Source organism: Phoca vitulina, unplaced genomic scaffold, assembly GCF_004348235.1.
Source record: "Phoca vitulina isolate PV1807 unplaced genomic scaffold, GSC_HSeal_1.0 scaffold10, whole genome shotgun sequence".
NCBI classification, from domain to species: Eukaryota; Metazoa; Chordata; class Mammalia; order Carnivora; family Phocidae; genus Phoca; species Phoca vitulina.
This window is the reverse complement of record NW_022589713.1, coordinates 8,752,435-9,040,792: the sequence shown is the minus strand read 5'-3', so window position 1 is coordinate 9,040,792 and position 288,358 is coordinate 8,752,435. Positions and strand designations below refer to the sequence as shown.

The 288,358-nt window shown below is 41.8% G+C and overlaps 3 protein-coding genes and 2 pseudogenes across 3 annotated transcripts; 2 read left to right on the top strand and 3 right to left on the bottom strand.

Annotated features, from left to right (window-relative positions):
* Positions 1 to 1,227, bottom strand: part of LOC116635216 — a 1,244-nt pseudogene extending 17 nt beyond the window's left edge.
* Positions 1,228 to 3,059: 1,832 nt separating this feature from the next.
* On the bottom strand, positions 3,060 to 10,134 carry TM4SF1 (transmembrane 4 L six family member 1). The gene is made up of 5 exons (XM_032408471.1): positions 9,804 to 10,134; positions 8,289 to 8,378; positions 8,053 to 8,198; positions 5,404 to 5,584; positions 3,060 to 3,574 (listed from the first exon to the last, which is right to left on the bottom strand). Exons 1-5 carry the CDS (start codon positions 9,978 to 9,980, stop codon positions 3,560 to 3,562), a joined length of 609 nt encoding a protein of 202 aa, XP_032264362.1. The 5' UTR covers positions 9,981 to 10,134; the 3' UTR covers positions 3,060 to 3,559.
* Positions 10,135 to 69,747: 59,613 nt separating this feature from the next.
* LOC116635215 lies at positions 69,748 to 71,155 on the top strand (annotated as a pseudogene).
* Positions 71,156 to 90,931: 19,776 nt separating this feature from the next.
* On the top strand, positions 90,932 to 116,764 carry TM4SF4 (transmembrane 4 L six family member 4). The gene is made up of 5 exons (XM_032408470.1): positions 90,932 to 91,802; positions 92,521 to 92,610; positions 102,945 to 103,081; positions 111,604 to 111,793; positions 116,079 to 116,764. The coding sequence occupies exons 1-5, from the start codon at positions 91,629 to 91,631 to the stop codon at positions 116,094 to 116,096; spliced, it is 609 nt and encodes a 202-aa protein (XP_032264361.1). The 5' UTR covers positions 90,932 to 91,628; the 3' UTR covers positions 116,097 to 116,764.
* Positions 116,765 to 134,095: 17,331 nt separating this feature from the next.
* On the bottom strand, positions 134,096 to 265,185 carry WWTR1 (WW domain containing transcription regulator 1). The gene is made up of 7 exons (XM_032408469.1): positions 264,865 to 265,185; positions 264,003 to 264,436; positions 187,311 to 187,447; positions 157,275 to 157,477; positions 142,108 to 142,241; positions 140,858 to 140,970; positions 134,096 to 136,337 (listed from the first exon to the last, which is right to left on the bottom strand). Exons 2-7 carry the CDS (start codon positions 264,431 to 264,433, stop codon positions 136,153 to 136,155), a joined length of 1,203 nt encoding a protein of 400 aa, XP_032264360.1. The 5' UTR covers positions 264,434 to 264,436; positions 264,865 to 265,185; the 3' UTR covers positions 134,096 to 136,152.
* Positions 265,186 to 288,358: the final 23,173 nt, after the last annotated feature.

Here is a 288,358-nt window from a genome sequence, read left to right as displayed (position 1 = left end):
AGAAGGAATGGTCTGGTAGTTAAGATAACACTTGATCAAGTCAAATGTATTAGATTTGTCCACAGTCAGCCATGGTGATCTTCTTGCTGGTCGTGCCGTTCCTGGACACAAACCCATCCACGCTTCCACAATATTCATGCCCTCTTTCACCTTGCCAAAGACCACATGCCAACCAGCCAACCACTCCGTCTTGGCCGTGCAGATGAGAAACTGGGAACTGTTTGTGTTGGGTCCAGCATTTGTCACGGACAAGATGCCAGGACCCGTGTGCTTCAGGATGAAATCCTCATCATCAGCTTTGTCCCCATAGATGGACTTGCCCCCAGTGCCATTATGGTGTGGGAAGTCACCACCCTGGCACAGAAATCCTGGAATAATCCTGTGGAAGCAGGAACCTTTATAACTAAATCCTTCCTCCACAGTGCTCAGAGCACGCAATGTGCTCCGCTGTCTTTAGCACTTTGCAAAGTTTTAAACACACACACACACACACACACACACACACACACACACACACGGGGCTGAAAAGGATATACAGACCTTATAGATAGTTGCTTTTCTGAAAAGTTGCATCAAATCCCATACCTGTTCCCACTGCGGGTAAGCGTCAAAGGAAACAAAGTCAAAAAGATCTCACACACGTACCAGAAACAAATTGTAGTGAAGGTCACACTCTATCAATGTCCTTAGATTTTAATTCGAGAGGTTCCCTGTATTTAGCTAGTTATTTGTAAATTTGGTAACTATGACAAATGCATACTCAGAGGGAACTAGCTAAACTTCAGGCCATGTGTGCTATTCAGGTGACTCAGAGTCTACAGTAATCTTATTGTTTTTATGTTGCCAGGTGATAATAAGCTGTTTCAGTACAATCTCTGAGGGAATTTCCAGTCAAATTGAAGGGTTTGGAATATTATAGACCCAGAATGTGGGCTATAAATATAAGTAAGCTAGGATAGAAGGTAATTTGTTTCAGCTATTTCCTCTGGACGATGGCGATGTCTACAATTAAAGAATTTACAAACTAGGGGAAGCTTTGAGTCACTCAAATTTCAGTCGTGGGATGGGATGACCGAGGGTCCCAGGGGCCTGTCCAAGGCTCCCTCAGGTGGGTGGGAAGGCTGAGTCAGTGTTGGAGGAGACAAGACTCCAGGACCTGGGCGGGCAGGGGTAGCAGAAGAGGTCCACGGGGCCAAAGAAAGGAGCCGGAAAAGTGTGGGTTTTCATGTTAACTGACCTAGATTCATATCGTAGTTTTCCCACTTGTTAAAGATAGGGCCTAGGGCATATTACTCAACCTCTCTGAGCTTTAACTCTATACAGTGGAGACAAACACCACGTCCTAGGGCTGCTGAGAGATTTCAGTGAAATAAATGTGTAGAAACTAACTACAGTAACTGATACATCGAAGGAACCCCAACAAATGGTTGCTATTACTACTATCATGATTAATCATTATTATTGCTGTTGCCTTTGAGGATAGAGGGATAGATTTAGGGGGGAAGTTGCTTATTACTGATCATTATACCTCTTCTTTGGATTTTCTATTTCAGGGGTTCTTAATCTTGTGCCCAAGAATTCCCAAGAGGCCCATGGATAGATATCTGGGAGGGGGGGCTGTTAAACTCTGGTGAGAAAAAAACATCAATGTTTTTACTAACCTGTAATGAAAACTTACTATTTCCTCTGTTATGACCACATGCAACAATTCACAGTAGTGATCACGCTTTGAGGAACAATACAAAATCACATATTATTTTTGTATCACATTAAAATTGTTGCAGGTTTCTCAAAATATCATTTCAATGGGAATCCTGTTTCAAAAGCACAGTTGTTTGTAGACCCACTCATTAGACCATTGCTGGAACACATGCGATCTCTGTTTTCCTGTCTACAGATGTTGGAGTGATGGAGCTGGCTGTCAAGGTAACTGTATAATTTTCAAAAATATTTTGATAAAATATCACAATTTGATAAAACATTGTACCTTTACTTTGTGGACTTTTTTTTAAAGTAGGCTACACACCCAGCGTGGGGCTTGAACTCACAACCTTGAGATCAAGTGTCGCATGCTCTACCGACTGAGCCAAACAGGCACCTCTATTTTGTACACTTTTAAACAGTATTCTTCCAAGGGGTCCGCAGTCTTCATCAGACTGCCATAGGGAGACAGAGGCACAACGAAGATTCGAACCCTTGGGCGGGGAGGCCACTGCAGGGCACCTGGCACACAGGAGGGGCCCTGCTGTCCACCAGCCCAAGAAGCTTCTTTATTCCTGTGTCGATTGCCTAGGCCAATAAACACCAAAAGCAGAACACTTCTGAAGACAATTCCTAACAGATCAGGGAATCCTGTCTCTTAAAAGAGCCTAACTCTCTACAGTAGATATAAAATATCAAGGGAGAAAATATCTGTGACCCTCCACAGGAGCCTGATGCCTGGAGCATCCAGTAGAAAGGAAAGTTACCTAAGTGGTGTAATGAACTCAACCCCAATGGATGCAGAGCAACAACAATGCACAGATAGCGAGAAAGGTAGAAGAGGAGGGCGAGGATGAGGCAGAGAAAGTGGGATAAAAAACCCAGAAGCCACAAAGCCCTGAACAACAGCGGCTGCACAACCTGCAGGCTGGGGGGGGGGGGGGGGGCAAGGCGGAAATAGGGAGAAAAAAGGAGGAACTTTAAATAAAGGACAATGCAATTAAACAAGAAAAAACATGGTAGTGGATACTTTATTTTGTTGGATTTCAACCACCAAGTTTTGGGTTTATTTCCTCACAGTCCTCCTGCCCTTCCTCCCCCTCCCCCATTTTCCCATGATGTTGATAAACTGCTTTATTCCGTTTCCCATCTTTTTCTTGCCCAAGTATCCAGGCCTTTTTCTTTTTAAATGCATGATCCTTAGCGCTTGTCTTTGAAGGACAAAAAGTTTTCCACGTGTTAGAGAAAGTTAGGATTCGGGAGGACTCCTGGAAGCATTGTTTGTATTGACTCCTTCCTTTAGCTCAGGGCACTCTCAACCAGCCCTCCTGCTCCGCGCAAGTATCTGCCTCTCACAAAACTCGGAACAGTTCATAAAGGCCTCTTGTCAGAGATTTGCAGGCATATGAATGGGAAACACCATATAAACAGTGAAAAAAACACATCTTTTCAAGTTGTTAGACTTTTTTCCTTCATGGTCTTAAAAAAAAAAAAGCAACTAGACATCTTCCATGTAATAAACCCATGCACATATAATAGAAATGGGAATGCAATATTTATCCTTATAATGCTTCTCAAAAACATTACTCAGGCCAGGGTTTATCTCAGCTACGCTGAGGACCAGCCGTCATTCAGTCGATAAATTACCTCATTTATTTTCTCAGTCCTAAAAAAAACGTTTGTTTGTTATGCTCAAACACTGACATCACTTGAAGATGCCAGTCTTCATACACATTTATAAAAGTAGAATATGTAGAGTATGATACAGTGGTACAAAGTTTTACAAATTAATACAAGTCAAATATATAAATTACAATGAAATAGAGGAAGGTTGTGGTTCTGTCTTGGGGTGGTTCTTTTAGCAGTCATATCGCTGTAAAGAAAATGAGATCGGCATTAGGTTACAATCAGGCTAAACAAACAACGATGCCATTTTCGTCCTAAAAATTCCTGTTTGAAGCAGACCTAAAGCAGGCTGATGTCAACTTCAGCTGAGAGCTCAGACAATGCTCATGAAATGTTTCCTAAACAAACGGACAGCCATTGTCCTCTCTGAGGAAAAGCTGCAGGAAAGGGCCATGAAAACGCAGCTTACCAGTGTTGGGTTTGCTCTGAATGTGTTTGGGGTAGGTTTTCAATCTTAAGGATTTTAGAGATAATGCCATGGTAACTTTCCCAATTCAATGCTACCAAGTTACAGACTTGACTCATCTACACTAAAAAGCTTGCCCTTTGAAAGTGTCTTTTGTCTGAGGAATAAAGGTAGCAGATCTGCACTGGCGTGTCTGGGAAGAAGCCATCCCTACTGTGACTCAGATGGGAAACCCTGTGGGACTATTTCCCCTCCACCCCATCCCCCCCTCCCACGCTCAGGGAGGAGAGTCACTCTTCCAAACCACTATGCCTCTTCCCCAAATGCACAAGGGCTGATGTCCAGCAGGGCCTCACCTAATTTAAACTCTGCCTTGTATGAAATTCAAGGCTAAAGATAGGTTACATTAGAGTAATTCAGAGAGGATTCTTCTCTGTCTCTCCCCAACCATACTGCCTGGAAACAAGTCCACATTGAAAGTTTTCCACTGTGTTATTTTCTTGGAAATTTGGCAGGCTCCCAAAGGAAATTATTAATCTTGCTGTACTTGCCTGATAAGGGAAACTAGATTTTTATTTTAACTTCCCCTCAAAAATTTTAGAAAGTTTCCATTTATTTACAGCAAGGTTTTTCATGGTAGCAGTGGGCTTTCAGTTTTCATTAGGTTTTGTCATATTTTAAAAGAAAGAGACCTTGATTGAACCAAACGAGCAAATGATTAGGTAAACAGAAATTAAGTTTCTGTTTACCTAATCCTGTTTTACAGAATAATGCATAAAACAAACCCTCCAAAATTGGACCAAAGCTGGATTTCCATCAATTCATTAATACATGGGTTTTTTTTCTAGGAGGATATAGAAACAAGAACTTTCCCTGCTACTAACAAATGCATACCTCTCTCTGAAATCATATCTCCAGGAAACAAGTGCTTCCTGGTTTTCTTTCACCGTGAAAGCCTTTTCACAAGCTGCTATTCAAAGGTTACCAGCGATTCTCTGTGCTTAGCTGTTGGGTATTTTGGGGACTCCTTTTTAGGAAGGAATTGTAAAAAAATGCAACAGAACAGCAAGTATTGTGTACAGGTTGAGAGCAGGAGCTGTGGCATAAGATGACCCAGGGCTGGAAGCCTGCTAGTTCCTGACTAGGTGATCTTAGACATATTGCTTAATCCCTGACTCATAGTCTCATCTGAAATGTCAGTGTAGCTCAGTGCCTAGTGCAATGAACGTTGGCTACTATTTGTGTACACTAGTTGGGAACATGAGAGCAAACAAAGTCGTGTCTCTTTGGCCAGAGCAGGGCCAGTGAAAGGGGCAGTGAGTTTGCTCTTGAAGGGACACTTTGTCTATGGACAGCATTTTCCTTATATACACAGAGCCAACTACAAAAAAACAAGCTAACCCAGGGACTATGACACTCAAGGAAGCTTACTACCGAGAGCAAAACCGAATGCTGTACATGCTTTGCCACAGAGAGGGTATAGGAACAAATCCTGGTAGGTTGAGCAGTGTTTAATTGTGCCCTTTTTTTCTCTATGATGAAAACAACGGTGTATTATAGTCATTGAATACCCCAGGGCGAAGCGGTGACATTTTCACACAGGTTCTTACCTGTTGGCGCGAACAGCAATAGCCACATATTCCTCCCATCATTCCATTTATTACTTGAATGAGACACAAGATGAATTCAATTCCACCGAGGGCCAAGAGGATAGAAAACAGAGAGACATTCCATTCTACAACATGCTTGGGTTCAAGGCACTGGGACCATGTGGAGCTATCCAGAAGGTACCTGTGGATAAAAAAAAGAAACTTCTGACACCTGACCACACCTAATGGGATGTCTCATAAGCTACTTTCTGTGTGGTGCTTTTTCATTCAGAAAAAAAGAAAGGAATTAATTCATTGACCTGTATCAAATTGTTCTAGTCCTAGTCATTTCACAAAGTGAGGAATTTAGCCCAGGTCGTGTTGCAAGGACAAACATAAAATTCAGCAAAGATTATCGGGCAGTCAGTGTGAGTTAGACATCAAGCCCAGGCTGGGGATATAATGGTGAACATGGCATGGGCTTTGCCCTGGAAGAGCAGAGCCTCCAAGGGAGGAGACAAGATGCAATCGCAACGCAACAAGTATACTGCTCAGGTTAACCAAGTGTGAGGAAGGGCACTAAGCTAGGCCAGGAGAATACCTGCTTATGTAACTATTCCACAAGTCTGAGCTCCATGAAGATAGGAACCAGACCTTTCATCATTGTATATATAACCCCTAGACCAGTATCTGGCACATAGTAGGTACTCAACACTTTTAAAAGTAATTGAATGATAAATAATCTGAAGTCACGTTAGCAAACCATGCTGAAGTCACGTATACACACATACACACGGGCACACACATACAAGTCATACACATATATACGTGACTTAGGAGATTTTCTAGATACCTGAGTATTCTTACAGTCTGAAAAATTTCTCTCTCTGATTACTCTCTTAGAATCTCAGCCTTTGCTACCTCACAAAGCATTTGGATCCTTAATGAAAGGAGTCAATCATGTGGGAAAATCTACAATTGACTTAATTCCACAAAGAGGTCTGGTATAACTCTTTTCTTATCAGTTTTTCCTGAAACAGCAGAACAACGGGGCTTGGAATTAGAGACCTAATTTTGAATGGTCATTGAGCCAATCAGAAATTCAATTTGTTGATTAAAAAAAAAAAGAAGAACTCTGTCCTTATGACCTTGTCTTTCTGCCTATCAGTGGGGAAAAGAATTTGTAATTTTAGGACACAATGTAAAAAAAATTCTTTGGCCCCACTTGTCCATTGAGCAATTAATCATTGGCTTGTGACCATTAGTTATTTCCCATACTGAAATCCTTGGACAGGTTGAAGTGAGGAATGATACAGAAGTAAAAGTTTTCTTACAGAAGCTGGGGTGGGTCAGGGGAGGGACATACACTCAAACAGCTGTAAAAATGTTTTAGTGATACTCGCCCTTCTCCTTGCATTCCAGCTGCATTCATCATGATCTTTTTTAGAGGTGGGTTTTGTATGTCTGTGAATACATGAATAACCAATCTCTCCTAGTACATTCAGTATGTTCCAAACAGTTGAATCACGATCAATAACCATTTTGACCACCAAAATTTCAAACCCCTCCTTCAGAGGCTACCTTGGCTGTATTCATTGTAAGTTATGAGATAGTATTAACAGCCAGCAGAGGCCATGCTCAGAGTGCATCAGCTTCTGTGACAAATACTTTACATTTATTATCTCATTAATCCTCCTGACAACTGCCCCTGGTTTTATTTTACAGATGAAGTAACTGAGAAGCACTGAGCTCAGTCTACTTTTTCCTGGTTGCTGAGGGAGAAATGCAGACCTGGGATGGAATCCAGGTCCATGTAATTCCATGCGCATGGTTTATGAACTCACTATTCATGGGGGACAAACAGTCTTGATAATGTAAAGGCAACTGAAATTCATTATTCATATTATTTTCACTCATGAATCTCATAACTAAGCTTTTCAAAATTCAAAGAAGGATGTCATTCATTTGTCATCACGTACATCAGTTTCTATCAGCTATTTCTGATCCTTTCTCAATAATGGATAAGAAATAAGCATCAACATAAAATAAAAGACCTTAAATTATCCTGATGTTAAAGTCGTGTATCAGACCTGTCTTATATAGGCTGATCACTTTAAATAACGGGTTTGTTGTACGTAGTTATTATGTTTATATGTGAGTGTGTATATGGGAGTAGTATGATCTACCCTGGGCTTTGGTTAAATTCATATGCTTTCCATCCACATTATGTAAGGATTCCATAATATTCTCTTACAAAATAGTAAAATCAGCTAATCGCTCTGGTATAGTGGACACACTGTATGAGCACAAGCTCTACAACAGGCTGCCTGGGTTCGCATCCTGACTGTCCATATCCTTCCTAGCAATGTGACTTTGAATAAGTTCCTTCAACTCTCTGTGCCTCCTTTTCCTCATCTGTAAAATGGGAGCAATGGTGGTACTCATAGGGTATCATGAGGGCTGAATCAGAGAATCCACCGAAAAGCACAGAGAGCTTCTCCAGGTCAGAGATCCAAGTGCTGACACCACCGCCTGGTGCAAAAAAAAAAAAAAAAAACCTGGCCGAGCGGACGGACATACGGATCGCTGCTGCGGTTCCAACCTGACGGGCTTGCCACTATACCATGCGGTGGATGAGAATGTGTGGCCCGACGGGAAACAATTACTCACTGTCCCTCGGTGTTGGCAAAGGTGTAGTTCCAGTGGCCAGAAGTATCAAGACATTGTGGTCCTTCCGCCAAGCCCAGGGCTGCCACGATGACGCAGTAGCCAGATCCGGCGATTCCGATCAGAGCAGCCAGCGCAGAAGAAAGCATCTGGCGAGAGGAGAAAGAGCGGAAGTGAGCCTGCGTGGCCCCGGCCGCCTCCCAGGGACCGCTTCCACCTGCCGGAGCTGGAGCACCTACCGCACATCTCTTCCCGCAGTTTTCGTGGCCACAGCAGCCGCAGCAGTCGTCCTCTTCCAGCCCCATAAACACAAATGCCGGCAGGAACATCTGGTTCGAAAACAGGCAAATAAAAGTCACCGCCTTTCCCCCAAATCAAAGCCTGCCATAAGGGTCAGGCTAAGCATCTTTTGGTGGAATATATTTTTTCTGACAGTGGTGGATGGCTTTGAGTTCGCTTGCCCAAGTATCTCAAAGAATGTAAAACTATGAGAACAAGATCCTTCTAAGTGGAGTGCCTGCTCGTTTGCGTGTAATGTGTCAAAGCAGTCTTTGGGGTGAGCGTGCAGGATGAGAGGGCTCAAAGAGTAACCTATAAAAATGTTTTTTTCCACAAGAGTTCCTAGCACAGTCCCAGAGGGAGCTCTGCTTTGAAACTCTTAAGCCCTGTTTTGAAACTCTTAAGCCCAGTCTTTAAATCTGATTTTTTCCCCTTGTAAAACATACACCATACTAACAGTCTTTCAGAGAATAACTGAAATTTTTCATAAATGGGAGAGATGAAGACACCATACAATAAATATGAACTGCTTCTTTGATGATACGATTGTATGGTTGTTGCCTCACAATAAAGCTCTATAAATAAGGTAAGTATGAAATACTCTGAGTTTGAGATCAAAAGAAGCCTAAACACGTGCGATGTTATATGAAGGACAAATGATTATGCCAACATGATAATAATGCTTCATAATAATGTATTAAATTTAAATGTTGTAACGTCTTTTCTTGACTAAGAAAAATATTCTGTGTAGTACTAGCAATTCCATAAAATGTCTTTTTAGAATTCTCAATCCCAGCCTTTAAAGTGGCAAACTCAAGTTCGTCCACATTCTTTCCATGCTGTGGTTGAAGCTAATACTTTCAGCTCCCAGGTTGGCAGGCAAATTCCTCTCACTTCAATTAAAAACAAACCTTGGAAAAAACAACACATTCCACTGTTAGCTTCAGACCCTGATCTGCTGTTAACTGAAGGGTTTTTCCTAGACACCACACCCAGGATTACATAAAGGAGAAAATTTATAGTTCTTTCTAAATAGCAATACACTCATAATCCATGATTTTTTTTTCTGTCACAGATGCCGGAGAATAAACAGCAGAATTTGGATCCAAAACTCTGTTGATTTAGACAGAGAACCAGCGGCGTCCTCCCAGCTCCCCAGAGCAAATGTTATATGCCCAACCCCTCCAGTACTAGAAACTCTATAGTCTCTCAGATCTGATTTAAAAGCTACTGTTTTCTAGCTGTAAAGTAAGAGAACATAGCAAAAAGGTAGTCCACGGTTAGCTGAAAGAGGATTTTGTAAAACGTCTAACAAAATTAATACACCAGACCTATCTTTTGTGTGATCTGCTTTCCAAAGAAGAACGAACAAAAATAACTGGATTGGAAAGCAGGCATCGTAGAAACCTTTCCATGAAAACACCTCATTAACAGAAGAGAATTGTTTAAGCTTCTAATAATTCTGAACAACTTACCAGCAAGCCCCCTCCTACGATGCCAGAGAAGAACCACACGAAGCGGCTGAGATGGTTTTCAGAGGCATATTTTGTTTCCCCATTGGGAAAGTAAAGCAAAATATTGGCCACAATGCAGAGGATGGCCAGCCACACCAGAGAATGTCCGATGCATCGCGCACATTTGCCGTAGCACATGGCGGCAGAGAGTCTAGGAGGCTTTCCCTCTTCCCTCTGCAGCTCCGTGAGGGCCTGAGTCAGGCGAGAGTGTGCCCGTCTGGGGAAAAAGCAAAAGCAGTTCTCAGCCCATTCCTGAATCTCTTAAATACTCGGAGTTCTTAGTCACTGGGTGGGTGAGGTACTTCGCTTTCATTGGTCCTGATTGCAGGCTCCCGTTGGGGTGGGGGGAGGCAGGGGGAACGTCCCGCCCTTCGGATGAAATCCTTGAGACAAGCGAAACCAGGGTACGGACGTGAGAAACAGCCTCAGTCATAGGCAAGGAAGAAAATGATTAATCTTCCCCAAGACATGCACCGTGCAACTCCTTCTCAGGACAAAGAACTAACAGGGACGTCTAAGACAACTTTCCAGTAACTGTCGAGGGTCCGCAGCGTGACCGAGCGGGGGCAGGCTTTGCGAGGCAGCGGGCTGTGATCCTGCTCCACGCAGCTGTCTGGACAGTTTCCAGTCTGACGGCTCCGTGTTCACTTCCCCCTCGGCCCCGACTTAATGCCAGACCTGGGGCCAGTCTCCTGAGCCCTGAGCTTGTCTCGTTGTCTGTGAGAGGCAAGGGAGGGGGGAGGCGAAAGCCAGCGCCCACAGATTTGAGGAGGCTGTTGGGAACGTTCCCGAGCAGTCTTCTTTCCTCTGCCTGCAGCATGCTCAGCGGGACTGCTCCGACTGGCCGGCTTTCCCGGAGAGCTGCCTCCAGAACAAATCTGGCACCAAAACAAAGGTGGCATGAGTCAACACGAAGGGCTCGGGCACCTTTTTATTCCTGAGTACTGCTCTCAGGCAAAGTGAGGACTGCGAGGGCCAAGAGAGGCCTAAAGCATGGGGGAAGGATAAAAAGAAAAAGAATTTAAAAAAGAAAAAGAAAGGAACAGGAGAGAAAGGGACTTGACAAGCAGAGCGGGGGTTGGGGGGGGCGGGGGGAGGGGAGACTGAGAGAACCTGGACTGAGTGGGAAGGCACGGTTGTTGATCGGGACTGAGGGTCTCCCCGTGGTCTACCAGCCAGCTCCTGAGCCAGCTGTTGCACCCTCGCAGATGAAGGCTGAGAAAGGGGGTTACACTGACTTTCTTAGGTGGCTGCCTTGCAGAAGGAGGGGTCGGACTCCGAAGAAGTTCAGCCCTTGAAGAGCAGGTTGTGCAGGCCAGGTGGGCTGGGGGAGGACGGGGTGACCAGGTGGGGCCAGGACTGGAGGGGCCTTGTCCCCGGGACAGAATAGGGAGTGAAGAGGCAAAAGGCCAAGATGGGGTGTTGTTAGTTCGGAAGAGGAAAGTGAGCAAGGCTGGCGAATCTGGGAGCTCAGGCTGCGGCCAGAGGCTGAAGGATCTGGGCCAAAACTGGAGGGCAGGACACATACCAAATTTGAGGAGGCTAGCCGGGGTTAGTCTTAGAATCCGGATTGGGAGGAACATACTAACAAAGGTGGGGCCATGATCCAGACTTGCCTGAGGGAAGAGGTGGATAGAAAAGTGAGCGCAGCCTGGGAAGGCTGGAACCGCCCACCTGCTCAGGTAGAGGAAGGCAGATTTTTCACAAGAACGTCACTCCGTTACCACCATGCATCCAACAACCTGGCCCATGCACCCTCTGTCCTGGCTTCAGGTCCTAATGGAGAGAAGAATCCACAGGTATCAGGGCCTGGGATGGCGTCCCAGGTGAATGCCTGGGCCCTTTGTTAAGGCATCATCATTGCAAACCTCCACTCTGCAGATCTATCCCACCTGGGGCCAAAATGGGGCGAGCAATCCTGTGACGACTTTGCTCCTGAGTGCTTAATCCCCTTCCCCCTTCTCTCTCGCCCCTACAGTCAGCAGGGTGTGGAGAAGAGAGTGAGGGGCAGGCGAAAAGTCTGGAGTGACAGCCCACTTCTGCTGTTTTCCAGTTTTGTGGATCAGGCAAGTCATCACATTTGTGGGACTCTGTTTTCTACTCTATAAGACATGGGGCAGGACTAGATCAGTTGTTCTTGAGTTTTTGAGACTCTTGTGATGATATGGACCCTCTCCCCCCCAACCCCCGCCAAAAAAAAAAAATGTACAGGTGCATTCATTCAACTTCAGAGGTTTCATGGATTCCCTAAAGCCCATGAGTGGATTCTCTTGCACATTTCTCCAGGTGGGCCCTGTCTGGAGACCATTTGCATCACAGATGCAGATACTTGGTCCACTCCCAACATAATAAATAGGAATTATGGGGGATGAGGCCCAGTCATCTGAATTTTTTACCAACACTCCAACTGAGTCTTCTGTTTCGCTCAGGTTGGGGATCACTGGCCTGGTCCACGAGCCAGCTAAATATCATGTGTTTTAGATGTTCCCTGAGGCCACTCCCACCTCCAGTGGCTCCTCAGCTCTAGGCAGACATACAGGGTGTGCATGAATTGTGGGGGACACTCTGCAGTTCGGTGTAAGTCCCTTGCAGGCTTGAGCTGACCAAATTCACTTGTAATATGGAGTCTGTCCACCTTGCCCACACTCCTATCATTCTATATAGTACCTTCTGCTTCTGCCTCTCAGCTGGTAACCTAAATCAGGGTCCTTTTGGGTTTAGTTCCTGGTTTAAGACCAGATATGCTTTTCTGGACAACTGTTTAACCGCTTGGCTCTGGTCCTAGCCAGACTTTGCCCTACAGGCCTTTCTCCTGGCTGTGAACTCTCAGCCTCCTGTACAGAGCTGCCATCTCCATGGACACTTTCTGGGTTCCGTCCCACTCTCCAGACCCCACCCCCGTCCCTCCCCCAACGTCTGCATCCCCCACCCCCCATCATCTTTGTTCTAAGCATTATCTTCTCCCAGAGCTTCCTGCTGCAGGATTCTGCTCATACATCCCCTCAAAGAGGCCCTCTCCAAAGACCCCATCTAATGATGGGATTCCCCCTCCCCTAGCTACTCTTCATCACATCACCCTGTCCTATTACCATCCCAGACTTTATCATCCCTGAAATTTTTCTGTGTATTCACTTGTTTCCTTTTCTATTGTCTGTCTCCCCTCCTCTGAATGGGGAACCCTTTTGGCCCTTGTCCACCATTGTTTCCCAGGGCTCGGAACAATGCCTGCTACATGGTAGGTAGTCAGTAAATATTTGCTGAAAAGCTAACTGAATAAATAAATGAATCGATGAATTCTTAAGCCTGTTCTTACCAGGCTGATGCGCCAGTCCCCCCACCTTCAATTCTGTTATGCCTCCTTGTGAGCCACGGCCTCACTAAAAACCCCCTTAGCTGGTTCACACCATTGCTCCCTGGTCCCGCCACTGCCTGACTGTTTAGTTGGGGCAAGTTATTAACCATTCTGTACCTCAGTTTCTGTCATTCTTTGTTCACCAATATTTATTGAGCTCCTACTGTGTTTTCTAAGTTCTGGGTATACATACAGCAGTCAACAAAACAAACAAAAGTCCCTGCCCTTAAAGAGAGTCCATTCTATCAGAAAGCTAGACACAAATACAAAATAATATTAAATAAATAAAACACCTTGTGCATTAGTGATAAGTGCAGGAAAGGGGACTAGGCGAGGGAGGGAGACAGCCTCCTGAAACAGGGTAATAATAGAACCTACATCACAGAGTGTGATGTGCAAAGTGAGTCAGTGTGTGCAAAGCATGAAGCACCTGGCATTTAACAATCACTCAATAAATGCTACTTGTTATTACTTACTCTTTTCATCAGCCCACTGGCCCAGGCAAGATGTCTCTACTCCCTTTATGATATATCTACTTCTCTGGCATCCCATCACTCCAATCTGTATTGGATCCCTTTATTGTCTTTTGTGACTGATTTTTAGATACTGGAGTTCCCACAGTGATATTAAAAGTTCACTTTTACCTCCCTCGTTCCCTCTGGAATCAGCCTCAATGCACGAATACCTTTGGAAAGAGTAGTCTTTACTTTGCCACAGGACTGTAGGTCTCTGAGCATTGGACACTGGTTCTCAACCCCATGTTTTGGGTATGCTGTCCCACTGCCAAAAAAGCCCTGTTCTTCCTTCTCACCATGGTCCACCCCACCTGGCTTTGTTCCCTTGGCTGAACTCATCGCTTTTTCCATGACACCTTCTGTCACACCCTGCCTGCCTCTTTCCTAGATCTGCTCATCACTCCCACGTTGTCCTTGAACACACCCCCCATCCAGTACCAATCAAACCACGATATGCTGATGTGTATCCTCATTACCTCTCAATAATAAGTGCTAAATTTTGTTCAGATAAATAGGGGAGTTGAATATGTTCAGTTCTAAGGTTATTTGCTTTTAAGCAAAGCCAAAATGTCTTATGGAAAGTTAGGCAAAATTGGCATTTTTTACATTAAAAATTGTTTTAATATTTAATTTATTTATTTGAGAGAGAGAGAGATCACAAGCAAATGGGAGGGGAGAGGGAGAAGCAGACCCCCTGCTGATCAGGGAGCCCGATGCGGGACCCAGTCCCAGGACCCCAGGACCATGACCCAAGCCAAAGGCAGACGCTCAACCAACAGAGCCACCCAGGCGCCCATTACATTTAAATTTTAAAGTGTTCAGTTTTACCTGTCATTCACATGAGCACCTGGTATGACTTCTTATGGTGAGCTCTCCTGACCATTTGATGTACAGAATGTGGCTTCAAGAATAATTCCAAGGGAAACTCCTTTTGATAATATCAAGTACCATAGACGCAGAGGTTTTAATGTTGGAAGAAACCTCAAGAGAGTGAATGGTTCAGCTCCTGCCCCTTCACAGAATCTTTATGGCCATTTTATAGTTAAATCCACAGGGATTAAAAACTCTTCCCAATATCATCTAGTTATGATATTGGGCAGTGGAAATGAGTTACCTTTAAGAACTAATGTCAATAGTCCATGATTAGGTGTAGTTGTGGGATTCTAAGAGGAAGATGTAAACCCAGACCTCCTGCCCCTGGTTGCTTTCTTCCACATGTGTTTTGCCCTTCTTCACTGGGAAAGCACTGGTCTGTCACTGGTTTGAACACGAAAAATATAATGATTCATACATGGTAGCCATACTTGTTAGAGCTTTTTTGATTACAGTTGACTCTTGAACAACACGGGGGTTGGGGTGCTGGCTCCCCATACAATTAAAAATTCACATATTACTTTTGACTCCCCCAAATGCTAGTAGCCTACTGTTGAGTAATAGCTTACTGATAACATAAACAGTCGACTACTACATATTTTGGGTATTATATGTATTCTATACTGTATTCTTATAATAAAGTAAGCTAGAGAAAAGAAAATGTTACTAAGAAAATCCTAAGGAAGAGAAAATACATTTACAGTGCTGTACTGTATTTAGCAAAACAATCTGAGTTAGGTGGATCTATGCAGTTCAAACCCATGGTGTTCAAGGGCCACCTGTATAAGTAGCAGAAGCCGGTTCCAGCTACCTTAACCAAAGGGGCATTAATTATAAACTAAAAGGTAAGGATGCAGAAGGGGTAATAGGACACATGAACAGGGGGAACTGAACTCCGTACGAAATCCAGAATGTCTTCAGTCTCCATCTTGCCTCTTTTTGACTCTTCTATACTTAACTACATTCTTCCTTATGCAGACTCATTTCTCTCTTTCACGGTCCACACAGAAGAATATGGCTACTGACAGTTCCCAAGTTTACATTTTTCTCTGTTCAAAAGACCTATCAATCTCAGATTCTGAATGATGGGAGTTACACTGGACAAGGCTGGGGCGTGCCCACAGCTTGTGGGGACTGAATAAACACGGCTGCTAGGATCCATCTCTGATCCATGCAGATGAAGGAGCAGGTATCCTCAAGGAAGGGTGAGCTTAGGACCAGGCAGAGATGCTGGGAGCTGTCCTTTGTTTGAAACTATAATCAGGGTGTCCAACTGCAGCAACAGAAAGGCAGAGAGAAGGAGCAGTGTTAATTAAGCCATCGTAGCTACACTCTCCTGGCTTTCTCCTCACCTTAGATTGTAGCTCAATTTATTCTTGGGTTAAAAATAAGCTTCTTGGGAGCGCCTGAGTGGCTCAGTCATTAAGCATCTGCCTTCGGCTCAGGTCATGATCCCAGGGTCCTGGGATCGAGCCCCGCATCGGGCTCCCTGCTCCGCGGGAAGCCTGCTTCTCCCTCTCCCACTCCCCCTGCTTGTGTTCCCTCTCTCGCTGTGTCTCTCTCTGTCAAATAAATAAATAAAATCTTAAAAAAAAAAAAAAAAAAAAAGCTTCTTGGCCCAAGATTAAACCAGAGTTTACCTTCACCCTCATCGACCTTTCTCCCCGATGCCCCCATCCCCGTCTGGTAGGTGTAGTTCAACATTTCACAGCAGTCATCTTACCCCCTCATCAAGCCAAGGAATCTCCCAGGTCTCATTGCCATGTTCGGACAAGGCCGCTCCTGGGATGCCAGCCCCCTGGTCTGAAGCTCAAGGTGTGGGTCTGGCTGCTCAGAAGGGCTGGCCTGCTCCCTTGAGGGATAGGTGAGCTGAGGGCATCCAGAACATGCCTGTGACAACCAGCACGTGAAAACAAATACTAGAAAATGAACGTTTTCTAGTTTGAGTATCTTTTCCTTGGGTTTTGTAATAAAGCCAGGCATATGAGATGGTGGAGGGCCTCAAAAATCATCTGAGTCTCAATGGAGAGTAGCCTGTGGGTTTCTAAAACCACACACACTGATTCAGCGTAGGGAAACAGGGAATCTCTGAGGCTGGGGACAGGAATCTGCATTTTAAGAAAGCTCTCTAAGTGATTCTATTGCATAGCCAGAGTTGAAACCCACTGAGGTAGGTGGTCCAACTTCCTAATTTTATAAAGAAGGTCCCTGAGATCTAGAGGGATTCATTTCAGTTCAGAAGAAAAGCCACAGATTAAATGAAAACAAAAACAAATGAAAAATTAAAACTAATTCATCTGCTTGTGTATTTTGAACCTGGTCAACCAGGTGGTTCTCTTTGTGATTCTTTTGCTTCCCTGGATCCCAGATGCCTTTAGGGAGAATGACAAAACTGGGTCTCCAGTTTCTGTACATTTAGGGGAAGGAGGGGAGGACAATTAAATAGTGTGCAGAATATACATGTGTCAGTCCTTCCCATGTCATAATTGAACTTTATGGCTCTCCTGTGTGGAGCTGTCTCCAGGTGAGGAAACAGAGACTCAGATGGGTTAAGTATGCAGGCTAAAGTCACAAGGCTAGTGAGTGACATGCTCTGGATTCCTACTCAGGTCTCTCTGACTCAGACACAGATGTTCTTCCTTCACACATTTGGCTTACTTATATGACTTCACAACACCTTCACCAATGAAAAACAACCAAATTAAAGGACTTTTTTTTTTTTTTTTTAAGATTTACTTATTTATTTGAGAGAGAAGGAGAGAGAGCAGGGGAAGGGGCAGAGTGAGAGGGAGAGAGAATCTCAAGCAAACACCGTTCTGATTGCAGAGCCTGACCTGGGGCTTGATCTCATGACTCTGAGATCATGGCCTGAATGGAAATCAAGAGTCAGACACTTAACCAAATGAGCCACACAGGCGCCCAGGCGCCCCTAGAGGACTTTCTATTCGACACCTCCAAATAACAAAATTCCAAGACATTAATCATTTGGGTTCTACTTTGATTGGATAAATGGTTTTAAAATTAATCTGGTGTTTTTCAAATGAGAAGATGTTGCACTAATGTGAGTTAAATTGTCAGAAATCTGGAGGATGGCACAGTACGAAGGCTATGGCAGTATTCAATAATCTTGGCTTTATTGTAGCAAAATAGTACTGTCAGCAATCAAGATATGAGCACAATTAGAAGGAAAAAAATAGTAATTAATTTTTTCCTACATTTAGTGTAGGAAAGAAATACATGGCACCCTTCCCACTGATACTGAATAAGCCAAAAACTCGGGTTACTGTTGATTTTGCCCTAGGGAATTTTACTGAGAAGGCCTTGGACCTTATATAAAAAATATGCTTGCCTTTTTTCAGAAAGGTTGGGGTAAAACCCTCCTGCTCTTATGCCAATTAAAATTCAACTCCTTGGGGCTCCTATCAGTTGGGAGTCGAAGATCGCACAAAAATGAGAAGGGAAGGCAGTTGACTCAGAGCAGAATTTTAGATATCACTTTCCAGGGATCCCTGGTGACAGAGGAGCTTTTATGTGTGTGTGTGGTTGAGTTGTAAATAAAAAAATCTTCCTGCTGTACATTTGTTTAGTCATTTCTATGACTTCACCACTCTTGGAGACGCAGACTGAAGCATGAGTAAGAGGCAGTGTGAGCGTTCTCCAAATAACCATTCCAGGTTGGTGAGTTAATACTCCACCTAGACCTTGTGGCCTTGCCACTCTCAGTCAAACTGGTTTTTGGGGCTGTCAGTCAAAGTCCAACATGGCACCCTTCCCACTGATACTGAATAAGCCGAAAACTCGGGTTACTGTTGATTTTGCCCTAGGGAATTTTACTGAGAAGAGCATTATAGCAGTGGAGCAACTGAGACCCTGTGTGTGTGTGTGTGTGTGTGTGTGTGTGTGTGTGTGTGTGTGTGTGGCAACTGAGACCCTGTGTGTGTGTGTGTGTGTGTGTGTGTGTGTGTGTGTGTATAGACAGACAGACAGACAGCAAGGAAACATGAGTTGGCTGCAAGGATTGCTTCTGGCCAAGGCGGCTGGTTGACCTTCCTTCTACTTTCCTGTTCATAGTCTCTGCTTGGCACTGATGGAGAAGAACTGAAGCCTTGCTGTCCGTGTAAGCTTTACCCTTGCCTCTAATATAAACACCATGCCTCGGATTTCCTCCCCAGAAAGGGAGTTGAGATTCTAACTAACTGAATCATCTAGTGACAACGCCTTTCATTGTGTTAGGTTACAAAACACAGTAGTAGCCTACTCTGGGAACCCTGATGGGAAATCCATTCCATTTTCACGTTAAACCACTAGTCTGGCCTGTTGCAAATGACTAAAAGATTCTACAGTCATGAGTTTTCAACGAAGTGATTTGGAAATTACCTTTTCAGACTTAGACGATGAGGAAAAAAACTTGAGCAAGAATTGCAAAGGGACTGAAATACCAATTGGAAGCATAACAATTACCTAGAATATCGCTAATGCATTTATTCCTGCCCAGTGGGAACCAAATAAGCTTCTCTGGTGAGAGCCTTCAGAATAGCTGTCCCTGTGAGTCACTAAATCAGGAATTTGGGATAGAATGAGAGTTGTGAGTTGTTGGGGAAATGTTATTAAAAGCAAGCTGGGGATGTGGAGTCCCTGCTTTGCTTTGCAGCTCCTTTTGCAGACAGCTCTCTGTCTCTGGCAGTTCTCACTCCCCCTCAAAGGAACACTGAGAAGAATTGACTTGTCCTTCTGAACCACCCTTCTCTTCCACTTGCCTGACTGCCTACCCAGTGCTCCTGGTGTGTTCTGTAATGACTTGATGCTTGCAGGAATCAGAATCCCACATACAGAGTGACATCTAGAACACCAGAACACCAGGCTTCTGTGTTTCTTTCTGGCTTTTTTATCATTAGAAAAAAGAACGTGAACATAAACAAGTGGAAAGCATTTTTTTCCCCTACAATCACATCTGTGACATTATATAGGGATATCCTCTAACTTCTCACAATATATTAAAGATAATTTAATAATTATCATGGGGAGTTTTTAAGGACCTCTGACAAATTCATTTTTTATTTATTTTCTGAAAAGGATATAAGTCAGGATTTTTCTCTCATTTTCATCCTTCTGAAAGAGTTTCTGATCAACCTGAGGATCATTCATTCCACAAACATTAACTGAGTAATTCCTGTGTGCCATGCATGAGTTTAAGAACTTTACTTGTATATCTCACTAAATTCTCACAACAATGTTTTGAGGTAGGTACTATATACACCATCATATGAGTCCTGCATTCTTTTGCGATGACCTACTAGTCTTTGGTAACTTCTTGTTGTCTGGTATAACACGATGCACCAAACTCATTTTGTACATTTCCTGCCCTAGACCTGGAACCAGTTATCTCCCTCAGGAGCCCTGGATCTTAGAGAAAAGGTATTTCAAAATCACAATTTGGGCTCAAGGAAGCATCCCCAGTATCACTGTTCTTAAAATTCTTATCCTGAAAAGACATTGGAAAAAGAGATTCTTCTACTGTTCTTTGTATACTCCTCTGTATTATTTGAATTTACATCACATGTATGCATTCTTATCATTTATTTGTTGCATACAAATAATACATAATTACAGCATTGAAAAAAGTCAAAGTAAAAATTCTTTCACACCTTTTCCATGCCCCTCCCCTTGCCAGAGATAACCACAGTTATCAAATTGCTGTGACTTCTTTCAGACTTGTCTTGGACAACATTGTCACCTAAATAAGACTAGTGCCTTAAGGATTCCAGATGCTATTTTAATCTATTTGGGTGACTCAAAAAAACAATAATCTGAGGTAAAAACACAATGGACAGCAATGTAAATCTTCACCCGGACAAGCAAGTAGGGCCTCCATGTTTAACTCCAGGGAGCGCTGTTTACAACTCTGTCTGGGTGGTTCATGCAGCAACAAACCTGCCAACAAACCGATAAAACAATAAGCAAAGGGCATGAAGAGATAGGAAATGCCTCTTAAATACATGAAAAGATGCACAAGTGTGCTTTTAATAAGACAAACACAAAATACAACTACACCAGGATACTATTTTTCATCTCTCAGATTGGCAAAGATGAAAATGAACCCTTGTTCAACGCTGGTGGAATGCCCATATTTCTGGCAATTTGACAATAGGCATTCAATGACAAATGTATTAGTATATGCTAACTTAAAAGGCTTCTGGGAATTTATAAATATATACAAAGATGCTTGACTATTTAGGAAATGATGTCTGCATAAGTCAGGGCTTCTTAATAAGAACTGCACAGGAAAATCTGGGGGATTCATCAAATTGGATGGAGGAAAAACTGTGTTTTTATTTTCATTAAAAAATAACTGGAATTTATCATTTCCTTTCATTATGAAAGTAGGCAAGAAACCATAATAGTATCAGCCTGCACCCTTGTTACCAGTAAAAATCAGATCTTTTATGTCATATTACAGTTGTTGCAGATATTCTGAAATACCATTTATGTTCATTCATAGTTTGAAATTAGAGTAGTTATTAGTCCCACTGCTAGATCTTGTTATGTAACTCATTAATAAATAAGTGCATACATTTTTAAATAAAAAATATTTTGATAACTATATTTCAGTATAATTGGTTTCCATTTAATCTTAAGGATTTTATTTTATACACTTGAAAGAGAACACTGCAGCGAGAAGAAATTCATAGGCTTCACCAGACTGCCAAAGGGGTGCATGGCACAAAACAAATTCAGAATTAAGTAGTTCATTGCATCATGTATATAATCATAGCAAATGATGGGAAGCCTCCAAAAGTGTGAACTGGCTAAATAACATTTGTATATTGCTACAGTGGAATACTTTGCAGCTGCAAAAAAGAATGAGGACTCTAGCTAATAAAATGAAATGATATCCCAAATATTGTAAAGACATAAAACAGCACGCAGAAGAATCTGTGTAGTGCACTACCACCTGTACAAAAAGTGAAGCGGGAGATGATATAATACGAATGCCTATCTGTTCGTATATGTATAAAATACCTCTGGAAGATAAACAAGCGACTGGTAATATGGCGGCCTCCAGGGATGAAATCTGGGTGGCTGGGGGCCTGGAGCATTAAGGAGACTTTTTCCTGATGAACTTCATACTACATTTAATTTTTGAGCTTTGTGAATGTATAATCTATTCAAAAATTAAATAAAACCTAGCATTTAAAAATTCCTTACTAGAATCTGTCAAAGGGATTACTACAGAACCATGAGAGTACTTCTCAAAGTCCAGTTCCCGCTCTGTCTTTGGAACCACACACAGCCTGACCTGGAGCAAATCCCTGGGGGCTCTATCATTTCAACCCCATACTCTGTCCAAACCCCCAATAAAACATTTCTGAGACTTCCTTGGCTCTTGCCTTTCCTTACACCTTCAGCATTTTCTCTTCCAGAAGTAAAATCTAGCCTATTCCAATTCAAAGCAGACACTCCAGTCTTGGCTCTACTTTTGCTGCATCACAAACGCTCATGAAGCAAGTTGGCACTGGCGGGATTATTCCTAATGGGCAGCAAAGGGAAGTACATGAATATTCACCAATTACGCATGTTTAGTCTCCAATATGATTTTTTTTAAGTTTTATTTATTGGAGAGAGAGAGTGAGGGAGAGAAAGAGCATGAGCCAGGGGACAAAGGGAGAGGGAGAAGCAGGCTCCCCACTGAGCAGGAAGCCCGACTCAGGGCTCGATCCCAGGACCCTGGGATCATGACCTGAGCCAAAGGCAGATGCTTAACCGACTGAGCCACCCAGGAGCCCCTAGTCTCCAATATTATTTGTTCATGTTTTCATAATACATTTATTTTTAAAATGAAGTCAAACTCATTGAATGGGGTAGATTTTTAGTGTTGTTAGAAGTGAAGCCTAGTTACTACTATTTGTAAGAGAGCATAAATATTATGGGATTAGATCACTAAAAATATTTCTTCTTCCCAAAACTTCTCTCATGGATTTCCTACTGTTTTCAACATGAAGCCAAGTTTCAGGACAATACACTGATGACCATGCTTGTCTGGTACGTCTTTGGCAATATAGGGTATATTTATACTACCAAAGTAAATAATTTGGAGAAAACATTAATACTGAGTCCAAGTAACAATGCTAGCATGAGTATTGATTGTCAAAATCATGCAAGTTACAAAACAATTGTGCCTATAAGTATTTTGTTTAGAGCGTTATGACAACAAATGCTAATTCTTCTTGAGATTTGGGTCAGCAGAGAGAAGTCGGCATTAGTTTTGGAAAACATTTTGTTTAGAAGCAGACTTGAGGCTCTTTGCAGGATAAACAAAACTGTAGCAGAGTCTTGCCACAAGAACTTGAACAAATCGTTTAAAATTACAACATAACATTATTTTTATGGCGGACTCTGGGAAAATATTTGAGGTCTCAACAGAAACCTCCAGCTTGTTTTTGAGTTAGAAATGTGTTTTCCTTGGAGTCAGGAACAGGATAAAGAAAACTGGGACAGTTGCCAAGGCTCTGGGCTTTGAGCTCTTCCACGCTGCAAAGAGAAATAGTGGCCGGACTGCCAGTGGATTGGGGTCGGGCCTGGGGCAGACTTTGGGAGGAGGAAGATAAAATGTTCTGTTATTTCTGAAGACCTGTGTAGCAAGGTGAGTTGTTAAGAAAGGAATAAGTGGTATTTCCAGCTCCCTTTTTGCTGTATGACAACACCTAGTACAAAAATTTCCCCAGACTGTGTTCCCCAGAGGAGAGCATGGAGGTTAGGGCTTTGGAGTTGAAGCCACACAAGCTACCTAATCGAAGATGGATGGTTTTCTTCAGTCTCATTAGAGATTCTGAGGCCCTAAGGGTCTCTGTGGGCCTGTGTGCAGTAGAGGAAGGGACCACCATGACGGGCATCTCTGGTCTTCCTGATCACACTGCCTGACCAGTACCTTGGAAACTGATGAGTGACAGCAGATGGAGTAGCTGATAAGGACTCTGCAGGGTATGGCATCTCAAATACCAGGAGATCCTCGCATGAACCCCTGGAGAATAAGAGAGAATTCCCAAACATGATTGAGGTTGAATTTTTCTGCCATCATGTAGGTAAAAGTACAGAACCAATTTCTCTAGTTTAGAGAAATGTAACATTTACACATCAGAAAGTGGCAGAGTGACATTCGTACTTGCTACATTGGAAGTATTTATCTACAGTCAAGTATAAATCTCACCTCCCCTACTACCACTACTCCCATGCAAATATGGGTGCCTGCTCACATACATGCATACACACACACACATACACACACACATACACACACTTCTATTATACATCTTGGAAGTGAGACTGCCTGGGACCAGCTTGCCTCTCCACCCTTCCTTACCCACCCTTCAGTCTTCATGTTACCTGCCACATTAGTCTTATTTGTTGGCTTCCTTAACTTAGTCATTCAACTGATTCTACAGAAAAATCTTGAGGGCCTGATATTTTCCTGTAACTCAAAGGCATAATTCTAGTCTCAAGACATTCATAGTCTGGAGCATAATGTTGAGTACAGAGTGGGAAGGTACGGGTAGAGGGATGTGAGAGTAGTTCCTGACCTAGAAGATGGGCAGAGGACTTTAATGGTACAGAGAGGCAGGTAACCCAACCTGGAATGAGAGGAGGGGTCAGGGTAAGTTTTTCTAAGAAATGATGACTTGTCAGATCTTGAGGTTGCAGAAAGCAAATGAGAACAGAATAACATTCATGGGAGATGAATCCGCCAGGGCAAATGTTTGGGGTCATAAGAAATATCGTCTATTTTATGTACCACAGAGTTTGGCACCATAAGAATATAAGCTGTAAGGGAAGCAACCATACATTTGCTCTGCCTGTTGCTGTTTCTAAACATCATGCTCTACATACTGCTCTTAATGGTCAGCTAATTTCTCAAAGATTCTGCCCAGTTGGAATATATGTCAGAAGAAATAGCAAGCCAAACAAAATGATCGCTAGTAGCAAAGTAAAGACAGACACTATTAAGAGAGTTCTACCAGAAAAATCATATGGAAGTTTTGAATTCCTCCTGATATATATGAATCATCAAAATATGCTAGTCAAATGCTTAGAACTTTTCCCACTTCTGTGCCTAGATTAAGAATTGTAATATAATGGGGCGCCTGGGTGGCTCAGTTGGTTAAGCGTCTGCCTTCGGCTCAGGTCACGATCCCAGGGTCCTGGGATCGAGTCCCGCATTGGGCTCCCTGCTCTGTGGGGAGCCTGCTTCTCCCTCTCCTCCCCACTTGTGCTCTCTCTCTCACTATCTCTGTCTCTCTCTCTCAAATAAATAAAATCTAAAAAAAAAAAAAAAAGAATTGTAATATAATGGTTTCCTGAGAATAGCATATATTAGGAGATGTTACTGCAACAAATATCTTCCCATATGTGAACAGATTTAACCTAAAATTTAGTGCTTGCCCACTGAAAATAAAATTATTTAATTATTTCATGCAAAATTTGATTACCACTGGTTGAGAAAATGCAGAAAGGTTAGTTCATGACATGGTTTTCCATATGAAGACAAATGTGGTTTTCAGACTCAATGCAGAAAGTCTTGTTCAAGGTAAGATCTTGTCTCGGCTAATTCCTTTATGCAGGTATTCCTTCCCCTTCTACTTTACTCTCCATCTTAAACCATCTCCCCTTTTTGGAAGTGTCCCATGAACTAAACTCAGTGTGTTTTTAGCAGTCTGCTCATTTCTCCAAGAAGACAAAGGAGTGTCATTCTCTATGAATGTTTATTGCACATGTGCTGTTTGTCAGGAGTTCGATGGGCCAAGTAGAGAAATAGAAGAGACAACGAGATTGAGGACTTGTTGCCTCAACTTAATTCCTTCCCTAAAAAACGTTTTGAAAATTTTGTTCTCTGGGAATAATTTAAGATTTTTAGTGAATGTCCTTTTAAAGCCAGTATTAAAAAATTTTATTTGTTGAACTCCTGTGACAACATGGTGATACCTATACCCCTTCTCAAAGTATTGTTTTTAAATGCGTAAAATAAAATACATATGAGTACACTTAAATAGATAATTATATAGAAATACACTTACAAAATGGCTTTTAAAACTTCATAATAAAATGATGTGTCTCATAATAAAAGAATAAAATAGGGGTGCCTGGGTGGCTCAGTTGGTTAAACATCTGTCTTTGGCTCAGATCACAATCCCAGGGTCCTGGGATCGAGCCTGGCATCAGGCTCCCAGCTCAGCGAGGAGCCTACTTCTCCCTCTCCCTCTGCCCCTCGTCCACCCTTGCTTGTGCTCTCTTACTCTCTCAAATAAATAAAGAAATAAAATCTTTAAAAAATAAATAAAAAATGTGTCTTTATTAACACATTAAATAATAAGATCCAGCTGCAAGTCTCACAGCTACCATATTTTGAAGTAGTGATGAGTATAAAGGATATTTTCAAGATATCTACAACAATTGTAATATGATAGGAACAAATCTTTTATTTCTCTTGGTGGCAGACTCACAAGAACAGTTAATAATTATGATGATTATAATCTACATTTAAGGGTGCCTGGGTGGCTCAGTCGGTTAAAGCATCAGACTCTTGGTTTCAGCTCAAGTCATGATCTCAGAATTGTGAGATTGAGCCCTGAGTCAAGCTCCGTGGTGAGTGTGGAGCCCGCTTAAGATTCTCTCTCTCCCTCTGCCCCCCCCCAACTACTAGCCTGCTCTCTCTCTCTCTCTCTTTTGCAATAAATAAATAAATAAATAAATCTACATTTATAATTCTGGAGACTGCTAGAGGCTCAAGAAAATTTTTTAAAATATTTTTTCTTCATCCAAGCCCATGGACTGCTGAATTCTATCCCTAGACCCTTACAAAGAACACTTGTTTTAGTCTGGGATCAACACACTGACTCCATTTCTACTGTTAACATAGAGATCACCCCAATAAGACCCATCCCTCCATGAGAAAACAAGGGGCATCTTCATTCCCAGTTAGGAGATATAAGAAGGAAGAGGAGGTCTACTATTGCCTTGTTCAAGTTGCTTCACTGTAAACTCATTCTACACTCCTTCCTTTATCCTTTATAATTTCAGACTTTATTTAAAAAATAAAAATAAAGGGATGCCTGGGTGGCTCAGCTGGTTAAGCATCTGCCTTTGGCTCAGGTAATGATCCTGGAGTCCTGGGATCAAGCCCCACATCGGGCTCCCTGCTCAGGGGGGAGTCTGCTTCTCCCTCTTCCCCTGACCCCGCTCATGCTCTCTCTCTCTCACTCACTCTCTTTGCTTTTATTAAATAAAAAATCTTTTTAAAAATTAAAAATAAAAATAAAAGCTTTGTTCAGAGACAGCCCAGAAAAAAGCAAACAACCACATACCTTCCAGAGGACTCGGGCCCCAGCTTCATCTCCTGCATGACCTTGATAAGTATCTTAATTCACTCACCATAAAATAAGCACAATAATACCAACCTAGCCATTATGGTGATGGTCAAAGATGATACCATCTTCGAAATACTTTGTAAGCTCTGATGAGTTGTGCAAACACAAAAGAAGTCCACCCTACATTTATAGAGGATGGGGTCTCCTCTATGTCTTTTTCTCTTTGTCGTACAAGACACTGGGGCCAGAGAAAGGCAAAGTCACTGACAGCACATTCAGGAAGAAGTGTCCCAGGCTGGAACCTGGTACAGAGCTTGAGAAAAGTAGAGTTTTCTCTGCATCTGGAGCATGTCGGAGCTTCTTTCCTTGCCTGCCCTACCAGCCTCCACGAGAACAGCAAAAGTTCCCCAAGTTTGCTTTAACCAAAACATATCATCCATCCACCCACAAATAGTGATGAAAGGATGTTAGAAATGGCTTTGCAGGTGCCAACTAATTGGAATAGTATAACTATCAGGGAATACAGTGGTCCTTCTGTTTTGGAATAAATATTTAAACCTACAAATATTTGTGGGCGTAATTGTTAAGTCCCAGTGCACATTCCTTGCTCTTCAAGCCTATAGGCCACCAAACTCTACTGACACTGAAACCATGTCCCATTTTATGTGAATGGTTATTATTTTAAGATTTATATGTGTCTTTTAGAGAAACACGCTGAGGTATTTTGAAATGAAATGAGACTGGCCACTCATTAATAGTTACTGAAGCTGCATGTTGAGTGCATGAAGTTTTATCCTACTATTCTAGCTTTGTCTATGTTGGAATTTTTCCATCACAAAAATATTTAGAAGTTTTACCTGTCCAAAAGAAAAAACAAAGGTATTCCATGTTTATGTTAAATAAATGCAAACAAATTAAGGTAGATTAGTGTATCAGCAAATTCATATTCTTTCAGGTTCATCTAAAGCGATGAGTGCTGTGCACCCGAGTTTGTCCTAAAATGTCTTTTACCAATATCGATGATATTATGTAACAGAAGATAACAATAAACATTACATCTGGCAGAAAAACACTTAAAACATGATTTTTTTTTTTTTTTTTTTTTTTTTGCTCTTTATGCACCTTTTCCGGCTGGATTGATTTGCCTACCAATGAGGATATCCTCTAGTTGTATCTGCTCAAATATTTGCTGGTCTTTCATTGTTAAAAGACCAGCCAAGATTAACTATTTATTTTGAAAATGGATGTGGGTGGTCAAGAAGGTGATCAATTGAAGGGCCTTGTGTCAAAAATATATGGCATATATTGGAAGTAGAAATAAAATCATAATAGAGATGCTGTGTTATTTACTGAGTGTTTAAGGGCATCATCATATCTTCACTAGATTAGGCACATTTGGCAGCCTCAGTACCATAAAGATACTTTCGATAGCCAGTTACAAGTGAATCACAATCGGAGATAATATATCTTTATGTAAATAATTCACCACTTTATCTTATAGCTAAGCCATAGATCCATTTGGAAAACAATCATCTTATTAAAAAAAAAAAAAACAACCTTTCTGAAACTGGTGATTACAATTTAACAAGGCAACACTGTAAAATGGCAATAACCTACTAACAGATGACCTAAAGATGAAATTTGAAGTTTGAAGAATAGTCCTCTGGAAGTTGTTCCATTTCTATTTTCCTCAGTATCACCAAAATTTTACATTAGGACAAATATATCACATTTAGGAGTGATTGCTAACATCAAAAGGAAATGACTTATTTTCTGCATGTTGTTTTTTAAGTCATAAAAAAGGAATATTTACTTCTTCTGTCACTTTTGTAAGTGTCTCTGTGAACGTGTATTTATGAATTTTGTTCCATATTTCCATGAAAACTGGTCTTAAATATTATTTTGGTATGCGATACAATAAAAACTAAACAATGAATACCGTGTTAACTCTTCTTCCATTTGGTGTCAAAACACACAACTTTTGATCACGGCAATGGTGACCTGCTACCACAAAGCCCAGCTCCCTGTGTAATCAGTCCCTCTTCTCTGGGAATGGGGAAAAGTCTCTCTGCACCCTGGGAGCTGATTCGTGACCTAAACAGACAAGCTGTTAGACAGCCTCTCTTCATCCTGTTCAGGGTCTCACGGGGGCAAATTGGGTCAAGGGTAATTGCCCAAGTTTTAACTTTTATAAGAAAACCCAATGAGTCAGAGAGAAATCGCAGCATCTACATCTTTATCAAACGCTGGTTTGATTCTGCTTTGAATGCTTTGATCCGGTTTATCCCATAAAAAGTGCCCAAGAAACAAGTCCGTGTTGCCATGATCTAAATAGCTCAATCATGTGTGCATAGTATTCAAGGCTATATTAGTTTGATTCTCTACAGGGACATTTTGCTCAGGGCAAAAAAAGTGAAGCAAGAACTCAAAAGAAATATGGTAGGCATACTCCTTACTAATAACACCTCCATTTAGGTACACCTTTTTGGTCTTTAAATCCCTTCTAAATTCATAACCAAGATGTTGAGAAAAGGACTATACGATTGTTACACTTACCGATCAGAACTGAGCTACTTCATTTGATGCTCAAAAGAGTGTAGTGATATAGGCAGAGTGGGTATTATTGTTACCATTTTGCAACTGGGAAAACTCAGAATCAGAGAGGTCACATGACTGTCCCAGGATCACAAAAAAATGGGCAAGTCTACAAGCAAACCTATGGCTCCTGGATCCGAGCACTTTTTGCCCCCTCGCATGCTAGACAGTTTCTAAGATAGGTATGAATGATGATTGGCCTTAAGTCACTGATTTGCCTTCAGAAAGTGGTTTGCTCCCCTAATCCGCAGCTGCCTGACACCAGCCTTCTGCTCAAGCTCTTGGAGTCGTGATTAACTGGCAGGGCTGGCGGCAGCTTGGCCATCTGCCATGGAGAAAGACTAGATCACTTCTTTTTGGTAGAGGGTTTCCAGGCTCAGCTTTGCCAGGCATTCTAAAGCAGAAAGAAAAACAAATCCACCTCTAAAGCAAATGGAAAAATAAACACCAGCGTCAGTATTTTGTGTTCCAAATGAAAGTGTCATTCTAAAGACAATTAGTTGTTATTTTTAGAAAGAGAGATTAAAATTTCAGCCCTCTGTACCAAAATCATGGCCTCATCCATTAAGGACGCTGATGCAGAAGCAAGTAGAGACTATCCAAAGTCTGTAGTTCCTCTATGAGTAGGTAATGCTTAAGTAATCAGTTCCCATTATACAACTCAATGTTTAGCCAAGTCCAAACATACTGCTGCCAAGAGTTTTAAGTCAACATTGATATCTAAGGTAAACACAGGCTGACTAACACACACTGGTACTTTAATGAAAATAAATTGTGAAATAGCTCCTTGCCAAGAGAGGTTCTTGGGCTCTTTCCTGGGTAACTGTTGATTAGTCAGAAGAGTATTAAGTTCCCTAAACATTTTTTTTTTAATTAATTCATTCGACACACTTTCTCTTTTGAGCACTTATTCTCAAGAACTGTGAAGAGTATGAGATTTTACCCTACTTTCAAATTAACAAGTTAACTTGCCACAGTTTAGAAGCTGGCAGAAGTCGTGAAACTCCTGGGTCAGAGACAAAGGACTTCGTTACTTACAGCAGTAGCAGTAGCCAGCACCTGCATTTGAGCAGCTCTAAGCTCAAGGAAACCAGGTTTGGTCTTTTTTTTTTTTTTTTAAGATTTTATTTATTGATGTGACAGAGATCACAAAAGGAGAGGGAGATTGCAGAGGGAGAGGGAGAAGCAAACTCACTGCTGAGGGGGGAGCCCATTGTGGGGCTCGATCCCAGGACCCCGAGACCACGACCCAAGCCAAAGGCAGTCGCCCAACCAACTGAGCCACCGAGGTGCCCCAGGTCTGGTCTTTTATACTGAACAGTAAGCACATCTGCTTAATGCTGTTGAAGAAAACACTCCCAACAATGCCTCTAAACAAAAGATGTGCAGAAATGTGAGAAATCCATGGAAAATTGTTTCCTGATGCTTATTCTCTACAGACACTGATAGATGCAAAAGATATGAAGATGAAAAGAAAGAACGTGCTATCTTGTCCCTGATAAATCTATTATCACTAATAAGTTCAACCATAAAATTGAACTCTCAAATTCTGTTCATAGAAAATGTGGGAAGTACAGCTTGTTCAGTATCCCTCCTTAACTTGATTCTTATAATCAGGAAAAGTGGCGGAGGATCCACAAGGCAGAAGTCTTGTTCTTCAGTTCCCAACTTGTTCGCTAGTCATGTCAAAGACATGAGCGCCACCAAAGTGGATCCAACACGTTGCAATTGCATTTCCAAAGCATCCAGTCTATAGCATAATGACTCAAATGACATAAAGGTAAAGGTCATTGGCAGGGGAAGTAGATAACAGTGTTTAAAGAAAGAAGTACAAGCTGATAGAAAAATATTATGAGGGAAACCTCTCTTAATTGCACTGGCAGGACTTGGCTATAAAATAAATTAGAGTCAAGCCAAACCAAAATAGTTAGCTCTAGCAAATGAATCAGCGACAAATGACCTTTAAAGTGCAGTTTAGAGGTGAGTTTTTCTATGAGGACTTGAGTATTACCACCAGAATTATTAAAAAGAGAAGTTGTAAAATTCCACTGAGAATATACAATCTGTGCCTCTGAAAAAGACATAGACATTTTATCCATATTGTTTCAATTTTCATTGATTGTTTATAATAGCACTTCTCATTAAGATGATCCAGCTCCCTTTATTCTGACTTTGTTTTTACCAAGCACTTTGTCATAGTAATCTAACTTCCCAGGCAGACTTCCCTACAAATAAGAGAAAATATTGTCCTGAGTATATTAAAATTCCAGACCTCCTAATAGCTCTATTTTTTTTCCACTTCAAATTAGTTAATTGGCAACCTGTTGTTATCAATCAGGCTCTTGTAAGTTTAGTTAGTACAAACCAGTTCCATCAGATTCTGATTTCCCCTGAGCAACATGAAAATAATTAATGGGGTTTTTGAAAATTCAAACACACTATCGAGAAATACTTATGCTCATCAATGGGCTCATCCTGGGGCCCCACTGATGAATACATTTATTCTGGAAGGCTCTGAATGATTAACCAAATGGCTCTTCTCCCTTTGACATCTTTTCAATGTGAAAATCATTCTATTTGTCCTTTTCCTTAGACTTTTCCATAAAAGTTAAAATTTAAGAACTTGCTAAAGATCTATCTGTAGTCTTTAGTACACAGCACCATTTCTTATGCTTGAGTATTACCTATCAGCTAATATGATTTTCTTAGACTACCTACAAAAATGACAATCTCCAAATCATTTTATATAGTTATGGCTGTAATTGTTTGATCTCAGAAATATTTCCTCTAAGCTATTTATTTATGTGTTTATATATATGTATGTGTGTGTTATTTGTACATGTGTATGTGTGTTTGATTTTGAGACATAGTAGAATAATATTGGATAACAAAGGCCTAAATGCATGGAAAATACAATGTATGTTTAGATGACAGATCCATTTAGTTATAATGGTGCAATTATCTCCAAATTAGTTTATCATTCCAAAATATTTGAATTACTTAACACTGAAGAAATTATAGGAAACTGTTCAATTTTCCAGGGCCTCAGGCACTTTTCCTATGAGTATTGCCTCCAAGGTACTTTGATTGTGGGTAAAGGACTGTGAGGGAGTCATTTTGTCACCTTATTTAGATGTACCCAATGTTTTGAAGCTCTTAGGAAGAACAGATTATAAAAATCATGAAATTTAACCACTACAAAAAAAAAGTAATAAACACTATTTGAAATATCTACTGACTGTGTCTTAAGGTGTTACTCTGCCCTATGTGGTGTGGGGGTGAGGTGGGGTTCAGTGGGGAGGGGTGAGAGGCCCTGGTGAGACATGTCCAGGAGAGCCTACCTAACCAATTCCTACACTCACCCACAGCAAGATGTTCAGAGCAAAAGTTCCTTGGATGTGTAAGGAGGAAAGAAGGAAAAATATATCGGAGCCAAATGTGTTTCTCTATCCTCTGCTCTTGGTCCCCATCAGTCAGTAAGGGTGTGCATTTTCCCAGTTGTCAATAAGCCTAGGAACAAGAGAAGGTAGATAGCAGACAACTGAGAGGAACTGGAAAGCCATAAGCCAATCAATCCATTTGAGCAGGGAGAGTTGCCAGTGTTTTATTTGGAGACAGATGAGATATGTCCAGGGGATCTGGTACCTGCCCTTGAATGGAATTTCCAAAAGTTGCACTTTTTAAGAGAAAAGTTGCACATCTTAAAAGGTTTAATGTCTCTAAGGAGTGACTGACGTGACGTTTGCGAACGGTATGATGAGAAGAGGAGACAGGCAGGAGCATGAAGGCAGGAGCCGCAGGCCATGGAAAAGAGTAGCCCCTTCATGTGCCGCCCGTGCTTGCTCCCCGCCAACCAGTATCAGCCATGCTTGCCAGCCAGCAGCCACCCCCGGTTATAGCCTCTCAAGTTAGGAGTTAGGTGCTGGTTATTACCCTGAGCCAGAACTAGAGCAAGGGATCTAAAAAAAAAAAAAGCACACGTCTACCTGACAAGAATTTTCGCTACCGTTCCCTATCTTGACTCAGTTACGTACCTTGGTGTTTTCACCTGCAAAATGGAGTTTTTAACACCAACCGCACAGAGCATTATAAAAACTAAATAAGATAAGCTTTGTGTCTTAGTTTGGGTCCCCAGAAGAGACCTGAATCAGGGGTTCGGATGCACGTCGTTTATTTGAAAGGTGAAGGGAGGGGAGCGAAGCCAGAAAAGACAGTGGCCCCTGAAACATGGGTCAGCAAGCAGCTGCCGCTGGGCACTGCCAGAGCTTAGTATGTGTCTAATAATAATGTGAAAAAAGGAAAAAAGTCTAACACGGCTGGCTGTATGACACAGGGTGAATCCTACAGAGATTCATGGAGGAGGAATTCTCTCTTTTAAACTGGTTGTCAGTGGGCCCCACAGCTCAGGGCTTTGTCTTTTTATTTTATTTAACTACAAGCTATCTAAAACAAGTATGGCAAATAGTAGAAGCTAACGTGTCAATTCTGACGTATTACTGACATAATGGATTATTGACAGGAAGGGGGCGGAGCAATATCCTGGTTTTTGTGGCCAGCACTAACCGGATTACCAGCCGTACTCTGGGTATTCATTTACCCAGACCTGACAGACCTTCGTCCTTGTAATGACCTCCCTTTCTGTGAAGACTTTAAAACAATAGTTTAGATATCTGTTCTCTTAATATATTAGTTTTTGGTGTCATTAAATATTTTTCTACAATATGGAGTTTAACGTTATATTATAGATCCAGAGTATGGATATCCTATAAACTCTCCAATTACTCCCTTAAATGTTGAATACTTAAGCATGCAAAGTTATTGCTGAGAGCTGAAAACATATGGACTATAATCATGAGCCTGGTGGTTTTTGTGTGTGACTTGAGGTACTAGTTTTTTCGCCTCTAGTCACACCTCATTCATAGACAGTTACATAGTTCTCTCTACTTTCTCACACCCTGTGCACCTCCCTTAACCAAAATCATACATGGAATCTTTTATTTGTAAAGAAGCCTTTTGCAGAAGGAGTGAGTACCTGGAAAACAATGCAGTGCCTTAAAACTATTTTGCAAATGACCTACTCCTGATTCTGACATGAATTGGAACTAAGGGCATTAGCATACTTTAAAACCAAATTGAAGGGGCTATCTTTTTAAATGTTAAAATATAAGGAGATGTTCATCTTATTTTACAGAAGGCATAATAGAGTTAGAGTACATTTTTCCAGAAACCAGAACATTTGCAGGGCAGAAATCCTGGGAGGAATGGAGCATGTGTACCAAATAATGCAAATAAATTCATCAGTGGTTGCGGCTTATGAAAACAACATGACAAATGCTTGCATTTAACAAAGCCACTTCAGCCACCTGTTTGAAAACCACAGTTCTACACAAGGCCAGGTTTATGGAGGTATAAAGGTGAAAGGAAGTTTATGGACTTAAATTCCTACTTTCCCATAGCGTCTAAACCCCGAGTGCTTAGAGGGAGACTAAGGTCCCTAGCACCATCTCAGCAAGTGGGACTTGAGCAGATCAGACCCTGCCCTTCTGTTTGCAGACTTGAGGATGAAGAGGTGCCTCTCCCATGAGCAGAGTGGTGCCCTTGGGGCTAACTTGCTAAATATATAATAGAAATCACTAGAAAAATTAAACATTTTTAGAAACTTGATATTGCGATCGACATTTTCATATATATTACATTTGACCCAACTGTTTGTAAATTTTTTGGTATGTATTTTGCCCCTTAAATGCAATATTAATATATGTTATTCATTCATTCGACAAATCTTTATTCAGTGCCTGGTGCCAGACACCCTTTTCAGCTCTGAGGACACAAAGATGAACGGTCTTACATTCTCATGGTAGGGGTTGTTAATAAAATAAATAAGCCAATGAAGAAACCAACTGCAACAAAAAGCAACAAGTGCTATGAAGGAGACAAATAATGGGCTGAGATTGAGAAAAACCAAGGGTGACCTCCTCTAGGTAGGCAGCCAGGGAGGAATGCTCCAGAGAGGTGATGCTTAAGCCGAGATCATCTGCAGGAAGACATGGAGCCAAGCTGGGGATTGTGGGAGGAAGGGCATACTAAGCAGAGGGAGCAGCCTCCCAGGGCTCTGAGAACAGAGAAGATTTGGCATAGCTGAGGAACTGAAAGAAGTCAAGCATGGCAGAGTGTGGTGATGTAGAAAGAGAAAAAGATGAGGCTGAAGGTCCAGGGCAGGGGCTCTTACACAAGACCTTGTGCGCCAGGTAGGAACCAGGATTTTTTTCGGAGTGTGAGGCCAAGCATAGTAATAAAATAATAATGCTGGGGCGCCTGGGTGGCTCAGTCAGTTAAGCATCTGCTTTCAGCTCAGGTCATGATCTCGGGGTCTTGGGATCGAGCCCCACGTCGGACTCTCTGCTCAGCGGGGAGCCTGTTTCTCCCTCTCCCTGCTGCTCCACCTGCTTGTACTCTCTGTCAAATAAATATATAAAATTTAAAAAAAAATTTTTTAAATAAAGTAATAATGCTCCTGTTCCAGAAGTTAAATAACTCAAAAGTCAGTGAATAGTTTTACTTTAAGAATAAAGACATAGCAATCAGAGAAAGACATGTATCATATGACCTCACTGATAGGAGGAATTCTTAATCTCAGGAAACAAACTGAGGGTTGCTGGAGTGGTGAGGGGTGGGTGGGGTGGCTGGGTGATAGACATTGGGGAGGGTATGTGCTATGGTGAGCGCTGTGAATTGTGTAAGACTGTTGAATCACAGATCTGTACCTCTGAAACAAATAATACATTATATGTTAAAAAAAATTTTAAAAAAAGATAGTAGGAAGGGAAAAATGAAGGGGGGGAATCGGAGGGGGAGACGAACCATGAGAGACTATGGACCCTGAGAAACAGACTGAGGGTTCTAGAGGGGAGTGGGGTGGGGCTTGGGTTAGCCTGGTGATGGGTATTAAAGAGGGCACGTACTGAATGGACCACTGGGTGTTATATGCAAACAATGAATCATGGAACACTACATCAAAAACTAATGATGCAATGTATGGTGATTAACATAACATAATAAAATAAAAATTTTTTAAAAAAGAATAAAGACATAGAAGGGTTTATTTAATGACAACTCAGGAAGATGACAACTCAGGAAGATGACAACTCAGGAAGATGACAACTCAGGAAGATGACAGTGTCATGTAGCCAAATCCAACTAGAAACTATCAGTCGGGCTAGGGAGATTGCATGTCCCAATTTGCTCAGGAGAGTCCCAGTTTGCATCTATATTCTCAGCATTCCCTTGGTGTAGCATTTGTCTCAAATACTTGATTTTTGAATGAAGTGTTTTTTATTAGTAGTGGTGTTAGAACGAGCCAGAATGGGTTGGGCAGACGGCCACTTTGTATTTCCAGCTTCTCATTGAATAGTGTACGAGATGCTTGGGCGATGTTGAATTTTCACTTTAACATATGGTAAAATCTGAAAGAAACCAGCAGTAACCCATTTCTCTTTTCTCAACTTTCCAGAAGCAATGTGGCTGATGTTTCCTTTTCATGGCCGCCATACAGGGCCCTCACTGAAATAATGAAGTGTAGCGTCGTGAGCTGCTAGTGACAAATAACTCCTTCTGGTCTCAGGTGATGGTGAGAGAAATATTCTGTGTTGCTGACCCTGCCAGACACTTGGTGTATCAGCTTGTGACATTCTCTGTAGATGTACAAAGCCACCAAGTCACCGAGTCACCAGATTAATGGAAAACATGTCAAATTATGGGTTAGGTATGTACAGATTTCGTGCAGGAAATAGAACGTAAGCAGTCCTGTCTAGAACTCTGTGTCCTAGGAAGGCCGTGGTGCCTTTGCCTTTTACTGAATGGGGTAAATCCACAACTGTTTATTTAATTGTTTGACAATACTTTTTTATTTTTCAGTAAACCCTTTCAATAACAATTGCCTCAAGGAAATGAGTTGAATGGAAACAGAAGCACAAAATTTCCACTTCACAAGAAAGTTAAGAAAGTGAAACTTGCACAAAACATGAACATCTACCATCAATTATGGGACAACAGTGATAGCACTGGCCACTTGAAAGTAAGGAGATAAAAAACCTCCTGAAAAGTCATCAGATTCTACTTCAAAAGTTAATCGTTAATTTAAGAAGATTGGCATTGAATACAACTGTTGAGCAGGTGCAGCGTGAGAAGGCATATTTGTGCAACCCCTTCTGAAGCATGCCTTTTGATTTAGATCAAATCCTTAAATCCTTTTTCTATTGGAATTTTGCTCTTCTTCTTTTTTTTTTTTTTAAGATTTTATTTATTTATTTGACAGAGAGAGAGATAGCGAGGGAGGGAACACAAGCAGGGGGAGTGGGAGAGGGAGAAGCAGGCTCCCCACTGAGCAGGGAGCCCCATGCGGGGCTCGATCCCAGGACCCTGGGATCATGACCTGAGCTGAAGGCAGATGCTTAACGACTGAGCCACACAGGCGCCCCTGTGATTTTGCTCTTCTTTAATTCCAAGTTTCTTCATGTACATAAGCTTGTAATGTGAGAGCTGAAAATGGTTCCGCTCCATTAATATAAAAGAACTTGCCAAACTGGGGAGCCCAGGTGGTTCAGTTGGTTAAGTGTCTGCCTTTGGCTCAGGTCATGATCCCAGGATCCTGGGATCGAGCCCCCTATCGGGCTCCCGGTTCAGCATAGAGTCTACTTCTCCCTCTCCCTCTGCCACTAACCCCCCCCCCAGCTTGTGCTCCCTCACTCTCGCTCTCTCTCAAATAAATAAATAAATAAATAAAATCTTTAAAACAAAACAAAGAACTGGCCAAACTACTAAATGATGCCAATTTTATATCAATGTCATCAGGTGATTGACATAAAAATCCAGTTAACTCTAATAGTTGAAGGTTTTCATCCAATTTTTCCTGGAATCAAAGTAGAACTTTTAGCATTTTATTTTGTTGGAAATGAAACATCTGAAATTATTGTGAATGCTCTTAGAAATTCAGTTACAGATTTCAACACTAAGGATTAAATTATTTGTTTCTGTAACCACAATATGTTTACAAATTTTGGTGGTAGACAGAATTGTGGAAAAAACCAATTCACTTACTAAATGGAAACTGCAGAGCAGAAGTGTACCGGAATTGATTGCTAGGCACATGATTCGTAAATACATTCAAACAAGCTGTGATAGTCTAGCAGTTGTAACAGAAGCTGTGTTGTCAACATTTACAAATATTTTTACAAAGACACAGATAAAATAACTGAACTACATAATTTCCATGGAGACACTGATGTTGAAGCAAGAAAATACTTGAGTATGGCAGTATGTGAATTTATTCTTTGCTGTCCAACATTAATTACATTCTAGAAACACTGGAGTCTTTCAAGCACAAATTTCTAACTCAACAAACTGAGCGCAAGTGCCCTGTAACGGCATTGAACACTTTTTGTAAATATATCCTTTAAATTTTGGTTGCATTTTGCTCAAAATCAGTTGAAAATCTTAAAAGATTTATTTGTTTATTTATTTATTTGACAGAGAGAGCACACAAGGAGGGGGAGAGGCAGAAGGAGAGGGAGAAACAGACTCCCCGCTGAGCGGAGAGCCTGATGCGGGGCTCGATCCCAGAACCCTGAGATCATGACCTGAGCCACAGGCAGACGCTTAACCGACTGAGCCACCCAGGTGCCTCTGAAAATCTTTAATCAAGGTGTTTGATGAGTGGAGCACTCCAAAACTTCAGCTTTTATGTTCTAGCAAATTGCAATTATTGAGCTTGCAAACAAAGAAGCTGGCAAACAAGAAGATCTTGAAATTAAGCCATACAACAGCAAGGGAGGAATTGAACAAAATAAACAATGAGAATTTAAATGGTTTACAAGGTTTAATTTTAAAATTCCATGATTGTATTTGGGACTATTTTGACTTACATGAAGAAATGTTTGATGGACCTTTTATTTTTAATTGCCTAAATGTGTATTCTGTACCACAATAGAATGAAATGGAAAATGTCTATATTTCTGCAAAATATATATTTGTTAAAACACTTGTGAGTAGAACTACTTTATAAGTTCAGTATTATAATAAAACTAATCCGTAATTCAAAAAAAATTTTAAGACTGTATAACTTTAATTATTTTTAGCAATCTCTTTTATTCTTTTTTGCTTTTCTCTTTTATTCTTAAAAATGTCCCGGTCTGTATGATAAGCTATATAGTCACTATAATCAGGGCAGGAATGAGTGTAAGGCACAGGGACTGAAATTTCTGGGAGCCCCTCCATGGAAGTCAGGCCTCAGGAGCACAAATGCTCAGCTCCTACCTGCTCTCAGACCCTTCTGCATTTAAAACATCCCACCCCCCCCCACCCCCCCGCCGTTAAAGCTTCCCATGATGCATGGCTCTATCACAAGAGGAGATGGAGAAATACTGGTCAACTTCTGTCTCTGCAAGGCTGAACTCTCAACCTACAGTAGATGTAGATCACGTACCCCAGGTCCCTCATTAATTAAAGAGCAAGTGGCGGGCAGTTCTGCCTCCCTGTGTCAGATCTCCCATGGAAATAAAGAGAATGAGAGAAAGTATGCCCATGAAAAGCAGGCAGGAATCCCACGAAATCCTGCTTTGAAAACATTGACCAAAAAAGGTTTTGGAAAAAAGGCCAGATATAAGGGGAAAAAAATATATTAATCGTGGGAGCACATTGCTAATCCTTGCTGAGAGTTTCTGAGCTGAGTTTGGAAGCGATTAAGGAGAATGAGGGAAACACAATTTCCCTCATAAGCCATTTGATTTCTTCAGAAGGTCTTGCTCCACAAATCACATTTGACTCCAATGTTTTCTCAACGACAAGAAGTCAGAAAGTCTTCTTCCACAGAGAGGAATGGTACGTCCTGCTCCGCCCTGAAATAGCAGAGTTCAAATGTTCATAGCACTTTGCATTTCTCACGGTTTCTGTCTCTCAAAAGTGGAAACTCGGATACATGAGTCATGATCCCTATGAAGGAAAACAAAAATTAGCTTAAGTTAAATGTTCCAGAAAGTCAGATAAATCACATATAAATCCCATGTTTAAAGGAAAGGAGAGATCAAATACACCCTTCATCCAGTCATTTCTACAAAATGATTCCAATTAGCTTTAAAATATGACTTTGGAGATATTCTTCTTCTATGCTTTCCATAACATGGCCCAACCAACTTCTGCACCTTTGTGTCCTCCTAACTCTTCATCACTAACTCTCACTGTTGTCACCTGGCCTCCTCACCATCTGTCCTCACTCATGCCCTACTTCTCTTTCCCTGACTGGAAGTCCTGCTCCTGATGATTTTAATTCCACGTGAGTACTACCCTTTCTCCAAATATCAACTCCAGTCCACCATAACATCTTCGCAACCTACTCCAGCTCACAGTGATTTTTCATTTTTGAAAACTTATAGCACTTTTCAACAACTCACTTCACCTCTGGTGGTCCTCATTTCCTGATCTGCAAATGGTGACACCATCTTCTTCTTTGTGTGGTTTGTGAAGATGGAATCAGATGATAAAAACGCCTGTGATTGGCCATGGTAATTATCAGCCAATGCCTTTGCGTTGGGGAAACGCTGATATTGTGGGGACAGAGGGATGTTGTGGAGAGAGTTTTCTGGATCTGCCAGGATTGGATTCTAACATCATTTAACTCCCTGAGCTTGTAAAATAGGAATAATTATTCCTATCTCATACAGTTGTGTGAAGACCAATGAAGAGAAGGTTGGCAGAGCTCCTCCTGGCCCTCACACACTCAGTTGGTTTTTTTTCCCTCATTGCCTCAGAAGCCATTCATTCATCCATTCATTCCCTAAGCATTTGTTGAGGGCTTGGGATTTAACTGTGAATGGGACATAAACAGTTTCCTCCCCCTTGACCTGACAATGATGGTCCTATGAGGGAGACACATGATGCCCATAGGAAGGGCATCTGAACCAGACTTGGGCGGTCAGGGAAGCTGGGACCTGAGGGAGCAAAGGAAATCTGTGCGTCCCAGGTAGAGGTACATTTCTTTACTGAATTTTTATACCAGCAATGTTTAACTTCTGCAAGCTTCACAATCAGCTCTTATGAGTCTGTACGAGGCAGATCCAGCATGCTGCTTCTTCTAGGGGAAGAGAGGGTCACCTTGGGTTGACAGAACATCCCCAAATATTTCCCTATGGGAAAAGCATGTTAAGCATGTTAGTGAATTTCAGTAAAAGGGTGTCAGCATTTAGCTAGCAGACAAGCACCTGCTGACTTCGCTCTAAATAAGGAGAAAAGCCTAATTCTTGTTGATCACAATTCTAACCTCAACACCAAACAGATTTTCAAATGAGAGAGAGGTGTCCTAATGACCCAGTCAGCTCAAACATTCTAACAATTTAAGATGCTGTGCTCCAACTCTGTGTGTACATCTTGGCCTCTCTGAGTCTCCATTCCTTCATCTGTAAAATGGGGAGAAAGAATGACTTGTGAGTTGGTTTTGAGGAAATAAAATTATAGCAGTGGTTTGTCAGAAACAACCCAATGTCCATCAGCAGATGAGGGGATAGACCATCCCCGGCTTACTATATGATGGAACATACAGCAACAAGAAGAATGAACTCTTGATATATGCAACATGGATAAATCTCAAAATCATTATGCTGAGTTAAAGAAGCCAGATTAAAAAGTACATATACTCTGTGAAACATCTTTACAAAATTCTAGAAAATGCAAACTAATATACTTACTGAAAGCAGATTCTTGATGAGGGATGTAGGGGAGGGATGACAAAAGGACAGGAGATTTGGGGGGGCTGGTAATGGAAATGTTTGTTATCCCGATTGTGGTAGTGTTTCCATGGATGTATACATGTATCAAGACTTATCAGATTGTACATTTAAAATACAGGTAGCTTATCGTATGTCAATTTGGCATCAAAACGCTATTAAAAAATAGACCAAACCAAAAGGCAATGTTTTGCTCCATGATTCTGAATTCATAGTGAATCTCATCATTCAAGAGGATGTTAAGAGTTATGAATCAGTTTTCCTTAGCGATGTTTTCCAACTAGGAAGGAAATGCAGTTTTCAAACAGTTCATGCCCTTATCAGGTCTCATGAGATCAAGTCTCATGATGGAGGATCATGAGCTATCATGTGTCAGACACTCAAATACTGTGAGAAGTGTGTAGTGGGCATTCATTGTTTTAAATTCATGACTAAAATTCCTGGGAGTTCTTCCCTTCTCATGGCTCTGCCCACCCTTTACACAAGTTCAGCAGATACTTGGGCAATCTGCCGTTTGCTAAAGTCACAGACCTAGTGTCCAGGAAAGAAAAACAAAAAACATATATGACTAAGTTAAGTGACAAAATTGGCTGGAGTCAGTGTTCCTAAAGATCCACGCCACTCAATTATTTATAGACATGTTATATATTAATTAATAATTATATTATAATTATATTATATAATTAATTTATTATATTATATATAATATAATATAATATATAATATTATATATAATATATAATATTATATATTATAATATATAATATATAATATTATATATAAAATATTATATAATTATATTTATATACCTAAAATAAAATTTTATATTTTTGAAGTAATATAGTCACATGATATGCATTTAAAAATATAAGAAGGCTAGGGTGCCTGGCTGTTTCAGTCGGTAGAGTATGTGACTCTTAATCTCAGGGTTGTAAGTTTAAGCCCCACGTTGGGTATAGAGATTACTTAAAAATAAAATCTTAAAAAAAAAAAGTACAAGAGGGTATATGGTGAAAAGCCCGAGTCATGCTCCCGCCATTTCTGGCCATTCCCTGGTGGTAACCAACAATAACAGATTTTCATTGTGTTTCCAGATATATACAGGACTACAAATATGTATGTATATTCTTCCCTCCCCCCTTTTTAAAACCCAGGTATCTGTGTTTTGACAAGCCCTCCAGGTGATCCTATTGCACAGTGAAGTTTGAGAACCACTGACCTTACATGATCTCATTCCTTTGGGTTTTTCAGTCATAAAAGGTGGATATCTTTGTCCAAATTTCTTGAGGCAGGAGTTATAAAGCCTAGTTCTGAGCTGGAAATGAGGGTGAGGGATGGAAGGCAGGACAAACTAAGGGGATTTCAATGGCCACCCCACCTCATTTATTTTTCACTTTGTATTCTTAACTACAAAACAAATAAATACCCAATATATAAACTTTGTGAAATCCCATCACCCATAGGAAACCACTTCACATACTGATGTATCACCGAAGGCAATGGAATTTTATTTAATATTTTTACAAGCTAAATACAATCTTTTTCCTTTCTCAACAGTACTTTAATTGTATATAAATTTGTATCTTTATTTTTGTTCTCACTAACAGCATATTGAAAGCACTTTTCCAGTGAAGGGGAGGCAGTTGGGTCCACTAGTTGGTGGGGACGGAGGAGAGGGGGAGGTGTCACAAAGCTGCAGAGATGGGTCTCGAAAGCAGCCTCAAAGGGATGCGGGTTGAGTCTATGGTTGTCCAAACAGGCAGGCAGCCACACGTGAGCAGAGCAGAACCTGAGGGCAGTCACGTACTTGGAAGTCAGAGGGCCTGCTACTAACACATCCATCCTTACTTCATAGGACTCCCGGTAGTGAGTCGAGGAGTTCAGGGGCTGGGGCCAGGCTCAGAAAGGGAGAGTGGGAACAGTAAGGTCAGGGTATCCACTGGGCCTGAGAGGTTCAGAGTGGTGCTTGTTCCTGAGGAGGGTGGGTGTGGCTGAGCCTCTCACAAGAATGAGAGAGAGACTCTCTGATGACCACTTCCCATCACACTCCGTGGTGCACCTACTGGGGTTAGGGTTAAGCCTAGACCAGCTTCAGGCTGGAGATGAATTCAGGCTTGAATTAAGACCGTAGTGGCAGGGATAGAAAGAAGTAATCTGTAGGTAATATTGGTATGAGATGGGGAAGGAAAGGGAGGAATATAAAGAAATTTCCCCTTCTTCTCTGCCGAGAATCAGAGACTGATAGACATACAAAATTCCCAGCCCCTTCCCTGAGATTCTGATGCAATGAGCCTCGGGTGGGACCCGGGAATCTGTATATGTCATTCTCACTGTAGGAAGAGGACCTGTAAGTCTCGGGCTTGGGGGATTGGATAGGAGGAATGTCATTCACTGAACTCAGTTTTAGATGATGATGAGTTTGAAATGCCTTTGGAACAACACAATAATGGTGACTAAATCTGTCGCGCATTTACCCAATACTAGTGCTTTTACATGGACCGTTTAATCCACACAACATCGTAATGAGAGAATTGCTATCATCATGCCCACTTTATAAATGAGTAAACTGAGTTATAGAGACATTAAACCATTTGCCATCATTTACACAGGTAATGAAGGGCAGATCTGGGTTTTAAACCCAGACACACCTTATTCCAAAGTCTTTGTTCTTTTCTCTAGTGTCTGCTGAGTGTACTTATGCCCCTGGGCGGTAGCACCCGAGCTGAATCACAGGTCAGGCTGGAGACAATGATTTGAAATGAAAATTTGTTTTAGATTGCCCAAGGAGGGCCTGCAGAGAGAGGAGAGTATTTGGCCAAAGATGGAGCTGTCTTCCTGTTTTAAGAGATGGGCAGTGGATGAAAAGGCCTTGAGAGTCAGAGAGGTTAAAAGAGAACCAGGAGAGACAAGAGTTTTATAAACTAAGCAAGTTGAGTTGCCTGAGGAGTCAATATAAACACCGCAGAGAGCTCCAGTAGAAAAATTATCCATTGAATGTTGCAAAGGGGGATAATTTTTTACTTTGCCCAGGAAGGTGGGGGAGAGCCTCCAGCCGTGTCTCTGCAGATTGAGGACGAAGAGAGGAGGAAGGGGAGACAGTGAGGGAAGACCAGCTTTCCAAGAGGCTTGGCTATGACAAAATAAATCTGGAAAGATCTGCACAAAATGTTAACTGTGCTCATCTCTGAGTAGCAGGGTTATAGGTTAACTTTCATTTCTTCTTTCTCAGGCTGCAGAATTCATTTTATGAAGCCTTGTTCTAACTGAGAGGGGCAGGGCTCTAGAAGGGGCAGGCTGTGGAGAGCAGGTTGCCTCACGGAGCCTGTGGTGGGGGTGAGGAGAAAAACCGTGGCCCTTCCTCACCCAGGGACAGCCAAACCATGGAACTTGAAAAGAAGATGCAGCCTTTAAAAAAAATTTTTAATGTCAACTTTGAAGATTGTGCATGTATTGACTACACATTTTTTAATAGGAAAATTATTTAAGACGAAAAATAAAGATGTTTGGGATTCACGAGCAGAAAGGACATAGAGCCCTGGCTAGAGGGGCTTGCAAGAGTTTTTCAAGTCGGGGAAGGGAGCCTGGGAAGATCCTGGTTGGATCAGGATGTCTCAGATGTAATTAGGCTGAGAAAACGGGACTGGGACAGAGAAGAAGCCAGGCTCCTGGGAACAATAGCATCTCTGTCACTCCATGGCTCGTGGATAATCCCTCTCGCCTTTTCAGCTTCTACTTCTGGTCTGGTTTCCATATACTTACGTAAAGTGTTTTCAGCACAAAACCGATCTTTTTGTAATATGATCTTTTTCACTTAATATTATAGCATTTATGTCATTTAATATTGTTTTTAAATAATATGTTAGTATGTAATAATCCCTTACGTAGCTGCTACATTTGGGGGCTAATGAAACATATCCTCAGGTTACTTTCCAGAAAAATTATATCAGTTCCTTTCCCACGAGGAATAGATCAGTCCCATTTCACCATATTCTTACAAGCTGTGGTGTTATCAATTTTTTCATCCTTGCCAATTTGATAAGGAAATTAAGGTGTGGAGTTATTTATTTTAATTTGCATTTCTTTGGTTATCTTCAAGGTTAGCCATTTTTATGGGTTTATTAATCATCTATATTTCCATTCTGAAATATTCATGTCCTTCTTTCCTTTGTTACCGTAATCTGCTTTTGTTAACTTGAAATAAATTTTAAAATATTAAATATGTTAATATTTACTTGTCATTTTGAGCATGCGTTCTTAATTAAAAATTTTTTTTCTGGGAATGGCCAAACCTTTATATTTCTTATGATATTATATCTGCTTGTTGCAGATACTGAAAAGTGATGAATGACAATATTTGTAAATATTTATATATGTTCTTCTTTGTTGATTACATGTTTTAAATGCCAGCAGGCATCATCATCATCATCATCATTTCATGCTTCAGTATTTACCCCAGGTATTCTTTTCCTTACTTCTCACTTGAGCTGAAGAATTTCTACAGTCATCATTGTATGGCATTTCATGAATGCCAATAGAAAGTGGGTTTCTGGGGCCCCTGGGTGGTTCAGTCGTTAGGCGTCTGCCTTCGGCTCAGATCATGATCCCAGGGTCCCGGGATCGAGTCCCGCATCAGGCTCTCTGCTCAGGGGGGAGCCTGCTTCTCCCTCTCCCACTCCCCCTGCTTGTGTTCCCTCTCTCGCTGTCTCTCTCTCTGTCAAATAAATAAATAAAATCTTAAAAAAAGAAAAAGAAAAAGAAAGTTGGTTTCTTCACAGAATGCCAAGGATTGAGAAGTGAGCAGCAGATGAGCTGTGTGGCTTTTCTATGAAACATCTAATTCTTTCAGTGAATTAAAATGGGAAGAAAAGCAGCATTTCATAGTGATTAAGAGTGGCTTCGGGCTTGGGAGTAGAAAGCCCATGCTCCCTGGTCGTTTGCTGGCACTGCGTCTGTGGGCCATGGCTCCTCTCTGAATTTCAGTTTTTTTCTTTGTGAAATGGGAATGCTCAGTCTGGGCATCAATGAAAAGATGCAGTAAAGTAAAGTGTTCAGTCCCAGGCCTGACACATGGCAGTACCCCGTACATGGATCATCCGATGCAGTGCTACTGCACAGAGTATCTCTTTGTGGGATGTTATTCTATGATTCTGCTTTTCCAGCATCTTTATAAAATCCTTACAACCATGAGTCTTCTTAAATTCTATTCTGTGTAGACTTAACTTGGATCCCTTTATGGAGCTGTGATAAAATATTACAAAGAGAACCAGGAAGCAATTATTATTTTCTGGTCATCAGCCTAGTGACAGTTTTTCTGATAAAGGACCTGGGTCCTATTTGTGATCAAATAAATTAGTGTTTGCATGATGAACTCCCAAATATTCAAAGATACCAAGGAACTTACGTAGAGGTGGGTATGGGGAAGAAAAAATAAAACAGCACAGTTGCTTTCATCTGTCCATGAGGTGGAGAAGAACCATCTGGGATGGATCCCCATAGCAACTGCCGATGGATGGAGAAGCCCTTGTTCCCATGTAAAAACCCAACATTAGATGTCTCACGGCACATTGTGGCTGCTTCAAATAATGGAAGGGGCAACCAGATTTGGATTAGTAAGCTTGATTTGAATTCTTTCAATGAATTAAAACAGTACTAATAGGAGTTTAAAACAAAATTTCTTCTCCCCTTTCTCAACTTTTTACTAAGAGAGAACTTCCTGGCCAGCTTGCTTTCAGAATCTAAAAAATGGAAATAGGAGGCAACATCAGGATCTTTCTGCAGAATCGAAAGTCATCTCTCAACTGTACTGCACTTCCTGGTGGTTCACACGCAAATGCTGCTCATCTGCACCCTTTAATCCAACTCTCATCTCACCTTGATGGTCTTGCTTCGGAGGCCTCCTTGATGGCGCTCAGTAGTTCCTTGTCTCTCGCTTGGCTCCCATATTTAAACATTCACAATTGTTTATTTGTGTCATACCCATGCATCGTCTGTCCCTCTTCCAGGAACGGAAGTTCCACGAGGGCAGGGCACACGCCTCCGCACCATACACCCCAGCACTCAGCCTGGGGTCCTGCCCAACGCAAGTGCTCAGGGTACCTCCTCAGGTGCACTTGTTCACTGAGACACCTTCCAAGGTAAGCTAACAGTTCAAATCAATGATCTCCACACTGACTCTCCTCTTTTCATGCTGGCTCTCCTTTGTATCTGATGAGGACACATACTTGAAATTTCTCTGGACGTGCTCAGCTCAAGCCCCTATCAGTTCTCCATGAGTCTCCTGACTCTCTCTCATGGGGTTTCTGGGAGGGTAAATGGAACTGAGCCCTAGGGAGTAATGTGGTTACATCTTCTCTCCCTACTCCATACTAGAATTTTCTCATAAAGTGAGTAAGTACATAGCTAAACTAGGATATCTTCATGCTTTCAGTTGTTCAACAAAGATAAAGATAAAGATTGACAAATTGAAATAAAAACTTAAGTGACATTCTGTAGTATTCACCTAAACTAGAGCCTGAGGGTGTCTCTCTCTGCACCCTTCCTTTTCTCTCTACTTCCACAGGACCTCCGAGAAAGCCCTTGCTTCAAAGCTAGCTCTTGTACCCTCAGCCCCCTGTGAATACCAGGGTTTTCCTTTAATCCACACCACTCAGCCTCAGGTCAGCACACCCGGGCTTTAGAGACCTCGCCTGGGGCAGAGCTTTATTGTTGTTCAGGTAACAAAACTATACAAGTTCATGGCCACACAGAAACATGGCAGCACAGGAAAAACAGAAAAACTCCAGTGAGGTAAGCATGAATACTGAAAACAACTTCATGGAAAAAGCTAACAAGCACGAACTTTCTGACATATCCTTCCAGGAGCTTTTTTTTCTATGTACTTATTTATCTCTCTAAGTACAGAAATAGCAATGATTCATTTTCAAAAGGAAGCATCTTTAATCTGTCACAAACATTTACTTTTTTTAAAAAGAAGCAAAATTTTTGTTAGAGTTGGAGGAGAAGGATGGTTTGTTGGTTCAGTTCATAGCTAGAACCCAGCACTTAGAACAGTGCTTGGCTCAGTAATTATTTGTTTGAATGAATGAATGAATGAATGCATGCATGTGTGCAAATAGCATCACTCTGATAAACAAGAAAATTGCTCTATGTTGAGAATGTCCATCTGTCCATGCATCTTTTTTCTTTGTCTTATATTTTCCTCTGTGCAAACTTTGGGCAATTCTTCCAAACAAAGTATTGACTCCCTATTCAGGGAAGTTTTTAAAAGTGCTTTGGAGCCTTTATGGTGAGCATGTCCAGGGTCTCTAGCCAAGGTTTACGGTGTTTAATTGAAAAAGCTAAGCCAGTGATGAGCCCAGATCTTTGTTTATTCAGAAATGAACATAATCTTTGAGTATCTGGCCGAGTCAGAATATAAAGGAATAAAAAGTTGTCCATTAGAATTCCCAAAGGCTTAGCCTTACAGAGTTGCTTGAGTGTTGTCTATTTTTAAAGCATGTGTGTAGTGGCGTGGGAGATGGGGGTAGAGACCTAAATGACATCATGTGTCTCATGCCAGCATCTATATAGAATTTGTGCGAAGAACTGTTTCATCTGAATCTAATTGTGAGGCACAATCAGACAAACCCGGATTGAGGGGCATTCTGGCCTGGACTCAAAAAGATGAGCCAGCATGCCTATGTGAACCAGCAGGAATTGCAGTAGAAGGTAGAGATGACATGTTTTCTATTGCCTCCTATTTCCATTGTCTAGTTTATGAAAGTGAGCTAGCCAGGAAGCAGACTCTTTAGCTCTGGAAATTAAATTAATTTAATATAGAGCATGGCAAAATCCCACTCATTACCTAATGAACAGGAACATCTCCCCTTCAGTAAAATTTGTTGACCTCATTATCTTAGACCAGAAGCCCTAAGAGAATGCAGCTTCCCCTAGAACATATATTCCTGAGCTAATGAAATAAAAGCCAGACTCACACTGTACAATTTGAAGTTCTCTCTTTTTCACTCCTAATCACTGCATCTCTCTCAGGCACGTATGACCTGACAAGGTATTGGCATTTTGAAGTTCTTCTCTACTCTGTCAGCGCCGCTGTGCCAAGTGGTCCTATCGAATGAAGGTGATTTCTGTTTGGGGGACATTTGAGATGTGGTTTTCTCATAAGGCAAAGGAGGCCCCCACTAGTTTTCAAATATATTTACCATCAGAAGTCTAGAAACGAGCAGGAGGCGCCTTTCCTAAATTAAGCTTCTCATCCTACCATTGCCTTTGGAAAGTTAAAAATCTGCCATTCCATTTTAACGCTCAGAAATATAACCAAGGAGTTAAAGTTAATCACAGAGTTTGGTTGGCCGAATTAGGTTGATATTACTTTTATGAGTTAATGGATTCAATCCGTAATTATTGAATTCCTGCTATACTGGGGAATTCTAGAAGACACAGGAAGAGGGTGGAGGTCATTGATGGGGGTGGGAGGTCATTAAGCAGCTAGTATGTAATTATCTAATCAGTTACTTCATTTGAATTGAAGTAAGGGCTACAAAAGAGGAATACACTGTGCTGTGAAAGCCTATGACAGAGGGCCTAACCCCATCTGGGGAGGGCAGCAATACCTCCCCGAACAAGCAGTACTGACCTGGGCTCTGAAGTAGGAGTACGAGTTGACCTAAAGGAGAATGATGGGCGGGAGAGGGGGTATTCCCTGAGAGAAGCCCAAAGTGGTGGGTCCCAGAGTGCTTTGGGGCACCTGGTAAGCTAAGGTAAGCGGAGGCCAGATGATCCAAAACCATGCAGATGGGTTCAAGTTTTTGGTTTTAATCGTGACAGCGATGAGATACCACAGGTTTACAGCGGTGAGGGCTGCTGCAGAATAGTGAACCTGGGAGCATTTAGAAACCACTTTCACGCATAAAACTTTGTATGCCATTCAGATTACTTCATCAGGATATATTCCTAAATGGAAAAGTATTTAGGTCAGAGGATGTGAAATGGTTTGATTATTGTTGTTTTTGCTTTTTATTATGGAAATTTGTACACACATAAAGAATGGAGAAAATAGCAAAATGAATCCCCATGTCACCATTTCCCGTTTTTCATCTGCACTCTTATGCAAACACATCCACTCTCCAGTGCATAATTTTGAAACAAATTCTAGACATCATTTCCTCTGTAAATACCTCAATATGTATTCTAAAATATAAAAAGGCTTTTTGTTTTTTACCTTAACTATAACACCATAATTACATCTAATAATAATAATAATTCTGGGGCGCCTGGGTGGCTCAATCTTTAAGCGTCTGACTTCAGCTCAGGTCATAATCTCAGGGTCCTGGGATTGAGCCCCACATCGGGCTCCCTGCTCAGTGGGGAGCCTGCTTCTCCCTCTCCCTCTGCCTGCCGCTCCCCGTTTGTACTCTCTCTCTGTCAAATAAATAAATTTTAAAAAATCTTTACAAAAAAATAATAATAGGGCGCCTGGGTGGCTCAGTTGGTTAAGCCACTGCCTTCGGCTCAGGTCATGATCCTGGAGTCCCGGGATCGAGTCCCACATCCGGCTCCCTGCTCCGCGGGGAGTCTGCTTCTCCCTCTGACCCTCCCCCTTCTCATGCTCTCTCTCTCAAATAAATAAATAAAATCTTTAAAAAAAAAATAATAATAATAATAATAATTCTGTAATATGACAAAATATTCATATAGAGTGGCTTCAAGATTTTGAAAGCTTCAGATACACATTGTTAATCTGCTTCTTGGAAAGGCTAAACAAATTATATTTTGGGGGCGCCTGGGTGGCTCAAATGGTTACGTGTCTGCCTTCGGCTCAGGTCATGATCTTAGGGCCCTGGAATCGAGAGCCCCACTTCAGGTTCCCTGCTCAGGGGGGAGTCTGCTTCTCCCTCTCCCTCGGCCCCTCTCCCCCCTCAACTCATGCGCTTGCGTGCACGCTTGCATGAGCTCTCTCTCTCAAACAAATAAAATCTTGTAAAACAATAAAAAATAAAAAAATATTTTTCACCAGTCATGTTGAGACCACTCACTGTACCTTCATCAAAATAGTATATTATTTTTAAAAAAATAGTGTATTATTATTCTTACCTTCACCAATTTAATAAATGAAAAATGATATCTTGTGGATATTTAAATTTGCATTTTTTTTATTACCAGTGGGGCTGAACATTTTTTCATAAGCTGATGAATTATTCATCCTTCCTCTTTTGTGCACCGTCCATTCCAGGACTTTGAACACTCAGCAACTGGAATCTTAATGTTTTTCTGAGACATTGGCATGAACCTTTGTTAGAACAATTTTTCCCATGTGCTGCTTGGTAGAATCTTAGCACTATCGGGAAACTTAGAATGTCATTGAAAGAAAAAAGACAGAACTCTGAAGTTTAAAACCCTCCTGGAGTCATCCATGCCCATGTCAACCCTGTACTTCAGTAGTTTGCCCGAGACTGATCTGACTTCTGTATAAGCATTTCGAGTAATGGAAACTTCACTGTTTCAGGAGCATCAGCCCTGAATATGGGCTGTAATGATTGGAAACTGTCTTATGTTGACCTCAAGTCTTTACATTGAACTTAGTAACTTCTACCTAGTTCTGTCAGGTGAAGCTACTCAAAATGTCTTTCCCAACAGATGACATCCCTTTAAATCTTTGATGACAGGGGCACCTGGGTGGCTCAGTCGTTAAGCGTCTGCCTTCAGCTCAGGTCATGATCCCAGGGTCCTGGGATGGAGCCCTGCATCCGGCTCCCAGCTCAGCGGGAAGCCTGCTTCTCCCTCTCCCACTCCCCCTGCTTGTGTGCCCTCTCACTCTCTCTCTCTGTCAAATAAAATCTTTAAAAAATAAATAAATAAAAATAAAAATAAATTTTTGATGACAGTATAGTTCCCTAAATTCTCCAAGCCAGCATTCCAGTTGCTTCAACCACTCCTTTACTGTCATTTCGAAGCTCATCATTATTTTGATGATTCTCTCCTAAACAGACCCAGACCTCACGTTCCTGAAATGTCTCTGTCTAGTTCCCTATTTCCCACCTACAAAATGGCTTGTGGCACGGAAGGGACAATGCTATATGATTCTTGTGCTGCAGCTCTGTAAAACTGATTATAATTTAGTATTTTTTTATTTTTATTTTTTATTTTTTTATTATGTTCAGTTAGCCACTGTATAGTACATAGTTAGTTTTTGATGTAGTGTTCGATGAGTCATTAGTTACGTATAACACCCAGTGCTCATCACGACACATGTCCTCCTCAATTTAGTATTTTTAAAGATTCTTGAAAATAGTCTCTGATGTAAGTCAGACTTACATGGAACTGAGACTTTAGAATTGGAAGGAGACCATTATAAGTCATCTTATTTCCTCATATATGTTATTCTGATATTTTCTATCAAATTAAAGTAGCACAAATTACAAAGTTGTTCAGGTGCCAGACAAACCCAAGACCCCAATTTATACTGTGTGTATGTTGTTGTGGTAGGGTATTATTGTCAGTATATATTTTCCTAACCTTTGAGAATCCTGCAAAAATTAGATTGTGAAATATCTTGCATAGTGTCTAGTGATTTTTTTAAGTCTTTATTTAAATTCCAGTGTAGCTAACAAACAGAGTCATATTAGTTTCCGGTGTACAATATAGCGATTCAATGCTTCCGTACATCACCCAGTGTTGCCTAACAATTTAAAAAAAAAAATCATAGAGGGATGCCTGGGTGGCTCAGTCGTTAAGCGTCTGCCTTCGGCTCAGGTCGTGATCCCAGGGTCCTGGGATCAAGCCCCGCGTCAGGCTCTCTGCTCTCCGGGAAACCTGCTTCTCCATCTCCCACTCCCCCTGCTTGTGTTCCCTCTCTCGCTGTGTCTCTCTCTGTCAAATAAATAAATAAAATCTTTAAAAATAAATAAATAAATAAATAAAATAAAAAATAAAAAAAAGCATAGAATGTCGGCTATGGAAAAGTCCTTTAGAGATCATCTAGTCCAACCTCCCCTTCCCAGGTTTCCAGAGAAACAAGCTGAAGTTCAAGAAGGCTAAGGGATTTCCCCAAGGACACACTGGGCATTGGGAGCAGATTTCTGAAGTAGAAGTCAGTCAACCAGGCTTTTCCATGAATTTCTGTAGGCATCTGAAATAGATTGGTCGCGGTGATATCGGAACCCAGGAGGGGTTCCCCTCCCCTTAAATCGGGGCTGTCCTGGTGGTTTTATTTTTCTAGTTTCTATAATTTGCATGAAGGCACTTTTTTCTAAAACTCTGATGGGATGTAAGTGGCATGTTTAGTTATTGCTGTGAAAACTATTAATTTGGCTGACACACTTTTTAAGTATACTTCTAAAAAATCTCCATAATTATTGAACTCAAAATGCTTTTTCCCCTATTAAGAATAACAAGAATTGACACATAAATTTATAGTGAATCTACTGAGATCTCATTACAGAGATGACCTTCAGCAAGTATGGCAATCAACCAAAATTTTCAGTGTGACTTACTTCAGTTGGACAGACTGCAGTGAAAATGATATGCTGGGACTTCTAAGCCCCAGCCATAAGAGGACTGGCAGTTTCCACTTTTTTTGCTATTAAAACGATTCCCCTTGGACTGCTATGCTAGGATGAAGCCCGAGTTAGCCACCCGAAGACCTGAGATGCCCTGGTCAAGAGCCTCAGCTGAGCCTAGCCCCCTGCCAGTCGGCCAGCTGAATGCAACCACAGGGGAAGTTCCAGGCAGGCCCAGCAGAATGACTGCCCATCCAATAGTCAAATCGTGAGAAATAATAATTCATGTTGTTTGAAACCATTACGTTTGAGGTGCTTTGTTACTCAGCAGTAGATAGCTGAAATGTTGTCACATATTAATGTTCAATAAATAATAACTTTTTAGTATTACTATTATTCAGAAGTTGGTATAAAAGATAATGGTATTCATTTAAACAAAATTGGCAAAAAAAAAAAAAAGTTGGCTGCATGGGAAATGGGAGCAAGGAAGAAAATTGTCTTTAATCCCTCATGAATTTTCATTTTTAAAATGTAAAATAAGGGGCGCCTAGGTCAGTTAAGCGTCTGACTCATGGGTTTTGGCTCAGGTCATGATCTCATGGGTCACGCTCAGCGGGGAGTCTGCTTGAAGAGTCTCTCCCTCTTCCTCTCTCCCTGCTCATGCTCTCTCTCTCTCTCAAATAAATAAATCTTTAAAAAAATAAAATAATAAAACAAAATAAAATGTAAAATAAGAACGGCAGTTCATTCCAACCTGGGAAATCCTTATTGCTGTGATTGTTGAAATCCCCAGCATGGAATCTGAGCCACTCATTTATTTCTTATTCAACCTGCCTCCATCGAATAGTTTATAAATACATGCCTTGTCACATTCTTGCTTTTCTTCCTGACTCCCAACTTTGTGTAATTGCTGTCTGAACAGACACTGCAGCAATCGTTTATCAGATTTATAGGTCCAAACCTCCTTCCTGGGTGATATAGCATCTTCTCTAGGCAAAAATATGAATATTCCACTCTCTCCCACTTCCCCTCCACCCCCATGCATCTGGAGTTTTGACTTCCTTCATCTATTTTAAACAAAGTAAAGATGTTAGTGGAGACATGTCTCCACTAAAAATGATTTGCTTTTCTTCCGCCAACCAGCACTGAGCCCCTTGGGAGAAATTTTAATTTGTTTTCTCAACAAGGGCATCTTGTTTCTCTAAGGAAATACTAAGGGGGGAAAGAAGGGCTTATGCTTTCAGGTAAGAATATTTTTAATCCAAAACTGGGAGGGTGGAGGGAAAAGAATTTTTAAAATCCAGACTTTCAGGAAAAATGGCGAATGGACACATCTAGTCTTACCTCTCCTAAATCCTCATTTCCGTGGCAGTGAAGGTTTTTGTTTTTTTCAGGCCTATGTCCACAGAGATGTGGCGAACGGGAGAAGAAACAAATGCAACAAAAGCAGGAAAGCTCTAAAGCAGGACGAGGGGCAGGGAGGAAAAAACTGAACCCCGAGGGTCTTAGTTTCCTAGGGCTGCTGTGACAGGGTGCCAAAAAGTGGGTGGCTTGAATAACATAAATTTATTCCGCACAGCCCTGGAGGCCCAAAGTCCAGCCTGGGTGTGTGGGCAGGGTGGGTTCCTTCTGAGGGCTGTGAAGGAGAATCTGTTCCATGCCCCTCCCCCAGGTTCTGGGCGTTTCCTGGCAATCTTTGTGTTCCTTGTCTGGTGGAAGCATCACCCAATCTCTGCCTTCATCCTCACATGGTATTTTCCCTGTGTCCATGTCCTTTCTAGATGGACACCAGCCATATTGGATTAGGGCCCACGCTAATGACCTCATCTTAAAGAATTACCTCTACAAAGACCCTATTTCTAAATAAGGTCACATTCTGAGATACAAGCGGAAGGACTTCAACCTAGGAAATTCGGAAGGACAAAATTCCACCCATGATACTGAGCCTGCAGTAGGAAATCTGAGAACCCAGGCAATTTACAACACAGAATCTCCCAAATTCCCACAAACACGTGTCACCAGGTGTCTCCGGAGGTGGGGCAAAGGGGCAAGGCTGAAATAAGCAAGATGGGAGCAAAGCTGTGTAAGCACCTCAGAAACTGAATTTACCCCACTTCAGCTGGAGGTTAATTCTCTCGAGCTACGCTATCTAATGGGGTAGCCAATAGCCAGATGTGGCTAATTGAACTGAAATTTTAACTAACTAAAATGATATAGAATCAAAAAATTTAAACATCCTCAGTCCCACCAGCCACCTTTCAGGTGCTCAAAAGACTCATGTAGCTGGTGACTCTCTTAATAGACGGTACAGAACCTTTCCATCATTATAGAAAGTGCAATTGGACAGCACTGTTCTGGAGAAAACAAAACCGAGGTTGTCTGGACTGGGGGAATGACGGGCACAGTTGAACAGAGAGACGTACATTAGAAAGCAGGGGATAGAGTGAAATCTGTGCTGCTGGATGCTAAGAAGTCCCCAACCCCACAGCCCTTTTCCTACCTTGATCTATTATTTTAAAATTCCAAAATGTTTTGACCATTAGGAGCTCCAGTACAGGCCTATGTGTTCTGTAAGAGACTCACCCAAAGTGATAAGGTATCTGATATTTTATTTCCATTACAGATGGTTTGGAGTTGGGTTGGGCCCCATTATAGACATGACTGGTCACAGGGTATTCTGTTGCAGTGCAAAGCAGTGCTGTGACTGGACTGCGGTATCCTAGCAGAGACAGTGCAGAGATATCCCTGCTGCCTCCAAGAGCCCTAAGCGTGGCCCTCATTGAACAGGTTTATCCTTCATGACAAGAGTTAGCTGTGGGGTGCCTGAGTGGCTCAGGCGGGTAAGCGTCTGACTCTTGGTTTTGGCTCAGATCATGATCTCAGGGTCCTGGGATCAAGCCCCATGTTGGGATCCAGACTGGGGGCAGAGTCTGCTTGTCCCTCTCCCCTGCTCCTCCCACCACCTCAAAAAAATAAATCTTTATATATATATATATATATATATTTTTTTTTTTATTTGACAGAGAGAGAGAGAGAACACAAGCAGGGGGAGCATCAAGCAGAGGGAGAGGGAGAAGCAGGCTCCCCATTGAGCAGGGAGCCCCAAACACGGGGCTCGATCCCGGGACCCTGGGATCATGACCTGAGCCGAAGGCAGACGCTTAACCCACTGAGCCACCCAGGGAGCCCAATAAATAAAATCTTAAAAAAAAAAAAAAAGAGCTATAAAACTTCCCTGTAACAGACTTCATAAAGCTGCATGTATAAAGAACATGGCAAGCTCTATGGCATATTTATTTCTAAGTACATGTGAATTTGTTTGGCACTGGCTTTGGTATTATGATGTCTATGTCGTTAACTCTTACAGGCATTGCTTTCTATATCAAGAAATTAAATGATTGCTAATGAAACGTTTTGAAATGCTATTTAGAAGGAAAGATTGTTTCCTGATTTCTTCCTACAGCAGGATGTGGCTTCTAGAAAATTTGATTTTCTTTTGCTTAAACATATCTCTTTTTTTATTGAAATTTTCCTTGAGATAATTGTAGATTCATATATGGTTGTAAGACATAACAGAAATCCTGGGCACCCTTTATTCAGTTGGAAATATCTGTTTAAATGTTTTGGGATTGTTGTTCTTTCCAATTAGGTAATGAAATTATTTTCTTTTGACATGTAGTATTGATGCTCTATGTGTACATGAATAATGCAGACAACTTAGTCAATTGCTTACACTCTCTAGCCCTCATTTTCTGATATTTAAAAAGAAGAAGTTGTACTAATTCATTCGTAAGGGTTCACCCAGCTCTAATATTCTAACAGAATCTGAGACCAAGATCTTTGGGAAGCCACAGCCACCACTGTTTCTGTAACAGCCCACAAGCTAAGAATGGTTTCTACATTTTTAAATGGTTTAAAAAATTGAAAAAAAAAACTTTTTGTGACATGTGAAAATTACACAGAATTCGAATTTCAGTGTTAATGATAAAGCTTTATTGGAACACAGCTGTGCTCATTCATTTACGTATTATCTGTGGTTGCTTTCATATTACAATAGCTATGACGGAGACGTATGTCCCACAAACCCTAAAATATTTACTGGCTCTTTGCAGAAAATGTTTGCTGACTCCTTCTTTAAACCATTCATGCCTTTAACCCAGGAATACCACTTCTAGAAACTTATCCTAAAGAAAAAGCAGAGATGTCTAAAACTAGGGGATGTATTTCATAAAATATGTTACCTTCACCTGAGGGAGAAGTATGAAGTCATTAAAGACAATGTTTTATAAAACAACTTAATGAAATGGGAAATGCTCGCAATACATTCATTGTTCAGTTGAAAATATACATTTAAAAAGAACATGCTCAGGACACAAATTTTGTGAGGGAAAAAAAGAAACAACGTTGCCATGTATTTATATGGCTAGGAAAAAAAAAAAAAACAACACCTGACAAATGCTCTCAGTGCCTATTTTGGATGGAAGGTTTTCTATTTTCCTCTTCTTTGCATTCTGCATTTTCTAATGTTTCTGCAATGAACATATTTTACTTTATTCCATCTGAAAAATTTTAAGTTCTATCCTGTGTTATTTACTACTACTTCTAGCCGAATAGTCACTTACACATGTTCTTAGCAGAGAATTAATATATCTCTGTATAGTTTGCCAAAAATCATCAGAATGCAAAGCATGGGAAAATCTGAGCAAGACGGGATGGAAATTCTAATTTCTTGCCTCATAGTACTTTGTAAATATAATTGATAGTGCTGATTCTATGGTGGTTTTATATTCACTTTAAAATGAAGTTTGGTTCTGAGATACCATTTTATATCCATCAGACTGACAAAATCTTAAAAATCTGAGTACTGGTGGGTAAACAGGAATTTTCATATATTTATGATGGGAGTGTAAATTAGATCAGCCACTTTAAATAACCATTTGCCAATTTTTAATAAGACTTAAATTGCACATATCTTATTCCCCAGCATACCCATTTCTAACTATATACTCTAGAAAAGTTCCCTCATGTGTGCAAAAGGATAAAAAATCAGGGCAGAGTTGTTTATAAACACAATTTTTTTTTAAAAAGAGATAAATTAGGTGTATTATATATTTCCATGGTCAAGGAAATGCATTAATAAAATGTGTTTTATTCATGTGGTAATCTCATATAGCAGTTAAAATGAATGAACTCTATTATATCATCATGATGAGTAATATTAAAAAAAGGAAGTGCAAAGAGAGATGTATAATATAATATTTATGTAAAGTGTTAAAAATCAGAAGATTATTGGGGTGCCTGGGTGGCTCAGTCAGTTAAGTGTCTGCCTTCGGCTCAGGTCATGATCCCAGGGTCCTGGGATCGAGTCCTGCATCGGGCTCCCTGCTCAGTGGGGAGTCTGCTTCTCCCTCTGCCTCTGCCTGCCGATGCCCCTGTTTGTGCTCATTCTCTCTCTCTCTCTGTCAAATAAATAAATAAAATCTTTTAAAAAATCAGAAGATTGTATATATTGTTCATTATTACATATAAAAATGGAAAAAAATTGAAAACACAAGCTTAAAAGATACATACCATATTTGTGATAGCATTCACTCTGGGAAGGGAAGAAGGGAATTAGGAGTACAGAAAAGTTCAAGGGGATGTAACTGTATTCATGAAATTTTATTTCATTCCTAAAGCAAACAAGGAACTTAAACATATACAACACAATGTGGATTTCTGGTTTTTTTGGACATCTGCTTGTGTTTTATATGGTTTGCGTTTTTTCCCCTTGATACTGCTTTAACAGCTCAAGGAAGTCAAGCTGGGTAAAATTCACAGACTACTATAGTAGGAGAGTGAAAGGATCTCTAAAAGGAGATAGTACTGAGCAATCTCACAATTTATTATGACTATTTTGAATTCCTGTCTATAAGGATGTTCTTCTGAGGCCTTATCTCTAGACCTTATTATTCCAGGAAGTCATGTGCCTCCTATGGTTTACAGTAGAGCCAGAGGCGTCTCCACCAAGTGCATGATAATTCCAAGTTCAATGACCTTTGCAGTGATAGACATTGCCACCCTTTAACATAACTAGAGAACTGTATTCATGAATACAGTTACATCCCCTATGAACAATATATACAATCTTCTGATTTTTTAAAAGATTTTATTTATTTATTTGACAGAGAGAGAGAGAGAATGAGCACCCTTTAACATAATTAGAGAAGAGGGTAGGATGTTTTGTTTCAAAACACTAAGACTGTGTCTCACAAGTAAAACAAGAATCACAAAGGTTATTGGGAAAAAAGAGAAAGAAAGAAAGAAAGAGTTAATTGTTGGTTATGAAAAAGAGAATTCACAGATTCTTTCCTCATAGCAATTATTAATTATTTTTAATAATTTAATAAATTATTTTTATTAATTTATTTTATTAAATTTATTGATTTATAAATTTATTATCATAAATTATTAATAAATATTATTATTAAATTATTTTGTATTATATCATATTTTATATGTGATATATAAATATATAATTTGTATTATAATTAAATATTATAAATTTAATAAAAACAATATATATAAATTTAATATGAATTAATTATTAATTAGTATCTGCTTTCAGAACATTTACAATTCATCTACATTTTATCAAATTCTGTTTGTAAAGTTTTAAATGACTATACTTTTTAAAGTTTTTTTTAAGATTTTATTTATTTATTTATTTATTTGAGAGAGAGAGAGTGAGAGGGGAGAGGGTCAGAGGAAGAAGCAGCCTCCCCGCTGAGTCTGGAGCTCCATGCGGGACTTAATCCCAGGACTCCGGGATCATGACCTGAGCCGTAGGCCGTCGCTTAACCAACTGAGCCACCCAGGCGCCCTACCTATATATATATATTTTTTAAAAATCATATATAGCTGAGTAGATAAGAGTACAAGTGTTAGGGGTCACTGGGTGGCTCAGTGGGTTAAGCATCTGACTCTTGGTTTCAGCTCAGGTCATAATCTCAGGGTTGTGAGATGGAGACCCACATTGGGCTCTGCACTCAGAGGGGAGTCTGCTTGAGTCTTCTCTCTCTCCCTTTCCCTCTGCCCCTCCCTCCACTCTCTCTCTAAAATAATAAATAATTCTTAAAAAAAAAAAACAACATTAGATCTAGAATACCTGGGTCTGAATCCAGATTATGCCATTTACTATTTATATGAGTTTAGGGATGTAATTTAGCCTTTTTAAGTAATGTAGTTATTTTAGGTATTTAGCTTTCTAGTTTTACATCTATAAAATGGGAATAATAATAGCACCAACTCCACAAGGTAATTACAATTATTAAATGGGTTACTACATATAAAATTTTAAAAACATAAAAATACTCAACAAATGTTGGCATTTTGTATACTCCTTCAATATGTTTAATGGATGGCTAAATGACAGTATGGTATTTCCCAAATGCTATGCACTTAGTAGGCATTCAGTAATACTGATGGTAACGAACATGAAACAACCCAAACTTAGACATGGAATCCATTAAGTCACTACAAAATCATTATTCAAGCCAGTAGATGGCTTCGTATCTACTCTTGCACATTAAGGCCCCCATCATTCTTGGCTCTTGATATCACAATACAGCACAGCCGTAAGAATCTGCGTCTATAATACCGCAGAGCAAGATGATGGTTTCCTTGAGCAATGGCTTTCCAGAGGCACACAGTTCTGCAAAAACAAAGTGACTATCCTAGTATAGACAACAACAAAATGGTAGATCCCTCATAAAGTTGAACTTCCTATTTAGCCTTCTCGTCTCTGAATCTAATCATCTCAACTCTTTCTATCTTTTCTCATAGATGTTGTTGACTCATTTAATTTTTCCATTGATTCTTCCTAGTCCCTTGTGTGTACTCTACCATGTAACAGACTTCTACACAGGAGAGGAGAGGTGGCTACTTTCCAGCGCATGAGTCACACATAGTTTCATCATTATAGATCAAATCATGGCACTTCCAAAATAAGAATGCTACAATGTCACAAAGGTTCCGGCTCTGGTACACAGATTTTTAGCTCTAGAAATTATGACTTATAATTAGTTGGCAGGCAGGTATATGACTAGCTCATAGTCAGTGGCCTATGCTACATATAATTGAAACCTGCCACATACAATAAATTTCCTTAAGGTACTGAAAATACATGGTAGTAATTCTGTATGCTTGTTTTGAGGAGTGTAACCATAGTTTCACTACATTTTTAATGTTTTATGGATGTTTCTTTGGAAGGAACACAGAATAAATGTGATAGGAAGATTCCACTATTAAAAAATATGAAGCCCCCTCCCCAAAAAATCCTTGCATCTTGAAGTTTTAATATGTCTACTTTGATTCTGTTCAATGGCACATTCAAACTTCTCAACCAGGAGTAATAGGATCAAAGATAATTTAGAATTTTATGTAGAATATATATATAAAATGGAATATTACTCAGCCATGAAAAGGATTGAAATCTTGCCATTTGCAATAACGTGTATGGAACTAGAGGGTATTATGCTAACTGAAATAAGTCAATCAGAGAAAGGCAAATACCATATGATTTCACTGATATGTGGAATTTAAGAAACGAAACAGATGATCATAGGGGAAGGGAAGGAAAAATAAAATAAGATGAAAACAGAGGGAGACAAACCATAAGAGACTCTTAACTATAGAAAACAAACTGATGGTTGCTGGAGGGGAGCTGTTGGGGGGGGTGAGGTAATTGGGGGATAGGCATTAAGAAGGGCACTTGAAGTAATGAGCACCAGGAGTTATTCAGTGATAAATCACTAAATTCTACCTCTGAAACTAATAATACAATATATATTTATTAAATTGAATTGAAATAAAAACTTTTTTTAAAAAGCAGTACCATTGCCCCCATGTCCCCACAATAAAGACTTTAGCTTTTATAACTGCATTCAAATCACTCAATAATAATAATAAGCTAAAGTTTTAGCTTAAGCAACTCTTTGGGATCTGGAGGTTCCCAGTTGTGCCCCTCTGTGTTTTAGACACATTTTTCTCTCAGGTCTTAATTAGAAAGGTTTTTCCATTCAAACCATCTTTTCCATTCAAACCATGACATTTGTACATGCAACCTTCAGTAATAAGTGAAGGCTACAAATAGGCAATTAAAGAGATGGAAGTAATTGACTTTTCTTAGAAAACACAGAGATGATAAAACTCCACGGTTCCTAGTCATCTTGAGGTGTGGCTTGCTCGCCTTATTTTTAGCAGCAGTAAAACATACATCTCTCCCTACAGTGTCATTGCCTATGTGTTCGTAGGCCTAACTGGTATCTAAAGTATTTTCCACCATGGAGATTTGTAAAGGGAAAGAGTAGCAATGTAGCCTGAGGTTTTGTAGGGCTGAAGAGGTAAAATGAGGTGGGTACATTTGTTTTTCCTTCCAAAAAGCTGTGTGATCGGAATAGAAGATGTAGTCTTGATGAAGTTGGCTTCCCCAACTCTCTTCTCTGGTTCTCCAGTCCTAACTGTGCAAATAACAAGCACTGACCAGTGTTGTAGTCTCTCGCCTTGCCTCATGCTGAGCCCATATAAGAAGATGATTACTTGTGCTCTGATCTCTGCAATGACAATGATCCTAAACTTCTAGTTAAAGTCACTAATCTCTAAGTGCAGACTTTAAACACAGGTCGAAAACACTGTTCCATTTTAACTCTCTCTTTTGAGTACTTAAAATCTGTTTCCTGTGGATTAAGTTCTTATTTGATGGCCTCACAAGCTCTTTAAAAAATTTTTTAGGGGCGCCTGGGTGGCTCAGTTGGTTAAGCGACTGCCTTCGGCTCAGGTCATGATCCTGGAGTCCCTGGATCGAGTCCCGCATCGGGCTCCCTGCTCGGCAGGGAGTCTGCTTCTCCCTCGGACCCTCCCCCATCTCATGTGCTCACTCTCTCTCATTCTCTCTCTCTCAAATAAATAAATAAAATCTTTTAAAAAAAAATTTTTTTTTAAATTAAAACTTTGCTTACGAACAGGTCAAACCCATACCACTAAGGCAAATAAATGCCTTCACAGAAATGTAATGCTTTGCACCATGGGGACACATTTTGATTGAAAGGGAGTTGAAATGGGAATGAGAGGACCAGCATTCACCCTCATTCATGGCATGAGGCCATATCCTTGGGAGACGAGCAACAAGCAGGCAGAGAAATGTCAAGGCATTACTGGGAGGATGGAGAGGTGGGACATAGGAGGGTTTTTTGAGGGTCAAGTGGCAGATTGATTTCTAAAGTCATCATGTTAGATGAAAATTGCCTATATTGAAAATTTATCTTGAAAATGACCTAAATCTCCCATAACACAAAGTATATGAAATTTATTACAAATAAAGCAGTCCAATTCCTTGTCCAAAGTCATTTGCACATTTTCTCCCTGGACCTTTTCTGTGTGCATGGACTGTATTGGACTTGACTGCATCCTTTGTCTGATTAATATAATCGAGGCAATCAGTAGTTTAAAGGGCTTGCAATACACCACATGTAGGAGAATTCTCTTTGATAAAAGGGACTGATGCTGAGATGTCACTGTGTATGCATTCTAAAGTTGTGTGTCTATGTGTGTATGCCCTGCTGGAGGATGGCTGGGATAGGACCGGTGTCATCTCCATCATTAATTTCAAGCCTCGGTGAGGAAAGGCTTGAAATTGTCTAGTGTGTATTTGCTCTTTTTGTATGGATTCACATTTGGCTATTAGCAAGAGGAGAAAGAGGGAGAGACAGAGTCAGACCGAGAGAGAGAGAGAGAGAGGACCTGGGAAAACCTTCAGGCATGAGAGATCATAAAACTAAAAGTATAAACTGCTTCCCACTTTGATAGGTGAGGGAAGCTCACTACTCCAAGCTGGAAAAGAGGCACCCTGCCACATCAGTTACATTTTGTTCATCATCTTCTAACACTTCTTAAGAACTTACTACTGTCTGTTCTTCAGTACTGTTTGTGGGACTACATGTGCTCTTTTTTTTTTTAATGGTGGGTTTTTTTTTTTTAAGATTTTATTTATATATTTGACAGAGAGACACAGCAAGAGAGGGAACACAAGCAGAGGGAGTGGGAGAGGGAGAAGCAGGCTCCCCGCTGAGCAGGGAGCCCGACGCAGGGCTCGATCCCAAGACCCTGGGATCATGACCTGAGCCGAAGGCAGACGCTTAACGACTGAGCCACCCAGTCGCCCCGGACTACATGTCCTCTTAACTTCCTCAGGCACAAATTGGTTGTCCATGCCAGATCATGAATAAATATTTCTACTTCATGATAGTTTAAATATACTTTCCCTTTAATACTTCACGGTTCCTGATATGATCACTTTCCTGGTGGAGAAAACAAATTGAAGAAAAATTAATTTTGTTGTTGTAGAAAGGATACCATTTTGGTCCTAACAATTTTTTTTATTCAGTGATCTCCAATGTTTAAAAGTTACAGCTTTTCAGGGCACCTGAGTGACTCAGTCGGTTAAGCGTCTGCCTTGGCTTGGGTCATGATCTCAAGGGTCCTGGGTTTGAGCCCCACATGGGGTTCCCTGCTCAGAGGGGAACCTGCTTCTCCCTCTTCTCCCAGCTTGTGCTCTCTCCCCCTATCTCTCTCTCTCAAATAAATGAATAAGATATATATATATATTTTTTAAAGTTACAGCTTTTTTACTCTTTGATCCCTCTCTCACAGGGGAAAATTCTGCTGGAGATCCATGGCCAAAGAAAGTATTTTCAAGAAGATGACTTTCTTCCAGAAGGGGGCAAATGGATAGTGGGTCTTTTCTATATGAGCATAGTTTTCTTTAAACATGACTCTGATTAAATAAATTAAAACTAAAAGACTGATTGTTAGATGGGAGTTAGAAAAACTCATTTTCAGATGGCCCCACTAAAATAAAACTGCTGTTGACATCTGAACTCTGGGTCTAATTGCTAAGTTGGAAACTGAGCCAGAGATCTGATGTGTAAAACAAAAAACCGGCTGAAGACTCACAAGTCACTATTCTTGGAATTGGAATTATATTTTCAATCAGGAGGATGTGTTTTCATTTTTCCATTCCATTTTTTAAAATAATTTTTAAATGCAAAGCTTCTATAATTTTATTTTAAATGAAAGGAAATATTTTGAAGTGGGTATAAATATTAGTTCTTTTTGACAGATGACAAAAGTGAAGCTCTAGCAGCCTAAATTCCTCATCCAAGGACTCCAACCTGCAAAGTTTCATGGGTGGGACTCGAAGCCAGATTTTAGCCTCGAAGCTTCAGAGTTCTTTCTTGGCCCTTCTCACCTCTGTCATTTCCCTGCATGTTTCATTTGCAGATATTTTCCTGAAATCAGGGCTCAATCACTAGAAAGTAAAAATATATAGTGGTTACAAATGGTCTGCCTACTTCTCCACAAATTCTCATTGAATGTAATTCCATAGGTATTTATATAACTCAGTGACGGTGACACAGGGGCTTGCCCTGTATTGGGAAGGCAGGGTGTTAACAGCAGACTAAAGACTCTGGAATCAGACTGGCAGGGCTTGAATCCCAGCCTCCCACCTCCCACGGCTGGGCAAGTTTCTGTGCCTTTTTCCTCATCTATATAAAGGGTATAATAATATCTACCTCTTAGGGTCGTCATGGTAACTAAATATTGTAATCCATATTAAGCACTTGGAACAATGACTGAGACTTAGTGAGAACCCAATAAATCCTGGTTAATATTCTTTGGAAGGACAGAGATTTGTGGTGACCATACTCCATACATAATGACTTGAAATGCATAAAGAACTCTGCCATCTGGAGGAAACCGATTAAGTGCCATAAACTAGGTGTTAACCAGGTATTATTAAGGTTCTAACTAGGGAAGCAGGAGCCAAAGGAGGAAGCAGTTCGAGAAGGCCTGTGGGTAGGGGGAGGATTCTAAAAGATAGAACAGAGACACTTAGGTTTCCCAAAAAAATGGCGACTAGAATTATTATTTGATTTAATAGTTGTTTAAAGCAGTGCAACCCTGGTGCCAAGCTTCAGGAGTGAGACATAGGAAATGGAAAGGCTTCCAGAATTTTCCAGCTACCCATTCTAAGGAAGCACCTGACCTGAATAGCTGAACTTTTCTGTCAGCTACTGTGTGGTGAGGCTACCAGGCTCCAGGAAGACAAGTGCAGTATTCCTGCCAAGGAGACTGAAACTTCCAGGTTACAGTCTGCCCTCCCCTTCAATCCTCACTTACTCTGTGACTCCACTAAGTCACATAGCTCCTTAGGGACCTCCTCCTCACTTCTTCTTCACCCCTTCCCCCTTCTGCCTCCTCTTTCCCTTCCATGTGATTCTATCTAATGATGTTTTTGTGAAGGATGACTAAGACACAAAATCAGTTGGTGAATATAAAAAATGCCCTGTGGTTAAATGATGATTAAACAAGAAATAAAAATCAAACCAACAAAGCATAACTACCTTTTAATCTCCACGTGTACTAGCTTGCTCACTCTCAAAATGAATGATTTCAGAGATTAATTGTGCCTCAGACTCTCAGGCATGATACTGCTATTTTATAGAGGAGTAAACTGTGACACAGAAGCAGTTTGCCTGATAGAAGCCCATGAGTCAGGAGTAGAGTCAGCGAGAGTCCTAAAAGACTTGACCCCTGGCTGGACTAGCAGCCCAAAGGTAACCCCCAATTTACTTTAGACTGAGACTTTCCGCTACACGCTCTGGTGGCTCAGAGGGCTGTCCTCAGGGCTATAAAGGGAAGCTACCAAAAAAGTCCTCTAACCATGTTAATAACCTGGAGAAGTCCTCCAGCCTCGGGAGTGGTAACTTTGTCCTTTTAATTTTCCAGAACAAATACATATATGCATTTGTATATGTATGTTTGTGTATATGTATACATACACAAACACTGTGTGTGTGTGTGTGTGTGTGTGTGTGTGTATGTTATATATATGTTATATATATAATATATATATATGACTTGGACCTTGACTACACAAATAATTCTTGCAATTTAGCAATAAGAAGACAACTGAATAGAAAATGAGCAAAAGATTTGAATAGATAAAAGAAGATATATACAATTGGCCAATAAGCACATAAAAAGGTGCTCAAATCATTAATCATCAGGGAAATGCAAATTAAAACCACAAAAGTATACAACTTCATATCCATTCCGTGGCCAAAATTGAAAAGACTCACAGTACGAGGTGTTGTCAAGCTTGTAGAGTTGCTAGGACTCTCACACACTGCTGATAGGAGTGTAATATGATACAGCCACCCGAGAAAATTATCTGACAATTTCTTACAAGGTGTCCATATGACCTAGCAATTCTATTTCTAGGTATTTAACCAAGAGAAATGAAAACATGTCCACACAAAGACTTGTACACAACTGTTCATAACAGTCTGTGGAAGGCAACCTCTCACATGGATCCCAATGATCTCCACCTCCTAGAATTCATGCCTTTATGAACACCCTCCCCTTGAGTGTGAGCTGAAGCTAGTGACTTATCTCTCACAAAGAGATTATGGCAAAAGTGAGGGGATGCCACTTCTGAGATTAGGCTCAAAAAGACTGGTTTTCATATTTTTGCTCTCTCTTACTCTCTTCCTCACTCATTCTGATGAAGCCCTTGGGCACATTATGAGCTTCTCTTTGAAGAGACCCATATGACAAGAAATTGAGGGAGGCCCCTGACCAACAGCCAGAGAGGAACTGAGGCTCTCAGTCCAATAGCCCTCAAGAAATGGAATCCTGCCAAACACCATGAAGAGGAGAATGAGCAGCCTGGCCAACACCTTGCTTACAGATTTGTGGGAGACCTGGAGGCAGAAGCACCCAGCTGACCTAGACCCAAACTCCTGACCCATAGAAACTGTGATATAATAATATTTCCTTTTTAAATCACTAAGTTTTCTTTTTCACAACGGGTTTGCTGCCAGAACACAGATGTGAAAACCACTGCTCAACCTAAACCAAAATGGGAAAGGAAAAGACTCACATCAACATCGTCATCATTGGACCCGTAGATTCGGGCAAGTCTACCACTGCTGGTCATCTGATCTACCAATGTGGTGGGATTGACAAAAGAACTATAGAAAACTTTGAGAAGGAGGCTGCTGAGATGGGAAAGGGGTCCTTCAAGTATGCCTGCGTCTTGGATAAATGGAAAGCTGAGCGTGAACATGGTATCACCATTGATATCTCCCTGTGGAAATTTGAGACCAGCAAGTATTATGTGACCATCATTGAAGCCTCAGGACACAGAGACTTTATCAAAAACAGGATTCCAGGCACATCTCAGGCTGATTGTGCTGTCCTGATTGTTGCTGTTGGTGTTGGTGAATTTGAAGCCGGTTATCTCCAAGAATGGGCAGATCCGTGAGCACGCCCTTCTAGCTTACACACTGGGTGTAAAACAACTAATTGTTGGTGTTAATAAAATGGATTCCACTGAGCCACCCTACAGCCAGAAGAGATACGAGGAAATCGTTACGGAAGTCAGCACCTACATCAAGAAAATTGGCTACAACCCCAACACAGTAGCATTTGTGCCAATTTCTGGTTGGAATGGTGACAACATGCTGGAGCCAAGTGCTAACATGCCTTGATTCAAGGGATGGAAAATCACCCGTAAAGATGGGAATGCCAGTGGAACCACACTGCTTGAAGCTCTGGGTTGCAATCTGCCACCAGCTCGTCCAACTGACAAGCCCTTACGTCTGCCTCTCTAGGACGTCTACAAAATTGGTGGTATTGGTACTGTCCCTGTGGGCCAAGTGGAGACTTGTGTCCTTAAACCTGGCATGATGGTCACCTTTGCTCCAGTCAATGTTACAAGTGAAGTAAAGTCTGTTGAAATGCTCCGTGAAGCTTTGAGTGTGGCTCTTCCTGGGGACAATGGGCTTCAATGTCAAGAACGTACTGTCAAAGATGTTCGTCGTGGCAATGTGGCTGGTGACAGCAAAAATGACCCACCAGTGGAAGCAGCTGGCTTCATGGCTCAGGTGATTATCCTGAACCATCCAGGCCAAATCAGTGCAGGATATGCACCTGTGCTGGATTGTCACACAGCTCACATTGCTTGCAAGTTTGCTGAGCTGAAGGAGAAGATAGATCATCGTTCTGGAAAAAAGCTGGAAGCTGGTCCCAAGTTCTTGAAATCTGGTGATGCTGCCATTGTTGATATGGTTCCTGGCAAGCCTATGAGTGTTGAGAGCTTCTCTGACTCTCCTCCTCTGAGCCGTTTTGCTGTTCATGACATGGGACAGACGGTTGCTGTGGGTGCCATCAAAGCAGTGGACAAGACGGCAGCTGGAGCTGGCATGGTCACCAAGTCTGCCCAGAAAGCTCAGAAGGCTTTGAATGAATAGTATCCCCAATACCTGCACCCCCCCAGTCTTAATCAGTGGTGGAAGCACGGCCTCAGAACTGTTTGTGTCAGTTGGCCATTTAAGTTTAATAGTAAAAGACTCATTCATGATAACAATGGGTCATAAAATCTTCAGAAGGAAAGGAGACTATTTATTTTGTGGACCATTTCGGGTTTTTTTTGTGTGTAGCAGTTTTAAGTTATTAGTTTTTAAAATCAGTACTTTTTAATGGAAACAACTTGACCAAAAATCTGTCACAGAATTTTGAGAGCCATTAAAACAAAAGTTTAATGAGGAAAAAAATTAAAAAAAAAAAAATAGATCACTAAGTTTTGTGGTGATTTGTTATGAGTACATAACATATTCATAGAAGTCAAAAGCTGAAAACCACAAGACAATGATAAACATTGTGGTGTATTCATTCAATGGAATGCCACTTGGCAATAAAAAGAAACAAACGTCTGATACATGCAACAACGTGGATGAATCTAAAACCATTAAACTCACCAAAACAAACAAATTGCAAACAAAAGAGGGCATATAGTATATCGCATTTATATGAAAGTCTAGAGAAGACAAAGCATATTTAAAGTGACAGAGAGGAGTGCCTGTGTGGCTCAGTCGTTAAGCGTCTGCCTTCAGCTCAGGACATGGTCCCAGGGTCCTGGGATCGAGCCCCGCATCGGGCTCCCTGCTCGGCGGGAAGCCTACTTCTCCCTCGCCCACTCCCCTGCTTGTGTTCCCTCTCTCTCGCTGTGTCTCTCTCTGTCAAATAAATAAATAAAATCTTTAAAAAAAATAAAGTGACAGAGAGCAGATCAGTGGTTGCCCAGGGCCAGATGGTGGGGGTTGACTGCAGAGAAGCAAAAAGAAACTTCTGGGGTTATGGAAAAGTACTATATATGATTGCGCCAATATAGACAATACAGATGTAGACATTTGTGTAGACCTTTGTCATAATGTATGGATTAAATAGTTTAAAAAGATATATAAGCATATTTTGTCATATGCAAATTATGTTGCAATTAAGTTGATTTGCAAAGTTAAAAACAAAGCCAAAGTAAATACAAGGTGTAAAACTATGGCAGCAACTTTTTTTTCAGCAGGCTCCACAGTCAGCATGGAGCCCGATGCAAAGCTTGAACTCATGACCCTGTGATCAAGACCTGAGCGAAGATCAAGAATCGGATGCTTAACTGACTGAGCCATCCAGCCGCTCCTATGGTAGCAAGTTTAAATATCTGTAGGAAATGAACCATTACCTAGCAAATATAAGTAACCAAAATTAGTAGAGAAGAAATGGAAAACTAGAATATACAGCAACCACATATAATAGATTGAAAAGATGATTAAAGAACTACCAAAAGCTACTTAGAAATTATTTAACTTATTGATCCTCAGTTTCTTAATCTGTAAAATGGAAATAAAGTAACAGCTCACAGAATTTTTGTGAGAACTGAGCTAACGTGCTTAGTATAATACTTGGGGCCCAGGAGATGTTCAGTACTAGTTTCCCTGGTGTGCAGTGGTGTTTTAAGCCCTTTTGATGCTAGTTTTACTTCTCTTTCCAGATGAGCAACACATTACTTAATTCAGTCAACGAACATTGGGTTCCTTCTTTCAAGATTCTTCCCAAGGAGATTCTCAACTCCACAAGATGGAACAGAGTCTCTCTGTGTTTTTCTTTCCTGAACCTAATTGTGGAGAGAGGAGAAAAGATGACTAAAAGCAGGAAGAAGGAGGCTAAGCCCTCAGAAAGGAAAAAACTGCCTGGGGAGGAAGAAGACGTCTTAAGAATATCATAAGCATATCAACACACAACCTTCTGCAAGCCCTAAAGTAGGATGACAGCCAGTTCTGTGCTGAAGAATGCTGAGGTTTCAGAAAGCTTATCCGAAGTATTGCCAAGATAGTTATCAGCACCTAAAGCTAAGGGGAAGATTGATGGAACCAGAGCTTTTCACCTGGATGCCTTCGCCTCCCTCCCTGCCTCAGGGAAGCCTCTGGGCCCAGGGAGGAGACTGCGCCGCCTGGGAAGTTTAGGAGTGGTGTTCAGGGAGTGGAGCCTCCCGCCTGGTTGGAGGTCTGAAAGAATGTGGCAGATCATTTTTCCGCTGGCCTCCTCCCCTCTCCATACTTCATGACTGTTTCTCTTGGCCTCCTCCAAGATCTGGGAATGTTCTAGCTTTCAGACAGAGCTTCCTGGAGCTCTGACGCGGGTGATACTTAATGCCAGAGAGCGTTTCTGTGGATAGCAAGGAGGGGCCGGTGCCTGGCTGTTATCCCCGGGAGCAGGGGTGAACTCCAATACAGCCATTATCATATCCCCTCCACCTTCAAATACACCGTTCCCCACACTCACAGGAAGAAGAGTAGGTCAGGCTCAGGCTCCAAGGGACAATTGCCAAGAATCTGCCACTGCATCAGAGGAACTTTTCAGTAACTTCCAATGAATTCCCTCCAGATGAAAGTGCACATTTTAGGCAAGGTAACTGGCACTGAAATCAAATGGATCCATCAGGCTCTGCCACTCAGCAACTTTGTGGCCTCAGTTTTTTCATCTCTAAAATGGCGAAATTAGGGGCACCTGGGTGGCTCAGTCAATTAAACCTCTGCCTTTGGCTCGGGTTGTGATCTCAGGGTCCTAGGATCGAGCCCCACGTTGGGCTTCCTGCTCAACGAGGAGTCTGCTTCTCCCTCTCTCTCTCCCTTTGTGCTCTCTCTCTCAAAGAAATAAGTAAAATCTTTAAAAAAAATAATAAAAATAAAATGAGGAAGATTATATCACCTCCTTTGAATGGTTGCTTTGAGAATGACATGGGATAGTTCACGTTGAGTGCACGATACTGTCCCTGGCTCATCACAGAGACTCAGTAAATATGAATATTGCCTTGACCACTGTCATTTCACACATATCCCATAGGAGTGTGTGCAAGACAACTCACCCCATTCTGCTAACTTTCCCCATTACCCCTTACTAAAAGCTGCAGTGAAATTTAGAGGGATCTGGGAGATTCTACAAAAGACATTTCAACTCAAATTTGGCCTAACAAGCATTTGTAGAGCACCAGCTATACTCCTTGTAGGGACTGGGAGTTAAAGGTGATTTCTGGGGTGCTCAGTCGTTAAGCGTCTGCCTTCAGCTCAGGTCATGATCCCAGGGTCCTGGGATCGAGCCCCGCATCGGGCTCCCTGCTCAGCGGGAAGCCTGCTTCTCCCTCTCCTACTCCCCCTGCTTGTGTTCCCTCTCTCGTTGTGTCTCTCTCTGTCAAATAAATAAATAAAATCTTTAAAAAAAAAAAAAAAAGTGATTTCTGGTTACCTATTGCCAAAACACAGTGTCTTAAAATAATGTATTATTGATTGTCATGGTTTCGTGGGTTGGGTCAACCTAGTTGGCTTGTTTTGATGTAATAATGGTAAGTGAACAACTGAGTCCTCTCCTGTCCGGGCTGGGTGGCCAACATGGGTTCTTCACACCCTCATCTGGTATCTCAGTGGCTCTCCCCATGGCACCTTTCTCTCAGAGCAGTCTAGCTAGACTTCTTACAGGGTGGCTCAAGGTCCCAAGAAAAAGAAAGCAGAAGCTGTCAGAGATCTTACAGCCTGAGCCTAGAAATGGTCCAGAGTCTCTTCTGCCACTTTCTGATGATGAAGCAACCACACAGCAGCCCAGATTTAAGGAAGAAGAGGAACAGACTCGACCTTTCAATGGGGAAGTAGCACATATATACACAAAGGGAAGGAATTAGTTGATGCTGAACATCTTTGGAGATAAGCTGCCAATGAACACAATACATGAGTTCCATGAGGATAAAAACACAAGATATTTACTTGTATGATTTTATTCTTTTCAGCTGATAGTTTTTCATCCGAGTGTGTGACAGGAATCATTCACCACATGCCTCAGGCGTCTGAGTTCCTACCACTGAAATTGGCTCCTCAGTGAAGGGCAAATTCAGTGAATACATCAGATCATGATCTTTTTTTGTTAGCTAAGATGGTTTTGTCACTGTAGGACTCTTTGTACCCACAAATGTCATCCCCCAGGTGAACATGTCACTTTGCACTCATTGACTTGTCTTCTGAGTAAAAACCAAGGCTTTTGGTCAGTCAGACCAACAGCCTGCTCTTAGTCTCATTTCTTGGCACTGCCCTATAACCTTCCATCTTCCCAGTAATCCCAGCTTCCAAAGAGGTCACTTCCACAGATAATTCTGCCAACTAGGATAAGTCATAGGCTTTAATAACTCCTTGTACTTCTTCAAAGCACTTACCTTAATTTTATCTTTATATTTGAAAGATCGTTAGACTCATTTCTCTCTTCCTCATTAGACCCTAAACTCTATAGAGTCAGGTGCCATTTATCTCCAGCATGTAGGTCTGTGCCCCGTACATACCAGGTGCTCAACAATATCCTTTGAGTGAATGAATCGTTCCTCTTTCCAGAACTATTTAGCGGTAAAAGAAGGCAAACCCATTTATATGGAGAGAAATTTTAAAAATTTATTTTCAAAAACATAGTGTTTGATTTGTAACTGGCAGACCTTGGAGATCTGGATATCCAACTTAAGAAAAATGAAATGATTGGAATCTGTGACTCAAGCAGGTACAATGTAACCTTTCAGAACCCCTTCCACAGCAGTAGGTATGACCTGAAGCATGCAAGGCTCAACTAAAGGGACATTTCTAGGTTTGAACTCTCACTTACCATTCCAGACCTTCTTGCTGTGTTGTTCTCACATCTCACATTCCTTCCAAGCTGCCTCATCCCTGGCTACCCAACCCTGTCTGATGGATGTTACAGTTGTAGTCGTCCGTTTGGTTTAAAATCTCCCTGAAAATCCAAACGCCTTTGGACAACATCTTTCAAAAGTGTCCTTGCCTCACCTCCACACCTACATATAACTCTGGAATCCTCTACTAAATTCCAATACCCTGATTCTCAACATATTCAGACACAGCCTCATTTAGCCTTGGGGCTCCCCAAACTGGAAACACAGATGTGCAACTGGACTCCAGGAATCTTTTTATTCTTATTTTTTATTATGGAAAATTTTAAAGGTAAAGAAAACACCATAATGAACTGTTATACTCATCCCCCAGCTTTGATTATTATCAACTCATGACCAGTCTTTCCATCCACACCTCCACCCACTTCCCCTCTCTCCTGGATGGATTTCAGGGTCTATCTCTAAAAGATAAGTGCTTAAAAACAAACAAACAAACAAACAAAAACCAACACACAACTAAAATACATTATCACACCTGAAAATACTCTGGGCACTCTTAATTGTCAGTAATTACTGATTTTCAGTCTGAAAGATACTGACACAAGAAAGCACCATAAAGTTAGCCCTTCTTTACTACTGCCCTCCCCAAATACTCCACAAATGAACACACACATGCACTCTCTAAAGAGCAAAAAGATACGTATTTCTTTTTTTTTTTTAAGATTTTATTTATTTATTTATTTGTCAGAGAGAAAGCGTGCGCGCACACGAGCAGGGGGAGTGGCAGACAGAGGGAGAGGGAAAAGCAGGCTCCCCACAGAGCCCGAAGCAGGACTCAATCCCAGGACCCTAGGATCATGACCTGAGCCGAAGGCAGACGCTTAACTGACTGAGCCACCCAGGCGTCCCAAAAGATAAGCATTTCTGAGGACATTGTTTATTGTCTCATGTAAGAAATGGCACTAACAGATCATTGGCTCTGCTTTTATCAGTGTTCTTCAGACAAAGACACTGGGAATACCTTGAGCAAGTTGGGTTTTTTTTTTACAAGTTGCTGTGAGGGGAACACACACACATGGAGGAACCTGGAGCATCTCTATCAGAAAGAAGCTAGTAAAGAATTTGAGCTTCAGTTGGGTAATTTGGGGGAGGGTCTAAGGAAGCAGGGGCTTCCTCTGGATAGTCAGAAAATGGAGACAGTTCTACGGTTGGACATCCCAACAGGTCTTCTCTGGAAGGAGGACAGACTAGAGAGTCACCCAGTCAGGGAGCAAGGGGGATGCTTAGTGTTTTTTTGTTACACAGTGACCTTATTTTTGTCTCAGTCATGGTCTGAAATTGACCTCATTTGATATAGATATCTGTAAGATTGTTTCTGTCCAATAGGAGAACAAAATGATGCCATGCGCATCAGACCACCTTGTAATAGTATTGACATCTAGCTGTGAAAGTCAAATCCATTCTAGATGTCGTGGGCAACTTTTTTCCTTATTATCCTGCCACTTTCTAGGGTATATGAATTTGTTGACTACTACTAACTTTAGTCCTGGTTCTATTTGAGTTTCTGAAACCACTTGTCCTTTTAGATCATTTTGATCACTCATTATTTATTAGTGTGTCTGTGTGTTTTATTATATTATATTCAAGTGTTGATAAACTTTCTTAAAGCTTCCTCTAGAGAAGAAAAATGAATTCATGCATTCCCATTGAGAGTCAAGGGAACATAATTGTTTAAAAATAACTTCCAAACATTTTATGATTGTAAAATGATAATATATGAGACAGGAAAGATTAAAGAATACAGTGTAGTGTGACCTGTGTGAAAAACTAACATGGGATTCAAAGGCTTCTGTTCAAGTGTTGCATGTGTGGCTCTTGATTTAGTCACTATGTCACCTGACCTCCCTTATGTCATCTACAATATAACTGTTTGGGCTAGATGACTTTGCACTTGTATCAGTCTCTGATTCTACAGCATGAATTAGTCTTAGCTATGTTATATGTTTATACAGCTCCTTCCTTCCTTCTAACTCTCTATCCTGGAAAACTTCAAACATGGATAAAAGTAGAAAGAATAGGAAGGCAAACCCCAAGTAGCCATCACCAATTTCCCAGCCACCAAATTCCCAGCCCTGGCCAATGCTTTGGTTCTACACCCAGCCACGCCAGTGGCTATTTTGAAGCAAATCCCTAGACATCATCTCGTTTCATTTGCTTTTCTTTACTGGAAAGAAAAAAAATTTAAAGAAAAAGAACTGTTTTAAAATGTGGAGCCCCACAACATCATCTTTGCTCATACATAGAAATTTAAGGAGAAAGAGTCTTCGTTTAATAGTATGACTGCAGATGAATAGCAGTTTTATCAGAAGTAGTCTTAAGATACATGATGGTCAGTTGCATAGTAAAACCAAAAGAAAGTAAAGACATAATATTTTTCAGAGTATTCTTTGCATTTAAAAATAGCTTTCTGCAGCCATTTATCAGCTCTAATTGAAACAATCAGAGAAATGGGCCTGGGGATCAGAGAGAACTTGCGAGCCACAGGGGGAAGGACGTTCAGTCCCAGCTGCAGTCAGCCACTGTCTGTTTTTCTGCTTGGTCCTCAGCTTCAGGTAAGCTGAATACCTGGGTCGGCAGTTGCATTTGTGGCTCCCCCAGTGTTGCAGGTATTCAATGAATGTGACAGTGCAGATTCCACATAGATTCATACTGCAGGTAGGGTTGCCGGATAGCAAATAAAAATACAGGATGCCCAGTTAAATTCAAATTTTGCATAAACAACAAGTAATTTTTTAGTATGAGTATCTCCCAGAAACTGCCTGGGACATACTAAAAAATAAAAATAAAAAAGTAATTCAGGGGCGCCTGGGTGGCTCAGTCAGTTAAATGTCTGACTTTGTCTTGGGTCATGATCTCTGGGTCCTGGGATTGAGAGGCGCCTTGGGATCCCCACTCAGTGGGGGTCTGCTTGTCCCTCTCCCGCTGCCGCTCCCCTTGCTTGTGCTCGCATGAATATGCACGCTCTCTCTCTAATAAATAAATAAAACCTTAAAAAAATAAAATAAAAAATAGGGGCACCTGGGTGGCTCAGTTGGTTAAGTGTCTCCCTTCGGCTCAGGTCATGATCCCGGGTCCTGGGATGGAGTCCTACGTGGGGCTCCCTGCTCAGCAGGGAGTCTGCTTCTCTCTCTTCCTCTGCCCCTCCCCCTGCTCATGCTCTCTTGCTCTCTCTCTCTCTGTCAAATAAATAAATAAAATCTTTAAAAATAAATAAATAAGAAAAGAAAAACTTAGTGGTTTAAAGCAATATTATATATTCTATCTCCTACTTTCTATAGGTCAGGAATTCAGGCAGAGCATAGGGGGATAGCTTCTGGTGTTTCTGCTTCATGATGTCTGGGGCCTCAGCTGGAAGACAGGCCCAGAATCATCAAAAGCTTATTCAAACATGTGTCTGGCAGTACATGCTGGTTGTGAGCACAGCACATAGCTGTTAGCCAGAGTGTTCACAGGGAGGCTTCCTTACAACACAGTAGATGGGATCCCAGGGCAAGAGTCCCTAGAGAGACAACCAGGCACAGGTCATATTGCCTTTTATGACTTGGCCTCAGTGTCACCTCCACCCAGTTTCAAGGGGAAGAAACATAGATCTGACTTATCTTTCTCAGGTTATGAGAAGAGTATGGGGGATGGAATACATATTGGTATAGTCATCTTTAGAAAAAACTATCTGCCACAGCATGTCCTTTCATTTAGATATCTTATACCTGAATATTCACTTCTAAATATAGGTAAACCTTCCAGCTGTAACTTAGAATGGAGAGTCTCCTCATGTGCTCGTTTCATTCACGTTCTGTTGGACAGCTACGACGTAAGTGTATATATTTACGACTGTAAGGGTAAAATGTCAAAATACTCATGATTGTGGAAGTTGTTTATTTTATATACAAAAGCAATTACTAATAACTACTAAACAGCGATGCCTGGGTGGCTCAGTCCGTTAAGTGTCTGCCTTCCGCTCAGGTCATGATTCCAGGGTTCTGGGATCGAGATCCGCATCAGGCTCCTTGCTCAGCAGGGAGTCTGCTTCTCCCTCTGCTCCCCCTGCTTGTGCTCTCTCTCTTCTCTGACAAATAAATAAATAAAATCTTTAAAAATTAAAAAAAAAGAACTACTAAACAGATCAATAGGGAAATCAACTGACAGTTTATGCAATAATGCTAACCTTGGTGGAACAGATTGGTGTGTTAACTTTCATGACATTAAATAAAATAACTTTTCAGAATTGCATTTCACTCGTAGTTATTTAAATTCCATTTAAGCCATACACCTTTCAAGGAAAAGTCCCATTTGGAAAGTCTTTACATATTAGGGGGATGTATTAAAAGCCTAAGAATAACTTTAACCACTTCAAAATGTGATGGGCAGGAGAAACTCCAAAGTCATACAATGACATCTATGATAAATCACCTTCGATCCAGACAGGGTAATGCTATGATTCCATATTTTGTAAATATATATATAATGAAATATTATTCAGCCTTAAAAAAGAAAAGATCTTGTCATTTACAACAATGTGGATGAACCCGGAGGACATTGTGCTTATGAAATAAGCCAGGCACAGAAAGAAAAAGCTGCATGAGCTCGCTTATACATAGGATCTACATATTGAATACATAGAAGCAGTGGGTAGGATGGTGGTTACCAGGGGCTGGTGAAGTGGAGAAAATAGAGAGATTTTGCAGTTGGGTAGGAAGAATAGAGACCTAATGGACAATATAATGACTATAGTTAATAATACTGTACTGAGGGGCGCCTGGGTGGCTCAGTCGTTAAGTGTCTGCCTTCGGCTCAGGTCATGGTCCCAGGGTCCTGGGATCGAGCCCCGCATCGGGCTCCCTGCTCGGCGGGAAGCCTGCTTCTCCCTCTCCCGCTCCCCCTGCTTGTGTTCCCTCTCTCGCTGTGTCTCTCTCTGTCAAACAAATAAAATCTTTAAAATAATAATAATAATAATAATACTGTACTGAATACTGGAAATTTTGCAAAGAGAGTATATTTCAGTGCTCTCATGACCAAAAAAAACCCAAAAAGGTAACTATGTGAGGAGAAGATATGTTCATTAGCTTGACTATAGTAATCATTTCACTATGTTGTATATAAAATCATCCTTTGCACCCCTTATAGATATACAATTTTTATTTTGAAAAAAGAAACGGCATGAAGAAAAAAAGTAAGTATTAGATAAAAGTGAAGTGTTACTGAATATCTTGTTTCTCCACTAGCTTCAGTTAAAATGAGCAGCTATTTGGTGCCAAAAAACGTGCAGCATACTGGTTGCGGCAGCAGAAATCCAGGAGCCGACAGTGTTGAGTACTTACTGATCTAGCCAGACTTCTAACTTCAGTCTATTAAAAGTTCAAATAATGCAATTGTGATGATCATTAAGTTTGTTGGTCAAGTTTCACATTCATTCTTCTATCCCTCATGTTTATTTTATAAAGCTAATCTTTGGCTTTGGCCGCAATTTTGGATGAATATTGATTTTAACATTTGGTTGTTCAATAATTGGTCCAAGTAAAAAAAATAAATAAAAAAAATAATTGGTCCAAGTAAGTATGATGTCCACACCTACCAGGGGCCATGTAGCACGTGTAATCGACAGAACTGCAAGTTCTAATCCAAGGTTTCTATACAAGCTCTGTTTCCCTGCAAAGTGTTTTTGAAAAAGCACAGGTGAAGAAATTAACTTTCTGATGAGAAAGATCATAGAAACGAATGGATAATAAATAAGGATAAGATATGGGTTGAAGAGGGAGTGTTGGCATAAAAATACCATAAGCCTAAAAGGAAGATGGATGGAGAAACTGGGGCCTCCATTTCCACAAAGTGGGAGGAGAGATGACAGGGTGCAAAGGAGTGGGGCGTAGGGGGAGAGGACAGTGCTCAAAGAATGTGGAAAAGAGTTGGAATAACAGCCGTGGAATGCGGTAGAGAATGCATGAGTAAGGCGGGAAGACAGACCGCTGAGTATAGGAGGGCCCTCCTAGTGGTCCTCAGCATGAATTTTAAGGGGCTCAGATTTTGAGAACTACTGCCTTAAAGCATGCAGAAAACAGCACAAGCCAGAATGATGAGAGCTCTCTTCCAACCCCAGAACCTGCTGAAAGCCCCAACTGGGGGTCTCGAGAACAGAAGTTTACTAGAGCAAATAGCAACTGTCTGAAATACCCCACAAAGGCCAAAGCCAGTGCGAAGTCAAAGGGAGGACATCTATTTGGCCCCAAATAAATATACTAATAAATGTGTACAGCTTTAGTGTATGATCCTAGGACCCCTATGGATGTCCTAGGATAGGACCACCAGCATCACCTGGAAGCTTGTTAGAAAGCAGCATCTCAAGCCATACCCCAGACCTTCTAAATCTGAATCTGCATTTTAGCAAGAGAGCAGATAATTCACATACACATTAAAGTTAGAGAAGCCCTGGTCTATAACTCTGCTAAAAGCTTCGATATACACATGGGTAATCACAGTAATACTAACCTCAATTAAAAAAAAAATACTGAGCCTCTGCAATATGCCTCAAGCCATAGTGGGTACTCTGAAGACCACCAAGGACCTCTAGGATGTCTTCTGTACCTTCTAGGTTTAACCACTATAGTTAGGTGGGAAGGTTTTTTATTTTTTATTTTTTATTAAAAAAATTTTTTTTGCAATTGTAGTTCAGTCTTCAAAGTCTATGAAAAGAAAACAGTGCATTTTAGCTTTGACTTTCTGTGGTTTGGAGCTGGTCATTCGATTTCAAGTGAGTGAGGTTTCTGCTTGAACTCAGGCTGCTGGACTGCACCACTGACAGGGGAAGGGCGGCTGGAATCAGCACAGAGTAAGCATGTATCACACCAGCTGCCTACACCTTTAAGAGATCCGCCCAAATATCGACTGTTTTTAGTTAGCGTGCTTGTGCCTGATACGTAAGAGCTCAATAAACAGGCTAAGAAAGAAATAATGAATGTGTGAAAGTTAAAACTGACCTGCACGAAAGCTCACTGATATGATCAGCCTTTAAGTTCTGTCTTTTAAAACTTATTTTTAGTGATTAAAAATTTCTGGAAAAGGTGATGATGGTTGCACAATAATGCGAATGTACTTATACCACTGAGCTGTGTACTTAAAAATGGCTAAAATGGTGTGTTTTAAGTTACATATTTTTTACCACAATAAAAAATATTTAAGAAACAAACAAACAGGGGCGCCTGGGTGGCTCAGTCATTGAGCGTCTGCCTTCGGCTCAGGTCATGGTCCCAGGGTCCTGGGATCGAGCCCCACATTGGGCTCCCTGCTCGGCGGGAAGCCTGCTTCTCTCTCTCCCACTCCCCCTGCTTGTGTTCCTTCTATCACTGTGTCTCTCTCTGTCAAATGAATGAATAAAATCTTAAAAAACAAACAAACAAACAGAAAGCTTAGTTTTAATGTTTTCACTGCCTCAGAATCTGATCTTACCCACAATTTTTGCTCTCTTTGCTCATCCTTTTACAGCTTGGCATCAGTCCTTAAAGTCAGTGCGAGCATCTTTGGGCAGTGGGACAACGTGAGTGCTCCCATTTCCCCCAGCACTGTCTTTTCCTTTCATTAAGATGAGCAGTGTGTAGGCTTGGGTTCAAAGCTGACTTGATGCTTTCTAGCTGTATGGGCTTCAGCAAGCTCCGGACACCTCCGAGCCTCAGTTTTCTCCCCTACATAGAAGAGGCAGTTACTCTACTATACACCTCAGAGGGACCTAGTTGAGATAAAATGAGTTAATGATGAAAGCATTAAAGTCCTATCTAGCATGTAACAAGTGTACAAGAAATCTTAACTACATAATTTTATTAAAATGTATTCCTGACAACGAACAAATTTTCAAGGAAGCATTACCTTCTCAGAGGAGCCTTCCCTCCCCCACCTGAGTCCCCCCGTTACTAGAGACACTTTCATGGCTTCCTCAGTGCCACGGCACAGGTCACAGTTGGTTATTACATGGTTCTGAGATGCTCTGATTAGCAAGAGGCAACATTGCATAGGGGTTGAGCGCACAGACCTTTTTTGTTTGTTCTAGAACAAGGCTACATGGGATCCAATCCTAGCTGTTGCTACTAATTGAAAGATCTTGGGATGCCTGGATGGCTCAGTCGTTAAGTGTCTGCCTTCGGCTTAGGTCATGATCCCAGGGTCCTGGGATCGAGCCCCGCATCGGGCTCCCTGCTCAGCAGAGAGTCTGCTTCTCCCTCTCCCACTCACCCTGATTGTGTTCCCTCTCTTGCTGTGTCTCTCTCTGTCAAATAAATAAATAAAATCTTTAAAAAAAAAAAAAGATCTTGGCCAAGTTACTCTCTGTATCTCGATTTCCTCATCAGTAAAATGCAGATTGTAATAGAACCCTCTTAATACAGTTGCTATGAGAAATATATGGCTAGCTTGTAATAAGTACTAGACTTGTTTCCTATTCTTAATATTATTAGTATCTATCTTCCTTTTCTTAGCAGCTCTGTCCATTTAACATTTTTCCAGTGCCTGATACATAAGGGCGTAATAAAGATGCTAAAAGAATAAATGTATGAAAGCTAAAATTGACATGATTTTAGCTCATTGACCTGACAAATGCTTTCGGCCAATGCTCTCAATATAATTTTCCAAATTTCATTTCTTTCTGTTTTTGTTTTTGCTTTCTAATATGTATGTGAATATTTTAACAGCAAATATGACTTGAGGAAACATAATACTAAAAATTATTGGGGAAATACCTATCCAAAGGTACAGACCAAAAGAATAACGTATAATTTTATAAAGCCAGGTGTATAGATATAAAAGAACAAACGTGTTAAAATGTCCCTGCCTTTTAAAAACCATAACATGAATTTCTAAACTTAGTCTACTTTAGAACCCGTGAGTGTATTTCATTTTAAAAAGAGGATGAGGAGCCTCAGTTTTCGATGTTCCACTTTACGGAGAGTGGGTGGCGGCTGAGATCCTGCTGAAAGTTAATTTTCTACCTATAACCATAGAGACATGAAACAATGCTAAAACCAATCCATATTTGGGCAGATCTCTCGGACAGATTTATCAGCCAGGGCTCACGCTTCTCGGAGAGGTCAAGCTGCGTCCTTCTGTACTGAAGCCTATGTCAGAGAGGGTCACACAGCACCAGCACCCCGTTTGAACCAGGGGGAACGGTTTGTGCACCTTCATTCATCCTGATTGTGAAAACAACCGGAGATACTGACTTCTAGGTGTTGATGGCACCTGCAAGATCCCCAAGTCCAAATCTCAACTCAGGCTGTGTCTACCCATATAAAATAGAGGGAATTACCCAGATTATTCAGCCTGGAGCTAAGAAAAGCCCTTCATTTGAAGTTAAATCCTTGCAGGCAGCCTTCCCGTGTTGACGTAAGAGTAGATGCCGGTTTGGGTCATTGAGGCATTACAGTGTGGTAGTTAAGAGCACAGTCTCTGGGGCGCCTGCGGGGCTCAGTCAGTTAAGCGTCTGCCTTCAGCTCAGGTCATGATCCCAGGGTCCTGGGATCGAGTCCCACATTGAGCTCTCCGCTCAGCGGGGAGTCTGCTTCTCCCTCTCACTCTCCCTTGGTGCTCTCCCTCTCTCTCAAATAAATAAATAAAATCTTAAAAAAAAAACAACAACAACAAAACACTGTCTCTGGAGCCAGAATTCCTGGGTTCAAACCCTATCTTTACCATTGTGGCAGGTTACAGATGGCCACAAAGTCTCTGATAATCTTTTTCATGGACACGTGAGGTCTATGCCCCTTCCACTGACCAAGGGGGTATGATAAAAGGAGATCTGTCCCAGTTTCTGGCCCGGGCCTTAAGAAACATGGCTTCCAATTCTTGTCTCTTAGAGCCTGAAGCCATCAGGTAAAATCAGACTCTTCTGCTACAGAGACCACAGGGAGAACCTGAGACAACGGCGGGGGCAAGGAGGGGAGGGGGGAAGACAGGGGCCCCGACAAGCCCAGCCTTACAGCCCTTCCCATGAAGGCACCTGGCAGGTGAGCCGAGCCTGCATGGACCCTACAGACCAACGCAATGCAGCCCTCAGCTGCATAAGAGCAAATAACCCCAGTCAATACTACCTGGGACAAAAGAATCACCAAGTTGATTCCTGTCCTACAAAATCACAATATATAAAAAAAATGGTTGCTATTTCGAATACAAAGTTTTGAGGTGCTTTATGATACATTGATGGATAACTAGAACAACACTTACTAGTTGTTTTGGTTTCCTCACCTCTAAAGTAGGGACAACAATTACAATACCTACCTTACTGGATTAAATGAGTAGCAACAGAAAGCCCTTAGACCAGGGCTTGGCACATAGCAAGAGCTCTGTAAAAGTTGGCTCCTGGAAAGCTTGGATGACAACCTTCGTCAGATTCTGAGAAAGAGAAGACTGAGAGTGGGCTCCGTGTCATCTAGTTCTCCAGGACATTTGGACCTTGTATAGTCCAATCCCAACCAGGACAGTGGCCCCCTTTGGAACACTCATGTTGAAATGACCCAAGCATGAAGGACTAGAGTTTACTGTTCCACCTAAGATTAGCTACGGCCTTCCTACGGGCCAGCTATCTCCCATTCAACAGAGGCCCACCCGGCTCCCAACCCTGCTCCCAGCTCACTACCCTGAGGGTGCATCCAGCTCCCCCAAATCACGCTTTATCCCATCTTCAACTTTCACTCCTGTTACACTTCCTTTCCCTCAAATGACCACTCGCCTTCTCCCTAACACAGATTCCTTCACAAACACTTGAGAAATACGGAAACTCCAAGTTTCTCCAGGATGTGCTGGAGAACCCTAGTCCTTCAGGATGAACCACTCTGTGCACACTGAAGTTCTGGAAACACTGGACACTGCATTTCCTAACTTTCCTTCAATAATTACAAGTGCATTTGCCGATTAAAAGCCCTAAAAAGTTATACCATTCAGAAATCTATTTAACTTTGTATTATCTAGATATGTACAGACATATCTTGATTGTGAAACACTTTTCTGGTAAAACAAGGCTTCTTGGAAGGAGTGACAGCTGAGCTGAGTCCTGGAGGTATAGAAGAGGGAAGTAGATGAAGAGGGGAGAGAAGAAAGTAAGAAGACGGTCAACTTGACTTGGCAGGAAGGCAAATCAGGGAGGGCTGGGTTTAAGCTATGAGGGCCATGGGAAGCTTCTGAGGGCTTCAAGCAAGAGCATATTCGATCAGATTTGCATTGACTCTTACTTTTGACTTTTATTTATTCATTGGAGACCTGTAGTAAACAAAACATGTTGCATTATTACCCATTATCTATATGCACATTACAGAAGTTTCATAAAATGGATCTAATTCTTGTTACATGTAATGCCCACTAATATTTTCTATTATTTTTTCCTCCTGTTGGAAATCACTTTTAAGAAGCTATTCCAGTAATCTAAGCAAGCAAAGATAGAAATCAAAATTTTATAACACCTGAATATGAGTGTCAAGGCCCCTCATCTTCTCCCTGATGTTCTAGATGAATAAATGAGAGTGATCCATTTTCAGGAAAAGAGAAAAGCCTATTCTAGTTCTTCTGCTAAGAAGCAGTTAATTCTTATATTCTCTATGCACAATTTCCATTGTCTCTTGTTGCAAGTAAGAGGTTGTAATACCAGTGAGGGCAGAACGTAAGTCAGATTTTTTTTTTTTTTTTTTTTTTTTTTTTTGGTTCATTAGAAGAGCATTGGTACATTGGTGGACACATTGTGGGTGCTTCAAACTCACTTATTGTTGGCATTGCATTGCACTGAATTGATGATTCTTCATCCTTTGTAGGCAAAGAAGTTTAGCAGGCTGAGAAACAGTAGCAAGCTTCACCTAAGTAGTGTGCATACACCCCCAGGTGGTCAGAGCACCCTGGAAAATATCTCTTACTCCTGTGCTCATTGTCTCAGGAACAGAGTGCCTGCATCACAGAGAGGAACCCCTGAATCTCCTGCAGTCACACCTCCCAGAAGGTGAAGTCCAGAACGGCCACCATGTTTGCATTCTTCTTTTCTTTCTGCAAGGATCACTACTGTCTTTTCTGTCCCTTCCAGAGCTGCCATCTGCTCTCATTGCTGAGGTCTTCTTACAAGACTGGATCCAAAATGGGGCTCAGGCTCAGCTTCCTCCTCCTTGCTTCTCTGAAAAAGAGGGCTCTAGCCTTTTCGGTTTAAAGGCTTCACTGCTAAACAGAGAGCAAGCAACAAACCATCAAGCGTGGGTATCACAAGAACAATTGCCAGAATCTCAACAACATTTTTTTCCTAGTGCCTAGAGCAGTCTGTTGGTGACCCTTATCCCTTCCTGCCTCCCTCCCCTACTTCCCCCTTTCTCCAGATTAGGTGCTCCACTTCCTGCTTGCAGGTCTGAAGGCACGATTCATAGTTGAACAATATATGAGTTAGTCACCCTCCAAGTTTTGGATGGCCAGAGCATTCCAGAAGAGTGACTCTCAGTGTTTCGCCTTCTCCACACAGGAAATAAATTACCTCAGGCCTCTCCCTCACAGTTATGTACCAAAACTTCTTAAAAATTGTGGAAGGACTCTCTGGGCTGAGACCTAGTTTGCGGCGACATGGCTAAACCCAGCAAGTAGGTCAGAATCAGTGGGAAATACGGGACCCGTTATGGGGCCACCCTCAGGAAAATGGGAAAGAAAGTTGAAGTAAACCAGCACGCCAAGTACACTTGCTCCTTCTGTGGCAAAACCAGGAGGAAAAGACGAGCTGTGGGGATCTGACATGGTGGTTCCTGCAATGAAAATGGTAGCCCGTGGTGCCTGGACCTACAACATCACTTCTGCCATAGAGTCGGCCATCAGAGGACCGGAGGAGTTGAAAGACCAGTAGAAGCTCCACCATTTGAAACAATAGTAGCCTATAATAAATGGGTTAATTTATGTAACAAAATCACTTTGGCTTGTTGTTAAATTTATTAGATGTTCCAACTTGCGTTGCATTAGTTGCCTTCTCAAAACTCTTGGAAATTAAAAATCCTTCTAATTTTGGGGCGCCTGGGTGGCTCAGTCAGTTAAAGGTCTGACTCTTGATTTTGCTCAGGTCATGATCTCAGGGTCGTGGGATCGAGCCCCGCTGGGTGTGGAGTCTGCTTAAGATTCTGTCTCCCCTCTCTCTCCCTGCCTCTCCCCCCCTTAAAAAAATCCTTCTAATTTTTATTGGAAAAAAAATTGTGGAAGGAAACTGAAGTGTGGTGCACAGTACCCTTTACTTTCATCTCTTCTCTCAGATAGGGTAGGCTGGCAAATCCAGTTGCTATTCTGTAAAGTCTAGGACATCAGGGCTCTGTTGAACAGTGTTATTGAAATGCCGTGACGGGAAATTCTAGGGGCCCAAGGCCCTGACAAAAGAAAGAAGCTGTCCAGATCCCAGTGGGGGAGCATCTTCAAGGTGGCATCTATGATGATTAATTCAAGCCTTACATTTCTGGAACCTTATCTTCCTCTGTGGGAATATTCTCAAGACTCCCTATCAAAACTGGTGGTTTATAAACAAAGCTCATTTGCACCTGCTTGGAGTGTTGGAAAGCACCCGCCAGCAAAGTGGTGACAGTCCTCATCTGCTGGTGGTGGGAACACAGTTGGTTCCCTTTTCTTCCTTCCATTTCTCTGTATATCTGACTTTTTTACCTAAATAAATACCTATTCGTAATAAAGAGAAAAAATCAAAATTGTTCTTCAGAAGGAAGTATGTCCCACTGTTTCCATATACTTGCACATAGTGACATTCTGTTGTTTATATTGAAAAGATCATCTTTTTTTAATTTCTAAACCTATTTGGGAGACCACAGCCCCGGTTTTGACAACATAGCGTCGTGATTGACAATCTTAGCTCCTTGCCTTATTATTCAGGGATAACCTAGCAAAATGTACTTCATCTGTCTCAGCCCGAGTGTCTTTGCCCGTAGAGGGGCCTGATATCTTCTTCACGGAGGATGAGAAGCATTTAAAGCGCTCCTTTGTGCTTAGTATATTATGCCTGCTCAAGAAACATTTGCTGTTTTTCTTCTCACCCCAACCCTGAGATCTCAGAAAGTCTCTCTATAGAGCAACCAATACACAGTTCAAAGAATCTTTAGAAGGAAACTCAGCATCCATCCAGCCCGACTTCTCCAGAGTCCTGTCCACAGCCTCCCTGGCCAGTCATCCCTGAGCCTCGGGGGAAGGCAGCCCCCTGCCCCCCTGGGAGTGGGTGGACAACTCCACTGCAGGGTAGCTGCTCTCACCATGATCATGATGCTACTTGCTTTTTTTTTTTTTTTTTTTTTTTAAGATTTTATTTATTTGTCAGAGAGACAGAGAGAGCACAAGCAGGGGGAGTGGGAGAGGGAGAAGCAGGCTTCCCGCCGAGCAGGGAGCCTGATGTGGGGCTCGATCCCAGGACCCTGGGACCATGACCTGAGCCGAAGGCAGACGCTTAACGACTGAGCCACCCAGGCGTCCCACTACTTGCTTTTTATTTAGCTAAAATTTGACCCTCTATAAAATGCTCCCTGTTGTTGTTAAATCTCACCTCTAGACTCTCCACGAAGAGCTAGCAGGCTCCCTCTTCTGCCCCACAGTCCATCGACGACCAGCACCAAACTAGGTCCTTGAGTACCATAGAGCTGGGTCTAGGCATGGCAGAGGCCTTCCTAAGTGACACAAAGCAAATGAGTAACCGAATCATGCCTCTGGCAACTGGCAAAATTTCCAATAGAGATCTACCTTACAGCCCCCGGTACTTTCTAATGGTTCTTCCAACTTCGTCCACTCAGCCTCCCCTTGACTGATTTATCGGTACCTTTCCTCTCCTCTCCCCAACACCGACTTTCCCTGTCCCTCACCATTTGTGAAGAAGAGGTTTCTGTTCCTACGTGGAGGATGTGACTTAACAAGCTGATTGGTAAAACTGTTTTTGCTAATTCCATCATACCAGGTAAGGGAGAAGATAGAACTTACTGAAGCAACAAGTACAGAAATACAGCAGTCAGGCAATAAAATTAATAATCATTAATTAATAACCATTAATAATAGTTTTGTCCTTTTAAAAGTTCCTATAGAGCTGAACTCAGTGATACCCAACTAGACCATCAAATTGCTATTTTTGTATCGAGGGAAACAGAAGCTCTTTGGGATAATTCTTTTACATTCCAGGCTTTCGGTGGAAGAGAAAAAGACACACACTGTAGACCATTAAGTACTGGAGAGACATGATTTTAGGATGTAACTCAATTACCCAGTGATTATAAAGAGCCTGGGAGAAATATTTCTATAGCTGGGCAGGACCATTGTCAGATTAAAGGTGCAGTAGTTCTAAATGCTGTTTGTTCCAGCCCGATGTTCGATTGCAACAATGTGAGTGTCCTGCCTGTGCTGGTGGATCATTAACAGAGGTTATTGGTCTCCATGGCAAAATCATTGCTCTGAACGTAATCTCATTTATGGAGTGAAAAAAAAAAAAGGACTTCAGGTCAGGGAGAATGTATAAATGTCCATCGCCATCAAGGTTCTGCCACATTTGAGAAGCAGAAGCAACTCCAAGGACACAGCTCACAGGCTGATTTGGTTCTCGGCTCCAAAATACGGACTGACTTGGGGATAATTACTAGGACGCTCTGGCCGATAACTTTGAAGAGACCCCGTGAAGGCGACAGTGAGGGGCCTCTGATCGCAGACCTATATTATACTTCCCCAACATGTGCAGTGGGGGCTGTGCCAAGTGCCTGGGGGGCACCCTCATCCCCCTCGCCTTGTTTGGCTTTTTGGCTAACATCCTGTTATTTTTTCCTGGAGGAAAAGTGATAGACAACAACGACCACCTTTCTGACGAGGTCTGGTTTTTCGGAGGAATATTAGGAAGCGGGGTGTTGGTGAGTAGGGAAGCCTTAAAACCCTCCCATTGATTTTTTTCCGAATCCTTTTAAAATTGGGTACTTTTTGAACAAGAAGATAATTTAGTTGCTAACAAGAGCCCAAGCTTTGCATGATGAGAAGTCAGTGCTTTAGTCCTTTTCCTTCTCCATTAGGTCCTGACACGGACATGTCCACTAAATTTACTAAGTAATGAATTCCCAAGATTGGGCTGGCAGTTCTCATGGGTCAATTGAATTCCACCAACCAAGCTGAGGGCTACCTGGATTCTATATTCTAACAAGATAGTGCTGGGGACCGTAGATACACACTTTCTGGTAAACTGACTGAAAACCACCAAGAGAAGCAGGTGTCGGTGGATTCTTCTTCCACTCATTCACTAATGATCTATTTACCCCTCGTTTCCAGGAGAGTTTAGAGAGAGACTCACTTTTCCTAACAACTGAGGACAAGTTTCTTATTGCTGTCCTAACCCACCAGGTAAATGGAAACTCAGGGTGTCAGATCTTGAAATCTGGCCTCACCGAACTGCAGTTAGGCCTTACGGACCCCACAGAGTCCGTCGTACTTGGCTACTCGGTGGAGCTCTGGCAGTTCTCGCCATAGCCTTCAGCCCCCGAGTCCCACAGCACGGACGTGGCTCCGCACGCAGCCCGGCAGGCGCAGGCTCTCCCTCCCCGCGTCAGCCCCGGTCTGAGGTGCTTCTCTCGCTGGCAGATGATCTTCCCTGCGCTGGTGTTCTTGGGCCTGAAGAACAATGACTGCTGTGGGTGCTGTGGCAACGAGAGCTGTGGGAAGCGCTTCGCGGTGAGTACCCGGCGGCGCCGCCGCAGTGACTTCGGGTGCACTGGCCCCTTGTGCGGGGCACCGTGGGAATGGGGCCGAGTCACCAGCCCCAGGCAGTCACCAGCTCTGGAGGCAGCTGGGGCACGGATAAATAGGGACGTCTTGCTGGTGCAAAGTAACAATAATAATAAAATTTGAACTACCATAGCCCTGATACCTACAGGGTGTGAGTATCGTTATAGCTTTTGCAAACGGGCAGGGACGTCAGCGCTGGAAAACTGGAGTGGTGCCATGTAAAGGAGGCAGGCATGGAAGGCAGGGCCGGGGGCTGCAGCTCTCCCTCTGTCACCGAGAGGCCTTGAGACCCTGGGCAAGTCATTTCCCTTCTCTGGCCCTGCGTTGTCTCATCTGTAAAGGGAGTGGGGTGGGGGTGGGGGGGCAGCATGACAGATGATACCAGCCCCTCCCCAAGAGTCCCCTAAATTCCCCATTCACCCCACTGCCAGCTTCACTGTCAAGGTGCCCAGATTTTGCCTCAGGACTTCCGTTTCTTGTTTCAAGCATCTTTTAGTAGGTGAGCTAGAGAGATTTGGCATCACCGCGCCAGCCTGGGAAGTGGGGTCGGGTCCCATTTCTGCACCTGGGCAAGTCACTGTACTGCCCTCTGCCTCCCTTTTACTCATCTGTAAAATGAGGAAGTTGAATTAGATCAGAATTTCCCAAGTATGGGACAAGCTGTGCTGGCCCACAGGTGTGCTGTATCTGTGAATAACATAGAAAGTCATTCCCTTGTCAATTCTCCTTCAATCCTTTTGATTTTATCAAGAGAAACTCAAATTTTGATGGAAATAAGTCTTTACCATCCCAAATCCCTCAAAATCTCCCTTTCTGACAAAGGGAGAACACGTTTCAGGCTCCAGGAACGCAAGCAACATTAACTAAAAATTCAATAGTACTGTATTATCTTTGTTAATGATTCTAGCTCTCCACTCATAGTGGTGATATAAATGAATAAAATAGAGAGTTGACTTAAAGAAAAATATTAAGAGTTTGGGTACACTGATATGGCAAAAATGAAGAAGGCTGAACTGGAATTCCTGGCTGGCTGAGAAATAAGGCTGGTTCTTGCTCTAAATTCCCCAAGGCTCAACTGTCCATCTAGGAGATTTGTGAAACTCAATGATAATTATACAAGCTTACCTTAACTTCTAAAGGAAAAGGTGTAGCCATATGTTCCGAAATAGAATCATTTCTAACATTTCTTTCCCATTATTATTTGCTTATTTGTTCAATCAAAAAATATTTGTTCAATCAAAAAATATTTATTGAGCACCTATGAAGGGTTGAAGCTAGGGCACTGGGCATACAATTATAGTTTTTTATGTCCAAAGATCATTCAAAGAGAATGTTCTTACCTTCTTAACACCATCATGAGTCCCAAGTAAGCACTGATCATTTTTTTAGCATTGATTATTATAACATTTAAAAGCAAAGAGATGTAAAAATTAGCCACAATTTATTTGATATAGTTATGTAACATGTGTTTTATATATGGTATTTTTATATAATTAATTATAAAGGAAAGAAAGACATCTATAACTCATTTGCCGTTTGAAATATAATCCTGTTTTCTCCTTTTGGAGAATACGTTGACGATGAGAATTTGAAAAAAATTGGCAGTCAAGGAATTGGATGAAAAGGAAAATAAGTCATTGCCTAGAAATCTAACAGCTCGGGGGCACCTGGGTGGCTCAGTCGGTTAAGCGTCTGCCTTCGCCTCAGGTCATGATCCCTGGGTCCTGGGATGGAGCCCCATGTCAGGCTCCCTACTCCGTGGGGAGCCTGTTTCTCCCTCTCCCTCTGCCTGCTACCTCCCCCGCTTGTGCTTTCTCTCTCTCTGGTGCTGAATAGAAGGCTCAGAATTAAAACAAGGCGTTTTGTTTATTTTTTTTGTTTTTAGGTTTATACATAACCACAAGGAAAAGTGAAATCATATTCAAAGTATTGTACATAACTTGTTTTTTAATTAGATTTAAGTGAGGTTCCAAGGAAAGGCAGAAAAGTCATGTTTTTTCAAGCACAGTTGAGTTCATAAAATCTGAAACATTTGGTCTGCCCAATTCGAGTTGTCTGTCTGGGCTCCCTAACCCCCCATGTAGGATGTGCCCTTGGCTTGGGTTGAGGATGACTCCTCCAAACGACTGGCTTTTGGGCACAGGGGCGGTGCCCATCAAAGGACCAGCTCTGCCCGATGTAAGACAAGGCAAACAGCCATAGCCCCCCTGGACCAGGGACAGCCACCCTCTAGGAGGCCAGTGGAATTTCTTGGTTTGGGTTTGGTTCTTAATCAGCTGTCAACTTTTAAAAATAGAGAGATTTTACAGAAGTATTTAGATATCCTACTTCTTTTCCAAAAAATTAAAAATTGACCTGGGCCTGCATTTTGACACAACGATGGCCTGCAGTGGGCACGGCTGAGTGCTTCATTTTGGGTCCCTGCCCTGTCCCTAAGGGCCGCTGAGCTCATGTTCCTGCTGCAGGGCTCTGTTTCCTTAACAGTCTGAGGCTCTGGAGCACTAAGGAATCATCATTTTTAAAGAAAGGAATCCACAAACATTTTGTCAGACAAAAAGGAAGAAGCTGCAGCATATTTCGCTCAGTACTCTAATGCTGAAGATTCGGATTATTTTTCCAAAGGCTTGTGGCTTTCCCGTCCGGGTGTTTAAAGAACACTGGGCTTCTGTGGAACGCTGTTTAGAAAATCCAGCTGGATACAAATTCCTATGAGGCAGACACACACTAGGCCAAGGGCTGTGGGGCTATCTACATCCTGTCCCCGTCTCCACAACCTTGCTCTCATTTGTTTCCTGGCACCCCCCACCCTTCTTTGCTACACATCTTTCGGGAATACTTTTCAGAAGTCAGCTGCATCATTCTCTTCCCTTTCCCTGGGTGTAAAACCAGGGCATAATGATCTATAGTAGAAGCAGGATATGGTGGTTGTAGAGATAAAGCAAGACAATGAGCTGGAAAAAAATCTTGAGCTGAAACCGGTAGTTTCATGGTCAAACTAGAAGATGGAGGCCAGCTCTCCTCTGAGGTAGAGCAAGCCAGAAGCCTGCACTCTTTTAAATAAATTAAGCTACATAAGGGGCGCCTGGGTGGCTCAGTTAGTTAAACGTCTGCCTTCAGCTCAGGTCGTGATCCCAGAGTCTGGGGATCGAGTCCCGCATCAGAGGGGAGCCTACTTCTCCCTCCCCCCACCACTCATGCTCTCTCTCTCTCTCTCAAATAAATAAAATCTTAAAAAAAAAAAAAAAATTAAGCTACATGAGAACCGAGAAAGGGGGCAAAAACTGTGAGACGAGAGTGAGTTCCAAAATGGGCTTTGAAAACCCAAACCTGGGTTTGTTTTGGGGTCTCAACCTCTTCCTCCCCTGTAAGAGGTTCTCAGTGGCCTCCTGGCAGTTTATCTGTGGCTGGTCAGGGTCTCAGGGCCCCTAATCCTTAAAAAACAACAACAACAAACAACTCTCGGAGTCCATAGAACAGCTTAATTAATTTTATCCACTCATTCATGTTAAGTCTGTGCTTTAATAAGAGCCTTTTGAAGACCTTGGCCTTGACTCAAAGGAATATCTAGTAATAGAACTGAAGGTACATTGATAAAGGAGTTATTAGGGACAGGCAGGCATTTCAGCATCCTTAAAGCATATCAGGTAGATAAAGGGGCACCCCACCCACAGGCAGGGCCAGATGGTTGACTGACCTGTTGCCAAGGAGGATCTTGTCACTTCTTAGTCTATTCAATGGAGAGTCAGCACTTCTTCCGTGCCCGGCTCACCAGTGCCCCCTAGGGACACTTCTGCAGTGAATACTTCCTGAGTGGCATCACCTCCGCATTCTTTGGAATGACAGCCAGTTTGAGGAGGATTCAAGAAAGATAGTTCTTTTGAAATAATAGATTATCTTGAGAAAAGAAATAAAATATGGAATCCTATTTCTTCACTAAATGTTTTTTATGTTTCAAAATCCTCTGCTATGAAATGGATAATGCAAGCATGTCCCTTCATGAGGACAGTCCAAGGGTGGGGGAAGATGATGCAAGCATTAGTGTACCCAGAAGGGGGGAAGATGATGCAAGCATTAGTGTACCCAGAAGGGGGGAAGATGATGCAAGCATTAAGTGGCTGGGTAGTGAGGACACATAGATCCTCCGTAAATGCTTGTTGAATGAGTGAAGCAAATGAACGCTCACGAGGGATTTCAGGTGATTTCCAAACTTTATCAGGCCCAACTCTCTAACACTAACGCTTTGAGTTAGGCATTAAACTCCCTGTTTTGTAAATAAGGAAACTGAGGTTCATACAAGTTAAGTTTCTGATGGCCACAACCCCCCCACCCCCACCCAGTCCTCTCCCCTTCGCAAGCCTGGCCAAGGCAGAAAATACAGAACATTAACATCCTGAGAGAAAAAGTGCTTCGGGTCATCTCTGTATATCTCAGAATAATTGTTAGGGAGGAACCTTCACGCCCATCAGAAATGTTTCCCCAACACGTTGCTCCTACCCAAGTCTCTAAAAGCTCTGTCCGCAAGCCTCCCAGGTGTCTTCCCTTCCCAGGCGCCAGTGCCGCTGCCATCTGGTCCGGCAGCCTAGGCACACGGCTGACCAAGAACACACCGTGGCCAGTGGCAGAGCCGGGGTCCGATCCCACGTCCTCTGCTCTAGAACCTGACAGAGAGGAAGGTTTTAAAGCTGACACATGGTGAATTCGAGGGCATTTTTATCTTCCTTTTCCAGGGAAGTATTTCCAGCATATACATAAACACATTTCTTTAGCAATGTGAACAGAATGTGTGTGCGGAGAGTCGGCCTGTTATTTTTCTGCCCAGTGTTATGTTCTCAGTATTTGTGGAAAGTAAGAGTGTGTGAGGATATGATAATAAAAATATTACAATATAATAATGACACTGACAGACTGCTTGTTAATGTCATGGGAAATTATCCAAAACTTAGAAGTAGGCAAAAGAAGTTTCTGGTATCTTATATCTTATATCTTATAAGATACCAGATAATATATATATATATATATATTATCTGGTATCTGATATCTTATCAGTGAAGTACTAGGCATTATCTAATAGCCTACCCCAACCGGGGGTTATCTGATCGTGTAGAGGTGTGTACTTTGGATTCCCTGTTTACTATTGATTAGGCTATCTTACATATTATGATCTCCCTGAGCAGGTACTTATTTTTGAGCCTTATTTTACAGAAGAGGAAATGGAGGTCTTAGAAAGATTAACTTGCTGACGTCATAAGGGAGGAACAAAGACTCAGACCCAGATGAGTCTGCCTGTAACCCGCGCCCTTGACCACTACACAGTAGTGCGCCGTCTTTACTGTCTATTCATCTAGACCAGGGAAAGCACTACCATAGTACAAAAATGACACATTTCTGACTGTAAAGTCTGGCAACTCCTCTCTCTAGAGGTTACCTCTAGTCCCAATTTTGTGTCTCCTTCCAGAGATTTTCCAGCCTTTTGCCTGTTTACTTTACATAACACCAATTGAGAGTGTCTACCCTCACATAGTCAACTTGGTCTCAATACTTTACTTTTTTTTCCCAATTAATTAGCATATAGTATATTATTAGTTTCAGAGGTTCAGTAACTTTACTTTTAAATATTTTATTGATTTATTTGTCAGAGAGAGAGCGAGCACAAGCAGGGGAAGCGGCAGGCAGAGGGAGAAGCAGGCTTCCCGCTGAGCAGGGAGCCCGATGTGGGGCTCGATCCCAGGACCCTGGGATCATGACCTGAGCCGAAGGCAGATGCTTAACCGACTGAGCCACCCAGGCGTCCCAACAACTTTACTTTTAACATGAAAAGTTTTTTATCATGAAACCCATGATAAAGTTATTCCATAGTGGTTTTAAGACTGATAATATCTCTGAGTAGTGAATTTGATTATGTTTTAAGACTTCCGAATGTGAAATTACTTAAAGCAAAGTGACATAAAATATACTTTGCTTCATGTGGTTCATCCATTCTGGAAAAGTCATGAAAAATCAGTTTGGGTTGTTTTCTTTATTTTAACATAAGGTATTTCAAATTTGGATACAAAATCAGAACATGCCACCTGTAGCTTTCTGAAGTTGTAACCTGATGCCATGTTTCCTTCAGATAGTTTTATAAAGAAATAAAACATTATTGATTCAATTGAGAGTCACTGTGTTCCTCTCTTCTATCATATTTCCCTCCTCCCTGAGAGTAACCATAATCATAAATTCAGCGTAGACTATATCCATGCATTTTTTTTAAACTTTTACCACCAAAAATCAGCTTTTCAAATATTCTAGACTATGCTGTCCGGTCTCGTGTAGCCACTGTTCCCATGTGGCCGTTAAGCAGTGGAATGTGGGCTAACCTAAATTAAGGTGTACCATAAGTAAACAATACACACCGGATTTCAAAGAATTAGTACAAAAAAATGGAAGCTATCTCATTAGTAATTTTTATACTGATTAGATATTGATATGATAATTTTTGAATATGTTGAGTTAAAGAAAATATATTAACATTAATCTCAGTGTTTTTGGTTTTGGGGGTTTTGTTTGTTTTTGTTTTTCCTTTATAAATGATAGTTACTGGAAAGTGTTAAATTACGTATATGGCTCTCGTTAAAATTCCATGGGACAGTACTGATCTAGAGGGCCTTATAATGGAAGCTCCTCATAAAGGGCATATCATCTAATTGATATTTTATGTTAACCTGGTTTTTCATTTACTCAGACTTGCCTAACACTAAGAATGTGTGCATTTGTACTCACTTTCTGTATCTTTAAATATTTGCCTGCTAAAATGTTCCAGGAGTGATATCTAAAATCTTTTACTCAGCTTACACAGCAGGAACAGCATGAGTCAGATTTCTCCTCTCCCTACCAGTCAACAGATGTTGAAATCCTGGGTTGTTTTAGCTGAGGGGACCTTCTAGAGCTGCCCTCCCGCCTTCTTCTGTTTACCACAGGAAGCTGAGGCCAGAGAGGTGGGGGCCTCCATAATGCTGAGGGCTAGAACACAGGTCTCTTCAGACTTCCAAACTGTCTTCCTGGAAATGCAATCTTTCTTTTTCATTACAGCAATTTTAGATACTCTTGTATTCTTAGTCAGTAGTTTAGTGATTCCTGACTAAGAGCCCGGAGTGTAAGTCTTCAGTTGCAGTACTAGAATATTCTGGCCATTCCTAGAGTGGTATCGGCCGTGACTAACTGAACAGCGATTTGATTGGAGCATGGAAGAAGCTCAGAGACAGAGAACCAGGCAGATAAACTGTCACTAAGAATTAGATCAGCATTTCCCAAAGTGTGTTCTTGCAAGAACTCATGGAAAAAAAGGTATCGATTCCAATGAGATTGGAAAACTCTGCAAATCACCATATAAACCCAAACATAAGGCGAAACTGAATATAGAACTATCTCCTATTTTCCCATAAAGAAGTTTCAAAAAAAAAAAACCTCTTTGACTGACATTAATATACAAACTTTGAATGACGTACACATATTTTAATCACATTCTATAAAATTTTAATACATTGATTTTGAAATAAGACTTTTCCCCCACTCATTAAGTTTTAAATCCATGTTTTTTTGACATCAATGTCAAATATTTCCCATAGTACATCTTCTCTTCTCTTCCATTAAGTTTGGATACAACATTTTTGTATCCAGGTATGATGCTGTCAGTGGAAATTTCACTTAGTCACAAATACCAATTCACGAAAGACAAAGGCAGTATTTGAACACTTCTCTTGCAATTATAAGTAATGATCCCCACAATTGTAAACACTAGGTATGCTCATTCAGAATGCCCTTTAAAAGGTTTGTTAACTATAACATTTAGAACTAGAAATGATGAGGTCAACCTTCCTAGAATAATTAATACATCTGTGTTCAGAAAACTTTTTTAAACAATTCTGTCAGCTAACATTAGTTGGGTTGTTTCTGACTAATGTCTTCCCCCTGCAGTACTCAGTTGTTCAAAATAAAGTGTTGGAGGAAGTACCCTATTGCCTGGTAGATAAAATGAGGACTCAGCTCTAAGGCAATTCCCTCACTTTTCAGGGGTGATCTGAGAGCTAATAAGTTTGTGTATATTCCAGAATACATAGTGAATCCTCTTCTTGGAGGCTCACAGACTTTAGCATGTCAGAAAGATATTTAGGAGTAAAATAGGAATGAAACACATTTAACTTGATATAACCCAGCAATTTCCAAAGTCATTCAACTAGACATCCTTTGGAAAAGATAGTGCCTGTTCTAACATGATAAACTGACCAACAGTTTCATTTACTTCTGACCTAGATTATATTCACAAATGTTCCTAATGGTGAGAATGGACTAGAAACAAAAATTAAGGGGAAAATTTAAATAATGAGTAACATGAAACCATCGTCTTTGTAAACATCCAGCAAGTAGTTATTCAGTGCCTTAGAAAAGGCAGGAAGAAGAAAAACCAGATAGCTGGTGGTAGGTAGAGCAATGTCCTATCTATCTTCAAATAATTTGTTGTCCATGACTGCAAGGAGCTTATGCTCTGGTTCAGGGGAAGACAGACATAAAAGGCTATACATGAATGTGCTGTGGGTGTTGTGCTGTGTTAGAAGTTCATACAGTCCAGAGTACTGGGGTAAGAGATGAAAGAAGGGTCGGTCAGTTTGCCATAGGAAGTCAGACAAGGCTTCGTGAGGCACATGGGGCAGAGCTCAGCCTTGGAAATTTGCACCAAAAATACATTAATATACGATATGAAAACAAATAGAGGCTACAGTGGAACTCCATTATTACATAGATTCCAACTGTCCAGGTACCATCCAGTCCTCTCCACCCCAAACCCACCCCCGCCCCACCCCCTGCCCAAATATATTCTGTGATAAGATTGTTAGTAATACACAGAAGGGGGTGGGGGGCGGGGAAGGAAAGTACCTGCCATTTAACTTAGGTTATCACATCTAATTTTCACAACTGACCTTTGGGCAGGCTTTATCATGTCCATTTCATAGATAAGAAAACTAGGATTCTGAGGACGCATCCCTTATGCAGAGTCATCACACAAAGATAAGCTGCAAAGCTGTGATTGGAGCCTGGGCCTGCCTACGTTTAAACTTTTGTGCTTTGCACTACACCATCATGTGACCAATGTAAGAGAGGTGGTCATCTTCCACCTCCATTTCCAAAATTATTAATGTTTCCATGCTACTCTCTAATGACTATTTAGACTGGACATGGCATTTCTGAGCCTGATTGTTTTCATCTATAGGAGGGAGTTAGCCTGGATGGGCTTTAGGAATTTTCCTGCCTTTCATATTCTATAATTCTATTTTGCTTTTATAATTACAAAAAGAAAGATGCTAGTGCCATCTCTGTCTTACTAATTAATCCCTGTCGTATAAAAATATTTAAAAGAACTTTAATTTGGGGGCTTGTTTAACCCAAAGAAGAGAAAACTTTCAGAGGGTAGAAGGAGTGGAGAGATGTAACATATAAAATATGTGTATATGAAATATAAAATATCTTCAGCTATTTTAAAGGCTGCTACCACATGGAAGAAAAGTTGGGCTTAATCTCTTTGACCTTGAGAAATGGAACTGGGACCAGTAGGAGAATTCCAGGACCTCTGCTCTTTCTCATGAGCGGAACCTGCCAGCCACATAGGACCCTGCCGTGGCTTAGCTTAAGAGAGATGACTAGACCAGATAACTTTTAAGATCATTTCCAATAAATGAATGAAATCTTTTTTTAAAAAGAGTTTATTTTATTTGACAGAGACACAGCGAGAGAGGGAACACAAGCAGGGGGAGTGGGAGAAGGAGAAGCAGGCTTCCCGCGGAGCAAGGAGCCCGATGCGGGGCTCGATCCCAGGACCCCGGGATCATGACCTGAGCCGAAGGCAGACGCTTAACGACTGAGCCACCCAGGCGCCCAAATAAATAAAATCTTTAAAAAAAAAAAATCTGTTTAAATAGGCTGGTCTTTCATATTATCCCTGAGAAGGAGGGAGAATAGGAGGAGAGTCTTTTCTTAACAAGGTTAAAAACCATGGTTCAAAGGAATCAACCAGTTACTAGCACTGCGGGCATCAGTGAATAAGTAAAAAAAGATATGGGGATGCGGGAGAAGAAGGAGACACAAGATACCAAACTTCCTTCTGGGAGACCCCACAGGCCCCACCTACTGTGAAGACTGGCTCTTACCCCCTAACTTCCCTGGAGTCCCCATGTTCAACAAGAGCCGGTGAGGTGTGCTGGGGTAACCTCGGGAACACTTAAGAACCTATCTCTCTCCTTCTCTTTCAGATGTTCACCTCCACAATATTTGCTGTGATTGGATTCTTGGGTGCTGGATATTCATTTGTCACCTCGGCCATCTCAATCAACAGGGGTCCTAAGTGTCTCATGGACAATAGCACGTGGGGCTACCCCTTCCAGGACGGGTAAGGTACATCCTGCAATGCCCCATGTCCCCACAAGGGGCATGGGCAGGTAAATGGCCCAAGGGGGATCCTGCACAGGTCCTGTCACCTTCATTTGAAAAGTCTCAGGTGCATTGCTTCTCTGAGGCAGAACTGAGTGTGGGTGGAGTGAAGTTGCCCAAGATCTCACTTCTAATTGTGTTTTTGACAGACACCAGGAGAAATAACAAGAGAAGGTGTTTCAGCTGGCCTGGGAGAAGGAGATTTGCTGTCCCGTTACAGACACCCAAACATTTATGACCAGCAACACAAAGCAACTAAAAATATTAGTAAACAAAGTGGTGGCATCCATTAAAAATCTTAGGATAGAAAACGAGAATGACTACTCAGTAACAGAGCTCAAAGGCTTTCACTAATACCCCAAATGCTCTATGACTAAACAATCTTTTTTTTTTTAAGTTTGATAGCATTTTTTTTTTAATATTTTATTTATTTATTTGACAGAGAGAGAGAGAGCACAAGCAGGGGAAGCGGCAGGCAGAGGGAGAAACAGACTTCCCGCTGAGCAGGGAGCCCGATGCGGGGCTCGATCCCAGGACCCTGGGATCATGACCTGAGCCGAAGGCAGCCGCTTAACTGACTGAGCCACCCAGGCGCCCCGATAGCATTTTTTTTATTTTATTATGTTATGTTAATCTTTTAAGGTGAGCATTTATGGAAAATGACATTGAAGATACTGTAGATTCTTCATGAGAGTTAATGTCAATAGAACTCATTATAATAACACTTCGTATTTTCATGGAACTTTGTAGTTGATAAAGAGCTTCTTTCCCCACGAATTTATAATTTAATCCCCACAGCAACCCCAAGAGGTCATTACTCCCTGCCAAGGCAAGCTTACTAAGTTCAGCTTGCTCAAACTTACACGGCTAGGTGAGGGCAGAGGCGGGGCTCAAACTCCTGTCTTCTGACTTTGAGGTCTAGTCTTTCTACATTACACAGCCTTCTGCCCACAGACTGCACCATCCAACGCAGTAGCCAGTAGTCGGATATACCTGTTCAAACTTAAATTCATTTACATGAAATAAAGTTAGAAATTCCACAATCACACTAGCCAAATTTCAAGTACCAGCAGCTACATGTGTCTAGCGGCAACTGCATTGACACTCACAGATACAGGACATTTCCGTCGTCACGGACGGTCTATGAGGCAGAGCTGCACCAGCCTCCGACCTCCGGGAGGGCTTGGGACAATTTCTGTTTTGTTCATCGCTGCCTGGCACAGTGACTGACACGCTGAGGTGGTCAGGAAACACGGTTGTGGGGTCCTCCTACACGGGGAGGATGGGTCCGTGCCTAAAGAAATCGGAACACCAATTTATTAACTCTATGTATTAATTTACAATGAGAGTCTAAAGAACCTCAAGAGCAGGCTTCCGACGGGGAGCTGGAGGGCACTGGTTCTGTGATGATACGGGTCACAAGGGTCTCACGTAAGAGAGCATCCCTACCGTACTCTAGAGTTAAACAGGGGTGCAGGCCTCTAGTATCCTCATCACATGCAAGGATTCCCAAAGGTATTGATCATATTGTGGAAAAGCCCCCTTTTCCTGCAGAGGACTGTTGGAAATGTCCAACGGCTGTGGGGTTGGTGTGCATGGGCATAGAAATTGGACACAGGACTCATTTCTTGAGGTTCCTCCCCTGATAGCTCACTCTCTCCCTCCGTAGGGGTGTATTTATGAAATTCCAGATTGTCTCCTTTCAAGGCCCCCTCTCCTCTTATCTCCATCCACAGCCTCAGTGCCGTATTAAACATGCTTTTCTATTTATTGTTACGTGAATGACGAACGTAAAATCAATTAGAATAAGTCTATGTCCAAAACAAAGGAGGGAGAAAGGAAACACAGCACTGGGCCTGCAGCCCTATAGTACCACCCCAAGGCAGCGCGATGGCCTTAGGCCCTCACACCCTCCTCGGGCGCAGCCGCTCCCCGCTTGGGAGGGAATGGGACGGATGCCCAAGGTCAGGAGAATGACAGCTGGTCTGTGGGCCACTGCAGGAAATGCCAGTGTGGGGGAAGGACAGGAAAGTACTTTTCAAAGTCCTCTGTCCTGCTGGTGAAGCAAGTTTTCATGCACATCCCTGCCATCTATTGCACGTTACTCTGTGATGGATGCTTTCCTGTATGTTACCGTGTCTTCTCCTCCCAACTGACCCGCTCATGAACTGGTACCAGATCGATGAGGTTTAATAATAAAAATGGAGTAGAGTCGACGTGGCAGGCAAGCTGGGGCATTTCAGAATTCTCCACCCTCCTCTGGGCACGGCAGGGCTTTGATAATTATCTGAGAGGAGAGAGGTTTGCATACCACGAGGTCTGCATTGAGGCTTCAAACTGTAATGTGATTAAATATCACTGGGTAGGGGTTTATTACAAAGCCATGGATACCACACTTCCCAGGTGATTTATAGGATATTTAAGAGACTATCCACGGTTGGGTTTTTCATCCTCACGCCCTGACTTCGGAATTTAATCCCACAGAAGTTGCACGTCCTCCCTCTGTACAAGGCTGGAAATAAGCCATGATTGGCACAGGAAGGGCTTTCGGGGGGGGGGGCTGTCTAGGTGGAGCGTGTCACACTGCATTCTCTCTGCCACCTGGCAGGCTTTCTTCAGCATTCCATTGTCTCCTACATCCTGTGTCCTATCTTCTGAGGCCAGAACTCACATCCCTTTACGACCTTATCGCCCACGCCAGCTCCAAACCTTCCCTCGGCCTGCAGGGGCTCATCCTGAGTTTCTTATGACAATAACTGAACCTCTGTCACTTGGTGTTTTTTGGTTAACAAAGTGCTTTTGCCCACATGTTTCATTCGATCCTTACAAAAAGCCTGGGGGATTAACTCTCCTTCAGAGGGAAGATAGCTGAGCCCACAGAGGACAAGAGGCTTGCCCGGAGATAGGCTGTTCCTTAATGACGGAAGCTCAACTCCAATCTTTCTGAGTCCAAGTCACACTGTCTTTTCTAGAACACAAGTGATATTGATTTGCACTATCTGCTTTATAGATTCCACGTAGCATAGTTCAGGGGCCTCTGCCTCCGTGGCTACTTCTTATCCAGGGGATTCCAGGGCATGAGCACTGTAGCAGTTGCTATTATAGCTGCAGACCTGACACACATGCACAGTTACCAGTGAGGAGCACAGATTAATCACTTGCATGTTGGGGCTGCAACGAAAGGACCCAGGACAGCTGTCACTCTTTCCTCATCACCAAAGGGCAGTGGCAGCCACTACCACTCCTACCTTCCCTTCTTCCTTCCTTCCTTCCTTTTCTTTCTCTCTTTCTCTTTCTTTTTCTTTCTCTTTTTCCTTCCTTCCTTCCTTCCTTCTTTTCCTTTCCTTTCCTTTCTTTCTTTTCCTCTCTCTTTCTTTCTTTCTTTTCTCTCTCCTCCTCCCCCACTTCCCCCTCCTCCTTCTCCTTCTCCATGTTTAGGGGCTAAGTGGTTTTCCATGCATTATCTCACTTAATCTTCCTAATAAATCTGAGGAGAATTCTTATCCCTGGAGTAGAAAAAATGAAATTCAAAAAGGTTAATCGGCCCAGAGCTCCATAGCTAGTCATCAGTAGAAGGAAAATTTAAAAAGCAAACAAATACTTGGCCGGTATGCTACTTTGTGCTGAGGGATGTCCCAGACATGGAGCAGGGAAGGAGAGACATGTGGCCCCTGCCCCAGTGAGCACAGGGCTAGTTAGGGGGCCCACACCGGCCAGACCCTCACAGTGCAGAGAGGGATGAAATGGAGGAGTGTGAGGGAAACTTTTCTGAGGAGGTGATAAGGGCTGGTTTGGAGAGATGAGCAAAGGTGTGCCTTAAGAGAAGGAGGAGAAGCACATTTCAGGCAGAGAGAAGAGCAGGTCCTAAGACAATCACGGGACAGGCCGACATGCTCAGAGAATGTCCCATCACTGTGAGTCTGAAGCTCAGGCTGAACGTGGTGGAGAGCAACAGAAGGGGACACCACATGGGGGTGCAATGGACAGGCAGGCCAGAACTTTGGGACCTCAGGGACCAGCAGAGGACTTCAAGCAGGACATGCCACCACCACTTGGGATTTCTAGGACGATTGTGATGACAGTGATATGGAGGATGAACAAGGGCCCAGTACTGAAGAGAGAAAAGTAGGAGGTTGGAGTAGTAATCCAGATAAGATTATAAACACCTGCAAGGCAGTGGAATTGGGGCTCAAAAGAAGGACGTAGATTTCAGAGACCATCTGAGATGAAATCATCAGGATGAAGTATGAGGAGACAGGGCAGAGGGTTATTAAGGTGGACTCTGAGATTTCCAACCTGGGGCACAAAATTCAGGACTCTTCAATGCCATGCCATAGAATGTAGCCTGTTTTTTTTTTTTTCCTTCAGAAATGTTTGTTAGCAATCATATTAAAAGAGCAAAGACAGTTAACTTTTTCTGTCATGAGAACCATACTCGAGAAGCATTCTAGAAGGAAAAAGAAACCTAGGACATTTTGAGATACACCCTCCTGGCTTCCTTTGATGTAGGACCTCCTCCCATCCAAGGTCTTCCTTTCTGAGACAATTGGCTCCCTCTACCTTGACCCTGAGCTGCTGATAGGGAAGCAGCTTGCACAGGGCATGGGGGCAACTACAGGAGAGAGAGCCAGAGGAAAGGCCAAGGACGGGTAGCAGTGGGGGAGGGACAAGGGACATGGCCAAGGACAGTACTCCCCCGTCGGGCTGCAACGCTCCCTGCTCCCCAGGGAAGGTGAGGTGAGGCGAGCTCTCTCACACCAAAACATGGAAGTGAATACAATAAATGTTCAGCCTGGACTTTCAGTTGAGACCATCTGCATTTGTACTTCAAAGATTACTCATCAGCAAGGAACTCCCTGAGCTGCTCTTGAACACATACCCTAGAGCCGAAAGCCACACAATGTTCTGTGGAGCAGGCAACACTCAGGGATGTTAAAGCAGCTTTGCCCTTGGCCTGACTGGACTTGGGGACCAGTCCCACCTCTGCCACATACCAGTGGTGTGATCTTTGGCAATCCATGAATCTTCTCAGCTCTTCCTCGGTTGGGGGTGGGGGGTGGGTGGGGGTAACAGCAAGCTCTACTTCACAGGTGCAGGCAAGAATGAAATAACCTGATGTCCAGAAAGCACTTGGCACAATTACTGCCACTTGCTATTTGCTAAACATTCAGCCTTATTATTCATTTTCATGAATAGAACTCATGACTGTGAACAGAATTCATTATTATGCATTAGAACTTTCTGAAATGTTATGCTTTTATAATGATTTTGTGCTTTAACTTCTAACCAGCCACATGAAGGTGCAAAGAGAATATTCTCTTTACCATGGTATAGGTAAATCTTAATTGACATGCTATTATAAATATATTGTGTAAATCAAATTTCACAAATAAATCATACTGCAAATATACCGAAGGGATATAATTACTCAAGCAGAGGGGGTTTGTGTAATGATGAAGAACATTGGCTGTGGAGTCAGACAGCCCAAGATCAGATCCCGGCACCTCCCTTTACTAGACCTAGGTTCTTAATCTGTGTATGTTCGTTCATTCAGTGAATATTTCATGAAGGCTACTCGATGCCCGGCACTGTTCCAGTAAAATAGCCTCTCCTTGCGGGATTGGGGAAGATGCTGTGGAGCAGCTAGCCCAGGGCCCAGCACATGGGCAGGACCAGGACACGACAGCTGCTGGTGGTGACGGACGACTCCCTGTGCTAGAGCCGGGGGCAGACTTAGGAGACATGGTCTCTGCTCCTGTGGGTGTATGGGCCTGGAAAGAAGACAGGCACACGGACAGACAATGGCAGCACAGGGTCTTGGGGGTTCTCTGTTCCAGAGGGACACGGAGTGCTGAGAAGCACAGGAGGGCTACCAAAGCCAGCGAAGGGCAGGAGGAGCATCAGGGAGTCTGTTCTGGAGGCCGTGGCCGCTGAATAAGCCAGGCAGAGCACACCGCTGAATAAGCCAGGCAGAGCACACCGGGCAACGCATTTGGGCTCCCCGTTCCTTCCATCCACTACCTTTGTTGCTAACAAGAAGTGAGTTTCAGGAAATCCATCGCTTTCTATCAGGATGTGGATGGGATTGCTGCACCTCAGGAGGAAATGCCCTTCCCAATAATGAGATGCTTGAAAACTCCAGTTAAGTGGCTTTAAACTGCCTCGGCTCTCCTTGCTACACAGAATGCAGAAACATGATTAGCAACTGGGGCCATGAAAAATTAGGGCCCCCTCTCTCCTGGGGTTGGAGAGTTGCACCCAGCAGTCATTGCCAGCATCTCAGAGACTCGAAGCCTGAGAGTCTGGGAGGAGAGTAGAAGGGTCTGGAATGGGTATTCGTGGTGGTTTGTGAGCGGGGAGGCAGCAGCAGGGGTGGGACTGAGAGGATTTCTCCAGGTACCCAAACTGAACCCTTGCTTTCAAGAGCCCCCATGAGCGTTTTGCCAATCTCACCGCCAGGAGGCACTGTCGTCCCATCTCTGCAGAGACTCTTGCCGAGGGAAAGAACTGGGCATTGCCAAGTACTTCTTAGAATCTCTGCTTTATAGAATGTGCCTGGAAATTATTGTGCCTTTATGACTGTCTATAATCAAGTTGGAAAATTGTAAAGACAGAAAGGGCTACATAGAAACATGCAGAACAGAAAGATGAGTTTTTAAAAATAATTAAGTAATTAAAAAAGGAAGTTTTATACAACAATATATAAGGTGTATTGTCTTCATGAGTCTTCACAATTGTGAGGTTGTTCTCAGCCCATTTTATAAACGAAGAACTGATGCTAAGTGTGGGGGGTAAGACTTGTATGAGGAATACACAGCTAGTAAGAAGAATGCTTCAAACCCAGGCCCAACTGAATCCAAAATACCAGCTCGTTCCTTTAGACCACACTGCTCAGATTAAGTAAAATAATAACAATACTAGTGTTTATTGAGCACTTACTACACGCTAGGCGCTGTTCTAAGCACTTCACTAGTATTAATTCATGTAATTGTCACAGCAATCCTATGATTTGATGTTATTCCCACTTTACAGTAAGTATGCAAGTCCCACAGCTATGGAATTATGGAAAGGTAAATCAATGCTACAAACAATGCAATGTCTAATTTTGAAATCAAGAGTAAAGTGCCCCTTCTTTCTTTTATTCCTTCTGCTCTATTAAACTCCAGAGTATCTTCCATCATTCCAAAGATTTTTGAAAATCTTAATACAGAATGTATTTAAAATGAGTACTGATGCCCTGGAGAATTTGTCAGAAAGAGGAGTCATCAAAAAGATCTGGAAACAATAAGGGAGATGTTAATTTAGTAGCCAGATGGAGTTTCCCACTGAGCCCTTGAAAGGATAGAGGATACATAAAGGAAGAGGGAGAGACCAATTTGTAGCTCTAAGAATGTGAGAAGAAATTATAATAATCCACAACATTTACCTACTTTACTCTTGTTTTTGTCTTAAAGATAATATACTTCATATTTCTCCTTCAAGATACAATGCCCCTTATATTGTAGTGAACTCCTAATATATATATATATTACAAATATATTGCAGTTTCTCCTATTTCAAAGTTTTATAAATTATGTATTAAGGCAGCAGATGATTTCTTCCTTTTTTAAGGAAGGAATTAAGGAATTTTAAGGCACTAACTAAATCTTTGCATGTTAACAAAAATACAGTTGAGTCAAATTCACAATTTGGCTAGAATTGGGCCTTTAAAAACTAAGCTATGTGACACAATTATACTTTACATGGCTTCAGAGGGCCAGTACACTTGACAGAAAATTTGTCAAAAGTCCAAATGGTCCCTAACAATAGGGAAGATAATGGCCATGAACAGTGGTGAGAGTCCGCTCCTGCAGTGTCTTCATTTTCCTGGCCCCATAGTAGATACTGGATTCATCCATTCTTTTGGTCAGCTCACAGAAGTCGCTCTGTCACTTAGTAGCTGTGTGACCTAGGGGCAAGTCGCTTAACCTCTCTGTGCCTCTATGTCCTTATTTGTGATATGGAAGAAAAGAACCATAAGGTTTCTATAGGAAGAAATGAGTGGATATGTGTACAACGTTTAGAACAGGGTCTGGCTGGTACATAGTACATACTTAATAAAAATGTTAGGTGTTGTTTTTAAAATTGTTATTACGGGACATTTTTCTGTTTTTAAGATTTTATTTATTTATTTGAGAGTGAGAATGAGAGAGAGAGAGAGAGCATGAGAGGGGGGAGGGTCAGAGGGAGAAGCAGACTCCCTGCTGAGCCCGGAGCCCGATGCAGGACCCAATCCTGGGACTCCGGGATCATGTCCTGAGCCGAAGGCAGACACCCAACCAACTGAGCCACCCAGGCACCTATTATGGGATATTTTTCTCATGGAGCTTATGTTTGGGATGGAAAGTATTGTAAAAGGAAAATCGTGACAGTATCTTTCTAGCCCAGGGTACTGCATACATTTTACAAATGTCTCCTTTCTCAATTCCATGTCCCCGACAGGGATTACCTCAATGATGAGGGCTTATGGAGCAAGTGCCACGAGCCTGTCAACGTGGTGCCCTGGAATCTGACCCTCTTCTCCATCCTGCTGGTCGTAGGAGGGATCCAGATGCTTCTCTGTGTCATCCAGGTGGTCAACGGCCTCCTGGGGACCTTGTGTGGGGACTGTCAGTGTTGTGGCTGCTGTGGGGTAAGTTGAGGTCCTGGCGCTTTCTTCTCAACGTGCAGGAGGCCAGGGCAGGCCAGCAATGCTGATGGAGAGTGGGTGGGGAGGGTGGCAGCTGTAGAAACCCAGGCTGGAAAGGCCAGGCGGCCCTCTCTATCGGCTCAGGGGAGCAGAGACTTTGTGTGGCCAAGAACCCGGTTCTGCTCTCTGTGCGTGTTAATATACACAGGCTGAAGGTGACCAGACTTTTCAGTCTCACACACAGTTGACCACAGTCCTGGAGAAAGAGGACTCCAAATACATGTAGGCTTTTACAATAATAATATTCATTATTATTTATATGAAGATCCCCAGGAATTGGGCATTTGTCATAAGCACATATTGACAACAAATACACGTCATGGTCCAGCCTAAAATATTCTCACTGTTCCCTAAGTAGATCTAGACAGTGGGTTAAAGTTGCCAAGAATTGGGTACCCGGGGGGCTCAATCAGTTAAGCATCGGCCTCTGGCTCAGGTCATGATCCCAGGGCCCTGGGATAGAGCCCTAAGTCCAGTCAGGCTACCTGCTCAGCAGGGAGTCTGCTTCTCCCTCTCCCTCTGCCCCTCCCCCCAGCTCATGTGCATGTGCGCTCTCTCTCTCTCTCAAATAAATAAATATTTAAATAAATAAATAAATAAATAAATAAATAAATAAAAATAAAGTTGCCAAGAAATATGTGAAACTCATGTCAGGGCATTGTCTTTTCCCTGGCAAAAACCTATATTTTGATGAGATTGCTGATATAGAAGAGAGAAATGGTTCTCAAGTAGGGGGGATAAAAGGAAATCACTGAGGATTTAGTCTCCAAATGTGATTGTAAATTATCAACAATATAAAAAACAAAAATAAACCTGTGGACAGTAAGACGGTGCAATTATTTCAAGTAGTGACCAAGCCAAATCAGGCAATTGTTCAAGCACACATGGAAATATTTAAAAACACAAATTGGTGTATGAGGAAAAAACTAAACAGAACTTGAGCGTTCCATAAGAAAGAACTATGTAAATAAATATGAACTGTGGTCCATCTACTTAAGATAATATTATGCCCCAATTTTAAATGATTCAAATCATTTTCTCTAAATTTCTAACAAGCATTATATGTATATAGGTCAAAAACTCTGTGTCAGAAATATACAAAGGCATTCAGTTGGAAAACCTGTGTCCTGCCCTGTCTTCTATCCACCCAGTTCCCGCAGTTTCCACCTGATTTCTTCTATATCCTCTCAGAGTTATTTTGTTATCGTTTTTATTCCCCCTACCTTAAAAATATTTTTAAAACTATAATAATACTGAAAATGCTTATGGGATAGTGTTATTTTAAAAGAGCAAGACATAGGGGTGCCTGGCTGGCTCAGTTGGAAGAGCATGTGACTCTTTATCTCTGGGTTGTAGTTTCAAGCCCCACACTAGGTATAGAGATTACTTAAAAATAAAATCTTTCAAAAAAAGATAAAAATAAAAAGAGCAAGATACCAAAAAAAGTATATAGAATAAACATATATGTACATAAGAAAAAACAAACGCTATGAGTTTTAAAAAGACCTAAAGGAAATCCAACTCAACTCAAATGATCAGTAAGAAGACTTTGACTTTTTTCCTTCCTTCTAGCTTATATTATTCAAAAAAAAAAAGTTTAACAATCATAAATTTTAAAATATACAAAATATAAATAAAAAGGTCCCCAAAATCAAGTGTAAAATGAGTATATAACAAATAAGTTTCACTGACTATTGAATTTTTTGTTCTATAAATTTTTTTTTCCCCCAAAGATTTATTTATTTTGGGGGGGGGCAGAGGGAGAGAGAATCTCAAGCAGACTCCATGCTGAGCACAGATGCCTGGCAAGGAGCTTGATCTCACGACCCTGAGATCACAACCTGAGCTGAAACCAAGAGTAGGACATTTAACCGATCATGCCATTCAGGCGACCCTGTGCTATAAATTTTCAATTCTATTGTGTTGTATTTAAATGTTTTGGTCTTTAAACACAAATGAGAAGGAAAGAAAACTACCAGTTAGCAATCCATCAAAATTATTTTCAAAATAGCAGTTAAGAATATTGAGCATCTAAATGTTGTAATTCATCCAAAATGAATTCATGCTTGCTAAATCAGCTCATTTCAAATACTTTCATTATTTCCTTTTCTGCCTACACAGAAGAGAATCATATATTTAATTAAGAAGCAAATTTTCATTGCAAGATTTATGACAAATACAGCTGCCTTTTGAATAGAAGATAGTTTATTCAATTTGAGGATTATCTATAAATTTTAAAACATACCCATAGGTGCCAGCACATAGAATCTTGTCAGTGAGTGTCATCTATACAGATACTGTAGTTTAGCAATTTTATTTTTTTATTTTTTTAAGATTTTATTTATTTATTAGAGAGAGAGAGCACAAGCAGGGGGAGCAGCAGAGGTAGAGGAAGAAGTAGGCTCCATGCTGAGCAAGGAGCCCAATGCTGGGCTCGATCCCAGGACCCTGGGATCATGACCTGAGCCAAAGGCAGTTGATTAACTGACTGAGCTACCCAGGCGCCCGTGTAGTTTAGCAATTTCTTTTTTTTTTTTTTAAGATTTTATTTATTTATTTGACAGAGACACAGCGAGAGAGGGAACACAAGCAGGGGGAGTGGGAGAGGGAGAAGCAGGGGGAGTGGGAGAGGGAGAAGCAGGCCTCCCGCCGAGCAGGGAGCCCGTCGTGGGGCTCGATCCCAGGACCCTGGGATCATGACCTGAGCCGAAGGCAGACGCTTAATGACTGAGCCACCCAGGCGCCCCTAGTTTAGCAATTTCAATGAATAAATCACTTGATAGTCAGAAGACAGTAGAAGGACTCCACAGTTGTCCGTGCATGCGAACCGGAGAATCTGAGGACGAATGTACACCTCCTGCATTCCCCTCCCTCCCTCCCTTTCTCCCCCCTCCCTCCCCTCTTCCCTTCTACCCTCCCTCCCTCCCTTCTTCTCCAACTTTTTATTTAGAAAACTTCAAATCTACATAAAATTTAAAGGAACAGTACGATGAACACCTATATATTTTCACCTAGGATCCACAAACTGTTCACATCTGCTTGCTCTCTCTTTCTGAACCACTGGGAAGTAATGTGCAGATAATCATGAAACTTCACTACCAGATATTTCAGTGCCCATGAGAGCTGCATTTTTTAACAATCGGTCTGCTAAGGATTCCTTTCTTGTTGGCGGCTTGCCTCTCCTACAGCTGGTCAGCATCGCACCCCACCCCCACCCCCTGCCGCCGAGGCACACTGTGGGGGGACTTGGGCTCGCAGCCTAGTTCCACAACCTCCTCGCTGAGTGACCCCAGCAAGCTTCCTCACTTCCCGAGTCTTAGTTACCCCGACCGCCTCTTGCAGACCTTTTCCAGAGAGTGTGCAGAGCTACCGCATTCAAGCAGAAAGTATTTACTGAGAGATTCCTGAGCCTGGCACAGGCCTTCCATGAGGTAATAGATGGAAACATGCCTTAAATACAAACTGTGAGACCTGGGTTGGGTGCCGGCTGTGCAGTCTTGGCCAAGTCTGTTGCACGCAACCGTTTCTTTGTCTGCAGAACGTGCTTGTTACACCTACTTCCTGAGGTTGCTGCGTGTCTGACATGGGGTGATAAATATGCATGCATACCAACAGTTAGAAGGCTCAGCACATTGTACCGATTGTTATTTACTGATAGAAACATTGGTGAGGCAGCGGAGCGTCAAGGAGAGGAGCGAGGAGCGCAGTCTCCGAGGTCAACCTCCCTGGGTTCAGATCCTCGCTCCTCTACTTATTAGTTGTGACTTTGTATACATCACTTGAGTTCTGTGCCTCTTATCAAAAAATTTTTTAATAATATATGATGTGGGGCACCTGGGTGGCTCAGTCGGTTAAGTGTCTGCCTTCAGCTCAGGTCATGATCCCAGCGTCCTGGGATCAAGTCTGCATCAGTGGGGAGTCTCCTTCTCCCTCTCCCTCTGCCCCTCCCCGCCCCGCTCATGCTGTCTCTCAAATAAATAAAAATCTTAAAAATAATAATAATAATAAATGATGCAAAATAAAATGAAGCCTGTAACCTAAACACAGGTAAGTGATGGATGAAAGACCTGAAACAGTCAGAAAAGTATTGAAAATATTCAATAGGTAACCAATATGGGGCAGGAGTAATCAGGAAGAAGAGGGGTGATGGGGAGGGCGAAGGGAAGGAGAGAAGCAAAAAAAAAAAAAAAAAAAGAATGATGTCATAATTAACTTTTCTACCTTCTAGGGAGACGGACCAGTTTAAATCTCCTTGATGAGCTGCTCTAACTCGACGGCATGTAGGACATTACATTAGACTTATTCTTATTAGAATTATATTATATTAGACTTATTCTTCCCGGGGTTGGCAATTCCTATCTGCGTCCTAACTGACAAAGCTTAGGGAGAGCAGAGTTATTCCTTCCACTTTCCAAGCAACTTAGCTCAACTCAGATTTTTATGCTATTTTCAAATAAAAAATTGTTCGGCCACTTAAGTTAGGTTTATATATCTTTCAGACTCGCTTCCTTCTAGAATTGAAGAACAGGTTCAAAGCAGAGTTATCATGATTTGTTTTGAGGGAAAAATGTGTCAGGTTACACACACTGCCATACTGCTTCTTTGTATATAGAGATGTTTATATCTTTGGAAGTTTTACATAATTCAACGGAGGAAAGCACATCAAAAATGAGAAACTAAGACCAGTTTTTGTTTTCAAGATTTATGAGAAAAAACAGAATGACTGATGTATCATAAATAATTTTATTTGGTGTTTTTGGCCTATTGCATTTGAATTACTTATGACTAGTCTTTTGAGCCTGCTTATGTTTGCAAAGGTGATATAATAAAGATTGTGTGTGTTTGGGAGGGAGGAGAAAAGACTGAATGACTTCCACACTTTTTTTCTTCTTCTCTACAAATGGCTTCTTTTGATGAAACAAAAAACAATGTTTTAGAAAAGTTGACTTTGGTGATAATTTTTGTCAGCATATGACCAGGATTAAGGTAATAGGTATTATTAATTCTATGTGTTATATTAAGACATTAAGTTTGGTTTTATGAGTCAGGCACTAATAAGGAGTCCAATCCATTCTGTTGATTTGAGTTCAAACCCCAGTTCTACCACACACCAGCTTGGGGATCCTGGGAGAGTTACTTTCTAAGTCTCCATTTCCCTACTGCTGAAAGGCAACCCATCAGCCAAGAAATTCTGAAGTTCCCCAAGGTGAAACAACGAGGCCCGTTGAATTGTCAACATGACTAATGTACAATTAAAAGGGTCTCAGAAGAGCCTCACTTCTGGACCTGCCAAGCTGAGAGGCTGCACTATGTGGGTCAGGCACGCTGAAACTACGTTTCTCACAGTCGTCAGGAAAGCGATTAACAATCACCTCCTGAGTGCTGGCCATGGGGCCTGGGCACTGAAGACATGAAGGTTACAGGCTGTGATTCTGCCCTCACTACAGGGAGAAGTCTGGGATCAGGTCAAGACCCCATCTGGCACATAATGGGCAGAAGGAAGAAAGGCGAGCAGATAGGCACTTAAGATCACACACACACACACACACACACAGAGTTTCAAGTCAATGTAGAATGTTGGTTCTCAACCATGATCATCAGAATCACCTAAAAAATGTCCTATTATGATTCCTGTGCCCCAGCCTCGACTTACTGCATCTGAAAATCTAGGTATAAGGCATAAAAACCTGTCTTTTGTTATTTAGTTTTAAAAGCCTACCAGGTGATGCTAAAAACCAGCCAGTTTGAGCAACCATTGACTTAGACTACAGACTCACAGGCACCAAGGATAAAAATAAGTCAGACCCCATTACAGCCCATTGGGAACTCACGCTCTACCGATTAATATTAATATGATGCCTTATACATTAAATCCTAAAGGGTGACACAGGTAATGATGTTCCAGAGGTTCAGAGACATCAGGCCATTAGGACTGACTCACCTATGTTCTCTGACAAGGAAATAAGAATGTAGATAAAAGGGCATCGATTGCTTATTTAGGGATTTTCACTGATTCAGAACTTGAAAATGAAGAAATTATAGTCATCATCAAATCTGATCTCATTATTTTATAGATGAAGAATTAAAACAATTCTTTGACAAGCTTTCACACAAAAGGCCATTTTTCAAATCCAATTAACATAAAATTAAAGAAAAATGCTTACCATGGATTAAAGGGATTAAAAGGAAGAGACAGAAAACAAAGGGTAAAGATGTATGGGCCCCTCCCTTGGTTGATGCTCCTACACACACACACACACACACACACATTTGGTCATAAGACTGTCTAGAAACTTCTCTCTGGGAGTTGCCAACTTTGTGTTGATTTCACAAATACATGACTTATGTCTTCACACTTTAGATTACAAATTCTTTGAGGCAAGGACAGTATCTGATTCAAGTCTGCACCTCCAGTGCATAATAGGGGCCCTAGGACATAGTAGGCAATCAATAAATTTGTTGTGTCAGTAGAGGGATATATAAATATAAATCCATATCACAAGGATTTGCCCTTTGTAATTGCGGGAGCTAGCTAGCTAGTGTTGTCTTTGGGGCTGAGGCTGGAGCTTGAGGTCCACAGGGCAGGCCAGCAGAAAGAAGAGATGGATATAGAGTGTGAGAGCAAGAACAAGCTGGAACCCACCTGAGCTGCAGCCCCAGAAGCTGGGGCCCTTTGTCATGGAGCTAAACACACCCTACCCACCCGAAGGGTCAGTGAAGCTGGAGGAGATACTGGGGAAGGCTGTAGGGCAGCTGTAGGGCCCGGATGCTGCTTTGCGTCAATGAGATGAGTTTGTATGAGCTACAAAACGCTGCTGCCTCCCTTCGGCCCTCCAAAGTTTGCAAGAGTTGTTCTTGCGGGTGTCCCAATAGGAAACATACAAAAAGCGACTTCGGCAAATATAGTTGGGCTTAGCCAAGTTGACACATTACAAAGCCCCCATCTCCAGCTGAGAGAAAGGAATGGGTGTTTTTTTTTTTTGTTTTCGTGTGTGTGTACGTGTGCTGTTTTAGTGTAGATCAGGGTTTCTCAACTTCTACACAATTGACATTTGGCACCAGATAATTCTTTATCAAAGTGGGGAGAGCGGTCCTGGGCCCTGAAGGATGTTTAGCAGCTTCCCTGACCTCTACTTAGGAGATGCTACTAGCAACCTTCCCTCCTCAGTTTTGACAACCAAAAATATCTGCAGATATTGCCAGATATCCCCTTGGGGGACAAACTCACCCATAGTTGATAATCACTGGTCTGGATCATGTGCTGCTTGAGAAGAACCATCAGTTCTTTTTCCTGGAAGCCAACATGGTGTTTTGCACGTAGAAAGTGCTTAGTAATTACTGGTTGTATGTAAACATATGTGCATAAACAAATATTTACCTATCACCAAAGTGACATATACACATTTAAAAGAAGGTGCTCTGCTCCTTAAATGTTCGAGTTCTGGCTTCAGAGCACTACTCTGTTTGGTCTAAATACTCTCCCAGATAATCTTCACCACTGTGGTTCTAATGACTATGTTCATGACTCCTGTGTCTTTATCTTCAGCCCAGACCACTGCCCTGTCTGCTAAATATCTCTTTTGGGTTTTGGGGTGTTTTTTTTAAAGATTTTATTTATTTATTTGAGAGAGATCAAGAGCACACAAGCAGGGGGAGAAGCGGAGGGGGAGGGACACGGACAAGCAGACTTTGCATTGAGCCCAGAGCCCTACGTGGGACTTGATCCCAAGACCGTGAGATCATGACTTGAGCCAAAACCAAGAGTCAGAGACTTCACTGACTGAGCCACCCAGGCGCGCCTAAATATCTGTTTCTGAATGTTTCACAGGCATCTCAAAGCAACAGTTCCGGCCTGAGCTCTTCCAGTCCTCCATGCATGGCTCTCCTGGAACCCTGGCCTCGGAGAGTGCCGTTATCTGCATTTAAGCAGACACAGAACTGAGAATGACCCTAGAGGACTGTCCTAACTACAGAACCTACCACGCCCCTACCCTTTCAGTGGCTTTCATCACCCAGCCCCTACCGGCCCCTGCAGACCCAGCATCGCTCTGCCCAGAACCTGGGGATCCTTGTCTTTGGCCCCACACACTCTTTCAGACCCTGTTCTTGCATATGCTGTTTCGTGTGTGTAGGAATGCTCATTCCCTCCTGCTCATCAGGGTAAATGCTTCTTCTCCTTCCAGATTCCATTCAGGGCTCATCTTGTCCAGCTTCTTCCTTCCTGATAGTCCCCACAGTTAATTGATAGCCCCTCCCCAATTCTCCCATGGTATCCTGTATACGTCAGAATGGTTGCCCTTCCGTGTTATACCACATAACACTTCCTTCTTTCCCTCTGGACTGAGAACACCTTGAGCTCAGAAACTCCATCTTAATCAAAGTTCAGACCTCTCTCCAACCCTGGGCCTGGAACACAGTAACTGTGCTCTGGAGGGTATTATCATTGTCATGGAGGTGTGACTGAATTATTCTGCTCAGAACAAAGAAAAAGCCACTCTCAAGCTGAAAATCAAGCTTTTGTCATAAAAAATAACCCCAGGGCGCCTAGGTGGCTCAGTTGGTTAAGCATCTGCCTTCGGCTCAGGTCATGATCCCAGAGTCCTGGGATCGAGTTCCACATCGGGCTCCCTGTTGGGTGGGGAGCCTGCTTCTCCCTCTGCCGCTCCCCCTGCTTGTGCTCTCTCTCTCTCTGACAAATAAATAAATAAAATCTTTAAAAAAAATAAATAACCCCAGCACTTACTGGTAATACCCAGAAACCTTGGTAAGTAATATACATGCATGATTTCACTTGGTCCTCAAAACAACTGACCAAGTGCTCACGACTGCCCTTGCCTCACATGCTGCTCTGTCTTCACCAGACTTCAGGGAGGCTTCTCTCCTCCCCCAGGCCCCTGACCTCCGCTTGCCCCCAAGCCTGAGCAAGCACGGAAGTGTCCCTTTATTAGCTTATCCGGGGAATCGGCTGACCACAGGGAGACACATTTCCTGTCAGACCCCAGCAAGCATGCCATGTGCTTGCCCAATGTCCCATCGCTGCCAAGCTCTGCTTAGCCCAGCCTGGAAAAGAAAAGCCTTTTCTGTTTGTTTCTGAGACGCCTGCAGATTCCTGAGATTGGAGATTCTCGTGTTGCAATAGTCCTTTTGAATAAAGTTTTTCCTTATCTAAGTCTGTTTTTTTTTTTTAACCCGACACAACTTTATTATACAGAAACTATGATTAGCTCCTTGCGTGTAAGAAAGAAGAAAATGAGGCTTAGAAAAAATAAACTTTCCCAGAGCCCCATAAACAGCAAATGAAAAATCTGGGATCTAAACCCAGATCATCTGCCTGTTTGAAGGTAAGAGTCCCACTCTCACCCACGGTGCTCTAAACCTCACTAATTTCCTAACAGCATCCAAGAAGGGAGGCTTTGTGATGCTAATCTCAAGTTCCTATGTGGAACTGAAAGCATGAGCATTTTGTTATTTTTTTAAATGTCACAATTTCTCCTGTTCATTCATTCATGTTAACCTGAATTAGTGCAAATGATCAATTAAAATATCATAATCAAAATCAGCATTTTTATATAATCTTTCAAAGCACCTATATGAAGACAACCACACCCAGTCGATGTCCCTTCCCTCCCTCCCCCCGGCACCCCCCAAACCCCCCCCATTGCTCACTCCTCTGCTTTTTCTTTCTACTCGGTGACATTATCCCCTCTGTGTAGAAAAAGCCGGAATGCAGAGGCAGATTTCTATAATCCTCAGGGTTAAAAACGAAGAGGAAAGAAAAGGCAGGTTCCTGAGCTCTCTGCCTCACCCGCAGCAAGCAAGGCGGCTACCCCCCATCCCCCCCTCCAGTCACCACTCACTGGTGCTGCCACCCACTGCGAGCTTACACTGGCAGAACATGCGACCTGATGTGGAAATCAGTCTTGACATGCGTCAAACCCCTTTAGTAGTCACAACCCATGGGGTAGTTGTGCTATTATTATCGTCCTTATTGAGAAGTGAAGAAACTGAGGCATGAAGAGCTTGAGCAAGAAGCCCAAGGTCACGGAGTGAGTCAGTGGCAAGGCTGCCATTAAACCCAGGACTCCCGGCTGCCTCCCAGCCCCTGGCACACTCCCCTGCCCCATCCCCCCACCTCTCAAGGGGAAGAAGGCTCTGCTGCGGCCCCACGTCAGCTCTGCTCCTTTCCACTGGCCAGGCAGAGCTTCAGCTCCTTCTGAAGAGAGCTTAATGAACTGAGTTCAATGAACTCTTTTTTTTTTTTTTTAAAGATTTTATTTATTTATTTGAGAGAGAGAGAATGAGAGAGAGAGCACATGAGAGGGGGGAGGGTCAGAGGGAGGAGCAGACTCCCTGCAGAGCAGGGAGCCCCATGCGGGACTCGATCCCGGGACTCCAGGATCATGACCTGAGCCGAAGGCAGTCGCTTAACCAACTGAGCCACCCAGGCGCCCTGAACTGAGTTCAATGAAAATCAATGGCAGATGTTGAGCCAAGGAGGAGAAACCACTGGAAGCTGATGTCAATGATCTGTAGCTGAATATGCTGTGATCTAGTCCACTTTTAACTACATGTAAGATCTCTAGCCAGCCTTCTTCAGGAGTGTTTTGGGATCACTCTTTCGGTGTGTGGCACTTCCTGGGACAGGGGGAAGAGAACCGGGTGCCTAGACATTCAGTAACTGTGCAGCATGGAAAACTTCTCAGCGTCCTCCCCAGTAAATGAAAGTGATGAGTCAGGCTGTGGCTAAGTTCTTCTCTAGTGCTATCATGCTCTAGTTAGGGGATCGTCAGAAGTAGCCTGAGTTATTAACATCTCGATCCACAGAGCTTAGCTCCGTTGGAGAGCTTTTAAAAATCCCAGTGTCCAAGCCCCACCTCCAGAAAAATACTGATTTAATTAAAGGAGGTTGGAGCCCAGGCATTGGTGGTTTCCAAAAACTAAAAAAAAAAATCACCAGGTGATTCTAATAAGGAAGCCGGTTTGAGAACCTCTGCTCTGGAGTGTTCTCAAACTTGAGTATTCATCAGAAATACCTGGAGGGCTTATTCCCACCCCAGAGTTTCTGATTCAGTAGGCTTGGGCGTGGGGCATCTCAAGTAAGTTCCCAAGAAACGCTGATGCTGCTGGCTCAGAGTACACATGTTGAGAACTCCAAAAGTTTCCACGCGCTCGGAAATGGTATATATAGTCAGAGGAGTACTTTTTTCCCTGCCCTGGGGAGAAAGCTCATAGATTTCATTAGATTCTCAAAGAATCCATGACTCCAGAAAGGTTAAGAGCCAGAAGTAGAGTCAAATCATTAAATTTAAAGCTTTTTGTAGGCAGGGTTTCATAGGAGAGGATTTTGTAACTTTTTCAGTCTTAATGTAGCCCCAGGTGTGTGTGTGTGTGTGTGTGTGTTCATGAATTACCTGGGCATTGCTGGGCTATAAGATACCAACACACTGACCAGTCTATACTCGGTTTCCCACCCCAAATTTGCACTTGGGACATCAGGTTAAGGAAGAGGGTAAATACGACAACTTTCCTGAGAAGCAAATGTGAAGTTTGTGGGAAGGGAGAGGGAGAATGCCCAGTGATACCATTGAAACAGAAATAAAACCTCTACAGATAATCATGCTGTCTCATGCCCATTGACGTTGGGGCCATAAACTTGAGAAAATGAGTGTTGTGCCATAACAATTACCCTGAGGATCAGTTAAATAACATTTCATCTGCATGAGTTATACTCATCCTCTCATTCAAAATGTGGCATGGGAAGCTCATACATAAACTTTAATGTATATGATCTTTCATCCTTTCAAATTTTCTATTTTTGTGAATGTTTTCCAATATACACAATACATTAGAACAATCATCTATGCATATAGCTTATAAATAAGGAAATAAACAGGCAAACATATATACATTTCATGATAAAAAGTTTGGAGACTACTCACCAGGTGTGGTGGTCCTCAAACTTTAGAGTGAGCCAGAATCACCTGGAAGCTTGCTAAGTAAATGCAAATTCCCAGCCCTCACTCTCCTTCAGATTCAGGAAAGTCAGAGAAATTCACATTTTACACTAACATCTTAGGATATTCTGAGGCAGGTGATCCACTGACTCCACTATGAATCTTATTCTGAGAATGCCTTAATTTTTCTTTTGTTTTCTTTTTCTTTCTTTTTTTTTTTTTTTGCTCTGTACTTTAAAAAAAACCCTCATTCTCACCCAAAAGCCACAGATCTTCCTGGCAACGTGTATATATAAATGAGTGCAAAGAGGAAACAAAAACTGCAGTCTCCTGTCTTTCTAATTCCCCTTCGTGACACCCCATTCCTTAGACAGTCTGCACGGTGATTAGGGGGAGGGGCGGGGGGACGGGGATTGAGAGAGGGGCTGGTCACCACGCCCTGGCAGAGCTAGCTGCTGCCCTCTAGTGGCGGCTCAGCGCACGGCTCACTCAGTGGGCAGTTTCTCAGAAGACAGGTTTGGCCGGCCATCTTTCTAAGTATCTCCCCATAAAGAAATATTTTCCAAAAGCCTCATCAATTTAAGACCCACAAGTGTGAGCAAACAAGTCAACAAAAATGGCACTGTCCAAAGGAAGGGCTGCAGTGTGAAAAACAATATTCTCACAAACATATTCTTCCATTCAACAAATATTTTGAAAATATTTTTCAACAGTCTACCGGGCATCCATCAAGGTGCTAGTCATAAAAGAAACAAAAATCCCTGTTCTCGCGGCACTGATAGGCTAATGGGAAGAGACAATGAAGAAGTGAATTATCTCTTACTGTTATATGGTGGTAAGTGCTGTGGAGAAAAACAGGGCCTGGGAAGAAGAGAGGGAAAAGCTCACAAAAAAGGAGGAAATGAACATTTATTGACCACCATTTATTTATTTACTGGGTATTCTATATAAGTCAGTTTTCTGAATCTTCGCCTCTCTCTCACTGCTCCCCCACTTTTATTATAATAGCCAATTTTACATGTAAAGAAAAACTGTAAGAGACTTGGCTAAGGCCACTGTGTTAATTAATAGCTGCGTGGTATGGAACTCCTTAACTGTTGGAGGAATGAAGCCCCCGGCAAATTTGTAAAGGAGACTGCCCACACATGCCCTTTCTTAATGCTCACACACCCACCTCTCCAGGACTGGCAATGCTGCGTGGAATGCGCTGGACCTCACCCTTCCCTGTTAGGGCTTCCCTCTTATTCTCTCAAACTCTTATTTTACTCTATGCTAATTCCATAAATGGATTCTCTTCCCAAAGTGTAAGGGATTACTGATTTTTTTTTAAAGATTGTATTTATTTAAAAAAAAAAAAAAAAAAAGATTGTATTTATTTACTTGAGAGAGAGAGAAGGAGCAGGGGCCGTGACAGAGGGAGAAGCAGGCTCCCCACTGAGCAGGGAGCCCGATGCAGGGCTTGATCCCAGACTCCGGGATCATGACCTGAGCTGAAGACAAGACACTTAACCAACTGAGCCACCCAGGTGCCCCGGGATTACTGATTATTAATCACTTGCTAATCCTGTAAATTAGTTTTCTCCATTTATAGACCAGTTAGTCACATCATCATTATCCAAGTAAGGTACTTGAGTGGGACCTTTTTCTGGAATAGTCCCTAAATCTCAATGGTGGAAATGTCAGGCCCCCTGGTTGGGCAGTGATGAACGTGCTTGCTGAAATTATACCACTTTGGGGGATTAGAGTCATAGTTAAAATATCAGTTTCTCATTCTCCAGTCTATTATAACTATTGGATTCTCAAAAAATGCTATAAGAAAAAAAGTGTGTTCTTGTGTACATGACACAAATCCACCTATCTCCTCAATGTAGAAAATCTGTTCAAACACTAAGAAAGATTATAGAATGGGAGGATTTTAGTGCCAGGAGAAAATGAGCATTATATAGCTAAGGAAAATAAGAAATGATACCCAGGAAAGTTAAGTGGATTTCCAGAGATTACAATTACAATTGACCCTTGAACAGTACAAGTTTGAACTGCCTGGGTCCACTTATACATGGTCTGTTTGTTTTTAATAAATACAGTACTGTACTGTAAATGTGTTTTCTCTTCCTTATGATTTTCTTTAATAATGTTTTCTTTTCTCTAGCTTACATTATGTAAGAATACATATAACATATGAAATAATGCATTAATTTGCTGTTTTTGCTATTGGGAAGGCTTCCGGTCAACAGTAGGCTATTAGTAGTTAAGTTTTGGGGGAGTCAAAAGTTTTCTGCAGATTTTTAACTGCATTGGGGGTTGGTGCCCCCAATTCCATGTGTTGTTCAAGGGTCAAGTGTGTATCTGTCATTTCTGATAGAGCTGGCCTTAGCGCCTGACTTCCAAGACTGAGGTTTTAGGGGAGTTTGTTTGTTTTTTTTGTCTACCCATCTTCAACTCTCATTCTTTGAGGATGTTCAGAAAACAGATTGAATTGAATAGAAAGACTCAATATTATAAAGATTTCAATTCTGCCTAAATGACTCTAAAAGTGTCAGGGTACCGCCATAAACACACAGATACACACTCGGAGGAAATAGTGACACCCAGTTCCTGGAACACAGTGGGTTGTCAACATGTATATTGTTTTCCATCTGTGCTCCCATGCCTTTATTTACCAGTGCCACATCCCTGCTCCCCCTGTCCTACCTCCTCACCAGCGAGCCCCAAGCAATCTCTCTCGCTCCTCAACTCTGCCAGCACACATTGATGTTAAATACATAGTAGGGTATTATCTTCCTGGAGGCAGAGGCCATGATATCAATTTCTTCCTATCCTCATGGCACCAAATAGGCCCTTGTCCTCAGAGAGGGCCACCAACTTCTCTCCATTCCAATTCATCTTCACTTTTCCACCTGTTTTCCTTAGGTCATTCTACTATTGGAAAACTCTCCATGGCTTCCATTATACAGGCTAAAGTCCAACTCTGGAACAAAGCATTCGAGCCCCTTCGAGGATTATCTCCATCTGTTTTATTTATTTACTCACCTCCTGCCTCATGGCCTTCCTACACTCTCCCTCCAAAGACATGGACCTTCTCAGCACTCAAAATTTGGGGCTTTCGTGTATGCCATTTCCCTGAAATGCCTGGGAAACTCCTCGAAGCTAAGGCTCACACTCCATGTCTTATTTGAGGTTGTTCACTCCTCTTCTTCATTCCCTACACTGAGCTCCCAGTTTTGTAATTACCCCCCCCCCTTTTTTTTTTACGTCGGCCTCTTCTTTCTTATTCTTACAGAGAGATATACTAGCACAGGAAATCCTTTGATTTGCAGGATTGCAATGAATGGGGCTGGCTTCAGGACATGTCCTGTGCAATTACAGAGGGCCCCACCCTCACAGGAGCCCCACAGTTTAATGCTCTACTGTCAATTCTTAATACATTTGAGCAAGGCCCCATGTTTTCATTCTGCACTGGGTCCCACAAATTATGTAGCCGGTCCTGCCAATGAGCACATGATGCATACTTTCCAACTTTCCCAGTTTGCTGCGACTTCCCCAATTTTAATACTGAAAGTCCTGAGTCTTCGGAAACCCTTCTGTCCCAAGCAAACCAGGACACTTGGTCACCCTATTTCTGGTCCTCAAACTGCAAACATAGGAGGCATGCATCACTTTGTTCAATTTCTAATATGACCTATTGTCTTACAAGCAGAAGGGTCCATTTAGGACATATAAAACTTGATGGTAAACTCTGTGACCCCTGCAAATTATTATTTCTAAACACAACTTATATATCTCTGTGAACTACAGTTAAGGCTTTATCATCTCACACTTTTAAGTTACTACAAGGGACCTATTTCAAAGGACAGCCTATAGGAAAGAATCGCAAATTCTAAGGCCAATGGAAGAGTTTCAGTGAGTCTATGAGCCATCTGGAATTAACTGTAAAATGTGTATGGGAGCAACTTACTATGAACAACACCTAAAGCTTTGATCAGTTTCTCAAAGCCATCCGAGTCAGTGAAAAAATAAAATGCATTGGCTAATTGTTTTGGTGAATCTTGAAATTTGGGGGCATTCCAGAGAAAGTTATAAGGAGTTCTGCTTTGAGGACCCTAATGTACCAGACCTTTCGAGGCATAACTGGAATAAATCCATTCTGTTTTAGGGCCAGAATTCACAGCCCACCTAGCTCTAGTGACCAGAAAGTCGTCCAGAAAGTCTTTCTAACATGACATAATGTGTCTGATCTTAATTTTATATTCATTTTAATCCATTGCATATATTAAACTATTCTGGGCAACAAGGCAGATATCAGAAATTATCTAGGGGCGCCTGGGTGGCTCAGTTGGTTAAGCGACTGCCTTCGGCTCAGGTCATGATCCTGGAGTTCCGGGATCGAGTCCCGCATCAGGCTCCCTGCTCAGCAGGGGGTCTGCTTCTCCCTCTGACCCTCACCCCTCTCATGCTCTCTCTCTCATTCTCTCTCTCAAATAAATAAATAAAATCTTTAAAAAAAAGAAATTATCTAGATTTTAACCTTACATATATAATACCTTCATATGTGTCCTCAATGGAAGATAAGTAAATTTTATATCCAGGAGCTTTGATATCCACACAATATTGATTGTAATTTTTAAAAACCTGTGTCCTAAGGAAAAAAATCCTAAATTCGGCAGCTATAATTTTTTAATTGAAAATACAAATCAATGAATTTTCAAGATTGCAATCCTAAAAGAAAAAAAAAGGGAACTTGGATACACTCTAAATGTACAAGTCCAGCTGTGAGCCAGTTTGGTGGCAATGCCTGTCACCCCATTGATTGGTGACAGATTTGTTTACTCAACCAAATCATCTAGGAAGTTCCTCATCCCCTATTTTGCAGCCAGCCCTTCTTCCCTGTCTGTCCCTGCTGAAACTACTCACTTACTTGGGGAATACAATGGGGATATAGTGGTCAGCAAAACAGACCAAGTGGCCCCCTTCGTGCCTTTATCAACTTATGCAGCCCCCCAACAGTGCATTAAGAGTTCCCGTTTCCCCATATCCTAGCTAACACGTGATGTCCTCAGTCTTTTTCATTTTGCGGTTTGATAGAAATGAAATGGTAGATCACTACTATCTAATTTCCATTTTCCTGATTAGTAGTGTTTTTTTTTTGTTTTTTTTTTTATTCATTTGAGACACAGAGATAGAGAGAGAGAGAGCACGAGCAGGGGGAGAGGCAGAGGGAGAGGGAGAAGCAGGCTCCCCGCTGAGCCAGGAGCCCGATGCGGGGCTCGATCCCAGGACCACGACCCCAGGACCCCGGGACCATGACCTGAGCCAAAGGCAGACGCTCAACAATCTGAGCCACCCAGGCGCCCCTCCATTTTCCTGATTAGTAATGAAGTTGGCAAGCTATTTGGCACCCAGTTCCCTGTCCTATACATTTTCAATTCATATCCTTGGCCCATATTTCTATGGGACTGTTTTTCTCATTAACATGCAAGTTTGTTGTATATTCCAGATACTAGCTTAGGTCTGGTTCTCAGAAGCAGACCCTGATCAAGGACTCATGTACAAGTCATTTACTAAAGAAGTACTATTTAAGAGAGGATTTTTCAAGGAATTGAGTATTTACAAGGGAAACTGGTAAGAGAGTGGGGTAAACAGGACAGGGAAAGGGAGGAAACAAAGCAAGCGTGTGCTCTCAGGCCAAGTCCTGTAGAAGGCAGTCTGTGCCTGATCCCACAGGAGACTTTGAAATGTAAGTTACATACCCACCTGTCATTGGCTAAAGGTTGTATTGTAGAATGTGAATTCCTATGCATCTAGCTCTCTGCACGTGTGGGAGCAAAGTGACTGCGATCCTTTTTAAAAGTCACAGATATTAGCTGTTGGAAGCCAAAACACACCAGAGTGGGAGATGGGGTGCACAAAACAGTAAAAAGGAATCTAAGGTGATATGGGTGGAGAACTGACATCACTCACTATAGACAGCAGTATTATGAAAATATCAATTTCACGATTAATTCAAGAAATACAAACTGGAAAAAAAAAAGGAAATACAGGCTGTAACAGTACGGTATTTTCTATCTATACAGACTTAAGAGTTAGTCAAAAGTTCTCACCACAAAAAAAAAAAAGTAGCTATGTGAGGAGATACATGTATTAACTAACCTTATTGTGGTAATCATTTTCCAATATATATATATACATAAAATCACTACACCGTACACCTTAAACTTATACAGTATGTCAATTATATCTTGATAAAGCTGGAAGAGAAACAGAAGAGACTAATTTGTATTATATTTATTGATAGGAAATACATTTTTCATTCAATTTTTGAACTTCATATATTCTACATATCTTCCCAAATATTTTATGGAATGTACAGTGGGGGGAAAAAACCCCAAAATGTTAATGTTTATTCAAATCAGATTTGATTATTTTTATTTTTGAAATTGCATGTTTATAGGAAAACTCCTCAATCTTCAAAACAAAACAAAACAAAGACGCAATATTCAGCTCCAGATTGGCAGTGGTGAGACAGGCCTTTGCATTTGTTGTTATTGGAAGTATAAATTGGTACAGTCCTTCCTTTCAAAAATATTTAACAGAATCTATCAAAATTTAAGATCACATGATGTAATGATTTTTTCTTGGAATTTATCCTCCAGCCATATTCACACGAGAATGGGCTGGTTACTGTAGCACTGTCTATAAAGGCAAAAACTAAAAACTGGCTAGCAATAGGGGACATCCATATAAAATATTAGTTGTTAAAAATAATCCAGTATACAACTCTATGTCCTGGCATGGAAAGATACCCATGAGATATTGGATATATTTGTTGCTTACTGTGTAACCTCATGCAAAAGATTTAACCTCTTAAATTCTTCATCTATAAAGTAAGGATAATATTGAAATGATAGGGTCACTATGCAGATTAAATTAGATAATACATATCCAGTGTTTTTGCGTGGTGCTTGGCACATAGTAAATGATCAGTAACTATTAGTAATATCATTATTATTATTAAGAGAAAAAATGAGGGGCACCTGGGTGGCTCAGTCATTAAGCGTCTGCCTTCGGCTCAGGTCATGGTCCCAGGGTCCTGGGATCGAGCCCCGCATCGGGCTCCCTGCTCCGCGGGAAGCCTGCTTCTCCCTCTCCCACTCCCCCTGTTTGTGTTCCCTCTCTCGCTGTGTCTCTGTCAGATAAATAAAATCTTTAAAAAAAAGAGGGAGAAAAAATGAAAGCTTAAAAATAGCATGTATCATTATTTTTCTTGTTAAAAAAATTCAACTTATAGGAAAAAAATCTTATACATTTTTTTAAAGTGTGAGACTTGGGGGATAGAGAAGTTTCACTTTTTACCTTATACATGTTGGTATTTATAACATTTTCAACAAGCAGTGCATGTTATATTGGCAGTGATGATGAGATACGGTTTTTAAAAAGAATGCATGAGACTACATCAAAATAAAAAGCTTCTGCACAGCAAAGACAACAATCAACGAAAGTAAGACAAGCTACTGAATGGGAGAAGATCATCTGCAAATGATACATCTGATAAGGGGTTAGTATTCAAAATATAGAAAGAACTTATACAACTCAACAGCAAAAAAATGAATAATCCAACTAAAATGGGTAGAAGACATGAACACACATTTCTCCAAAGAAAACATACAGATGGCCAACAGCCACATGAAAAGATGCCCAACATCACTCATTATCAGGGAAATGCAAATCAAAACCACAATGAGGTATCACCTCACACCTGTCAGAATGGCTAAAATCAACACAAAAACAAGTGTTGGTGAGCATGTGGAGAAAAAGGAAGCCTCGTGCACTGTTAATGGGAATGCAAACTGGTACAGCCACTGTGGAAAACACTATGAAGCTTCCTCAAAAAATAAAAAATAGAACTACCCTATGATCCAGTAATCCCACTACCGGGTATTTACCCAAAGAATTATGAAGACACTAATTTGAAAAGATGTATGCACCCCTATGTTTATTACAGCATGATTTACAACAGCCAAATTATGGAAGCAGCCCAAGTGTCCATAGATGAAATGGATAAAGAAATGGTGGTATACACACACACTAGAATATTACTCAGCCATAAAAAAGAATGAAATCTTGCCATTTGCTACAACATGGATGGATCTAGAGGGTATAATGCTAAGTGAAATAAGTCAGAGAAAGACAAACACCATATGATTTCATTTATATGTGGAAATTAAAAAACAAAACAAAGAAAAAAGAGGCAAACAAAAAAACAGACTCTTAACTATAGAGAACAAACTGATGGTTACCAGAGGGGAGGTGGGTGAGGGGATGAAGGAAATAGGTGATGGGGATTAAGAGTACACTTATCGTGATGAGTACTGAGTTAGAGAATTGTTGAACCACTACGCTGTATACCTGAAACTAATGTAACACTGTACATTAATTATCCTGGAATTAAAAAAATTTTTTTTAAAAACAAATGCGTGAGACTTAAGGCTCCGGAATGTTGGTAAGCTGTTCCCACCAGCATCTCTTCTGTTGTTTAGCTCCTGCTTGAAAACACTCTTTACTCAGTGCTCTCACCTAATGTTTCTGTGGAGTGGACAAAGATATGACAACAGTGAGAATCAGGGGACTCAATGGACAGAGAAAATACACTGTCACAAGCCCAAATTCAGAATGAATAAGCTGTTCTTAGATAACAAGAAGCCACGCTATAACGTTAACAACACAGGAAAGACTGAGAATCCTATAGTTCTGACATCTCAGTCGAATCTGTGAGGGTGTTGGGAGGATAGTGTGATTAAAAAAAAAATTAATCATATGTATAAGATGTAAATTATATATATACACACACTAAAAGAAAAAAAAAACTTCAGTGGGTTGCTTCAAATAAAGGGGAAACCAGGATTCTGTGGATATTTAGGATATTGAAGACCAGACATTTGAGCCCAAACAATGTTGGCCCACAAAATTGTCTTTCTTTCATTGTCTGCCAGGAGAGTTACATAAGCCCTTCTTCAGTACCACCCAAGCCTTGAGTAAAAGGAACACACACAAATAATGAAAAGACAAAGGCTCCAAGTGGAAATTCAATTGTATTTATTTTTCTTATACAGAATCAGAGAAGTAAAAACCAGTACCAAACTCCAGGTAAAATGGTTTGATATGATTGATTTGGCGGCATACCTTCTGCAGGCGGACCGTTCTAAATTAAAAATAAACACACATATGTCATATTACAAAACGCAGAAGTAAATTTGTTTAAAAAGTTAAAAGTACTAGCACATAAATGATGTAGTGTGTTAGGGAAACGGTCTCTGTCAATCGCCCATTTTCCCAATTAAATTAATCTACAATTTCCTTTTTTTAACAGCTTATTTTTTTCATAAAAGTTGTACTTTCAGAAGTTACTTTCTAATTTTGTTGTTAAGAACACAACTTATAATTAGCAACACTTCTCTCACCTTCTACAGAGAGCTTTTCTACCACGCCGGGGTCAAGAGCAACCCCCCGCACTAAATGTTTTACTCTGTCTTACGTGCTTCCCGCATGTTGTACAATCAGTGAAAGAAATGGCATCTCACATCCTAAATACTCTGGTGAAACACTAACAATTACTTGGACTTAGTAGAATTGCAAACAGGTTTTGACAATGTATTTACTTCAAGAATATGTGTTCTGTCAGGATATCGATACCTTGCATGAAAGATCTCTGAAATTGTTTTTCCATTTCAATTTTTAATATGCCTTTTCCATGGCAAAGTTATCAGATGACATGTTGAAATTTACTGATTTAGGATTGAAAAGAAGAGATATCCTGGCAGTTCTTTTATAATAAGAAATATAAATAGCACCTTATCATGAATTCGGCAGGGGTTTTTACACTTACAATAATAGGAAAAACCCTTTCAAAAGTTGTTCTTACTTCCAGATTTCTAGCTTTAGTGTTCTTTAACAAAGGCCAAATTTTATGGCCTTAAAAACGTAACAAAAAAATTACATCTGGCTTTGTCTATTAGTAAACACGTAGTCATGGTTCATATTTCATTCTGGAAAAATATTTGTTATGTTCATTAATAAATGTTTCAACTAATTTCACTAAAAAAAAAATCTTCTAGTGTTTTATAATGCCACAGCTTACTAGGAAATTACTTCTAAAAATTGATAATACAAATCACCGATGTTTTAACTACTTTAAAAAAGAGGGGTATCTGTTTCTTTTACACTTAATAACCTGAAAAGGAGTCTATAAAAATATTTTTAAAAAATACAGTAACACTGCTCAGTTTTGTTAGGTCCCTTGTTTTTTGTTTTTCTTAGAAAGAATGTACAACTCTTTTTGCAATTATTGCTCACAAAAGAGAAAAAGAAATAGTGCTCCCTTATTTAGTAGCAAACACAAAACATCTACCCCGATCTCTCTCAGAGCGCTTAGAGAGAGAAAAGGAATCAGAACATATACCATGGGTCCTTCAGGAAAAAGAAATCACTTCCCTGTGTTGGAAGCACAGCAGGCTTATGCTCTTGCCCACAGACACGCTCAGCGTCAGCTTGGACAGGGCGACACCAGCCCTGCCCCTCCTCCTTCCCCATAAAGTGCACCGAAGCCCTTTCTTCTACAACAGAGTCTTTTGGTATAAAAGCTGTAGTAGAAAATCGTTGCTTTGTTCTTTTGGGCACCTCTCCTACCATCCTGCTCGTCTTGCTTTTGGGGTACTATCACTTGTCTGTTTCCATTTCCCAACTAGTATCCTTCCACTATCGACCGTGACTTTACTACTTCATCTCTGACCTTTTCACTTGCCTTCTTTCCAACCAGATAAAATGTATTCTGCCTGTCTCTATTCTGGTAGATGGAAAAGGATCTTATTTAAGATCCCCAATAGATAAGCCCCCTTGGGAATTGAAGGTTCCTCTCAGAGACCTGAATTATTAATGTCTTTCAAGAAAGATATTAAATTCATAGATTATAAATAATGTCAGCTCAAAATATTCAACGATTGAGGACTTCATGGGTAATGCAGGCAGAGTGCACGCCGGGTGAACCTGATGCTCTCTCTCAGTCCTTAAAAGCTAATAAAAAAATGTTTTTGGTTACATAAGAGGTATTGAGTACATATTTCATGCCTTTTTATACCAACTGTAGCAAACAGGGTTAGGATAATATACTTAGGAATCAATTTTACTGAATTCAGAAACACAAGTCTCCACCGTACACCCTTCAGAGGGGTTTTTTTTTTTTTTTTTTTTTTTTTACACGTCAGTCAGAGATCTGCTTCATCCTTCAAACAGTTTCATAGATAAGATTCTTTTAAACGCTTGAAATCTGGAAAGCAAAACTGATAAGGCTTCAGCATTAAAAAAGCAACAGTTTACTGTGTGTGCTGTCGGGTTGAAAGCTAGGTCGTCCTGATGTTTTCAGAACGGTTTCAAAAGGCAAAAAAATACAGTCGCCACTGATTTATCAAAAACATTTGGCTGCCCTTTGTCATCAGCTACAAAATTATAGTGCTTTATAAAATAAACATCAAATTCTAAGTTGCAATTAAAAAAAAATCCAACTTGTAATTAAAAAAAAAAAAGTTTTGTTTAATAAATGCTCATAATTAGTACCAAACTGGTCTCTTTCATAAGATCTGTAGGGTAGGAACTGTGACTCACATTCCTGCCCCTCTCCTACTGGAAGGACGAGTTGTCTAGATGCTACGCAGTAAAGTAATGATGAAGGACAAACTACAATAGGACCACGTGTGCCTTTGCAGATACAGAGTAAAAAGAACCATCAGAACCAGCACGGATTCAAAACTACATTGTATTCCATACAGCAGAGATGTACTCTCCATACAATGATTTTTAAAGCTCGCGTTAAATATTTTTTTAAAGCATCCGGTACTACTGTCATCAACACAGTTTTTGAAACCGTCAATCAGGTCTAATTTTGTGTACATTTCCTGGACCGAGCCGCCTGTCACAAGTCACTGCCTGTGGTCAGCTTTTATGGTTTATAATCAATTTGATGCATAAATTTCAACTAACACCCATCAAGCTTAGTCATGGGGCAGCAGAGAGAAAAATAGAGAAGGAATTCTGCATCCTCAGTTCTGCAGAAGAACGCTGCATAGCAAATCACGGGAATGCAGGCCTGCAGAAACTGAAAATAGAGCATTTATCTGTTTAACTTAAGTTACTGTCAATCGAATCCAGGCAATGATGAAACTGGCCGCATGGGAAGGAGGGAGCATGGAGTCACGGAGGCAGAATGGGGTACACCTGCACACTGACTCTGCTCCATTGGTTTTTGCCAAGAGGCCCAGGAAATGTCAGGTCATGGCTGCATCCAAGTTACAATGGTAGTAATTACAGCCAGGTTAGAAAGGGCTCGCTTTTGTTCAGCGCAGACTCTACATCATTGAAGAGGGGGATCAGATCTTCAGACTCCAAAGTTCCTAGGTCAACATTTGTTCCTGGGAGACAATCAAGAAAATCAGGGAAGCGGGTCTGCTGAGGATTGATGTTCATGGGTGTCTGTCCTGCGTTTTCCCCTAGAACAGAACAGAAGATGACCATTTTAATTCCGTTTGTTAAGCTCTTGAAGAATTGACCCAATGCTCACCTTCATTTCCACAGTGCTTCCATTTAAACAGAAGATTCTATTGCTGCTGGTCTAAAATAGTTCATCTCTGTGAAAAATTTCAGCTACCACGTTCCCGAAACTGAGTTGGTGATGCTCACTCATATGAGATGCAGAGATGCCGGGTGAATCTTTATTTGTCCTGGGTAGACAGGTCCCAGAATGGATAACCCCAGGAGATAGGAAAGAAGCATGCGAAGGCACTGTGGATCCAACCTGTGATCTGCGCCTTCCCATAACGGATGCATGAAGAGCTATTTTGTGAAAGAGTAGAGAGTCTTTCCCTGTAATAAATACCTTATCACACAGAGCTATACTTTTAGGATTTCATTGTGAAGCTTATATTTACCTATGTCATCCCTCTTTATGTTCAAAGACAGTAGTGAGGAGTTTCCTTTAACCACGTTATTAAAAAGCTATCTTCACTGATGGCTCTAGGGATCATTTTCAAAGTATTTTCTAAAGGGAATTCTGCAGATCACCCTACACACACACACACACACACACACACACACACACACACACATACCTGGCACCCCACAACTATCTACTTTTCTTACCATGTGTACGAGTCACAATGTATGTGAGCATATGAAGGTTCTAAGAAGTCTTGTTGTAATGAGATCTGTTTTATTTTGTTTAGGCCACTATTACCTCAACCCACTTAATCATCCAATCCTATTCTGGCAGAATTTATGTCCTAATGGAAGTGGAGTCCACAGAACACAGGTGAGAAAATGCTGTTCTAGGAAAATGAGATGTCTGGGATATGACATGAAGAATATATGTTCTTTATGAATAATAGTGTAGGAGAAAACATACTGACCCTTGTGCCAGTGGACTGGGCTTTTTAGCTGTGTGACCTTAGACACACATAACTTGTCTGACCCTCAGTGTACCCATCTGAAACTGGGATTATAGGTACCTTCTTCACGTACTGGAGTAAAGCACCATAGACTGTCTGCCACACATCCGCGGTTCTGGGCATCACTCATACATACAAATTTATATAAATACAAAAATACAATAAATGTTGATTGTGCTAAAAGAAAGAAAAACCTAGGAACTCAATCATTCTTGATTACCCAATATCAGAACAACTGTCTAATTCAAATAGCCCTGATCAATTTTCTGAAGGTTTAAAATATACCTCAGAGACTGAGGAGCATTGGTAACTAAGGCCAGCTTCCACCCTAGAAATCATTTCTAAGAAACTTGTTAAATTAGCTTTTGTGTCTTTTAAGTATGGTAGCCTTCCTGAACTTGTGCATAGAAATTTCATTATTCTGAGCAAAAGCAGAGAAAATTCATTTTAACCAAATGCATTTTCCAAGGACAAAAATTACATCTTTCCAAGTGATGAGGGAAACATAATCAGACTTGCATTTTGGTGATAGCAAAGCTTAACGGCTCTTCTGCAACCCATACAGTATCAGTGACTCTTGGCAATATTTTAGAGGATTTTCATTGCAAAAGGCAGTAATTTGGAAAATTAAATCAAGTTTGACATGACCTCAACATCAAATTTGATGTTGAGGAAATCCCAAATAACTTTCACTACCCACTAGAATGTAACAGATGGAAATGAGGCTGAAAAAAAGTATCTGCCCTGAAAAACTATCTGATCTCAAGTGCTGGGTGTCTTTTTTCCTCACCTCCAGTTAGAACCATTCATCTCTATTGATTTCCCATACACATTTTCTAATAACTCAAGAACACTTTTTTTTTTTTTAGCCAAACAAAATCTGTTTTAAAGAATTTCTCTTATCCTTTCTCCTCAGACATGGAAAGCATGAGGAGAACTAGTTATAAGACTCTTCGTTAAGGTTAACAATCTTAAAATATCTCTCTTTGGATCAACTTTGCAATAGCATAGTGATCTTTTTGGTCTTTAACAGTTTTACCCATTAAAAAGCAGGAGAGATAAAAATCCAGGCAATTCTTAAAAGGGTATGATTATTGCAGAATATTCTGAAAGAGTGGATGACTTCCCAACCTTTGCTCTTGCTATTCCCTTTACTCTAGTCCACACCATATCCAGCTGTTGTTTCCATGTGTGATTTGCAAAGGGAGTGTGCTTAGCTGGCTTGTTTCCATTCAGCATGTGGTCAGTGAATCTAATAGACCTTTTCTAGCCACACTGGAGCTGTGCCCACCCCCCAGCTTTTCCTCATCTTATTACTGTATTACTTTTCTTTCCTTGAGAAGGTTCATGCCTACTTCCTAGAAAGACTTCACAGAATGACCCTAAACTCTGCAGGCTGACACTCACTTAACCAGGTTAACTTGGAAGCCTAGCATTTATCAAGTTCAATTTGTCCATTACTTCAGCCTCCCAGAAGTGGGGGAAGAGAACTTTGGGCCAAACTCTGTGATCTCATGACTCCCCACAACTCCATGAAGTAAGCATGTTACTCCCACTTATAGATGAGAAATCCAAGGCCTTGGCAGGTTCTATCACTTTCCCAAAGTCACTACCAAGAAGTGGAGAAACAGAGATTCAATTTAGGTTGCCTGTCTACAAAGACTATGTTCTTTCCAGAATACCACTTCATTCTACATTTTGGCTTCAAAATATTCCCTACTTTGAGGCTATTTTTAAAAGCTATAGGGACACCTGGGTGGCTCAGTCGTTAAGCATCTGCCTTCAGCTCAGGTCATGATCCCAGGGTCCTGGGATCGAGTCCCACGTCGGGCTCCCTGCTCAGCGGGGAGCCTGCTTCTCCCTCTCCCTCTGCCCCACACTCTGCTTGTGCTCTCTCTCTCTCTCTCTCTCTCTGATAAATAAATAAATAAATAAAATCTTTAAAAAAAAAAAAAAAGCCGTAGAATAGAATTCATCTTTTTTTTTTAATGGTCAGGCTTAGATTTAGATCTCCTGAGTCTTTTTTTATTTAACTTTTGTTTTTTATCTTTACTGGCTTCCCAGTGTTCAAAAGATGAAAGCTAACAATTATTAAATATAGGAAGGAGCCATTTCATAAGGCTGTTCCAAAGAGGACAAAATTAATCTCACACCAAAAAATAAAGAGAGCGATGAAGAAAGTGAGGGAGGGAGGCGGGAGGGAGGGAGGAAACTGAAGTAATAAATCGACGAATAACAAAACAAACATTTCAAACTACTCCCGTGTGACTCCTCACAAGACAGTCTGTGCTATCCTCTAAACACATCAATGACGACCTGCAGAGAGACCCCAAAGCAGCCGCTCCAACCTACTGCACTCCTAAGACGCCTGGCTGACTCTTGACTCTGGTCTGACCAGTGGTTTAGCTTCAGAGACTATGATACAGATGACAGTCATCTAAGAACACAGTGTAACACACACAGGCACTGTGGACAATGGCATTGGGGAAAGGACTTCTTTTCTTTTCTTTTTTTAAAGATTTTATTTACTTATTTGACTGAGAGAGAGAGAGAGAGAGAGCACAAGCAGGGGGAATGGGAGAGGGAGAAGCAGGCTTCCTGCTGAACAGGAATCCCAATGCGGGGTTCAATCCCAGGACCCTGGGATCATGACCTGAGCCGAAGGCAGACGCTTAACGGCTAAGCCACGCAGGCGCCCCAAAAGGACTTCTTTTCATCACAGGACAATTACTTTTCTGTCATCAGTGATGACAGCAGAAACTTGCATGAATACTTACAAATAGTGGACCCCTCAGTCATCATTTATTTTTGGTTCTAGACTATCCTCTGGGGGTTTAGGACTTTATAATTAAATCTGGCTGTGGCTAAGAAGACCCAATCTGGCTTTGCAATTGGTGGCCTCACTACTTGAAGAGGAGACAGGACCAGAAGCCAGCCGGGGCCTGGCCTAAAGGGGGGCAGGCCGGGGACTAGGTCAAAAGTACCCTGACTCTTCTCTTTAATTGCTGAGGGAAGACATCGTTATCATGTTGGGACTTGCTTGGGAGCTGACAATTTAGAATCTTCTGAGTGGCTTAACTTTCCAAATGCCCGCTGCCAATTGCTTCCCAAATGCAGCGAATGACATGAAAAAAATTGCATGCGGGTAGAACTATAAACCCATCCCACTTCTCAAGAGAAAAAGTGGCCCATACATTATAACTGAAAGGAGAACAGTATAAATATTCCACTGTGGAAGAATGGCAGGAGACAATGGCAGGAATGCAACAGTGAGCAGCGGCTATATGAGGCAAGGACAAAGGAAAGAAAGAAAGAGAGAGAGGAGGAGGGAGGGAGGAGAGAAAGAATTTAAAATCCTGCGCCTGTGTATAAAACTGTATTTGTATAAACTAAGAAGAAGGGACTGGAATTTATTAATAGTGTCTGGGGTTTGGGTGGCTTTTCAGGTGTCATTTTCTGTTATTGTTGAGATGAAGTGTTTCTGGTTGGACTTAAGAACTGCGATGACTGAAGGGACGATATAAAAAGGCAAACACACTGCAAGGACTTGCAGGCTTTGCTCCCACCTGTGTCCATCTCGTCCACGTTGCTGAGGAAGTCCTCCGGAGTCGTCGGCACACTGTAGCAGCCTAACCCCAGGCCGCTGTCCGTGCTCTGCTCCCTCGAATGATAGGGCCCTCTGGGGAGTGAAGGACAGAGAGACTTCAACGCGAGCCCACATCAAGAAATTCCAAAATCAAAACACAGTCATGAAACCCCTAAACTGGTCTCCTTCTGTCATGCTGCTCAACTTTCCAGGGAATGGAGGGAGGCCGACTCTTTAATTTTCCAACATGCATACCAATGTCAGCGAGATGTAAAGACCAGGCAAATAAAACTGGCCATTCACAGTAAGTTGACGCTGATTTCCTTTTTATCTCAAAATAATAATTTGAAAACTGTGCTGCACATAGACTATGATACCATTTATGTAAATTTTTAAAAAAGAAAACAGTGTTGAATATTGCTTATGAATGCACACATTAACAAGTAATCGGAAGTATAAAAATACGTGTGATGGACACACACCAATTGCTGAACAGTGGCTCCCACTAGGGAGGGAAAAAGAGAAACATTTCAGTGGTGGTGGGGATGGTTTAAATATTAACTATAATACTCTAAAAAAAAAAAAAACAAGATCTATGGAAGTATGGCAAATCTGGGTGTTGGATACCTGGGTAAATCTTATGTTATTCTTTATTATTTTTCTGTGTATTTGTAATACTTCTAAATCAACAATTTAAAAAATTCCCTTTCTTCATTATTTCAGTTACTGTTGGTTTTTACCTCTCTTTTTTACTAACTTTCATAATTGTATTTGTTTGTTTGCTACAGACTTCTGCAAGGGCAGAAAGGACACAGGAAATCGACAACTGCCCTTTATTAGGGTTTAAAAAGCTACAATTAAGGTTTGACTACTTCTACTCATGAACATATTTCTGGCTAAATTATCTTTTCGTTCTTGCTCATATGTTTCATACTTCAAAAATACCTCTTTGTTTTAATTACATTTTTTATTGTAAAACAATTTTAGACCCACAGAAAAGATGTGAAAAGTGTACGGAGTTCCCGTGTGCCATTCACCCAGCTTCCCCAAGGACATCTTACACAATCGTAGTACAGTTACCAACATCAGGAAATGGACAGCTTCCCTCGATCCCCACCCCAACCTCCCAGCTCCCCACCTTTCCCCAACATAAACAAAGGCCCATTATACTCTAGACCACGTAAGACAGCAAGCAAAAAATAAGTCAGGGGCTCCAAAATGTTAGCTTACCCATTGAGGAAAGGATCAGAGCTATTATTAGTGATGGATCTCATGTCTGGGGTCATGGCTGGCGGGTTGACAGCAGCCTGAACGGTGGCCAGAGTCTCGGCTTCCATGGGGAGCTGTCTACAGAGGGCGGCTTCCTATAGAAATATGACAGTCACAGGGAGGGCAAGTTATTCACTCATTGTCACAAGGATCAGAGCAAAGTGTATTTCACATGAAACCTTTTCACCAAACACAAAGCACTTCATGTGTGTTCCCAATCAGTCAAAATCATCAGGAAATCATTACTGTTCTTTCTCCGGAGAAAGTCTTCCAGGCATAAGTCACTTTCTGACATTCACAGAGTTAATGAGAAGCTCAGCTAGTATCTACCTCAGGACACTTACGTAGCAACTGTCCTACCCATCCAAGTGTTTAAATACCCAAGTCACATAAAGGTGTCAAGACACTTTCTTCCAAGACATTTTTATCCTAGGTGCTCAGACCAAATCTAAATCAATCAAAGCAGCTGAACTCCTTTGGCCTAGCAAGTACATTCTGCTCTTTGCCACTAACAGGCCCATAAAGCCGGCGAATTACAGAGTCAGGCTCTCCATCAGATCATAGCTGGCAGTTCTATATCAATAGCCAGGAGAACAAAACAACCAGTGAAAAAGTTTGTTAGTCCATCGGTTTTTCTATTTGACTAGTCATTTTGTTGACCTGATTAAAATGGCTGAAGGGTGGGGAACCATGCAGAGCCAATCCAAATCCCACTAACAACAAACTGATAGCATATGGATTTCATTAGCAAAAATCAGAATGCTAGAATTATTTTGTTTTGGCTGGCATGACTTTGCCAAAGAGAGTCAATCCAAAAGGTTATGAACTGGACTGCAATTACTTTCTCTAGGTAAAACCTCCAGGGAGTCTCTCCCATTTTGACAAACATGAGCAGACATCAAATTCCTTTCAAATCTGCTGCTCTTTCCAGAGAAGAATACTTTTGTATGTTTATACTTGCATCCAAAACCCAAGTTAGGCCCTTCCTATATTTATGCCTATCAGTTTCCCACTTTCCAGCCTGAAGTCATTGGTCTTCCCATCCCTCAAACCCCAAAACCATGGCTACAATGGCAAACAGAATATTTAAGCCATTTAAATTACGGTATCTCTGTTAGATCTCTTCCAGCCCTAACATGCTATGATTTTAGAGAGTAACTGCTGTCTAGACAAGTCTAGTGAAGTCATCGGCAATAAAAACTTTCGGTTACTAGAGTTCATTGTACTGTTATGAGGAGTTATGGTAGCATGACTCTTACAAAACGTGAGACTCCTGATTGATAAGAAGCTGCATTGTTAATTTGTAATGAAATAAACATCCTGTCTAGGAAGGGCTTCTGGCTCACTTCTCTTCATCCAAGTTGCAAATAACCAGAATACTTAACAAATTTTCTTCAGTTATCCATAAAAAGCAAACAACAACAACAACAACAACAACAACAACGGGATATTTTTTTAGAGGTGATTTTAGTCCATAATTTCAATCTTCAAACTACCTTCTGAATAAGTCTAGAAAAATTAAATTATTTCCTGATAGATGTTTTTATATGGCAGGCAGTGTGCATTAGAAACCTTATTCTCCAACCAAAGGTCACCTGAAGGCCTCATACAGAAGAACGACAGGGACTGAACCGGTGGGAGAAGCCTGGAGTCCACAAAGCACACGCACATACACAAACCACAGTCTGAAAACATCTAGTCAATGATATAATTTCTAGTTCTTTATAAACGGTAACTGCAGAGATCCTTTGGGCAATAACCTTCATTGAATTCCAGTAATACTTTCTGAATAGATGCTTTTTTTTTTTTTTTTAAATTTTTTTTATTGTTATGTTAATCCCCATACATTACATCATTAGTTTTAGATATAGTGTTCCATGATTCATTGTTTGTGCATAACACCCAGTGCTCCATGCAGAACGTGCCCTCCTCAATACCCATCACCAGGCTAACCCATCCTCCCAACCCCCTCCCCTCTAGAACCCTCAGTTTGTTTTTCAGAGTCCATTGTCTCTCATGGTTCTTCTCCCCCTCTGATTTCCCCCCCTTCATTCTTCCCCTCCTGCTACATTCTTCTTCTTCTTTTTTTCTTTCTTAACATATATTGCATTATTTGTTTCAGAGGTACAGATCTGAGATTCAACAGATGCTTTTTTTGTTTCCTTTACTTTATTTAAATTCAATTAATTAACATATAGCGTATTATTAGTTTCAGAGGTAGAGTTCAATGATTCATCAGTCTTATATAACACCCAGTGCTCATTGGATCACGTGCCCTCCTTAATGTCCATCACGCAGTAACCCCATCCCCCCCACCCCCCTCCCCTCCAGCAACCCTCAGTTTGTTTCCTATGATGAAGAATCTCTTACGGTTTGTCTCCCTCTCTGATTTTGTCTTGTCTTATTCTTCCCTCCCTTCTCCTATGCTCCTCTAAACAGATGCTCTTTTAAACATAAAAGTGGAAGAGATTGCTGCATTTCCTTATATCTGACAAAATTTTTTCACCGTAAGTCTTAAGAATACTAACTGAATTTCTGGGGGCGCCTGGGTGGCTCAGTCGTTAAGCGTCTGCCTTCAGCTCGGGTCATGATCCCAGGGTCCTGGGATCGAGCCCCACATCGGGCTCCCTGCTCTGCGGGAAGCCTGCTTCTCCCTCTCCCACTCCCCCTGCTTGTGTTCCCTCTCTCGCTGTGTCTCTCTCTGTCAAATAAATAAAATCTTTAAAAAAAAAAAAAAAAAAAAGAATACTAACTGAATTTCTAATATCCAGGTAGTCTGAATTTAAATACAATAAGAATTATTTCTGGAACTTCACTGTATAAAAAGATACAGATGCACACACACACAAACACACACACACACTATATATATATTAATTTTTTGTCATCTATAATAACATACAAGATGAAAGTAAAATGTTTAAAATTATAAGTAAAAATATCAGAAATGAGCTATAAAATATATAGTTCTAAACTTTCCTCTTCATTTAAATTACTCCTGGCATATTTCAAATAGATACAACATATATTTTTAAGAGAAAGCTTGTGTGTGGTTAAATATATAAATAAAATTCAGAAGACTAGAATAACCAAAGCTGAAAGAACCTACACCATATTGGGGAAAATGTTTCACTGTGCCATCTGCCAATTCACATCTGTTCCCGCTATTTTAAATTAAAGATAGCTGAAGTTCCATTCCTCAGCATCATTATTTCCCCCAACTATTTTGAAGGCTTGACCCCATGTCACAGGAAGAGGCAATGCTATGTTCTCTCTGGAGGGGGCTCACATTATCATTTCCCACCTTTTAATGACTAACAAATGAGAAAGGATACAGAAAGGGTGTTGAATGTACCTGAATAATAACCTTGGAATATAAATCAGACTAGTGTGAGTTAGAAAGTTATCATAGGGAGCAACACTCTCTCCAAGATTATTCTTGGGTTACCAATCATTCCACACAGCCACCAACAGGAAGATCATGGTGGCCCCCTGGCTGCACCCATCTGGATGGTGGCCCACAAATCCCTATGTGACAGCCCTGTCCACCTCCCCTCCTTCATCTCTGACATGCTCTCCTCACTCACCCCTTTCCTGCTGTTCCTCCCACTGCCGGCATCTGCACAAGTGTTCCCTCTGCTTGGAACATACACCTCGGATCTTCCCGAATTCATACCTCACTTAATGTCTGCCTCCTACAAACGCTATCTCCTCAGAGATTGCATTAAATTTTCTTCATAGCAACTTAAGTATTTTTGTCTGTGTCTCCCATTAGAATGTTAGGAAATTCCACAAAGGAAGGAATCTTATGTGTCATGTTCACAACTATATCCTCACTGCCTACAATAGTCTAGGCATACAGTAGGTACTCAATAAATACTTGCCCAATGAATAAATGAAAAGTATTACTGGAATTCAAATAGGAATATTTTAAGTGGGGATTAGTAATAAAAGAAAAAAATACACTAAGAGCATTCAATCCTCATCTTCAACCACAAATATAATTAAAATAACACCCTATGTATACATCTCAATTAGCCAGGCACAAACTCCATCCTCGTGTAATGATCCCACTGCTCTCTTCCCTGCTCCTAAGACAGAAGATAAGCAGGAGGGCAGAGTGGTCAGAATCAGGGAATCTGGGGCCAGATGCTTGGATGTGAACCCTGGCTCTGCCATCTCCCAGCCAGTTAAACTCTCTGTTCCTCATTTATTTTATTTTTTTAAGATTTTTTATTTATTTGAGAAAGAGTGATGGAGAAAGAAAGCACAAGCAGGGGGGAAGGGCAGAGGGAGAGGGAGAAGCAGACTCCCTGCTGAGCAGGGAGCCCAACTCGGGGCTCGATCCCACAACCCTGAGATCATGACCTGAGCTGAAGGCAGATGCTTAACCAACTGAGCCACCCAGGCGGAGCCCCCTCTGTTCCTCATTTATAAAGTGGGGATAATGACAGCATCTACACACGCAATCATTTAATAAATGTGAACTAAGTAATATTATCATCCCATGTTCTGTATTCCAATCCCAGAAAACAAAAGCAAAACAAAACCAAACAATCTTAGAAGTCGCATTATCATGAGAAACTGATCCATACTGAGTGGTTTGACATTTCTTCCTGGTCAACTCTCACCTTGGAAGGATTAAATCCAAGTGTGAAATTCATCATGATGAGTCAGCAAAGCTAAGAAAACAATTTTCTTTTCTTCTTTTTCTTTTTTTAAATAAGGACAGGTCTGTAAGATTTTTTTTTTTGTATATAACATAGAATTAGATTTTAATATACAGGGAGAACAGTGAGAAGTTTCACTTCCCTTAATTATATTTTATAATGTAATAGTTCCATATTTAGAAGTACCTTTTTTTTGAATGAAAATACTTTCCTATTTCTGCTCATGAATTGAAGGAGAAAAAGAGCAGTACAAAACCCAGAGTTGGAAATAAAAGGACTAACATCACTAACATGTCCGAATCCAAACAAGGGAGGACTTTTTCAAAAATAAAAACTAAATTTAGGTATGAAATTAAATCCTAGGCTCAGGATGATTTTGGCTGCCCTACATGCCTGACTTTGGTCTGACCAAGAAGCAGCAGTCAAGACTGATGAAGGTGAAATGGCTAAACTACAGACAGAAGACGGTGGCACTGGACTAAGCAAATGGATGTGGAAACAGAGGCTCAGTCAGCCCCAGCTGGTCTAGGACTAGACTCAGAGAGTGGGTGTGGCAACTGCTCTAACCGTTGCCAGGGCCCCAGCTCCCCCTAGTCTAGGCAGAACAGATGCTAAGCTAGAGGCACATCTGAGCCCCTGGGTCTGACTCTCGTCTCCCACTTCCACTCTAGTCCAGTAGTTCTACTCACAGACGCCTTCCCAGGGTCCCCCCACCCTGTCTTCCCAAACAAGCTTTCAGTTTCCTAGACTCCTCCTATTTTGGGGCCCTCTTCATCTAGCCGTATCTCACCCACCCTTACAAGTTCTGTTGTACCACCTTTTCCAGAATGCCTTCCCTGACCACAAGAACCATAGCAAGCCACGAGCTTCCCCCTCTCCTGGCTCTGGACTCCTAAATAAAGGTGTCCAGCTGGGGTAGGATACCCCACGTCTCACAATCCACTCCTCATCTGGCCACAAAGCATCTCTTCCTACCAACTTCAAGCTTTCTCTTAATGCTATCACCACCTACACCAGTGCAAAAATCCAAGTCCGCTGACTCCCTCAGCCCCCATAACAACTCATTTTTGTACTTGTATTTATTTTTTTAAAAAATACTATAGAAACTACCAGGTGCCAGGTACTGCTCTCGGCAGCAGGGATATAGCAATGAACACAGATAGTGCCCTACCTCATGGAGGATTCTAGAGAGGGAGACAGATGTGAACAATGACCAAGCCTTGTGGGTTCTATCTCTTGATATCCCCATGCTCCAAACCTCTGTTCCATTTCAAGTAGCAGATCAGCATTGCTTCTCTAGCTATTCCAATAGACTTGCCTACCTCTAGTCAACCCCCACAGGCAAGGCGGCATCCAGGTCTCTGTTCTACACTTTGCAAAGAGTGACCAGAGGAGAAAAATCAGGCTGGAAGGGATCCAGGTGTCATGTCTTATGAAGAAGCAGGGAACTGTTTAACCAGAAGAGAGACATGAGGGGTATACCTTGGTTCTCAAACTATTAATGGAGTATCACATGGAAGAAGGAAGATAGATTCCTTCTACCGTGGATTTGAGGCAGATCTGATGAAGGGTTTTCTAGTTAGTAGTCCTGTTGAGTGATGGAACTGGCTCTCTCAATTCTCTGGGCTACTGGCCACTGGAATTCTCAAGCAGTTGTGGAAGGTTAAATGCTATTAGACATGTCCAGAGCTTGGCACAGGAGAAAAAGCATCCCTGGAATCAGAAAGATTGGAGTTCAAATCCCAGCTCAGTTACCCCCTACCTATAACATCTTGGGCTAAATTCTTAATCTTCCTTGCTGGTTTATTTATCTGGGGGAAAAAAAAAAACAGACAGCTTGTAAAACTCACCTTGCTGGGCTGTTATAAAGATTTAAAAGCTTATTATAAAGAACCTGGTCCAAAGAGGCAGTCAGCAGAATGAGTTACTGATACTGTTGTATGTTTTAGGAGCCAGAGCTGTCAGCTAAAGCTTGCATATCACTATGGGGGAAGCACTGTTCTAAGCACTTTAGCATTTCATCCTCATGACAACCCAACCGTCTCCATTTTACAGATGAGGAAACTGAAGCACAGAGAAGTTAAGCAAACTTCTTCCCAAAATCTGGCTCCAGAGTCTGTTCTCCTAACCACCACACTGACTGTGGCAGAGAGAGGAAAATCAAGGGTTGAGGTCAGAAGACCTCAAATTTTTGGCTCTTTCACCTACTGGCTGTGGGACTTGGGGTAAGTTATCTCATTTCTCTGAGCCTATTTTCCCAGCTATCAAATGGAAATACCAACCCTCTTCCTTCGGGCGGTATGGAGGAGGACCGGATGACATAGCCTGTTTAGCTGTCCTGAACACAGTTTCCCTTGCCCAATTGGGAAAAAGATTGAATTGGACATATTCTATGGTCCTTTTCAATGTATATGGGTGGAGTTAGTGCCCTGGGAATTCACAACACATCAAGCACAGTTGTAAGTTCAGATTTTAAAGACCGGTTTCAGAAAGATCTGGAAAGCTGCCCCTAGTAACCCCACCCCTCCCGTCCCCTGCCACAAGTTTATTTTTTTTTCTCTATCCAAGCTGAGGGTGGAAAGACTGTTGCAAAATAAGGGCTTGAGAATCTCTTTCAGAGTTTGTGGTTGTCCATCTAGGTCTCTGAAACGAATAATTATATGTGGGTTAAAAACAAACAAAAAAAAAACCCCCCAAAACAAAACAACAAACCCCTTCCCTAGCAGCTGGGGAAGGGGGTGGGGTGTAAAATAGCGAGAGGGATGTGAAAGACAAATGCTGATTTGTAAGTTGAAGATGTCCCTGGAGGCAAACCTCAAACCTCCTTTCCTTCCAGCTCCCCGCCGGCCTGCAGCCTGCCCGTGGAATAAATCAACAGAGGAGGTGAGAAAGCACACAGCAGTTGAAAGCGTCCTGCAGCCCCATCTGTCCTTGGCTGAGGGAGCGCCTGCAACCAGCCGGCTCCTGCCCTCACTGGAATGTACTTCAAAGAGAAGCGGAATGACAATAACCCTTCTGAGGGCGCTCGGCCTGATGGAAGCCGGCCTGATGGAAGCGTGTGTGGCCAGGGGTTCCACAGAACTGGAGGATTGGACTGTTTTAATTATAAAGGGTGGGGTGAGTAGAAACAAATGAAAAAAAATCAAATCAAATAAAGACAGTATTTTGAAATCCTAACATTGAAATAGTTACTCTGGTGCAGGAAAGTTGCTGTCTCTGCCAAAACCCTTGGGGACTTCAGAGGCAAAACACTAAACTGTGTACCTTCTTTACTGGGGGGAAAAAATTCCCAATGTAAATTTCTTTTTAACTCTGTGCCAAGAGATTCTAGAAATTCATTGTCACATTTCCTGGAGCCTCCCTTTTTCAAATACCTCATCATACATGCTCAGCTGCCAGACCACTGGTATGAAAGAATAGTCGAAACTCGAACACTCTGAGGGAAGACATTTGTTGAGTCCATAATGATTATCCATGGCCTGTTTGTTGCTCTTTCAATTCAGGATGTGTATCACAATCTTGTGTTATTCTATAATCTGTTATCCCTTAGAATCACATTAAGGAAAACTTCACAATTTAGATATTCTCTCTTCACTTAAAAAAAAAAAAATAGTTGAATGGATTTTGAAATGGTGTTTCTTCATACCTTGGTGATCTTATGAAGATCAGAAATATGAAGTTGCTTTTCCTTTGTGCAAACATGGTGACCCTCTATTTGAAAAATGTGTTCAGTTTACAACATTTTAAAAAAGGGTCCTTGTATTATTCCTCAACGACATGGGAGCACCAAGACATTTTAGAAAATGGATTATTTCTGGGACTTGACGGAAGCTAGAATTGAAGTTTGCTGGAGAGTACAGACCAAGTCTGTCCACTCCCTGCTGTGTATTTAGTACCTGAAGCATTTGTTGATTTGTTGAACAAATCAATGAATGAACTTACATAGCCAGCCTACCATAGATGGAGTTACATATTGGTTGGATGACATGACCTCTATGTCCCAGTCAACCCTGAAACCTAATTCTATGAAAAGCTTTTCAAGAAGTTAAATTATAGCGTCCGAAGGAAAGACTCTTTATGAAATAGCCACCATTTATGCTTCATGGTCTGCTTTAACACGACACTTTTTAACCTCTCTAAATAGCTATTCTTCGCATGATAAAAACCAGACTCCAGATTCTTCCCCCAGAGCAGCGCTGCTCACAGCCGGGCGTGTCCCCCCTGGGCCCACGGTCAGGAATGGCTGCTCGAGGCCGGCCAGCTGGCCAGCCGGACCCCATAGTGGATGTCAGGCCTAACAGAAATCTGTGAGACCTGCCAAAAGAATTCCGAGGCCTCCCGCCCAAACCCTCTGTCCTCATCCTGTTGCCCTGGCAACTAGAGGCCAGGCTTAGTCAGCAGTTTTGCTTGACAAGCTGCATTCTCCTGTCCACGGAGCCCCAATTAAGGGCCAGGGTAAAAGCAGGGCTGAATCTGTCTAAGAATAATAATGGTTTCTCAACAAGACAGGCCCTGAGAAGGGGCAAGGAGGAGCTAAGACTTCTTCACTTAGGAATCTTCCAGGCCTTGGGGGCTGACGGGAAGTCCTTGAGGTTAAAATCTTCAAGGCAGAAGGCCCCCCAGCTTCCTAATTAAATGAATAATACGCATGAAAAGAAATACTCTGCTCAGTTAAAGCCGTCACTCTGTTTTCATGTCAAGGAATTGTTCTTTTAGATGAGTAAATAGTGACTGAGAAGCCTCTTTCTCAATTTCTTACCAGTTACCAAAATTTTCCATTCCATTGGGTAAAGTCGCAAACATGCCCTTTATGATACTGAGCAAATACTGTGTTGATTTTTAAGCTGTAACAGCAGAATATTCTACAGTCATTGTGGGCATGTCTGGTTCATGGTATTTTAAAAATTATGTCCAGCCCTGTTGTAGGAAGGATCCCAGGCAGCTTACAATAGATACATTCAAAGTCACGGCACAATTTCCATGGCTGATACAGAATAAATACATGATGTCCCAATATATTAAGAAGAAGAGATAATAAAACAGAAGTATGATACGCTACCAATTTTGTTTTAAAAACAAAGCATACACACAGATACATACAAAGACTGGAGAGAAATCACCAACATCTTCACAGCCACTCTCTTGAGGTAAGACTCTAAGTGATTATTACGTTCTTGGTTTTGAGTATTTTAAACATTGTTTTACAATGAATTTGTTTTGTCTTTCTTGTGTGATAATTTTACTTTCTTATTATTTTAGCTGATATACAGTAAAACCCACTCTTTGTAGTGTACATTTCTGAGTTTTGACAAATCCACGGGGTTGTGAAACAGCCACCCCAATCAAGATACAGAACAGTGCCACTACCCCGCAAATTCCCTAGTGCTGCCCCTTTGCAGGCAGCCCCTGCCGACCCCAAAGCCTGGCGCCCACGTACGTATTCTCTGTTCCTATAGTTTTGCCTTTTTTCAGAATGTCATATAAATGGAATCATAAAGACCTGGCTTCTTTCACTTAGCAAATGCTTCTTTCATCTCAATCAGAAAAAAACAAAACAAAACCCTACCCAATTATATTTTTATAAATTAAAAACTTTATTTTTCTGGGGCACCTGGGTGGCTCAGTCGGTTGAGCATCTGCCTTCAGCTCAGGTCATGATCCCAGGGTTGTGGGATCGAGCCCCATGTTGGGCTCCCTGCTCAGCGGAGAGTCTGCTTCTCCCTCTCCCTCTGCCGCTCCCCCTGCTTGTGCTCTCACTCCTTCTCTCTCTGTCAAATAAATAAATAAAAACTTAAAAAAAAATAAAATAAAACAATTCCACTCTTTTAAAAAAAAACTTTATTTTTCTAAATCAAAAGAAAAAATTGTCACAAACTGAATTCAAATTTCTTTTTAAAAACTACGAGGATATCAGGAGGCACACCTTCAACTGAGACTGCTTTCTTTTCTCGAGTTGCCATTTCTCTTAGGAACTTGAAGCTGCCTCTCCAGGTTTGGGAAATTTCACAAAGATAAAACTCTCATTATCACGGACAACTGAGACTGTCTTTCACAAAAATTCATTTTCCACAATGTCTGCGATGGATGCCTGTGGAAAGCAGGGAAACTTCCACTTTCCTAAAAGACTATGTATTGCAGACCCAGCTGGAATTCTCCTGAGCTTGTTCGGGGCGCCCCTGAGCTTGGAGCACCTGCCACAACCCGAGATAACTCATCAGACACAAGAAGTTCAACTTGGCTACAGCAGCCAATGCTAACTTGTAGGGACCATTTTTAATGGAACTCTCCTACTTCAGAAGACTCCTAATTGAAGGAGATACCAAAAACCTCACTGGCCCTTTGATCCTAATGTTGCAGATTCTTCAACAACTTGTTGGCCCGAGGGCCCACTGAAGAGAAAAAAAGAAGTACCTTCTGCTCGCTTCACAGAACTCTGTGCTGTGGTGTGTCTGGTCTCTGCTCCAGGAATGAAAGCCAAAGATGGAAAGAGGGAAGAGTCTGAATTTACTCTTCTGGCCACACATTTGGATTAGTTGTAACCATCCTGATTTCATCATTTTGCTTGTCTGGTAAGATACAAGTTATCCGAAGGCGGCCAAGTCCCATTTATCTTTTTGTTTGTTATTTTTCACCACATACATGTTGGTTGGATAAGTGAATGAGGAGACAAAGAAAAGAATGAAAAAAGTAATTTTCCATCCTGAAATAATGAAGGTTCACCTCAGATCTGTAATCAAACTTTCCTTACATCCATTTGTTGATATTCTACATGATTTCAGTGACCACGAGTTAACATGTGAGCCCCTGGCATTATGCAGTGTACGTCAGCTTATGCAATACTGAGGAGCTTCTTTCCCCACAATGCAACATCGTCAGATGACACGCCTGGAGAGATGATGGCATGGAAGAAGGAAAAGGAAGACGGAGGGATAAAACCAAATTTTTACATGGTATTTCATTTATAAGGAGCTTTCACATTTATTATATATTTAAGGATGATAACAATTTTCAGAATGGTGATGATTTCCCAAGAATTAGGCAACAAATTCACCTACTCATTAAATTTTCCCAACCTCTCTTCCCACTACAGAGATAGAAATAGGATGGGGCCTCCTGGAAATTCTCTCTTGATGGAACTGCAGGCAGGTCAAGGTTGCCTGCAAGGCGGGGACCCTGAGAACACAGCCTGCATGGCTAGGGCCCCCTTGTGAGCAAGAGGAGAGCCATGCTCCTTACAGACTGCCCAGTGAGCTAAGGAGATTCAGGTACTTGTTGACCACGGTGGGCATGGGAGTGGGACAGGAAGAAGAAATGGAAGTCTACAGATAATCTTCAGACCTCATCATGGGGCGCCAGGATGGCTCAGTCGGTTGAGCATCTGCCTCTTTATTTCGGCTCATGTCATGATCTTAGGGTTGTGGGATTGAGCCCCCTTTGGGCTCTGTGCTCAGCGGGGAGTCTGCTTCTCTCCCTCTGCCCCTCCCCCCAGCTCACGCACACACAAGCACACACGCGTGTTCTCTCTCTCTCTCAAAATAAATAAATAAATCTTATTAAAAAAAATTTTTTTAAGATTTTATTTATTTATTTGATCAGGGGAAAGAGCAGAGGAAGAGGGAGAAGCATACTCCCTGCTGAGCAGGGAGCCCGATTTGGGGCTTGATCCCATGACCCTGGGATCATGACCTGAGCTAAGGCAGATGCTTGACCAACTGAGCCACCCAGGTGCCCCTAAATAAATCTTTAAAAAAAAATCTTCAGACTTCATCAGGACCATTTCCTCTACCCTTATTCCTGTTTTCTACCAGATTCTAAAAGGCAGCTAAACAGGTTAGCCAAATATCACCTTTACTGATAGTCCATTTCCCTGTCCCTGGCTTAAGTGCAAACAGTGAGGCAGAAAATCACCCCCCAAAAAAAAAAAAAAAAAAGGGAAGTAAAAAAACCACTAAGATGATAGACATAATCCACACCTGAACAACCAGGCATCTTGGCAAATGCCCCAGAAAACTATCAGAGAACACTCTAATACTATTTACCATATGGCCTTAAATAGTATCTTTGACACTGAGGAGCAGGTTGCTTCTGGATGGGGGGGAAAAACTTTCCATGATGAAGAAGTCCCTTTAGACCTTTTTTTCCTGTATTCTATAAGGAAAATAAAAAGACATCAGAACCATCCATTCCATTCCCTTCTCCTCCTCCTAACTACACACACACACACACACACACACACACACACACACACAGTCAAAGCTGAACTATGGGAGCCTCTGTGAGCAAATCTGGACATTTTCTCCCACTGTCCTATACAGTAGGATTGCACAATATGATGCAGCAAAATGCTCCAAGTTCCACAGCCTCCAGGGATCAGCATTTAATAAACTTGGTTGGCATTTCTGTAATATGAACCATCAATACCACATTCTGGTTCAAAGGCACCTATGGTTGGAATAAAGGAAACAATTCGGGGCACTTTCCCCCACCCCTTTGCAGAAATACTTTCTGTGGGAAAGAAGGAGGTGGGGCAAGAAAAAGAAACACAGAAAGTGGCAGAAACTAAGCAACAAATTATTCTTTACAGAACAGTCTGTAGCTTTGTGCAAGGAAAAATAAAACGCATTAAAGCTCATTTAAATATAAAACTAAGAGAAAAGTCATAAATGCTATTATAATACTGTTACATTTACTCTATAGATATTATGAAACAGAAAATTAATATTCCAAATGGAATTGTTATCCTAAGATAAAAAATAATATAATTATTTCCTGTTAAGAAACATGATACTGTATATCTAAAAACAGTATAAACAACTGTTACCCTAAAATAACCATGAACGTTCAGACATAAATCCTCAGGGAAAAAGGCACAACTGTAGTTATATTATAAAGCTGTATTCCTCAAATTCAGGATAGTTCCACTGAACGACAAAGCACAATTGACATTCACTTCCCTCATTGTCAAAGGCTATGTCTAAGGAATTATTTTAACTCACCATGTTTTTAAAACCTCACGCAGGATAGACACTTTATATCCTAGAATTTATTTGATGAGAAATACATTATTCATTTATAGAAATCAATGTATATTTTTGAAAGTATGAGATGTGACTAAAAGAAAAAGTAGCATTTAGTGGAACACCTCAGGCTCTTGCAAGAAAGCTCTCTGAGACGTTAAAACTACTTATTTCCTTAAACTAGTGAAAGAGAAGCTACTCACGTATCTTACTTCATGTGAGTCACAAAGCAAAGTCTCAAGAATTAGAACAATAAACTGAAGCTTTCCTCCCTAAAATGTAGCCAGCAAAACTGATGAGACCTAAAAACATGGCCTACATTAGTTTAGCAACACAGAAGAAATAATTCTGTTCTTGCACAGACCAAGCCACTGAGGGAGGCAGAAAACTGTGGGTTCCTGAAGGGATTCTGTTTTATTAATTTTTGGAGTGCTGCATCAACCCTCACCCACAGAGGACACGCAGCTCAACATTCTGTCCCCTGATGGACTGACTGACTGAATGAATGAATGCAGTATGGTACACAGGCACCTGACCAACAGCGACTCTATCAGAGCCCGCATGCAAACATTTTCCTTTCTCATTCTCCTTCAGTTTTCCCTAACTCTTTCTCATGCTCCATGGTGGACCAAAGATGGTTGCAAATTCTTTGTCATTTTGTCCATGGAACATCCCTTCTGCTATCCGCTTTAATCTAGGGCGAATCTGTGATTTCTTTGATTAAGAGCATATGGAAGAAGTGACTCTGTGACAGTTTCCAGAACCAGATCCTAAGACACCGGCGGCTTCTACTTCTTGTTTCTTGGAACATCCTCTCTGGGAGACCCAAGCTGCTAGGCAATATGTCCCACTAGTGAGACTGCTGTGCTAGCTAGAGATGCCAAATATAGATGCTCCAGGTTTCAGTCCCAACCAAGCCCAGTTTTCCAGCAATCCTTACCATGATGCCACACACTTGAGTAGAGCCATCTTGGACCCTCCAGACCAACCCACCCACCAGCTGAATACTACTAAAGTGGTCTTCATCAACACCACGGAAGCCAGAAGAACAGGCCACCTGAGCGCCGCCCAAATTCCCAGCCCACAGAAATGTATGATATAATAAAATGGGCTACTGTTTTAAGCCACTACGTTTTTGGGATGACGTTACACAGCAATAGATAATTGGAACAGGGTCTTCCTCCCCTTCTAAAGATCAGCAGTAGAACCCAAAGGCAGCCATGCTAACATAGCTAGTCCTCGTACTCATATGTTTGGCTCTGAAGACAAGGCAGGCAGATTCTGGGAGAAAAACCGAGATTCTACTCGTATGGTTTGGAGTAGGCTTTGGGTCTTTAATGCTTCTAGAGGAAGATTTACCCTGATGGCCCACAGCTACCTACCCCCGAGCCTTGGCACCCAAGGTCATGGAGCCTCCAGCAGGCACCACAGAAGGCCATACCTGCCTCATGAGCTCCTCTTGGCGCATTCTGATCCTCTCTCTCTCCATCTGGATCCTCTGAAGCCGGAGCTTCTGCTGCTGCTGCTGCTGAGTGGTCAGAGCATTGGGCATGCTCATGAGCCCTGCTGGGGGGTTCTGAGTAGGGTGGTTCTGCTGGCTCAGGGTGGTGGGTGCCATTTGCTGCTGGTGCTGGTGATTCATCACTATAGGAGGGAAGACCACGCAGGAGATTAATGAACAGGTCCTACAATACCTTATCAAAAAGAGGCCATCAGAATGCTCTGTGCTTTGGAGTATAGATTCCCGAGATTCCTTCCAAAGTACTTTCCTGTTAATCATTACTGTTTAAGTAATTATTACCTTAATTCAATTCATGGAGGCTCAGACACTGGCCCCACTCCTGACTCATCCAGTCTTGGCATTTTGTGCTCTGTTAAAAATTATTTCACACCTTCCCTGTGTCTAGAGCACATTTTAAGCCTTTAAGAACATAGTGGTCAAAAGTGAATTCCACAAAAGGTTACCACAACATATGATGTAATTTCAGCAGGACATCTGGGTGTGTGTGCACTTTCTAGACAACCTGCGTGTTCATGTCAGAGCTAAGGAGGGCATGAGATTATAGATACACAGCAGTGCACGGTAATACCTAGAATGATGAGTGACTGACAAGCAGGACGTTAAAACACAGTACCTAGACCAGGGATCTACACAGAAGCAGGACCCCACTGATGCTTTGTTAAAAAAGGGTACCCCAAAGGAGCATGAGCTAAGCTCAGAAACAAACACCTGATTGAGGAAAAGATGTTTTAGTTTATGCAAAGGGAAAAATTAGTGTGAAAGAAATTACATAAAAATGATAATCATGGGGGCGCCTGGGTGGCTCAGTCGGTTAAGCGTCTGCCTTCGGCTCAGGTCATGATCCCAGGGTCCTGGGATGGAGCCCCACATGGGGCTCCCTGCTCAGCGGGGAGTCTGCTTCTCCCTCTGCCCCTCCCCCTGCCCATGTGCACATGCACTCTCTCTCTCTCTCTCTCTCAAATAAATAAATGAAATCTTAAAAAAAAAAAGGATCATCATGGCGCAGTCAGTTAAGCGTCCAACTCTTAGTTTTAGCTCAGGTTGAGATCTCAGGGTCCTGAGATCGAGTCCCGCATGGAACTCCACGCTCAGTATAGAGTCTTCTTAACACTCTCTCTCCCTCTGCCCCTCCCTCCTGCCCTCGCTCTCTCTCAAATAAACAAATCTTTTAAAAAATGATAATCATATTTGTGATTGGATAAAACATTCTAGAAGTGTTTTAAACTTTTTAAGGATTTTCTTTCTTTTTTTTTTTATCTGCACTTACCAACATCTTAAATTTTAGCATGTAGTACTTCACTTGAGGAAAGAATTTTAAAATCCTTTAATGAATTCTATAATTGGCATTCCCACACACACACACACACACAAAAACATTTTTAAAAAGTGCTAGTTTTCCTTAAAACAGTTTACCAGTCAAATTTGCTTAACTTCTGCCTAGGCAATATCCTATAATAAAGAAAACCACAATTTTCTGTCTATTTGCTCTTACATCGGGGCCCAAGACAATATATAGTTTTATATACTCCATTTCTGAGGAAAAACTCTCAATTTTTGCTATGTTTGGTATCACTGTCTTTAAAAAAGAAAATCATTGGTGTACCTTATTTAAAGTCTAAAAGTTAAATATTTTACATCTTGCATTTGGAAGACATGGACATCATGTGGAAACATGTTTTATAAGTAAGAATTTTCTTAAATGAATTTTAAAGTAGCCTCATCGACTATATATTAAATGTACATGTACACCCCATTCACACACACACACGCACACAAACACGCACGCGCACGCACTCAAAAGCGAGCACCAACACAGGATTTTCTGTAGACAAACTGGTTTCCTTGAGGAATGATTAACTGAGTTCACGGCAGGAACTTCCTCTGGACGGGGGTAGAGGTAGGGTAAAAACATTCTTTTTTAAAAAAATTATTTATAACTCCCTCAAATCTTTACCGCATTTCCTGTGTGCCAGCCACTGGGCTTGTCATTGGATAAATAGCTCCTGCCCTCACAGGAATTAACAGGCTGTTGGAAGGAATGTGTGAAGAAATGAGGTGAATTTATATGTGGAGCTGTGGAATGCCAGAATGTTAGGCTTTGTCAGGATTCTTAGAAATGATCTAGTCCATCCCTTTATTTTACGGGAGAGCGACTGAAACCTAAGAGAGGTAAAGGGGTGTGCTCTGATTAGGGGCAGGCAGAACCACCGAAGCCAGGGAGGCCTCCAGACATCCCGTCCACTGGCTCTTTCAACTGTCCTTGGCCGCCCTCGGTCACGCCTTACACTGAACAACAGAACAGCTGCTGAAACTGAGAGCAACCCTCTGAACGTGGTTTGCCTTCAAGAGCAAGAAAGTTACCACTTACACAGCAGGTCATCAAAACAGGGCCCGGGGCCCAAAGCCGCTCCCGTTACAAACAGGAAGCGTTCAAGGCGGGTCTGGGTGGATTGACAACTGTCTGCTCAGTAACGAGCTCCTGAGCTGGAGGTGAGAATGTTTGGGATCTGCCTCACCGGTGCAGGCTTTCCTTTTGGAATCCAGCCCACCACAAGGAACGCGCACCTCCTGCTAGCATTCCTGGCACACGGGGAAACCCAGTAAATGATGAGGCGAATGAATGAAACCAGTTGGCTATCTCTTATGTTCTCAAGTTTGAGAACAGGAAAAAAAAAAAAAAAAAGCACAGTCCTAATTGATGCAAAATTACTGAAATGAGTGTTTCATTTTTCAAATGACATTCCAGAAATGGTTAGAGCATTTTACAGTCTCTATTGGAAGGCCTGGGTAGGAGGGCAGGGATTGTGCGCACACGGTATCACCAGAAAAAAAGTGCTCTTAAATACAGATTAAAGTCAGACAAGGTCCAGATATCCAGAAGGGCTTAATTCATAAGGCCTCTTTCAGGCCAGAAGGAAGCTTAGATGGAAGAATAGTGATTATTTCCAGGGACAGCCATTTCTGAACTTCTGAAAAAGGAAGTTTTTAGCAGTCAGACAAAACTGCTGTAGACCAAAAAAGATGCCCAACTGGGTCACTAAGAGAAATCTGTAAACTGAAATATTTCCAATATCAGAAATCCCCAGATTAGGAAAATGAAGCTTAAAAAAAGTTAGGTTGTTTGTTGGCAGCACAGAGGTTATTAATTTTTAAAACTGACTCAGTTCTATGGCACGGATGTCCACTATCACCACTGCTGTTCAACATAGTACTAGAAGTCCTAGCCACAGCAATCAGACAACAAAAGGGAATAAAAGGCATCCGAATCGGCAAAGAAGAAGTCAAACTTTCACTCTTTGCAGATGATATGATACTTTATGTGGTAAACCCAAGACTCCACCCCAAAACCTCTAGAACTCATACAGGAATTCAGTAAAGTGGCAGGATATAAAATCAATGCACAGAAATCAGTTGCATTTCTATACACCAACAACAAGACAGAAGAAAGAGAAATTAAGGAGTCGATCCCATTTACAATTGCACCCAAAACCATAAAATACCTAGGAATAGATCTAACCAAAGAGGCAAAGAATCTGTACTCAGAAAACTATAAAATACTCATGAAAGAAATTGAGGAAGAAGCTAAGAAATGGAAAAACATTCCATGCTCATGGACTGGAAGAACAAATACTGTGAAAATGTCAATGCTACCTAGAGCAATCTACACATTTAATGCAATCCCTATCAAAATACAATCCACTTTTTTCAAAGAAATGGAACAAATAATCCTAAAATTTGTATGGAACCAGAAAAGACCCTGAATAGCCAGAAGAATGTTGAAAAAAGCAAAGCAAAGCTGGTGGCATCACAATTCCAGACTTCAAGCTCTATTACAAAGCTGTCATCATCAAGACAGTCTGGTACTGGCACAAAAAACAGGCACATAGATCAATGGAACAGAATAGAGAGCCCAGAAATGGACAGTCAACTAATCTTCGACAAAGCAGGAAAGAATGTCCAATGGAAAAAAGACAGTCTCTTCAACAAATGGTGTTGGGAAAATTGGACAGCCACATGCAGAAGAATGAAACTGGACCATTTCCTTACACCACACATAAAAATACACTCAAAATGGATGAAAGACCTAAATGTGAGACAGGAATCCAGAACACAGGCAGCAACCTCTTCGACCTCAGCCGCAGCAACTTCTTCCTAGAAACATCGCCAAAGGCAAGGGAAGCAAGGGCAAAAATGAACCATTGGGACTTCATCAAGATAAAAAGCTTTTGCACAGCAAAGGAAACAGTCAACAAAACCAAAAGACAACCAACAGAATGGGAGCTGATATTTACAAATGACATATCAGATAAAGGGCTAGTATCCAAAATCTATAAAGAACTTATCAGGGCGCCTGGGTGGCTCAGTTGGTTAAGCAACTGCCTTCGGCTCAGGTCATGATCCTGGAGTCCCGGGATCGAGTCCCGCATCGGGCTCCCTGCTCAGCAGGGAGTCTGCTTCTCCCTCTCCCGCTCCCCCCTCTTGTGCTCTCTCTCTCTCTCACTCTCTCTCAAATAAATAAATAAAAAATCTTAAAAAACAAAAAAAGAACAACTTATCAAACTCAACACCCAAAGAACAAATAATCCAATCAAGAAATGGGCAGAAGACAAGAACAGACATTTTTCCAAAGAAGACATCCAAATGGCCAACAGATACGTGGAAAAAGTGCTCAACATCACTTGGCATCAGGGAAATCCAAATTAAAACCTCAATGAGATACCACCTCACACCAGTCAGAATGGCTAAAATTAACAAGTCAGGAAACGACAGATGTTAGCGGGGATGCAGAGAAAGGGGAACCCTCCTACACTATTGGTGGGAATGCAAGCTGGTGCAGCCACTCTGGAAAACAGTATGGAGGTTCCTCAAAAAGTTGAAAATAGAGCTACCCTACGACCCAGCAATTGCACTACTGAGTATTTACCTCAAAGATACAAATGTAGTGACCCGAAGGGGTACGTGCACCCCAATGTTTATAGCAGCAATGTCCACAATAGCCAAACTATGGAAAGAGCCAAGATGTCCATCAACAGATGAATGGATAAAGAAGATGTGGTATACACACACACACACACACACACACACACACACACACACACAATGGAATATTACACAGCCATTAAAAAAATCCTGCCATTTGCAACGTGGATGGAACTAGAGGGTATTATGCTAAGCGAAATAAGTCAATCAGAGAAAGACAAGTATCATATGATCTTACTGATATGAGGAATTCTTAATCTCAGGAAACAACCTGAGGGATGCTGGAATGGTGGGGGGTGGGAGGGATGGGGTGGCTGGGTGATGGACATTGGGGAGGGTATGTGCTATGGTGAGCGCTGTGAATTGCGTAAGACTAATGAATCACAGACCTGTACCTCTGAAACAAGATAGTAGGAAGGGAAAATTGAAGGGGGGGGAATCGGAGGGGGAGACAAACCATGAGAGACTATGGACTCTGAGAAACAAACTGAGGGTTCTAGAGGGGAGGGTGGTGGGGGGATGGGTTACCACGGTGATGGGTATTAAGGAGGGCATGTCCTGAATGGAGCACTGGGTGTTATACGCAAACAATGAACCATGGAACACAACATTAAAAACTAATGACGTAATGTATGGTGACTAACACAACATAATAAAATAAAATTAAAAAAAAAAAACTGACTTGGTTCTGGTAACTTAATGAGGTGACAAATATATCGGAGCAAGACTACCTTCAGGGACGTGGAGAGCCTGCCCTGTTGGTGTACAAAACCTGCACCGGGTTTACTCACGATGGACGCCACACAACAAGCAAATACTGCTCGGCAGATTTTATTAGCGTCTGCCTCCTTATCTGGGGGAGTTGGAGACTTGGAGAGGAACTGTTCTAACACCACACCCTTGCTAGTCTTCAAAACACCAGCCCTCACAGAGACATGGATAGGGAGGAATGAGGGCAATGTTGCTTTCCTTCACTTCATTTCAATTTGATCATGCAGACTGCACCATCTCTAGTTACTACCTATAGAGACTAGAAAAGAATGGAACTTAGACAATAGTTTTGTTTTCAAAGGAGAGCACACACACACCCACAGAACTTTGTTATGAGAAGATTCACCACGGTATTATGTATAATAGCAAAAAGACTAAAAATTGGGTCCACCGATGAGAGATCATGATCCATCTGTTCAGAAATTCTCGATAACCATGCCCGAGAATGAGGGAGCTCTGTAGGTACTTAAATGGAACAATCTCTAGGAAACATCAGAGAGGAAAAAAAAAAAAAACCCAAGGGATAGAATTCTATGTACGGACATGCTATTGCTTGTAGTTAGAAAGGAAGGGTATATTATACATAGAGAGCAATTCTCTCTAGGAGGATATACAAGAGACTAGTAACAGTGGGCACCCCTGGGGAGGAAAGCAGGTGTCAGGGATGGGAGGAGATCTTCCTTTTCTTCTTCTGTACCATTTGAAGCTTTCCTATGTGCATTTATTACTTATATAAAACATAAAAATACAGAAGTAAAAAACATAAAAACGTGGTCATGTATGCATCAAACTCAGTATTTTCTTGATGGGAGGGCAAGGAGGTAACCCCAAAAATGATCTGATAAGCAACAAATATGGCTTAAGACTGTAATCAAGATCATGAAAGCTGAGAGCCCGCCTGGTACAACTCCTCCTTGTAGAAATGACAAAAATCAATACCCAAAGGAAGAGTAAATTTGGTCATGGTCATAAAATGGCTAGGAGCCTAGAAGCCAGGTGTCCTGGGTCCACTGAGGTGCCCATGATTCAACCTGCCACTCTGCTCCCTCTAGTCATCTGATTTCCAGCTATTACTGAACCTTCTTCTCTGAGCTTGCGGCTCATGAACGTTACTGACGGTTGAGGTTCTTTAAAACCACTGCTTTTGCTAGCTACTCGGAGAAAATGGGGGCAGGGAAGGCCCAAGACAGAGATAAACAGAGAGGAGGTCCTCGGGAGAGCACGGGAAGGTAAAACATGTAAATCTGCAACGAATATAACACTTCTTGGAATAATATGCCAGAACATTTTAGGGACAGAACAATAGGCCATGTATCCCAAATGCCGTTTCTGAGGCTAAACCAGTTGAGGGCAGGTTGCCATGAAATGCCTCAAAAAGGCTAAAGACCTCATCAGCTCTAGACTTTTGCCAGTCCCCACAGAAAGGAATAACCCAAACAGAAGATTTCTCCATTGAAGCAGGAATGCATCAAAACTAAAGCAGAGAATCTTTTTTTTTCCTTCCAAGAGAGTTAGAATTTAAATTTAAATCCACATTTATCTTTTTCATTGTTTTCATCTCCTTTTCCTTTTTTTTTCCCCTTCAATAATTGGCTTTCTCTTCTGTCTCTGGAAATCAATAAAACCATGCTCTGCAGCTATGTGGTCAGAAACATTTCGCTGCTATTATTCAGTATAAAAGAAAACACAGAGTCAAACAAACTCCATAGCATCTGAGATCCGAACACCCTTTTGATTCCATGACTGTGTCCTTGGTGGAACCAACAGTCAACACAGGAAAGGGGTGTGGTGGGGGGTGATTATCCATGTTGACTATAACCCTTTGGTTAATGCTGCCCCAGACCATGTCCACTGATGTACCCTCGGGACTGTTCCAGCAAACACACTTGGTCACTTCTACGAAGACCCAAGAGTAGGCTCAGGACAGGAAGGTCCATGAACTCAGTTCTAAGCCCACACATCACTTGTTACCTAAGAAACAAATATGTAAAAAAAAAAAAGGTAAAGGCTTCACTCCTGAACTTTTTGCCTTTTGCAGCACAAGGGAATGGGGAGCAACAACTCATAAAGTGCTTTGGCAGCTTCTTCAAGCCAGGAGCTGCAGACGATGAGGGAGGCCAGTGAATCAGTGGCTGCCCAGTGCGCCTCCTGGAATGTTTGACAAACGTCTTTTTGGCCTCAGAGAGGTTCAGTGACTTGCTATTCTTGTGTCCTGGGCTTGCTTCCCTTGTTTTTAAAACAGGATTGGTTACACAGCACAGACACACAAAGACATACAGAAACACACACACACACACAATGCCAAGTGAAGAAACAAAACCTTAAGGGGTTAGGTTCAAATATGAAACCCATCACAGGCCTGGACAGAGCTGGCTCGGAGTAGGTTATGGAAAGAACAACCAGTGTGCTGATGGCTAGAAGCCACCCCAAAGCCCTAGAAAGACACAGAAATTACTTTATTCCCTTCAAATCCTTCTCCCCAATTCACATGTGAGTCTGGGAGGGAAAAGAGGAATGCCTGTGGCTGGTATGCATTTCTCCTCTCATTCTCAGCCTCCTTTCTCCTCCGGACAAACTTCTCAGCTGAGAGAGCACTATACCTGGCACTTTAAGTTGAACCTTTTTTTTTTTTTTTAAGATTTTATTTATTTGACAGAAAGAGGGAACACAAGCAGGGGGAGTGGGAGAGGGAGAAGCAGGCTTCCCGCTGAGCAGGGAGCCCGATGCGGGGCTCGATCCCAGGACCCCGGGATCATGACCCGAGCCGAAGGCAGACGCTTAACGACTGAGCCACCCAGGCACCGTAAGTTGAACTTTTAAAAATACATGGTTTTGTCAACATGTCAGAGGCAAAAATCCATTTAAGTGAGCGAGAAGGCCTCTGTAAGCGCTCCATGACTTTTTCCAGCCCCAGCACCCACTCCCCAACTGTGCTTCTGTTCTACCAATAATGGAGAAAGTGTCATGTGTTACGGACTATGGTTCATTAGTTGCATAAAAATATTATATCCATGAGTTCACACTCATATAAACAAATGGCTGAATATATAAATAAATGGAGGGTGAAGAGACAAATCTCCTGAATGGAAGAATTCCAAATAATTTAATGTAGATACACTGTCCTCAAGGAGGGGGAGCAAAACTTCCACTCCTTAACAATGGATTGTGTATAGTGACCTCCTCCCAGAGAGCACGGTATTGAATGGGTGGGGGGGGGGGAACAGTAACTTTACAGGGGAGAACTCCTGTGTATCAGCCAGCTGATCAAGGTCAACCTCAACAATGATAAGCCATAGTGATAGCATGACCCTTGATAAGATATGACAAAAAGAGCACTTCCTCCCAAAGCCCATCATCCCAAGTCTAATCAGAGAAAAACATCAGACAAATTCCAACAGGGGGGAATCCTCAAAATTCCTAAGCAGTGCTCCTCAAAACTATCAAGGGCATCAAAACAAGGACAGTCTAAGAAACTGTCATGGTCAAGACAAGTAAAGGTAATGTGGTATTCCGCATAGGACCGTGGAACGGAAAAAGACACTACGTAAAAACTAAAGAAATCCCTGTATCAATATTGGTTCATCAATTGTAACAAATGTAGCATACTAATGTAAGATGTTAATAATATGAGAAATTGATGAGTGTATATGGGAACCCATCTTTTCAATTTTTCTGTAAATCTGAAACTGTTCTAAAAAAAAAACCTGTGTGTATATAGTAACCATGTTTTTGTTTTTTTTTTTTAAAGATTTTTTATTTATTTATTTGACAGAGACAGACACAGCGAGAGAGGGAACACAAGCAGGGGGAGCGGGAGGGGGAGAAGCAGGCTTCCCGCTGAGCAGGGAGCCCGATGCGGGGCTCGATCCCAGGACCCTGGGATCATGACCTGAGCCGAAGGCAGACGCTTAACGACTGAGCCACCCAGGCACCCCCGTAACCATGTTTTCAATAAATACCAGTAACTGTGCAAGACACTGTCTTTTCCATACTCACCACTAATTCATTTTTATAGGGTACATAAAAATGGACACATTTTATAGGGTATATAAAAAATGGACAAATAGTCCAAAAAAACCATGGGAGCAAATAGATATTAGGCTAGAATAAAAATATAATAATAGCTGCTTCCAGAGGGGTCCCATGGTCAAATAAGATTGGGAAATGTTGGGCTACACAAAGTTAAAAGAATTCATTTTATTGCAGGCTTCCTCAGAGCCTTTAAGGCTCTCACAGACAGTAAGACTTTCCAAGAAGAAGACAGAAAATGTAGGACTTCTCAAACTTGGAAGACTAGTGTTCTCCTGAGCAGGAACACTGGGAAATGCTGGTCAACTGCAACTCAGCACATGTCTTGGCAGTATTGAATTTGAACTGAATTGAAGACGAATTAGTATTTATTAAGCTCTTACTATGTGCTAAGCCCTTTAAAAGTCATCTAAGCAGATGTGTAGAACATGGAGCCAGAGAAAGGAACATAGCAGCCTGGTGAATATTGAACAAAGTGGTTTTTTTACTTGCCTAGAGCTACCTACTGCAGTTCAAGATAAAAAGTAATGTAAAAACAAAGAAAAACAAAACACAGGGAAAGTAAAGGTTATAAAAGACTGCCACTCCTGGAGGACAGCGACCACCTCTACAAAAAATAAAAAACCAGTACCTCCCCCATCTCGCACAGTGTCCCAGGACCCTGCGGGGTGGTGGAGGGGCACCACACACACACACACACACAAAAAGCATAAGCAAATGCTGATTTAACAAGAGAGTTTCAAAGATGGTTTAACTTGTCAGTTTTCACAGGTGATGAATAAAACCTTGTTACATTAACTTTACTTCCATATATTCAAAATAACCTATATTTTAGGGATTTCTTTTTTTACTTGCTTCTGTGATAAAATAACATTAAATATCCCAAAGAAGCCTTCCAACATCATCCCTTCAGAGCGGGGAAAGCGTCAAATAGGCTGACTTATTGCTGTGAATACCTGGTTGCAGTTTCCTCAAAACAGGTGAATATGCAACATTTAAATACACACCTTGGGAATACACTTGATTTGGGATCTAGGAAACTTCCTCAATTTGATGTCAGGGCTAATAAGCTTCTATAGATTGCATAAGAAACACCTTCCAGAAACCTAAGTACCCTATAAGAGGGGGTATAAGGGCTCCTGAATCATGACTGTCAGAATTGAAAGCTTAACCATCACTTCATTTTCTGTGCCCACTCTGTAAATGCTGAAAGGGCAACCAACTGTCCTGGTCTGACAGAGACTGAGGGCTTTCCTGGAACACGGGATATAAGGGCTAACGCCAGGATGGGAGAGTCCCAGGCAGATGGGCGGTTTGGTCACCCTAGGCCTGTGACTGTCACGACCCATGGCAGTAGGAAACCACCCCCCTCCCAAGTTTCCTGTGTCCATTCTAATGTGTCCCCTTAGAAAGAGAACCAGTGCCAATATGAAGGAGCTATTCGATATTTAGAACCACAGTCAGGCAGTCTGGACCAGCTCTCAGTGTGTCCTCCATGGATTACAACTAGCTGACTGTCCTTCTGTACCCATATTACCTAATAATCAGAGAGGAAACATTCCTCCCCCACTCACTCTGTAACTTTTTAAGGAGATCGAGCACTATTTATGACATTGCACTGCATCACTCATAAGCATGCACTTGATTGAGTCTGAATGTCAGGAAATCTTTCCTGTTGGATTCTTGGTTGCTGAAGAGCAGCTCTTTTAAGAAACACTGAACTATACTATTCTTTTCTGTGATTTGAACTAATTCTCATCTTCCTGAGAGCTGGATTTGTGCTCTTTATAAATAAGACCTGAGAAGGAGCCAAGTCTCCCCCAACCCCTTAGAACCAACCCCAATGATACGGATTTTCTTTATAAACACAGAACAAAAATAACTTGGTGCGCTTCAGATCTGCCTTACTGATGCACAGACATGAAATACTAGACTCAGTTTCAGGCTTTCTGGGTCAGAAACTGATAGTAACCATTACTCCCATAATTCTACAAGTGAGTATTTAATGAATACCAGATTTTTGTGACTGTTTTCTCTTTACTTCCAGAATATAGTTCTCTGCTCGGCATCCATTTCATTTTGCTCTGTTTTATCATTAGTGGTTTACAAACTCAATTTCCCCACAGTGCTCATTATAGATGGGGCCATGTATTCACCCTACTTTGTACCATCAGCATAGAAGTTCAAGCCGAAAGAGACCTTAGTCCATTTAGACTAGGGTTCTCAAACTTTTCTTTAGCAGTAGGATCCTTCCCTAGAGTCAATGTATGGCATGAAGCAGAGGCGACCCTCCTATGCAGGGGTTCAGTTCAAAGCAAGCCTAGAGCCTGAGCTGGTGCCAGTAGGTCAGGGAGCACTTAAATGGCAGCTTCTTTGACTCTCTTCTCTGAATCCTCTTGGTCTTGCTTTCACTCTGCTTTTCCTACAGGCATTTCTCAACTCTTGTATGAAAATACTAAACAAATTTTTAAAATCTGAACAGACACAGCTTTTGGAGTCTGGATACTAAGTTTAGCTTCTCTTCACATCCCCCTAAAATCCTGGCTTGGGACCTTGGGACACAATTTAAAACTAATGACTGAGACCAATTAAAGATGATCCTTGGAAGGATAAATGACTCAGCACAATCACAGGCAGAGACTGTGACAAAGGTAGGAAGCCCAGGGGATGTGCTAGAATGCCGGGGCTTGGCAGCAGCTGCACTGATCACCAATCGCTGCCCTGTTCTGCTCACCCTCAGTGATCAAAAAGTATTTACTGAGTTAAATTCAGTGACGAGGATGTGTTTCCTTTTACCTATTTCATGAAAAAGTCTAATGCAGACTAGTGTAATGAACTTTTTTACTACTATAGAATGCTGAAATCAGGGGCGCCTGGGTGGCTCAGTCGTTAAGCGTCTGCTTTGGCTCAGGTCATGATCCCAGGGTCCTGGGATCGAGCCCCACATCGGGCTCCCTGCTCAACGGGAAGCCTGCTTCTCCCTCTCCCACTCCCCCTGCTTGTGTTCCCTCTCCCACTGTCTCTCTCTGTGTCAAATAAATAAATAAAATCTTAAAAAATATATTATAAATAAATAAATAAATAAATAAATAAATAAATAAAATGCTGAAATCACCATGAATCACATGTTAGGATGACACCCTGTTGGTGTGATCTGGTTTTACAGAAAATGGTATAGGGCTTTCTTCTTCAGTCTTTAAAAAAAAAAAAGGTAAGTCAGGTAACTTTTAAAAGTTACATTTCAGAGGCTCCTCGGTGGCTCAGTGGGTTAAGCATCTGTCTTCGGGCTCAGGTCATGATCCCAGGGTCCTGAGATCGAGTCCCGCATCTGGCTCCCTGCTCAGCGGGAAGCCTGCTTCTCCCTCTGCCTGCCACTCGCCCTGCTTGCGTGCTCTCTGTCAAATAAATAAAATCTTTTTTTAAAAAGTTACATTTCATAATTCAGGAAGGTTTAAACAGGAAGAGGTACCGCCATCAGGCAATACTGACCTTCTGACCAACAGCGGCTTTCAGAAAGCAATGAGATGCAACTGGAAGAAGCCAAAACATACAGGTGTAAATCGTTTCTGACATACGTGCAGACCCAGCCACACAAGGCTTCAAAAATATTTCAGTGTCAAGAGTGTCTGAGTGCAGCTGTGGGTCTTTTCCTCTCTGTTTATGGGCCGTACATGGCTTAACTCATGTGAACTGGCCAATGTCAGGTGTCACGCAGCCCTGTCTGATGGAAAACACATGTCTACAGAGGTAGGAAGAAAAACCCAGCCGCAGTCCAGCCTTGACTCAGTCACGATACAATGAAGAGGAAAAAAGGGCTGCAGACACATCTCTCGCCCTTCTTGTGTCTCTCTCAGCTCCTGCCAACAATGAGCCGCTTGTTTCTCTTATTTCCCAGAAACAGTATTAGCCGTCCAACAAGGTCAGCAAAAAAAAAAAAAAAAAAAAAAGCAACTTTTCACTGCAGGGTGCATTTGGTTCCAAAAATCTGTAAAGTATTAAACCAAGAAGTTGTACTATCCCAACTTCACACTGAGCCCTTTATTCCAATTCTGGGTGAGAATAACCACAAGGCAATTTCTCAGCTGGCTCAGTTGATAAGGCACAGAGCTCAGGGATGTATGTGCATGCAGCCACACTTTCCTGACCTCCTTGTTTCAGGCCTTAAAACAACTTACAGGTGCCCCCAAATCTAACAGGTGGACCTTAGGTTTTCCAGATACCCCCGGTTCTTTTAGTTTTAGACTTGCAACCCAAGCTGCAGTTACTTCACAGGAAACCCTGAATTTTTAGTACCAGAAGATGATTTTCCTACTTGCTATCCTGTCTGCTCATCTACACAGTAATGTAGGTGACAAACCAGTGTGCAACTCCGCTCTCCTCGGATCCATGATGGAAATGCCTGGAACACTGGTGTTTATGTTTTCCTAGCAAATGCATGACCTAAAATGCATATTTTATTGGCATTTAAAAGATTTAGACATCAGTTTTCATCATTTTAATATATCCAGAACATGCTAGATGTAATATATCCAGAACAAGTTAGCATGCTGATTTCTTCTGGATCCTTTTGCTGTAAAGAAACCATATTTCTTCCGCCTAGCACCAGCATATGCTGCTCAGATTCCATCTGATTTATGGGATATCACAAGACTGATCAAAAGTGGCCTGTGACAGGAAGCACATCTATGAACCTAGTGAACTTAGGCAAATAATGACCTAACTGGGAAAAAGAGGAAATTGGGTGCTTCACTGTTCTGCTCCACAAAGTTATCTTTGTGTCTTTGAATTTAATACGATGGCCTGGCAATAGCAAAACCAAAACTGTTTTATTATCTTCAGACAATAGGTACACTTTTATCCTAGCAGGAAATGGAAATTCTGATTCATGCATTTATTTTCATTAGTCAGGAGAGAGTTTATTGTAGCTTTTTATTGGTTCACTTTCCTGAATGATTTTAAAACTACTCCAGGTGCCAAGTGTGGCAACCCAAGCAAAATAACAGAAAATGAATCTACAGCTGTGTTCCACCAGAGGCGGAGAAAAAGCTGTCCGTGTGGAAGGCTAATTTTTAATCTGTTTTCTTTCTATAATGTACCATTTTAGTAAACATCTTTATTCTTTAGTAAACATCTTAAAGAGCTCATACAACAGACACTCCAAGAAATAGTCAACGAACCTGAACAATTTATGAAATAGAATAAGCAATTAGAAATCAAACATGGAAAAATGATCAGCCTCACAAGGAATCACAGAAATGCAAATGAAAGTTAAGAGCCATTTTTTAGCAATCAGATTAGCAAAGAGAATGATGTGAGGCGGGTGGGTGCTTTACATCAGGCCAGGACTACTCAGGGGGGAAAAAAAGAAAAGAATTTAACCAGGGATAGCAGGATTAGGAAATCTGGTAAAATTATATGTCAAATTTTGGGAACGTGTGTCTGTGTGCATTTTGAGGACTGTACCCCTAGATCTTATAGGATTTCTTGTGACCCTCCAAAAGTTAATTACCTTTGGAATGAAAAAGTATTAAAGAATTAGTAATGGTGGCGTTTGGATGTTAGGACAATAGGTGACTTTTTCTTTCCAGTATTCTACAGTTTGTTTAATTATTTATTCACCAAATATCTGTCCCAGACAGATACAAGGCACTGTTTCCAGGTGCTAGAGGGAAAGACTGATGAACAAGATGGAAAGTTCCTGGCCCTTTGAGAGGTAATAGTCTAGTAGCGAGACAGACAACAGCTAAAATATAGTATAATTCTAGGGATAAGGGCTTTGTACAAACAAATGTGGAACTAAGGAAGGCCTCTCTGAGGAGGCGACGTGTGATCTAAGAAATTTAAATCAAGTGCAGAAATCAGGGTGGAGGCCATTCTAGGCTGAGGATCAGTAAATGCAAGATCTTAAGGTGGGAGTCTGGAGTGGGTTTGGATACTTGTGCAACACAGGGTGGCCCACAGGGCTGAGCAGAGTCGGAGGGGCAGGGACCAGGGCCCCTGGGGCCTCATGGCTGTGGTGAGCAGGGCAGTTGACCTCTACTCCAGAGTGATAGAAATCTCCTTTTGGCTCACTGCTCAGACTACATGGGAAACCACCAGGGCGTTTCATACACTATGGTAAAGTTAAAAATTCTGATGAAATCCAGAGATGGAAAAGTTGGGGGGGTACCCTCCTTGGGATTAGTGTCTCTGGGCTATTGTCTCTCAGCCCTGTGAGGTGTTCAGGACCACCCTTGAGGAAGAAAGGAATAAGCTTTGGAGTGGGGGTAAGGGGAGCTAGAAACCAAAGCAGCTCTGCTTTTAAAAACTTCCAAGAGGAGATTCTGATCCTGAGCAAAACAAAACCAACACCTACACCTCTAAGTTTTATTTGGGATGGTGTGCCAAAGGGGTTTTATTCTTAGAAACAAATATAAATAGGGGCACCTGGGTGGCTCGGTCATTAAGCGTCTGCCTTCGGCTCAGGTCATGATCCCAGGGTCCTGGGATCAAGCCCCACATCGGGCTCCTTGTTCGGCGGGAAGCCTGCTTCTCTCCCTCCCACTCCCCCCTGCTTCTGTTCCCTCTCTTGCTGTGTCTCTCTCTGTCAAATAAATAAATAAAATCTTTAAAAAAAAAAAAAAAAAATATATATATATATATATATATATATATAAATAAAACACACAACAACAAATAAAGCTACAACTCTGGATTCTCCAAAGTCTCTCCTGAATCCAACTGGGTATGCGATGTACCCTTGTTTGGTCTTCAGATATTCCTGGCTGGTGCTCTGAGATCATGCCATGACCCGGTGTTTAGGGAGGTTATAGGAAAAACCTCTAAAACTCCTGGTGTTCACTGTTGTGAGATTTTTTGAGGACTGTCACCTAGAGCACAGTGTCTGGATCGTTTACAGGGAACTTAAGGGAGAACTCCCTGTTTGGCATCTATATATGAAAAAACTACATTTCTCCTCAACACCAGGCGAACCTTTACCTCATAAATGCTTTGACTCCCATAACTGAACATATCTTGCTCTTTGCAAGAGCCCCCAAATCTCAAAGCCAAATGTGCATGCACCTCTAACAACCACATAGGGCCTGTGGGTATCCATTCTTCTCCCTCGCTTTACTATTTTCTCAGCTTCGGTCTCCCTTTACCACAACTTAACTCAATTATTTATATGCATCCTTTCGAATTATGTGTTTTGTAAGAGGCAGGAATAGGGAATAAATGAATGCAAGCATCACTGTTTCATTTTAAAACTATATCTCTGGGACGCCTGGGTGGCTCAGTCAGTTAAGCGTCTGCCTTCAGCTCAGGTGATGATCCCAGGGTCCTGGGATCGAGTCCCGCATCGGGCTCCCTGGCCTGCAGAGGGAGCCTGCTTCTCCCTCTGCTTGCTGCTCCCCCTGCTTGTGCTCTTTCTCTGTCAAATAAATAAATAAAAATCTTTATAAAAAAAAAACTATCTCTGTGTATTGAGGTATAGAGACTATTATTGGTTAATTAAATAATGTTCTGTGAAGCTTAACTGAGCATGCTGGCAATGACATTTGCTCACCATCTCAAGAAGGGTTTACTTGACCTAAGGCCACACCTTCCAGAGGCCTGGTGGACCAAACAAGGTCTCATCATATTGCATTGACTTTGTGGAACATACTCAGTAGAGAAGTCAGTTGACCCAAGCAAACGCTGCTCTCCCTGCTTCTTCCACAGACACTACCTTAACCAAGGCATCAAAGCCAACATCGTCCATACTGGGACAAACTGACATCATGTGTCTTCCTGCCAAAAATGTATAACCTAAATCTAAACCATGAGGCAACACCAGACAAATCCAAATTAAAATATGATCTACAAAATAACTGGCCTTTACCCTTCAAAGATGTCACAATCCGAAAACACAAGGGCCCAGGAATCATTCCAGGTAAAAAGAGATTAAATAAACAGGACAACTAAATGCAGTGCATGGTCCTTGATAGATCCTGAACCAGAAGCCAAAATCGCCAGAAGGGACACTGTTGTGGCAAAATGAAGAAATTTTCAAACACGGATGTGGATTTGACAATACTATTGTCCCAGTGTTAAATTTCCTGATTTGGATACCTATACTATGCCTGTGTAAGAACATGTCCTTTTAGAAAACACACTCTGAAGTATTTTGGGGTAAAAGAGCATGATGTCTCCAACTTAATCTCAAAAGGTTCAGGGGGGAAAAAAAGGAAAAGATATATATTCATACAGAGAAAGTGAGATAAGCAAATGTGGCAAATCATAAACAATTAACAAAGGCAAATCTGGACAAAGGGTATATGGGAGTTCCTTGTACTAGAAACTCTTCTGTAAGTTTAAGATTATTTGAAAATAAAAAGTGATGTATTAAAAAAAAAAAACAAGAAAAACAAGAAAGAAAAACTTCCCTATACACACCCTAAACTCCCTGGAGACTGAAAATTCTCAGTCTGGCAGGGTCAGGAGAAACTGCGTCCTGTATGGGCCATTGTATTGTAACATTTTTATCTTTGAGGAAACCCCCACTAAACAATGGTTTTGAGAACTGACCAGAGTTTGACAGGGAGAGAACCCCAGTTGTAATAGGTGCTAAGGATTCCCGTACCTCAAGCTCACTGTTCCTCCCAGCCTCCCCACCTCCACCCCAGACCCCACCTGTTACTTAGAAGTAATTCAGGGTGAAGTTCGTCAGTAGGTACCGACTTCCGGTTATAAAATAAATTAGTCATGGGGATGTAATGTATAGCATGGTGACTAGACTTAGCAGTACTGTACTGTATATTTGAACTTTCTAACAGAGTAGATCTTGAACATCCTCATCACAAGAAAAAGAATTTTGTAACTATGTGTGGTGATGGATGTTAACTAGATTTACTGTGGTGAGCAGTATGTGCATGTATCAAACCATTATGTTGTACAACTGAAGCTAATAGAATGTTATGTTAATTATATATGTATCTCAAATTTTTTAAAAAAGGAGAAAATCTCACATTCAATAAAACAGACAGCAGGGAAGACAGGACAAGGAATTGCTCTATATAGGACTGGTTGGAACAGTCTTTTAGAAGAAACGGTTCTGGACAACCGTGCCTGACGACAAGAAACCGGACTAAAGAATTACAAGTTTTCCTAGAGGGAATCTGAGCTTCAAGAGTTAACTGACTGTAAAGCTTAGAGGCCCTTCAGTGATAGGCCCTCACTTCCCAGAACTGGAGCTGAAGAAACCATTCCACGTTGGCCTTCTTGACAGAAGAAAAAATGGATAATCGTGAAGGGCGAAGTTGAGTCTGGAGAAGGCAGTAGCGAATGCAGGCACATGGAAGAAATGTGTCAGTCCGAAGCCATCTATTTTAATATGGTTTGGGCCCTGGGATTCCTTCAAATTGCAGGGGGAGAAGTTTTGCATTTAAAACTCAGGCAGGAGCGCCTAGGTGGCTCAGTCGGTTAAGCGGCTGCCTTCAGCTCAGGTCATGGTCCCAGCATCCCGGGAGGGAGCCCGCTTCTCCCTCCCCCTCTGCTGCTCCCCCTGCTTGTGCTCTCTCTCTCTCTGTCAAATTATCTTTTAAAAAAAAATAAAAATAAAACTAGGGCAGAGACAGAGGACAAGAGATACACAAATGATTGAGACATGTAGTAGACTAGAGAAGCAGGGTCTCCAGAGGAATAACCCTCAATTGCAGCATCTCAAGACAGTAGCAACAGAAAAACTACATATGCGGTGGAGGCGAGGAGTTCAGAAGCCTTCCCATTTGCGGCTGCCCTGAGCGTTCATTTTATTAGGCTGGGATGATCCAATTCCATCTGGGGAGAGATTAGAGCTCCATTCTAATTAATTCAGGCATTATGGCAGTTGACAGGGGTAGAAATGGAATATTTTTCTTGATATTTAAAGTGTGAGCTTTGAAGCAGCTAAATGAAAAGTCTTGTGAGCCAGGACAAGTCACCCACATTAAAAAATATTTTTTACTTTCTTTTCTTCTAGTTCTGCAAATATGTAACTCTTGGCAAAACTGAAAACTCACAACTCACTCTTCACTAGTGTCTGAGAAATAGCACACTGGAAAGGAAAAGGACTAAAATAATATGGAATGAAATGCATGACATGTACTGGGAAGCAAAAAATAACTTCAAATGAAACTTCCATTTATGGCTTAGTCAAAAACATATGGATATGCAAGCTGAAAAACCAAGCTAGTGGGAACGCTAGGTGCCTGGTGAAAAATAAACTCTTTATGACAACTTTAAATCATTTATTGCACACAAAACTTGTGCCCCAAACAATCCCCCCCCACCCCCCAGCAACACCGCCAGTGAATCTGCAGACAATTACTTGTTTAGTTTGATAAAAGCAAACCATGTGAAAATTGTATTTTTTAAGGAATTCCTATACTTGACTAACAAACATTCCAAAGAAACTGGAAAAAAATGAGGAAGCTAAAGGAAGGCACAAAAATTTATGAACAAGAGTATTGACTGCAACATCACTTATAATGGTAGAAAAATAGCCTCAACCCGTAGGTCTCTCAGTAGAAGAACTGGTTAAATAAATTATAGTATAGTCAACCTATAGAATATTGTATAGCCATTAACATGATGTAATGGTTTGCAAACAGAAATATGCCCAAGTCCATTCATAAACAATGAGAATCTAGTCCGTACCTATCAGAATTATAAAGACTAATAAGCCTGATAATGGACATCATTGGCCACAGTAGAAGAAAAGGAGCATTTTGATACACTGTTGGCAGGGGTGTAAAATGGTATAACCTTTTTGGAGGGAAGTAGAATATCTATTAAAACTTCAAATGCACTTAATCTTTAGATCCAGGAAGTCCACCTCTGCAAAATTATCTTATACATAACAGCACAAGGCACAAGGATTTATGTACAGGGATGCACACTGTAGCATTGCTTAATAACAGCAAACAATCAGAAAAGAATCTAAAGACCCAAGATAAAGGACTATTTAAATAAATTTGGTATATCAATAAACTGGAATATTACATAATCCTGGCAAAGAATGAATACATCTCTAAGTACCAATTTAGAAAGCTCTCCAGGATATGTTAAGCTTAAAAAAGACATATACACCCAAGCATACATATGTATGTAGAGTATTTCCAGAATACTCAGGAAGCTGGTAGCAGGGTTTCAAGGAAGAGGAGAGAAGGGCTGGGGGTTCCTGGTGTGAAAGAGACTTACTTCTCATGAATATTCTTTGGAACTGTTTGAATTTTTTGCCGTGTGTGTGTGTTACTATTCCAATAAAAACAGCTAATCAAAAAATATTGTAGAAAAATATTAAGTGAAATGGAAAGATGCTCATGATATGTTAAATGGAAAAACAGGCTACAAAAAAAGAATACAGAAGGTTTTCCAACTTTTTTTTGCTCACATTTATATTGAAAAAAGACAAATACATGAGAAAACATTAGGGTGATTTTGAATGATCAGATTACAGTGTTTTTCAGCTGTTCTATAATGACCAAATAGTAATTATATAATACGGGGGGAAAGAACATTCTTGAATCTTGTTGCCTCAAATATGTTTAGGATCTTATCTTTTCCTGCCCTTTTTTTTTTTTTTTTAAACCAAGGAGAAGGGATGATCTTCCTTTCTTCAGCACTTAAGGAGAAAAGACCATGAAGGTTTTTGTTTTATTGGCTTCTCTTACAGTATTATTTTGCTGACTTCATCACAGAGAATTATCCAGAGTCAAGCGTGGTGGAACAGCTGTCCCTGACCACCAGCAACTGCAGAACACCGAGGGAATAAATTTAGACTTCCAGAAAGGAAGAAGAAATCAATCTTCCAGTTGATATGGGGTGGGGGAGGTGATGATCACACACAGGCAGGGACATCACCAGGCGCCCCAAAGAGGAGATCAAAGAATAGTGTCCAAATGTCACTCAGCACTTAATAACTTGGAACAAGTGGCCAAGGGACAAACCATCCCAGAATCCCTTCACCTCAAACTAACTGGGTGAAATTCCCTACAACAAGGAAGTTCCTGAGGGCAAACAATTGGAAGTCAGCCAGCAGATACTACTAAAACTGTCCGAATTATTTTTAAAACTCTCAACAGAGGCCCACAGCTTGGTGAAGAAATTAGAATCCATTAAAAGTAAATAAATAAGGGAGGTAGTTCCCACAAAGAAGGGACTTAAGGAAAGCTTGATATGGCTTTTACCTCCTTCCTAAGAGACTCTGCTCTTCTTTGGGGTATGGGGTGCCTCTCTGGAATTTTTCAGGACTTTAGGCCTGCAGAGGCCTGATTCTCTGCAAGCAAAGTTCAAGGTGAGCTTACACACTTACCATGTGAATGTTGACAACACAGTTCAATAACCTGGATTCCCAAACAGCAATGTTTTCCCTCGTTTTTGAAGTTTACATGGTATGACTGGGGTCAAAACTCTCTGGAAAGTGGCTTTGGCCATCAGGTACCCAGTGCTCACGTGTGCACTAACCCCAGCAAGGGTCATAAACCACAAACGCCAATGCCATAATAAACGTCTATTTTGGACCAAGAACCCAGTCAAAAAGTTGGTGAGCAAATTCAGACTTCTTTTCAGATAACTCAGGTTAAAGAATGGATAACCTGAGTGGGTTTCTGCCATTCAGTAGGACGGCATTCTCCAATCACTATGCTAACCCCTGGCTGATGACCAGAGTCATCTGGGCACTTGAAAACAGCCCTCCTTCCAAGACCCCAACCTCCATCATCTGAAACAGGATTTCCCAGAGGTAGGGGCCCAGGCATTATTCCAGCAGCAGCCCCAGACTTCTTTAAGGAGCAATCGGGTGACTGGATGACTGGTTAACAAATGCCCCAGAGGATCTTACCAGTGCTAGATGTGGATCCCCGCTGGGAGAAACATTGATCTTACGGACTAGGGAATAACTTACTCGCTGCCGGCAGACTCAATCAACTGCAGAAGCTTGAAGATTCCTGGTTTTGTCTGGACTGCACATGGGGCCTGGAGCCTTCTTCCCAACACCCCATCCTCCTCTCCCTCTATAAAAAGCTCAAGACATCAACGGTTCTTTTTTTTTTTCTTTTTTTCCCTTTAGGCTACTGTAAAAGTAATATAACCACATTAAAGAGAAAATAAAGGGAATCATCCCCAATCAAAAAGGCTTACTATAACCACTATTAACACTCAAAAATACGTAACTGACTTACTTAATACCTTAACTCTACAAAGTGGTGCACCTGTGATGCATCATGCACTTGGCTAGGGGCTAGAAACACACAGATGGAGAGCAAAGTCTGTGGCAAAGGAGAATCTAAACAGTCTTTTCTAAAAAAACAAAATTATAGTCATAGTATAAACAATTTTTTCTGCTTTATAAAATTAGACTGAAATAATAAAGTTTTCCATGTGCCACATAGTCCTTATAACTATTATTTTAATGGTTACAAATATATTTATTGCTGTATTGCAGGCATTTATTTGGGGGAGGAGGCTATATTATAAATAATCCACTTTGTGTACACAATTTTCCAAAGTGTGCATCTAGCATACTACACAGGAATTTTATCTTGGAGAATATTTTCTTAGGAAAATTGTGGCATCAAACATTTTTTTAGGGCTCTTGAGGCTTTCTATCAAGGAGGAGGTTTTCCACCTACATTTCTAAATTTCACATTATAAAATCTACAACTATTTACCACCTAATCTTACTTCATCCAGACAAATGAATACAGTTGACCATTGAACAACATGGGTTTGAACTGTATGGATTTACTTATATGCTGATTTACAGTATAGTACTGTAGATGTATTTTCTCAACATTTTATCTTCTCTAGCTTACTTTATTGTAAGAATACAGTATATAATACGTATACAAAATATGCGTTAGTTGACTGTTCTGTATTAACGGTAAGGTTTCCAGTCAACAGTAGGCTATTAGTAGTTAAGTTTGGGGGGAATCAAAGTTATATGCAGATTTTTGACGGTGCAGGGGGGCTACTCCCCAACCCCTCTGCGTTGTTCAAGGTCAACTGAACCGATCTAGATAAGAGCTTCGTCCACATTAAGATAAATGGAATATACACATGGAAACCCAAAGTTCACTTCTTTATAAACTATTACATCTCACTTTATTGCATGAAAGAAATTCAATCAGTTGATTTAATAATGTTTTTAGCCCCCATTTCATATATCTTTAAAAGCCTTCAAAGAAAAAAAAAAAAAACTGTAATGAATCTCTTTTTGGAAACTCCAAAGAACAGTCTTCAAGAATGTTGATTAGATAGAGTGAATTTTGACAACTGATGGCTTCCTGCAAATCTAAGGCGAAAATAATGATTTCTACAGTATTTAGAAAACGGTTTCTTCTTTTTCTAATCAAGAAAAAAAAAAAAAGCCTTTTTAACCAGAACCCCTTCCCTTTTTCCCCGTGCCCACCAGTCTTCCCTCCCTGCCGTATACACTTACGTTCTACCACCACATTCCTACCAAAGCCCTATCACTCTACCTCCACCTGTAAAGTGTGAAGCTTTCTCAGTTTGTCTTTGGGTCTGTGTGTGTGTGTGTGCTTATGCACATCAGGCTAATTTATGCTGCAGAACCACAAAAGTTCAAAAAGTAGAGAGAGTATCAGAGCTGGAAAAATCACAGTAGCTAGAAGTGTCTGCCACGTAAATTTGATTAGGGGGAGAAAAAAGATAGCCTACATATAAATCTGACTTTTAGCAAACCTTAGGATATCTTTCCACATGCTTTAAGCAATACTAGGCTGCAGCATCCCTTGGCTATTTTATTTTTTGATGAAATGTTTTTAAGTGCCTTTGTGTACTTCCTAGAGGGAAGAATAAGCCAATTTACCAAACTGAGCACAGACAAGATTTTCCATCTTGTCTTGAAAAGCATGCCCTGCAAAAAAGAAAAAAAACATACACACATGTGTTTATAATTTGAGGTACAGATCAAGGCAGACCAGGACGACTTAGACTCTGGCCTGGTGGACGGCACATCTTCAAAGGGGAAAGTGTGTGTGTGTGTGTGTGTGTGTGTGTGTGTGTGTGAGAGATATTTTTAAAATTCCTAGTGGACAGCACATCTTCAAATGGGAAAGTGTGTGTGTGTGTGTGTGTGTGTGTGTGTGTGTGTGTGTGTGTGATATTTTTAAAATTCCTATAGCATTAAAAATACTCTCTGGCTGCACTTTACCAAAAGTTTCTGAACCGGCTCGGGCTGGCAGTCTGGTGAAGTTGTTATACCGTCTTTATTTTTCCTGTTCTGTCTGGGAGGATACTGGCATCCCAGGTCGGGGCCTCATGCCAACAAAGAGGTCTGTGAATGTGTGACAGGAGCCCAGCACACCGTGGTTTCTGATCACTAGGATTATCACCAAAAGGGCAAAACTGCATGTCACTTTCTCTCGGCAATAACATTTTAAAATAGGGGGATATTTTAAGTTGCTGCATGATTCCAGTACGTGTGTGCTGAGAAACGGGAAAACCTTGCCACTGTCACACTTGTAGGGGCAGAAATGTCCCTCACGTAGAACTTGAGTGTGCCTGCTCGTCACAAACTCCCTGTTAATGATCTGATGGAGAAAGAGCCGGGTCACGAGCACATGCCTGGACTGCTGTCTGGGGTCCACCAACTTATTTTTGCAACATGTAAGCAAAAGTCCCAAATGATACAAGTTATGGGCACCGTGGCTGGGTTTTCCTGAGGGAGGAGGAGGATGGCTTTCTAAGTGTGCACACACCACAAGCTCTTCCTCCCGAGTACACAGGGGCCAGAATAGTGAGGAAAAATCAAGCTACCAGCTAACAAGAACAGTTATAACAATATACTTCTTTTGGGGGCTTTCTATATGCCAAGTACCCACATACTCAAGACAACGTTTAGGAGATAGCCAGGTATGTTTGCTGTCATCATCACCACTTTACAAAAAAGGAAAACGAGACTCAGAGAGGTTGATCACACACAAAACTAGTAAATGTCTAAGCCAAGAGAAACTCAGCTCTGACTCCAAGTTCTTCCATGAACCACCAGACAAAAAGGTCCCCTGCCTCCACCCTACCCCTCCCCTACCGCCCTAACACCCTATTTCCTTAGCAGGCCCCACTTTCCCCCAAGCCCACTGTCCTATATATTAGAATAGGGCCTGTGTAGAGTCCTTTTCTCCCCGTTTGTTTCATTTCCCCCCTCCTTCAAAAAAATCCAGTGGGTATTAATGGTGATTAATGAGACAACAACCCACTTAAAAGATACAAGGTCCTACCCGGTTTGAAAAAAAATCAACTTTCACATGTACAGTCATTTTCCCCCTTCACTGTTACATAAAATCGAGGACTCTAAGCTAGTTGTCAGCCCCAAGCAATACGGCTTCCACCCAGAGATCATCTCTCCTCTTAACTCTCTGATGTTCTCCAAGGTCTTCCTTTCTTCTTCCATTCACTGGGCATCTCTAGAGACTGAGACAAAGGTCACCAATCTGCTCAGACAGAATCAAGTAGGATAAAACCTGACAGAAAACCTGATTTGGCAAATACAAAAGCAAAAATCTCAGTTAAAAACTAGACCAAGCCAGAGATGTTATTTGAAATAAAAATTAAAAAAAAATTTTTTTTTTCATTTTTCCCCTGCAGAGTCTATCTCATTTTACTTAGGCATTTGAAAAATTAGTGAGTTTAGATACACAACAAATCTGCCATCCTACATAGATGGCTTTCACTGGATACTGATGCAGTAACAAACAAAAGTTTACTCCATTTTTACAAGTCACTCACTTAAGGACACCTTTAAGAGTAGGTCTCTTCTCTGCCAGTTAAAATACGATTTGACTTACAAGCTACATTTCAGGAATAGATCCACTGAAAAAATAAGGTATTCACTGATAAGCTTCTTGGGGGGAAAGAGGGGCACGCGCTGAAATATTTCCACCAGGGGGCGCTATACTCACTGAAAGTAATAAACACAGTGTTCCTAATTTAAAGCACTTTGCGCTCTAACTCGCCCAAAATAAATCTTTTTTTTCTTGAGAGCTTTTAGGATGAACAATGAAATTATCTTCAAATCTAACACTGAATAAAATATAAAACTTTTCAGGGCGCCTGGGTGGCTCAGTCATTAAGCGTCTGCCTTCGGCTCAGGTCATGATCCCAGGGTCCTGGGATCGAGCCCCGCATCGGGCTCCTGCTTGGCGGGAAGCCTGCTTCTCCCTCTCCCACTCCCCCTATTTGTGTTCCCTCTCTCGCTGTGTCTCTCTCTGTCAAATAAATAAATAAAATCTTAAAAAAAAAAAAAAAAAAGAAAATATAAAACTTTTCTTTCCACAAAGAATAATGTCAATAATAAGAATAAAACAATTATAGCTTGTTATGTGCCAGGCACCAGATCTATGCTCTTTACATATATAAGCTCATATAATCTCTTCACACTATAATAATAATCTTCATTTTACATATAAGGAAACTAAGGCAAAATTAAGTAACTTAACAGGGTCATCAACGCTAGTAATGGGCAAAGCCAGGTTTCAAATTCTGACAGTCTGATTCCCAAATCCATGAACCTAACCTACAGTAAAACATAGAATCCAAAAAAAAAAAAAGATTTACTTCTGAATGTATTTAGCAATATCATAGATTATATCACAGCTCTAGAAACATATACAATTAGCTATTTAAAGGTACTAATTTTATCATCTTGTAATAATAATAGATGTTATAGTAATATTACATATATATTATATACTATAATAATAATATTAACTGCATTTTGACATTTTCACCTGTACCTAAACACCTCCCTGTAAAGGAGACATACCACTTAAGTTCACTTAGTCGTTAGCCATATTCTATTGAAAAGACCAAAATTCAGATTGAAGAAGTAGAAGGACCTGCTTTTTATAGTTTTAAAAATTGATAATAAGAGTATAAACTACGGTAGAGCTATATAGCCTGAAATAACATATTCTGAATAAATCACTCATTATTAGGACCACATTGTGACTTTCTAAATTAGCCCCAGTCTTTGGTGCTCACTTGGCATTGTTATCTGTCTATCCTTGGGACACATCTGTGATTCTCTATAGGCTAGGAACACTTTTTGTAATGGACAAATATTCAAATAGTGTTAGGAAAAAACCCGGAATGTGCCTTGAGAAATTGACTGCTTCGATTTATTAGAAATCTGGAAAGTATAACTCAGCAACAGGTAAACATGGTACCGACATTCAGATTCCAAATTCTTTAGATACACTTTACCAATAATTGTGCTTTTGCAGGGAAGGGGGTGGCCCTCGTGCACAGGCCGACTCACATGTGCCTTCAGTGTTAAGTTTCAAGCATTCAAGTTCCTTTTAATTTAATTAGTCCACTTTGTACTTGCTGCACAACTTTTAAAAATGAAGGCAAGTACAGCATAAACAAGGATATTCATTCCAGTACTGTGTATACTAGCAACACACTAGTAACAACCTAAAGATCCATCAGATGGGGGTTGCCAGTTAAATACACTAATCATGGCATATCACTATGTTGAGACGATTAGGAAATCTTTTACAAGAATAAGGCAGCTCTGTATGTACAGATACCAAAGCAGAAGAGGAGAGGTGCAGAACAGTAGGTCGAGAGCATTCATGGGAAGATACGCATCCCCCGACCGGAGGCACTAGAGAACTCCAGGAATGGGGATCCGGCAAAAACTTACTTTTTGAACAACGCTTCGAAGAAGTGTTTGCATTTTTTTAAACGAAGTCCATGAAGACTTTTTTTCCAATTATAATGGATTATAAAAGTTAATACTTTAATAATCAGTCTTTAGAATTTTTAATGAAAATTAAATGGCTAAAAGAAACCTTGAAACTCATCTAATGCTACCTAATTTGTGGTTTCTTTACTAAGCTTGCAACTGCTTTCTATTTGAGCTCTTATATATTTGGGACAAATGAGTCATGGGAAGTTTCGGTTTACCACTGCTGGTAGAAGCATTGGTACCATTTTCCTTGATCTGCCTGTTAGATATGGGACACGACAGAAGTTATTCCAAGTTGTTTGCTTCTGGATATATTTTACATCTGCAAGCTTTAAAATGGTAGATCCAGACTTCCTGGAAGAACAGACAATATATTTACTTGAAGCTGACTCGGGTTTACTTGAGTTCATACTCACTTTGGCTAAGTCACAGAGTGAGGGAAGGTGTCTGGGAATAATGCTTCCATTTTTACCCTGTTCATTCCTGAAAAATCCAACAGGAGATTCTTTTCACTCTAAAAGTAACTATTCTGTGTATAAAGCAGTATCTGGATATCTGATCTTAAATGGAAATGTTATCTGAAAACGGCACCGTCTTTTGTAAAACTTTAAAAGTACCCTTTATTCTTAGCCTTTGGAAGGGGAGTCCAGGGGGAATGACTACAATAGAAGCTGATTACTTACATTGTTGCAGTGTATTAATTCACATCAGATCATCTCTAGTGGGCAGAATTTCAGTTCTTCTTTAGTAAAGGCAATTAGCAGAAAATAATCTTTTCTCAATTCTAAAATCACACTTAAACATTCTAAATGAGGTGAAGAGTAAGCTGCATTGTCCTGGGGCAGGTATCTCGAGAAGCCCTCTGCAGATTAGGTAAAGGCTGAATGCCTTCTAAACCACCGCAGCCTCAGTTCAAACTCCAAACTCTGCTATCCACAAGCTGTATGACCTTGAGAAAGCTTCCTCATCTGTAAAATGGGAATGCTATCACACTTCTTGTAGGGTTGTTGTGAGTTGAATGAGATAAGGCATGAAAGCACTTAGCCTGGTGTCAATCACACATTGTGCAAAATAATAATAATAAAAGAAGGAAAGAAAGGGATTTGAGATCAGATCTGCACCTTTGGCAGTCTTCAGGAACCCAATTCACAGAATGGAGGTGTGTACTTGCCTTAGCCTGGATGAAGAGAGGAGGCCTAAGTGATTTTTAAAAACACTCCACTGAGGCAACTGAAGGAGATGCTGGAACCACAGTGTGAACCTAGGTAGCAATAATGTGAACTGGTAGCAAGGACGCCATGAAAAAAGGCAAAGGTGGCAGAAGGGTAATGCACCCCAAGAACTCAAGAACTATCTGGGTGCACAAGTCGACACCGAGACAACCAGAGCTGCTTCTGAGCTCCAGAGCCTCTGGGTTAAACACCTGTTCATTCAGCTCCAAGTGGATGCTTTGGGCTTACCGAGATTCGGCTGAGACACGGCCATGGACCTCTGGGGTGCTGGGGTGGAAGTGGCCGCAGGGTGGAGGTTCATAGGATTCAGAGGCTGATTCATCGCCTTCCTAGGGTCTTGCCATGTGGTGATTTTTTCTATGTGACTAAAAGAAGGAAAACAATTATCTTTTTAATTGTCAGCATGATTATCATTATCACCATCACCAATAACAGTTAAACGACGCTGACGCTGGCTCTTCTTCCCGTAGGATCTGCTTACACATGGCTGACACACTGTTTGTTTTCATCCAAGGTCACCCTTGCCCACATACCCCTCCATCCAAGGGCCCCAGCAGGGACTCTCTGAATACAAGCACATGACTTAGTTGTCCCAGCCGCCCCTAGATGCAAAAACCCCTCTTAAAGGTTTTCTGCCCCACCAGTGTATCTCCTCCCAGCCAAGGAGCCTTGACTCCCCAGCTCCTCAGATGCTTCCCTGCCATTCAATCACTGGGATGCCATGGCGGGAACTCCTCTCCCAAAGCAGGACCCTGCTCTCCTGCCCGGCCAACCCTCCTACGCTCCCCGGATCGTATAACTGACGTAACGAGGACACCTCTGCCGGTCTCAGCCAAAGACAGGGCTCTCGAAACCAACCTCGTAAACATGACATGACTGAGCTCTTACTAAGAGCAAGGAAGGCACTGTGAGGTCCACACGGGTAATACAGAAAACCCTCAAGAAGCTTATGTTCGACTCAGCAAGGTTAACAACTGTGTAGCTAGAGTATACAGAGTAGCAGGAATTAAGTGTAGGAAGATAGATTATGGAGAAACCCAAATGTCAAGGCATGAAGGTTTCTGAGGGCAAAAGACATGATTAGACTTTTGGTCATACACAACTTCCAGTATTTGTTACTGTGACTTAATCTCAGAGAAACTGGCCCAACATAAGCTTCTGTCCAGAGTTTCCATATGTCCTTAGAAAGATGGACAGGACCTCCAGCTTTGTCTGCCTCCTCCCAAACCAAATCATAAGTCATTCCTGGTGCTTTACGTACCCCATGCCATAAACTCTTTTCTGAGATTTTCCTATATTTTTCTTTTAAAGATGAGCATAATCATCTGGTGCCGTAACTTTGTTTTACGAACTGTATCGGAGTTCTCTCTATAGTTATCAAAGACAACAAACTCTGATAGCAGAAACTAAATGTCAGCCTTTTGTTCTAAGCCTTGCAACTAGGTTTACCTCTCCCAAAGCAATAGTCGCTGTCAACCCCCACACACTACAGACCCTTCTAGATCCATATGAAAAGGGGCATGATTGTTTTTTCAGTTAAACACACCTTAATTTTGAACAACAATGGCTCCCTTTGAATCTTTAGCATAGCAAACCACCATTACTATCATTTAATTTAATCCTAAATCAGTGCAATCTCCCTCGCTGGAGTTGTATTTTTCTTTTCTTTTGCATCTGTTTCCTCGCATTTGAATGCTGCCGCTGCTAAACTTCTTCAGATTTCTTTATCCTAGACAGCAAGTTATTGCACGGGGAACTCATCCACTGCCTTGAGTGAAAATTTGGATGTTTTCCCAAGAAGGCCTTTAAATGAGTGTGATTTAAAAAAAAAAAAAAAAAAAAAAAGGCTTGGTAAAGGAAGCGTAACTAAGTTTAACTGTTGCGTTTCCATAAGGGAAAAGCTATCAAGAGTCTTCAAAACATAATCCAAAATGAACGGGGAAGAATAAAAATGTTAAAACCAAGACTATCCTGTTCAGAAAAACACAAATAGGGGGGAAAGACTGAACTAAAGAGATGACAATCACTTACTCACGCACAAAAAGTTGAAAAAGAAAGGAACAATAGTCTTAGTTACACCTTCAGTTTAACGATTATAATTCTGTTGAAAGCTTTCATAAAATCCTTTTGTCAACTTCTGGTCAAGTGGAAACTCATCACCAGCCTCAGGGGATTTGTCATCGTCCTTCAGAGTCAGGAACCAATTGATGAGGATGTCAGAGTTAAGTAAACTCCCTTTAGCAAAGTAATTAGAGCTAAGAAACCCTTTGACTAACATTCCTTCAGGACCTACATTATTAAAACATGTTTTTCCTAGGTAGGTCTGTCCTACATACTTTTCACATGGTACCGGAAGGAAAGGAATCCTTCTCTCTTTCACGAGCCTTTCTTAGACCCTCTGATACCATGGATCTCGATGCTTCAGCAGAAGCAGCAAGAGCACAGCCGCAGTGAGAGAGAGTGATGCACGTCTGCTGGGGTCCGACACACAGCTACTGGTCAGTGGTAGGAATGACACAGGGGCCGGGGCAATGCATTCCCAAATGCTGGTCCCCACTCTCCTCTCTCATTCTGAACCAGTGGGCTGTGGCCCCCTGAATCTGGGGAGAGCAGAGAGGCCCGCACCCCAAGTGGTAAGTGAGCCCAGCTTGCCTAAGGACGTCACCACAGCTGGCTAGCCTCCATCCCCCAGAACAGAGTGCTGGGGCGTTCTGGGAGGACCCTCTGGCCCCATCTCAGAGAGGTCTGGCCCCAAAGAGGTACAACTCAGCCGCGGCTTCCAAGTCCTAGAACTCCCCCAGGACCGTGGGAGCCTCCTCGGCCCACCCTTCAAAGCCCATGCCCAGCCAACGCTTTGAAAGCAGTTTTGTTCCCAGCAGATTTGTTAATTAAAAGTGTCACTCACGGTATTCCCCAAAGACTAGAGTACAAGAGGGAGTCTTAAGTGAGCAGTTCTCATTGCTCAGAAACAACTCTGAGCAGAAAGCCACTGGAATTCCCAGCCTCTGCACACCCACCCGTCGACCCGACAGCAGCTTTGCTCTAACGCTCGGCTCCTAGATGTCCAGGGTGGCTCCCAGTCTGAATGCCAAAAGCAAGGGCATTGCTCACAAGAACTTGATACATCGCTCATGATTGGATTTGAAAGCTACATTCTGCTATTGTTCAAATCATTTCGCGGCTGTCGCCCCGTTCCCGAAGGCAGGCTGAACCACTGGCTCTTTCACACTGCTGTCTCATCTCCACTCCCTCTGAGTTACTGACTCATTTCCTTTCTCGGATTTCTCAGTGTAACCTTGCTGTCTGCCAGGACCCGCAGTTGAGTTGGATGAATCCCCACTGCCCTGCTGCTCCCACCTCTTCCCCGATTTCACTCCCTTGCTGCCGAGTCTTACCTCAACCCAATGTCTCTGCTGTTTCTAAAAGTCTCCTCTCTCCTGAAAATTTATGTGTGTGTGTGTGTCTTCAATCTGCCTACGTATGTGTGTTCGATGAATACATATGCTGTACCATTCTCGTATTAGAAAATGGAACAAAAAAGGAAAAAAGATAACAAACTATTGACGGTGATACGTGAAAATAATAGGCCCACTGGTGCTTTTTTTTTTTTTTCTTATCAAAACTCTCTTGTACTTCCCAGGTTTTTAACAGTGACTATGTGTTGTTTTCATAAGCAGTAAAAACAAAAATACTCAGGAAGATACAACATGACAAAAAGGAAAATGATGCATGGTCATGCAGGTCACAGGGTACTAAAATGTGATTGAAGATAAACTGTAGCCTGGGCTTGTCACTGTTGTGGGGCAAAGAAAGAACTAAGGAAATGGAATCAATCACCTGGCCCCATGTTGTTTATAAGGAAAAAGAACACCAGTTCCGAAGGAAAAGGAAAACTTTTCCTGACACCAAAAGGCCTCTTTCCTGGGCTAAAAATAAAAAAAAAATAAAATAAATAAAGCTTCTAAGGGTTTCACAGGGAGACCCTGGGTGCCTGTAACAAAGATAATGGGATGGTCTTCTCTTTCTTTGGCGGCCCCTTTGACCACCATTTCCCAGACTGTCTTATTCCACAGTCGCAGAAAGAACAAACCAACTCCTCACCTCCAGCCACATCGGGAGCCTCTGCTCAGAGAAGTGTCCAGGTCGGAAAAGAGCTTCAGCTGTTTAGGAACTGCAGCTTTCGCTCAGGGGCAGGAAAGGTCGACACTTCTCTAAGATGTTTGGCTGAAAAACTGTTGTGTGAAATAATTTTTCCTTCTTGAATTAATATGTTCTTCAATAGAGACATGGATTTAGAAAGCCATTTTATTTACTAGGGAAATTCTGTGAGGTTGAAAAGTCGTTGAAATGAGCAGAAGAGAAGGCAGCCTCGCCACCCTCCTGGTCTCTCGCCACCCTCCAGGTCTCCCGCCCCTCTCCACCTGGTCCCTCCCATTAGCCTCCAGGGGATCATTAACTTAGTTCCTATTTCCTCCCCTCCAGCCTCCTGCGTGACCTTTCACCTTGAAGCATGAGCACAAGGGCCTCCAGGCTTCCCCTCCTCCAGTCTTTCTGGTTTTCCTCCAACCTTCGTCCCTTCCCCCACCCCTTCTGACAATCCGCTCTCCATCCCACCTCTAGACTCATATCCCAAGGACAGCTGGGATCCAAGTCACCCGTGGGTCCTTGGTCTGCCTGTGAAATAAAAGTACTACTCACATCGGCATCTTCCAGACACACAACCTACTGGTGCGACACTGCGTGTTCTGGAAAGTTCAAAGTCTTGCGTCACACATACCTGAGGGTTTTTTGTTGTTGTTGTTTTTTAAAGATCGTATTTATTTATTTGACAGAGAGAGCAAGTATGAGCAGGGGGAGTGGCAGAGGGAGAGGGAGAAGCAGGCTCCCCACTGAGCAGGTCACCTGACACGGGGCTTGATCCCAGGACCCAGAGATCATGACCTGAGCCGAAGGCAAATGCTTAGCCGACTGAGCCACCCAGGTGCCCACACATGTCTGAGTTTTAATGTTACCTCTGATCCTATGTGACCTTGTTGGACAAGCCACTTCGCCCATCCTGGTCTCAGCACCCAGATCCACGAGATAGGAGTAAAAGAAGCTAACAAACGCACCGGTTTCTTGTTGCAAGGGTAAAATGGGTCTGTTCAGGGAAAATAATGACAGCCAAAGTCACGTGCAGATTTCACGACCAGTTCACAGGGCTTCCCAAGCTCACCTCCCCATCAGTGAATGTATAGAAGGCCACCACAAGCCCAAGGCTGACAACGTGGGTTCAAGTTTACTCACCAGCATGAACTGTACACCTATTGCGCACAATGCGCTAGGCAGGTATAAAAATAAAAAGCATTTTGTAAATATAAAACCCTGACTAGCAGCAGAACCGTTAAAAGCAGAGATAAAATCTTATCTGTAAAAATAGAACCCACCGGCTTCTTACAGCCCAGGAAAAGGCCTGGCGTTTTTGGATGAATTTATCCTCCAGCCCATGACCTATTACACTAACTTTATGGAAGGAAGCCACACAACAAAGACTTTCTGAAATAGAGACGGTCTATGTAATACATTTTGTATTGCTGGAAGCATACAAAGATATAAAAATAGAAATGATTCTGAGTGCTTGCTTTTGAAAAAATTTAGAGTTCTTAGCAACATAAGCGGCTCGCCTATTTCTATGGGCAAAGATTTCATCTTTCAATATAAGTGTTTGCCATTTTACTCCCCCTCCTCTCCACCCTCACTGCTTTAATATATTCGAGTTTCACATTAGCGTCAGACATTACTCAGGGCTCGCTGCCAGCAACAGAGCTGTTAGGACGGGACTTAGAAGTAGCCTCCAACCGGCCTCTTCTTTTCCACCACAAACGAGCTAGGCAGTTAAAGAGAACCACACCAATGAAATGGGAATTTAAAGGCAGCCTGGGGTTATAAAACCAAGGCCGACTGATTCAAAACTTAATTCACATTCAATGCCACTTGGTTCCAGTCCCGTGACAATCCCAGGCTCTCTTCAAGTTCTCCCTTCACTCTCTCTTTTTGGGGGGTGCTAATATTTCTCTTCCAATGGAACATAAGCTCTTTCGATGACAGAAATGACCCTATGGGGCATAGCAAAGTGCTCTGTACATAGTAAGCATTTGCAAAACAATACCCTTGCAACCCCCATAATATTCACAAACCCAATTTAGGGCATAAGTAAACTGTCTTTTTCTATTTATTTTTTTTAAGATTTTTATTTATTTGACAGAGAGAGAGAGAGCACACAAGCAGGGGAAGCGGCAGGCAGAGGGAGAGTCTGAACAGGGAACCCGACGCAGGACTCGATCCCAGGACCTCGGGATCATGACCTGAGCCGAAGGCAGACACTTAACCAAGACACTAAAATGTTTTCTGATTTACCAGACCAATTCACCACCCTCTTTAATGTGATCACAAATGTACATACACTGAGGATTATTTGCTTAAAAAGTGCTAAATGAACTTTGCAACTTGTTGTGGTGAACCAGTCGAATTAAACCCATCAGTGTTAAAAATGGAAATTGAAACAGATTTGCGTGAGGTTGATAATTTCCCAGAGGGGGCTTGCCAAGTGAGTTTGATCCATTGTCAGCAGACAACAAACTCTATGCCAATATTTAATCCTGTGCCAGATGGCAAGAAGACTTGTCCAAGACTCACGTTAAAGTTCTGAAAATATTCCCCAGTTAGAATTAAAAATACAAAGAGGCAAAACACTGGTTTACTTTTTTGTTGTATTTCGGGAATAAATGCTGCCTGTGTCTCAATTACATTCAACATGCTGGCAGTGTGTTCTTATTTAAATTTCGAGGCCTAGGAAATGACACATCATATCTTACTCATATCTTGCATTTCTTTGAGTGGCGCCTTTTGTTTTTTTGCCAGTGGTACTTAGCTCTTCCGACGGACACCAGAGGTGGATCTTAACAATGAGAACAAAGACAGCTGGGCGTGCGCACTTACTAATTCTCCCAGGCCCAGATGTACATTCTCTCCAAGTTACTTCCTCTGCTGTCCCCTAAAACCAGAACGTAACGGAAACTGATCACATGTGAGCCCCTGAGCCCCACTGCGGGACAGCTCACAGCCCACTTCTCAACTGGCAACTCAACCTGATTGGTAGCCATCCAGTAAGCTGTTCCCCGATGCTCAACCCTATCAGTCCAGTTGGATAATGGGGAGCAGGCTTCTGAACTACAATACACTGACAATCGGAAATAAAGTGCTGGCATTTCACCTGGCTGAACAGATGTTTTATTTCATTTCCAAAGCCACCCAACTCCTTCCCAGGTTTTCATCCTTCCTACTGTCACCCTAATCGGTGATTCTTTGCCTTTACAAAGCAGCTTTCATAACACTGTAGTTGGTTACAATTCTTTTTCTGTTCTGCCCAAATCCTGAACAGTACCATCTCTTGCTGGTCCAACGCATTAGAATAAAAGATACAAAGAGGTAAAAAGTTAGGCTGCAAAGGTACATCGCTGACATATCCATTAGCGAAGCATTTGTATCATTCCCAGATTAAATCCCAAAGCCATAAAGACACCCTCATGCCATACAATAAAGGTGACTGTTCACATAATGGAAGTGTGCCTCATGAGAAAGCTCTTCCTTCTTTGAAACCACAAGGAATTTATAGTTGAAAGGTTCTGGTCAGATTTTCACTTAGGCAGCTCATCAAACATCGCTGCAGTCTATGACGCAGGCATAATAACTCATAGATAAATAGGGGATTTTTTAGGATCCTCTAATAAAAGATGACACAAGACCAGAAGCATTATTTTGGTGCATGTTTCCGGTCTCCACCATTTACTTGCCAATTCAACAACATTTCTGAGTCCTCTGGAATTCTGAATGAATGGCAGGGACTGTATTTTTAACTACCAGGCTCTAATCCTCGACTTCCATCACGGCCGTGCCAAGAAGCCTCCCCTTGTTTAAATTAGCAGCAGTGGTGGCCGCGGCAGCACACAAGGTCCCCTAGCACTTCCGTTGCAGCCAGCTGCGGCGATCTATCTCCTCAAATCCTCTTCACCGAGCGAGCACTGCCGCCTTTTCTGCAGACTCGGTCCCAAACCCGCTCCGTCGGGGCAGGAGCTGAGTCAAGGAGCGCTGCCGTCAGCCCCACAGTGCAGTGTGAGCCCACTTGAGGCTGTCACATGCACAGTTCCCACGGGGTCTTACGTTCCTACAGAGCACTGCTGCCGGGGTGGGGAGGAAGGGGACACGATGAATGTGCCCCTCCCGGAGAAAACCACTTTGGGAAGCCAGTGACTCAGCAACACAGGCCCAGGGTGGGACACAGCCACCTCACCTCAGACGGTGAGCCACTGTGTTAGAGGTACCCCGACATCGCCCAACACGGGCAAACCTGCCTTCACCTCTGCAAACTGAACCAAACTCTTCCTTTTTTTTTTGTTTTTAAGATTTTGTTTTTTATTTATTTGTCAGAGAGAGAGAGAGAGAGAGAGCACAAGCAGGAGAAGCGGCAGGCAGAGGAGAAGCAGGCTTCCCGCCGAGCAGGGAGCCTGATGCAGGACTCCATCCCAGGACCCTGGGATCATGACCTGAGCCGAAGGCAGATGCTTAACCGACTGAGCCACCCAGGCGCCCCGAACCAAACTCTTCCTTAACCTTATTTTTCCTGAAAAAGCAAGAAGAAAAAGAGAAGGACTGGGATTTTGTTTGCTTGTTTGCCGTAGGCCAAGAGCCCTATTAAAGAAGTTTGGCTTCTCTGCGATTTTATTATCAACACTTAGCATTTTTGCCTCTTCTCATGTCAGGATCAATAGTGCTCCTTTTTTTTTTTTTTAAAGATTTTATTTATTTATTTATTTATTTATTTATTTATTTATTTATTGGACAGAGAGAGACACAGCAAGAGAGGGAACACAAGCAGGGGGAGTGGGAGAGGGAGAAGCAGGCTTCCCGCTGAGCAGGGAGCCAGATGCGGGGCTCGATCCCAGCACCCTGGGATCATGACCCGAGCTGAAGGCAGACGCTTAATGACTGAGCCACCCAGGCGCCCCAGGATCAATACTGCTCTTAAAAGATTTATAAATCACGCTAAATTTCTCCTGTGGAAACCAAACGACAATGTAAGAGTTTATTTCACTATGTTTTATTTCCAGATACCAAGTGTATTTTCCCACTTTCCCCCTTTTCACAAACAAAAACGGGGTGGGAATGAGAAGTGGAGAAAGGACGAGGTTCTTTATGAATGGTGAATTCTAGAATTATCAACAGGCAGTGGAATGCGTTCATCCATTTATTCGTTCGACAGGCGCTTACAACAGGGACTTCCATGGGGACTCAGTTCCCAGAATCAGTTTTGGAGCATGTGGAAATGTGGGGTGTGGTGAAAGGAACAACTGAAAATTCTTTAAATGGCACATGATGTGCAGTCTAACTAGGCTTTGTGTACTTTCAGGAAAAGTCCAAGACAGCCACTTCCCTCCAGGGTTAAGACATGGTACTGTTTCTACAGCCAAGCTCCAGATGAAGTGATGCTGTCCCCAAATACTTATGTTGGGATTTGCGTGTAGTGTCGAATTCGTGCCACTTAAACAGGCATACAGCCCTAAGTGCCTTGTCATCTTCTGCGCCAACATGGACCTATCAGCAGACGATCCAGTGTGGGCCCTAGGAGCTGGCAATCAAATTGGCGGGGAGGTAGTGGCCAAGAAATAAGGAATGGTGTGGAGGTTAACAGAGCACAAATCCTGTTTTTATTGTTATTACAAATGGTCCAGAGCCTGACATTCTGTCTCGATAGCTATGTGTTCGATACGCTCCCCATATCAGCTGGGTCTGACATCTGGGGAGCAGCTTTAATCTCGCAATCATTTTTTAAAAGAAGTTTGTTTTTAAGCCCACTGAGTTACTTTAAATACTAAAATACTTTGAAAATTGTTTTTCCAGGCTCTCCGTGCCCAGCACATGTTTCGACGTGTTGTTTTTCCAGTTGTTCTTCCAGTGTCTTAGATGATGGACCGCTTGCCTGCTCCGAAGCCACTCTGGACAGAAAACAGCTCAGCTGAACTGCAAATGCCCTCCTTTCTCTTCTTTCTAATGGGGACAACTGAATTAAATGTCACTTGCCCAAAAGAAGAGGGCAAAGCCTCCTCAAAACCAAAAATTCTTCTGGATTCGTCTAGCTTCGCTTCTATTCAGGTGAAGAGATTCAATTCCTTTGTGTTGGTTTTGTTTTTCTAAGTTCTGAGAAGAGGATGAGCCGCACTGGGCTCCGGTCATCGGAGCCACTGTGTGCACGTGCTTGGGAGACATGACCCAGCTGGCACAGGAGAAGAGACTGGCCTGGACCCCACCCCCATCTGGAGAAACACTGGAGTGCTTTTCAGAGCCAGCGTCCCAATTTTGCAAGAAATGATTTGGAGGATGGAAGACAAAAACTGAGGCATTAAAAGAGACTGACTTAAGCTTCAGAGGCAGGGAGGGGAGAGGACCACTGGAGACCTAGAAAATCACCGGGCAACACTACTTAGGTTTCGTGTTTTAAACCCAGCCCCCGGGGGCGCCTGGGTGGTTCAGTCGGTTAAGCGTCTGCCTTCAGCTGAGGTCATGATACCAGGGTGCTGGGATCGAACCCTACATTGGGCTCCCTGCTCAGCGGGGAGTCTGCTTCTCCCTCACCCTCTGCCTGCTGTTCTACCTACTTGTGCTCTCTCTCTCTCTGTCAAATAAATAAAAATTAAAAAAAAAAATAAACTCAGCCCACATATCCTTTCACATGTATTTCTTGGCATCTTTGGTTGAAAGTATCACCCAAATGAGGCAGAACATTCCATGGTATTCTTGAACTTTGCCTCTGCTATTAAACAGCTAAGGGAACACTGTAATTTCACCTAGCATCTCCAGGCCTCAGTGTCCTCCACTGTAAAATGGGCATAAAAATATCCATTTCATGAGGTTGTTTTGAATAGTCCATCAAATAACAAAAATAAAGCACCTGCACAGTGCCACACAGAGATGGCACTCTAAATATTTTTTTTTTAAGATTTATTTATTTGAAAGAGAGTGCACATGCACGTGAGGGGCAGAACATGGCGCAGAACTCAATCCCACGACCCACGAGATCACGACTGGAGCCGAAACCAAGAGTCGGTCGCTTAACCAACTGAGCCACCCAGGTGCCCCATGACACTATACATATTAACTCCCCCTTTATCCCTTATGAAAATCTATCCCAATGGTTGAAAGGGATCTGAGGAATTCAAATGCACAAACATCAGCAAACATAGTATGGTACAATGAACCCAAGAAAATGGGGGAAATAATAGTGAACATCAATTCACTCTAAAAACTATAGATATACTTGATTTCACATACAGTGACTAATAACTGATTTAGAGAAAAAATATTTTCAAAAGACAAAAGAACTAGTTAACCCCCAGGCCTCGGGTGGTTCCTCCACCTTTGTTTTGGTTTGGTTTTTCTTTGTTTGTTTGCTTGCTTTGCATTGTAATAATATCAACTCTCAGATCCAGTGTAAGAAAAAGCCAGAGCTAACAGTGCTGTAGTGTCTTCGTCAGGGAGGCACTTCTGGTGGTGATGGGCATCCCATGTCAGCACACAAGACTTTCTGCCCACGGACTTTAGCTTGAAGTGAAAAGCAAGATAAGATCGAACACTAGAAAAATAATATCTGATGGCTTTCCATTTTTTCCTAACAGCAACGCTCAGGAAATTTTAGGCCAATTTAGTTTTGTAATCATTTACAAGGTGACAATCGTTCGCCCCCACGGTTCACCCCAAAATATAGGTACAGATCAGTTATAGAAATGCAAGAAGACCTGAAGCTTCTGTGACTCCACAAATGGAAAAACAAATTTAGCCTAAAACGTACTATAGTTTTATACAAAACATGTTTATGCAAACTCCAGATAGAGTTAACCTTGTACCCACAGGTGGAGGTTTAATAAAAAAATAGACTATTGCTTTAATTTTTACTTAACAAAGAACGGAAACATGTATCTGTTTCAATTTTTCATGACTTATTTCCCCATCCAAACCCCACTGTTCTTCACTAAAGTAGCTGGCATTATTTCTCATATAAAATAAACATCTGGGGCACCTGGGTGGCTCAGTCGGTTAAGCAGCTGCCTTCGGCTCAGGTCATGATCCCAGGGTGCTGGGATCAAGCCCCGCATCGGGCTCCCTGCTCAGCGGGGAGTCTGCTTCTCCCTCTCCCACTCCCCCTGCTTGTGTTCCCTCTCTGGCTGTGTCTCTCTCTGTTAAATAAAATCTTAAAAAAAAAAAAAAAAAAAGATGGGAAAAAAGCTTTGATAACCAGTCTGAATAACCAAATCAAAAAACAAAGTGACACTAGATTTGGTAACATCTAAACAAAAGCAATAACAATTTGGCAATAATGGTGACCCTTAATATCCTCTCACTGAAGGAGAGAATTGACCCCACCCAAGAGGAGAAAACCAGAGGCAGATGAGTCCTTTATTTTCTGAGCTGCTGATGGCCACACCACAGCATAAATGAAATCAAACATTTATGTTTAAACATTGACTTGGGCAGCGCAGCTTTCTCACTAATGCTTTTTACTTAAACTGGCCAGGAGATTTTTCAAACAGGGAGAGCCACCTTAGTTTGGTTAGTTTATTAATTCAACCTACAAGTAAGTTAGAAGTTGAGGAAATACATGTGAAAAACATTTAAGTTCTCAGGCAAATGTCCTTCCAATATTTGGAATAAATGGTCTACTTATACAGATAATACATTTTGAAGAAAAAATTGTAAATATACCAAAAATCTGCATATCGCCCTCTGCAGAATGTGTGATTTAAACAAAAGAAAAAACACAGCTTCAGGAAAATACCTTTTATTTCTTTTTTAAAGATTTATTTATTTTAGAAAGACAGACAGCACAAGCGGGAGGGACAGAAAGAGAGAGAATCTCAAGCAGACTCCATGCTGAGCATGGAGCCCGATGGGGGCTCAATCCCAGGACCCCAAGATCATGACCTGAGCCGAAACCAAGAGTTGGATGCTTAACTGACTGCGCCACTCAGGAGCCCCAGGAAAATACCTTTTAACATGTCCATAAAATGCTTACAAAAGAACCACAGCCTCACTAAAGGTCACCCTCGCATATTACTACACTTAAACTGGTACCATCTTTCTGGAGGGCAGTTGGTCAACATGTAACAAGTTCCTTGAAAAAGCTTTGATAGGGCAATTCCTCTTCCACAAAGTTTATACCAAGGAAACAATGTGATAGATAGGGCAGAGGTGGCTGCCTGCCTCTGAGTATCTGCTTTCCCCTTCTTCCAGGTGCTAGGTATCATGAGACTAAGTTCTAGACAACAAACAGAAGTGCTAAGTGGAATCCTGGGGAAGTTCTTCAAATGGAAGAGAGAGACTCTTCTGCTTCCCACCTTGCTGTTTCCTCCAGCTTGGAATGTGAACATGATGGCCAGAGCTATAGCAGCCCTTTTGAAACATGAGGAATGAAAGCCATACAGTAAGGACAAAAAAAGTAGAAAAAAGATAAATGCATGTGGAGCCACCAAACCAGCACTTGACTGCCTTACCTCAGATTTCTTTAATGTTAGAGATAAATAAGCAATCTCCTTTCATGTCCCTGTTAATCACAAACATAACTCCAAATCAATACAGAAAGTATGCAAAATGTATGAGCAGAGATGCCCACTGTAGTTGTGTTTGTATCTTAAATGCAGTAAGTGGTTAAATAAATTATGGTTCAGTCAGATAATAGAACACCGAACAGACATCATAAATGACATAGATCTGTATTTGTTTAAATGGAAAGATGTTCACAATACATTGCTATGTGAACATGATCCCGTTTTGGTTAATATATGTACATATGAATGAGGGGAAAGCAGGCTTTATTCAAATCTTTAGATTTCTTTGCATTTTCTACATTTTAGACAATAAGCATGATTTTCTTCAATCAGAAAAAGGGAATGAGAAAAGCTATCCTCCCCCCAAATGAACTCACCTCCTGCTTAAAAAATAATGTGGCATTCCATATTTGAAACTACAACTGCTAATTACAGCCTCTGAGAATAATTCCGCAGCTAAGAGTGCAGGGTTGAAAATCCTGTCAGTCCCTTAACTGTGAGTTGGAAAAGGCGCCATCGTAATACTCCCATGAGTGCTTAGCCTAAAGGCTCTGAACCAGAGAGTGGCACAAGAGAGGGGGGAAGGCAGTAGAAGGAAGGGATAAAGAGGATCAACGAACATTCTATAATTAAGCAATATTTTAGGGCTGTCTCTGGCAGGTGTTTGAGCAAGGGGGAGAAGCTGAATGAGATGACAACAGACGGGAGCGGCTCTCTCCTTGGGCAGATCAAGCGGGCCCTATCATCCTGAGCACCATCTACACTTCACAGGACAATCTGAGGCACCTTATATCCAGCACCTGTCTGCTTTGGAGACTCCTAGCTGCAGTGCTGTTATTGCTGCCATCTACCTAACTCAGAGGGGAGAGGCATTTGTTATACCTAGAAAGATCAGAATGAAACGATCTTTGGTTGTTCTTATGAAAGAGAATGCATAACTCACATAACTGTTTGTTTTCTTCTTGTGATTCCTGAATTTTTCCTTTTTTTTTTTTAAAGGAAGAAACTTACCCTTGCGGCTGTATTTTTCATTTTTAAGCCCCATGTTGATTATATATTCACTCCAAATAAGGGTTTAAATTTAGTTTAATGACCAACCACAAGCCTCCTTCTCATCCCACTGCAACGCACTTCCTGCCTGCAAACCCTTTACGCAATTGCCCATTGACTCGGAGAGGAACTCCGCAGGCACGAGCAGGATACACATCACTACATTGTCAGAGGAAATGTAATTTTCTTTACAGGATACATTTAGATTCTTCCTTTCCACGAGGCTTCTTAAAATGCCACTGAAATTGATGGAGACTCTAAATATGCCTTCAACTTCTCAGTAGCTCCCCCTGTGGAATAATGAGTGTAGAAGGTCTGATAACACAGCAGAGAATTAAAAAACTACTCATGGAATAAATGACGAAAAAAAGAAAGGAATGGATGAATATATCTAATGGGCTTCCTTTAGCAAAGCATTTTACTTCTCAGTGTCTGTATCACATGAATCTTATGCATATCTGATATATCTTTATCTACAAAATATTCAAAAAGCTCATCCCAGAAGATTTGTTCTTTACTTGCCCCCCCCTCCCCCGCCTTCCGGGACATGAATGCTAGAGAGTGCTACATCATCTTCTAGAACAGATGAAAATGATTAGTTCATCCCTATTCCATTCAGCAAACCGACTGAGCCTCTATCAGGTGCCACCCACCATGGGCCCTGAAAGTACACCACCTCTGGCATATAATAGACGCTCGATAAATGTGTGTGGAATGAATGAATGAACTGGTATTAATATTCATTAATACTGATAGTCATGAAAATAATTCATACTAGCCATACCTCATAATATTCACAATAATGATGGCAATAATAATGTCCGATGGTAACAACTGACATTTATATAGCATTTACTAGCTTCAAAAATTATCTTATTTTGATCTTCACATAACAGATTTATTCATCTCCATTTTTAAGACCCAGAAACTGAGTTGAGAGACGTTAAATGACTTAACAGATTCCTTGAGGTTCTATAAGGTACACTAGAGAGTCCAATCTTGTTCTCATGGTTGGGTCTGGGGCTTTTTCCACAACATGCCTTGTGAACCAAAAAGGCTGACGTGGATTAAGTCAGAACATTAGGAAGGAAAGAAAAGAGTAAGGACACTCAGTGCTGCTGTGAGCTTGACTCTGTCCTGGAAGCACATCTCCTGCACACTCAGTCCTTTGGAGGAAAGGGCCCCGCAAGATAGATTCATCCCCCTCTTGCTTCAATAACACACCACCATCCCCTCGTCCCTCCTGAAGCCCTCGAGTCACGTACTGTCGTGTGCAAACTTGCCTGCCAAGCTGACCTTTTAACTGCCTGGTTTTAATCAGGCCCTTCCTGTCAAGGAAAGGGATTCTCGTGACAGTAAAACAAATTAGCTCCATGTGATCCTGGAGTTGATGCTAGGGTGAAAGGAGAGGAAGAAATACAAATACTACTTTAAAAACATAAACCGGGGCACCTGGGTGGCTCAATCAGTGAAACGTCTGCCTTCGGCTCAGGTCATGATCCTGGAGTCCCAGAATCGAGCGCTGAGTGAGGCTCCCTGCTTGGCGGGGAGCCTGCTTCTCCCTCGGCCTGTTGCTACCTCTGCTTGTGCGCTCTCATTCACTCTCTCTCTCAAATAAATATTAAAAAAAATAAAAATAAAAACCTAAACCAAATACAAAGCAGAAGCCAAACTCTCTGCTAAAAGGAAGAGGTAAATGGACTTAAAAGGAAGAGGTAAATGGACCCTGAAGACAGATTTGGAGATGCAAAGGTAGCAACTGAATGCACCTGCCATGAGTACTGCTGGAAAGCTGAGCCAGAGCTGGGCAGGGGAGGGGGGGCAGCATGATTTTAAAGGGCCTCCCTCCTTAAAGTCTGTTCCTTCAGAAACCAGTCTCTGCCAATAACAGCTTCAATCTGACTTGTCCTTAGTTTTTATTAATGTTGATTACTGGGAAAAATATTTGAATAGGGTTGATGTTCCATAAAAGTGTTCATTCTACAATGTTAGGTTCCTAGTCTTTATAATTGACTATGACTATAATTCAACACATACAGTAATTTTATCAGAATTTCTCAGACGAAAGCTCACTTGCCTGGCTTAGCCTCCTTTTGTAGGAAGATGTTGAAAAAAAAATGTTCAAAGGAACATTTTGGAGCAAATGAAGAAAATATAGTTCATTTAGATAGTCACAAAAAGTCACGTTTCTATCATTTTCTTCTTGATTACATTTCAGGTACTAAAAGGTCTCTATCCTTTCTGACATTATATGATAACTAACATTTGTACATTTTCCTGCACTTCTGTATTAACATCATATTTATTATGTGTGTGACTATGCAAACATGAACCTTTTCTCAGAAAGTCATTTTAAATGAATGTAACTCCTAACCCAAATGAAATGTTTCTTCTAATATAAATTCCAGTAATACAACATAATACAACAATTATTTTGACTAAAAGGTGAAAGTGTGTGCTACACTGGGGTAGTGGGTACTAAGTCACTGTGAGGTAATTAGGGGGAAAGACACTTGAATCTGCCAATCTCATCACTGCATGGAAGGACATCATCTGGCATTTCAACCTCAAACCTACTTCTCAGGTAACAAAGGCTTTTGGGCTCAGTCACACTGTCTGTGAGGAGATAGGGTTATGGGCAGGGTAGCCTCAAGTCAGGATTTTAGTCCTAGAAGATCATCGTCCCCCACACTCGCACCCAAGAGTTGTCACCAATTAAGTCTGGGAAACACCGAATGTTCTATTTCCTTCCTAAAATTCACATTACATGCATCATTATAAAAGGCCCTGGATTTGAATAAGCTTAATCCAACATTTCTCTGATTTATTTTAGGTGTAATCTTTTTTTTTTAATTTATTAACATGCTGTAGAATACATTTTAGGAAATGGAATATACCATTTGTGGTATTTATTGCAGGCACACTTCCAATTCAGTTCAGCAGCACAGTCTGAACACACACAATATGCTTCAGACATTACAGCAGTATTTTTATACCCAAATGACCAGAAGTGAAAAACTCCAGGCAGTTCCTACAAAGAGTCACTGGGCAATTGTTAGTATGTTGCTATGAAGCCCTGATCCCAAACATCCTAATGACAAAGTTTATCCACATCAGAGTCACAGAGATTAGAGATGAAGACAAAGGCATATACTCGCATGGATACAGACGTGTGTGTGTGTGTGTGTGTGTGTGTGTGTGTGTGTGTGTGTGTTTAACACAAGTTTAATTTCAAGCTTTTATATATGAAAATATATACATATATACATATATGTATGCATTCCCATAAATGGAAGCTTAAAACTAAACTTCTGTGTTTAAAAAGTAAACGGAGTTGTTTGCACCCAGAAGCTGTTAACCTTCCTCCTTACTTTCAAATTGGGAGCTTCTGGGTGTCTATTCTTAGTGTGCTTTCAAAACGTAGTTTCCCTTGGCTCAGGGTCACAGCTGCAGCAAAGCACTCAGGGTGGCTCCTCTCCATCCCCTTGAAACAACTGGTGGGAACCTAGTACTCGGCCATCAACCCAGCTGTTCAATCTCACTTTCTAACTTTAGCAAGTCACTTCGCAACTCATGTCACTAGGGCATGCCACACTGAAAACCACACCAGTGAAGGTAAATTCCTATCCCCACTTAAAAAACTCCAGGCACACAGAGCAGAGTCACACTCAGATGCTGAGGCAGCAGGCAGGACCCACGGGACCCGATTTACATGGGGCATCCCAGTGATCTAAGAAAACATCACTATCACTTGACAGACACTACAAACCAGCGGGCCTCCATCTCTCCCCGTCCATTTCAACCCATTAGAAAGTTACCTATTAGCAGCTGCAGGGCCCAACAGCCTAGAGTCTAGAAGACCATGAACACCAACGTCCGGTCAGGAGGCTGGCTCACACTGCACCATCTGTGGACGTTCTTACTAGAATGCAGGATGCATGCTTTTCCACTTTGTTAATGTACCATAAAATTGTCATGAAGCCCTCATAATGTAATTACTTGCATTTAATTGATTATACATGCCCTCATTGTAGTTTTCTTTCTTTTTTTTAACTGCATGCTCATTGTAATGACTTGTCCCAAAGCCAGATTTCAGAATTATTTGACTGTTTATTATCCTTTGAGAGTTACTAATTAAAATAATTTCCTTCAGTGAAGAGAGTTGCTCTTTTCCTGAATTTGCCTTGACACTGCTCACAACTGAGGAGAACTCTAAGAATGCCTTGCTAAGCTCCCCTGTAATTGACCGCCTCCATTGTTAACATATGCGTGGACTTAAAAAACATTAAACGACTTACACAAATGGAAACAAAATGCCCTTTGAGTTCTATTGATAACTTAACCTTTAGGGTTTTGGATGAAATCCCATCCGGGAACCAACTGAATGAAACTATTATGTAAAATATTGTTATGGGAATTATTTTGTGTGAAAATATATACAGTATATCATTTAAAATATCTTTGATTGAAGGTGGGCTTTCATAACTCCTAACTAAAATATACGCATCTTGGGGCGCCTGGGTGGCTCAGTCGGTTAAGCGTCTGCCTTCGGCTCAGGTCATGATCCCAGGGTCCTGGGATCGAGCCCCACATCGGGCTCCCTGCTCCGCGGGAAGCCTGCTTCTCCCTCTCCCACTCCCCCTGCTTGTGTTCCCCCTCTCTCTGTGTCTCTCTCTGTCAAATAAATAAATCTTTAAAAAAAAATAAAATAAAAAATAAAATAAAATATACGCATCTTTTATGGCTTCTCTAATTTATGCTCCATTTTTCAGAGAAGTAGAGGTGATTTTCAACAGGCAAACGAAACCAAACTATGACACTGGACATCAGGAGACTGGCACTTTCAGGGGGTGACAGGGGGGTCTGGAAGAGAACAGGAAGGGTGTTTCTTGGAACTGAGTATGTCCTGTTTCTTGAAAGCTGCTGTTGTAAAAATTTGCAAAAATTCATCAAGCACTACACTTAGGATCTGTATACTTTTCTACAAAAATTACACCTATTTTTTTAAAAGTAATTAAGAGAGGGGTGCTTGGGTGGCTCAGTCTGATGAAGCATCTGACTTCAGCTCAGGTCACGATCTCAGGGTCCTGGGATTGCGGCCCCGATCAGTAGGGAGTCTGCTTGTCTCTCTCCCTCTGCCCCAAACCCTGCTTGTGCTCTCTCTCTTCCCCACCCTTAAATAAATAAAATCTTTTTTAAAAAGTAATTAAGAAGGGTGCCTGGGTGGCTCAGTCGTTTAGCGTCTGCCTTCGGCTCAGGTCCTGATCCCAGGGTCCTGGGATCGAGCCCCACATCGGGCTCCCTGCTCCGCAGGAAGCCTGCTTCTCCCTCTCCCACTCCCCCTGCTTGTGTTCCTGCTCTCGCTCTCTCTCTCTCTGTCAAATAAATAAAATCTTTAAAAAAAAAAAAGTAATTAAGAGAAATTACTTCAATTTTTAAAAGTAATTTCTATAAAAGAAAAAGGGATATCGTTACCACCTAGCAGAAGCGTAAGAGTTAGCCTAAGGTGTCTACAAGGACTAGGATTAGGTTTAATTTTTGACTTTGTTTTTTAAAAAAACAGTGCACAATAGGGGTGCCTGGGTGGTGCAGTTGATTGAGCAACCTACTCTTAGTTTCCACTTGGGTGGTGGTCTCAGGTCATGGTCTCAGGTTGTGGGATCGAGCCCCACCCGGAGCCCTGCGCTCAGCATGGAGTCTGTTTAGTCTCTCTCCCTCTCCCTTTGCTCCTCTCCCCTGCTCTCTCTCTCTAAAATGGATAAATAAATCTAAAAAAATATATAGTGCACAATATTTCGTTTGAACAAACCAGTGCAAAAAAAAATCACACCTGGGATAATTGAAAAAATTTGAGTACGTACTGGGTATTAGATGATATTAAGAAATTATGGTATGTATCTTGATATGATGCAATAATAAATTCACAAAATGATTTATGTTGTGTTGTCAAAATTGTTAACCTAATGTCATCATTAGGAACCCATGGGGGATATTGGTTTAAGATGCTATGAAAAAGAAACAGAATTGTAAGGGGGAGAGGGACACTGTTCTGAATCAAAAGAGGGACAGAACAACTAAAAGGCAGTATGTGAACCCTGACTGGATCCTGAATCAGGCACGGGTGTGGGTACCTGCAACTAGGAGAATTTGAGTAAGGGCTGCATATTAGGTTATATTATTCAACTAAAGTTAATTTTCTTGGGTGTAAACATGGTATTTGTTATTGTCTAAAAGAATGTCCTTATTCTTAGGAGATGAATGATGAAGTATTTAGGGTAAAATCTCATGTTACCTGTACCTTGCTTTTAAATGGTTTAGTAAAAAGTAAAGAAATAAAAGAATATACACAGATGAAAGGTGGCAAAATGTTAAGAATCACTGAATCTAGATGAAGGAAGAATACACTTTCTAAACACTATTTCAGGTTTAAAAATGTTCAAAATGAAAAGGAAAGACTAAATCAATGTTAATTTTGTTAGGTATGAAAATGGTAATTTTGTTACGTAAGAAAATGTCTTTATATTTTAGAGATACTTATTGAAGTATCCAAGATTAAAATATATCAGTTATCTGCTTGAAAATACTTTTCACTAAAAAACATATGAAACAAATGTGGCAAATGTTAATCACTCTTAAATCTAGGTAAGGGGTATATGATGAGTCTTTAATACTGTTTTCTCTACTTGCATGTTTGAAATTTTGTATACTAAAATGTCAAAAATATCAAGTTTTGTGATATTCCTCCTCTCTTTAACAATAAAATCCTCCCCAAATCCTTTTGGTCTCGAGTTATCATAATAAATTTCAGTAGACTTGTTCCCCAATTAACTTTCAAAGTTCTTCATAAATTGGTAGAGCCTGGGGAGACACCATTAGTTTAGTGGACCTAGAATTCTCATTCTTTGTAAACAAAGTCAAATAGCACACTTCCCTCTCAACTCCAGTTATGACAGTAATTAGGGGAAGGGATGGTTAGTGTCCTAAAGGAAATACTCAAATCTGTTCTGAAACCTGAAAATTCTCTGGATGTTTTCCAAAGACAAGCCATCACATTCCTGCCCTGCTCCCTCAGATGCTGCCATTCATAACACAGCAGCCTTCAGGAATTCTGTTTTATCCTTCTGGATCATTCTCCATTGGGGAATTAGCTCCGGGTACTTCTAATACCCTTGCCGGACCCCCAGAACCTAGCACCACAGGTGATCTGTAACCTGCTACCAGGACAGCACCTAGATCACCTTCGAAAAGGAGAGCCCACTTCTCTGTAGTTCCCCAACCCTGGGAACCAAGCAATTGTGGATTTTAATCCACAAGGCAACAGGTAGTGCAACGGGCTTTGGAGGGGGACCTGCCCCTCTTACGCATTCTCTCTGTGGTTAGGACAACAGAGGGCAAAAGGCCCTCGGAGCAGTGTCTAATCCCACAGCCTCAGCCTTCGGGCTGTAACGCAGAGCAGGCAACGGTGTGGGCAGTGGAGCTAGAAAGGATCTGGCTGAAGCTCAGCTCTGCCACTTACGAGCTGGCCTTGGTCACGTTACTCAGCCTCTCTTTATTTCTTGGGTTTCTTTATCTGTAAAATGGAGATATCCAATGCTGGTTCACAGGTTTGGAAGGGGTGAGGGAAAACAAATGAAGGTGGTCAAAAAGTATAGACTTCTAGTTATAAGTTAAACAAGTCACTGGGATGCGGAGTATGGTGACTACAGCCAACACGACCATATTGTACATTTGAAAGTTGGTAGAGAGATCTTTAAAGTTCTCAGAACAAGAAAAAAAATGTTTAACTGTAAGGTGACAGATGTTAACTAAACTTAGTGAGGTCATCATTTTGCTATACATCTATCAAATCATTACGTTGCACTCCTTAAATTTACACAATGGTGTATGTCAATTATAGCTCAATAAAACTGGAAACCACTTTTAATTTAAAAAAAATTTTTAATGTTGAAAAGAGATCTGGGACCAGACTGTGTTCTATTCCTAACTCCTATACTTAATACTTGCATAAACTTGAGCAAGTTATTTAAGTGCTCCATGACTCCAAATCCCATCAATACCCATGACATACAAAGACGTTAAAACAAAGTCTGGCAGGTAGAAAGCCATCAATAAGCATTAGCTACCATTATCACTATTATTATTAGGACAAGAGTATTCGCCCCACAAAGCCTTCTTGAAATTAAAGTTACTAAGGCAGGTAAGGCTTTTAGCCCTAATGCCTGCACATCACAATTGTTTATAAATATTTGCTATTATTATTGGGTTTCCCAATAACTCTGTTAGGTAAGCAATGCTGGTGTTAGTATTTTACTGATGAGGAAACAGGATCAAAAAGACTCAATGATTTTCCCTCTGTTGCATGCCGACAGCAATGACTACTGCATTCCGCTTCCTAGAATTCTCCATGCCTCCAGGATCCACCATGAAGGAGAGAGAAAAACTAAAATAGCATCTGAATGTACTCATGAATATCAGCATAAGTATCCTGAAGCTTAGTTGAAAATATAAAATAGCGGGTGGCTGGCTGGCTCAGTAGGGAAAGCGTGTGACTCTTGATCTCAGTCTGAGCCCCACGTTGGGGGTAAAGATTACTTAAATAAATAAATTTAAAAAAAAAAAAGAAAAAGAAAATATAAAATATTAAGTGCTGGGAATAATCACAGACTGCCCTGAGAAAGATGCTGGGAAGACGTGGACACAAGTGTACTTTACTTTGTCCTATTGCAAGTTTATGCTGGTTTTTAAAATCACATTTTAAATGCAGAGAGAGAGCATCCTTTGAAAAATAAGTTTGTCACAAGTGTTTCTGGAAAGTGAGTGATTATTTTCCCTAAAGTAATAAGCCCCCCTTATCAATGTTATTGTAGATACAGATTTTTCTGTACCTGTTTAACTGAAAATAATCAGCATCTGTATTCAAGAGTCCATGCCTTTGGGTGGGTGCCGTTGGTCCATCTCGGGCACAACGATGGTCCCAGAACATGTGACAGTGCCTCACGCAGGTGCTGGCGCCTGACCTATAGTGGACCAGGACGGCCATCATGGCAAGTTCTCCCAAGAGATGCTTCATCTCATCTCTGTTTCTTGGTAGCATGTCGGATGAGAAGCGAACAGGGCAAAAATCACAGCACAACACCAAAGTCAAGAAGACAACTCAAGAGCATCTTCTTGAAGCTATGAGTACTAGCTACCACCCAGCTGTTGGTCTCCTATAGAATCTCAAGAATTTCACTTGCACCATTATCTCATTTAATACAATAATCCCGCAAGGAGAAATTATTATCCCACTTTATGAATGAGGAAACAGAGGTTCGAAAAGCTGACAAGAGACTTGCCTGAAGCCCCACAGCTCATAAATAGTGTAGGAATTCAGACCCAGGTCTGCCTGGCGCCAAAGCCAAGCACTCCTGAAATTTTCTTTAATCTTCTTGTTAGTGTCCCTTGGAAGAAAAAAAAAGAAGATACTCAGAATCTTAAGAATCTGAATCCAAAATTAAAAGAAAATAAATATTTTTAAGAATTAAGCCCAGCAGAGTCCAAGAACTCCCCCATGGGCTCTGTACGGAGCAAGACATCACTTTCCAAACAAATGCAGGCGGCGGGGTTCCCGCCCCTGTGCTCTGCTTACACGGAGCATGTTGTCTCCCGCCTGGTTCGTGGGGCCATCCACAGTGGTGACCACAGCCTCAGGTCCCCTACCGGCCGTCCCCGGCCGCCTCCCTACTTGGACATGAACATTCTTAGGTCCAGTAATACCTGGGGAGGTGGGTGAGGTATTAAAAGACAGACAGAGACAGAGAGACACAGAAGGACACAGAGAGAGAGAGAGAGAGAGAGAGAGAGAGAGAGAGAGAGGAAAATAGGAAGGCGGGAAGCGCTCCCTCTCACTAAGGAATGTGATTCCAACGCTGAGCAGCAAGGGGGAGAAAAGCAGTTGACAGCCATTATACAGCGTCTGAAGTTGGGCTGCAGTTCAAGAGAAGTAACCCAAACTGTAGCTACAGCCTTTGTGCCACAGAGCTGAATTTCTAAACCCTGCATTTAGATAAATTTATGTTTTCCACATTTTTGTTCTCTTTTACCGCCCAACTGGCAGGCTTTCTTCCAGACTTCTTCAAGGAGCTAAAACTCCACTGAAAGGGGAAAGCTGCTGGGAGCAGAACCATTCAGGAATTTCTTTTTTCCCAGCAAAATAAAATAGAGATGATGTTTTTAATCACCGTGACCTTCAGTGGTAGATCCGACCTCGGAGGGGGGGATGCTGGTAAGGCTTCATGACATTTTTTGCCTATATTGTCCCTATAATTTTGTATATACAAGAAGTTAGCTTTTTTAATTAACAAAAATGAATAAAATGTTGATAAATTCTTGGCATTATAGTGACACTTAGGACTATCAAAGCCAGGACTCTTATATTTAACTTTTGAGCCCTTGAGGAAAAAATACATTTAAATAGACTTTTCCATATATAAGGACTAACAGTTATACTTCCAAATGCAGACCATAGTATCACTGTTTTCAAAAAAGGGTCTTGCAAAGATGTTCCAAACACAGATCAGCTGCCCCATTCCCATCAAGCTTTGTACAACTTGAGTAAATATATTGATAATTAAAATATCAGGATTCTTTAATATTCACCCAAAATACATCCCAGATATCTCTGGCAACTCTCTAGTCATCGACTACAACAACCATAAATCATGCAGCATCTCTGTTTTCCCAATAAACTCCCATGTTCCTCGAATTGCTTGTGTTACCTAAAGCCCTCAGGGAGCCTCTGGAACAGACCAGATTTGCAGGTATCTTTGGGGCAGGCTCCCTCCACTGAATAAATGGTTTTATTATTAGTATCCAGCAATTCATCACTTATCAGAAAGGCTGCACTTCTCAAAAGCTATGTTCAAATACAACTTTTAAAATCAAAGTACCTTTTTCCTTTCATTTTCACTATGGTCAAAGAACTTATTCCTAGGAGACAAAAATGTATGCATCATTCCATACACACCTAGGATGTTAAGAAATGGAAAAACCAAGGGGCCTGGCTGGTTCAGGTGGTAGAGCATCCAACTCTTGATCTCAGAGTCCTGAGTTCAAGCTCCACATCGGGCATGGAGCCTACTTTTAAAAGAAGAAGAAGAAATAGAAAAAACCTTAGAAACCATCTAATCTAACCTCCTTGTTAATTTGTCATCTGCTTCATTGTGCCACATTCCCAAGAGACATGAAGAAGCACCAGGATGACATTCATCTCACAGAGCATCTCAACCCACCCCACAGAAGAAAGAGAATGTGACTTGGGCATGAGTATTGTTTTCTGGGTGCCAGACCTGTGGACCTCTCCAGTTTTCCATTGTTGAGGGCTTTGTTCTCCTTTTTGTCCAGTTTTCCATTGTTAAGAGGGCTTTGTTCTCCTTTTTGAGGACCAGCATTATCATGGTGGGAGTGGCCACAACCAAGTTTTAGTTTTTGCTTATTTTTATAGAGTGCAAAAAAAAATGATCACCCTATTATTGAGGATAACTCATTACATATGGACTTTTAAATTAGTTTGTATATAAGAGCATTTTAATGATATTTGCACTATAAAATTACCTTTAACTGACCAACCAATTTTCAGTCACATTCCACTGATGTTCCGTTCCTGCCATGTTTGGTTAATGTCATAATATAAGGTAAGAATTCCAAAACTGCAATGACCAAGGTCTACCATAGGAATCTCGTTCAGAAATTAACATCACTCTGAATAGTATGGACTTGTAGATTAAAAGCTTGGTATTGGAAGGAAGATTTCATTCAACAAAGTTAGTAGGGTGGGAAAGACAATGGCTCTAATTAGCAAATGGATTATTCTTAGACCTTTTACTAGTTTCAAAAGGATAAGCCTATTGGTTCCCATGGCAGAAAATACAGAACAAATAACCAGGTTAATCACTGAAGTTCAAAAAAAAAAGTTGGCCCACAATGGTTGTCAAGGCTCTGTGTCCAGGAAATCCCGCCAGACAGGCACTGTTTGCAAATGGCTGGGAAATATGGTCCATTGCCATCAAAAACAGATGAAAAGCAGGATTTGGTTAAAAGAGTGAGTCTTTGCCCAAGCAAACCTTTCCAAAATAAAGAAACAGTGTATGCTGGCTGCCAGCTGACCTTGGCTGAAAAGAGGGGACAGTCCCGCACTGGTGCTCATTATACTCAATCTCAATACTATTAAATGGTGTTGAGTGGAAATAAGACTTAATCAAGGGAAGACCCTGCCAACTCTGACAGTGTTGGTAATATCCCAAACTAAAATACTCAGATTCTCATTAAATCAGATTTTTTTAACTTAAATGCAAAATACACCAAGATAATATCTATTCTAGTGTTAACAGAAACTATAATAATACAAGGAAGGATTTAGGTATGTGTTCAAAAACATCAAAATTCTAAGAATTTTCAAAATATCCTAGAATAATCTTTAAATAGCAACAAGGTATATATTATACAGAGTAATAAAATAGGAAAAGAGATTATTAATAGTAGTATCTTCAAAAACTAATGTCATTATTAAGAATCAATAGCAGTACTCTAAGTCTACCTGTAACAGTCTCCTATGGGAATATAATTGAGTTAATATATGTAAAGTGCCTAGTACATAGTAAGCACTGTGTAAGTATTAGCTATGCTAATAAAATCACAGGGCCAAAAGGGAAAAGAGAAGCCAGCCTGCCAACTTCCTTACCCCACTCCTAACACAAGTGTACCCTCTTCATCCCTCTAAGAAGCTCAAGCTAGGACCCCATCCTCTGTCCCTGACCTTCTATTCACCTCTAATAAGCATTAACTATACCTCATGAACTTGACTCCTTCCTTTATTCCTTGGTAGAAATAAGGCCACCTTCCCCAAGGCAGGAGCCAACCTGGAGAGTACCCATTTGATACATTAAATGAGGTTCAAATGAAATATTTCCCTAAGTTATGAAACTGCCTATTTAAAATTCCCATTATAAACTGCTTGACCAAAAGAATATGGTGCCAGTTTCCAAGCTTAAGTTTTAAGAAACTCACAGCTTCCACTTTCTGTCTCTTGGAATACTCACTCTTTGAACCCAGTCACCATGCCATAAGGAAGTTCAAGCAGTCAACCGAGAACCAAAAGGAAAGGAACTGATATACCCAGCTGACAGCCAACACTAGCCATGGGAGTGAGTTGCCTTGAAAATGATTCCCTGAGCCCCCAATCAAGCCTCTCCAACTGGCACTATATGGAGCAGAGATGAGCTATTTCTGCTTAGCTGTGTCCAAACTGCAGATCTGAGCAAAATAAAGGACTGATGTTTTAAGCCAAAAAAAAAAAAAAAAAATCACATTATCTCAGTAAAACACAGAGCCTGCTCAGGTTCTAATTAATCAACATTTCTCAACCCAAAAATATATAGATTTAAGAGGTGGGTACACTGCTTCAAAAGAAGCAATCAGAAAAGGACCAGAGATGATTATTTCTCCTTTTCTTAAAACTGCAAGGTCAATCCTCCCTTGAGAACTTTCCCATAGTTAATACCTAATACTTATCTAGTTAACCAGCCCAAATACCCCCAAACCAATACATGCCCCAATTCTTCATCCTATAATGTCACTGGAAACAAAAAGGCATGACCTAGGATATGAAAAAAAAATTTTTTTGTAGTTTTTTTTTTTTTTTAAACAAGATCCTGTTCCTTGTGTACCCAGCCGCCCCTCCTTTGTGTACCTTTTAAGAATCCTCCAGTCTACTTGAGAAATAAGACATGCATGTTTATAACACTCAGCAAACAGTCCTAAAGGCAGGATGGCAAGTAAGCATCCATGTAAGCATATGGAATGGTGTGGATGTCTCAATACAGAGGGAATTCAAGGTCAGCAGGATGTGAGAGATGAGGTGCATTATACTTGCAGCTACATTTATCCAGAGAGATTTATACTAGTGGTTGTGGTGGGTCTCATTTCTATCAGATTTTAAACTCCTTTGGAGCCTGGCCCACATCTAATCTTCACATTCACCTCTAACAACCACAAACCAGGCTCCACCAGAAAAACTATCAGTATGCATTTTGTAGGCACTAGAATAGTGCTGGGGGGAGGGGGGAGGGGGCGAGGGAAAAATTAAAAAGTTTTCCCACAGGAGAAAACTGCATCTATGTAGGGTTCAGCAGGAATGTTAGGAAAAGTCAAGGCAAAGTCCAGTTAGAATTTTTCATTCCCAAAGTCACAGTGTAAAAGGATATACCTGTCATATTCTTGAATGAGTATTTGCATATACTTTTGCTAACAACTATTTGGGGATGAGCTAAGGATTTGGATTAAAGGATAAGCAAAGGCTGTGAACTAAGGCAGCTCAAGACGGGACGATGCTTTCAGTAGCAGCAACCTTCCCTCCGTCGTTTCACTCGGAGCCCTGGGAAACTCTGAAATCCCAGCAGGCACAGTGTCCTAAATGCCTGGAGACCTCCTGACTCAATCTCACAGACTTCAAAGGTATGAAGCACAAGATCTCAGCACACACTTCAACTCCAGCACCGGCGCACGACTGTAACACAACTTTTAAAGGACCACGAAACTCCTTAAATAAGACTGTCATATTTTCTTCCTTGCTTAAATCAACCATGCTGATGTTTAGATAATTTATGAGAAATGGCTAACTTTAAATAGTTATTATTAATAATTATTTTATTATATATTATTTTATTAATAGAATTATTATCATTGCCCGGCTTCATCCAACTCCAGGCTTCAGCTGTAGAAATCTATTCTCAAACTGCAAAACCTATTAACTTCGGGCAAGCATTTTTAAAATCCGACAAGAGTCTCTGAGTCAATAACTTGGTTCTTCTTAGCCAGAGGAGCCAATGTCACTGGCGACCTGCCCCTCTGGGTCCCCACCCTCACACACTGCCCTCATCACTACCACTCTGCTGGCTTGCCAAGTCCTCAAGAATGATTTACTAAGTTCAGTCAAGTAACTAGATTCTATGAAATAATAAAAGGAAAATGGAGTTCATGACTGAAATCAAGCTGGGTGGAGACATAGAGGGTCTTTTGTTAACAACTGTACAAGGGAATGCAAATGAAGACAGGCTTCACAAGGAATTCTGACATCTTAATGAAGATTTATGAAGAACTTTTGGCATGCAAACCTCAAATGCAATGAGAAACGGTCACATAAAAATACTGTTTTGTGATTTCTTTTGCTTAAAAACAATTCAAAAGACAGTTCCTTCATAATAATCCTGATAATTGAATTGTGAAGGGTTTTTCCTTCTGTTCTCTACTCTAATTACACTCCCCGCCCCCCATTATGCTCCGCTGTTTCTTCTTTCTCTGGTTAACTGTGAAGTGGTGTAGCTCATCAGCTTGCCCTAAAGCTGTGAACTGCCCCACTGATGAAATCATGAGAGCGATTCGACTTCTCCCTTCCACATAGAAAGTTTTGTGTTACACAGTTTTCTTTGTTCATGTTCTTAGCAATGCAGAAAATCAACTGACATTTTCCCCTAATAATGATTGGATTATGAGATAATGTCAATGAAAAAAAAATGCTGCCATGGTAAAATGCTTCACTGGTGCCACATGAATGTCATATAAACAGCATGTGAAGCAGTACACATCTCAGTAAGGAACACATTTCCCACAACCAAGGTCAGTGATGGTATTCTGCCACAGTCATGGGTTTTATGTGGCATTCATAATACACAGGGATCATTAGAGAGAGTAAGTTCATGAAACATATTCATGGGCAGATTTTTTTCTAAACTTTATAAGCCGTAATAATCATATTGCTATAGTAATAATGCTATAAATAACATATGCAAAGTATTTGCACATTTCCTAACATGGGAAGCATTTTTGCTTTTGATCCTCCTAATGCTTATTTCGTGCTCCAACCCTGGAAGATTAAGTATTATCATTCCCACTTTCCAGGTGAAGAAACAGGATTGGAAGTTAAATAATTTGTGTAAAATCACGCCGCTAGACCGTGGCTGAGACCCTGCTCCCTAGGATGGGCCCCTCATCACGGCTCACCGTGTGTAAGTTTCAGGGCAGCTTGGGAAGGGGTTTACCACACGTCTTTGCAAGGGCACCAGAATAGGCGTGCCTCTCTACTCCTCATCCAGAGGAGCTCCTTCGCTAAAAGAGAAGCCAGTCTCCGTTCCAACTCCTCAACTTTGAGCTGTAAATCAGAAAATGCAGGAAGTGAAGGAAGAGGTCAAAGAGCGAGCCCTGGGACTTCCAGGAGCGCCAGGTGCTCCCTCTGTCACAGTTGCTGCTACAAGGGCTGCCTTAATCCCTAGTCCCTAGCCTAGCCCCATTCCTTCCAGCCCACATGCTGACCAGCTGCTCCGTGCTTCTGTGTAAGGAGTGTCGGGGGGCAGATGTCAGGCAAGCCCAAGCCTCCTGGGCCTCCACGTGCTGCCCTTCCTGCTGAAGCCACTGACCCACCCTCACACCCTCCTCCCCCCATGTTTCCTAGATCAGACACCCTGGCAGGCCAGAAGGCAGGTGTGAGGACAGGTGCCAAGAGACATCAGGCACAGGGAAAGGCCCACACAGAGGCTGAGGCTGTAAGTTCTGCATTCTCACCCACCAGGTACAGATGAGGAAATGTCAATGAAGGCTGGAGTTGCTGAGGCTCAGGGTCACCTTATTCACTAGATTTCAGGGTATTCGAGTTCACAGAAAGGCTTTCGAGCCTACACAATGGAGGAGGAAAGGATCACTGACTGAAGAGACAAGTAATTCAGACAGAGGCAACAGCACTGCAAAGGTCCAGAGACTGGACAGAATATAATAAGAACTGTGTGAAGTTCAATATGGCTAGAAAGTAGGAAGAACTGTAAGAAAGTCAATATGGCTAGGAAGTAGGAGCTAGGTCACGAGGGCCTTGTAAGCTTGGTGATGGCATCTGACTTCATCCTAAAGCCAAACGAGGACTTCAAAGCAGACGGCATGATACTGACACTTGTCTTTTAAGAAAATGACTCTGACTCCAGCATGGGAAATGAATCAGAGAGTAAGGCCATCCACCAGCAGGGAAATCAGTTAGAAAAGTACTGCAGAAGCCTGAGCAAGAGATGCTGGTGCCCTAGACTAGGAACGAGTACAGGGAAATTCATGCAGAAGGACTGGATGTGATGGGTGAGGAAGAAATGCTGGGTGAAGTTCCGGCATGGGCAACATGTGCAAGCTCCAGAACAATGGAAGAGAAGCATGTTGGGGAGTGTCCACTTTGGACATGTTGCCTTTGAGGTGACCGTGGCACACACAAGTGGACACGCCTAATGGACAAATGCACATAAGGGCCTGGAGCTCAGAAGAGAGATGTAAGCTGGGGTTTACACTGGGGACTCGTCTCCATACAGCTGCTTAAACCTTTTCCCAACTGAAATGTTGAGAAAGGCCATGCCGTAGAGACCCTATCAAGCCTCAACCACTCCATAAAGCTGCTTTCTTATCACCAGTTCCTGTTCTGGACTCCCTTCCTTAACTCAATGGCCTGTACAGTATCCCTGAGGTATTGGGGGAAAAGATCAGACGGGTGTAGAGACAGACAGACACTGTCATTGGTCACATATTAATTATTGCATGCATATAAATTTTCCTGTCTCACCCACCTTTAAGCTGTTTAAAGACAAGGAAGTATCTGGTATATACTCTGGTTTTTTCCAAGGCATCTCCTCAAACAGTAATTGAACAAATCTAGTCAGCAAGTAATTACATATATTTCATGAAAGATTGAGACCCACAAAAGACACACAGAACCACAGGATGAGAAAACACCAAGATTTCTCACTAAATCACATGAGTAGCAGCTAAAAGTGGTAATTCTCTAACTGAAGTGCTCAGGCGAGAGGCAGGCTCTGGGGTCACACAAACCTGGGTTGGCATTCCAGCTCCAACACAGATAGAGATGAACCTTTGGGCAAGTTACTTAGGTTTCTGTGCCTCAAAAGTCTCCTCTGTGAGGGGAGGATGGACATATATACGTAAGTCCATGCATAGCGAGTGCTGGGCACAGAGAGGCGATAAGTCTACACCTTCATGTAGCTTACCGTCAGATAATGACAAATAATTACAGCTGTTCTGAAGAAGTGGAACATAGAGGCATATAAACAAGGGGAGCCTTCTGTCCCCAGGAAGGTCAGGGAATGCTTAGGTAGCAGGGATCTTTTAGCATGAGACTTCTCAGGAATTAACTAGATGGTACGGTTAAAGTGAGCAGAATCCCAAGGAGTGGCCAATGAATGTATGAAATGTCTGAGGCCAGATTTAACTTTATTTTATTAGAAAAACTGAGAATGACCACTCTGACCAGAAGAACAAAAGGGGAGTGGTCTAGAGGGAAGTGATGGGGAGTGACAGCTTTCACTGTATTTGGGTTATTCATTATTTTTATTATTATCACGCTATTATTATAATGTTTTTTTTCTTTAGTTGTAAAGTCCAAGAACACCACCCTCTCATAAAAATAAACAAAATTTGTGACATCAAGGCAAAGCCATGAGAAAGCTTTAACAGGTACTACTAAGTATTTCCAGTTGCTTTTATTCTGCTCCCAATTTTTTTTTTTTTTTTTTTTGGTCTTCATTGAATAAATGCATGTGGAATATTTTTATAAGGAGTACTGTGTACCACAAATATAAATTCACTATTATTGCTTAGAAGTCTGATTGTATGGATTAACTTAAGTGTCCTTTGAGAATTTGACAGTGACTTTCTAAAAGACCTATTTGATCAACCCTCCCTAAAGTTTTAAGTTAACTGAAGTGCTTTCCAAATTAGCTAACATAACTTAAAAGAATGAATTCATTTTCTGTCATTGAAGGATCAGAGTTATCTTCAATGATTAACAACTTTAGGAGACTAGGAAAGTCAACAAAGACCTGTGTGACTGTAAAATTTCCTCTGATAATTCAAAAACATTACTCAGAGATTTGCCAAGATAACTGAAACAAAAAAACTTGAAAAACAAGTAGTGAGTAAGCAGACTCTTGTGAAAAGTAGAAATAAAACCACCCACTCATCATCTTTAACAGAAGATTCCATTAGAATATAAGCTTTATAGTCTAAAAAAAAAAAATGAATTAAAAAAAAGAGGGGCGCCTGGGTGGCTCAGTCGGGTAAGCATCTGCCTTCGGCTCAGGTCAAAATCCCAGAGTCCTAGGATTGAGCCCTGCATGGAGCTCCCTGCTCAGAAGGAGAGCCTGCTTCTCCCTCTCCCTCTGCACCCCCCATCTCGACTTGTGCTCTCTCTCAAATAAACAAAATCTTAAAAAAAAAAAAAAAAAAGAACCTAAGCTTTATAAGGGCCAACAAGGGGTGCTTGGGTGGCTCAGTCAGTTAAGCGTCTGCCTTCAGCTCGGGTCATAATCCCAGGACTCTGGGATCAAGCCCCGCATGGGGCTCCCTGCTTAGCGGGGAGCCTGCTTCTCCCTCTCCCTCTGCCTGCCGCTCCCCCTGCTTGTGCGTGCTCTCTCTGTGTCAAATAAATATAGTCTTAAAAAAAATTGTGTGTGTGTGTGTGTGTGTGTGTATAAAGGTGAACAATTTGGTCCTCAGTGCCTACTCCAGTGCCTGCTGGCACATAGTAGGTGCTCACAAAATACATGCTGCACCAATGAATAAATGAGGAACTGAAGTAACAGTGCAAATATTGGTATCTGATATTTTTGTTGAATTTTGAGTTCTTCACAATTTTATTATTTTTAATAAATGTTTTCCAATGTATTGTTTTTTAAACTATAAGAAAGACTATTTTTCTATTTTATACAATATAGAAAAATTATTCATTTGGAATACCAAAACACACATTTTTGTGTTCTGACATCGCCCTCCATCCCCCTCTACATACACAACCACCACCGCTGCTGCCGCGCCCTGTACAGTTGGAACACCAAGATTGTTATTTATTTGAGAGAGACAGAGAGGGAGCATGAGCTGAGGGCGGGGGGCCCACAGGCAGAGGGAGAAGCAGACTCCCCACTGAGCAAGGAGCCTGACTCGGGGCTCGATCCTAGGAGCCGAAGGCAGGCGCTTAACCAACTGAGCCACCCAGGCGCCCCGGAGCATATCTATTTCTCAAGAAATATTTGAATAATTTTTAGGCAGGTAAATTGTAAGAATTATCAGGAAAAAATAACTGAAACACAAGTGATAAAGGGTCTAAAATGTTAAGATCCCATGAAGCCTTAGATGTCATTTGCTCCAACCTTACCATGTACCAGATGGGCATCAGGCCCCAAATTCCCTGGACTTTGTATTAGTTGAACAAGGACAAGGACACCAGACTCCTAAAAAGTTATCCACATTCCACCAGGGATTTTCTTCACAAATTTGTGTTAACTAATCACATCAGACTATCTCCTAAAAGTATGAATATGCAATGTGTTCACTACTACACCCTCCCAGCCCCTTCCAGAAATTATCATGCAGATTCACCAGCATAGGGGTCAGCAAATCATGGCTGGCAGCCAAAGCCCACCCACCCTGTTTCTGCACAGTCAGCGAGCCAGGAATGGTTTTGACATTGTTAAATAATTGAAAGAAAAGAAAAGTCAAATAATATTTTGTGACACATGAAAATTCAGATATCTGGGGCGCCTCGGTGGCTCAGTCGGTTAAGCGTCTGCCTTCGGCTCGGGTCAGGATCTCTGGGTCTTGGGATGGAGGCCCGCATCAGGCTCCCTGCTCTGCTCCCTCTGCCCCTCTTCCCCACTCATGCTCTCTCTCTCTCTCAAATGGATGAATAAAATCTTAAAAAAAAAAAAAAAAAAGAAAAGAAAATTCAAATATCTGTGTCCACAAATAAAAGTCTTAACCGGCACATAGCCACCCTCATTTATATATTGCCTATGACTGATTTCGTTCTACAACAGCAGAGCTGGATAGTTGGGACAGAGACGAGGTGGCCGGCAGAGTCTAAAACATCTTGCGATCTGGCCCTGTACAGAAAATGTCTGCCGACCCTTGGACGAGGAGATAGTTAATGTGACTTTGGTAGATTTCACCTTCCGAATGAGTCCGCCAACCAGCTGTAGTCACTCACATGCTATTTCCTCTTCTTTGATTACTGAAACTCCACAGCAAACTATTGTTTTTACCAGTTACTCAGAAAACAAAGATAAAAGTTTCCACAGAGGAAATAATAACCTTCCTTTTCCAAGGTCCGCATCTGCCTCACTTCCAGTGAAGTTAAAAGCAATGCTTCACTCACAAGTTTGTCTGTATCATTTTCCCCAACTGAATTCAGAGGACTCCAGTGGTTCACTTTTTACAATGAAGGATTCAGGGAGAAAGAAACAAAAACCAAAAAAATTAGCTAGACTAGCAAAAATGAATTTACACTAAGGGAAAAAAAAAGAATGTTTACTATCTGGAACTGAAAACATTTTTCTCTTCCTCTGGGATGCTAATCTTCGAATACTAAAATGTGAAAACTGCCCTTATATACTATGCATCTTCTAAAAATTGAAAATTACAATGTCCATGCTAAAATTTTCAAGTTGGCCAGTTTTCTGGATGAAAATAAAGTACCCAATTCATACCTGCTCAGTGTCGCAAATGATATTTAAGATGTAATGAATCTTTTGTTGGATTTTGTTTCACATTACTTTCCTCCACCAATATACAAAAGACTGCCTTGCAATGCATAAAGTAGGAAAATCCCATTCCCAGGGCCTTTGGAAATAACTTTAAGGGTGTCTATGTTCTCTTACATCATGACCCCAGCTGTTATGCTCCTAAAGTTACAAACGGCCACTCTCCGTTTTAACAGTACATTTAAAGAAACCTAATGTTAGTTCAACATGGGTAAACAGTCTCCAACACTGTATAAATAAAGAATTCTTTGAGTTGTAAATAGTAGTTGCTCAAAGTAGGGGAAGGCTGGCTAAGAAAGACAGAGACAAGGGATGGACACAAAGCTTAAAGGACCTCTTTTCTCCCTTTCCAAGCAGGGCAGGGAGAGGGGACAGGACGCCAGAAGTCTGGAAGAGCTCAGCCATCCATAAGGACACTAAAGTTGCCAACACCTGAAACAAGCAGCCCTTCGGTCACCGTTCACTCCTTTGCCAACAAAACTCTCCTACCTATACCACATCCAAGGGATTACAAAGAGCCAAAAGGCCTGAACTTTGCCAGTAAGAAAACTACTAATGCATGGGTGCCCGGGTGGCTCAGTCGGTTAAGCGTCTGTCTTCGGCTCAGGTCATGATCCCAGGGTCCTGGGATCGAGCCTCGCTTCGGGGTCCCTACTCAGCAGGGAGCCTGCTTCTCCCTCTGCCTCTCCCCCTGGCTTGTGCTTTCTCTCTCGCTCACTCTCTCTCTCTCTCAAATAAATAAATAAAATCTTTTTAAAAAGAAGGAAAGAAAATTACTAATGCAGGTTAAGGTAAAACGTGTGCAGAACCAATAAAGGCTCCGCAGTAGACAATGACCTATGCCAGGGGTTGGCTAACTACAGCCTACAGGTCAAGTCCAGTTGGCAGCTTGTTTGGGTAAATTAAGTTATTGGAATATGGCTACACCAGGGCATTTATGTTTTGTCCCTGAATGTTTTCACGCTACCATGGCAGAGACGAGTAGATGCAAGGAGACCATGTAGCGGGCAAAGCTGAAATATTTGCCATCTGCTATCACATATTCGTATATACTATCTGAAATACCGGAGGGGTTGCCACATGGACTACATTCGAGACTAGAAGTTCAATAATCGAACGCCAAATGATCAAAGAGAAATGCTTTTGTTGGAAACTTCCTTGCCACACCTGAACCGTGGCCTGATAGCCACATTAACTAAAGCTTGGTGCTACTCCAAATCTAGATCAAAGATCAAGAGTTTGAGGTAAATTCATTCTGTGTTTCAATGAGCTCTGATCAATACCCATTGTTTTGTTGCAACAGGCGCTAGGCAAATGTTCACATGGATTAACTTGAACCCATTACAGACAAAAACAAAACACCTACCAATATACACCTTGGCAGTTGGATCGTTTTACTTTGCACTGGAAAACTTAGGATCCTTAAGAGAAATACACTGTTAATAATTATTTTCTCCCCTGTCACTCTGTATAGGCAAGTACACAATAAACAGGGTTTGAATAAGTCCCTTAGAAACGCCAGTTGCCTGCCAATTGAGTAATACCTTCTTTTCAGGGAAGTGCCATAAAAGAGATTCTAATACCTCAGGTCGCTAAGTATTTCCTATGGAAGAGGATATGAGGCTGTAACAGTGAATTTCTCCACCAGCAGGATATTCAGTGTGATGAGTAAATTAGCAGGAAAATAGTGGAGTTGCTTCCCCCACCATTTGTCATTCCAGAGGTCAGAGGTCCACAATCACCGAGTTTGTATCAATAAATGGCTCTTCTCAACCCCTTCCTCATGTCTCTCCACTCCGATCCCACCTCCACGAATCCCCCGGAACACCTCCTCCTACACAATCTTCAATGTTTTGTTTCTTTAACTACTTGTTTTACTTAAGCCTGTCTAGGGTCCTCTGTAACTAAATTATTTCTCTTATAGTTAACTTCAGAATAGATAATAGTTCTAAAGCAGACACGAAAATCATTTTGATTCTGTCAAGTCGGGGTGGGTAGGCTGGCGGCAGCGCAGAGATGCATTTGTATGCTTTCAGAATAGAAGAAGGAACTAAGCCGGCTCTCTGAGGCCCCTGTCCCAGGCATTCAGCTAAATGTCCTGTCTCCCAGCATCCGCCATCTCCTAGCCTTTCCCAATACCCATCTCTTGAAGCCAGAGCAGAAGGCAAATCGGGAAATGGGAGGGCCGAGGACAGAACAGAATCAAGTATGAAAAGGAAACACAGCTTAGGGGACTGGCCTGGGAAGCAGGGTTAACGGTCCTCCCACTTGGCCTAAGGAGATGATGTCATGAAGGCAAGCATCACTCTCCACCATCAGTAACAAGCAAACAGGCAAGAGCCAGGGACCAAGTACAGGGCTGGAGATAAGCAGTAAGACAAAGGGTAAAAATTTAGTAGTTAAGAAAAAGTATCTACCTTACCCCGACATACTCACCTCAATACAGCTAGTCTCTATTCTATGTACGCCTACTTTTACTTTGGTAATATACACTCTTGTACTACTTTTTTAGCAATCAAATAATCTAGGCTCATGGTGAAAAAAAACTGTAAAGTACAGAGAAACAAAAAGGAGAGAGAAAGGTGAATGGATGGGGGGAAAAAAAAGGCAAATCCACCAAGAGAACCCACTGCTAGTATTTCAGTACTGTCTTCCAAACTTATTCTTGCTTACGCGTCTTTTGAAGGGGTCTTTCTTGAACTGCTTTCAAACATCAGATTTTACTTTTATTCCATCCGGAAAAAATCAGTTCTCCTGAGAGCTATCACTGACATACTTCTCAAAGGCAACAGCATTGATGACTAAGAATTTCTTTCAATCTAGTGTAATATAATTTGGTTCTACGCCTTTTTTCAAATTAATAAGGCCATTTTAACCCAGAAGTCTTTTACAAACAACATGAACATCTTTCAAAAGGAGACATCAGAGTGACAGCTTAGGTGATGGATATGGGGGGGGGGGGGAGTGTTCATTATACCAATCTAATAGTATTACATTACGTTTGGAATCTTCCATTATAAAAAATGCTTTGTACATGCACCTAAACCTACTGTTTTATGTGCAGACTAGTATGTGAAATACACTAAATGAAATAAACAAAACTTTTACTTTCAAAGTGCAACTCTTGAATAAAATATCTGCAAGCAACCTAAGTGCCCATCAATAGATAAATGGACAAAAAAGATATAGTATATATAAAATGGAATATTACTCAGCCACAAAAAAAAAATGAGATATTGCCATTCATGACAACATAGATGGACCTAGAAGGTATTGCGTTAAGTGAAATAAGTCAGAGAAAGACAAACACCACATGATTTCACTTACATGTGGAATCTAAAAAACAAAACAAATGAACAAGCCAAACAACAACAAAGAAGAAGCAGACTCATAAATATAGAGAACAAACTGGTGGTTGCCAAAGGGGATGTGGGGAGGGTTGACAAAATGGGTGAAGGGGAATTAAGGAAAAAAAAAAAAAAACTGCTGTCATTTATATTTATATACTCCGGGAATCTTACCAATACCAGAGCACCCTACGGAACCCACTCAACATAAACAACAAATAAACAAACAAAAACAAAACCCACCAGGATTCAACTGCCCCCAAAATATGAAATTTATGACCATTCAGGTTTTCTGCCATGACTGACTTCCTCTGTCTATGCATGTTTTTTTCTCAGAATAATTAGCCACCTAGAACCTCAGTATCAAAGATGTCATAAAGCCTTGGCTTGTTTCTAAGACTTCTAGGTTATTATCATTTCTTTTGCTATTAGAAGACATTAAGAAATGGAAAGCAAGGATATGTTTTCAAAAAAAAGATGCAAATATCTTCTCATTTAATGTAGAAACACCTAAAATTCAGCTGGGAAACTTAGACACTGAGTCTACCATTTTTAAGAGTTTCTTCTTTGGCCCACTGATTTCTCAGACTCTTATGTGCAAAATTATAACCTATCTGGAATTTGCTTTAAAATAATTTAGCTGGCAACTGACCGTTAAAAACTTTAAAATATTTTTAAGAGAGAAAACAGACTGATGAACAAGAATGCTGGGGCACCTGGGTGGCTCAGTCAGTTAAGCAGCTCCCTTAGGCTCAAATCATGATCTCGGCCTCCTAGGATCAAGCCCGGTGTATGGCTCCCTGCTCAGCGGGGAGTCTGCTTCTCCCTCTCCCTCCCGCCCCTCCCCCCATACATGCACACTTAAATAAAATCTTAAAAAAAAAAAAATGGCATAATGCTGATAACTGCTCAAGTGGGGTGATGATGGAGTACATGGGAATTGATGACACTATTCTACTTTTATAATATGAAGTCTTTCTTAAATCACTGTGAAAATACTACTCCTACCATGAATATGGCTTTTATAGCCAGTGTAAAGATTATTAAGCTTTGCTGGAGTGGCTACTATGTGCCCAGCACTGTTCCTAGCACTTTATACTCATGCCTCATGACATGCCTGCTTAGTAGGTGTTATTGGTCCTGGTTTGATGTTAAGACACTTGAGACCCAATGAAACAAGCAACTTGGCCAAGGACCCAAGGCAATCGAGATGGAAGAAGGAGATCAGCCACACCATGGAGGTATCTGCTACACATATTGTTTGGTCCCTTTATAAATATTATTGTACGTGAGCATGTCTATTTCATTGTCACTTGCAGTATTTTAGTGCATCCTGTTTTTCTAGAAAAATGAATCAGCCTCTCTCTGTTTATCCAAGATAACAAAACAAAACAAAAAGGCCCGAGAACAATATTAGTCTGATGGAGGCCATCCTGACTGTAAAAGGAAATGTCCCTGAGTCAATATCCTCAGTGAGAGACATCCCTTCATAAAACAAACCAGGAATATTCCAACAGGGTTCAAATAAGCATAAACATCCACACCGTTCAGTGGAAGCTACACTGTCTTGCACTCCCCAACTGCCATTTTGACTGTTTTTCCCATGTCATCTCAGATTTATCCATGAACTCTATTCCTCAAATGGCTCTGCTTTCAAGCTTCTACAAGGTCTCTTACTTTTCCTTCAACCAAGAGGGCCCTCTCCCCACCTCTCTTTTTTGCCTATCAAAACTACCCGATCCTTAAAAACCCAGCTCAGGAAGCACCCTCCTCTGTGGCCCCATGTAATTCCATGGCTGGGACAAAGTGTTCCCTCCTCTGTACTTCCCCAATAAGATGGCTGTCATCTCCTTTAATGAATTTCCTTCAATTGCCATGTATTATGATTAGCCATTTTCATATTTCTCTCTAAAACTCGCTGTCAATTATTCAGGGCAAAAGCCATGAATTGATTTATTACCCTCCACAGTCCCAGCACATAGCAGCAGCTCAGTGTGGAAGGAGGAGAAAGAAGGAAGGAGGGAGGAAGTGTTGCTTTATACATATAGGCCAGAAATGAGTCTAGTAAGGGCATGAGGCTCTAAAGTCACCAAGCAAAGGCAAAACTGATGTAGGAAAACTGTTTTTGAAAATCTAACTGAACATTTCAGTTTGCTGTGCCATTTTTAAACATTCTATCTCTTAATAAAGCCAGCACACCCAGTTTTCCCTCCAGCTTTAGGACAGACAACCGGGAAGATAACTGGCTTGCATTTAGGCACCATATTGTGGTCACACGCCGAGGGTCTCCTTGGAACCAAGATGAGCAGAAGGAAAAGCAGACTCACATCTCATTTCACACTCACTCCAGGGCATACATCCCACGCGCCAGAGTAGAACACTATGCAACCCATCTTCACTTCCTCTGTCCCCTCATCTGATGCACGCACAATGCAACTCCACTGTGTTTCTTCAAGTTCACAACTACTAGAGGCTAATGGGTTTCCACGGATTAGGCGCTTTCATATTTCTTGCTGGCCTCAATCTAACAAAGGATTTATTGGAAGCCCTTTAAAATTCCATAAATCATAGCAATATTATTTATGAACTCTAAAAACCTCTCCCATGGAGATGAAAATATACGTAGAATATTCCACCACTGGATAAATGAAAATAACTATTATGACGATACATGTACACAGAAAAACCTGTAAGGATATATACCACATGGACAATGGATATTCAAATGGTGGGTTATGGCTGATTTCCCCCCTCATTAAATAACACTATAATTATTTTTTAAATAATTCTTAAGAGTTACTTTATAAAGGCTACTATTAAGTTCTCAGGGATGGACTGAAACAAGAGATTCGAAAGATAAAGTCTGTGTCCGTTGTAGGCACGTTCTTTCAGGCACTGAAGAATGGTATGAGGGGCTCCTCGAGCCAGTAGGCTGCCTGCCCAAGTTGGCCACAAGCCTGGGTTTACAATGTCATGCAGCCGACAGATACGTCCGGGCGTGCTAGGGGGTCAGCAGACACTTAGGCGCTAGTACCAAGCTGGGAGTGGGTGGACCGACCTCTGGAAGCATCCATCTGTGCCAGTCGTGGTGCCAGAGGCCCCATACATGTTTATCTCTAATCCTCACGATGACACCCAAGGCAGGCAAGAAGCTAGATAACTTACCCAAGGTCGCACAGCCAGAAAATGGCAGAGCCAGGGCTGGAAGCCAGGTAAGTCAGGCTCCAGAAAGTGCTCTGAACCAGTGGAGTACAAAGATGTGGTCCCCACGCATCTGGAGCTCACAGACAATGGCAAAAAAAATCAAGGGATATTTCATGTCAGGTGTGAGGAGTATCAGTGAAAGGCAAGGACAGGAGGATTCAGGAGTGCAGAGCAGAGAAACCCTATAAAGGGCAGAGGTGAGATTTGACCTGAGAAATACAAACCTGCCCCCTTTCCTTCGCCCCCTCCCCCCAAGTGCCACCAGGCTCCAGAAGGAGGCATTGCAGGAGCCAACACGGCCTCCAAGCCATTGATATCTATGCGATACCCAGAGACATTAAACCCAGCGATGCTTAGGCTGCTGGCCAAACAAGGAAATCCAAGATAAACCTGCCATTCTGTCATGACCTCATCCTGCTGGGAGACAGACAGAAACAATGGCAAAGAGGTACAGCCCTGCTCTGTTTTCACGGCACCTTTCAGGAAGAGATGAAATTCACTGTCAGTCACACCTCTCCGAGGCTGTACCCTGTGGTATAGAGCAGGGGCTCTCCTGAAGGCAGTATCTGGGGCCCCCTGCAACTTCTCCAAGGATGGAAAATAGCACTGCTTCCCCTCAAACTCTTCACACCAATTGACAGGAGTTCCTACATGACAGTGTTTTTCAGCAGTATTATTAAAATTAGGTGTATAGTACTCGATGATGTGCTCAATTCCCACACTCTACTGCAGCAGTCAAAGGTGCTTTTGTTCAAGCTTGAACTGACTACCAAAGGGAAGCCCACACTTCACCTTTATCGCCCGAAGATGACCCAGCAATACGGCCTGCTCGGGCTGCTGGTTAATCCTCAAAATAGGTGAAATCTGCCAATCATATCACACCAATGGTATGGTTCTCTCAAGATTATCAGGGATTTGATTTCTCAATTTTGTTTTCCAAATTGGTGGTCCTTTGAAAGCTTCGAGGATTCTATCACCGCACCTTCCCTTAGGTGTCCAGTTAGGGACTTGGCTCCACTTAACATCTACACTTTGATTTTTTTTTGGTCCTGGGCTCCACCGTATGGCACTCTTGAGCACTTACCTAGTACTTTACATAGACCGGTTTTATTAATCCTGGCATCAGCCTTGTTGGATAGGTGCTTTTGTTTACCATCTCTGCTTAGAGATGAAGAAATGGAGACACAAGGAAATTAAGCAATGTGCCCAGGGTCACATTGTTCTTGAAAGGCAGAGTCAAGAACTGAAGCCAAACATTCTGACTCTTGAACTTATATCCTCATCCACTTCACCAGACCAACTCCTCTAAAGACAGTTTAGAGTAACTTGGTTTCTCTGTGTTTTTAAAGAGGTACTCACAAATGGCAGCACAACATTAGCGTGTAAACTGAGCCACAAGGTCATGCGTGGACATCCCAACCTCAGTGCCATGACACCCAAGGATGTAACTGGATTTTCTTTAGGAACCTGTTTGGTCAGCCCTCAAACTGAAGCAACAGAATTCACCTTCCAAGATGATAGTAAGTCTAACTGCAGAGCTTAGCTGGATTGACAAATCTGGATGAAAGAAAAGTATTCAGGGATCAGCTGCTTTCAAACTCAGCTCCAAATGCCTTAAAGAAGGTCTCATGCAACTGCTCATCAGGGTGTCTCACACCCTTCCTGCACCACACCGACACCCCCACCTGTGACACAGAGCAGCTTCTTAAGGACTCGACAGACAGAGGAGGTTGCCGGAGGAGCTGAAATGAACGTCTACATCATTTTTATCTAGATCCTACCTATCCACACCCCAAGATCCAGTTCAAATCCCATCTGTCTAATTCCACTAACAGCACTGCCCTTGCAAAAAATTACAGCTACGTCTACCCCCCTGCATCCAGGAATAAACCGAATCTCCAGGCTGCAGAGACCACACACATCACCCTTTTACATAAGGATCTCAGTGCCTTCCGACTACTCTGTTTGCTCCGAATGACACAGGCAGAGAGAGCGCAAACAAAGAACCAGAAACCTGGAGCCTCATAAAAAAATCCATGTCACCCTTGGTAGGAACTCGGATGAATTTTGGCTGAATGAACCACAGATCCCCAAAAACAAATTTGCTGCCATTCTAACTTTATGATCCTGAAAATGTCACAGAATGACATGCCTTTCTACCTTGCCTTTCGCCTTGCTTGAACTATTTTCAGGTATACTAAATATGGCGTTTTAATAAGGACAAAAAAAAACACTAGCCCGACAGCTTCAAGGCCTCTCCTATGAAGAAATGGTTCTTGTTTTGAAACTTCTCAAGCTCAAGTTTGCTTCTTCACTGTCTACTTTTTAAAATTCCAGACAGCAATTCTAATCACAGAAGTCTTTGTGCAACTGTATTTCTGTGATTTTTTTTTTAACTCAAGTAATGTTATTGGAAGGAAGCAGAAAACCACAGTACCCAAACAGAAGTGACTAATGCTGGTGGCAAGTGCTGTAAGAACTAAGGCCCCACAGAGAAAGCCCACGGCCCCACACTCGCCTGCTATAGCTCCCCATGGCCAGCACTATCTGGAGACTAGCAACCAGGCTTCCCAGCTCTCTTGATGTGTTCCCCAAAGTAACCAGGTGCAATTCCTTTCACCGGCCATCTTTTGCCAAAGATGACAGAAAAAAATGTAAGAAGAACAAAAACCAAAGAGAGGAAGAAGTTCAAATAAATTCAGTAGAAGGCATAGGTCATACTGTATGGTCTATGCTCCATTACACTGCAGATCTATTTTTAGAGAACTATGTATGTCCTATTGTCTGATGTTACAAATTGCAGGTGTTCTCAAAAAGTTTTACACAGCAGACAGACCAGTGACCTGACATTAAACTCTTTGAATTCCTCTACTATCATTTCAACATGTTGTTGGCAGAGTTTCAAAATTGGTATTTGGTTCTTCGTTGGAACTATAAGGATGTTTTCTCTGGATCCCAAAGAGTCAAAATGTCTTAATCAATCATTTAACGTTCCTCATTTTTATTCTTTCAACTCTCGCTCACTCACCTTTACCTAAAAAAAACCACTTTGGTAGAAATCATGAATCCAATTCCCACACCCTCTGCCTGCAAAAATAATAGCTCTATCTGCTACTCACTACCCCCTCCATCTTATGACATGATCAGTAATAACAACTTCTTCATGAATATAAAACTGTTCACTTCAAAAGCAGCAAGGGGCTTGTTTTAGCCCAGTCTTATGTTTCCCTAACAATGAAGTATTAGTTACAGCTAGGTTGATGAGAGCAAATTTGGGATGATGCTGTTATTATTCTCCCAAGTGCTAGTATCTTTTCTATCAAGGTGGCTATTATGTGAATAAGAGACTTATTTTTCAAAAACCAAAAAAATACAACCAACTGTCAATTTATTAGGGATATTAAATAATGAATGTATATCAACAGCATAATATAAAATATGAATAATATAAAAATAATGATAACAATCTTTTGGGATTTACTTCCATATTCCATTTTCCCACATAGCGAAGAAAATAAAGAATTAATGCACTTGATTCAATAACCAATGAAAATGGTTCTGAGTTGATCATCATCCTTTCCCCACTAGCCCCTTAAGATCCATAGCAATAGTAGCTTTGGGTCCAGTAACTGCATTTCTAAGAATTAATTCTAATGATGCAATCATGGATGTATCTTAAAAATCTGTAAGAATGTTTTCACGTGGCTTAAAGTGTGAAAATGGGAAACAATCTAAATAATCAGCAATAGGGCACCTGGTTGGCTCAGTCGGTTAAGCGACTGCCTTTGGTTCAGGTCATGATCCTGGAGTCCCAGGATCCAGTCCCACACTGGGCTCCCTCCTCAGTGGGGAGTCGGCTTCTCCCTCTGACCCATGCTCTCTTTCACTCTCTCTCTCAAATAAAAAAATAAAATCTTTTTAAAAAAAGCAATAAAAATAATCAGCAATGGGGGCTGAATAAATTAGGGTACAACCAACAAATGGGATGTTGAACAGTCACTAAAAGTCATGCTATGACGCCATTAGTTGTGAAAGGCATTTCAAACCATTTATGTTTGCAAAATATGCTGTCTGTCTTTTTTATGAATGAAAGCTTATATCCATTGAATAACATCACCTTCATGAACTTGCATTCTGACACCTTACTTGAACAGAAGAGAACAATTTCTACAGGTAAATGCAGACCTGTAGAAATAGAAATTATATAATTGCTTTCAGGACTAATCATCTTCTAAGAGCCCACAGAGAAAAGAAATAAAATCCTGATGAACTGGAGGGCTACTACTTAAGGCAGACAGGAAGTTGCATACAATGCTAAAATTTCACAGTCCTCTCTGAATGACCACAGTTCATGCAGTTCATTCCTCTGCATCTCTTCATTACCTTTATGTAGTTTGGGTGACACCACGCTCTCGCCCATGTACGCTTGTTATCTCCCCAGTTAGACTACATGGTTAAAGCCAGGGTCCTTATCTCCCACTACAGCAAATACAAATGGTTACTGTCTGCCTGGCATGTCTTTCCCTCTTCTGGCCAAAGAACCTTTCACCCCACCACCACCACCATGACCACTTCCACTGAGAAGCTGCTCTTCCTCCATTCCAACTATGTGTTCCTTGGTGACCAATCCTGTGCCCTGCTTCACTGGGCTTGGGGGATGGCAGATGAGCAGATACTGGCATACACTGAAGCTAGGGTAGAAGGAAGCCCTCTCTTCCCTTTGAGTTGCCCACCTGGGATATGGGAAACTTCGCTCTGCCTGAGATCACACTCCTGCCAACAGGAGAAGAGATGTGGTCACAGGGAAGAGAGATGCCAAGGAAACAGAGACGAGTCCAAGTGATACCTAGGCAGACCCTGGATCTGGAGTCGACCTTGGCCTCACTTGGTACATGTACCAGCTAGTAGGAGTTGGACATCTGTCACTTTCAATTGGGATAGTCCTGACTGGTCCACACTCACTCACACTAGCCAGAGATAGGACTCTACATTCTGTGCCACGTTCATGGCCATGTGAACAGTCAGTGCCTGCCAAGCCCTCCAAGTAACTGGGTTATCACCTTGGAACTGTGGGTCACACAAGATCCAGTTTGCCACATCCTTCTAAAATACCAGCGTCTGTGCTAAAGAGAAGGAACTGGCTTGTTCTGTTTCTTACGAAAATTAGTAAAATAAATCATAACCACTCAGTTTTTCATAGGAATTCTCTTCTCAGGAAAAATTGTTGTTAGTGAAATAGACAAGTCTGCCCTGTTTTATCCCTGCCTTCTGTGACAGAGTTATAGTGACTCGGGTTGACTGTTTGTTTTTAATGAAGCAGAAATTAGGATCACATGCAAATAAGAGTTTTCTCATAAGGACGACACGAATTGTTCTAAGCACAGCACTAAAAGCCCTGACTCAAACCAAATGCCACCTCCTTAATCACTAATACACCCCCATACGGCACCCTAGTTTCCCACTTAAGTACCTACCAAGTCCCTCCCTTCCTAGATGTCCGACACCCAGTTGAGCTCATGGATTAAGGTGACACTCATAAACCATTCTTAGCAATAAATGTGCTGCAACTATAATAATGACTGTAAAGTCATTGTTACTCATGACAAATGAGTTTTCCTGCAGGGCCCAAGAAATAAAAACATCACAGGATGGCTTTCGGAGTCAAACCAAGGTATGTGACAGGCCTTAAATTGGAGAAATTGCGCATGTGACGTTTTCATTGGCAAACAATTGTAAATAAATCAATCCCACTCTGTCAATCCTCCACATACATTACTGGAGCCTCCTAACTAATAACAGAGCCTCCAAGAAGGGTGCCAAAAAAACCAGCAGTCAGTAATGCAACATCCAGGGGCAGGCCATCTCAGATAAGTATCCTTTATGAGTCATGATCATAGTTTGTATGGGTTTTTTCTCCCCTAAAATCCACCTAGTTAAAATCAGTCACTATACAAAAAACAAAGCTAATAACTTCTCTTGTTCGAGCCATAATTTAAAGAGAATGTTTGTATACAATAATATACATATTGCATAGTGTGTAAAAAATAAAAACAAAAACAAAAAACATTGACCAGAACCAATAAGATGTTTAGCATACAAATGAAAATAATTTTATTTTACTTAAATAACTCACATGAAAAATCTAAAAGCAGACTCAGTATTATTGGTTAGATATAAAATTCTACTCCTCTGTTTCCAAATTTCAAGAAAAGGTACTGCGGGTGTCTGCCCATTAGGAGCATCAGTTGGAACACTGCCCATATTGAATGGGTGTTCAGATGGGATGAGGAAATCCAGAGAACACAGGGGTGCATCCAAGAATAGTATCAAAAACAAGGTGTCGCCCAACCTTGTCCTATAGTGAACAGGTAGTTGAACACCTACTCTGTCCTGAGGCCACCAAGCAGCTGCTTGGCCAATACTTTATTTATGCCCTACCCTGCCCTCTCTTAGTTCACACTAGTGTAATATCCTGCCACTGGGCCACTCCCAGCACCTCTCCAAAGCAAATTTAGGCCAGATAAGCTAGAGGCTAACAAAAAACATGAAATGGGACAGGAGAAGTGTCTTAGTGGCTTAGGGTCACCAGATTTGGCAAATAAAAATGCAAAATGCCCGATTATTTCTGAAATTCTGATAACAATTCATCTCACACAATATTTGGGACATACTTATATTAGAAACTTACCCACTGTTTATCTGAAATTCAAATTTAATTGGACATCCGTATTTTATCTGACAGCCCTACCTGGGGTAAACATCTGTTGCTGACTACCCATCATCTATTCCTATTCCTTTTCCAACCATAATCCAAATTTCCTGGAAAACACCTTCCCCATTTTCAGCCACGTGGGGTGTCATATGGGGTAGTCAGCCCTGAATTTATACAGAGCAATGAAATGCAATGAGCAAAGAAACACCAACTGTTGACAGGAAAAACTATTCTTTATTCTCCTGGGGATGAGGAAGCTTGAGACAAAAGAAAGTATGCCTGCCACCTTAAACCTAGCCCTTCCTCGCCCCTCTTTGATACGCCAGAAGAGCCAGGAACTAGGGAGAGGTGGTGACAGCCGAACAGAGTAAGCTGTGGCTACAGCAGATATCCCAAAATCAAACTGGTCAAAATCTGCATGAAACCAACCAGAGACATCCATTCTATGTGGCCTACGAACCACAAAGTTTGTTATCCATGGACAAAGCTCTCTAAGGTGGGTCTTTCCCCATTCTTCCTATAGTGTAGGCTGTGAAGGATTTTTTTTTTAAAGGAAGTATTACTCTGAAAAAAATTCTAAAGGCATAAAAACCCCACTATTAAGCCAGTTTGGGCACTCCGCTTTGCAACAGGAAAGCTAAAATGAACAAACACTGTTTTAACAAATAGCCTCCACTTTATTCAAATTTTGATTCCTGGTATTGTTCATTGCTTTGTATGAGAGGTTAATTCTTCCCTCCAAGGTCTCTTTTTCCACACGATACAGTGTATGTATCCCTACCAACAGGAAATGCAGGTGAGCTTTTGGAAGTTTGGAAAAATGACTATCGAGACCAAGTCCAACTATTCCAGGCTTTAGCACAAGGGAAAATTTTAATCTGATGATACTTACAGATCATTCTTCCAGCAGTGACATCCATCAAATATTTTAAGGGAAGATTAAAAGAAAAACATTCTTTCTTAATTGTGCAAAAGCTTTAAAAGGAAGAAAGTATTCCCCAACTACTCTAGCACTTTCAAGTCTGAAGACTTAGGAAAGCCTTAGCCCTGTATTTAAATAAATCATGCTGTTCAATAAGATTCTCTCACAATCAAACTGAAGAATTTGTCTTTGATCTTACAGCAGAGTCCCTCGGGCTCACAAAAATACTTATATTTTTTACTCCTTACCTATTTATTTAGGATATTTACATCCTTACAGAGATGGATCTCAGAGATCATCTAAAATCAAGTTCGATATTTCTTAGGTTAGGTAACCTGCTAAACCAAGCTAATCCCAACTAGGACTTGAATGTCTAGGACTAAAGACTCTTCCCATGGCACCCTGTGGTTTCCCCAACATCATGCCTATGCTTTGTCGTTGCTGAATCTGAAGAAAACAGTGTCTCTCTTCTGTTTTCCAAATACCAGTAACTTGTTGTCCAGCGTTTCGGTAAGGTCTGAAACAAAGCCAGAAGATAACCTTCCTAACACAATAATCTTTGAGAAGTATCTTTTATTTTAGACAAAAGACTGACCCTGAATAATGCATTAAAAGCTCCTGTAAGTTTTAAATTGGGTAACAACACATATCAGAGTTAATTAAAAAAGAAAAACAACTTTTCGGGGTGCCCGGGTGGCTCAGTCATTAAGCGTCTGCCTTCGGCTCAGCTCATGGTCCCAGGGTCCTGGGATCGAGCCCTACATCAGGCTCCCTGCTTCAGCAAGAAGCCTGCTTCTCCCTCCCCCACTCCCCCTGCTTGTGTTCTCTCTCTGTCAAATAAATAAATAAAATCTTAAAAAAAAAAAAATTTTTTTTTTTCAAAGCAGCCAACCCATCTACACTGGAATATTTGACGAAAATATTTAACAATACAAAAACCACATATACAAGCACATAGGAAAAAACATGAAGTTAGAGTGAAGAGATTTTCTGTGGGCCTTTCCTTTTTAAAAAAATTTCTAATTACCATTATAAATTATGTCTGCAAAAAGTAATATTCTAATACTTAAGTGAACCATACTCATGCTGTAGCCATGAACAGAAAGAGACAGAAAAAAGGTTTTCTACACAGGACAAAAAAATGGCAGCAACTTCTCTCAGACCCACAGTCAAACACAAATAGCTAAAATTTCCAGAGGTCACTTACTATCTCCACTCTCATAGACACATATGCTCTATTTGGGGATGGGTGGTCAGCATTTCTTCATGTACTTCCTCTAGACCAGCTCAAGCCAGCTCAGCTTACTGTACTAATCCAGGCAGCCAGGAGCCAGAAAGGCACGGCCAAGTCCTGTGGCTTCACATGAGGCCCCAGCCCTGTGCCCAAGCCCTTCTGCCCTTGTTGGGCCGGCAAATGGCAGAGTGCACGTACCTCAGGGCACCTGAGCCCTGAGACCAACAGGGAACAGTCACAACACTAGTGACCCAGATGTTTACACTCTCCTTTTCCAGGATCATGATGCAGACACAGGGCCTGTAGTCACCCAGGAATGATGTCCTTTTTTTTTTTTTTGCACAGTCTGCATTTTTTTGTACTCAATTTCCTTTACTCATTCCTTCCTTGTTTCTAAGCTCTACTTAACTCTGAGAACAGTCACAATCTAATGATGAAAAGGTCAGACTTAATGGGAAAAAAGGGGCATCAGTCCCCCGGAAACAAATATTCTTTTGTCAAGATCTCCCACACAAAATGTGGTCATCATGTCAGCCTGGAAATGCCAACCTGTTCACAGTTGCTGTGCACAGTTCAGACTAGACCTGTCCCCATGCACCTGGGGCCAGGACGGAAGATGGGGAGTGAAGCTTCATATATCCCTACAATCGATTTTTTCTACCTCCCACCAAACTCACAGGGGCAGAAGCTAAGTTCGGATGAGGAAAATGACGTACGTTCCAAATTCTCTCAAAAGACCTACTGTTGTAAATGTAAGAATCATGTGTTTCTAAAACCTACTTATTTAAAACAATAAAACGGACACCTGGGTGGCTCAGTCAGTTAAGCGTCTGCCTTCAGCTCAGGTCATGATCCCAGGGTCCTGGGATCAAGTCCCGCATCGGGCTCCTTGCTCAGCAGGGTGCCTGCTTCTCCCTCTCCCTCTGCCTGCTTGTGCTTTCTCTCTCTCTCTCTGACAAATAAATAAATAAAATCTTTTTAAAAAATGAAAAATAAATAAAACAATAAAAAATATTTTTGTGATTCTGGGTGTGGAGGCAGGCCATGCCTAAAATCTAGAATGGTAGGACTCCTTGATTCTTAATTAACAGAACTCAGCCAAATCAGTGATATTATTATGAACACCACCCTCCAAGTTAAGTCTGGATCATATCAACATTTTATCCCTTATTCACCCAGTTACCAAAAAAGGCATTTTCAGTCTTCATGCACAAACTCCAAATATATGCTACATTCTGAGACAACAAGCTTCAGGTAAAGCCTAAAAAGGTCTCACGCCCAATGGTTATTCTTCTCAGATGGCCTGATGAAATCGTGATGGGAGTACAAATCTAGACCCACAAGCAAAAAAGGTCATTAAGACACGCCAGGGAAGACTTTTAATTGTTCCCACAAGACTAAGCAGGTCCACCCTGGTGAGTGCAGATGGAGTGATGGCCCTGGGCTCCATGCTCGGCCGGAAGGCTGCAAGGCGCTGCACCCTGCTGAAAATTGGCAACTGGAAGCACTTATTTTTTATAACTATGATTTTTGCTTATTTACTTATTTATTTTTCTAGGCATAATGACATCCTTCTGCACTGGTTGAGTTGCCCCAGGCTCCATACCCTTTCTAGTGTGACCCTGACTCTAAGGAACAGGCAAGGTAGTTTCCATTTTACAAACAAGGAAACTGGAGCTTGCTGAAATTATGCAAGCTCATTAAGTGGCAGAGCCATGATTCAAGCCAGAATGTCTGACTACAAAGCTCACGAGTACGAGGGACAAAAAACAAGCTCATGAGTACTCCTTATGACGGCTTCCTGCCACCGATGACCCAGTATCTGCCCACCTGGCTGCCACACTGCGCAGACACAGACGGCAGACCCAGATTTCTGCTTTCAAAGCAACAGAGGAAAACTGCAGTTGGCAACTGTAGGAACCGCCTCAGGGAAGACCATTTTCCCCTGAAAAATAAGTATCATTAGCCAAAAGGGGGCAACAACCCAAATGCTCATCAACTGAGAACCAGATAAACAAAATGTGGTGTATACACGCAATAAAGTATAGTCACCCTTAAAAAAGGAACAGAGTACAGGTAGGTGCTACAACATGGATAAATAAACCTTGAAAACACTATGCCAAGTAAAAGAAACTAGTCACACAATATATAACTCCATTTATATGAAATATCAAGGAGGCAAACCTATAGAGACAGAAAGTAGATTAGTGGCTGCTTAAGGCTGGGGAGGATAAAGGCACGCGTGCGTGAGAGCCCGTGTGTGTGTGTGTGTGTGTTCAGGGGGTAGGGGATGATAGCTAATAGCTAGCTAGTGAGAGATTCTCTTTGTGGTGATGAGAATGTTCTAAAATTGACTGTGGTTACGACTGCACATACTACGAATATACTAAAAACCACTGCCTTGTATATTTCAAATGGATGAAATATATGGTATATAATTTATATCTCAATAAAGCTGTTTTAAAAATAAGTGTCATGTTAAGCAAATTAAAAGAGCCCTTAGCTATTATCTCCTTCAAGTTCCTCTTCTAAAAGTAAGGAAACCTAGCAGAAAGCCCAATATTAGGGTCTAAATCAGTGGCTCTGCTTTCCAGTACCACTGTTCACTGTCCCCTAGGTACTCGGTTCGGGGCCAGGCCAGGGACACTGGGAGCTTAAATGTGGTTGGGCCTTTTCAAGCCTGGAACAATGAAGCTATAGCCAACAGCCTACTGGTAGCACTGGCTTCAGAAGAGGTGAAGACCACAGGAGTTGAGTAGTCAGGCAGGAGGCGAGACCTGAGATGGGCCTTCAGGATGGAATGCACTGGATGGAGGGCTGGAGAAGAGAGGTGAGGGCACTCCAGGGAAGTGAGACAGGAGCTGCCAAGCAAGCAATTCAGTTTATACCGGGTCTTTCAGATGAGGTTTGAGTAACACTACAGTCTCAATACAAGGAGAATGGGAACATAGGCAGGAGATCAGCCCCGACAGGACAGGATGCCAGGGAGCATTCTGAAGCAACAGGATGAGAGCTGTCTTCACAGAAGACAAGCCTGGCTACAGCGTGCAAGGGACTGAGGTCAGAGGGCCAGTGTGTTGTAATCTGCAAATGAGCTATCAAGACACACACGAGGGTAGGGGCGATAGGAATGGAGCGGAAGGGAGACAAGCAGGGGAAAAACAAAACCCAACCATGTCGAGACTTGTGGAAGAGAAAGAGGGACAGCCAGGGCACTGACTCTGGGCCCAGACCGCCTGGGCTTCAATCCTTACTAGCTGTGCCTTGTCAGGTTACTTAAATGCTCTGTGCCTCAGTTTCCTCAGTAAAGTGGGAATAAAAATAGTGTTTCTGGGGAACCTGGGTGGCTCAGTCAGTGAAGCGTCTGCCTTCGGCTCAGGTCATGATCCCAGGGTCCTGGGATCAAGTCCCCCATCAGGCTCCCTGCTCAGCGGGGAGTCTGCTTCTCCTTCTGCCTGCCGCTCCCACGTGTGTGTGTGTGTATGTGTGTGCATCTCTCTCTCTCTCTCTCTCTCTCAAATAAATAAATAAAATGTTTTTAAAAAATAGTGTTTCTGTCAAACAGTTGTTGGGAGAATTAAATGTGGACAGGGCTTAGAACAATGCCTGGGACTGAGTAAGTGCTATACAAAGAATGCAAATGCGTATCAAGCATTCTATAACCCAGCTTCTGAAGATGACAACAGCAACATGGAAAAACCTCATTATCTCCCACCAAGCGTCCTTTTTCACTCACTTTCCCCCATTTATTCATCCCTAGATTCTAAGTTCTAGGAAGAATAAAACATGCTCCCTGCCCTGGAGGGTGGGCTTCCAGGGAGAAATGGCCAGAAAACAGAACAATGACTATTCTCTGCCAAAATCCATGCATAATAAATGGTTGAACAAACATGCCTGGTGGGCAGCCAAAGCAGCAAGTGAAAGACCCTGGACTAGACAGGCTGGTGTTCCACACGCAAGCCTGCAATTCTCCTGTTAAAAAGCAGCCAGTGCCCTGAGGTAAGGCTCGGCTGGCATTCACCCTTCACCCGCAGGGCTGCCCTTTCCAGAAGTGCCTCAGAACTGGGAACCACTGAGGCTCTTCCCTGCCCTGCTTCCTGGTGGCTCACCCTCCGGGCCTGGCCACGGTATCTCCTCACCATGCCTGTTCCTCACAATTTATTTTTTTTTTTAATTTTAATTTTTTTTAAGATTTTATTTGACAGAGAAAGAGAGTCACAGCAAGAGAGGGAACACAAGCAGGGGGAGTGGGAGAGGGAGAAGCAGGCTTCCCGCTGAGCAGGGAGCCCGATGCGGGGCTCGATCCCAGGACCCTGGGATCATGACCAGAGCCGAAGGCAGACGCTTAATGACTGAGCCACCCAGGCGCCTATTCCTCACAATTTAAATCAAAGACTCTAAGGCCAAAGCCCGAATGCTTTGACAATGCTGGCCAGGAAGCTCTGGGCAGAGCGTGAAGACGACAGAAAGGAGGGACCCATGCCTTTTCTGCACAGGAGGGAGAAACACATTCTGCAGGGGAGGTCTTGACTAAAGAGCCCTGGATGGTCCGAATCAGAACAGGGCTCCATTCTACCCTCAACTTCAGGGGGTTGTGATAAATGTGTGGTGTCCCCCCAACGGGGACCCCGCTTGTGCATACTCACAAGGGATATAGTGCCCATACTTGGAAGACGTTTAAACTATCATACAAATGCAGTCTATTTTTAGTAACTGGACTTGAGTCTCATATCCTTGGATAATTACTTTAAAAAATCTCCCTTCACAAATGATAAAAAAATTCAAATGAAGTGAGAATTCAATTTATACTAGGTCTTTCAGATGAGGTTTAAATAACATCACAGTCCCACTATTAGAATGGGTCAATAACCTGGACTTGAAACATACGATGGGATAATAAATATTAAGATAGATATCTAGCTACTGTTACAGAAAAGCATGCTTAAAAAAAAAAAAAAGAAAGAAAAGAAAAGCATGCTTTTAAGTAGGAAAAAAAAAAGAATGTTAAAGTAACATGTAAAAAATACCTGAACCAGGTTTGTACATGCAGAAGTATGTATGTCTGAAGGACAGACCATGAACTGGGAAGGGGGCTCACACTCTGAGGGGACAGGCAGGATCGGGAATAGAGAGTAAGAGAGACTGTCACTTTGGCTGAATTTCTCAAAACACAAGAATGTGTTTAAGTATAACTTGGGTAATTTTTTAAAAGGAAAAATAGAGGGGCACCTGGGTGGCTCAGTCGTTAAGCATCTGCCTTCGGCTCAGGTCATGATCCCAGAGTCCTGGGATCGAGCCCCGCATCGGGCTCCCTGCTCGGCGGGAGGCCTGCTTCCCCCTCTTCCACTTCCCCTGCTTGTGTTACCTCTCTCACTGTGTCTCTCTCTGTCAAATAAATAAATAAAATCTTAAAAAAAAAAAAGAAAAGAAACAATAGATACTGTTGCATGTAAATATACTATCGTCTATGAATAAAGTAAAGCTGGTTTATAATTTTAAATTCTTCCTCCCTTTATTCTAGTCAGAAGGGGGCTCATTTTCCACTCTTCAGAGATCTGAAAAGATGGTAATACTAAATTCTGGTCTGTGTGACCTTAAGGAGCATGTAAAGAATAAAAGACCCCAAGCCAAATCTTAAAATATATTAATAATGGATGTATGATTTAGAATGTGATGTTCCCAGGAGAAATGATTCTCCTGGGTTTATCTGGCTAAGCTTCCTTTCAAGTTTGTTTGTGGATGATGGTGATACCACTAGGAATGAACTTGAGGCTGTGTTTAAATAACTGCAACCAACTAGCTCCTCTGACATCTTTGTATTCACTATTGACACAGTTAATCTGCTTAATTACAGTTTTGTTGATATCTCAAATTCCCCTATTTACTTTGCATCCTGAAAAGTTCTTTGAAACCTAAACAGTCTACCTCTCCAGCTCTCTTTGGAAAGGTTACAATCTTACGATTATTTAAGGGGGGCGGGGAGGGGCATATATCCAGCACTGAGTGCAATGTGGAAATAATCTAGGAATAGATAAATATACTGAATTATTCTCAGCAACTTTTGCTCTCTTGGATCATCATTGTTCAGTTTGAGGAAGTGATTTCTTAGAATTTATAGTAAGACTGATAAATACAGAAAACAAAATATATTCCAAAGTATAATATACTGTATGTGTACCCACTATGGTGGGCACAGTACCAGCATCTGCCACACAGTACGTTCTCAATAAATATTAATTGGCTTATTGCATAGGAAAGAAGTACCAGATGACTTAAATAATGAAGAAATAAAAAATCATTTCTATTTCTTTCAGCAAATACTATCTGAACTCATCTGTGTGCCAGGCATTGCCCCAGGTACTGGAGAGTTACAGGCAAGGTGAGATTTCTTTTTTGTCCTTAAGAGTTCACAGATTAGGGGCGCCTGGGTGGCTCAGTTGGTTAAGCGACTGCCTTCGGCTCAGGTCATGATCCTGGAGTCCCGGGATCGAGTCCCGCATCGGGCTCCCTGCTCAGCAGGGAATCTGCTTCTCCCTCTGACCATCTCCCCTCTCATGCTCTCTCTCAAATAAATAAATAAAGTCTTTAAAAAAAAAAAGTTCACAGATTAAAGAATGAAAATAAAGCATAAGCACTTTCTGTTGGGGCAAAACATCAAGGGTTGCTTATTATTTCCAACGCTCAAATTCATGTCAAACTTGTTGTACTATTACATCTAATCTAAAAGCATCCATTTCTGCCTTTGACCAACCGGTAACATTTTGATTATTTTAACAGCATGTTCAACATCAGTACTGATCTCAACAAATATTTCCTAGTACCAATATGTGCTAGGCATGAAGGACAATACAACACCAGGTCCATATTCTAAGAGCTGACTCGTTAGGGAAATGAAATAAACACATTCATTCAACGACAAGCCTTACATGACATTTTAATGGGACAAGAGAAAAGATCAAGGGCCAAATTATTCAGACAGATCAAATTAGTCTGGGGATCTGGAGTAGCAGGTGATCTTTTCTAGCTGGTTGGTCCAATAAGGTGTTAGAGAGGAGATGGGGTTGGCTGAATGTTAGAAGACATTCTAGGCCAGTGAGAGAAATGACACGCTACTCGTCATCAGCAAGTCCAAAGACAAGCCGGTCTGTATGAACTATGCAAAGGCCCTGAGCATAAAATAGAAAACTAGAGAGAGAAGCACCTTCATGATCATAATGGGCTGCCTTCAGGCCTGTTTATTAACATATTCCAAAAAAATCACTGCTCAGTTACATCCACGTATGCCTTGACATGAAGGTGACTGCCTGGAAAGGGATACAAGTCCCAAGTAGAGGGCAGTATATAATTCCTTGACATTTGTAATTTTAAAAGAGTTCATATGAAGGGCAATGGCATTAGCATAATACTGGCTCTGGACTTTGGATTTTTAACCAAATGTTCAAAATGAGTCGTTTCTCTTGTCTCTGTGTGTGTTTCCCTCACTCTCTTGGCTCATTGCTCTTTTCTCTTCCTTTATTTTTCTCTCTCCACCCTTTTCTGTGTAAGTTAAAAAAAAAAAAAAAAATCAATGCCACAAGCCTGTACGTTTAAATTCAGCCCACATGACATTTCCTTCGAGTTTAATTGCTTCCATACAATTTATATCCGCTAGTCACGCTAGACCCCAGAGTATTAAACATGCTCTTTTACAAAGAAGCTCTTGTCCTATAATAACCCCCATAATCAAAAGTGCAGGAATTATGGGTAAGGCCCAGCCAGATGATGGGCGAAACAAACAGGTTTTTAATTCGGGCAGGAAGCAAATCGAAGCCAGCCACTCCACCATCAGGCTTGAGAGCAGAAACACTGGGGCACTAGCTCAAACAGAGGTCTGGGTATCACTGCACGTCCAGCCAAGTCTAAATGAAATCAGATAGTTTATCTTAGGGTCACCACACATGCCACTTAAAGACACCAGGTTACATTCTCTCTGCTTTCAAGTCAGCCCATCCAAAAAAGATCTATTGGTGGTCTCCAAGGGCCCCTCTTCAAAACATCTTTAAAATGAACAAATCATTCTTCATTTTTATTCTGAGTAGACTAAAATTACCTCTTCTATCCTCCTATAAACTACTCAGGCAGTATTTCTGGCCATGTTCTATAGGAAAGAACATCTACAAACATCTCAATGTGTCTTATAAACCCTTATCTTTCTGGACACTTGTTCAACCTATCCCATTAGCTTTCCCTCCGCTAAACAAACCGCCTCCCCAAAAGTTCACCTTTGAAATTTACACCTGTACAGAGGCACTAACATGACTCCTTAGATCTCCCTTATTTGGGTAGCCCACTTTGTTCAAGAACTGTGCCTATTTTTCTTACAAAATCCCTTTAAGCAATATTTTTGGTCCTCCTTATATTCAGAAAAATGCCTCTCTAGAAGGATCAGGAGTTTCAAAAAAAAAACAAAAAAACAAAAAAAACACCAATTTTTAATTCCATGCAATCTCTCCTCATGTTCAAAATCCATTCAGGGCAAGAGCAAACAATCTGAACTACTTATCAGATCCACACACTCACATCTTAAAGGATTTATTCAGTGTTTCTACAGCTTACCCCTCTGCTTATGTTTCCTCATTGATTTTCATAAACCAATGATTCTGTCTATGAATAAAGGTTAGAACCAATACACTTTGGATCAGATATGTTATTCTAGTCTTAGAAACTGACAGATGAAAACGTTTTGCTTACTTCCAATGTGCTACTTTCAACCTATTGTAATAAAAAACCAATTTCTATGGTATCACTAAAACACAATGCCATTTGAGTTTTATTTCTCTTTTGCATGCTATACATGTGTATTATTTATTGTAGTAGTCTAGATCTGTACACATTCAAACCCATAATCTCTTTATGTATCAAGTCACTAGGCAAATCAAAGAAAAATCAGACTTTTAAAACATCCATTTAGAAGCTCATACTTACATTTTGGGAAGGAAACCTTATATTTTAATGGTATGAGACATTATTTATTATGCAGTGTCCTTTTATCTTATTCCACAATATAACTTTTTTGTTCTACACTTGGCAGACTTTACTCTCACTGTACAAAACAGACATTGTTTTAAAAACCCATTTGTAATAAGTGTCAGTAAGTACGATCTTTCACTTCAGCTGAAGCAACCCTGTGGCATCAGTTTACACCTCCATGCTCACTTGGAAATGTATAATACTCTTTTTCAACAGCTCTGGAAACTAGACTCCAAAGAGATACATACCAGTCAACCAGGATGTTGACCAGGGCTCAGAAGGACCTTCAGAGAACTCTTCAACTTTGTTTCTAATGCTTTGCTTTAAGGGGAGTATAGACAATGACTTTAATTAGCCACACCATGGGCCCTCTGATCCACACACGGGATGAGCTGGACATTCCAATGCATGTGCAACTGGGAAATCTGCGTCCTGTAATGGTTTTCAACTAATTAACTAGGGCTGGCCAACTATTAGGTTAAATGAAAAGCACTGTGGCAAAACCTGACTCACTTCACCATGGCTAATAATTTAAAAAGGCTGTGCTGGTCCATCCTCTGCACTGCTCACCTGACGAAGTTTCAGGCAAAAGTTTCAACAATTCTGGATCTAACCTTTAAAATCATTTCTTTCATGTTGACACTCCAAGTTGTCCATAATTATTGACCCTACGATCTAATCTGCTCCTACTGTTAAATATCTGTTAATAATCACTGACTGCTCAATAGTTATTAAAATGTAAGCAACAGACAAATACAGAGAACAATGGATCCACTGTCTACTGTATGGGTTTACAGCCCTTGGACCTTTGCTGAGAACTCCGCTTTCCAAAGCCCAAAGCATAGCCCTTGCTATCCTAACACAGAAATGCAACATCAATAAATTCGAATTTAATTTTTTTAGACCACAGATAACTAAACTTTAAAAGCCTAAGTAAAGAAGCAATTATATTTGTAAAATACACTCGGGTAGAGCTTTACCTTTAAGTAGCTCATCCTTTCTCTCTTCCTGCCTTTCCTTCCTTCAAGTTTTCCTACAACATATATTTATGGTTGGATTTTATGTTAAAATACACAAAAAGACAAATACATGTTGGATGGTATAATTACTTAAGAGGAATTCGTATTTGCCAAAAGTTCTATATGCATAGGCTAGTATTTCACACAGTACGTAAAACAAAGACCCATGAAAGTGGAAACAGTTGCACTAGAAAATGTGTCTTCAGAAAACATTAAGTACTTTTATAAACAGCACCAAAGTTCGTTGCTTCTTTTATGATTCTTAATCCCAGCTACTAACTTTACATGTTTATACAAATCCCAAACCAGTAATAAGGCTACCAGGTACTCCCAAATTAGCAGAAGGCAGCAGAATGGCCTTTTTTTTTTTTTTTTTTTTTTTGTCAGAGAAAGAGAGAACACAAGCAGGGGGAGCGGCAGAGGGAGAGGGAGAAGCAGGCTCTCCGCCGAGCCAGGAGCCCGATGTGGGGGGTCAATCCCAGGACCCCGGGATCATGACCTGAGCCAAAGGCAGCCATCCAACTGACTGAGCCACCCAGGTGCCCCCAGAATGGTCTTTTGACTACAAAATGTATCCAAACCCAAACTCCAACTCAAACCAGTTTGATACAATCAAACATGTTTTATTTACCTTACATTGTGAAAGGGTAAACTGGCCTCGCATTTACCTGCATTAATTTCGGAATCCCCTTTGCCAGGTACCAGAATCAGTTCCGGAAAATGGAGAAACAAAAGATAGGAGAGATAAACGTTTATCTGTAACAACAGTTCCATAATATTCTGAACCACAAATTTTTAACTGATACTCACCAACCATAATCTGCTATTTTTATGGCCACCATTAAGTATGACACGTCCCAGCAATAACAGTCCTGTGTGCTACAAACCATGGCAAAGGTTTTACCACAGTCAGGACTGGAGACTGTAATTTTCCTCATGGCAAGGGATTATCATATCAATTAGAGTAATATTTTTACCCAAGTCTTTTAACTTATCTCAGTCAGTTATAAAACACTGATTTCAAACCTTGTTTTAACAGGATGTTTGAATAAGCAAATGTGTGGTCTTTCCATATGGCACTGGATCTGCACAGTGAGAGAACCATGCTCCTTAGCAGGGATGTGGTAGAGTATATGGGAATTTGGGGGATGCCCCTCATCTAACTGCATGCTTCTTTTCTTCATTTTCTCCCTCTTCAAAAACTAGATTGTAGAATTAGTACCCCAGGCCCCAGCTTTTGCTCTACCCTGGGGAAAGAAAGCGGCCTCAGTGGAAAAATCCATTCACTGAAAATCTGTCAGTTCTCATCTTCCTAGAGCTCTAAGAAACATGACACAGAATTTAACCGTTCCTCTTTCTTACAGACAATTTCCTCCCTGGATTTCTTGTACTATTTTCTGCCTTTCCTCCAACCTCTCTGGCTGTCTATCCTTTACAGAGTCTGGACTTTTCTCACTCGATCTGTAACCTCTCTCTCCGGGATCTCATCCACACCTGGATTAGAATAATTATATGTAATAATTACAAATTACAAATAATTACAAATATTACAAATAATATATCTGTAATTCTAATTAGAGAGAAAGGTCTGCAAATATACATATATCTCCCTTGGATATCTTAAATTCACCTCAAACTCAACATGTTAAAAATTTTCTCCACCTATTCTAAACTTACTTCCCACTTGTCACAATTACAGGCACCTCTGTTCGTGCCAGGGACAGCCAGCAACTTGCAAATCTTCCTTCTCACCTCTTTTCCTCACTCCCCATATTTAATCCATTGCCAAAGCCTGTCAAATTACTTCCTTAATATCCCTTAAATGGTTTCACTTCTTCCCTTTGCTAAAACCACCCAAGCAATTTCCCAGCCATTAAATCACTCTTATGAGTTCCTTCATTCCAGAGTGGGAGATTATTCAAGTCACTGCTTCTGAATTCTGAAACTGTAGCTAGAATGTCTACCCCCATTTCATCCCAGTATGGCCCGCAGCAGAAAGTCTTTGAAAACCTGATCAGTTTTGGAGCACCAAAGACATCAACCTCCTGAACCACAAAGCTAAATCCCAGGCTCTGAACCACAGTTACACCAACAAAGCTTTTCATCCTGAGACCTCTCCATCAGGCATCACATCTAGTTCTCCATAATTTAATCCATAGCTATACTCAGTCCTGAGGTTATGTGAGGGTCAGCAAGGAACAAAGACCACCTACGCTGTGCTTCCCACAATACCAAAACAACCAACTGATGCCATTATAAATGAAGTCATGTAATGCATAATAAAATGCCTGGAAAATATACAAGCAATTGTGAATAGTGGTTACATCGAGGAGTAAAACTAGTGGGTGGAGTACTTTTACTTTTCATTTTATATCCTTCAGTTCTGCTTCATTTTTTATTTAAAAAAAAAAAACAGCTTTTAAGGGTGCCTGGGTGGCTCAGTCAGGTGAGCATCCAACTCTTGGTTTCGGCTCAGGTCATAATCTCAGGGTCCTGGGCTGGAGCCCCATGTCAGCGGGAAGTCTGCTTGTCCCTCTGCTCCTCCCCCTGTTCCTACTCTCTCTCTCAAATAGATAAAAAAATTTTTTTTAAAGCCAGTTTTTAAAAATAAACCTAAAAGTAAAATCAAGTCAATAAGAGTTATGTCTGAGCCTGGGTGGCTCAGTCGTTAAGCGTCTGCCTTCTGCTCAGGTCATGATCCCAGGGTCCTGGGATCCAGCCCTGCATGGGGCTCCCTGCTCAGTGGGGAGCCTGCTTCTCTCCCTCTGCCACTCCCCCTGCTTGTGTTCCCTCTCTCCCTGTGTCTCTCTCTGTCAAATAAATAAGTAAAAATCTTTAAAAAAAAAAAAAAAAAAAAAAAGGTTATGTCTGTTCATTTTAATTACATTTATCATTTGTTTGCATTTTCTACTTTCTGATGGGTTATCAATGGCATCCTCAACCTCTGAACCCTAGGCCACGAACTGTTTTTCATGAGCAAACTGAGAGAAAGACAAATATTCAGTATCAACAGTATTTGCAGAAAAGCCACCCCAAAGGAATATGTATTTTTACTAAATTATCCAGCATGTGTATTTTTCTCCATTCACCATGTTTTGCACTGAGTCTGTAGCTGACAGTGCTTGCAGGTAGATTAGTCACAAGAAAGAACAGGATTTGGGATTACCCACAGTGTTCAGAATTGAAGTGTGCCAAAGCATATTTTTAAAACAATGAGCACAGTGGCCAAAAAGACATAAAATATATTATGTACTAGAAAATAGATGATAATCATTCTTTGTGCCACAGAATTTGTTTTCATATTAGGACTCAATATCCAACATCTTAGATTAATTATTTTTGTGAAGTTAATGAGAGGTATAATAAACTGGTTGGTTGATACAAAAGGCAGTTGTAAGGATGGATGGAAAAATAAAATGATACTTAGGTAAATGGATGGTGGATGAGAAGAAAGAAGAAAAGAGAAAAGAAGAGAAAAAACAGAAAAAAAAGAGTTAAGAGAAACATATCAGCGTCTCTCAAACTATCTGTGGAAAGGGATCAGTGTTTTTCTATTTTCAAAATCTGTCAAGATCAGTATGTGGTCCTATTGTAGATGCCTTGTACATAGCTTGGGCCACACATGACTCATCACACGAATTTGGCACACCCAAATTACCGTGTTCCATCAGACAATCCCACTGATCACGTGCTTAGATGTCGAAGCAGTATCATTTTGTATACAAGTCTCTAAACATTCTTGACTTCTGTATCTAGTCTGTAACGGGTGAGTTACATACATCTGTACACTAGTGTCAGTTCAGAGACCCCACTTTGAGTCGCACTGAGATACTTGATCAGCCACTTCACGCTGGGATACCATTCATTCTAATCGGTAGGGCATCCATCTAACTGGCCAGCGTGCATTTGCCAGACCATGCACCGCCCTTGTATAAGAAGGGTGGGTATAATGATTAATAGTTAGGATAGTAGATGATAGATAAATTAGATAACAAGCAAGCTAAATAGGTAATTAATTAGATAGGGGCCATACTGCTGCTCTTTGTGTAGAGTATCTCTGGATAAAGTGTTAACAATCGTTCTCTATAACCAGGGATCCAGGGAAGATCAGAAGAACTTATTTTTCCATCTTCATTCCAATTTCATTCCTCCAGTAGTGTTTGGGCATATATTATTTTTATAATTAAAAAGAGAAAATCGGGGTGCCTGGGTGGCTCAGTCGTTAAGTGTCTGCCTTTGCTCAGGTCATGGTCCCAGGGTCCTAGGATCGAGTCCCGCATCGGGGTCCCTGCTCCGCGGGAAGCCGGCTTCTCCCTCTCCCACTCCCCCGGCTTGTGTTCCCTCTCTCGCTGTGTCTCTGTCAAGTAAATAAATAAAATCTTTTAAAAAGAGAAAATCAGAAACAATCTTAAATGTCCCATCAATAAGGGATCAGTTAAAAAAAATTATGCTACATCCATACGATAGGATACTATAGTCATTAAAGAAAGAAAACAGATACATACGTACGGAAAAATAACCACCAAGAAATACTAAGTGAAAAAAGTTGCAGCTGAGTATGTATAGTACACTACCATTTGCATTGTACTGAAAACAGTCTAAGTGGATATATGCATACACATGCTTACACTCACATAGAGTTTCTTTGGAAAGACAAAAGAAACTGGTGCTCTAGGGAGGGGACCAGAGGATTAGGGTAAGGTGAAACTTCTCACAGTATGCGCTTTGGTACTATTTGAATATTTTTTATCATTTATGTGTATTTACTACCTAGTCAAAAACTTTTTTTTTTTAATTTAAAGAAGTTATCTGAAAACATTAACACGTGACTGAGCATTGTGACTTCGTGTGCAAAGGCTCTCGATAGGCTTCCCTAACAGTTCAGGAAGGATGTGCTTGAGAGGGAGGTCCTGAGCTGCTCAGCCAGGCCCCCTCAGGGAACAGGACCTAGGTGGGCTTCGGTGGAATAACTGCTTCTGGAATCTCCATTTTGCCTCTGCCCAGTTGATCAGTCTCAGAGAAAACTGAGAAACTATCCAGAACCACAAGAAAGTATTCTGGAATCAGCCAGACCCGCAAGCTATTCGTTTATAAGCAGAAATGGCAGATTCAGTGGGGGTGGGCCCGACTCAAGCGTAGCCTCATATCCTACTAACTTGGAAAGCAAAGACCACCCACTACTGTGGAACAGCATATGCTAAATTGAATATATGACAGATGGATAGATCTATGGAGGGACAGATGGGCGAATGAATTGTTACGAAAGGTTCTATTATTTCAGATTCTTAAATCAGTATAAAATCCTTAGTTCCTTAAAGAACTAGGAATATCTCAACAGAGGAGGCAATGGTGGGGTCTTGTGCTACATTTGGATAAAGCCAGGACTGGTGTATCTCAAAATTAGGGGATGAGAAAATTGACACTGACTAGCAAAAAGGTCAGTAATGCCCATCCTAGCTGAGGTTCCAGAGCCTCAATGGGATGCACAGGTCATCCACCAAACATCACTTACTTTCAACCCAAGTCAGGCCAAATGTTTCTGGGCCTCAAAAACACACCCTGAGCACTTCTGCCCCTGAACTTCTCTTCCTACCCCTCTTTCCTAGAAGGCCTCTTTGCTCACCGCATTCCTCCCATTTTTCAAGGCTCCATGTATGTCCAACCACCTTTACAGAGACTTCTCTGAAGAACCACTCCCCCGCTGTCCACCTTCTCCACCACATCACAGTATGCGGAGCTAGGATTCTAAACTTGTAGTCCAAGGGGCACAGACATGATGCAATTATATTCCCAAGCATGGCAGAGTCCCATGAGGAATTCTAGTGCACGAGCCTGCAATGCAGATGGCCACCAGAAAGTATTAGAGGAGTCCTTCCTTATCAAGCACGCACCTATTTGCCAGGCACTGTGCTCAACTTATACAATGATGAGCAAGACAAATATCAATCTTGCCCTCATGGAGGTGATGATATAGTGAAAAAGACAAATAACTAAATAGAAATATGGCACTAGTGTGGGGGGCCTGTGAGTCAGGGAAAACCTCCTGCAGGGGTGGCATCGAAGCTGATGCCTGAAAGCAGCATAGGAGTTAACCAGGCAAGAAGCAGGAAGATAATGTTCCAGGCACAGGTAACAGATTGTGCCAAGTTCCTGGGGCCAGCGGGAAGACAGCCAACGAGAGAACTAAAAGACGTTCAGCACGGCTGCAAGTTTCAGACCTGTAACCATAACAGAAACGATTGCCTTATTATGACACCCCTCCCAAGAGCTTCCAACACAGAGCGAGCAGCTGCTCTAGGCTCTACGGCCACAGAGGGCCCAGAGGCCGCTATTTAGCCTGATTTCGTCTGTGTTCTCCTTGTCTCCCCAGCTACACCATCAGCTGCCTGAGGTTGGGGAAACCTGCCACACATTTCTCCCCTCACAGCATACTGCACAGGGCTAGCACACAAGAGAGGCTGGTGATTTTTCATTGTCGATGCTGAAACAGCTAACGATCCTTCTGGTGGCATAAAGGAAAGGTCTCGGGAGATCGCACACACATCCCTGCCACCGCCATCTCAACTGGGACCAGTAACAGTAATAAATAAACTGTCAGCAGTGCTTACTGTGCCAGCCATGTCTCCCTTTCTTATTTATCATCTGCTGTGCCTGGATGGAACATTAGAAGTCCAGGAAGGAGGGCATGCAAATAAAGAATACGCTGAAGGAAACTCATGTGACCTAAGGATCTGCCATAATCCTACCTCTTATCCTGAGGTGACTTTAATGGAGAATTCTGGGTTAAGAGTTTAGCAATTACTGTGTCAGTTCATTCCTAAAAAAAAATAACCCCAAACAAGAAAAACACAAGCAGTTCCCAAAGAGCATCCATTTAGTAAGATAAGCTCCAGGCTTCAGTTACTGAGCTATGGCTGAGAGATTTCCCCACACCCTACCACACCTACCCAAATCTACGACTCCACCTTTTTTTTGTTTGTTTTTAAGATTTTATTTTAAGTAATCTCTACACCCCATGTGGGGCTCGGACTCACAACCCTGAGATCAAGAGTCGCAAGCTCCATCGACTGAGCCAGCCAGGCGCCGCTACGACTTCATCTTTACATGCTTCTTTGCTTTCTTTTTCCTGAAGTTTTTATAACTCTCCCACCCTCCAATTTAAAAAGAAATATATGGGGCGCCTGGGTGGCTCATATGGTTGAGTGGCTGCCTTCAGCTCAGGTCGCGATCCCAGGGTCCTGGGATCGAGCCCCGCGTGGGGCTCCCTGCTCGGCGGGAAGCCTGCTTCTCCCTCTCCCCCTACTGGTCCCCCTGCTTGTGCTCTCTCGCTCTCTGTGTCAAATAAATAAAATCTAAAAAAAAAAAGAAGAAGAAAAGAAAAGAAACGTATGTTTATTGAAGGACATCTGGAAATACAGAAAGGCAGAAAGTAAACAAGAAAAATCATCCAGAATTCCAGAAATAACCATCGAAAACATTTCGGTATCTATCCTTCTAGCACATACACACACACACCTTTAAAAGTAAAATCAGGATTATGCTATTATCACTAGGTATTGTAATTGTTGGTTTTCTTCTGTTATATCCCACTTGTTTGATATTTAGGACTTTTTATTTCCAAGCATTAATAATTAACTATTAAATCAAGAGATATAAATGAAAATATACTACGTATCCACAAAGCACACTGAAAAAAAAAAAACTTTAACTTGATTCAGATATAAAAATCTCAACTATAGGCGCCTGGGTGGTTCAGTCGTTCAGTGTCTGCCTTCGCTCAGGTCATGATCCCAGGGTCCTGGGATCGAGCCCCGCATCGGGCTCCCTGCTCGGCGGGAAGCCTGCTTCTCCCTCTCCCACTCCCCCTGCTTGTGTTCCTGCTCTCGCTGTGTCTCTCTCTGTCAAGTAAGTAAGTAAAATCTTTTTAAAAAAAAAATCTCAACTATAAAAAGGCACAGAAAAGGTTTCCCAAAGTACGGTCTGTAAAACATTCCTGAGTGGATGGCAACAGACGATAGTGGAATAAAAATGTTCAAATCACATGTGTTTGTGAAATACTGGCTTAAACAAAAATAAACCAGTTTTTCTGATAAGTGACTTTGGAGTCCTTAATGTATATTGTGAAATTCCAAGAGAGGGATAGAGCATGCAACATATCCCAAACTTCCTGGTCCAGAAACCCCCATGTTCACAAAGCATCTGAATGGACTGGGGTTCCAAAGAATACAGTTTGGAAAACCCTGCTCTCCTGATATTTCAATGCACTAAAACATGCACAGTCACCCTCAGACCAGTGAAAGGGCCACCCTCTCAGAATCTGCCCTTCATTAATAAGCTAATTACTTCAGTCCTGTCTTTCAAACCACCTTTCTAAAAGAAAACCATCCCCTGGACAGGTTGATTTTTTTTTTTTTTTAAGATTTTATTTATTCATTTGAGAGAAAGACAGAGAGCATGAGCAGAGGGAACGGCAGAGGGAGAAGCAGACTCCCCGCTGCGCAGAGCCCAATGTGATACTCCATCCCAGGACCCTGGAATCATGACCTGAGCTGAAGGCAGACGCTTAAACAACTGAGCTACCCAGGCGCCCCTAGGATTGGTTGATTCTTTTACTTCCATCACCCTCTCCTGTGATTAGATACATAAATAAAGAAGGAAGGAAAAGAAGGAAGAGAAAGGAGAGAATGATATATAAGGCTGTAATTCCTACAAGTCCTAACTGGTCAACAAACAAAAACCAGGACTCAATACTGCCTCAAACCTCTACAGCAATTTATTTCTCATCAATCTCTGCAATGATAAAGGCAATGAGAAGCAACCTGGCTCTTTTCTTCCCCTGCAACTACTTTACTAACATTATTTAATTAACCCTCTTAACAAGCCCTCGTCAGTGTACCTGATCCTGACATCCATTAGGTCATCTGCCTTCCCTGTCACATCTGTGTTCCCTATAAAATGATACACATTTATTAAAGGTGGAAACCTTGACATGAATAAAATATAAATAGGCACTGTGGATATACTATCCACTTCTGGTTTGTTTTTCTCATCACCTCTCTCTCTCCAGCACCCAGAGCTCCAAATTTGACCACCCAGACGGAGCTCAGAAGCAAACTCCAATGCTCCATCCACCACTCCAGAGTTATCTGGTCACCAAGGAGACCTAATTACAGGGCCTAATTATGGGCACGTAATTGGCATGAGGCATCATGGTGCAGGGGCAGGAGTACAGGTTTTAGAATCACATAATTCTAATCACATCCCTGCCACTCACCTGATACATGACCCTGGGCCACTTACTCAACTTCACTGAGCCTCAGTTTCCTCAAGAACAAAATGAGATAATAATATGTACCTATTCACAGGGTCACTGTGAGGGTTAAAAAAAAAAAAAGAATATATGTGAAAGTACTTAGGGTTATTAAAAAAAAAAAGTTTCACACACACGTGTCGGGAGTGTACTCCACAGGTGATACTGGGGTTGACTCTCTGGAAAGCACTGACTCAGCTCTCTGCCTCGTCTGGCACAGGGCAGGTCATCAACAGATGTCACTTACTCCCCTCCTCTTCTCTCTCCACTTCTTGATCCCTCCCCCCTTACACACAAAATGGGCCCAACTAGTAGCTATGAGCCAGATTCCAAAACACCGAAAAGTAGACCCTCTTCAGAAGAGATGCCGTATCCTCTGCCCAAGAAGCTTAAGTCACGGGGCACCCACAGTGGGCATTCCTATTTAAGTTTTTTAACAGGAAAACTGACTCAGTCTTTATTTTAAATTTAAAAAGCTGACTTACAATTCCAGATTCATGTTGTCATTCAGAGCCATAACTATAACCAAGAGTCACAACCAACTTTCATTCTATTGTCAAGGTTTCTGCATCTGATTTTGGCCAGGTAGAAAGGGTATGTGTGTGGACAAAGAGGCAACTGGAGGCAAGAATGAACTTGTACTGAAATTCTGCTATGTGCCAGACACTTCAAATATGTTATCTCATCTAGTCTTTCAAATATCATGAAATAGGTATTACTCTTACTAACAGGTGTTTTACAGACAAGGAAACCAAGGCAGCTGACAATATTTAAGGACAAAAGGCCCTTCATGAAAACAACTACATTATATTGCCACCCAAAGGTAAATTAAAAAAAAAAAAGTCAGTTCTTTTTTAAGAAAATAAATATTTTCAAATTAAAAAGTATTTGAACATTTTACCTCCCATAAACACTTCTTAAGTTACTCAAGCATGGGCGCCTGGGTGGCTCAGTCGGTTAAGTGTCTGCCTTAGGCTCAGGTCATGATCCCGGGGTCCTGAGACTGAGCCCCGCACTGGGGTCCTGAGACTGAGCCCCGCATTGGGCTCCCTGCACAGCAGGGAGTCTGCTTCTCCCTCTCCTCCTGCCTCCACCTCCCCCCTTGTTCTCTCTCTCTCCCTCCCTCTCCATCCCTCTCTCTCTCTCTCAAATAAATAAATAAATCTTAAAAAAAAAAGTTACCCAAGCATGTACTCCAGCAAAATGAGGGCATAAATCAAAAGAGGAAGACATGAGAAAAGGAAATGGAAATGATGCTACTTCCGGCCATGGAGAGAAGTAAAGAGAAGTGCCAGGATGACAGCTCTGTTGGAGGCCTAGAGAACAATCAGAATCCAGAATGGCATAGAAAGATAAAGGAATCTGGGCATAAAAGCTTAGGGAAACAAGACTTGATAGAACTGATGGAATTTGGAGCCTAAAAAATTCTGAGAGGCAAATAATATATAAACAAATAAGAAGGCAATTAGAAATACTTGAAAAAATGTTTCAGAAAGTCAAGGTCCAATTATGAAGGTCCCATCCCTGCCACACACGTATCAGGTGAGTGGCAGGGATGGGATTAGAATTATGTGATGCTAAAACCTGTACTCCTGCCCCCACACCATGATGCCACAAATTTAAACAACTGGTTAAGAGTTTGAGGGGTGCCTGGGTGGTTCAGTCAGCTCAGGTCACGATCTCAGGGTCGTGGGATGGAGCCACATCCAACCCTGTGCTCAGTGCTTGAGATTCTCTCTCCCTCTGCTCCACCCCCCCCCCCACTTGCACACTCGCTATCGCTAAAATAAAAAATAAAATCTTTAAAACGAACAGGAGTTTGATGGAAAGAAAGAATCCATTCAACTTTGGTGCTGGATATATCCTCCTTTGATTGCCCAGGAGTCCTGACACGAGACTGAATGTAGCAAGTCTAAACTTTAACCTTAATATAAAAGGCAACGAATTATATTTATAGAAATGTAATAATGTAAATGTTGTCTCTAGATTTTCAACTTTAATAATAATTTATGAATAAGAAGGTCAAGTTAAGAGCAAAGCACAAAACTTTTATTGGTTACGGGTTCAGGGCCTGGACCGTTAAGGTGTCATGGACAGAATGAATTGTAGAACAGGTAGCCCCCAAACCTCCTTGACTTGCAAAAGGGGGAATCAAGAAATAAGTTGACAAAGAATAACAAAGGTGATCTAACAGACAAACTAAAAATAATATAAATATTAAATTTGGGGGAGAAAAAAAGTTTAAGGAGCTACATTCTCATTTTCAATCAGAAGTTAAAAAGTCGATAAATCGAAAAAAGTGTGGTAAAAGCATACTAGGTAGGGTTAAGGAAGTAACAATCTAAGAATTAAATACAGAAACAGTTAAAATAAAACCTAAAAGGCTCCCTCTGTGAGCCTTGAGGAGGTGAAGGAAACCATTGTTTTTCAACAAAAGTCCTTCTGTACTATTGGACTTGTTACTGAGTGCAAAGATCACTTTGACAAAAATAATTTTCTATGACACTTTTCAGAAAAGGGAAAACACCAAAATTATTACTAAAAACTGGGAGTGGCAAGCAAATGTTATCACTGAAATTATATTTAATAGTGGGGATAACAGGCTCCTGGGTGGTTCAGTCGGTTAAGCGTCTGCCTTCAGCTCAGGTCATGATCCCAGGGTCGGGGGATCGAGTCCTGCATCGGACTCCCTACTCAGCGGGTAGTCTGATTCTCCGTCTCCCCCTGCCCCTCTGCCTGCTTGTGCTCTCTTGCTCTCTCTGTCAAATAAATAAATAAAATCTTCAAAAAAAAAAAAAAAAGGAATGGGAATAAAGTATTTTTTCTTATAGAATGTTACTCATATAAAATTTTTCTGTAAGAATATAAAGTCCTACTGAAGCCAAACTGTTTTCTTCTTTATAATTCTGTTTTCTGGTTTATGTGTAATAAATATGTATCCCATTTATACCCAGAATTTCTTTTTTAATTTTTAATGTGATCAGTGGTCAAAGTCAGTGTGCCAGGTGGCTAAGAGCCCAACACCTACATGCCCCCAGTCTGATTTATGAGCTTTAAAGAGCAGCAGGAACAGGGCAGTAATTTTCAGGGGCCGTGTGTTTTCACATCAACCCTCTCCATTTGTGTATGCTACCCTAAAGAAACACTGCAATGAAAGGTGTGACCGCTCAGAAAAGGTCCCCTTTAAGAGGTAGCAGAAAGTCATTACATCATATACATAGGAACAATCTTACCTAAGAAAATCACAAAAAGCTTTTTAAAGCTTCTTAATGGCCCGGCTTTGTTTCCCATAAAACTCATTGTTCAGCTGGGGAAGTGACAGGGGGGATAAAGGTAGGAGTGAGGAAAATGGAAAAGTGCTCTGTAAGTAGTTGTCAACAGAGGAGAGGTCCAGTCCAGGGTCTACCATTAAATAACCACATGACTTTCCCAAAGTCACACGGTCACCCTTCCCTGGCCTTGGGTTTTCTAGCCAAAAAAAAAAAACAAAACAAAAAAATCAAACCTGACCCTGGTCCAATCTGAAATCCTTTTAATTTCTCATTTATAAAAGCCTTGACTGACAGAATCAATGATAGGATGGATGCCACTGTTAGCCCCATTTCACAGATGATGGAGCAAAATAGATTTTATGACAATCAATTCAGGGTCAGTTGCCACTATTTTTCAAGGTTCTATTTAATCCATCAAAATACGTTGCCTTTGGTGGCTATGCAACGAAGTATGACATACAACATTTAACTTACTCCAACTTTAAACAAAGCACCCCGAAAAGCTCAGACAACTCCTGGCAGATTGCTTGTCCTGAAAGACAATAGTCACAATGACTTAATTTAAACTTGGCCAGAAAGTTTCCAGGGGCCGCATCAAATCAGGCTAGACTACTACCTACCCATTTTTTCAGCTGTGGTCTTCAGTGACTACCCAAAGTGAAAGAAGATGTACTCTGCTTTGGGCTGCAGGGTGGTTGTAGTTGGGCGGATGGACAAATGAATCTGAGCAACTTTCTCTAAACCCAAAGCTAACTTCCATTTTTGCCCTAGTTTCAATCATTCCATCATTATGCACTTGTGCATAGAAGGGAATTTTTTTGCTTTTGGGGGGGTCCTTTTTTTCCTAGCTTTCCTCCAATATTAGGCAAGCCTCTTATTTCATATTTTTAATAACCACAGTTATACTGATCATATATCATATACTTGTGCAAGTGTATATTCATAAGCACAGTTTAAGTCATTTGGGACCAAAAAAGATAACCCTAAATTACTGTAAATTATTGGACCATTTTTCTATTTGCATTTATTACTAAGTCCATTTCTAGAAAAGTCACAATAAATATTCAAAACCGCACTTACCTAAGTAACCTTAATACAAGATCATTTTGGAGCTTTATGTACCATAGAAACTAATGTCAGCCTTCAGAACAGTATCATCACATTTAGAAAAATGTCATGTTATTACATCACATACTTGAATTCCACCAGCCATTAGGAAGTCAAAGCATCGAGTACACGTCCACACTAACACTCAAAGCCTGGGGGAAGGCCAGTTGTGGAATGACCATCAAGTCTGTTTCAGGACAAGTGCTTCTCAGCATCACACCAACCCCAGAAACAAAATAAAGAACTCCTCCTTGCACAAGATGTCAACAGCATTGGGATGGGGAAGCAATAATTGGTCACCAGTATGAGTCAAAGAGTTGACTGTAGCAAACCTCATCCATTACTGTGTATTTGTTAGAAGATCCAACTGACAGCAATCAAATACTAGTGCCAAAGAAAGGCTTGATTATACTTTTAAAAGAGCACATAACGTCCTAGCGTAAGTTTTAAACTAAGGCTTCTCCATCAAAGCAATTTCGGCTTTAAAATAAAGTCTAAGGCAGGTTCTAAGAAGAGAAGTTTCTTTCCATGGCAATGAATGGCCAGTCAGTGCAGGCAATCCGGAACCAAGTGGACCAGCTGCTGGCACAACCTCCAGCCAGGCCATCAATAGCCTGACCCCCCTTGACCTCACTGGTTATGTTTCAAGTTCCAGCGCGTTTCTCCTCTGGAACATAATTATCTTAGGGTACCACAACTGAAACAATCGTCTTTATGTCTGTGAATGTATTTTCCCTTACAGTCTAATGTAAAAATCATCACATCAGAAAAGCCCTAACAATGTGAAAGGGAAGAGTAACAACAAAACAGGCTCCTGATCCGTTGGTATTTTAGGTTACTAACTGCGACATAATATAACTCCTGACCCAATTTCCACACAATTGATTTTCCAGCCCACAACTACTTCACCAGAGTTGCTAATTACATCACTGTGCTGTGTGGTCATTACATCACTCAGCTGGGAGCAGAAAGGCCTACCAGGCAGTGTTCACTTTTCTAGCTTGCTTTTCCTAAGAATGGAGAGACTGCAGACCACCTACACTACCAAGAGTCCCCTCCTTCCCAAGCCTCAAAAATGTTCTAGAATTTATCTCCATGTCACATCCCAATGGACCAGGCTCTGGGGCATCTAAGTTGGAGTGGACAGGTAAGGGCGTAAGGGTTTGTGCCCAGAAGTCACTATTCCAGATTCAGGGCAAAGTCACCTATGTGTTTCATGAGAATCACCCCAAAACTACTTTTTTTTTCCTCCTACTTCTACGAGTTTCCAGGTCCCCAATCTCTTGGAAATTCCAGGACCCTGGAAGAACCTCACCAGATGCTCTTCTTCTGATCCTTTACCATTCCAACACCCAGACACTCACTCCCTACTTCCATCTTCCCAGATCTTTCGGAAACAAACGTGGAAGGACCCACACCGCGCGCGCGCACCCCAACAAGCATGCGCACCCTGGGCACCGTGACTGTGCCCCCTGACTTCAGGCTGACTTACTTGAGGAAGTACCTCTGGCCAGTGGCCGTGAAGGTCATCTCCCAGCCCGGGGGCAGCGGCAGCTCGTCGGTCACATCGTAAGACTGCTGGCGGAGGTGCGCATGCTGCTGCGCTGGACTGCCTGCAGCACCCGCGCCGGTGCCCAGCTGCAGGGACGCGGGCGACGAGTGCGAGCGGACGTGCTGGGCGCCGCTAGCCAGCCGGGGCCCGGGGTGGCCGCCGGACGAGTCGGTGCTCGACTGGCGCGAGTGCGAGCCAGAGTCAGGCTCCTTGAAGAACGACTCGGGCAGGATCTTCTTCCGCCACGAGCTGGGCTTGGGGTTCATGACCGAGTTGAAGAGGGCTTCGAGGTCCGTGTCTAGGTCCTGCGTGACGTGGATCACTTGCTGCCCGGGTGGCGGGAGCGGGGGGGGCACTGAGGCCGGATTCATCTTCTGCAAAGAGAAAGGTCAGATCAGCCTTTTATTTAAAGTCGCAGGAAGGGGTCCGGGGGCAGAACAGAAACAAAAGAAAAAGAGGCGACAGATAGGTGTCCGCCTCAGGATCCCAGACACGCAGCGGTAAGGCCAACCGGATGGGGGAGGGGTCCCTCCTGGCCTGGAGAATTATGCAACTTTCTTGAAGCAAGTAAGTTGCCGGGAGGAGGACGACAAGGAAGGGCGGGGGGGGGGGGGGGGAACTGCACTCGGGAGGTGGCTGAACTGCTGGTGGCGAAGGACAGGTCGCAACTTTCCCGGGCAGGCAGCCCCCCCCCAAAGTCTCAACCCAAGCCAGCTCCACGACATCGCGACTCCGGAAGCCCGAGGAGCCCAGGCGCCCTGGGGTGGAACGGGGTGAGCGGGCGCGCTCCAGCGGGCTCTACCTGGGCGCGCAGCGAAGCCGAGTCTGGGCGTGCGGCGGCCGCCGTCCCGCCCGAACTCGCCGTCGGGCCTCAGTCGCTCGGTGCGTCCCGAGCTCGCAGGGCTGTAGCCGGGGTCCGGCTGGCAAATCCCGACTTGGTGCCTGGCAGCCGAGGGGCTTCGGCTCTCACATCCCCCGAACTGGCCTCAGGCGTTCGTGCTCCGCGAGAAGGAGGCGGAGGAGAAGCAGACAGCGCGGCCGCCGCGGCTCCCGGACTGTCCCATAAACAAAGTTTGGAGCGAACTCCCACTCCCAGAAAAGAGGCGGGCCCGAAAGTTGAGCTGTTGAATTATGCATAACCTTCAAGTCCTGAGCCTGCCTGCCGCCGCTCGTCCCTCCCCTTCCTTCTCCTCCTCCTTCTCCTCCCCCACCTCGGCTCTAGAGAGCCCTGGGCGTGATAGGTACTTTGCTGGGTAAGAGGAGACGGGTGCCCCCCATCCACTCCTCCCGGTCGTGCGGGCCTTTCCCGCGGAGCCCTGGACCTGCATTCCTTTGAGTTTACCGCGGACTTAGGGCGGGATCAAAGGGAAAGTGGCCTGCGCCTGTTTAATCAAGGGCTTGTGGACCGAAACTGAGGCTGGGGGCGGCGGAGGGCACGCGAGTGAGCGGCGCAGGCCGAGGAAGGGCCGGTCCTGGCTGCCGCGCCCTCCCTTCGTGCTTGGTGCCGAGGCCCGGAGCGCCCAGAGCGCCGCGCCGATCCGAGGTTCCGCCTGAGGGCGGGCTCGGGTCCGCCCTGGCGCAGGGAGACAGGCCAGCCTTTCCACGGGAGGCTGCTTAGCGCTTGTGACCATATTTGGTCTGGCGAGGAGGCATCTTGGCTGTTTGGCTTGCAGTTGTCTGCTAGAGCGCAGACGGTGCCCAGAAAGTGCCTCTGTCACTAGAGCTGCAGCTTCGCCAGTGGGTGCGTTGTAAACAAACAACCTTGACACCATTCATCAATCTTTAGTCTCCTTGCGTGACTCGGGTCACTAGAACTTGAGAAGAAACCTGGTCAAAGCTGGGTACTGGAAAGGGAGAGCAATCGCGCCCCCCTCCCCCGCGACATCCGCGCGGGTTGTGGGAGGATTGGAATGTCCCTGACGCCCTCCAGAGAGCCTGGAGCCGGCATGGAACCAGAGCAGGTGGCTGGGAGAGGAGAGGGTGCGCCAGTGACCCGGAAAAAACCACCCACCCTCCCACCGGCTGGATCTAGGAGAGGGGTGGAGATCCCCAGCCCCTAGATCTAGCTTGGCAAGACAGCTGCGGGAAGTGGGAGGCAGCCTTGGCCTTCGGAGCAGCTCAATTCCTTTTTCCCTTGTCCCCTCTCCGCTGGAGGGAAAGGGAAAGCGGCTGCGAGGTAAGTCACGTTTCACAAAGCCCCTGCCCATGCTATTTGATTCAAACAGAAGTTTTTCGAAATAAGTCAAATGAGGCAATATATGTACAGACAGTCGGGACTTAACAGTGGTTGGACTTAACGATTTTTCCACTTCAGGATGGTGCAAAAGGGATATACATTCAAACTTTACTTGGAATTTTAAATTTTGACCTTTCCCCAGGCTAGTGATATGCCGTGCCATATTCTCTTGATGCTGGGCCTGGGCCGCGGCAGCCACAGCTCCCGGTCAGCCCTGCCATCAGAAGGGTAAACAGCTTACACTTACAGCTATTCTGTAACCATATAACAATTGCCTTTCACTTTCAGCAGTAGTCAATAAATTACTTGAGATATCCAACACTTTATTATAAAATAGGCTTTATGTTAGATGATTTTGCCCAACTGTAGGTTAATGTAAGTGTTCTGAGCACATTTAAGATAGGTTAGGCTAAACTGTGATGTTCGGTATTAAATGCATTTTCAACTTACGGTGTTTTCAATTTACAGTGGATTTATCAGGACCTCATCCTACCTAAATCGGGAAAGATCTGTAAAACACTTTGAACAGCACCCAGCCCACCCACATACCTCTCTGTTAAATAAAATAGAATTGTATTAAGTGCAAGTATTGCACCTCACTATTTTTATAAGGGTGAAATAAAGTCAAAATCTGGAGTTACTTTGAAGGAGAAAAGTTTACAGGAAAAAACAAGACCACCCCATAGTTTTGCCTTGGAAAAGGCCAGGGAGTATTTCGGGGCCACTCCCTGAATGGCTACTCCCTGTCATGCCCACAATAGAACAGAGCCCACCAAAATGAGGCACCTGTCACCCCATTATCTATACTTGAGGGTGTGCTCTGATTCCAGACTCCCCACAGAGGAAAAATCAGGGCTGCCTTAGAGAAAGACAGCCACATGGGTCACCTTCAAAGATAAGCAGAGCATAAGCTCCTCTCCAGAGACTCTGGAACCCCGGATTTCCCATGCAGCAAAACCCTCTGCCCATAGGACCAGCAGAAGGAAGGGGGAAGCGACACGTCACTCCACTGGAAATAGTATCAGCAAGCTATCGTCAAAAGCCACCACAGTTATGACAATGGGGAAATTAGCTATGGAACTAGAGGAAGTAGCAGGACCAAGTGGTTACTAATCAGAAGCTGCAAGGCTAACTTGATGATTAAAGGATGGAAACTTGAGTCCAGCCCTACTCCAGGAAGCTCCTCACCCAAGAAGGAAGGGCCCGCTTTGTAAGGAGTATCTGGCAGCTACCAGAGAAGAAGAAAATGCTGAGGGAGCCATGAGAATCAGCCAGTGAGAATCAGGATTGGGATCGGATGGGCAAGGATGCTGTCTTCATTCCTTGCCAAGCTTCAAGAAATAGATGGTGAAAGACAGAGAAGTTGATGCCTGAAAAGGAAATTGCCCAGATCACAGGATAACTCAAAGGGAAAACCCCCCAGTTCCCAAGTAGCCTGTGTGATGTGATGGTGGATGGTTGAAGACATTTGCTCCGTCCTTCGAAAACAGCAGCTTCAGATGCCATAACGTTTACAGCTGCCTTGTATGTATCATGTACTACCCACGTGAGGCCGCACGGTGTAGTGACTAAATGTATAAGCTCTGGAGCAAAATACCTGAGCTCTCTATTCCCCGGTTCCTCCTTTGTAAATTAGGTGCAATAACAGTACCCACTTCACGGGGTTCTAGGTTAAAACACTACAAATTTTATCCATTGACCCATGATAGAACACAAGTTTTGAAGTGCCTAGCTCTACTCTTTTCATTGGGCAAGTAACTTAGCTTCCCTAAGTCACAGATTATTCATTACAAGTTGGTGATAATATTGTGGTAGTCCGTGACATTGCTGCTTTTCAGCGGACCACCCTCCCTTATGGAGTCCCTTCCAATGTAAATCTGGACTAGGCCGGTGACTTGCCTTAACCAGGAAAATACAGCATTGAATATGTGCTAGCTCCCCCAACCCCACCCCACCCCCACCTTAACCCCTAAGAAGGTGTGGAAGTTTCTATTTTTGTACTTTTGGAACACCTAAGTCCCTAGATAAGTCCAACTACCCTGCTGGAGAAAACCACATGGAGAGGGAGAGGCCCTGAGATATGTGGAGAGAGGGAGAAGTCCAGCCACCCTACTTCTGAGCTGAGCCCAGCCCCTAGCGGCCCATCAGCTGACTGCAAACACATTAGTGACTACCATCTAGATGAATAAAAGAACCACAGAGCCTAGCCCAGCCCAGATTGCAGAACTGTGAGCAAATAAAATGGCTATTGGGTTAAGCCACTAAATTTTGGCATTTTTTTTAATGCAGAATGAACATTCTAAGGATTAAAAAAGAAAATGCAAATAAAGTTCTTAACACAAATTCTGTTACATACTAAGGCACTCAAATGACAGTGATTTAAGCCTCATGGAGGCCCAAAGAATAGATAATATATTTTATATCCCCATTTTACAGATAAGGAATCTGGCCCAGTGAACTCCAGAGCATTTTGTCTAAGTACATACAATGAATTCATGAAAAAACCCTCCGATTCAGCCTAGGATTTATCCTAGATCAGAGTGCTCTTTCTATTCTCCCATCCTGCGCGAGTCACCATTTGCTCCCTGGTATTGTCATTTTAAATCAGTGTGCTACCTCCTGCATGCCTATCTCATAGGGAAACTCCACAGTTTTTATAAGATAATCAATTGAGAGTAAGTAAATTTTTCTCCACTTGCAAAGACTTTCCACTAGAAGTTGATTCCGGCTTCCTAATCTTCCCCTCAGCACACTTCCTACTGAAAGCTTCCCTGAGCCATCCATCCCTCCTCCCTCTGTGTCTCCATCCAAGCAATAGCAAGTGATTCTTTATCCTGGTGTCCCTCAAAACCATCCTTCCCTTCCTGCTCCCACAACAAGACCTTATCTCAAAATGCTTGCAGTGGCCTCCTACCTGGTTTCTCTGCCTCCAGTCTCTCCTTTCTGGCCTCCTATTTTCATGGTGTCATTCCCTGGCTCACAAGATTTTAACAACTGCCCACATGAATAAAGGTCAGAGCTATCAATCTAGCACCCAAGGACTTGCAACAAACTGCCATCTTCATTGCTTTCTGACCTTGATTCTTACACAAATGTGTCTTCATCCACTCCAGCCAGGCTCTGACCCAAGCATATTTAGCCTATTCCTTCACTACATATATCTCTATTTGAACCCTGCTCAAAACTACCCTCCATATTCCATTGTCAAGCCTCCATTAGTCTCTCTCCCCTAAATTCATATTATTCTTGTCTTTTGGTTTTCTTGTCTGTTTCTTTGACACATAATCATATAAAACACTGTCTTATATTCTAACTTTTACCTCAGTTATCTCTTGCCTCCTGGGGCTAGAAGAATCCTACATGTCTTTATGGAAATGCTCCTCTGAAGCCCATAATTCCTTATTGAGGGCATGATGATCCTTACATGATTTTGCCCATTCTTCTTTTAGCACCCACTGGCATACTCCTAACAGTTTGTAAGGTAGCCTCTTACCATTCGTTACAGTTTTGGGACTTCATATGGAATCAGCTCCCTAAGAGAATTGCAAGCTCTTTGAGGACAGGTCTAAGAGGGCTTCGTTTTCTTCCTGTTTTTCCCCACACCTAACAAGGTGTTCCCTACACAGCTGGGTTCAGTACCGGTGGTCACCCAGCCCAATGGCTGTTGTCTTGACTTTGTCATCTGCCATATTTGCCTCAGGAAAGCCACAAGCTGCTTTCGTCAGCCCTACCCCTCTGAATTGCTGACTTGGTGTGGGTGACTGGTTCCTGCTGAGACGAATGGTCAGAAACTTGGTGGGGTGGGTAAGTTGTTAGAGGATCCAGCCCAGAAGCCCTTGAGGCAGAACCGGCCTGGGCTTGCTGAACTAGTCTGGAGAAAATTCTCAGAGCAGGATCACCATTAGCAACTGAAGAGGAACTAAACAGACCAGGACCTTGAACAGATAAGGGTTTGAATAATAAAGAGTCCAGAAAACTGTTGCATAAGATTAATCTTTATTTCACTAGGAGGATCAGCGTTGACCAGTTCCTTGACAAATCAAATGTGACACTTGTGTATTCATAATTTACTGCATCCCAAATGCCTAGCAAAATGTCCAGGGCACAGCAAGTTTACAAATACTTAAATCACAATGAGTTGGTCCTGCCACACATTTTTGCACAATATTATTCTTTGCAGGTACAGGTCTCATTGTCAGGCTTCACTCTAGTGTTCCTAATAAATACATCACTGGCATGATCATAAGGAAGATAATTTTGATAATGATGATGATGGATGGGACTGTTCTGCCTTATGTTATCTCTTGCTTCAGCAATGCAGTTGGACTAGAGGAAAGGGGGATTTCTGAGATTTAGTCTTTACTTGAGTACTGTGTGCAAGTGGTCTGTCCTCTAGTATTTTTGCCTACATATTTTCTTAGAAAAGAAAAATAGAGGGGCGCCTGGGTGGCTCAGTCGTTGAGCGTCTGCCTTCGGCTCAGGTCATAATCCCAGGGTCCTGGGATCGAGCCCCACATCAGGCTCCCTACTCGGCGGGAAGCCTGCTTCTCCCTCTCCCACTCCCCCTGCTTATGTTCCCTCTCTCGCTGTCTCTCTCTGTCAAATAAATAAAAAAGAAAAATAGAGGTTAGCTATCAAGCTATATTGCAAAGCTATATTGCCAATTGCAACATAATCTTAATTAGAAGTATCCTAAATATTTAACAAGAGATTGGCTAAGTATTTGTGAAAGCTTAATACCTAATGAAGTTTTTGGTAGCTATCTGAAATAGTACTTCTGAGGGTGCCTGGGTGGCTCAGTTGGTTAAGCGGCTGACTCTTGGTTTCAGCTCAGGTCATGATCTTAGGATCCTGAGATCAAGCCCTGCTTCGAGCTCTTCACTAAATGCAGAGTCTGCTTGAGATTCTCTCCCTCTCACTCTCCCTCTGCTCCCTCCCTCCACGCATGCAAGCTCTCTCTCTAAAATAAATAAATAAAATCTTTTTTATTTTTTTAAGATTTTATTTATTTGACAGAGAGAGAGAGAGAGCCAGAGAAGGAACACAAACAGGGGGAGTGGGAGAGGGAGAAGCAGGCTTCCCGCAGAGCTGGGAGCCTGATGTGGGGCTCCATCCCAAGACGCTGAGATCATGACCTGAGCCAAAGGCAGACGCTTAACCAACTGAGCCACCCAGACACTTAACAAACTGCCCCCCTTTAAAAAAAAAAAAAAAAAAGAAATAAAATATTTTTTAAAATATGAAATAGAACTTCTGTAGATAATGTACCAATGTGAAAAAGATAATTTTTATTATTTTTGAAGAAATATATCTGAAAACAAGTATCTATGAAAACTATAATTACAACTTTGTTCAAAAACATGGGGAAAAAAAAATGAATGAAAAGATACTAAAAATAATACCTAAATGCTAAAAAATAAAATGTAAAAATAAAAAAGTTAAATGTTTCTATGTACTTAGATCTGTGTAAATCTATAAATGCATTACATGATAGAGAAATTGAATCATCACTCTCAGAAGCCCAAACCATATTATTAATATCATTTTGGGTATGATGAGAGAACTAATTAGCAGTGTTTGGAGGTAAATTTCAAGGTTCTCAGCATTATTTATATATTCAAGAAATATATATATTGTTTGAGTGCCCACTGCATGCAACACAGAAGTGATCTTTCAAGCTAAACTTGAAAGAGTCTGCCACCTGATAGGATAGTCATTGGTTGACGATGTCATTGAACTCCTCCCTCTACCCAAATAAGTCCCAGATCTAGTTACACCAGCTGTTCAAGCCACTGCCCTTCTCTGGTCTTATTTGTCACGTTGACAGGAGCCCAGGATATACAAGCTCTACTCTTATCCCTCTGTCTCAGCATTGTCCAGACTCAAGGGAGGCCACCTTTCATGCCTGGTCAGAAAAGGTCAATGCCTTTTGGAGCCAAGAAGAGGAGAGGAGCAGTCAAACCAATGTGGGATGGAGAGAGGGCCCAGGACTCAAATTCTGCTCCACAAGAGCACTGACCCGATGGACATAGGTTCAAGTCACACTTAAAAATGACAAAAGTTTTCTTTAAAGATATATATTTACAGATAATCTTAAAGAGTGAATTTATTCTCATGTAGTGTCTGCCACATAAGTCCTAATTGGACCATTTGACCATAGACATTTCCACCTAGTCATAATAATTAAAAGTTTTTAGTACTTCAATTATCATGGTAATATTAAATAATATTTATATATTTTACAGACTATAAAACAATTTCACCTGTACAATTATACATGAATCTTACAGTAACTCTGAGAATTGGCAGACAAGCATTACTAGGCATCCTATTATACAGAAGAAAACAAGGTTCAGAAAACTTTGTGCCTTGCCAAATGTCATCAACTTATAACAAGAGAGCCAGAACTCAAACCCTGTAGTGCCTCTAGGCTTTCATATTATATTTCTTTCATAACTTTTTTTTTAAAGATTTTATTTATGAGAGCTAGAGAGCACAAGCAGGGGGAGAGGCAGAGGGAGAGGGAGAAGCAGACTCCCCACTGAGCTGGGAGCCTGATGTGGGGCTCAATCCCAGGACCCTAAAATCATGACCTGAGCCAAAGGCAGATGCTTAACCATCTTAGCACCCAGGGACCCCATTTCATTCATTTCTTTTTTTTTTTTTAAGATTTATTTATTTATTTTAGAGGGGGGTACAGGGGCAGAGGGAGAGGGAGAGAATCTCAAGCAAGCTTCCTGCTGAGTGCAGAGCCCAATGTGGGGCTTAATCTCATGACCCTGAGATCATGACCTGAGCCAAAAATCAAGAGTTGGATGTTCAACCGACTGAGCCACCCAGGCTCCCCTATTTCTCTCATAACTTCTTAACTGAATCAGAGTCTTAATTGCTTCCTCCTTTGTGAGATTCCAGAATTCTGTCCCTCAGAAAGAGAGAGAGAGAGAGGGTATTTTTAGTTCTTTTTCTTCCATTGACCTATCCCTCTAATAACATTTCACAATTGCTTTGTCATCTAATGGCCATTCAGTGCACAGAGGCTCCTAAAATTTAAATTCTAGTTGTCTCCTCCCTCTCATTAAATAAATGAAAACTCAAATGTGTTGGAGCATACTTAAAATGCAATCAAACTCTGATTAATGGAGTACCTGCGTGTATTAAAGAACCCTTCTGTCATGTGAAGCCTCACTACTAATTAATATGGAGTAGTCAGTCCCAACTTTTTTTTTAAGGGTTTTATTTCTAGAGTTATTTTATAAATTGGTCATTTGAAACTCAGAATGTGTTTTGTTAGAGAAAAAAATATATTACAAATGATGGCTAGGCACCACAGCCATCCTTGGGAGCCCCAAAATTTCAGTGTGTCCTGGTCCTCAAGTTGAGTCTTTCTAGACCCTTAGAGGACTGGTGTGGGAAAAGGAGAACACAGAAAGCAGGCAGATTTGTTCTACAATAGCAGCAAGAGGAGGCTCTTGAAGGGTCAATACATATCCTGTGACTTCAGGACTACTTGGTTGGGCAAATTCACATTTTCTGTATCATACATTCTCGAGAAGTGGGAGGAAAAGTAGTTAAGACTCCTCTTGGATGCAGGTAAAAAATTTTGTTCACATAAGCCAAAGGGAGCAGTTATAAGGATACTGCATGGAACATAAGGAAGTGCATACCTCCCTCCCTCTCCTTCTCTTTCCCTCTCCCTCTCTGTCTCTTGTCTCTGCTTCTCTCTATGTTATCTGCTTCATTGTTTCTGGACAAATGAGCCTTTTCTGCTCTTCAATCTACATGGTACATCGTTTTCTATGCCTCACAATTTCACATATTACAAGCAGTTCCTCTTTTTCTTTTTTTAAATGATTTTATTTATTTGAGAGAGAAAGAGAGTGAGTGAGAGCGAGCACAAGTGGGGGGAGAAGGAGAGAGAGAAGCATACTCCCTGCTGAGAAGGGAGCCCCACGTAGGGCTTGATCCCAGGACCCTGGGATCACAACCTAAGCCAAAGGCAGACGTTAACTGACTGAACCACCCAGGTGCCCCTACAAGCAGTTCCTCCTAAAAGAGAAACGGACTTTTGCCTCAGGTCTAAATCCCCAGGGAAAGGTCTCTGATTGGTTTAGTTTGAATCAGGTGTCCATCTTTGGACCAATCACTTTTGATGGTGGAGGAGGAGGATGATCAAGGTCAAGAATAAGTACAATGAGCATAACCCTAAAGGGAAGACAGGAAGCTCCCAGAAAAGAAGGCCCAGGCAGAGAACCCCAGAGATGGAATAACTGCCTGAGTTCATATGCTTGGTGTTTCTTAGCATGAACACAAGTCTTTCAGCTGTTTGCCTTTTAGAAATGAACCACAACAAAATCCTTGGAGGAACCACATGATGCTCTTGACAGCTAAACAATTTTAGGGCTACCTGGGCACTAACCTAGAGGCTGCACATTGTAATTCTATTAAATCATCATCTCCCACTTTTTGAGCAGAGATTTCAGGCAAGAGACATTCATTCTATTTATTTCCTCCCACCTGTCAAAATTGTGTTTCACAGAAGAGAAAATAATCTGCAGATACTTGAGAAGAGTTTTACTTAAAACACCTTGACAAAATGGCAAAGAAAAAGTGAATGAGAAGATCCCTGAGATTTAGCTACCACTTTACTAAAAAAAAAAAAAAAAAAAAATCCATGACTACTATCTGTGAAAGTGTCAGTCGAGGCTGTTCCCTTGTGTAGATTGCAGGGCCAGGAGTTCAATATTAGAGATCATAATAATTTAGACTTTGGCTGGTTGGCATTGCATCTATAAAAATAAAACTGGTTAATGGCCTTCAAGGAAAAAAGCCTCTAGAATTTTAGTCTTCCACTTCTCTTGTAATTATTACAAGACAGGGGTGCCTGGGTGGCTCAGAGGTTGGGCGTCTGCCTTTGGCTTGGGTCATGATTTCCAGGTCCTGGGATCGAGCCCCCACATCAGGCTCCCGGCTCAGCATGGAGCCTGTTTCTCCCTCTCTGCCTCTCCCCCTGCTTGTACTCTGTCTGTCTCTCTCTCTCTTAAATGAATAAATAAAATCTTTTTAAAAAATTATTACAAGACTGCCTTAACTAATTAAATATGGCAACGTAGACCTTTCAATGAGAAAGGACAAAGTTGTGATGTTGATTGAAACACATTCTCAAGGGAGAAATCTATCTCTTCAAGAAGAGAAAATCTCTTCTCTATCACTAGACCTGAGTGCTTCATTATGTCACATCACAAGCTAAGGTCTTGAGTTAGAAGTGATGAATTCCATTCTTGGAACAAAATTCATCCCTAATAGAGGGGGACCCTTTTGATGAATTATCTGACAACTCAGGAGCAACAGTTACATTGATTCCTCCACATAAGCTCCTATAGACACTCTACTCACCAAAAGACATCACAGGGCTTTCAAAACTTTTTTGTGTTAGTGTTTGAACACCCCACAAAGAGACTGCCAAGAAGTAAGTTTCAGTCTGTTTGGCTCAAAGGACAGACACAATCTGGTGGGAAATTTCATTCTTGCTAATGAATCCTCCCTTTGACTTTCTGGACAGCTTGGCCAAATAAGTTTGGAGGCCAACCTTTACAGCCTCCAAAGCAAGCTGTTGGTATGAAAGAGACCAGACCATTGTACCTAAAATCACCAAAAACCTTTGTGCCAAGTCCAGAGTTTTACCCTTATTAGTCAATCTTTTCTATTTCACCACTGCCAGTGGGGGTTGTTTTTTTGGGGGGAGGAAATAAGAATCCCACATACAGGCGTTTTCCCACCCAGACTTATTTACTTGCAAGGGAAACTTCTTGGTGGCTGCAAAATCCCACCAAAGAAAATCCCAACCAAGTTTATTCTTGCACCAGTTTCATTAATCCACAGCTTGGAGCAGCAGTGTGTAGCAGGTCTGGGAACCAGACTGTTCTTTCTTTCAGTTATCACAAATCCATCTGGACTCAAAATGGCCTCACTTAAATCAGGAATTTCTATTCTCCAAAATGTCATGTCATTTGAATTTGTAGTTCTATGATCTAAAGGAAACAAACAAGGTCCCTACCACTGGCGTCCAATGGGAGGGAGAAAGGAGGGAACCATGAAAGTAATCCAGGAAAACACTAAACGTGAACTTGCCCTTCAGCAAACACAAAAATGAACCTCTGAGTTCTAGATGACACTAACATGTTCTGTAATTCCTCTGCAGAGTTAGGTTAGAGTAAATTGGCCAGCAGAAATACCTGTATTTATAAGGTAGGTGTCTGTTTAACCTTCAGTATTCAAACTCTTCATCAAGACACAAAAAAATTGAGAAAACAGATGATTACCTGGAAAAGAACTAGCAATAATGATTTGTGGGTCTGTTCAGATCCACCGGGAAGCAGACGCCAAGATGGAATTAGATGAGCAAGAAATGAATTATGGGATATGCCATAAACAATAAAGGAGAGGAGGCGCCTGGGTGGTCAGTCAGTTGAGTGACTGACTCTTGGTTTCAGCTCAGGTTGTGATCTCAGGGTCATGAGATCAAGCCCTTTGTCAGGCTACGCGCCTAGCCTGGAGTCTGCTTGGGACCCTCTCTCCCTGCCTCCACCCTGCTCTCTCTCTCTCTCAAATAAATAAATAAATATTAAAAGAAAAGAAAAGAAAAGAAAAGAATAAAGGAGAGAAGGAGGAAGAGTAGGCCAGGAAAGCCTTCAGATTGCCATGTAGGTCTGACACCTATGAAAGAAGGAAAGCGAAGGAAGGAAGATTGTGTGGAAGTGCCTCAGACTGCAGCGCAGCTTGAAGAAAGTCCTAGCCAGGATGATGAGAAACTTCAAGTCAATGACTGACCACTAGAGGTGTCCCAGGATGGGCAGGGATGGTTCAGCTTTAGCACACTGCTGGGCTCAATCACTGGCAGACTGAGGAGATCATGGGCTTCCCTGTATGAATGAGGCAGTAATGCCACAGGTGTGGTGCCTGGAGCTGTCAGCTGACTGCTCTCATAGGAGGTTCTCTACTGAAGGGAGCCGTAAGCAGTGAACCCACATGGCTTTCACCACAGTCTATACAAACTGCATCAAACAGACTGACTCCTCCATCCATTTCAGGATGCAGTTCTTCCATGGTTCTCCAGGACCTCTCTGCTGAGGGGAAATTTAAGTGGTTAGTGAGACAAATCACAGCCACTGCTGTGGCAGTTGGTCTTGAGGCCAGAACTGGTATTTATCTTCTCTCTCAACTCCACTATCCACCCTGAAGTCTCCACAGCCTATGCCATCTTCTCTGCAGGTGCTGATGGCTTGCCTACCTGGTGGTGCTTCATTTTTAAGGGGGCCCCAGCCCTTGGAATCCCACCCTTCTCAGACTGGGGCTTCTGAGTATGTCCATTCACAATTATAATGGGGAAAAATAATCCCCAGAGGTACCAAGTGGATCACCTGGTTGTGCACATTCCTCCCTGCCTAACCCCTTGTGTAATAGCAGCCTTTACTCCTCCTGCTGCTCAGGGTCATTGATCCCAGCCAGAATGATGGTGACTCTTCTTGCTGTTGGCCCCTGGACACAGGAGTCTAAAGTGTGTACATGGCATTCACAGATCATAGTTAAATGATACTGTTGTCATGTCCCCCTAGCAAGAGTGCACTCCCTTTGGGGACCTGAACCTCTAACCCCATAGATTCCAAAGTTGTGAAAATGGGAAACACAAAGTTCCCCAAAGGATCACTGGGAGTGATGTTAAATGGGTCCACTTTTGCTTCCACCACTTTGTTCTTAGACTCATGCATTCCTCCTATAAGTGATATAATATCATAGAGAGGTCTTTGATTCAGTATATACACTGCACCCTGAAGGGTGGCACCTCATCCCTGCAGAATATTGCCTATAAGCTGGTGCTTTAGCTGTGCCTTGACTATCAGTTTAGCTAATTCTAAATATTGCAGTATGTAATACAATCAGTGCATTCTATAGCCAAGGGGTAATTTCTGTACCTCCTTCACTGCAAAGTGAGTTCCCTAATCAAGTGCTATGTTGTGTGGGATTTTATGTCTATGCATCAGGCGTTCTGTAAAGGTTCCAGATAGTGGTGCTAACAGGCTCTGTAAGCAGTAAAGGCAAATCTATACTCAGAATAGTTATTTATTCCTATGCAGACAAACTGGATGGAGGGGGCCTACTATAGTCAACTTGCCAAATGGCTGGTTGGACTCTTCTAGGAATAGTGCCATATTGGAGGCTGTCTCTGTTGTTGGTACACTGAACATTTAGAAGCAGCAGGAACTAGATTAGCTTTGGTAAGTGGGAGCCCGTGCTGTTGGATACATGCATAGCTCTGTCTCTGTTACTTTTCATTTGTCTATCATGTCAGTTCTGGGATGGTTGATGGCAAAGACTGCCTGACATCAACTGGCCAGATCCATTTTGCCTACTTGGGTTTTTTTAGTGCCTCTTCAATGGTGAACATTTTTGAGTGGGCATTAATCTGTAACACAAAATCTTCATACTTCATGCCTGCTCTCATATATCCATCTACATGCTTCTGCTTCTGACCTCTTGGTCTTCAGTGTTCCAGTCCTTTCCCTTTCAGGGTCATTGCACAGGAAAGTGTATATATTCGCATCTCAGGCAGTCACCTCTCTTTCCACACAAAGTAAATAACTTGAAATCCTTGAAGCTCTACCCACTGGGAAGTTTCTGAGCCACTGTCCATTTTTGTCTTGTACCCACATACTGAACTGACTGATTCATAAACCAAGCTTGAGCTTTTTCCTCCCCCTGGTTGGGACCCTACAGAGAATGAGGGCAGCTGGTACATGCATGGTGGATGACACAAGATCTGGGATACCTACTCATGCAGTTTACTTACGCTCTCTGATCCTTCTCAGGCTCAATCCCAGATGTACCACTACTCTTGGGCCTATCCAATTGTATGACTTGATGGATCCAAAAGAACCCAGCTTAGAATAGGCCATTCTAAATGCAGGCTCACGGGCGCCTGGGTGGCTCAGATGGTTAAGCTTCTGCGTTCGGCTCAGGTCACGATCCCAAGGTCCTGGGAGCGAGTCCTGCATCAGGCTCCCTATTCAGCGGGGAGCCTGCTTCTCCCTCTGCCTCTCTCTATCTCTTATGCATAAATAAATAAAATCTTTAAAAAAAATGAAAAAATAAATGCATGCGTACTTAGTGCCCCCATGGCCAACTGCTCTATCTCCACCAGGTCCTGGTAACACACCAGGAGCTGTTTCTCCAAAGATGTATAACTCTCAGCTGTGGATGACAGGGCCTTGCTCTAGAAGCCCCAGGGCCTATGTTGTTATTCTCCCACTGGGGCTCACTATACATCCTACACTGTATCTTTTCCTACCTCCAACACTATAGGCTCTGGCAGGTGGTATGGTAAAGTAACAGCGTTGCTCCCACCACAACCTGTACTTGCTATAGAGTCATTTCTAGCTCTGGGTCTCTCCCATAAATAAAGCCTTCCATAAATCCTAGTGTTTGGGCTACAATAACATTCCTAGGTATGGACTATGTGGCCTCTAGTACATAAAGAGACCCACCAGGCATTGTGTTTCCTTTTTTATAGTAGGAGATGCAAGATACAGCACTCTATGTTTTACTTTGGAGAGGTTTTCCCAAATTACTCCTGACTACTGAATCCTTCTAAAGTTTACTTAAGTGGCAGATTTGTGAATCTTCATAGAGTTTGTCTCCTGGGCTCTGGTGTGAATGTTTCCCCCCCAAGGCTTCCAGCATCCTAGCTGTATCTTGCTCATTCTGCCTGATCAGCACAGTGTCACTGATGCAATGAATCACAGTATTGTTCTCTGGGATGTTCAGATGGTCCCGATCTATATATGAACTATATATAACAAAGGGTAGGAGAGTTAACATATCCCTGGGGAAAAACTGTAAATAAATGTTGTCCCTTCCATGTGAATGCTGTTTCTGACCCTTTTATCTAATTGGAATGGAAAACAACTCACTTGCCAAATCAACCACTCATACCAAGTACAAGGAAGATGTGCCTGGCCTATCCCCCTGTGATATATTTCACTCCACAGGCTAAGGGCCCAATATGGGATTAATCCTATTGCCAAGTGTGTCAATCTCAATTATATACTCAGAGAGATGGATCTGCAGACTTAGGGAATCTGTTCTAAGTCAAACTTTAGCCAGAACTCCATTTGTTTATCTGGTCCCCACATCCCTATATCTAACTGTAGGCAAAGGGGCATGACAATGCTTCAGGGCTCCAAATGTCAGTATCAACTGAGAACCTCTATCTGATAATCCTTGAAATGTCTGAGTATTCTTTCTCCAGTATACAATCACCCAAGAAAATAGCCATAGACTCCTTTGAAAATGGCTGAGGATCCTTCCAGTATTACTTGCCATGGTGTTCCAGGGACCCTACTCCTGAGAACTTGGTCTCCTCTTCAGACAGTTGGGCTCCTGACTGACAACTGGCTCAGATCCCAGGAACTGAGCAACGGTTGGTAATGTTTTATTGGTTTGACCAGTATTAACTTCCTTTTCCTTTATTCTTGCCTTATTCTGATTATAGATGTTAAGCAGCACCGTTCAGGTTATGGACAATATCTAGAATGTGAAAAAGGCTAAGGAATATTTTAAATGCTGTCATTAAATGTCAAAGATGACTCATTTAAAAACCAATCTTAATAGTCCAAAATATTTAAAGCCACGAACTTCCACTTCTAGGTACAAACCAAGCAGAAACTTTTACATATGTTCTCCCAAAGATATGTATTAAAATATTCATAGTTCATAGCACTAAAAACTCTAAATTTAAAATGCCCAAATACTCTTCAAGAGTATGTTGAATACATAAATGATGAGGCACTATGTAGCAATAGAATATAGAATAAACAAACTCTAACTACAAACATCATATGATCTAACCTCTGAAATCACCACCCAGAGTCACTTCACCACATTCTGTTGGCAGAAAGGTCACAAAAGTCCACCCAGGTTTAAAGGAAGGGATATAGATGCCACCTCTTTTTTTTTTTTTTTTTTTAGTAGGCTCCCAGCATGGAAACCCAAAACGGGCTTAAACTCACAACCCTGAGATCAAGACCTGAGCTGAAGTCAAGAGTTGGACGCTTACCCGATCAAGCCACCCAGGCACTCCAGCCAACTCTTGATCAGAAAGGAGCAAGGTCACATGGTAAGGTGATCAGGTGGGATGAGAAATATTGGTACAGCCATCTTTGGAAAATATTACCTGCCACAGTAAGTTTCTTTCAATAATGTTGAATAGATGCTGGTTGAGTGAATACAAGGTATCTTTGTTATCTGAATATTAATTCTCAGTAGCTCCACTGAAACACTGTAATATAGGAAAGCAAAAGTCACCATAATAAAAATATTCACTAATATACACTCAGGCATCTCTCTCCGTTCAACACTGCGAGTATCTCTGATTATTGGAAGTAGTATTTATTCACCCATACAATGCAAAATGAAAAGGTAAATCTTGAAAAAATAAAAGATTTCATTAAGTCAATTATTTTTAGAGTATACAGTAGTCCCCCTTACCCACAGAGAATATATTCCAAGACTCCCAGTGGATGCCTGAAACCACAGATATTACTAAATCCTATATATACTATATCTTTCCTCTACATACATACCTATGATAAATTTAATTTATAAATTAGGCACAGTAAGAGATTACCAACAACACTATTAATAAAATAGAACAATTATAACAATACACTATAATAAAAGTTAAGTAAATACGGTATCTCTCTCAAAATATATTATTGTACTGTACTCACCCTTATATGATGATGATAAAATACCTAGTGATGAGATGAAGTGAGGTGAATGAGGTAGGTATAGTGATGTAGCAATAGACTTCTATTAACCTTCTGATAATACATCAGAAGAAGGATCATTTGCTCCTGGACTGCAGTTGACCATGGGTAAGTGAAACCCCAGAAAGCAACACAGTGGATAAGGAGGGACTACTGAATTTGGAATCTTGTGTAACTGGTAGACCAGTTAACAACTGGGAAAAAAAAAAAAATCAACGATGAGCATATGTTAGTGGAATTATCTGAAAATCCAAAGATTAAGAAAGGCACTAGGGAAAGATTTTGAAACCCTTTGATTATTTCTACATGTTAAAGTGAAGGGTATTCTGTGTGTTGTTATCTTTTGTTGGAAAAATTATGTGCCCTCAAAAAAAAAAAAGCAATACTTGACCCAGTTTTTGTACATTTCAAGGACTAGCCCTTAGTTTCTATAATAACCTAAATTTGGTTACATATAAAATAAAATTATTTTTATAATTTTTAGTTCTAATAATCAGATATAGTCCAAATTGAACTTCTTCCTGTGAAGTTTTGATCCCTTTTTTAGTGGATTGACTTCAGTGGCCTTTTTTTTCCATTACTGAGAAACAGCCCTCTTGTAATCTGCATAAGCTTTCATCCTTCTCTGGGAAGTTAAGTATGAGCAACATCAATTAAAATTACTTCAGTGATAGTATTTTTAGAGCTTTCTTAGAAAGCCTATTATATTAAGTGAAATGAAACCTGAGATCTTACAAGAGTATTAGTTTTGCCTTAGATATGAGAGCAAGATGTATCTGTAGTTATCTGCCAGATACTCTTTCATCAAACATTTATGGAGCACCTGCTTTTTGCAAGGCAGTATGCTAACGTACTGTGGGAATTATAAAGATGAACTGACTCTGTGATGAAAACATTAGCTTATGTATTTTTATTCAAGGTCACTGTGAAGTTTACTCCACTGTGTCTACCATGGCCCCCATCACCTTCACCACCACCACTACCCCTACCACCATCATCACATCATCACCTCTACACCATCATCACCATCATCACCTCTACCACCATCATCATCACCACCATCACCCCTACCGCCATCATTACCACCATCACCCCTACCACCATCATCACCACCATCACCTCTACCACTGTCATCACCATCATCACCTCTACCACCATCATCACCATCATCACCTCTACCACCATCACCACCATCACCTCTACCACCACCATCACCCCTACCACCGTCATCACCACCATCACCCCTACCACCGTCATCACCACCATCACCTCTACCACCGTCATCAACATCATCACCTCTACCACCACCAGCAGCAGCCACACAGATCTAACAGTATAAAACACATTTATTATGAAAACTGGAATTAAATAAAGAACTTTATTTGGATAACAGCATCTTTCATTCATTTAATTCGGTTGTATTTCTCTTGGCATATATTGCACATTCCCAAATGATACACACCAATATACTGAAGTGTTCAGAGCATTTTTGCAGCATTTTGACATGCTAAGAGGAAATTTTTAAGTGTGAAGGACCCATAGAAATTACTTATTCCAATTCCCTCATTTCTTAGATCAGGAAAAAGAAGCTCAGAGAGGTGAAGTGACTGTGAGTAGACAAGGACAGATCAAAATAAGAACTTAGTCCTCATAATTTACTCACTGGCCTACTGACTCCTGGAGTAGGAGGACCAAGGAAAGACTATCAGTTCTGCCTGAGGACAAAGTTATCACACCTCTTAGGCGGACAGAAACTCTCTGAAGAAAAGGAGAAACTGCAAATCCTCTCCCAGGAAACATTTGTTAGCTCAATTTGTGTGGCTGGTTATGTAAATGAAGAGGCCTTGCAAGGGGATGGGGTCAAGAGTTTCCTGGGGGTTCAGCTTGGTAATGGTGTATGGCCTGGAAAGAAAATGATACTTTGCACTTGCATAATACTTTTCATCCCTCCAACAATAACAAGTGCAACTTTGTAGTTTCAGCCAAATACTGCAAAGTACTTCACAAATGTTTAACTCAGGAATCCTCAGAACAACCAAGAAAGGAAGACTTCTGAAAGGAAGGAAGAAAATAGCTCTCATCCTCATGATTCAGTGAGGAATCTAAGGTGAGAAGAAATGTAGTCTACCCCTAGCTGAGAGACACCACTGGCAGGACTCTTGACATGCAAAGACATTCCTCTGTTTGTACACTTTCTAAAGTGACCTGGACGCGGGATTTCAGAAAGGGCAGAGGTGGACCAAAAAAGCCCCTGCTCGTTCTTCTAGCCCCGTGAATCTATGAAGCTTTCACAAGAGGTTTGGTTTTCAAAGATTTTTGGCATGTCTCCTAAGGGAATTTTTTAAAACCATGAATCCCTTCACAAAATTTTTAGTTGACATCTAAAATATTTCATATGTTTAAATAATTGCAAAGGCTATAATTTCCAGCACATTATTAATATACATATTTTAAAATAAACTATAGCTATACTCTTTTTAAAATATCCAGTTGCATCTAAAACCCAAGCAATTTGATGCCCATCATCATCCATATATATATATATATAAATCTATATAAACAAGTTTTTTAACAGTCAGAAATTTTACATCATTCCCTTTTCTCCTTAAGTTCATATTCTTGTACCACTTCTCCTATGTACTTTTATCTATATTATTGTGCCCAAAGGTCTTCTTATTCATTATCATACTTTTCTGCAATAAAAATCTTTGTAAATTAATTTTTTAAATTTTCTGTATTTTTGCTAGGCTGAGCTACAGTAACAAGTTGGCCCAACCATGTAATGGCTCAACACAAGGTCTATTTCTTTCTCACATAATAGTCTTGGTGAGATGCTCTAATAAACAAGGTGCTCTCCTCCACACAGTGATTAAGAGACCCAATCTCCTTCTATTACATGGCTCTGCCATTCCCCTGAACAACAATCTAGCTTGTCAGCCTACTTTTATGTGCCCTGGGAGCTTTACATTCTTAAAGGGCTATTTAAAAAAAAAAAAAAAAAAAGGCAGAATATGAGACAGAGGCCTTACCTGGCTTTGTAAAGCCTAAAATAGTTATTGTCTGGCCCTTTACCAAAGTTTGCCAACCCCTTTCCTAGAGCCTCATGAAGAAGCAAAGAGTGCATAGAAGAGATTTTACAGGGAGAGTCCTGGAAGTGACCTGCATCACTCTCACGCACTTTGTGTTAACAGAAGAATTACATGGCCACACTCTACAGCAAGGAAAATGGGAAAATGTAGGCTAGCTGTGCAACCAAAGAAGGGGAGAACAAATTTTAGGAAGCAACTAGTAGAATCTACCACTGTCAGTCTCTAAAGTATCAAAAAGAATGTTATGATGACCAGTTGTGTAAAATTTATCAAAATAACCCACATATATGATGGATTAAGATAAATATTAAACAAGGGTGACTGGGTGGCTCAGTCAGTTAGGTGTCCAACTCTTGATCTCAGCTCAGGTCTTGATCTCAGGGTCATGAGTTCAAACCCTGCACTGGGCTCCATGCTGGGTGTGGAGCCTACTTAAAAAAAAAAAAAAAAAAAGATAAACATTAAACATAAAAAGGAAAATTTTATTAAAGGTGCAGTTCTTTGTTTTTAAAGATTTATTTATTTATTTTAGAAAGAGAGGAGAGAGCATGCACAAGAGTGGGAGGAGGGCCAGAGGGAGAGCGAGAAAAATCCTCGAGCAGACTCCACGCTGAGCAGGAGCCCGACTCCAGGCTCGGGCCCAAGACCCCAAGATTATGACCTGAGCCAAAATCAAGAGTCAGATGCTCAACCGACTGAGCTACCCAGGTGCCCCAAAGGTGCAGTTCTTTTATTTATTTATTTTTATTTTTTATTTTTTTTTAAAGATTTTATTTATTTATTTGACAGAAAGAGACACAGTGAGAGAGGGAACACAAGCAAGGGGAGTGGGAGAGGGAGAAGCAGGCTTCCCGCTGAGCAAGGAACCCGATGCAGGGCTCGATCCCAGGACCCTGGGACCATGACCTGAGCTGAAGGCAGATGCTTAACGACTGAGCCACCCAGGCACCCCCAAAGGTGCAGTTCTTAATAAGATGGATGAGACTGTTTTCTTTTCAATTAGCTCATGTTTCCCAAGTTAGAGCATCAGTTTTATTTCTACTTTTCATTTTTATAAATGTTACTGCCAAGAAAGTTCCATAAAAATAAGAAAATGGGAATGGAAGAAGCTTTATTTAAAGGCAGTCTTAACTAAATTATATGAACTTATTCAAATCATCAGCTAACAACTCAACTAAGGACTCCTTTAATTTTATGGAAAGTTTTTATTAGAAACAACTTGACTTGGGGTGTCTGGGTGGCTCAGTTGGTTAAGCATCTGCCTTCGGCTCAGGTCATGATCTCAGGGTCCTGGGATCGAGCCCCAACTTGGGCTCCCTGTTCAACAGGAGTCTGTTTCTCCCTCTCCCTCTTCCCCTCCATCCAGCTCATGCTCTCTCTCACTCTCTCTCTCAAATAAATAAATAAAATCTTAAAAAAAGAAAGAAACAACTTGACTTGCAAAATGATTTGGTACCCAGTTATAAAAGCCATTCATGGGGCGCCTGGGTGGCTCAGTCGTTAAGCGTCTGCCATCGGCTCAGGTCATGATCCCAGGGTCCTGGGATCGAGCCCCACATCAAGCTCCCTGCTCAGTGGGGAGCCTGCTTCTCCCTCTCCCACTCCCCCTGATTGTGTTCCCTCTCTCGCTGCGTCTCTGTCAAATAAATAAATAAAATCTTTAAAAAAAAAAAAAAGCCATTCTCATCTGCAATTTACAGGGGGTTCGTTAAAAATTTCTACTAAGATTTATCAAACAACTACCTCTGTTCTCTTTCAATTAAATGTGCCTTGTTGGGGCACCTGGGTGGCTCAGGCAGTTAAGCTTCTGACTTTGGCTCAGGTCATGATCTCAGAGTCCCGGGATCAAGGCCCACCTGCGCTCTCCAGCAAGCCCCACATCTGGCTCCCCACTTAGCAGGGAGTCTGCTTGTGCTTGTCTCTCTCCCTGTGCCCCTTGCCCTGCTTGTACTCTCTCTCTCTCTCTCTCTCAAATTTATAATAAAATAAAAATCTTTCAAAAAAAAAGGTGTCTTGTTTACTCTGTAAATAAAAATTTTAATTTTAATATACTTTTGCCAATATATTTTTTAAATGCTTTTATTTTAACATTTTAAATATTTTTGTCAGAAGCTTAGGGCTGCTGATTTAGCTCATTCAACTTACAGGAAATACTTCCCATACAGACTAATTGGAAAAGGCATTCCTCATTGTCAAACCAATCAGCTAAATCAGATTTATATTCTATTGGAAAAGTCTGAATTCATTTATCAATACAAATAAGTAAGTTAAAATGCAATTTGAGGAATAGTATGAAACCACTGAAAAATTATGGAACACATCTTATAAGATAAATTATTAAAAGCCATATATCAGGATGTACAGCTAATGTAATTAATGTATCCACTTTAAAAATGTATACAGCAATTTAAAAATACTCTTTCTTGGGGCACCTGGGTGGCTCAGTTGTTAAGCATCTGCCATCGGCTCAGGTCATGATCCCAGGGTCCTGGGATTGAGCCCCACATCAGGCTCTCTGGCTCAGTGGGGAATCTGTTTCTCCTTCTCTTTCTGCCACCCAGGTGCATGAAAATATAATATTTTAAAAGAATAAATGAGAACTAACCAACACTGGAAAAATATTCCATGATGTCATTTCATATATATAAATTTTAATTACTCTATTCAATGATGCCCATCTAATATCAAGAAAGCACATAAAATTTTTATCTATAAGTCATCTAGTATAGTAGAGTAGTGTTCTCAGAAAACATTTCAATTAAATTTTTAAAAATTGCATATCACCCCCCAAGTTGCACAGGTTTAGAGAGCATCATTCACAATGTATTCTAGTAAAGGTGAACAACACTCAGGATGTGTATGAGAATCCAACGTGTGCCCCATTTCGTTGTGTCACTCAGCCCTGCATGAGCATCAGGAACCTGCACAGATTCTAATTATGCATAGATGATTCTTTCCAACTAATGGTACCTCCTAGGGCTGGATTTTGAGAATAACTGAAAACAAATAGAAGACACCATTTTCAGCCCTTGAAGTATTCTTTACTTTGCTATCATGGGTCTCTCTCAAGAGTTATGCATTCTTTGAAAATAATCAGGGAACAAGAGATACTGAATCACTCCACCTCTACCTTCTTACAACATATCTAAA

Coding starts and splice junctions, on each gene's coding strand:
- TM4SF4 (XM_032408470.1), top strand. CDS start 91,629: ATGTGCAGTGGGGGCTGTGCCAAGTGCCTGGGGGGCACCCTCATCCCC. Junction 92,611..102,944: donor GCTGTGGGAAGCGCTTCGCG/GTGAGTACCCGG, acceptor CTTCTCTTTCAG/ATGTTCACCTCCACAATATT. Junction 103,082..111,603: donor GGCTACCCCTTCCAGGACGG/GTAAGGTACATC, acceptor TGTCCCCGACAG/GGATTACCTCAATGATGAGG.
- TM4SF1 (XM_032408471.1), bottom strand. CDS start 9,980: ATGTGCTACGGCAAATGTGCGCGATGCATCGGACATTCTCTGGTGTGG. Junction 8,379..9,803: donor TCGTAGGAGGGGGCTTGCTG/GTAAGTTGTTCA, acceptor TTTTCGAACCAG/ATGTTCCTGCCGGCATTTGT. Junction 8,199..8,288: donor ACTGCGGGAAGAGATGTGCG/GTAGGTGCTCCA, acceptor TCCTCTCGCCAG/ATGCTTTCTTCTGCGCTGGC.
- WWTR1 (XM_032408469.1), bottom strand. CDS start 264,433: ATGAATCCGGCCTCAGTGCCCCCCCCGCTCCCGCCACCCGGGCAGCAA. Junction 142,242..157,274: donor AAGAGGAGCTCATGAGGCAG/GTATGGCCTTCT, acceptor ATATTTCTATAG/GAAGCCGCCCTCTGTAGACA. Junction 136,338..140,857: donor CGTGGACGAGATGGACACAG/GTGGGAGCAAAG, acceptor GTTCTGTTCTAG/GGGAAAACGCAGGACAGACA.